The sequence below is a fragment of the Eubalaena glacialis genome, chromosome 15 (assembly GCF_028564815.1).
Source record: "Eubalaena glacialis isolate mEubGla1 chromosome 15, mEubGla1.1.hap2.+ XY, whole genome shotgun sequence".
NCBI lineage: Eukaryota > Metazoa > Chordata > Mammalia > Artiodactyla > Balaenidae > Eubalaena > Eubalaena glacialis.
Window position 1 is genome coordinate 58078394 of NC_083730.1, and position 288358 is coordinate 58366751.

Consider the following 288358-nt stretch of genomic DNA (forward strand, 5'->3'; position numbering starts at 1 on the left):
TAGCAGCCTGAACCAAGACAGTGCTCAATATTTGTTGACTCAATAAACAAACTTCTAAAAGTTCAATGCATTTTTAGTTCTAGGCTAAATTCCATGCTGATAAAATAGGATGGAATAGAGGCTTATTGCTCAGAAGGAAGCTTTGTTTTATAAAAAGATTCAAGACAGACTTTAAAAAGAATTAAGCTTCACTTAAAAAAAATTCCTTTCATGTTCAAATTCTCAGGAGCATGGCAACAATATTACATGAAGAGAAGTACATCTGTATCTCTCTCACACATGCAGTATTTAATTTGCAAAGATTGCTAAACACTCATGTCTTCCAAATTTAATGCACTTCTAATTAAATGTTTTCCTGTCTCGTTTCACTGGGAGCAGCTATTAAATGGCTGGGCAGAACAATGAACAGCAGTGATATTTCTTTTAAACTTAGCATCATAAATCACCTTGGCTTTAGAGAGCCACACATGGTGGGGAGGGGGATTTGATCTGTTTGTATTTAGTGGCTATGATTTACTCTTTGCAAAAACCTCAGAGGTTGATGAAAATGAGAGGAAAAGCATAAAGCAGAGAAGTGTCTATGTATGGATGTGTGTGCTCCAGTCATGGTGTTTGTGTGCAAATGTGTGTTAAAAGATAAAGTTGATTATTCAACCTTGGATCACATATTTTAGGAGAGCTGTGTTGAAACATTTGGAGGCAACTGAAAGAGTAATCACAAGAGTCATGGGAAATTTTTATTCCACATTTCTCAATTGAGTAAGCAATGCATCTATTTAAGAAAAATATGGGGGCTTAATTTATAGAAGCCCCTTAAAGGAGAGAAAAGAATATGGAATAATAGAGTAGAAGTACAATTTAATTAAAGCTTTAAAAGCTGGTAACTATTAAATCAATTTCCAATTAAATAAAAGGGAAGGTTGAGGAAGAAAGATTTCCTAAATGCCCAGAAACTGGAATTTGGACACAGGATAGAAAATTTATTTTACTTTCATAATTGTTTGAAGAATAAATTAAAGTTTGTAATAATATATAGTATAGAAATTTCTGGGAGTTCACTAAATTATTCTAAAAACACTTATAATGGGAAAAGTATTTGTGAGTTAAAGATATTCTATCGTTTAGTATATAATAGAACTACACTTTTATATACATATCCCCAGTTAATTTTCATGCATTGATTAATCCTTCCATCACTCCAGTTAGGTCAGTGGGTTCATTTGCACTTCATATGCACTGATGCAGAAACTAGAAGCTAACAGGGCAAGTTGTGTGACTTGCCCAAAGATAGTCAGTTAATCTCGGTGGAGCTAGTCGGAAACAGGGCATAAGCCCCTGATTCACTGTGTAGCCATTCAGGGTTGCAAAACTGTTCTTCCTGTTTACATTTCCAATTTAACCAACATACATCGTACACCTGGGAAGGTTCTGAACATGGCACAACACAGAGAGAAATAGGCATGGCTTTCCCCACCAAGACTCAGACAGTGGGGTCTTCCTTGAACATGAGAAAGGGGTTTGGACGTTGTGCAGCCACCAGATGACAAATGCTTATCGCCCGGCCAAAACTTTAAGCAGAACTTATGAAGACAAACAGGCTCTTCTTAAAAATTGCTCTTTATTAGACGTTCGTGCTAAATATACGTTAGTTCTAGCTATTGACTAAGCCAAATAAAGTCTCTTTCTCAACCATGTTGTTTAGCATTTTGTATTTGGACTTTTTTCAAGTAACTTGCAAAAGAAATTGATTTTTTTTAAAACACAGTAGTAAAGAGCATTTAAATATATATTTAATCACAGTTTTACCTAAATGACTTCATCTAAGTATTCAAATGGGCATAACCTCTAACTTCTGAGGCTTCTCTGAGTAAGTTATTGGATAATAGTGAGAGCATAGTCTTAATAAGTGCTTTACATGTATATTAACTCCATCCTCACAACAGCTGTTAGAGGTAGGCATTATTATTACCTCCATGTTACAGGTGAAAAGCTGATGCCCCAAACATTAAGCAACTTGCTTTGGGTCACATAACTAGCAGGCGGTAATTGGCCCCAGGCTGGTGGGCTCCCAGGCCTAGATTGTCAGCAGCCACAATAGATAAGCCCAATTAGCACATACAAGAAATGGACCATCTTGAGGTCAACTTTATATAATATCTTCAAAAAATTTAGTTTTTCCCTTACATTGTTTTCTGCCCTGACCCACTAAAATGTTATAAAGCAGGAAAACAATGTCATCTCAATCATTAGGAGTCCAGAAATAGGAAACTTTTCATATGTGTATAAATCAGTGTAAATAGAAGAAATCATGGAAAAGGCACGAGAGAGAAAGAGAAAGAAAGAGAGAGAGAGAATATTTTTAAACCTGCTTAAGGTCCAAGAGGGGCATTGCTAAGTCAGCTAATGTCTTCCACCTTTCAACCATAAAGGTAATTTTTAATTTCTTAGGAGACAGTAGTCTCCTAAGTCAGTTTTTAACATCTCAAAATACTGTAAAGAAACAAACTGACATCACAAGAATGAAAGGACCCACCAAGTCTGAATTTCAAATAAGACAAAAAAGCATAGGGCTTTTCAAAGGTAAACGTTAAATAGGTCACTACTGGGCATCTATCCCTGCATTCTGTAAATCAGAACCTGGAGAGTCTAATCAAGTCAGATTAGGCTCATCACACCACAGAGCAACCACTCGGAAACATCTCGCTTTATTTCCTTCTTGCTCCTAATTGCACCTGACATTCCTTGTCCAGAGTTTCCTTCCATGAAGTGTATTTCTGCATGTTTTCACGTCATCTCCTTTTGTTACCTGTCCTCACAGGTCTCTTTCTTACTCCTAATCTTGTGCCAAGTTTCCCTTCTGACCTTGGCTACTCAGTTCTCGCCGCATTGAATGTCAGCCACTCATGTTGTGCAGCGATTTTGTTTCTGTTTTTTCCTGGAGGTGCTCGTCTGAGTCACGTGGAAAGATGCTCTCTTGACAACTGGCAAAATGAGATGATCTGTGTGTCAGAGTATTTGGGCGGGATCCTTACCACCCTTTACCATCAATCAGCTGGCTCTGCAGGGGCAGCCTGTCTGGGATCCTGAAAGACCCTGCTCCCCTAAAACATGGTCCCTACTGTGAACCCCAGATTTAGCACTGGGGGCCTTTGTTAAAATAAAATGTGTTTTTCAAAAGGAATTAGAGTTTTCCACTAGGAGTCCCATTACTCTGCTTGGAGGACAGTGAGGAAATGAAGCTCAGGATGGCACATCAGGACGGGGCTGGTTCTTGGGATGGGGGGCTGTGGAGGGAGGCTAGCCTGACTGAGGGGCCAGGAACCAGTGGCTGGTGCGTAGGCTCTGGGCAGAATTCACAAGAGCATGGTGCTGAAGAATGAGGATGATCTCCCTGCTTGAACGACCGATCCCGGCTAACTGATTAGTGACTTGATACTAGAAGCTGTTACCATCAGAGAAATGGATCATAATGTTCTCCCCCCGCCTCCCCATCACAACTCAGGAAAACAGAGTAAAACTCACTTCGCAGGAAGACGTTTTCTTGTATAAAGCGAAGGGAGAAATTCGTGAGGCATCCCGTTGCTTTAATTATTCCAATACTTGGAGTGAAAAATATGATCCTATATATTTATTTCCCTAAAACTTAACTCCAGTTGTCACAACAAACCAAAACGAGGAAGGAAGTAGGACTTGCAAGCATATTTTATAGACAGCTACCATCTGTCTCCACGAAATCATGAAAACCTCCTCAAGAACAAGACTCTTGCCCTGATGCTTATCTTCTGTCTCATCCCCTCCCACTGTCCCTCTGTTCTTTCTGAGGCAAAGCTTTCACTCATCTCAAGTGAGAGTGCTGGAGAAATAGTGCTAGACTTTCAGGGAGGATCCTGGGAAGCTGAGTTTTTCCAAGGGAGCAAAATAGAGGAAATCCTAGGTGTTTGGGGCCGCTGACATTTCTACCCACCGTCCTAGTCAAGGACATTGTTCTCCTAATACTCTAGCAGCAAGTCACAAATTCATCTAACAAGGGTGGATTTCCACCTTTGGGCCCCTTGGGCTTTGGGAGACTAGTACCTCAGTGCAGCTGGGGAGAGAAAGAAACTGGGGCAGGGTGTTGAGAGACCTGGGTTCCCCACTTCCTGGACATACTTGGCACATGACCTTGAGCGAAGCACTTCACCTGCCTGAGTGTTAGTTTGCTCATCTGTAAAATGGGGACAATAGCCTGACCCTGGACTGCCCCACAGGCTGACGTATTACTTCATGTACACTAAATTGCCACCCCAACCAGGAAGCACTTAACATATTTCATACAAAAATAAAATAGTGTCAGTGAAATGTTTAGGCACTTGGGCAAACTACGTGAGAAAAATCCACAAAAATGAATTCCTGATTCCATACACTTCAAATGATTTCCATACTACAGAGGGAGCAGAGGCCATTCCCACTTTTATAATATGTTCATATTTATCCTTTGAAAAGTTGCCCTCGGAGGAAACAAGGCAGGAAGTAAAGAAGGGACCTGGGAAGGCAAGCCCCTCACTACTCACCTACTAGGTGCCAGAGCTTTCTTGGGCAGTTTCTAAATGAATCAACTCATTGAATCCTCGTAAAATCTCCATGTGGGAGACACTGTGATGCCCTGATCCCCACGTCCCAGGGGGCTTAGGTGGGGGATCACCTTTCACATGGTCAGAAAGTGGTGGGTTTGAACCCCATCTTCTAGCTTTGTGATGCTGCCACTGCACCTGCTCAACCCGCCTGCTGACCTACAACAAGAGACAACTGAGTCACCAGTGGTGCAAAATTTACACGGACAAAGTACTTATTTTTGTGCCAAATGGCCTTTAATCAGTCAAACTTTTAGCACCAGAACTTCTGACCGTATGCAGCAGGACTCATTTGAATAGATTCAGCTTCAAGATGTGATGAGGTCCTGCCTACACTGCAGGAGTTAATAAGATAAGGTAGAATTTGATGTAAGAAATCCCATGGATCACCTGTTCCAGTCGGGAGTGATGGGTCCAGATTTTCGGTCCAGCCTGATAACTGACTCTATAAAGTACTTTCTGTGCTGACTTTTCTCAATTGTAATAACAAAGATTCCTACTAAGGAAAGAAAGGAAGTTATGACACTATTTGTCCTTCAGAGAGAAAGATTTACTGAGAAGTTTTGAAATATTTATATAACATAGAAGCCAGTGTTTCTGTTCTGGCTTCCCGGGTGTGGTTGGTAGCTTCACCCAGACTATCTCCTGCCCCTAAACTACCTCTTAAAAGGGTCTCCATTGTGAAAAAGTAGACCACGAATTCCAGAATCACAGATTTAAAAGGTTTGAGGTCTGGCCTAGTTCTTGCTGGCTGAGATGCGGGAGCTGTAGCGATGGGCCAGCCACGGATGCCCAGGATTGAGTTAAACAGGGAGAAGTATTTACTCGAGACTGAGCAGAGACCAAATCCTGGTGGAAGGTAGCCAAGATGTAGAAAGGCAACCCTGAGCATTCGGGCAGGGGTCCAGGGAGGGCAAAGGCTCCATCCGCAAGGGGGCAAGGCGGGAAACGCCAGGCAGGGCAGAGGCTAGCCGGTCAGTGCGGAGTGCTGGGGGCGGGGGCGGAGGTGGGGGGAGGGGGAGGGGGTGCTTATTTTAAGGCCGGCTGAAGTTAGAAGGAATGGAGGCTAAAAGGGACTGTGCCAAGGCTGCTCAGGCAGCTCTAAAATGAGCAAGACGATCTCATGATGAGGCCAAGGGATGGACGATGTCAGGAAGCAGAAGCAGCAATTCCTATATTTGCAGTAGGTTTTGTACTCTGATAGATAAGCAACAACAGCAATGTACTCGTTGCGGCTTGGTTTGCATTCAATTCGGTAAACAGGCATCGAATGTCTGCTCTGTGCAAGACAGTGCCGGGCGCAAAGAGGAGGGATGAAATAACTAATAAAGTCACAAAAGAAAAGACAGAAGGACCAACAACACCGATGGGGGAAATAAACCAGTAGGAAGTCTGCGTAGGATTCTCTCAACTGCTCCGACCGCCTGAGTGCCCTCTTTCCTGAATCTGTGTAGCTGACAGATAATAACAGTAATAAAGCATAATAGAGCATCAAGACATGCCTACTGCCTTACACTCCGCTCATTCATTTATAACGAAACACTTATGGAGAAGCTCCTATGGGCCAAGAGTCGGCAGCTGTAATAAGGCATCAGAGGCAGTTTCTGGCCTTAAGGAACTTGCCAGCCCTGCCAGGTTCCACTGGGCCCTCTGTGGCGTCCGGGCCCACAGTCTTTGTTTTCAGCTCAGCTCCTCCTACCACGCTGGACACCCTCCCCCTCGTCCCCTCCACCCCCCCACCACACCCCACCCCACCCCCCAGAAAGCCCTAGGTTTCCACGCCGGGGTACAAGCAGTGCTGAGCCCATGGCGCCCGGGCCTCGGCTCCGCACTCGGCTGCTCCCACCGCAATCCGCACTGGGCAGCCTCCCCTGACGATGCTCCCGCATCCTGTTCCAAACCCTCCCAGGCTTCTTCAGCCGTAAGCACACCCCCACCCTGCTTCTGTCCCGTCTGTCACTTGACCTACCTCTCCAGTTCCTGGAATCCCGCCCAAGCACATCAGGAAATGCAATTGTCTTCACGCTTTCTCTCTCCTTCCTCTCTGGTCTCCTTCCCTCCCCTCCTGTCCCAGAGGAAAAACTGTGCCTTCTTTGACGGCACCTTTCTCTCTGCTCGCAGACTGACCCATACACTTCATGCTGAAAAGAGCAGCTTTCCTCCCACCTTGCATCTCCTCTCCAGCTTCTAACCTAGCTCTTCCCTCTTTTCAACAAGAATTTCTTGATGCAAGAGGGTGCATCCGTGCCGCCGCCAGCTCCTCTCGGTTCCCTCCCAGCCCACGGGGGTCCTGCTCCCACCACTGCGGAGGCCACTTCTCCTGAAGAGTCGCTGACGACCCTCCCCACTCTGGGACAGTCGCCGCTCGCCCACCCGTGCATCTTGGAGTTGTCACCTACGATTTCTGGGACACGGCGCTGTTCCTGTTTCTCCTTCCGTTTTCTGACAGTCTTTTCCAGGTGCTGCCCTGGCTCCGCTTTCCATCCAGGAAATATGGGCATTCACTAAGGTTCTGAGTCTGGTGCTTGTTTTTTCTTACAGGTCCCTTCTTCCGGCAGGCCTTGCACATTCTGCACTCCTGCTGTCACACCGGCACCAGTGTCTCCTAAACGTGTATATAGGGGCGTGATGTTTTCCTCAGTTTCAGACCCAGGTTTACAATTGCTTGCTAGACAGCAATTCTACTTCAACACATCCAAAATCAAATGCCTTATCTGTTCCCCAAACTCCATTTCTTCTGTCTTGCACGTCTCAGATAAACACACCACCATCTTCCCGCCATTCAGACGTGAAGCTCCGGCCGACTTCGCTTCCTCCGCCCACCTTCCCCCACCCTGCACCCCCACACCCCAACCCCGCCTCAATTACTCACCAAATTCTGATCTTGGGGAGCATCCTCACTTCTGCGCCCTCTTCCCTTTTCCTTTTGTGACTCCTGTAGGTCAGGACTTGGAGGCACAGTGGTGTAGGTGCAAGTACAGAGGCCTAGGAGGCCAGCAGAACAGATTCGAATTCTGATCCCACTAAGCGCAACCTAGGAACCGAGCCCAGGTCAGCCACCCCTACTACAGTGTGTGGCACAATGAGATGTCAAAATACATTCATTCTCTTCTCTTTTTCTCTTTACTCAGGTTGTTCTGAAATTCACTTTTAACCATTTCCGTATTTTTTTTTTTCCTCCTTGCAATCCATCCTTCATACCAGCACTGATTTTCATCTGAAAATCCTGTTTAATACTATGTCATTTTCTGGTTTCCCTATTGCCTGAGTAACGTTCATACCTCATGGTACGATAGCCCAGGCCTTCCGTAACTGCACCTATTTATTTCCGTTAGACTGTGAGCACCTCTGCAGGACTGTAAACATCCACAGAACTGAGATGGAACTTTTAATCCAAATTTCTCCAGCTCAATGACTGGAACACGGTAGAGAATTACTCTACAGGTAGCCCTGTATAGTAATTACATCTGCTGCTACATTCCCACCCAGCTTCACCGAGTGTTCATTCATTTCCTTTAATGAATTACTCCCTTGGATGTACCCACTATGCCATAAGCTCCCGGGGCCACTGCATTTTTTTCTTATTTATTTATTTTTAAATTTTTATTTTTCAGTTTTTAAAACCATTAAAAATTTTTTTATACAATTTTTAAAGGTTACTTTCTATTTACAGTTATTACAAAATATTGGCTGTATTCCCTGTGTTGTACAATACATCCTTGTGCCCATCTTACACCCAGTAGTTTGTGTCTTCCCCTCCCCCATCCCTATATTGCCCCTTCCCCATCTCCCCGCTGGTAACCACTAGTTTGTTCCCCTTATCTGTGAGTCTGCTTCTTTTTTGTTATATTCACTAGTTTGTTGACTTTTTTAGATTCAACCTGTAAGTGATATCATACAGTATTTGTCTTTCTCTGTCTGACTTATTTCACTTAGCATAATGCCCCCCAAGTCCATCATGTTGCTGCAAATGGCAACATTTCATTCTTTTTATAGGATTTATATATATATATATATATACACACACACATATACCACATCTTCTTTATCCATTCATCTGTTGATGGATATTTAGGTTGCTTCCTTATCTTGGCAATTGTAAATTGTGCTGCTATGAACATTGGTGCATGTATCTTTTCGAATTAGTGTTTTTGTTTTTTTCAGATATATACCAAGAGTGGAATTGCTGAGTCATATGGTAGTTCTATTTTTAGTTTTTTGAGGAACCTCCATACTGTTTTCCACAGTAGCTGCACCAATTTACTTTCCCACCGACAGTGCACAAGAGTTCCCTTCTCTCCACATCCTCTAGGGGCCATTGCAGTTTAGTCATTTCTGTATTCTTAGTTGAAAGCCCACTTTGTAAATGTTTATTGATAATTTTAAAATATTGATAATTGTTGAAATTGTTGATGAAGATTTAAGGTCCATTATATTACTCTCTCTACATTTATGTATGATTGAAAAGCTCCATAATAAACATTTTAAAAAGTTAACGAATAAAGAAAGAAATGAAAGAATGAATGGATGTACATTTTCCCACTTCTGTGCATTTGTTCATTCTATTCACTCCATCTGTTACATCCTCTTCGTTTCCACAAGTCCAAATACTACAACTTTCAAGATCCACCTATCTTCTATGAAGTAATCTCCAATTCTCCTAGTTTTAGATTGATCTTTCTCTACTCTACTCTACTCCTAAAGCATCTTGTTTGCTATTTGTGGCTGAGAAGCTAGTTCTCCTACAATATCTGTTCTCTCCTTCTTTCATAGAAAGACCCTCAAGTTTTAGCTGGGCTCATGGTCACTCAGAAAAGATTCCATTTTCTAGGCTTGTTTATGGCTTGGAGTAACCAGGTGATTACAACTCTTCTCACTAAGGAGTTGTAATCATGATTGTCCTGTTGTTCTGGGAAACTTCCTCAAAAGACAACTGACCTATATTCCTTGTCTCTTCTTTTCGCCCTGACCTCTCTCATGCTGTCTGGAATGGGGATCTGATGGCAGGAGCTCTAGCGGCTATCTTGGATCATGAAGACTATGGTTACATCCTAGAAACGACAGAGCAATGAGCTGGAAGGAGCTGGGTTCCTGGGAATTTCATGAAGTAGCTCCTGGACTGGACTCCTTCCTGTGGAATTTTATGCAAGAGGGAAATAGGACTCTATTTTGTTTAAGTCACTGTTATTTTGGGTTTTTATTTTTCAGAGCCAGAGTTATTGCTAACAAACACCACTTTTTCAATAACATTTCTTCTTTGAATTCTATTTAGCTGTGGATATACTGCAGTACAGGACGTTTCTCCTCCTTTGTCACCCCCCCCCCTTACTACCTTGCTCACAGATTACAGAGATGGTGTCAATATTAGCAAGAGCAAGGTCTGTTTGCCAGTGGGGGCCTATGGCTGTCCTGGCACCATGGAACCTGGGACAATGTCCAGTGTTTCAGGGATCCTGCAGAAGGGGACAAAGGGGTAGGAAAGACCTCAGAGATGTAAAGGAAGAAGAAAAGGGGGCGGGAGACTAGAAGTTGAAGGGACTCGTAGTGAACACCTGAATGGAATGGGCTCTGTGTGAACTGCAGGATGACTGAACGGGAAAATGAAGACACCTTTCTGTTGTCTCTAGAGCAGGGTGTGTTTGCGTTGGGTTACTGGTAAGATTGTCTTCTCTCAGTGATGGTCACCGCACAACCCTCTGGACACTGCCAGCAAACTTGCAGGTGACATTCTTATCTCTCTCCACCTGAGCTCCTCCTGGGCAGGGTCGATGTTCCACTCTTCACATGTAGCCCAGTTCACAGTTCACAGAGATGCTAAATACGTGTTTGGTGTTGAAATTGATGAGCCTGATGATGATTAGTTTTAGTTTTGAAATATCAGTACCTGTGGGATTTTTTTCCTGTGTTAGAATCTGAAAAGAAAAAGATACCTTGTCCTTTCTAGCTCCCCTCCCCTCCAGGCACTTAAGGTACGTCTTGGAATTTGCCTAAATAAATATACACCCAAAATATGTGTTTTGGTGCAGAAGGTGCCATTCATAGCCAAGGGTGGCTTTAGCCAAGTATTCACCAGCTTACTTGCTTGATCTTTGTCTATTCCATTCGGAATTTTACTCCCCTCTTTTGGTTAAAAGCAAAACAACCAGAAAACGAGGGACTGTATCTTCCTAATGATTGAATGTTTAATAAATATTTATTGAATGAATAAATAAATGAATGAATAAATGATAATAAATCAACACATTTCTATAAATCCTTGCTATAACCAAGTGATCATAACCTGCTCTGTGTTATTTCTCAGTTACCAAAGGACAAGCTGAATGTTTATCGTAATGGTGTATTTATCAATCAGTATTGACCGTATGTCAATTTCAGTGTTAATTAGCGTGAGGAACCCACAAGATCCACCTTACAAACTGAGTAGAAAACACACAACAAAAGAGAATGATTGCTTCTAACCTGTCAACATAGTACCATTATAAATGAAATAGGAGTTCAGGGAAGAAATAGCCACATGGCCTGGAGGGAAAAGTTAAGGATTATTTCATGGAACAGATCAACAGCAAAGAACAATTCAGATTGGCTAGGGAACATGGAGGAAACAGTGATTTCAGGGGTCGGAAAATCAGGAGCCAAGCTCATGGATCTAGGTAATGAGCCGAGGTCATGAGGTTCTCGAGCAGAGGATTAACTGAAAGCACATTCTAGACTACTGGTCTGGTTGTGTTCCCCGAGATTAAAAAGATGCCTTTCTTTCTTGTCATAACATGGGGCCTGGGCCATTGTGGGGGACTAATCAGTGTTTGCTGAGAGGATGAATGAATAAATGAATGTCTCATTAAAATAAATGGTATCACCCTCCCTCCTTTATTCCAAGGGGGATACAGTAAGTGACATGGTCTCACCTCTCTACCTCCTGTTTTTCTTTCTTTTAAAATCTTCTCTACTTTTCCACCTTGGGATTCATTGCCCACCTTTCTCTCCATCCTTTCCTTTCTTGGTCTGTTGTGAGTCTAATGTGGAAGCCCAGGAAATGGGATAAAAGGCAGCACAGCACAGGCAGCCTGCTGATTCCTGAGTCCAGCAGGATGGATGGTGGTCATTGCAGTTGTCACCTGGCATTTCCTCCCACTCTGACTCCAGGAAGATGCCAGAGCTATGTTTGCCAAGCCTTACAATACTACATGTCTTCAAGGTCGGCCTGCATTAATGACATTTTCCAAAGTAGGATAATTTAGTTATCAGAAAAAACATACATTAGGAAAAGAATGTTGTGGCTTCTTGTCTATTCATAGGCATCGTTATTTTCTGACAAGAATCATTTCATTTTTTACAATCAGGTAAATCAGTTTGCATCAACTGCTTCTTTGTGATAGATGCTGTCAGAATAAATGTTGTGAATTAAAAGCTCTGTTTGTTAAAGTTAATTAAGTCTTACGATAGAATTTTGAGGCTGTTTGGTATATATATATATATATATATATATATATATATATATATATATATATATACACATCGCACAGCTAGGAAATAAAATCAAGTTGGACATTTCCTTTGATGATTAAATACGCTCACATTTATTTTTGCTTTCGTACAAAAACACAGTAAAGCACAAAGACAAAAAACAGTACAAACTAAGACTCACCCCAAATCCATTAACAGTTTGATATATGTGTCTTTTATCTTTTTTCCTCTACAATTTGTTTGTATGATTTTAGATTTTAAAAAAGAAGATAAAAAAGGAAGATGCATTTGCTTTTCCAATTAGGCAGTATATCAATCAATATTGCCACAAAGTGTTCCCTCAGTGGATTACTATAGCTTTCTTAACTGATCTCCAATTTTTAGTATTAACAGTGCTTTTTCATGTTTTGATATTATAAATAATATTGTGATGCACATTCTTAACTCAAACATCTTAGTACATCATCTCTATTTCCTTTTGACAAATTGTTGAATTTCTGTGTCTAAGGTTATATGCATTTGAAAGATTTTCAATCTGTATTTCTGCTTTTTATTCCTTTTTTACAAAACTTTCAGTTATGCTGTAACTTTAGGGAAACAATGCCAGGCCCAGGCAAACTCTGAAGGACCAAACCTTCTGTTCTGGGTGCTCAATATGTCTGCTCTTTCCCACATAAAAACCTGTTCTCTGGAAATAATCTGAAAAATTAGTTCTCACCTGGGGATGAAGTTTGCGAGGACCTCAGTTGCATAAAGTTGGGAGCAGTGCGGGTCTTGTCCCATGCTGTGCGCTGGTGGGTTGGCCGCACAGGGCCCTTGGCTGACAGGTGCTCACTACACACTTACAGAGAGAGATGAGGATGAGGTGCCCCTGCCTGGCTTGGAATAAATGATCTTTCCCATAGGGTTTACATTTGAATAGGAAGTCCCTTGATGATGGAGTAATGGCTCTCTAATTGCGTGATTTTAGACAACTCTGAGCAAGTGAGGGGATACATTCTGGGCAAGGTGAGGACAACAAAACTTTCTTAATTCTGGAGTCTCATTTCACAGATTGTTAACTATTCTGTCTACTCACAAGGGGAGGTTAGGGGGAAAAAAACCAGTCTTTGAAATCCCGGATTTAAGGATTCCACTCTCTGAATAATGTGTTGTCCTCTGGCCTACTTACTAAAATGCTTCAATTCCAAACGGTTCTATCTCACTGGGACCCGCTGTCCACTGAACACCATTTTCCAAATGTTCTTCTCACCCTTCTTGCCCAGTCTTGGGCTCCATGGTCCAACTTGATCACTTCCTGCGAACCCCCTCACCTCCGTCTCCATTCTTTCTCCATTTACTCACTGGGCAAAGCTGCTCCATCATAACTACACTTGTGCAACTGAATATTGCAGAAGTTGCACAACTATGCTGACAGTGTCATCTTAAATATGCGACACATATTTCAAATGGGCCCTTGACACCTCCTGGAAACCCTACCACATTTTCTGCTAAGATATTTATTTTTTTAAATGCTTTCTCCATGCCCCAAACTGAACTCTCTCTTTTTTAAAAAAATATTTATTTATATATTTGGGTGCGTCGGGCCTTAGCTGTGGCACATGGGCTCCTTAGTTGCAGCAGGTGGGCTCCTTAGTTGTGGCTCACCGGCACCTTAGTTGTGGCATGTGAACTCTTAGTCGCGGCATGCATGTGGGATCTAGTTCCTGGATCAGGGATCGAACCTGGGCCCCCTGCATTGGGAGTGCGGAGTCTCAACCACTGCGCCACCAGGGAATTCCCAGTTGGCTAAGATATTTATATCCTACCTTTTTCTCTCTTCAGTCACTAACCCAACCCTCCACCTTCCTCCCGCAGCTTCACTTTCAACTGATGATTTAGCCTCACAATTCGTGAAGAAGATGGAAACGATTAGATGGGAACTTCCTCATCATTTCACCATTAACTACCTACCTCCGTGCTCGTATTTTCTGCCTTCTGTCCTATTAAGGCCGAGGGGATGGGTCCCTGTCCAAGCAGAGCCACACACCTGCTCATGTGGACGTCATCCCGTCTTGTCTACTCAAGGGCGTCAGTCTGCACCTTCACTTCCTCCCTCTCTACTCAACCAGCCTCATCAGCATCTTTCCATCTCTGATCTATCATCTTAGATGACTCCCCCTTTACTCTAAGCCCCCTTCAGCTACCATCTCATTTCTTCACTCCCCATGCAGAATAACTATGTACTTGACATAATTATCTGTACTCCGTGTCCCCACATTTTATCTTCCATTCTCTCTGAAACCCACTCCAAGGCTTCTGACACTAAAGCTAAACTCACGCCGACTTTCTGCACATCTGATACAGTTGACCACTCTGTTTGGGATGAGCAAATGTTCTTTTCTTTTGCCTCCCGGAGGCTCCCTAGTTGCCCTCCTACCTCCCAAGTTACTCCTTCCTGGTTGCCTTGGCTGGTTCCTCCTCCTCTTCTGGAACTTGAATGTGGGCATGTACCAGGGCTCTCTCTTTTTCACTTCCTTCTTTGCTGAGGTGGTTCTCTCTTGGAAGCTCACAGCTGTTGGTAGCATCTGTAGTCCAACGACTCTAAATACCCTTCTCTTCTATGACCTCTCCTGAACCACAGACTTTGTCTGACTTCTTACCTGGCATATCCATTTGTGGGTCTAATAGGTATCTCAAAATTAACATGCCCGATATGGGATGATTGAGTTCCCTGTTTTTCCCCATTTTTTCCTATCTCAAATAGTCATACCACCACCCTTCCAGGGGACAGGCCAAAAGCCTTGAAGTTATTCTTGATTTTTCTCTATTTCCCTCATTCACTACATCCATTGCATCAACAAAACTTTGTCCTCGAATTATATCTCAGATCTGTCTGCCTCTCTCCATCTCTGTTGCTATCTATAGTCAGAGCTGTCATCAATTCTCTCTTGAGTTGGTGGGAGAACAATTTAACTCCTTTTCCTTCTTTCATTTTTGTCCCTCCTCAATCCATTCTCCACTAAGCACCCAGAGTGATCATTTAAAAAAAATTAACTCATGTTGTTTCTTTGCTTAAAATCTTCTGGTGGGGGACTTCCCTGGTGGCGCAGTGGTTAAGAATCTGCCTGCCAATGCAGGGTACACGGGTTCGAGCCCTGGTCCGGGAAGATCCCACATGCCACGGAGCAACTAAGCCCGTGCGCCACAACAACTGAGCCTGCGCTCTAGAGCCCACGAGCCACAACTACTGAAGCCCGCACGCCTAGAGCCCGTGCTCCTCAACAAGAGAAGCCACCTCAGTGAGAAGCCCGTGTACGGCAACAAAGAGTAGCCCCCGCTCCCCGAAACTAGAGAACGCCCGCGTGCAGCAACGAAGACCCAACGCAGCCTAAATAAATAAATAAATAAATAAAATCCTCTGGTGGGTTCCCATTGGATTTAGAATAAAGTCCAAACTCCTAACCCCACTCTATATGGCCTGATTCCTGCTTCCCTTGCTGACCTTATACTACCCTTCTCCTTAATCACTGTGTTCCAGGAACATTGGCATACTTTCTGTTATTCAAACATGGTAAGTGCCAACCTGCCCCAGGGCCTTTGCACTTGCTGAGCCCTCTGCCTGGATCATCATATCTAAACCAGTTCAAACCCATTATTCATTGTCCTGTTGTATGTCTTCATGGCTCATTTTTTTTCTTTTCTTTTTTTCATAATTCTTAACTCTAAAACTTCTAACAAAGTATCTTACTCTTAGTAGATAATCAATAAATTTTTTTTTTGGAATAAACAAGTGATGCTGCTCAGTGAAACTTGTTCACTGATTGATTCATTCTTTAATATACCTTTGATAAAGAACATGCTTGGGCATCTATCCAAAACTGAACAGGCTTAAATTTGAGAGAAATGTGAATTGAATTACAAATAATATACTGGCATCACTTCAGAGTCAGTCCTTTTAAACGCTATATTTGAGATAGTTTCTGAGACTGTAATAAAATGGTAATTGAACTGTCTTCCTCCTAATCTATCCACCTCCTACTGTTGACAAGGCAGAGCTCTGATTCCCCTGTCAAAGCAGGGTCCTCTTCGCCCACTGAAATGAAAATTCGTGAAGAATGGGCAAGAACGAAGCATAGACTGGCCACTTACCCGCTCTCTACACCTACTGCCATTTTCTCAATAGCTTGGTTTTATTCACACATGTAGTTCTAATATTTTCCCTTTGTCTTTGATATTCTGCACTTTATTCTGAGGCGTCTAGGTGTGGATTTATTTTTTACTTATTTTGCTCATGATACAGGGAGCTTCATCACATATCTTTAGTTATGGAAAAAAATTCCATCCTTTTTCAATAATGTTATTTTGTGTTCTTCTTACTCTCTTCTCTGGAACTCTAGTTCAATGTATTTGGTAATTCTCATTTTAGTCTCTGGGTCTCTTAAATGATTTTTATGGTTTTCTTCCTTATATCTCTAGCCTGAATTCTGAAGTATTTCTTCCAATTTATCTTCCACTTCATTAATTCTCTTTCTAGTTAACTGAGTTTTTCTTTTTTTTTTTTTTATAGTTCCAATAGGTAATCTACTTTTCATGTGTAGGATTTCTATTTGTTCTTTCCTAAATTCATTTGTTCTTTTTCCCATAATATCCTGTTCCTGCTTTATACGTTGTACTTCTTCCTTTACCTCTTTCAACATTTCAAACTCAATTATTTTAAAGATTCTTTCAGATTGTTCTATTGCCTATAGTTCTTGGATGGGAATTATCTCTTTTGTGATTCTTCCCTGGGGTGGTTCATTTCCTGGGTGGTTTGTAATTTTCACCTGTGAGCTCATCTGAAGTGGGTGTTGTTTTCCATGAGAGTCCACCTTCCTTGGGTTTTGTAGACAAATTACAGAGAGAGCAGGTCAGCCTCCTGTGGCTTCTCAAGACTGGTTGCCCAGTTGGAGTGCTCTGGTCTCCGTTTTACAGATGGGACAACTCCTCAGCCTTATACAGGGAGTTCTTCTTACAGAGGTTAGTGGCTTCATCTTTTGACATGTGTGAACATCACAGGTTTGATCAATGAACATCTGTTGTATGAACATCAAAACCCTGGCTCCCAAATCCTAAAGCTTGTGTCAAGTTCCAGGGCCTCCTTTATCCATTCAGTTTTACTCTTGCACACTACTTTGGCTTTGAGTTTTCTGTTTATTTCCAGCCCCTAAAATCTTTTTTTCATTCAACAGATATTCATCGAGTGTGCCAGGCACCATTCTAAACCCTAGAGAATCAGAAATGAAGAAAATAATGTCTTTGTCTTCAAGGATTTTACATTCCAGAGATTTCTCTTTCTTCTCCCATGCTCTAAATGTATTAAAAACATTTTTGTTACATTTTATCCATCATTTCCATGTGTCTGGAGTGTGTGTGTCTATGGGGTGGTGTGCGGAGGGTGTCTTTCTGCAGCAGGTCAGCCTGCTGGAATGCCCAGGTGCCACCCCTCTCCTACCTGTGCCCCTGCAAAGTTGAGAGGATGGTGAGGCTTCTGGCCTACCTTGAAGACAGTGGAAATATCTCTATCCACGTTAAACCTGAGTATAATTAACAATTAAAAACATGGATTTTGGAGCCTAAATACCTACATTCAAAACCCAGCTTAACCTCTTACTAGTTATGTGGCCTTGGGCAAAAATTTCTCCTGGTGCTTCAGTTTGCTCATCTGGAAAAGAAGTCCAATAATATTATTTTCCTTATATGCTTATTGGGAGGATTCAATGTGTAAAGTGCTTGGAACAGTTTCTGACATGTTGTAAGTACTTATTAATTGGTAGCTACAACACAAACATCAGGGACTATTATGGACTGAATTGTGTTCCCCTCCAAATTCACATGTTTAAGCCCTAATCCCCCAATGTGACTGTATTTGGAGATAGAGCTTTTAGGAGGTAATGAAGGATCAAAAGGGTGGGATCCTAATCCAATAGGATTGGTGGCCTTATAAAAAGAGGAAGATAGTCTCTCTCTCTTTCTCTCTCTCTCTGTGTGTGTGTGTGTGTACACACACACACCAAAGAAGCGCCATATGAGCACACAGTGATCAGGCAGCCATCTGCAAGCCAGGAAGAAAGCTCTCAAAAGAAATTGAATCAGCTGCAACCTTGACCCAGGACTTCCAGCCTCCAGAATTGTGAGAAAATAAATATCCTCTGTTTATGCCGCCCAGTCAGTGGTGTTTTGTTATGGCAGCCTGAGAAGGCAAATACAGTGATCCAGAGCTAAACCCCGTGCTCTGTGACCAGTAGGTCTTCAAGAGATCTTTATTGTTGCCTGTTTGTTGTATTTTGCTTTCCACCATCTGCATGCCTCATGGGCCAGGGCATGCTGGTGAGATCCAGTCACTGGTATGGCTGGGCTGAGTTGTAAGCTGGAGCAAGGTAGGGAGCCCGGAAACCAAACCCGGTCTGTTACCCAAAAACTGGGTTCACTTCTTGGTGGGTATGGAGCCAAAAGACACAACCAAGCCAAAGAGTGGGAGAAGGAAGGATTCATTACCTGCAGTGAGTAAGGAGAACACTGGGGATCTTTCCCAAAGCAGTGTCTCCCCAAACAGCAAAATTGGAGAAGTTTTAAGCTAAGGGTACATGCACATTCATGAAGGACTTGAGCAAAGGAGAATTCAGCATAGAATTAGGGCAAAGGTCGGCAGAGTCCAAGCTTTAGTTGATTGAAATCATGAAGGTCAGAAAAAGTCAACATGATCCCTTGGGTTCCAGTTGATCTGGTGGTTTGAGCCCTTGAAAGGGGTTTAAATTCTGCAAAACAGCTCAGAAAGTGCTTCAGGCTAATCTTTACCATTCAGAACTGGGAGTCTTTACAACTGATTTATTATATTTGCTATTATAACAGCCTTTGTTCTTTTGTCCCCTTGAGAGCATTATTACTGAGACATGTTCAAGGGCAAGCATTGTGGCCGGGCTGAGATCACAAAATGGCTTAGGCCTAAAATGGCTTCTCTTCTGTCCAAAGTTACATTTGGTTCTTTTCCTGTGCCAACCCCCCACCCTATCCGCTTACAGGTCCAAACCAGGGGATGTCTAAAGTCTCTATGGGGACTGTATTAGTTTGTTGGGGCTGCCAACAAAGTACCATAGACTGGGTGGCTTAAACAACAGAAATTTATTTCCTCACAGTTCTGGAGGCTGGAAATCCAAGATCAAGGTATCAGTAGGGTTAGTTTCTTCTGAGGCCTTTCTTCTCGGCTTGTAGATGGCTTGTCTCCTCCTTGTGTCTTTACACAGTCTTCCCTCTGTACCTGTCTGTGTCCTAATCTCTTCTGAAAAGACCACCAGTTATGGGACTTCCCTGGAGGTCCAGTGGGTAGGACTCTGCACTCCCAATGCAGGGGGTCCGGGTTTGATCCCTGGTCAGGGAACTAGATCCTGCATGCCTCAACTAAGGAATCCCCGTGCCTCAACTAAGACCTGGCGCAGCGTAAATAAATAAAATAAATAAAAATATTTTAAAAAAACCCACAGCACTAGTTATATTGGATGAGGACTCACCCCAATGACCTATTTTAACTTAATTGCCTCTTTAAAGGCCCTATCTCCAAATGCAGTCACATTCTGAGGTACTGGGGCTTCGGACTTCAACAAATAAATTTTAGGGGATACAATTCAGCTTGTAATAAGGACAGGATGAACTCTGCTGGACATCTTCTTTCTCTGGGAGCATGTATTCCAGCTCACTTCTGTGCAGACTTGTCTCCTTCTGGGATGCCTTCACAGTGCTGAGTGATTTCTAATCAGTCTTAAAATGGCTAAACCCACCTGCTCATCAAAGCTCAGATAAAAAGCTTCTACTTCTACAAAGCCTTTTCTGAATCCAGTATCTCACCTTCTCCCTATGCTCACCTCACGCTACAGCAAGTATTGCATTCCTCCTCTGAACTCGGATAATAATAGCGTGTTGTCTGTACTTTCCTCATGAACTTGTGGCTTGGATTATGGCTTTTCACGTTCCTGTCACTGCATCAGTTAGAAGTAAGCATCCTGAGGGCAAATCTCCTGCTGGTTCATCTTTGTATCCTCACAGTCTGTGCTCAATAAATACGTGTTGAAGGAATAAATGAGTAATAAAAATAACAGCCAGACTGACCTCTATGTCATATATGGAGTCAAGTATTGAGAAGTTCTCCCAAAACCTCTGATCAATATTTGACTCATTTGAAGACCTTACCTGCTTAGCACAACTTTTGCCACTTACTCAAGGTGAGCACTTTGAAAGCCTGGGTGGAAGAGGCATGAAATTAAGGTGTGTCTTTGTACAGGCTGAGGGCTACCTTTAGCAAGAGAGAAGGTCATGCAGTTGTGGTGTGAAATCCTCAAGGACTCATGCAAGAGGTCCACAGTAGAAGTGAATTGGATTAGATTGTTTTTTTTTTTTTTGCAGTGACTTGTCTAATTTCTGCATAAAACACTTTAAAGGTTAGAGAAGTAAACACTTTCTGATTTTTTCCCCCATTTCATTTTAAAGGGAGTTTCCAGAGTTTGACTCTTCTTTTGAATGATGTCTTTGTAACAAACTTCCTGTGTTGACAAGGAATGCATTGCATTTCTGTAGCTGTGGCTGCCATAGAAATGAGGTGCGGTTCCAAATGCCTTACTATTTTAAGGTCTTTATGCAATTTTCTGAGAGTTCAAGTACCCTAATTTTTATCATGGGTGTATCTTGATGATATACAACTATAATACAATACAACACAACTATAATACAATAATAATATACAACTATATCTCTACATATAAATATATAATACACAAATAATACAATAATAATAATATAAAACTATATCACTATACTATACCACTGTAATAAGCATATCAAGTAATGTTTTGTTTTCTGTTTTTTTTAACTTCGCCTAGTGTCTTGATTTATTTTGCTTTAAATTATCTATCAGCAGAGGCCTGAACACTTACTTCAGCCTTGCGGAGGTAAACCTTCCCCTTTATTTTGGTCTTGTATTATTAGGGTGGAAATGGAACCGGTTGCCTCTGCATCTCTGCTCTGTCGGAGATCAATCTGCTTCCACTTCATAAAAGTGGTTCAAATGTCATTGACTCAGATTCTAGCATAACTGGGGACATCCAAGTGTCTCTATTTTATAGGATAGAGTGATTTTAGCATGAGCCTGTTTTAAAACACAAATAAAAAATTTCTATTACTCAAGCTAAATAGTTTATCGTTATATTTTTACTTACAGCTTTTATCTTTCTTTGGTGCCTTGTATTTTAAGGCAATGACCTCCTTTAATACAGCATTAGGAGAGCACAGCAATTTTTTTGAAATGTTAACAAGCATAACGTGGCCTAGATAAGAAACAAAAGTAATATTAAAAGCCTGAGGAGATGTAAAATGGAGAAAAAGTCCAACGAAAAACCTTTACACAAAATAGTCTAATTCTTTATAGATACGAAGTTATGCAGAGAAACTCATAAGAATTCCCTCTCCTTCTGCCTTCTCTCCCCTCCCCTCCCAGCCACCGACACAGCTCCCATCTTGACCTCACCCTCCATCCAGGGAGACAGAAAAAAACCCAATTCTCACCCCAGTTTAATTCTGTGACTTCTGGGAGTGCCCGTGCAGAGGCCAAAGCTGCCTGTGATTTTCCATTTACACCAACATGAACCTGGAGAAAAGGCAGGGGATTCAAAGGCTGAAGGGCAGCCTGGCCTGCTCGGCGGCAGGGGGCGGGGGGGCCTGTGAGGAGCAGGGTCTGACCCAGACCTGTGCTAAGTCGATAATTGTTGGATGAGTGAATGAGCAGAAAAGGCGGTATAGAGGTAATTGCCTTCGCTTCCAGTTTCGAGAAGAAAACTTTTTTTTTTTTCATTTTCATCATTCTTTTTTTTTTTTTTAAACATCCTTATTGAAGTATAATTGCTTTACAATGGTGTGTTAGTTTCTGCTTTATAACAAAGTGAATCAGTTATACATATACATATGTTCCCATATCTCTTCCCTCTTGCATCTCCCTCCCTCCCACCCTCCCTATCCCACCCCTCTAGGTGGTCACAAAGCACCGAGCTGATCTCCCTGTGCTATGCGGCTGCTTCCCACTAGCTATCTATTTTACATTTGGTAGTGTATGTATGTCCATGACACTCTCTCACCCTGTCACATCTCACCCCTCCCCCTCCCCATATCCTCAAGTCCATTCTCTAGTAGGTCTGTGTCTTTATTCCCGTCTTGCTACTAGGTTCTTCATGACCTTTTTTTTTTTTCCCTTAGATTCCATATATATGTGTTAGCATACTGTATTTCCATCATTCTTATCTTTATGTCAACACGGCTGAAACTTCCTCCTAAGATTCTGCCCTAGCAAGGAGTTGATCTCTCCTCTCTCTGCACAGTTTTCTTCTCAGTGAAGTAAAAAGATCCTCTTGGGAACGTGGTCCTGGTTTGGGGTATGGAGGAAGGGGCACTTTTCGCGGGACGTTCTGGGGAGTTGGGGCTGGATGGTGGGGAAGCTCACCAGCTGCTGGGGTCTGTGCTGAAGCAGTCTGAGAGCAGAGGGGGTCCTGAGGCCTGGCTGGAGCTTTGCAGCAGGGATATGAGGCTGTGAAGGGCAGAGGGCAGTGGAGTGGGGTCGTTAGTATATGTGCTGCAGCTGGCCTGGAGGCTTCTATGGGCAGCTGTGGGGCAGGTGTGTTTGGATCACTGAGATCAACCCAGGAGCAATCAAAATAGAACCTACATAAGAAAACACTGTGATTCTGGGACAGGGCTCCTGGTCTCTGAAAGGAAGCTCTTCCCTCTGACCAGTCCCAGGGATGAGGCGTCAGTGGTGCCACCTTCTCACCCAGCTTAGAACTAGGTCAGGGCAGGCAGGATAGGAGGCTTTCCTGTGATATCATGGCACCAGTGACCCTTCAGGCTGTAGTCCTGTTCCTATAGGTTATGCCCTCCGCCCTTTTTCAAATAGGGAGGAGAGGGAAGGGGGAAACCACAGAAACTTGAGACCAGGGGAGGGGAAAGCTACTTTCATGATTTATTCAAAGCAGGGCGTATTTTGTTGCCAAAGTGTTTTAAATGCAACTTGGTTGTGTGTTGCTTCATACCTTTTCCAGAATGTAGAAATTTGCCCTTAAGTGGGGACAGCAGGGCGTGTGTACTGTCTCTGGGCGCCCCCAGAACGTGAATGAGCTTTGTCACAAGTATTGTCTTATTATCTCTAATAATAAGACAATAGTAGTAGTCTATTGCCACTAGACCACAATAAAGTATGTAAAGAAATAGTGTGAAAAATCACTTAGATCTTAATAACTATGAGCTAGGTCATTTTGGAAACTTTCATGTAAATATTTTGAGATTTTCATGTACATATATCAGCTGATTCTTCAGAAGCGTATTAAATCATCTAAGACTTTTCTTACATAACTTCATCTCTAAAGCCCTGAGGTAGAGGTCAAAATGCAAACATCTGAAGACATGACATAATAGTCATTGTGTTTCAAGCATGTAATCTTCCATAAAATCTGTGTATTTTATCTAAACGTCTTGCTGTGGGTAAGAGAGCAGGGCCACAGAGTTGGACATAATAAACACTGTGAGACGGCACCAGTGGTACTACTAATCCATAAATCTTTTTTTTTTTTCACTTGATAGCGGTGGATACTTAGAAGTAACAAGAACATACTGTTTGAGCAATAACAATGCAATGTTACTTTGCAACACAAATGCTACATAGTTCCTGTAACTGCCAAAACAGTAAAGAAAATTCCTGATGCTATGATTCAACTGGAGTGTAATTCCTCTATTGTACAAGATTGGCTTTCCTGATGTAGATATATTGATGCACCACAAAGATGGGAAAGTTTTTGTTTCGTTTTAACGTACAGTATAAGGATTCATAGTTCCCAGTACTTTAACTCACACTTTGTCTTTTATTTATTCTGAGAATGCAAGCCCAGTAATCATTTAAACATCATCCTCTGCTGCTTTCTGGTCATTCATCTCATACTGTTTCCTTCTCTTTCAGTCAAGGCTTTTTGTACCTCATGTCTTCTAAAAGCAGTAATTTCTTACCCTACCCAAGCTTTTAGGAAACTCACAATTTTGCCGTAATGCAACCCCCGCCGCCCCGCCTCACACGGCTCCTTCTATCTCTGGGCTGCTCCCCTTTCAGAGGACACACCATCCATCCCGCTACTCAAGGCAGAGGGTAGGTAGGTGAGTCCTCCTCAGCAATTCCACCCAAGCCCTGCCCATTTACCTCCGAAACGTCTCTCTGGTCAGTGCATCCTCGTCTTCTCGGCCGCTGCTCTCACTCAGACACTGCAGGAGCCTCCTGAGTGGTCCAGCACTGGGTAAGGTTGGACTTCCTGAGACTAGAGGGATGAAGGGATGGTACATCATCCTGGCGGGACTGCATCTATCCCCAAGCAGCGCCTCTGATGGTACTGATGGTGAGGCCTGGGAACCCTAGGGCTGGCCAAGGTCCGGGTGGAGGGAGTACAGGCGCTGGGTACCAGGCCGGGCCAGGGTGCCTCTGGCAGAGGTGCATTAGGAGCAAGAAGAAAATACAAATGAGAAAAATGTACTTCATATTTGCCGACATGTTTGCCACTTCCGCTACGTTTCATTCTTTGTTGATCTGAATTTCCATCTGATGCCACTTGCCTTCTGTCCAAAGAACTTCCTTGAACATTTCTTACAGTGCAGATCTGCTGGTGGCGGACCTCTCCGCTTTAGTTTGACAGATACTGTAAAGTCTTTATTTTGCCTTAATTTTTTAAAAATAAATTTATTTATTTATTTATTTATTTTTGGCTGCGTTGGGTCTTCGTTGCTGTGCATGGGCTTTCTCTAGTTGCGGCGAGCAGGGGCTACTCTTCGTTGTGGTGCGTGGGCTCCTCATTGTGGTGGCTTCTCTTGTTGTGGAGCACGGGCTCTAGGCGTGCGGGCTTCAGTAGTCGCAGCACGTGGGCTCAGTAGTTGTGGCTCGCGGGCTCTAGAGCACAGGCTCAGTCACTGTGGCGCATGGGCTTTGTTCCTCCGCGGCATGTGGGATCTTCCTGGCCCAGGGCTCGAACCCGTGTCTCCTGCATTGGCAGGTGGATTCTTAACCACTGCGCCACCAGGGAAGTCCTTGCCTTAATTTTTAAATAACATTTTCAGTCGGTAGAGAATACTAGGTTGAGAGTTTTTGGTTTGCTTTTTACTTGGCACTTTAAAGATCTCACTCCATGGTCCTCTGGCTTCTATAGCTTCTCGTGAGAAGTCTTGCGTTAGTCTCACTTTTGTTCCTCTGTACATAATTTGTCTTTTTCCCTCTGGCTGCTTTTAAGATTTTCTCTTTACCAATGTTTTTCAGCAAATGCATTATGATATGCCTTGGTATTCTTCCATGTCTCTACTTAACATATTCAGTATTTCCTCTGGCTTCTTGAAAATATAGACTATAGTTATAACAGATGTTTTAAGGTCCATGTCTGCTAATTCAATCACCTCTGTCATTTCTGGCTTTGTTTTTATTAATATACTTTTTTTCCTCATGTATCATTTTATTAGATTGTAGACTTCTGCTAACTTAGATTAATGATCATAAAACTATAGCATTGCCATTTCAAGTTACATACCTATAAGCTACTAACAAATAACTTATATACACATAGCTCATCATATTTCAAAGCTACTTAAGCATCTTTTATTGAAATTATGATTACATTTGCTGTTGGGATTGCATTGTGTTAAAAATGACTAAAAATTATTTTGAATTTTCATTATCTGCTCAAATTGTATTAAATTAATAATGAATTATTCTTGATACTTCCATAAAATTTGTGTATAAAGTATTTTTCCCAGTTTTATTGAGATATAATGGACATATAACATTGTATTAGTTTTAGGTATACAACATGATGATTTGACATATGTATATATTGTGAAATGATTACCACAATAAGTTTAGTTAACAACACCTCACATAGTTACAAATTTCTTTTTCTTGTGATGAGAACTTTTACCATCTACTCTCTTAGGAACTTGTAAATATGCAATACAGTATTATTAACTATTGTAATAATAGTTACATGCTGTACATTATATCCACAGAACTTATTTATCTTTAATGTACTTTTCTCCTGGTTATTAATCATATTTTCTTGCTTCTTTGCACACCTGCTGATTTTGCTTGGATGCCAGCTCTTATGAATTTCACACTGCTGGATGATGCATTCATTTAAAGTGTGTTGCACTTTGTCCTGACACACTATTACGTTACCATAGATATTTGATCCTCTGGAGTCTTGCTTTCAAACTTTGTGAGGGTGTGTCCAGGGCAGCTTTCAGTTGAGAGTTAATTTAGCCCCACTACTAAGGTGAGCAACTTCTGAGGCCTCTACCCAATGTTCCATGTATTACATTGAACATTTTCATTCCGGCTGGTGGGGAGGAGAACTGCTCCCAGTCTGCGTGAGCTCCCAGGACTCCTTGTCCCCCCACCTCCCAGGTTCTCCCGCACTCCCAGAGCAGCGCTCAGCCAGAGACCTGTCTGCTGCAGCCCGTGCTCCTCTATGTGCAACTCTTCCCTCCATTGCCCTTTCCCACGAATCCCAGCCACTTCAGCCTCCTTGAACTACAGTCTCTATCTCCTCAACTCAGTGAGACTGACAGGTTCTCTTTCGGTCCCCCTGGCTGGACTGCAGCCTGAACACTCTGTCCAGGCAACAAGTTGGAGAAATCACAGGTCTTTCGTTACTGTTTCCCTTTCTCTGGGGCATCACAGCCCTGCATGTTCACTAGCCAACGCCCCAAACAGTTTTTTTCCACATATATTGTGCCTGGTTTTCTAGTTGTTTATGGTGGGAGGATAATTTCCATAACAGCAATCCTTTGTGGGCAGACACATAAGTTCCTTGTAGTGTCGTTTTACATTTGCTTCTCTGGGGCCCAGACACTGGCCATTTTTATGGGAACTCTTGGCTTGGGATTCCTATACCATGTGGTGCTTGTTGTAAATGTGGACCCCACGAGCGTGCAGTACTGGCTTGAGGAACCCATTAACTTTGTTTTTCTCCCCAGAACCACTCCCAGGCAGATGGCAAGCTTCAGTAGAGCTTCTCCATGTCAGCTGGTGATATTTTTACTATCCTTGTTTTTTTTGTCTAAACCACCTTTTGTGCATCCCAGCGCTGTGCTGAGGTCTTGGTGTGCAGCTCCCCATCGCAAACAATCCGAATCCATGCCTCTCATTCTGGCATGGGTATTAGAACTCCAGTCTCAGGCTCTAGGGGCTACATCTAGGTAACATTAGTATTTTTGCATTATGGAGTCTGTGCATATTTGATTTTTATGTACTTGTAATGTTTTAGATAATTAATCCTAGTAATAGCTTATGATTCTAACTAAAATGTCTAATTGATTGTGATTTTTATGTTGAAGTCTTACTAAGTTTATGTACAATTTGAGAACATTTAAGAGAACTCAAAATTTTGTATACTTAGTTTTACAAGTTATTTAAGTTCTTGGAAAGTTTTTGTTGGTTAAGTCAGACAATAGTAGTACTTAAAATGGAAAGCAAATATGTTAATTTATAAATACAGTTTAACAAGTTAAAGGGAACTTAGTTATGCTATTAAAGCACCCTTAAAATTAATTTTTTCAATGGCTAGGTTTTTAAATTAGAAAAATAAGGTTTTAAAGCTAAACTTCAAGGATTTAAAATCTAGATTTTTAAGTTTATTATATTAATATGTTGAATATTAACTTTAGAAAGCTAAACTTTGAATAGTCTTTTCTATTGATCCTCTGTGTTCTAATAGCTCACATTTAGCAGGTGACGGATGAATTCCTCTGAGTCAGGAGGACCATCAGTATCACGGAATTGATAGAGCTATCGTTTCAGTTCTATTTTTCCTGTAGAAACAGCAGCTTTTTACCTAAGCCATCAAATCATGATGCAGTTGATTTCGTTTGGTCATTATAATGGCTGAAATAATTCTCATAACCATGTTACTGAGAAGCCTCGGCTTTAGAGCTGTGAACACGGAAGGTCTTCCTCTCCCTCACTCCCACTGCTTTCTGGCAAGTCTCCCTCTGCTGGGTGGCGGCAAGCTCAGGGGTAGCACACTCTGATTTCCTAAGTTTCCACACAATTTCAAAATTTAGAACACACTGTTTTAAACCTGTGTTTTCATTGGATTCAAAATCCTTCCTGTTTTCCCCGGTCTGGGCTCCAGGGGCTCCAGGAGCGTGGAACGGGGATCAGGGTGGCAAGTTCTGCTGGCAGGCACCTCCCTCCCACCCTCCTCCCAACGCTGGGGGCTCAGCTGCTGGTGCTCGTGGGGTGCCGGGGGTCCTGTGGAGAGTCTTGGGCCTCTCACCTGCACAGCTGTCACTTGTGCAGCTCTTTGGACAGAGCCCCCCTGCTTCACCCCTGTCTCCTCTCTGTGGCTTCCCTATGGGCGTCCACTTTCCTTCTGGGTCCACTCGTCCTGGGAGGAGAAGGTCAGCCTGCTCAGGTCGGCACTTTCTGCAGGGTCCACGGGACCCTGGGAAACTCATCCACCTGCCGTGTCTGACCGTGGGAGGGCAGCAGCTCGCTCCTGCCGGTGGTCAGCGTCAGGGCGATAGTGGGGGCTACAGTCAGGTGAGAGGCAAGTTGCAGTCCTGATCTTTGCAAAGGAGAGGGTGTGTAGGTGCCCCTCCAAACTGTGTGAGGGAGTCTGTTGTCCCATCCCTGACCCTTGACAGGACGAAGGCAGGGGTGGCTTTCACAGTTACTCTTTTCCTCCTGTGTTGTGTGTGTGTGTGTGTGTGTGTGTGTGGTGGTTGGGAGTTAGGGGTAGGGGTGGGGAGGCCCAAATTCCCTCAAGCAGAAAACGCTGCCGCAAGGGGCAGGCCCCAGAGCTGGCAGTTCTCTGAACTTAGAGTGACCATCCTTTAGTGCCCTTTATTCTCAGTTGTGGCCTTAGTCGCCAATTCTGGTGCTAGACGCCCCATGCCGTCTTATTATCCTTTGTTGACACATTACATTCGGTGACTCCGGGTATCTTAACAATGGAAGAGACCTGACGGATCGCCTGGTGAGCTACCAGATGTACAGTGACGGAGCAAGTTGACACCTCTGAACTTCAACCGACCTGGGATGCCTTATGTGATTGTGTTGTGAAGGCACTGCTTTAACCAAAAGGAATTTAAAATTCAGAAGACGTGTTACAAGAAGAGGCCAGAAAGGTCACCCAGCGGAGGCCATCCAGCTGGGCAGCCAAACCAGTAAGACGGAGAGAAGCACTGATGGGGGAGCGGAGGGGTGTGAACTGTTTATTAGGACCGAGAGCTTCCAAATCACCAGGCCGCCCACAGAACGCACACACGGCTCTTCCTACAACACACGACACAGACTGGTTGACTTAACAGCTTGTCTTGTCTGACTGGACGCTACCGCCTCACTGCGAACCAGGAGAACTGACTGCTGAAAGGCTGGCAGAGTCCAAACGGCTCCACAGCACGTTTCTCCCACCCCCATTCAACGTCCCTCTGACTTTATCCTGGTCTTTGCCTTAAAACTGTTTCCTCATATTTGCGCTACCAATGTTATTTTCTTAACACAATTTGTAGGTAAAGAAAAACGATTACAATGTCATTAGTCGGTGCTTTCTTATATGAATAAAGATTTGACAATCCCCCCGACCCCCAAAGCCAGCACAAAAATAGGGAGTAGGAAGCACGGAGACTTCCTTGCGCTCAGCTCGAACCCTTCGCACACACGTAGCCCGAGGCAGTGCGGTGTGGCTCGCCCCCCTCGGCCCCCTCGCCCTCCGGTCACTTGGCCTTCTTGTTGCCCTTCGCGGGCTCCTCCTCCGGGATGAACACGCTGACGGTGAAGTCGCTGGTCTCAGAGCCGTACGAGTTCTTCACGACCAGCCCGTACTTGCCCGAGTCGGACGTTCTGACCCCGCTGATGGTGAAGTAGGCGGTCTTGCCGGCCTCAAACCTGAGGTTGCAGTGCTCGTCCGAGGACAAGAGCTTCTCGTTCCTCAGCCAGGAGACCTCCGGAGTCGGGTCGCCCCACACTGTGCAGGTGAGGTTAAGCACCTGGAAAACAGGTTTCATGAGAGGGGAGGAGATGTATCAGATTAACGATCCAACTTGAAGCGTCCTTCTGGGGGCCGGCCTGACCGGATGGAGGATAAACCTAAACCTCCCGGGCTGGGCTGTGTGCACCTGTGTGAGTTACAGTTTGAAATCACACCTGAGTAGGTTTCTTTGGGGCCTTGGCTTTCTGGCTTTGGGAACATTTATCATCAAAGCCCTACAAAGGCATTTGCTTTCAGTTCCCATAAACACACAGATGCCTTTTTGCTCTAATGTGGCATTTTGGACTCTGTCTCAGTAGAGAAATCTCCTCGTTGCCGTGATCTCCACCTGCTTGCTTTTGCATTTCGTTTGTGTCACCGGGCCCAGCAGCAGAATCCGAACAGCTGCTTCAGATAATGTGACTCATTTTCATATCCCATCTTCCTCATTTTATTTCTCCCCCCAAACCCACTCGAGCTTTTGCAGTTGCAACAGTGCTCTGCCAGAATGTATTCCTAGTTCCTAATATTTTATTATATTACCATCTGTGCTGAAACCCTCTTATTTTAAAAGATCAATGTTTAGGCCTATAATTTAACTTTACTTTTTTGTTGAAATATTTTTTAGATAATCATAGATTCATATACAGTATAAGAAATAATAGATTCTGTATATTCTTTACCCGGTTTCCCCCAATAGTAACATTTTACAAAACTATAGTATATCACAACCAGTACACTGACATTGATATAACAGATTTCCCCAGTTTTTCTTGTATTTGTGTGTGTTTAGTTGTATTCAATTCTATCACTTGTCTAGGTTCGTGTATCCACAACCTCAGTCAAGATACAGAAACTTTCCATCCCCACAAGGATCCCTCGTGCTGTCCCTTTATAACCACGCCCACTTCTCCCTCCCAAGCTGTTCCTAACTCCTGGCAACCACTAATCTGTTTTCCATTTCTAAAACTTTATAACTTCCAAAGCATTATATAAACAGCATCATACAGTAATGTAACGTTTTGAGAGTGCCTTTTACACTGAGCATAATTCCTTGCAGATTCAGCCAAGTTATTGCAGGTATCAATAGTTTGTCCCTTTCTATTGCTGAGAAGTGTGCCATGGTATGTATATACCTGTAAGGGTCATCTGGGCTGTTTCCAGTGTGGGGCTATTATGAATAAAGCTGCTATGAACATTTGTGTACAGATTTTTATGTGAACATAAGTTTTAATTTCTCTGAGATAAATGCCCAGGAGTACAATTGCTGGGTCATATGGTAAATGTATATTTCATTTTTTTTAAAGAAATTACCAAACTGTTTTCCCAAGTAGCTGTATAATTTTGGTCTACATTTCCACCAGCAATGTAGGACTGATGCAGTCTCTCTGCATCTTCACCAGCATTTGTTGTTGTCACTGTCTTTTTATTTTAGCAATTCTGATAGGTGTGTCATGATATTTCATTGTGGTTTTAATTTGCATTTTCCTGATGACCAAAGATGTTAAATTTACTTCACATTTTAAATTCCATTCTTGCATTTTTTTTCTTACTGAAGTCCAGAAATTATAAGGAAAAGAGCCAGGGCTCACCATATACAGGGAAAAGGACAGCCTTCTATCTAGAAGGACCTTATATGATCACTTGTTACCTCTTCTGTAAGAGTATCATTTAGAATTGGGTAGATATTAGGAAATTTGTTTTCTTCCCATGATTAATTAGCACTTCTTACTGAATTATTCTGCAAACACATTTCAGCAAGAAAAATGAGTCAAACTATTGACATTAAACTTATCCAAGCAGACCACGTATATGTTCTGGGAAACTGTGATTTCATGCATATTAAAACTTTTATCAAAACTAAACAAAACTCCCATGCACCTTAGGTGTCCAGGAAAACTATTACCTATACTATATATTTGAGTTATAGGTCACGGAATGCTTTCACATACATTCTCTCTCTTAATTCTCACTACCACCCAGTGAGTTGAATATTTTGAACCTCATTAGGTGAAGAAAATGGAAAATAGAGTTTCAAAACAAAAGCAACCCTGCAGCAGTTGAGCTTAAAGTCAACTGTGGTCCTATTTTCCAGGCATGAAGAAACATAGCTGGATGAACTGACCTCTCATTAAAGCCTTAGATGTGCCCTGTTCATCATCATAGTCCCAATCACCCATCATACGTCTTCATTGCCCTTTGGAGGTGGGAAAAGATGTTGTTCCACTACAAACACCCTTCCTCCTGTGACTGGCATATTAAATTTGTTTTAATGAAACACAGGGATGAAGAAAGTGAATCCAGGTTAGAAATTACGTTCACTGCTCTTCAGAGAGATTCTTATGGATCCAAGAAATACCAGTTTAAAACCAAATGGAAATAAATCAGTTTTCAGCTGAGAAGGGGCCTGTAGAAATTCACAGAGCAGCACGTTTCCCTCCAAAGGTGAGGAATCTCCTAGGTCAGCCCATTTTCTACTAGTGTGAGAGGTTGCTTCTTCAATTACGTTCGTCACATAATTATGACTGAACATTTTCTGCTTCTCCTGATGTTAAAGGGAAACCACTTCTGGAAAGAGACTAAGAGGTCTACATATACCCACATCAGACAAACGTGCATCCTGATGCTTGACCTACAAAACATTAAGATGAGTGGAAAACTGACTGCATTTTGAACCTTGTATGTGGCTATTCTGAAGTCAGGCATAAGCAGCCGTGGCATACGATGAAGAGGGTAGGATGCATGTTAAAAGAAGGAACAGAGTATGGGGCACTGGAAGCCCTTCCTAGCGTGGAAGGACTGGGGACAGGAGTGCTCCATGCTTACCTTGCCCTCCTGGACGGTGACCACATCGGGGAGGCCTCCCACTACCCGGGCGCGATCTGCAAGCACAGGCATTTCTGGTTAATCACTGAAACGATGAGCGCCAGCAATCACACGCACAAAGCCACCCAGCGGAACTCATTTTCCTGTGTAGTTTCCCTCTCCTTGCAGTTATTTTATACCTGCTTTCAATATGCAAAATAAGAAAATGATCCAGTAATTCTGAATGTTCATCTTCTTCACACACGGGTGCCTCTATCTGTACCTGAAATATCAACTTGAGGTCATTTTGTTGTATCGAGATCTGCTCTGTAACTTTCCCGGCTATTCTCAGCCCTGGCTCTCCTGGAGGCAGAGCAGATCTTGGCCTCTTTCATGGGCTTCTCTCTGATTTGAAAAGGTTACATAACCGGAGGCTGTGTGCCAGGGAGATCTGGAGGCTGGAGAAGATGTGGGCTTTCCTTGGGGCCTTCCCTAGAGAGTTCCCCTTCCTCATCTCCCGGGAGTTCTTGAGATGCTCTGCAAAGCTCCTGTCTATGGCTGAGGGGACAGTAGGTGGGAAGGGTGCTGAAATCCAGGGCTGACACCCACCCCCTGTCCCCCCGCAAGCCTTGTGCTGTGGGTGTGACTGCCTCGGCCCCAGGGAAGGACGCCTTTCTGTCATCCAGCCACCACCCTCTCATTTTTAGCCTACTTCAATGAATGTGTGACTCTACATCCTTATTTCTATCAATACAATCCCTTCTCCAGTAAGTCAGGCCAAATCTTTGAATGAGTCTTAACTGCCTTCTCCTGCTGACTCCGTTGCCCTTACACCACTTGTGGGCCCAACCCATCACCTGGCCCCCTGCACCACCTGCTGTGTGGTATTAGGTGAGTCACGTCACTGTGTGGACCTCAGTCTCCTCATCGGTGGGGCGGGGGGCTTGCATTAAACCCATGGACATGAAGCTTCTAAACTCTGCCCCACGGCATCCATGGGATTCATCCTGACTTCACCAAAGATAATTCAGCTCTTACCTATTTTATATATTGGGAAGATTTTGTTTGAATTAAGTGTTCTATGCAAATGTTTAAGAACATGGAGCTAGAAGGGCTCTCAGGTCTCTTCCAGCTCTAAGCTGCTGTGGTCCAGAGACCTCTGGAAGGAGCTCATGAACCAGAGGGAGGGTCAGGCTCCTTGTCCACAAGAGAGTTCAAGAACGGGCGAGGCCTGGCTCTGGCTCTGACACTCTCCGGTTGCGCCTGGTGCTGGCCTCAGCCTCACAAGCCCTGGGCAGGAGCGGGAGGGAGGAAGGAGGGGGAAGGAGGGAGGAAGGCCTTGCAGGTCAAAGGTGAAAAGTTCCCTTCTGAGTGACCAGGAGCCACTGACAGGCGGACAACTCTACTTCTCACTCCTCCTCCTCCTGGTTCCCGTCCACCCAGCTCAGGGCCAACCCTACAACTTTAACCCTCAACGGTTTTCAGGTTCTGCTCCCACACTGAGAAAGAACCTGAATTATCACGATGATTCATCTGTGACTCCCGGGATCCTGTAGACTGAGTTCTAGAAATCTCTTTGTGAAGCACGGTTGAGAGAGGTCAGGAGTCAGCACATTTTTAGGGACACAGGCTTGACTGCTGGGTCAGGGTCACTCAGCCTTATTCAGCCCCTCAGGAAAATGGGACTACTTGCTGGGGGACCAGCTATAGCGATTTACCTGATACCAAACCTACAAAGTTTCCTATTTTTTCTTCTCTTTATCATATATACATTTTTCTGACACATGGCGCCTGCTGCAAGCGATTAAAATCCTACTGTGTGATTTGCAGCCCAGAGATTTTTCAAGTCAAGGCTGGGTGCCATTCTCACAGTGTAACCTGAGACCTTCTTTTCACAGACATTCTTACTGAAGAGACTAAATGAAAACACATGCAGAACACCTAAGATTTAAAATATAGAGAGAGAAATGAAAGAAAAGGAAAAAAAATGCTTTCACTCTCCTACATCTGCAGTCATAACAGAAAAACAAAAGTTGTATTTTGAAACCACACCAGGAATAAACACGCAGGGGTTTACTTACTTTTCTCCGCGATGGCAGCTTGTCTGTGGTTGAGAGAAACAAACAAACACACAAACAAAGAAGGATTTTGTTTTAGTGTTACTTCAAAGTAGCCAACCTCGACTGCATTGCATGTTTTTGCTGCTCCACAAAGCAGCAGGAAATGCTGTTCAGACTGCACTTGCCCAAATGAAAGACCCTCTAACAGCCAATGGGGAGCAGCACGCGTCAGAGACAAGAGTGCCCGTGGCATCGCTGGGAAAGAGGGACTTACTTTAATCTCTGGAATTCATCAAAGGCTTCCTTGTACACTTGAAGAGACAAAAAAGAGAAGTTAGAATTTTCTCACCCAGAACTGGCCACACACAGGGGTCTATTAAAGCTCACAACCTGAGGGCAGTGTAAGCGGTCCAGACAAAATTCAGCTGGCTTTGAATGAGGCTGCGCCCGAGCGGTCCCTCTACAACTTGATGGGCTTAACAAGAGAAGCAAACACTTTCTAGGCAGAAAGCATGAAATAGTGGATTTTAGAAGCTCTCAATTCAGTGAGAAGCCTTCAACCCTCCAAACAGAAAGGGAAAGATTTGCTCTGCCAAAGATGAAATGGGAAGAAAGGTCTGTTTCAAAAAAAGCTTGGTTGTCTATTAAGCATCCTGAGCATCAGAAAAGCTTTTCTCTCATTAAATCATCCCGCACGTCGCAGCCTCCTAGCCAGACAGTTCTGTGGTCCTGCCCGTCCGTTGGCGGTAAAGGGCACGAGGAGTTACTAGGATCACAGTGCAGGCCAGTGCTGGCCTGAAGCGATGCTTCTACACTGTGCAGGAGACGAAAAATAAGACAGGGAGACAAGGAAATCAGAGCTATGGAGCTCTAAGATAATTATTTTTTTTCCGAGCCTGCGAGTAAGGCACTTGGAAGACTTCAGGCCAAAAGCTTCATTTTTAAATTTCTCTCACCTGGTCTTTAAGCTCCTCTGTGGTCTGGGAATCACAACATTTTATGTCTAGACAATATGTCCATAATACTAGTTTGCTCTCTTCTTTACAGAAGGGAAAAACAAGCGTAAAGCCAGGCTTAAAGCCTCTAGACCAGCTGGGCTAAGGCAAGCTACTTAGGGCTGCTTTTCCTGCTCATGCCACACTAGAAGGAGATGGGCATGGCTGAGCCAGTGTGTTTGGTGCCAGTGGCAACGTTGGTCAGACAATCCAGGGCCTTTTGCTTAAGGGGGATTTGAGAGCTGGGTAGTTAAATGAGCTTCGGTGAGCAGAGAGTAAAAGCAAATTTTAAATAAGTTCTGAATGTATCTGCCCACTTCTTGTCTCCCTTTTCTAGTGTGTCTCCAAGGGTCAGATGCATCGCAGAAGCAATTCCCCATCACCGTCTCTGCAGGGTGTGACTTGGGCACAGTGTGGCCGGGGGACCGAGTCCCTGGGGAGCTGCTCATCCCCACAGAGATCCTTCAGGGAGCCTTACCAGTCATAAAGGGTGGGTGCGGGTGAGGGGAGGGGTACTCAGCCCAAAACCACCCGGGGCAGGGTTGAAAGGCTGCTCTCTAAGTTGTGAATCTACTCTGAGGATGAAAACATGAAGAGTCATTGCATTTTAATATACGAAGCCGTAGAGGAAAAGTCAGCCCACAGTCTCCTTTGGTAACTTCACACAAACTCCTTCTTTCTTTAGGAAAGAGTAAGATGAGCAAAGTACCAGAAGAGGGAGAAATGGCACAGGGTTTTTAACTTTTTATTTGTGATTGTACATTTTTTAACTTTTAAAATTCTAATTAATAGCTGCGCATCACCTTTCCTGTTTGTTCTTAGATGGAAAACTGCCTTCTGCATCTCATTACTTTCTTCTCCATGTCCCTATTCTTTCCAGAGCCCCTCATTCTCCCAAAAGGCCGAGAAATCTGAGGCCACTTTTCTAACTTCCCTCTGTTCCCCTCAATATTTATCTTTGCTTATTCACATTTACTCCCTTCTGGTTTCTGAAGAAAAGGCATCCCTGCTCCTTCTCAAAGCCATTGCGTTCACCTCTGCCCCGCAACTCCAAGCTTCTGTTCTTCAGAACCCTGAGACATCAATCATTCCCCGTCATTCACACCTCCAATCCTTCCAAATCAACCGATTTCTTGGACTCTATGAACATGCTCGCTTTTCAGTCACCATAAAATGATCCTTTTTCAGTGTTTGTTCTTGCTCAATTGATTGTAAATCAACCTGCCCTTCTCTGTAAGCATCTTGGAAGAGCAGCGCTTTCTCTCCACGTTCACTGTCTCCACTTTACTTTTTACTGATTCTCCACTCATTGAATTTTTGCTTCTACCACCGTGGCTGAATTTAAACTGCTTTATTAAAATCTCCCATCATCTTCCAATAGTCAAGCATAATGCCCTCTTATCACACTTCATTCTTTTTAAAATGCCCTCATCGCCACAGTAGGTTCCAACCTGCAGAATATCCGTTTACCTTCTCCAGAAAGATCCAGTGTCTTCTGGTGTCCAGTTTTGCCATCAAAGAGCTCCATCACGTATTTCCCTTTGTCGTTCGGAGTGGGCTCGTTGATCTGCAGCCAGATCTGCTTCGTGGTGACCCCACTCTTAACTCTGTCTGTGTACTTAATAGCAGTCCCGCTGTTTTTATCAAAAGAAAACATCGTAATCGTTGGCTTTCATCCAGAGCTTATCTTTACTTTGTCTCTTCTTACTGAAGGTCTTACCATAAAGTTGTACAGACTTTGAAATAACATGGGATCAGCATATGTTCTTCTGCTTCAGAGAAATTATGGGCCCTGAATCACAGAGCATGGATTCCAAGGCCTGGGGTGGGGGGTCTGGCAGTCTGCACATTTCACTCCCAACAGCAGTCTGGGGCCCAGATTGTAGCACCAATACTTCTCAGGGGTATTAATTATCTTTGTTTCCGCTCAGGTTTATTTGTAGGACTAAGGGAATCTTTAAAGTGAGAAGGCCAAAGTCCATATTATATTACTGCATATTTCATGCAGATGGTCCGTGGCTATAAATGGGATTTTACAGACTAGTTAAAAACAGACCTAAAGAGGTTCATCTGTGGCTGACATCTATTGACACACACGGTTACAAAGCTATTTAAAACAAACATAAATGTGCACTCAGTAGTACGGCCAAGAATAAATGAAAAGCAGAGTTGCTGTCAGAATGAATGAGGCACTTTCTCTGACCCTGGATGTGAGTTTCCCCATATTCTATAGTAGGTCACGAGCATACCCATGCATTGTATTCTTTACAAGAGAATGAAAGTAAATAGAACCCTTTCATCTGACAGTCTAGAAATGCTACTGTTACAGATGAAGTAAGAGGAAGGCAGAGGTAGTGTACTCTCAATGATGTTAAAATAAACTCTATGAAGAGTTTGTAAACGTGAGGAAGTAAGAAAAAAAAAGCAGTATACAAAACTACTTTATTATGGTAACAATTATGCATAGAGAAAAGACCGGAAGGAAGTACCCCAAAGTGTTCATACTATGGCTAGGAAAACCATGGATGATACCATAGTATAAACTCTTTCTAATTTGTAATATGATATTAAATATATTTTCTAAAACATGTATTATGTTTGTGGTTGTAATAAACAAAATGAACTTAAAAAAATAAAAACCAAAAAATCTCCACCAAAAAAATTTCAGACTTCAAATAAATATTCAGCATTTTTCTTATATACTACATTCTTTAAAAGATATTAAAATTAAAATGCCATAAAATGTAGGGTACCCTACATGTAGGGTACCCATCTGTACACATAGACGTTAGCCTGAGCAATATAGTATTTGTCTTAGAGAGTTAGAAAGACAGATAGTTCTCAGCTTTGCTAATGGTAAGTCTGTCTGAGTTCTTTAATCTCTAGCTAATATGCATAATAGTACCTTAGGTTTGTAAAGCACTTCACGGTTTACAAAATGCCATTCATTCTCTCATTGGGTCCATCAGTGTTATGAGCTAGAACAGGTTTTATTGCTCCTATTTTACATGAGAGAAACCTGGGATTCAGAAAATTAGATGACTTGTCTAAGATCCAAGGGAAGACAGGAGCAAAGTCAAGATCCAAACCCATTTCAAGGTTTTTTCCCTCATCACACCACATACTTTCATAAAGACAGGGAAGACAACCAGTCCTTGGTTCCTGAACCTTTTACAGGCACACATGTGTGTGCACACAAAACACTCATTTAGCTGACTAGACCAAACAAAGTTCATGTCTTGCTACTCTGGTAGCAGTTTCCTCAAAACCCAATGTTCTAATTTTTTTGAACATGTATTCTTTTAGAGATGATGTAAAGCCTTTTGATTGATGATTCAATTAATTTATCATCTCATTCTTCAGATGGATATATTAGAATGACCTAGATGTCACGGAGGAATTTCCTAGAATTTGATCTATTTTAACTTATAATTACTTTCCTAAAATGTATTCTGAAAGAAATAGAACAAAGGAATGAAACTCCAAGCATTCAAAGTGGAATTTCACTTGTTCTCATTTTTTGTTTAAAGAACTCAGGAAATTAATAGTAATGATAATAAACGTAATAAAATACTATTCTAAAACAGTGAAGTCATTTTAGAGAAAACACAAATGACTGTTTTGTGGGACCCAGCTCTGCTTAAATGTTCAGTCTAGACTTTTAATGCAACTTGAACCCATGGGTAGTGCCGTGATGGGGCGGGGGCTCTGGAGCCAGGCTGCCTGGGCTCAGCCCTCCACCTGTCACATAGCTGTGTGACCTCAGGCAAGTCACCTCCCTGAGTCTGAGCTTCCTAGTCACTAAAGTGAGAAGAACCTACCTCGTAGAGTTTGAATATTAAATGAATTCACACATCTAAAGGGCTAGGAGCAGTGCCCAGCGTATTGTAAATGTCCACTGAAGGGAAGATCTAAATAAACATTGTTGTCCGTATCCTCCCAGGGATGCCACGGTGACCTTCTCCTCAGTGAGACTCATAAGGACTTTGGGAATTAGCATCTGCTGCATCCCAAGAGTGGACTAAAGGTATATGTGCCCCACCAGATTTCTTTGGCAGCCTGCTGTCCTCTTTCAGCTCAGGAAATTTCAAGGAAGCACAGAGATCAAGGACCCTGATGATGGTGTAAGTGGGAGACCTGGTTTGACTAAGAAACCTATTTTAGCTCTTGGAATCCCCAAGGAAAACTTGAGTGAAATCCCTCTATAACCGCGCAAAGGAAGCCTGGGATTAGAACAGATCTTCAGGCTCAATCCAGTTCAAATACACATTCCCCAAGTCATCTTGAGATCTCCAAAGCCTTCCAAGGAAACATGCTAATACCCACTATGCCAACTGCTATGAACAACAACGATGATAAACTCGGGCACTGCTCTAGATCAGGCTTATTGGGTCATTGGCCATTAATTCATACAACAGGAAATCTGGTGCAATGCTGCCTCAGTTTTGTTCCAGAGCACAGCGTGGTCTAGGAGTGTAGAAAGATGGAATAAGAATCTGGCAAAGCATGACTGTATGGAGGCGGAGGTCATGTTACTGAGGCGTCTACGAATTATGATACGTCCCGGATCACAAAGACAGAGGCTTTAAGCCATCGCTGGCCTCACCATGTACGTGCTGAGGGAGAGTGCTAACCTCACACTAAAGGGATGGCCTGGTGCTTCTGTCCTACACTCATCAACATCAGACCCGAGAAGTAAGAAGACGCCTTACCTGAGAGGAACAGAGGGTTGTTGTTTTTCCCAGTCCTTCCCCTGAGTGGAGAAAGAATTTCTACACAGCATTTACCCTGTTATTTACTTACTTGTGGGACCAGTTAACTTTCAGATCATGCACGTAGTAAGTAACAAAAGAGTACAGCCGGATGCCCTCAGCTGTGCTCTGGACCTTCAGGTCTGTTGCAGACAAAGCTGCAAGAAAAAAACACATTATTTCAAACACCTGTAAGCCCATCCTGGAGAAGAATGAAGCATTGCCCTGTGAGAACTTACCTATTGTTTTGCATACTTCAGTCATCAGTTCTTCAAAGGCTGTGGATAGAGATTCACAAACAAAGTTTTAGCATAAAAATGCTCAATGTCAAGTCAAATCTCAAACTGTTAGTCACACGTGCTCTTAAAAACATCCCGTCACAAGGTGAATTTATTGACCAATTGGTAACAAAGAACTTAATTTTTATCAAGTTTCAAAAGATTCCTGCTCTTATTTTGATATTTTTGCTCCCTTGAATTCTTTGTAACTGTCACCATGTTTACATTCTAGAGAAAGAGCCACAATGAGATTTCCAGGAAGCTTCTTGGTTTTAGGATTCTCATCTTCCTAAGTCCCAGGAAGGCTTCATTTACATTAGAGGAAGTGTTCTTATCTGTATCATCAATTCATGATGAATAACCATCTAGGTCCCCTGGTATTTCTCAGCCAATAAACACATTTAGTCCTGCCTCCACCAGGAGTAGGAAGGGAAATCAAAGGCATACTTCTGCTGTTCGTTAGCAACGTTGTTAAAGATCTTGTTCAGGAACAAAACTGGAAATGTGGACATCCCACGTAGGTTTTCATTATCATGATATAATTGTCCTCAGTAGTCTCTGGAAAATGGAAGTTGCTTTCTTGCTCTGCTATTAACTGAGAGGCTTCGAGTTTCATATATAATCTTTCTTGCCACCTTTTAGAGAGTGTACTCTTTTGAGACATGCTTTCATGGTAGTTTTTGATCCTGGAACATTTTTCATAGGGTTGAAATAAAAATGATGATTTATATTGAAAACAGACCTCTCGTGGATTGCGGACTATAAATTCTCTGAGGATCAAAACTATACTTCTGATTTCAAGGAAGACTAAAAGTGAAGTATTTTTTAATAAAACAGTAGTTCACTCAGCTGGAATGGCAATTAAAACAAAATTTGTGGGCAAAAGATCAGCATGACTTCAGTCATTCAACTCAGCCTCACTCAGAATTCTGGTCACCTGTATACAGAACACACAGAATGGACCCCAGCTGTGGGTGGACTGACCTTCATCCACAAGCTTCAACCTGCTCTTGTCTTTTCCTCTGTCGTCTTTCAGGATAACTTCATAAATCCCAGCATCTTTCTTTGAAAACTAAGGGGGGAATAGATATACCACATTACAATTTATTGTAGCCTCAGAATATGGTGTTTGCATTTTTCAGGCCCTGAGATTTATAGAACTGCCATCCAAACACACTGAACAAGTATCTAGCCATGTGAGCAATGAACAGTTCGCAGGTGAACTATCCATCATAACCTGACCAGCTAGCAGTCCTGAGTTTTCACCCTCTAAGGCTACAATTGATTTGAGGCTTAAAGTCCTTATCTTTTACTCTGCCTTCATATTAAAAACTGATGAGCACATGTATTTGAAAGGCATGCTCTTTTAGACAAAAAGTAGATAAAAATCTATACTTAAGTGAATACTATGATCGTCTCTGTACCTTTAGGGAACAAGTTATCATGAGGCTTAAGAGCAAACAAAGAAGGATCCACTTAACTGTCCTGCCACTCACCCATCTATGAAAAAAACTAGCTCAGAGAGGCAAGAATTGTGGTGTCCAGCCAACATTGTTTGGATATCTGACAAATCCTTGCATATCACAAGGTGAGAGAAGCCTTTGTGTCCTTACAGCTTGCTTTTTGGGTGACATCAGGGCAGGGATCTTTGCCCGGGGCAAAGGAACACATAATCTAGTCTCTGTATTTTGGAAGAATGTAGGGTACAGAACTAATACATTACATTTTATATTTATAGTCACCTACCTCTGTTATAAGGAGGGTACATATACCGTCCTTAAAGTCATGCTTTTCATCCACTGATATCTCCCTTTCATCTTTATACCACACAATAAGGGTCTCCTTCTTAATATTTGCCACCTAGAAGAAAAACTGTAGTTATACTTCTTGAAATAAAGGAATGCTACTCTTATGAAACTAAATAATTCTCAATGTAGCATTGGATATAAGAAAAAGCATAGATTTCTAGAGGAATCAATTGAAATCTATTTTAACTGATAAAGAGTTTAAAATAAAATGGATACAAAAGAATAAACCTAAATCAATAGCATCTTTATTTCCAGCAGAAAAAAATTTGTCTTTAAAATCACCTGGTGGACAAGAAAACATAGAAACATACATACTAACATACAGACTTAAGTAAAAATAAAAATTTGAAAACCAAAGGAAGATAAATCCCATCAGATTAAAATATAGTCTGTGTCACAAAAACAAATGACTTTATCAAAGTATCAGAATGAGTAAGCCCCAATCTATGGCTAAATATTTTTAAAAAGGTAAATGAAGCTTTGTAAATAAATGTGGAAAGGAAATATGTTTAAAATTATTTAATTAAAACTTTTTCCAGTTTTATTGAGATATAATTGATATAATATTGTATAAGTTTAGGGTATACAACATAATGATTTGACATATGCATATATTGTGAAATGATTAACACAGTGAGTTCAGTTAGCATCCATCAAGTATGGTTTAATAAATTAATTGCTTAGCAATTTTTAGGAAACTCATTTAGATCCAATATCCACACATCGTATCATAAATTTCAAACGGGCAAAATGACTTCATATGATTAAAGGGATTTTAAGCTTTATCTACAATGCTTGAACTTTCTATGAAGAAGAGTATATTCATGTATTTCTTGTGTAATTAAAATTATATGAAAAAGTAAAGACTTCATACAAATCAAGAAAACAATCTCAAAGACCCCACTACATAATTGGACAAATGTATGATTTCCCAAAGAGGAAATATAATTACAGAACAAACAGATGAAGAAAATGTTTGATCTCATTAAAGACAAGGAAATGTAAGTTTCAAAAAAGAAACAAAAAATCGCAGCTAATACATTAACATAAGAACCAACACTGGTAACTGCAGTGAAACCAGAACACACAAATGTTCTTTATAATCCTGTAAACTGGTTCCTGGGTTGTAACTGTGTTACTAGGCAACATTGCTTATGATAAACATGCCCCGCAGATGGGAAAGCTACCACTGGACTGGGAGGGACTAGAAGTGTACTCCGTGGCTTTGGGCTTCCCTGAATATACTCTTGTTATTCGGACATGGTCCCTGCGGGGAACCTGGAAGCTCTGCTTGGGGTGTTGTTACAAGAAGTATTGGCCCCTTGGGGCATGAGGGATTTTTTTAAAGCCATGGTGTTTCCTGCACCTGCCCAAAGTGGATCTTGTCTCCTTGCACCTGAGCTGTCACCTGTGGGTGGTGAAGGGCGTGATTCCTGATGTGGACTCCTGCAGGACAGCAGTGCCCAGCATGGCCTTGTAGGCCAGCTGGGGTTCTTGTCCATATTCTTTTGAGTAGACTAGTTCCAAGTGGGGCCCATGGTAGTCTCAGAGTCTGAATGTTTGGCTGCACATACTCCATTAACTCTAATGCAATATGTAAATTGCTAAATGTACATAAATTGCTATAATAATGAAACAAAGAACTGTGGGAGGACAGAGGAAGGTTCATTTTACCCAGACTGAGAAGGGGGAGGCCTTACAGAGGAGATGACTGTGTTGGGCCTTGAAAAAGGATTGTGTCAGAGAAGCTGAAAGAAGAAGGCCATTCGAAGTCATGAATACATAATGAATGAATATTCAGAACCTACTTCTAGGCTCCCGTGGTTGGTCAGGATCTGGGTAAGGGGCTGATTCTCTTGAGGAAAACCATCGGAATAGGGCTGCAGAGCTCACTTCCCAGAAGCCTAGTGCAATAGGAAGCACAGAAAGAAGGACACACGGATGTGGGGGCCCCTGAGGAAGGGATGGTTTCTGGGGTGGGCAGTGTGAGGAAAAAGTAAGTAGGGGCACGCAGCCGTGGACAGTCAGGAGGAGAGAGAGGCAGTGTGGGTTTTAGCTGCTGCCTGAGAAAGTGTTTTTCAAGACGCTCTGCCATTTCCTAAGAGGCTAAAATCCAGCATTGATTTTTCCTATACATTTCTGGTAGACCGCTGTTTCTTTGAATTTATCAGATCTAGCAGAGACTGGAGTATTTGCGTTCTGGCTTTTATAATGACAACTACGTGCGAAACGCCAAATCTGTGCATCTGCTTTGGAGTCACCGTCCACCATCACAACCTTCACACTCCAACCTCATCCAGCAGTTCTTATCCAAAAACGTTTGATGACTCACACAGCTGAACACCATACACTAAGGTACAGATAATTTAGAATGTGATGTGGAACTTTTTTTTCCTAAATGTTTCAAAGGCCTAATAACATAATCGGTTGTGAGCTGCAAACTCTTTACCAAACCTCTCCCCTCAAGGGAGCACAGGGTTTTCAGAACCAGCAGCAGAGCTGCCCAAGACTCGAAGGTACTGTTGTGCCAGTCACACAATTTAGATTAAAAAAATTGCCAAACTTCCATAGAAACACAGTGTGGCTGGAATGATTCTGGAATAGATCTACCACTTAGAATGCAACGAAGATGATGTGAGATTCTTCTGAGATTAATAATTGAAAAAGAGTTGGTGGGGGGGGTTAGTGAGGGACGAGCAGGCAGAGCACAGTGGCTTTTTAGGGCAGTGAAAATACTCTGTATGACACTATAAGGACGGATACATGTTTTTACACGTTTGTCCAAACTCATGGAATGTACAACTCCAAGAGTGCACCCTAATGTAAACTATGGATTCTGGGTAATGATGTGTCCATGTAGGTTCATCGATTGTAACAAATGTACCACTTTGGTGGGAATGTTGATAATGAGCGAGGCTATGTGTATATAGGGACAGGGGTATATGGGAAATCTCTGTACCTTCCCTTCAATTTTGCTGTGAACATAAAACTGCTCTAAAAAAAGTGGTCTTAATGAAAAAAAAAGGAGAGTCTGTCCTTATTAACTAGAGCGTGAGTAATGAATAAAAACTATCATCTTGACTTCCCATATTTTTATGTTGTTTTATTTTAAATATTTCTTACCAACCAACAGTAACATTCAACAGTAAAGGCACGTCACTTATCATTTTGGTGCAAATGGAGGAGATAAAAAGTTGATCTTCCTTTTCTTCTCACATTCTATTTTATCTTTATTTCCCTTGTATCAAATTATTAGAAATTTATCTACTTCTTACCTTGCATTTCAATAGTACATTACATTCACCAGTCACTTCCCAGCTCAAATACTCAGTGAAATGTGGACCTATAAAATTTTAATGATATCAGCAATCAGCAATATTAATCATGAATGCAAAAATCCAAGCTCATTCTTAAATTCTAAGGTGATTTACATCTAAAGTGAAATTTTAAAAATTCAAGATTTAGTTTTTAAATATTTTAAATGGATACATATTTAATAATAAGTATTTTTTCAATTATTTTTATTAACCAGGGCATTATTAACATAAGCAATAATATTCATTTAATTTGTTATGGAAATAATCTTGGAATATTTTGTTCAAGAAATTGAAGCTTTTCTCTTTATTCACTGCCTATGTTTACCTTGTTTCCTGATCCATTCTTGATGCTGGAATTCAGCTTCTTTCTGGAGCTTTTTATAAACTGAAAATTGAAAAACAAGGAAATATGAAATTGAGTTGAGTGGTATAAATGTACATGCCAGTCACTGTGCTAAGTGATTTATATTCGTTGTTATAACACTCATACACCATGACCACCCTATTTGTTTTCAGTATTCATAGATGAAGAAAAAGGCTTAGAAAGGTTAAGAAACTTGTTCAAGGTCATGAAGTCAGGAAATAGTGAAATAGCTTTGGCTATTGCAAATGTAGAGACCTGGCCAGCCTTTCCATTGCTTTATTAAATACCACATATTAAATCTTGGTGATTTCCACACTGGCTTATAACAGCTGCCATACAACCTAGTTCTAACGGATAATCATCCATTAGATTTGGCATGCTCTACTCTTGCATATTTATCTTCTTCATTTAAGTAATTTAAAGTAGGTGCACATTATAAGATAGTATCATAGTTTGTTTCTGAGACATAATACTGTCTTGGTTGTATTGCAATATCCTTCACTGGAGAATTTTAGTTATAAATACTTGTTTATATATGAGATAATTTAAGTGCAGTCTTGCCTGTGGGCCAGTGATAACTTTGGTGTCCTTTTAAATTAACTTTCAATTCTATGAAATGAAATACTATGGAAAGTATTAATTGCAAATTGCACTTTGAACATTGGAATCTAATCAAGAAATAATTTTTACTTCCTCCCACTTGGTCACTTTCGTGCGATGGCGTATTTGCATTGAAGGGAGTAGCAAAATCTTCCAGATACTGTTTCACAGAACCCTTACCATCTCCAATGAGAACAAGAGTAGAATGGCCAGTCGCTCTTCCATCTTGAACCTGGAAAGTATACGTGCCCTCATCCTCATACTGCAGCTTTTCCATAAACATTTCAATTATACCAGTGTTTTGGTCAATGTGCATCTTATATTTCTTCAATGTGAAAAGTAAAAGAGAGAAATAAGTGAGATAGATAGGATGACAATAAGCCATATAAAATAAACACACAAACTCCAAAGTATCATAATTTAATAGTTTCTTGTTCACATTTTTTTAAGTGAGCAAAGTTTCAAAATCTTGTACCCAGAAAAAGGAAAATATTACGTGGAATATATGATGTTGACCAGAACTGATTTTAAAAAGTCTGACATTTAGTTTTTTAAACATAAACTTTTGTTACCCCAAATCACAAAATGTTATCGAAAAGTTGTTTTTAGATTACCATTTTTCTTTCCAGATTACATTATTTTCAATTAACTGAATAATGCAACAACTATAAGCAACGTGAGAGAAGTGTTTGTCTCAATCATTGCTATACCCCTGGCATGTAGCACACGCATGGAATACAGCAGCCAATTAATAAACATCTGCTGAATTAATACGTGGATAAAAATGCTTCTAAAGCATTGGAAGCCCATTTGCTCTTAATGAACAGAAATTGCCCTGCTAGACTGTGCTTATTTTATCATCTTCCTTAAGCAACTTTTTTTTTCAATGTAAAGATAAGTCTTAGTCCTTGGGCTTACAAGCACAAGTTCCATAACAGATTTGAACTAATGAAGTTTTCCTATAAACTGTCACAGAATGAAGGCTCAGGTCTGGGATCAACTCTGTGGTGCAATTCATGCCCTGGAGTTTCCCCTGCAGGGAGCCAGTCTCCAACAGAGACCCCGTTTTTAATTAGCTTGCCCCATACCTTGGCTTGTGTCCCTCACTCCTACCCCTGAGAGTAACCCCCATAAACCACCTGAAGGAGAAACTCTATTTCAGACTCTCCTAGGGAACCTGACCTAAGACAGTAATTTGCACCCAGTGAAATAGTATGATTAGAACCAGTTGCAATGACAATAAACTGCTCTTCAAGTTCTCTGTGTGTGTGTGTATGTGTGTGTGTGTGTGCATGCGCCACATGCAAGCGTGTGTGAACACATGAAGGGGAGTGCCTCTACACACATGGGCATGAGTGTTCCCTCAATGGCTGTGGGGGCAGTGATGCCAACAAGGCTCTTCCTTCCTCTCCACTGGCCAGATGGTGATCACCGCAGTCGATGAGAACATTTTGAAAACAGGGAGGAGATGGGCCACAGTGGACCCATGTGTGCCTTGTTCCTGCTCTGCACAGTTACTACATGAGTTGAAAAGTAATATATTGTGTATTCTTCTGCTATTCATGTTACTCATTCTCCCTCTAACTAATGAATCCTCAAATATTTAAAAAACACATTTTGATGAAAGGGGAACAGGTTGTTAATCATGGCCACAAACCACACCTCTCCCCCATCATTTTAGTCTCCCATTTACACCCATGAGAAGACAGGTATGAGACAGGGGCCCTAAACCCAAGTTCTTCAGTACCACCAGGCACAAGCCTGATGCTGGCTCTACTGATGTCTGGGGAGGACAGATAAAGTGCAGATGTTGTAACTCTATCTATAGAAACTATGTTTACATTAAAAGCAAAGAAATAGTAAATATGATATACATAATCACCTATGTAAATAATACACAAATTGACATACACACATAGAAGTATAGAAAAAGACCAAAAGTATATATTAATATGTATATCAAAAAGTTGTAAGAATTTGTGGTTTGTCTTTTCTGAGTCTTTAAAGTTTTTTACAATAAGGATGAATTGCATTTTTAATCAGAAAAGCAATGAGATTTTTTTTTTACATTTTTTTCTGAGCCATTAGAACAATTCTTCCACATGAAGAACCAAGACGCCACTGGAGTCTGATGTGAGTATCTGTGTTCAGGCAAGGGTGCTGGCCCCTCTGCCTTCAGTTTTTTTCTTAGGTGACCAACTTCCTGATTTGCCTGAGACAGTTTTGGTTGATGACTGTTATCCTGGAAAAATTATTACTAGCATCTTCTTTCATTCTCAAAGGTATTCTAATTTTGGATAATATGATATAATCAATCTATATTTTCTTCCACACTTTTCACATGTGAAATGATTTAAACCCCCTCACCCCACGTCCAGTGGTTTTCGTAACAACTTATCTGCATTCTAATACGGGTTTCCCAGCACATTCTACAGTGATATGTTTAGAAATCTAAAAAGTGTAAAACCTACCGGCCCTTCAAAAATTTCCTTGTCATTAAATATGTAGTTGACTTTGGCATTGCCAGACAGCTTCTCAGCCTGCATCCAAAACCGGACCTGGCCTTTCTCCAAAATTTCAACTGCCAACTCTGATTTAACTGGGACAGCTATGAAAAATAAAAATAAGAGTAGTAGTTATATTGGTAACCATTTGTATTGATACAGATTTTTCCAACAAGTGAAAAACAATGGAAGTGATGATGTAGCACCTTGCTTCTTTCAGTGAGAGCACTGTAGAGAAAGTTTGATTTTGAAGGACAGTAGAACTGGGTTCTAATCCTGACTGTCATAGATGTCTTAACTATAAAAATGAGGAAGATGAACTGACCTCCCAGGGTCCTTCAGCTAACCTCTGTGACTCTCTACTGTGGCTTTGGTTAGCTTTATTTAGGGACAATAACAAAGTATGATGAAAAGAGTCTTGAGCTGGCCCCAGTAGTTCAAGGTCAGCTACTAACAAACTGTGATGTGAGGCAGTTCACTTCGCATCTCTGGGCCTCACCTGACTCATCTGTAAATGGATGGAATTGAACTGAATGTCTTAATTGACCAGGATATTTTCCTGCTCCAACATTCTATGATTTAATTACTTCAAAATATTTGGAAAAAGAGTTCAATTTGATTTTTTTTCAACAATTTAACTCACTTTGGAGGTTTTTAAAAATGTTTTAAAAAATGAATCTTAAGAAAGAATTAATTTTGATTACATATATAAGATGAACCAGCTTGTCATTTAAACCGTATCCATCCCAATGGTATACCAGTTCATTTAAGTTCTTGGATCAAGCAAAATTTTTCAGATGCAAATAAGCAAGTCATTATCCAGAAGCTATATTAAAATATAGCATGGCTTGCTTCACATAGAAAGTAAGGAACCATGTGATATCTCTGATTTACACCTGTATTGCTTAAGCCATTTGAACATGAGTGAAATTTTTAAAAAGTTGGCTGACATCTCTCAAAACCAGTTTCTAAATTTCTTGTAACTTGAAAATGTTCTCTACGAAGGCTCCTCCAAGCCAACAGATCTGTATCAGAAGTGGCTCCTGGGCATCCTTTGTGGAACAAGATGGTTGTTTCTCAAAGTTTTGTAGTCCTTCACTTCTGTTAGGGGAAATCACCCTTTGCTTTCTCTCAACTATTCTTAAATATATCTCAAAATTTTAGCTATGCTACATTTTAAATTATAAGCTTTAATTATAAGCTTGGTATAAACTTGTACGAAAGGTACATTAATGTTTTTTGTATTTATCCTAAAACTACCCTTTTCAAGCTTCAAGGGATGCCTTTCCTTTGCACTATTCCATATTCATTGTGAAACTCAGTTATAGAGTCATTCCATGCAGAGCTGAAAGGAAGCTCAGACATCATCTACTGAGGGTGTCCCCTGTGGACAGAGAAGGGCCACACCTTGATCAAGGACAGTTATCTACCCCTGAAACCTTGTGTTCCTCACCTGCTAACATGGATATTATCTGCCTCACAAGGCCACCAAGAGTGAATATGGTACCAGGATACACTGAGCCACTGTGTATAATGACCGCTGCTCGAGAAAGGCATTCTCTTTCTCCCCTGATTTTACTGATGACAAAACTCAGCCTCAGGAAAGCTTAGTAACATATCTGGGTAGCAGAGCTGAGACCAGGGTTGTTCCCTCTATTCTGTGCTCTTATGGTCCTGGCCGTCCACTCTGAAGAACACTAGTGGTTTTCCAGTAAGAGCAGATCAGCAACAGACCCCAGGGTGGTGAGAGCAGAGGCTAAGTTTTCTCCCTACAGGACGCTCCTGCTTGCTACAAGTAAGTCTTGAGGGGAATAGAGAGTAGGATCTCTTCCAGAAACATCTGGAAATCTCACTCTAGGGAATCTAACACATGAGTGATGCAGTTACTAAGAAGCTCAGTGTGGCGGCGGTGGGGAGGGGACACGCTCCCACGCTCTCCTGGAAGCCTCCAGGTCCCTTAATGTTCACGGTCCTCTCTGAGTAATGGGGCCATTGCCTGGGGAGCACTGGCCACCAGGATGCACACACAGAAACAGCCCATGTCCTGGTTAGTGTCAGGCCACCTGGGCTTATGCCCAGGTACCAGCTGTGCACATCTGGTCTAATTACCTAACCTCTCTGTGCCTCACTTTCTTCATCTCTCAAATTAAATCACCATAGTAGTGACCCTTTTAAGGTCATTGTAGAGTATGATGACATTCTGTTTAAGCACTCTATAAACAGCATATAATAAATTAATATTTTGGTGACTCTTCCTTCAGTTGTTTAAACAACATCCTACAACCACCAATTGTATGTTATATTTACACCTAAGAGGACATACCAGACAGATATAATTTATGTATACGTGCTTGTGTATGTCTGTACTCATAGAGTATAATATGTACAAGTGGGATAATAAGCAATGTCTACAAATAAAAAGATACATTATGCAGGATGTTTTTGTTTCCTTTTTTTTTTTAGGTGAGAAGTGTATTTATTTAGAGAGATACACATTCCGTAGACAGAATGTGGTCCATCTCAAAAGGCGGGAGGCCTGCAGGATGTTGTTGATACTGAAGTATATCTCCCACCATCCCCCCATATACCTTGAATTTTAGATATACACACACACACACACACGTATGTTTTTGATATATATATATACATATATGTATATACACACACACACACATATATTCAAATAAACTGCCTCTCTACACTGCAATTTAGTATCACTACTGGCAAGACAGACTAGGTTATTTTCTATTTTTAGCTTTATATATTTTTACTTTTTCCTTCTGCTCAGCCCTAAATTTCCTTAGGCTCTTTTCTCTGGCAGTTAATTTGCTCCAGCAAAATATCTGTCATTTAGTAGGTTTAAGGCATATGTTTAGTGGTTTTCAAAATATTTTTGAAAACAGCTTAAAACAGGAGAATTTACTGTGAATTATTATACTCTGTAAGAGACGAGACCAGTTAAGACCTTACAAAATCTCAAGAAAATGGCTCATGTGTCAACATATACTAAGAGGAAGTGGGCATAAATTGAGAAATTGGATATGCTGCTTTGACCCTATCATCAGATCTCTGAAAATATTCATGTAGTGACCTGGCTGATCCAACAGTGGTTGGGGAGAGAAAAGTACTGGAGCTGTGATACTTGAAACCTTGCTTCAACGGGTTCACGGGAGCTCCCTACGGTTGGGAGAGTCATACCTGCACAGCAGAGCTTTTAACACATTTTTGGGTTCTCTCTGCGCCGACCCAAATGCCACACCTGATCTATAATAGTAGGGTACCTGAGTTTGCTGCTACCCCCTCTCCTAGAACCAACAACTGAAGTGCTTATGCTCATGCAGAATAAAATATCTCAGCATAAATGACAGTCATAGCAGGCAATTACTATCGGCAAGTCCATATGATCATTGAACTTCAGGGAGGCTGGGCACCTCCAATTCAACAGTAACACCCCAACTTCTCTCATCTCCATCCTTTAAGCTAAATGTAAATGTTGTTTGGACCAGCTGTTGCCTAGACACTTTGTCAATATTTACTGTCTGACTAACTAGATTAGATTAGTAGGTGCTGCTGTTTCTGTCTCACGTTGTAGACAGTGCGAGCATTCACAGGCTCCCGAGCTGTGCTCGGCACGGTGACCCTCTCCTCCACTCCCCTCTTCATGGCCCTGGGAACATGAAGGGAGGACATCAGTGTGGCTGGCAGACAGTTCTTCTGCAAGTGGGTTTTTCTAGGTCACTCTTCTGTTTCAATTAACATTTATATTTTCCCTGAAGAGTTCAGGATTAACCAACGCCCTGTTGATTGTCTCTCACAGCCCCGCTATGCGGTGGGTGCTGTGAACAACTACAACAGCCGTTCCTGGAAAAGAAACCAGGCAATGGGGAAATTGGGATGACGTGCTCAGGTTCACAGAGCACAGAACAAAGACAGTCCAGGCCAAACCTCTGCCTTCCATACAATTTTAAAAAGAATAACTTTTAAGACACTATTCTTGGTGTTACTTTTCCAGTTTGATGGTGAATAAGTTTACAGACGAGAAACAAACGGTTCTCCCCTAGAATTCAGAAAGCCTGCTTTCTGCATTCACACTCCACAGGCACCCCACTGTGCTTTGTTGAATAAAGCTGGTTTTGAGAACATTCCAGCTGAGGCCAATAGTCACCAACACCCAGCCTCACCATCAAACATGCATTCCTTGGGAATGTGAGAGAGGTCAGACAACTAGTTTTAGAGCAGTGTTTGTTTTTTAATCACAGCTCTGCTGAGAATTTCAGTAAAGCTGTAGACCCTCGCCCTAGAAAAATGCACATCTACAAACACACAACGTTTTGCGTATAGTTTGGGGTCAGGGTATAGTTCCCTGGGTTCCTGAAACTCCTGTATTAGTGAAGAAGTTATATTTTAGGGATTAAGGAATGAAAAAAATTCCTGATTTAAAAGAATGAGTGATGCTATCACTCTTTGTTTTTTCAAACTCTAAGGTGTAACTTTCTGGATGCTTCACTACTTTGGCCAGTGGGTACCAATGGGCAAGAGATCCTATCAGGCCAGTGGAACTTTCTGAGTATCGTTTCAGACTTCTTTCTCTTCTCTTAGGTGTCAACTCTGGAATTTAATCTTTTATGTAGAAGGTGCTTCATTGAAAGGTTTGTAGATAGTTCATAGGGATTCTTTTTCTGATCAAGGCATCTTTATCTTATTTTCCAGGAGTTTAAAATGTTAGGTACTGTCTTTATTTAGAGGTATGGTTCTTCTATTAAATGCTAACATTCAATTGCTTAGGAAGAGATCAGTTCGCCTAAAAGACATACAAATTAATGTATCTAGGAGATGTGTGTGTGTGTGTGTGTGTGTGTGTGTGTGTATAAAGTTCCAAAATATGTAGGCAAAAGGTGAAGAATGTAATTGGTCAGCTGTTACACCTATGTAACCCGATAGTGCTCTATGTAACAGAGCATGGGATGTATCTTCTATGTTAGTGTTCTTTGTATCTCTGGAGAACAATGACAAAGATAAAAGCAGCCCTTCGGAAAGTGCATCTGCAGCTACCAATATATGCTCCATTATATGTTCTCAAGAGCCTCTTCTCTTGATCCTGTCAGAATTGTGTAGTGGGATGGCTAAACTCTGTGAATGTATTGTGGACACTTACTTGGGAACTTGTGTTCTTGGCTGAGAGCAAGTAAACGTTTTAATTCTGTAGGGAGAAAAAGAGAACAATTAGAGCTTGAACTACTAAAACAAAAGTCACTTGATCCTGGAGAATCACTGAGAAATCAAAGCAGACACGTGAATGAACTGATTTTTCACTTACCTTCCTCATCTATCAAGTAGCTTGATGCTATTCCATCGGTGTCTGTTACATCGCAGGAGTAGATGCCCAAGTCTTCCATCCCGAGGTCTTTGAAGGTCATTTTCGTCCTTCAGAACAGAATAATTTTATAAGAAGAGAGGCCATGTGGGGTCTGAGGACCTGCACCCTGCCCGGTCTCTAGGCATTTGCACGTCCGCTCCCTTCACGTGGAGCACTTGTTCTGTCCCCCTTGCTGACCTAAAGCCCACTCATTCTTGCTGCTTCTGGGAAGACTTTCCTGACCTCCTCCTATGGGCTGATGGTGACGGGAGGGGGAGCTGGTACAAATCTCCCATCCCCAAGCTATGATGCATATCGATGCACATCCCAAATAACGATATTTTTAGCTGATCAACCCTTGCTGGGCAGCCTGAAATTTTTCTTCTTCACAGGGCAGAACCTCCCGATGCCTCTCTTATGTCAACCCTGCACTTCCTGTTTTGGAGGTTATCACATGGCATAGGTATTGCCTAGTTCATTAACTATATACCTCCACTGAATGCCTTTTGGGATGAGATCTGTTTTGTTCACTGTTGTGTCCTCCGGCCTCCATACCTTGTCTGGCACATAATATGTGCCTAATAAATACTTGTGGAATGAGTGAATGAATGAATGAATGGGTCAGTCGTCTAGTTCGCTTTGTTTTCTAACTTTGGTGAGTCACATTGCTGGTCAGGGTCTAAGATCACCCAAACATTTATAGGTTAGTCAAGGAAAAAAAATTTATAGTTTGATTGTCTTTCCTTTGACCAAAATTATGTTTCACTTCAAGGACCTTACAGCATAGTTACAGCAGAACGTCTTTTAATTATTAATATATTCAGTATTTCCTTGCTGTTTTCCAACAAAATTACTATTTCTTTCTTTTATTTTTGAGCTATATTGGGCTTTTGTAATAGAAATAATACTTAGGAATATTTTGCTTTACCAAATATAATCCAATCTGGTTGGCACTATAAAGATATGAAGCTTGATAAGTAAGGTGAAATAAAAGAAATCTTGAGGCTGAAAGGAAGTAACAGATCATAAAATTAATCTCCTTCACTCTCTTCCATTTTACAGAAAAAGAAATCCAAGGTCCATGTAATTAAAAGCTGCCCCAGGTCACACAGCCGGCTCCTGGTAGAGCTGGGACTAGAGCTCATCTCTCCTGTGCTTCCCATACAGAGTTCTTTCCAGTACAGTATTGTGTCGCTCACAAGTGGTGGTGAAAAAAGCAGAACAGATTATACCCCATCCATTTAACTTACCATAACTTGAATCAGCAAGTTCTTCCTTAACCCCTCCCCATAAGCATCCTCACCATTACTTAAGATTTCAAAATTCTGTAGAATAATGAGAATCATCTTTGAAGTTCACTTTTATGCCAATTAAAGCTTTTCTTACATCATAAACGATGCCAACTAAAAATTGCTGCTCGCCATCTGCTTCTACAAGGATGAAGTCATTAGCCACTGCAGTCGCTGACCTTCAACACACCCTGAAAGGAGTTCAGGGTGGAGATCAGGAATAAGGCACTCTGTGCTCTGGGAAAAACTGGCAGAACAGGCCTTCAGATAGTTAGGTATTTTTCAGGAGAAGATTTTATGAGCCCAATGTCTTGTATCTTCTCATATCTAGAAAAGCACTAAAATCATTGATGGAGACATAGGCTCCTCGTGACTAGCAGTAAGCTTCTGCCAAAACGTGTGCTTTGATTGCACGTTTCCCCCTTCACCAAAATCCCTTCTGTACTGACTTTCCCCCTTACCTTTTCGGAGCAGTTCCTCAGAGCTGTCTGAGATGCTGTCTCCTGGGCTATAGTCCTCATTTTGCCCCGAAAAAAACTTAAGTCATAACTCTCATGTTGCGCTTTTTTTTTTCAGTCAACAGTGAGATACATATGAGAAAATACTTTAAATGGACTAATGTGAAAAGTATTTTATAAGGATTGTTATTTTTTAAGGTTTATACTGGTTATCACTTTTTACATTTCCAGTCATAAAATATTTGTGATTTCATTCTCTTATTTGAAACGGAAAGCGTACTTCATCCTCCTTTCATGAAAAGGAGACCCATAGTTAGGATTGAAACGGTGCGTACTTGTTGCCTTTGCTTTCAACCTCTAATCGTGGAGACTCCTCCGTGGGGACATAATCTTTGGACCAGACGAACTCAGAATTTGGAGCCATCTGATCACATTCGAAGTTCAAGGAAATGACTCCATCATCATCCACATTTACAACCACCTCTTTGGTTCCTAGAAGATCAAAAACAAGGCACTGATAGTTCCTGGTAGAAGTCAGTCAAGTAAGAATTCCTTACCTTGGGATCCTTTACTGTAGTCTTTTTTTTTTTTTTTTTTTTTAAATTTTATTTATTTTATTTATGGCTGTGTTGGGTCTTCGTTTCTGTGCGAGGGTTCTCTCTAGTTGTGGCAAGTGGGGGCCACTCTTCATCGCAGTGCGCGGGCCTCTCACTATCGCGGCCTCTCTTGTTGCGGAGCACAGGCTCCAGACGCGCAGGCTCAGTAATTGTGGCTCACGGGCCCAGCTGCTCCGCGGCATGTGGGATCTTCCCAGACCAGGGCTCGAACCCGTGTCCCCTGCATTGGCAGGCAGATTCTCAACCACTGCGCCACCAGGGAAGCCCCCCCTTTACTGTAGTCTTAAAGCAGGGCCTTGAGCCTGTGCAAGCGAAAAGCCCCAACTGCTCGCTGCAACTGACAATCCTGCTACAATTCAACTTTTGTGTTGTGACAGAATTAAATGAATGTACCATGTTTCTTAGGTAGTGCTAACACCATGGACAGCACTGTTTGTTCAGGGCTGAAGAAAATTGGTTGACGTGACCAGTGGGACAGTTACTGGAGTATGTTGACCATAATAAGAAGGACAAGGCAGCCTTGGGAGAAAGGAAAGTTGAATGGTCCTTATCAGGGCCTAATTCATGACTTTTGCTTCAATATTACCCATATCTAACTAGTCATCAAGAAAGGATAGATAAGAGATAAAGAAACCAAAGGGAAATTGAAGGGGAGAAAGTAGAGGTAGTAAGAACTGCCTATATTCACATGTTCAAAGTTTGTAAATCATTTAAGAATGAAAAAAAAAACTCCATGGAAACAAGTTCTGCTGATCAGGTAATCATAAATCAATCTAAAGATGCCATTCTAGATTAGAACAACAGAAACCTAGAAATGATTGTTATTGAACTTTATGGAAATGAATTTCAAGAGATTCAAATGTTTCAAGATTGGTTTTTGGATTTTAAAAGAAAATAATAAGTTAATGTTTTGAGGGGTTTTTTTGAGGGTTATAATAAATTACATCTGCATTCAATATAGCAATTCAAAGAGTGTGTATAGTATATAAAATGTTCACATCTCTGCCTAAATCCAATTTAAAAGGTAAAATGCTCTTCTCAAATTGCCATTCATTCAATTACCAGTCTATACTTAGTTTGTTTCCATACATTAGGAAAAATATATTTAATTTCAAAAAGGTATAGCTTTATTTTTTTTAAAGTATATAAAAAAAAACCTTCCAGTAAATACTTCCCAAGTGATGAAAGATTTTCTCTTCTAGATTGCATCATTCAATAAAACTTGTCAGGGGAAAAACAATTGCAAGACTCCTCCCAGGCGAAGGGCAAAACAAAACGAGTGCCTAAAGAGTGATTGGTGACATTAGGATGTTGGATCCTAAGCCTGGCAGTTGGTCTAATTTGTGTCCTTATTGATAGTAGTGTGTGCTTCAACTATAAACCTCCAAAAAGTGATTTTTAACACATAGAAAACTTAGAGAAGACTAATTCTAGGAGATTTTAAAAAATTACTTTTTAAAAAATAAAGGGTTATTTTCACATTTGGCTATATAGATAAACAGAAATAAAGATCAATTAAAGATTTAATTTTTCCTAAGTGAAATGTCCCCCATGTATTACTTTTAAGGGCTGTGTCTACTCCATTGGAAGTCACAGACCATGTTTTATTTCTATTCCCAGTAACACATGACTAATCCTTACATTAGGATTAATGTATAACATTGTTGTATAACAAATAACGAACAAGTTATTTAAGAAAAGACTGACACCTAAGAATGCTGAGGTTTAGATGGTATTATAATACACAGCTAGCATAACTGAATCACAGAGGGTATAAATGGAAAATCTTCTGAATATCTGTATTGTTATAAAGAGGAAAGGAGAAGTAATGAAGTTGACTAAACCTTTCTTGCTATTTACATAATATCTATTTTGGAGGCATGACAGATTGTTCATATTAGTCATTCATTGGGTTATTTGTAATCTCTTTAAAAAGGAAGTGAATCATCCATATGCCTGCTGTTTATTATGTTGGAGGTATGACTTAAGTTGACAGCAGAAAAAATATTGCTTAGCTTAAGAATCTTGATTTTTACTAAAGTGAAAGATTTGACTTTTCTACAAAGGAGTCATAAAACGGAAAGCATATGAAGAATATAATTAGCTTGGCTTTTCTCTCAATTACATGGATAACCTTTGTACCGTAACACTTCACTCATTTGGAATCTTGCCCAAGACCAAGAAGTAATGAAAACAAGTCTCTAAGAGCCAGTGCTGATGTGACAAAGTCCACGCACTAGTATTCCTGAACACTCACTGGTGAATTCCATAGACCGTCACTTGGAATCTCTACTTAGCTTGAGATGATTCTAACAAGCTTAGTTGGTCAGTTTCTCTCAGTAGATTAAACCCAAAAAGAGAGGAAAGTAAGAAGCTACTATCATCAGGAAAATGACAGCAGGAGAGGAAGCAGAAAACTAAAAAGCAGGCACAAAGACATTATTTAGTAGAGGGACAAACAGCCCCTCACCCCATAAGACATCACTGTATTGTAACACTGGGCAATAAATAAGGTGGATACTTGTGGTTCTGAGTCATACAGAAAAAGGTAAATGAGATTAAGTATATTGCATCCAAGAAGTATGAAAGGTGGGTACTGAAGTGTGTAATCTATTTTATGAGAATTTTCATCAAAGAGTCTTAGAATGAAATTTTAAATAATTGATGCTCTAGCAGTAAATTCTCAGGTAAATGGAACTACTGGGTATTTAAAACAATACTTTTTTCAGGTTTCTGAATGACCAGATTTGGTCCCAAACCCATGCAACTTAGAGAATAGAAAAACCCTGCTTAGTTGCTGTCTCAATTGCCTCAGCTATTAAGAGAAGGATATAGAGCTGCCTCACTGAATTATTCTGGACAATTCATTTTTGTAAAGTACTTGGAGATCTTTTGTGACAGTATGAAATGAAACAAAAGATGTTATTTTTAAGTCCCAGGCAATACGTGTGTTTCCACTTTAACCTATGAGTTTTACATCATTACTTTGTAGCTGGGTTCTAATGTAAACAAATGTAATAATTTATACTTTTAGAAAACAACATGGCATTTCTTGAAAGTCTTAGATCAAAATTTGTGATTTGAAATTAAGTAATTGCCTGGAGGGGCAAAATAAAAAGTAGGGATTAGATGTAAAGTCAACTAGTATCTGAGAGAGTTGTGCTCATCTGTGCAGCTTTTCTTGATTAATCATATCAAATCAGGACATGGTAGACAATACCTGTAGTGGATAAAAGAGAGGCATGAACATTTCCTCAATTTATGCTCACATAATTGTGGCTATGATGGGTGCTATTTGTTGATTTATTTAAATAAAGGGGAAAAAAATTAAAACTCTTCCATACTTCCGTTTTAAAAATCAAATACTCATTAAGATGAGTATTTGATTAATTTTCGTTTTTCAAAAGTTGCACTGGTTGTTTATTTTATCAAGAACAGGGTTAAATTCTACAAGGGCAGGGCTTTTGTCTTTCATATTTTCCATACATATTTACACATGCCAGGCACTGGACTGAAAAAACAGATTTAAATGAGAAATGTCAGTTTAGAATTGCAATGTTTATTTTATTGCAACTAGTCTTATTAAAGCTTAAGCATAACACCAATATTTTGATAAACAGACAAGATAAAAAAAAAAACCAACAAAGAAAACATTCTAGTCGCAGTGGGTTTCCTACTTATGCTCAGAATTTAAAGCTTGATCTCCTTCCTGACAAACAGTGATGCTATCAACTGGCTGAAAGTGTCACTCTGAAAGTGATCATAATCACAAGACTTTGAAAAGTAAAATTTACTGAAAATAATTCAAATACTAGTTTTCTAGGCATATTTCTTTTTTTTTTTTTCTAGGCATATTTCTTACGTTCCACAAAAATTCTCTTTAGAAAATAATGTTTAGTCAAAATAACTTACTATTACAAAGAAAGAACACAGTTTCAACAGTATCACTGTATAAATATAAAACAAGGTTATTGTCTTAAAATGATTATGGCAACAAGTTATAGCTTGTTCCCTATTTGTCACATGAATTACAATGCTAATGCTCTCATACTCTTTCAACAGGGCTTTTCAAATTCAAAGCCTTCGGTTACTGTTCAGCTTTAATTAATTGGTTAACATAGTTCTTTGAATAAAAGTGTTTTTAAACAGTGACTTAGTAGACCAAGTATTTTATAATAATACCTGTAATGGGAAATGGAATTGAAGTTGCCTTGGAAAAAAGGTAGACTCTTCCTGCATTCTGGGTTTATATATAGAGGAAGTCATTTTTGGAAAATACATAGATTCATAGATTCCTCTTTGTGTAATAAAGAAGGTAATTATGTTAATCTGGAAAGGACATTTTTTCCACATATTAAAATCTAAGAGGAATTAATAGTGGCGTTCCTTAAATGAAGGGATCCTGGATACATCATGGGCAAAAAATTCTAGTGAGATTTTACAAAAGATACATGACATTGAAATGGATGATTCTTTTTATAAGTGCTCTAGGAAAACCAAGAGCAATGTAATGACAGCATTTCTAAGAGGCCCCAGGCTAGTCCACAGCTACACCTGTGGAGATTAACCTGGTGCAACGTCAGAGTGAAAGAGGTGCAGCTACAACACCCTCAAATTTTCTTTTTAGAATGTCCCACGGCCTGAGTTTTTGCCAAGCACTGAGCTGCTGTCAATCCATGGTTGAACTCATAAATGTCTAAAGAGACACATTCACTAAATTTGACTAAAACATGAGCAGAATGGTTCCGATATTTAACAGGCAGGCAGCAAGTTTGATGTTCTGCTGTCAAAGTAATGGAATCCCTACAGATATTCTCATCTAGATGAAAGGCCATCTCACTTTCCCACAGAGTTGAGCTGGGAAAGTGGACCAAAGTTTGTCAGGACTTAGATTTTTCTCAAAAACAACCTTTGAATCTATTCAAGAATATGAAGAATTCAGTTAAGAGCAGAGGAGATTTGGCTATAGAAAATGAAGGAGATAATTCTGGTCTGAAAAGGAATTAAGAAGAGTTGTCTCTAGTCAGCTGCCCCAACCCTAAACAAATCCTTAATGAGGACCTAGAGGAATACTGGATTGCGTGGAATGGCATTTTAATGGTCCCTCCAGGCTTGCCACTACCCCCAGTAAGTGAATGGGTTAAAGTACGGCTCAGGGCTAAAATGAACTTTTTGGAAATTAACTCCAGCCCACTTTTCTCTCCCTTCCAAATAATGATTTTAAAAAAAGATAAAATTTAAAAGTGGGAATTCATCTTCCCACACATTTCATAATCTGATGTGAGAATTTTCTCATATAATTTAGCCTTTTATATCTGCATTAATAGGTCACTTTTATAAGTTTTATTCTTTGTCCTTCTCCATGGTGTGTGTGAGTGTGTGTGTGTGTGTGTGTGTGTTTGGTGTTTAAAAAAACCGGTGAGTGGGACAGAACAGAAGCAGACAGAAGTGAACAAACGTAATCGGCTGCGTGTAACGCTGAGGTCCCCTATGTGGAAGACAGGACCGCTGGCTGACCCACCAGCGGTCCTGGTGCTACATCAGGGCCTCCACTGGGCCTCTCCCAACTCACCCTTCATAACCAGGGCACTCATTACGAGATACTAGGGTTAGGTTTACACGCTGTGGCTGCAAAACAGAGTCACACTCTCTCGCCAAAACATGGTAGCCATTCATTATTTTTTTCATCTATACACCAGGTACTAGGCTATCGACATACAGAGAGAAAACAAAGTTCCTATTTTGAAGGAGCCCACAATCTAATGCACAGTTCACAAACCTTGAATTTCATACTTGAATTACCCAAGGAGCTAAACAAACAAACAAAAATGACCCTATGCCCAGGCTCAGTCCTGGAGACTCTGATTTAATTGGTCTGGAGTAGTCTAGACTGGAGTCAGTATTTTCAAAAAGTTCCTGGCATGATTCTAATGCAATGTACTGTCAAGGTTGAAAACTACTTTGCTAATGGGTGAAAGAGAGCAGATAGTGAGCAAATACAAGTGAAGTTTTCTAAATTAGCCAGTTGAGCTAATCTTTAATAGCCTGGCTTCCTGCTTCAGAATCCTTCAAAGCTCCACCTCAAGGCCACTGAGCATTCTCAGCCCTACCAGGTTTTATAACCGATCAATTTTCAGGAACTGGGATTGGTTAGTAGGTTGTCAACTCAATCCCAGCTCATTATTCCTTCTGGAGCTCCGTTCTTCTAACCTGCCTTGCTCTTGGTGAGAAGTCCTAACTTCCAATAACTCAGTTCCTGCTCGGGACTCTGCCTGGGTCTGGGTTCTCCTGCTCCTCACCTCAGTTCTCCTGCCTGCTGCTGGGTCTCTGGTAAGAACACCTGCAGCCTGTTCTGCCAGGTATTTGTTGCCCTCCAGATCACCTGCCACACCTTGGCAGGTCTCTCTCTTGCCTCCCGTCTGATCTGGTTCACCTTGTCTCCACCTACAGCCCAGACCTGATACAATCAACATAGATACTGTTTGAAAAGTATCAAATATCAAGACTAGAAGTGCCTCTCATGTACCAACAAATCTACTCTAAATATTTTCCAGCTTATTCTTCTTACAGGCTTGTTTAGCTACTAGATTTCTTGGTAAGGCACGGCACACTTAGTCCATTTTGATCCTCATTACCAGCACGATCAGACTTTGCAGTAGTGGCTGAGCTACATCTGCTGGCATTTTCGTCAACTTCAAAGGGAGACCAGTCACCCTACCAACCCCAGTGGATTAGGTTAACTTTTAACTGGAATTCAAATTGCGCTTGAGGTATCTTGTTAGGTGTATTTGAGGTTTGCTGATACATGATAAGCTTTATTCTCTATCTGAAATTTTAGTAATGTGTTCCAAAAGGAGTTGTTCTTCTGAAATAGCAATCCAAGTTTCACGTTCCAAACCTTGAAACTGATAACAGATCCCATCCCCCCCCAACCCCGGCCCCAAACATTTTAGCATAAAATAAATACATGGTTAAAAGTAATATATTGGTATTTAATAAAGTTAATAAATACAGACAACCTTAGGCTACATACAAGTTTTTACAGGGATTTTTGAAGCCTTAACACCTGTTTATAGCCTATTCATCTATGGGAAATATTTTGTGAACCTCTAAGCTCTCATCATGCTGTGCTGTAAACTGTTTTTCCACTAGCTCATAAGCCCAGTGGGCGGTGACAATGTCACATTACTCGTGGTGCCCACACAGCACCTGGCATGAAGCAGGTGTTCAGGAAACACGTGGTGCAGGAATGAATGTGTCTGTTGCATATGGAACAAGCCCCAGTGTCCTGGGTTTGGGCTCCTTCATGGTGATGCTTCAAGTCAAGCATCTTGACTCTGTGCCTCCCAGGATTTTTTCCTAGGCTTGAGCCAGTGGTTCCTGAGCGGGTTAATCTGCTGCTGTTTAGTCTGCAGCTGCTGTTTGTAGTTATATTCTGGGAATGGAATGGCCACAGAATGACTTTGGGTGCCTTGTTCCAAACCAGTGAAACAAAACTCTCCCCCAGAAGCTCACCAGCAGACTCCTTTCTGATGGTAAAGTTTCCACCGTGGTGGCTTGACTAACATCCTGACTGGCCACCTGCCATTCCAAGGGTTATTGATGAGAAAACAGGAAATCAATTTAAGCTTTCTTTAGTCAATCAGATTTGGGTTCCACTGCTTAAAGGGTGCTTTTAACCTATAAATGACTAGATAGTTTATTCGTGTAATAATCTAAATGTTCTTACAAGGGCAGCCTCACAGTTGGGCTCTTCTGCATATCTATTGGCACCCTATATATCTGCACAGTTGGCACCTGAAGGGTCTGATTTCTATAGGAATGTGTGTCCTCATGTCTTCGTGTGTCACCTTTTACCCGGCATTTGGGTCCCTAGCATTTTTCTATTTTCTCATGAAGTTTTGCAAAGAGTACTTATATGAGGTATGGCACTCTGTCCAGACACACCTACCACACTTTGGTACAAGAAGGTCACTTCTGTCGTACCCAGTGCTAGAGGGTAGTTACAGGAGTAGATGAAAGCAGTTTATGAAGTAATAGGATGAAAGGGGCAGGTACTTCCTCAAAGGATACATTAGATATTCTTTTCAAGCAGCATGACGTGAGAGCAGAGTTTTCTATGTTTACATTCTTTTCTCATCATAAAAACAAATATTACATTATATATCTGCTCTGTATTTCAGTCTGAAAATAGGAATGGATTAAAGTGAGAGTGCTTGGACTAGAATGAATATAAACTTAAAATAACTGGTTAATACTTTTTTTTAATCCTCTCTCATTTCCAGTGATTTCTTTCATGCAACTTTAATGAACTAAAATTTATAACTTTGAAAAGGAGATTAAATGACAAAATTATTATATAGTGATCTGAAACTATTTGCACAGTGAACACTGTAAACTTTGTTCACATAACAAGGGGAAAGACTGTCTTTCCTAGTCCAATCATGGCATCTTGAAACTGGGAAGTGAGGCTGCCTCAACTCTATAGATCATTCAATTAGGACCGCTGTTAGTTTAATCCAGGGGTCAGCAAACTATGGCTTGTGGGCTAAATCTGGCCCATTGCCTCTTTTTGTACGGCCTGCAAGCTAAGAATGGTTTTTACATTTTTAAACAGGTTTTAAAAATAAAAAGAAGATTAATATTTCAAGACCTGAAAACTAGTTATAATTCAAATTTCATAATGCATGTAATGTATCATATTACATAATGCATATATCAAGCACAATGAAGTTTTATTGGCACATAGCCATGCTCACTAATTTATGTATTGTCTGTGGCTGCTTTTGTGCCACAGCAGAGTTGAGGATTGTTACAGGGACCATATAACCGTAGAGTTGAAAATATTTACTATCTGGCCCTTCACAGAAAAAGTTTTCTGTCCCCTGGTTTAATTTAGTAGCTACAATTATATAAATCCTACTTTTGTTTACAGGTCATGCTTGCTACCTGGGCTGTTCCAGCTTCCTCTGTGATGGGAAAATATTCTTGTGGGAATTAATGGCCATAGTATAATAGGAATAATGTCCCAGGAATGTATGCTTTAAACAGTTGGTCCAGGAAGCATAATTTGATCAAGAACTTCCCTGTTTTTAAGTATGAACCAGAGTAGCCCTGGACCACTTCAAACCTGGCTCACCCCTGCCCTAAGGTCCTGTGATGGGGTAAATGATTGTCATGTCCTACGGTCATACTTATCTATCATTCGGCTAGCATACAGTGATGATTTTGAAAATGAGGAAAAGTATAGAAGTAAGGTATCTTACACAGATGAGATTAACGAAAAAGTAAAAGCCCACCTGGACGGGTTTCTGCCACAACAGGCCCAGCAAGGTCAGACGGCTTCCCGACACCTGCCTGGTTTACGGCTCGGGCTCGGAACACATAGCTGACACCCTCTTTGAGGCCTTGCACCTGGAAGAAGCAGGTATAGAAGTGATGGGTGCTTTGTGTCATTTGAACAGAAGTGCCCTTCCTCTGTGGTGGCGATTCAATTATACAGCACAAAGGGCACAGGACTTGGGTTCTGAACTTCATTCTGTCAAAGACTGTGTGTGGCTTCAGCTAAGACTTTCTTCTCTCTGGACCATGTGTAAGTAGACATTCCCAAGATCCCTTGAAACTCAGATGCTGTTTCTTTTTTAGATAATTTAATGGCCACCAGCATCAGAAACAGAAGACTGATACAGGTATGCTGTAAAGGAGTTAGCCACCTTATTCTTTGATCAAAAGACAAATTACAAAGTGCTCAGAAGAGCTTATATGCTGCCCTTTTTTTCCTGATCCTTTTGAGACATTCCATGAATAATTTCAGATAAAATTTCTGACAAGAGAGGGGAATTACAAGCACAGATCACAGATCATGGATCACTTTCCATTTGTTTAAAAGCACGTTAAAGCACTAGAACAAAAACAAACAAAAATTGTCCCTATAAATATAATACAGCTATTTCTCACTAAACAGACAAGCAGGGACTTCTCTGATGGCACAGTGGTTGGGAATCCGCCTGCCAATGCAGGGGATGCGGGTTTGAGCCCTGGTCCGGGAGGATCCCACATGCCGCGGAGCAACTGAGCCCGTGCTCCACAACTACTGAGCCTGCACTCTGGAGCCCGCAAGCCACAACTACTGAGACTGCAAGCCACAACTACTGAAGCCCGTGCACCTAGAGCCCGTGCTCTGCAACAAGAGAAGCCACCACAATGAGAAGCCTGTGCACTGCAATGAAGAGTAGCCCCCGCTCACTGCAACTAGAGAAAGCCCACGCACAGCAATGAAGACCCAACGCAACCAAAAATAAATACATAAATAAATAAATTTTTTTAAAACGATAAAAATCTTTAAAAATAAATAAATAAATAAACAGACAAGCAATTAACATGATTGTGAATTTTAGTAATTTGTGAATAGTCAAATATATTCAAATTCCAAATCCTCACATTTTCAATCATCAAGAAGATGTTTGCTGAGGACCTATATTATATGTGTGCCACCAAGCTAGAGTTACAAGAGCATAAGAGAAGTAAAAAACATATATGTTTTTATACGACAGTCCCACTTCATAATTTTTTGTGACTTTCTTTGGGTTCAGCACAGTCTCATTAGTATTACAAATACTGTCAATATTTTACAAAAATTATCTTTTCCTTTTTAGAACATGTGACTTTTAAAAGCTATATTGTATTTTAAGAAGGAGTTTATTACACACAAAGAGCACAATTTTTTCCCATAGTGTTGTGATGGAGATTAACAGCCAAAATGGGATTTAAATCAAACAAAGCTAGAATATACTTATTCAACTAAGCGAAGTGTTTGTGACCATGTACTTAGATGAGCTATGTATTAAATTGTTGGGTTTTTAATCTAATTATTTAATTGTATTGTGTTTATGGTAACAGAATGTCACTACTTATATAGTGATAGCTTTCACTGGAGCTAATGGATTTTTGAAATGAATTTTAATCCGTAAATGAATTTAGGCACAGGCTAAATGCATAAGAGTTTGATGTATTTAAATTCTATACTTAGAAATAATGCCAGGCAACTGTGGATCTACAGAAAGGAACAGAAACATTTCCTTGTTGTGATAAAAATAGACCAACTGCCAGGTACCTGCCACATCTGCACCTGCCACTTAGGTAATATGCGGCTGTGAGTCAGATTTCTGCCAACACGGCACAGGAAGTGAATCCACATCCTAGTGTCTAGTCACTGAGGTGACAGGCACACCCCTCCACTCTTCCATCACCGCAGGGGCAATGACTGCTGGCTTAAAGCACTAGAGATGCATAATCTATATCCCCCACCCCTTCCAATTATTCAGTCCCTCTCACCACATTGTCTCAGCAGATTGTAATTACCAATCAAAAAGGAAGCATGAGCTCTGTTGGTTAAACCTTTTGGTGGATAGTAATGCATCTTTCACTCTCTCTAGGAACCCCTAGACACTCAGTGCTAACGTGAATGGGTGTGTGTCTGGCAGAAACCAGTTAGGCCATTATGTTCCAGTGCCATGGTGCTAAAATCTCCTGTTCCTGGAGCTATATGTCCTTTCCTCACTTAAATTGGACAGATTAAACTTTTTAACATGCACATTTTTTCTCCATTTCAGGGCTGAAACTTTTCTGAATATGAAACATCTGGAAAAGTGACTCCACATCAAAATGGGTATGGGGACTATAGGACATCTCTACTTTTCTTCTTTATGCCTTTACTGTTTGAATTTGTCATCATAAGCGTGCATCTGTTTTATAATCAGAAAAATCAGTAATTCTATTTTTGCTTTAAAAATTGTGGCCAAACTCTAAGGTCATTTCCTTACAGGAAGTTTGTCTCCTGGTTTGTGAGGGGCACTCAACCTCAGTCTCTCTCTTTCCCCTAAATTTGCCTTTCTTCTTCTTCTTTTTTAAAAAAATGAGTGACATTAACCACTCTTTGATGTGTTTAAACTCCATTATTTTCTCTTCCTACTCATTTTCCTGGGCTCTTGGTCCCCTTTGCTTGGCTTCTCACTTTCACTTGGTTTCCCGTGAGTCGGGCTCCTGGGATCCTGTGCTATGGCAGATGGAGGATTTGGAAGTCATGCTGGTCATAAGCACACACCACCACCATCTAGGATGTGTCCAACCTTTGTTTTACACTGGCCTTTGGGGATGTCTTTGTATCTAGAGGCCTCCTGACTTCTCTGGACAGCCAAACAGCATCCTAGGCTCCAAACCTTCCTTGACCTTTTCTCTTCCCCCAAAAATGTGACCTTCCTTATCTCCTCATGGTTTTGTAAGGGGCTGGAGAGTTTACTGGCACGTGCGAAGCTGAGTTAATGGCATGTTGGATGTAATGGTTTAAGGGTCATCTCTCCTGGAGGGTACATTTACATTTTTTTATAGGGACCCCAGAGAGTGGCTGCCTTAACCCCAGAGAGGGGCTGACAAATGGTATGGACTTTAGTGGCAGGTTGACAAGAGAAATCTCTTAAACCAGGTATACTCTGAAAATCCTCCAAGGCCCACGCCCTGGATGGTGGCATATTCTGCCAACAGATAAGGCTGCACACTGAATGCACTGTACAGCTTTCTGTTTGACTGTGGTCATACAGTCACACTTCATTGTACGTAACAAGAACTGGAGTCATATTCCCCACAGTTTCTGCGGCCTTATTGTGGATTCAGGGTCTCCAGATGCCACTGCTGACAATAGGGGGAAACATTCTTTTGAGATCTCCATTTGGTACTAGTGAGAGAGTCAGTGGCTACAGCAGAACAGTCTCTGGCAGATAGAGTTAGAAACTGGTTCAGTTGGAACACTCTAGAGGAACCTGGAAGGCAGTGACATGGAGAAGGGTGAGGACAAGGTCAAGAGTTGAGGCAGGGCTTCCCTGGTGGCGCAGTGGTTGAGAATCTGCCTGCCAATGCAGGGGACACGGGTTCGAGCCCTGGTCTGGGAAGATCCCACATGCCGCGGAGCAACTAGGCCCGTGAGCCACAACTACTGAGCCTGCGCGTCTGGAGCTTGTGCTCTGCAACAAAAGAGGCCACGATAGTGAGAGGCCCGCGCACCGCAATGAAGAGTGGCCCCCGCTTGCCACAACTAGAGAAAGCCCTTGCACAGAAATGAAGACCCAACACAGCCAAAAATAAATAAATAAATAAATAAATAATAAAAATAAAGGAATTCCTTTAAAAAAAAAAAAAAAAGAGTTGAGGCAACTCATTCCTCTGGCCCCTGAGAGCTCACGTGAGCACAGGGGTGAGGGGGCAGGGGAGGTAAGGCCGACCACGACTCAAAAGGATCAGCAGTTAAAGGCTTACAGGCGTGAACTCTATGGAAATAACACCCTCAAATCAAAAACCACCTTCAAAAAAATTCGAGGTAGGAATGAGAAAGTCACCTTTTGGAGATGGTAACATCTTAAGACTGTGAGTAGCAAAAATGTGAGGTGGGTAAGTGGAGGCGAGGAGGGATAGAAGAGGGAGGAGGGATATTTTCTAAAGCCAGGCAAAGGGATTTGGGTCAAATTACAAGCAAATTGTTTTAAGCATCAGAAACATCCCCAAAACCTCACCCACTGCCAAATGGAATCCTACCAGGATCCCAACACATGACACAGACCAACGCCGAGATGCTCTGCTTTATCTCACTGACTTTAAAGTTAACCTCGTTAGAAGAACCTTTTTTCTTTAAAAAAAAAAAAAAAAAGATTTTCTCAGACAGTGAGCATCCTCTTACCTTCAGGTATGTGTTTTTCAGAGCCGCCTCATTGAGTCCTCGCCACTGGTCCTCTTTGGCACTGGCCTCCTTCACGTCCACAAAGTAGCCAGTGACCGGAGTCCGTCCTGAGTGGATCGGAGGCTTCCACTGCAGAACCAGGGAGGTTTTCCTGACTTCACTGTACTTGAGACTGTGCGGTGGTCCTGAGAGGGAAAGAGAGACTGATGCGTAACAATCATAATGGAGATAAGAAAACTCCAATGTGTGTAAACCTAGAACCACATTTAAGGTCTTAAAGCTGAATCTGATGCTGGTGTTCTTCTTTTGTAAAATCTACTACTCCCATGGAAACAGGTATTCTGTACTCATTTCATATCAAGTTTCCTCAACAGCTCTGTATCAGCCTATTAAGACCCTTTACGGGCAGCAAGTGGGTAAGGCCAGTTCAAGGTGCCCTCCAGCGGCTGGATGAAGGCTTGCCCTCAGGCTGTCCTCAGGCCTGTGTTCCTCACCTTTTATCAGAACAGTTTAATTTGGTTGCAGATTCAGTTTCAGATTATTTTTGGATGACAATCTGAAAATGCCCCCGAATCTCAATTATGACGAAGAAAGCAACTCTCTTTGATGGCTTATGAATATAGAAAAATATATATATTGCAAAATATATATCCCTCCCTCACTGGAGGGATATCTTTCCCGTAAAGCATATATCCCATATAGGGGTAAAAACAAACTACAATTGTGGTTACAAAGAACTTCCACCAAAACAAATACAATCAATCAGATGGGCCCTGAATCTATGCTAAACCCTATCAGGTACTTTACATTCTTTTATCTCACCCATCCCTAAGACAATTAACAGAAAGCTCAGAGACGCCAAGGAACTTGATCAACCTGCTCAGGAAGGAAGCCAAATACTTCCTGTGTGTGTTATTTGCACTCTTGGGCGAGTCCCATCTACTCACTGATGGTCTGCATCTTTGCATGACTACCAGCTGCTATGAAGGTGATATAGTTATTTATTTCTTTCTTTTTTTTTTTAAAGGATATAGTCAGATTTGCACTTTATTTATTTATTTATTTAAATTTATTTATTTATTTATTGGCTGTGTTGGGTCTTCGTTGCTGTGCGCGGGCTTTCTCTAGTTGCGGCGAGCGGGGGCTACTCTTTTCTCATTGCGGTGTTCAGGCTTCTCATTGCGGTGGCTTCTCTTTGTTACAGAGCACAGGCTCTAGGCACGCGGGCTGCAGTAGTTGTGGCTCGCGGGCTCTAGAGCGCAGGCTCAGTAGTTGTGGCACACAGGCTTAGTTGCTCTGCGGCATATGGCATCTTCCCGGACCAGGGCTCGAACCCGTGTCTCCTGCATTGGCAGGCGGATTCTTAACCACTGCGCCACCAGGGAAGTCCCTTTATTTTCTTTTCTCTTTCCTTTTTTTTTTTTTTTTTTAAATAACAACTGGTTTCTAACCAACCAATCAAAAGCACCTGAACTGACTCACAGTGGCCCGAGAGCCAACTGCAAGCGCAGACTCCATCGTGCTATGCTTTGGCATTTTGCAATTGATCACTCAGTGTTTTATGGGCCCTTTACCTCAGCTTACTGGTCACTGGCAATGAGTCATCCTTGTCTCCTGATGATGCCTTCTGTGGAAATAGGTTTAAATAACACCAGTACCTTACCCTGGTGTGGAGTGCTCTGTTTTGCAAAGGGCTTTTATGACCATTGTCCTGTGTCATCCTTAGGAGCCAGAGAGGCATCCAAACAGGTAGCACCAGCCCTTTCTTCCAGAGAAGGACCACTGTGCTGCTGCTTCCTACCCCCTCGTGTCTTGGAATGAGCAGACCTAGTTTCCAACCCTAACTGCCACTTATTACCTGTGTGACCTCCTGGGTATCATTTAACATGAGTCTGTTTCTTCATCCGACAAAATGTCCTAAATGCTCTCACCTATCATCAAGCTTTCTTGATTCATGGCTTGCCCAACACTTCTCAGTGAGTCAAGGGTGAATCTGGGAAAAGAGAGGCCGTGGGGGTGGAGGACTGCCCCGTTCACTTCTCCTCTGAGTTGGGAGCACTCACCCTGCAACCTCTTTTGCTAACTATATCTCTGTCTATCAAACCATTTTCCACAGGTCTGCTCAGAAATTCTTGGTCCCTGGTCATTCACATTTTAACTTTATTCAGGAATTGCAAGAATTTAAAAACAGACCCACTTTTGTGTAGGTGGCAGAAAGAACTTAAGAAATATCGCCGGCTTCAAGAAGGCGAAAGGAAAGCCAGTGTGTTTGCCTCTTGTATTAACTGAAGGTGAGTGAACTCTTGAACTTCTCTTGAGTTTCTCTTGTAATCTTTTTATTCACACCTGATAGAGATGTGATGCAGATGGACGCTCACTAAGTGAAGGCAAAAAAGATGGTTCTCCAAAGGCACTAAGGTTTCAAATAGAGGAAGCGGGTGGCACTGGGGGCATGGCTGGGTCCACCCAGTGTGCCCAGTGTGGCCTGGTGTTCTAACGTGGTTGGAGTCAGTGCCGTAGCAGTTGTTATACAAGCTGAATATCCAACCCAGGTGGGAGAATTTAGTCATTCTGTGGCACTGAAGTATTTGGGTCTTTGAAGTTAGTGCCATTGGAAGCACAAGAAAACCATCCACTAGGGACTTCCCTGGCAGTCCAGTGGTTAAGACTCCACCTTCCAATGCAGGGGGTGCAGGTTCAATCCCTGGTCGGGGAATTAAGGCCCCCCATGCCATGTGGTGAGGTCAAAAATTAAAAAAACAAAAAGCAAAACAAAAAAAATCCATCCACTGACTAAGCTGCTAGTCTGACTCTTAATGACTTAGTAAATTTGTTAGTATTCAGTCTTTACATTTGTTCACTGTTGTAGCTGTGTAAGAGTTAAAAGCATAGGTAAATGTTTCTGGCTTCTCCCCACTTTCATCCCTGCCCTGTCAACCACCCTCTATGACAACATCCAAAGGAGAGCATTTCCAGTCCGGTTCCAGGATCTTTGTTGTGATGCAGAGTTGGGAAAAAGTTGACATAGAGAGAAAGGACTGGAGAGATAAGTGGAGAGATATAAGAGGCGGGAGGCCAGGACTTAAGCCCTAGGCAGGCATGTTAGGTCCCCTGTATGTACAGTGAAGAGCTGGGAGCAAGGGAGGAGGAGACCATAGGAAGGAGGCCACAGAGGCTGGGGCTGAGGAGACGGGGGAGGGAGGCTGATAAATGAGATGCTCCAGAGCAGTGGGAGAATGCACAACTCGGGAGTGCCAGAAGACATTTTTGAGAAATTTTGCTGGGGCATGTGAATTGGATGCCCTTTAATGGCCTTGAAGAAGACAAGCAAAGATTAGAATTCCTTTTAAATAATCAAGTGGCATTCAAGCTGTGTGCTTCCGTCCATCCTACTCCATGCAGAGGCTGAGCTATGGGGGCTCTAGGATTTATTTGGAATATAAGAAATTTATACTCAGTTTTATATTGGTACCTATTGTTTCATAGTACTGTAGAAATATTTAACGTAAACACAAGGGGCTGAGAGAATTTGTCTCCCTTAGAAGCTGTATATGTAGCACTTAAATTTAGTTCCAGGTTGTAGGTTCCATTGGAAGAAACTCTGAGCCTCAGTGCTGAGACATGGTCTTCCTGGTTTACCTGGAACAGCAATGGTCCACTCTTCACATTTGAAGCTTGCGCTTACTGCCGAGGGTGCTCCCAAGCCAGCGATGTTCATGGCTGCCACTTGGAACTGATATACCATGTTCTCCTTCAAGTTGCTAATCTGCAACATGGACAACATCATGCATAGTGAACGTTTCAGTTTTGTTTTTCTAGTGGTTCAACATTTTATTTATTTACCTCCTGTGTTGGACATACTCTAGGGTGACCCCCCAATGAGTCACATCCTTTTGTAATCTCCCCTTGCATTGGGGTGAAACCTGAGACTTGTTTCTAGCCAACAGAACATGGCAGGGGTATTGGAATATGAGTCCTGTGATGGTATTATATCATATGGCAAAGGAGGAGGGATATTTCAGATGTAATTAAGATCCCTAATCAGTTGATTTTGAATTAATCAAAAGGGAGATAGATTATCCTGGGTGCACCTGACTATGATATTGTGATTTATAATAAGACATATATATTTGGTTTTTGTCCCCATTCCTGGCACAGAGCTCCTAAAACACTTGGAATTTCCTAAGTGATGAGAGTTATAAAGTATCTTTTGTTGTGTTAATGAGGTGACTTTTGGAAAGCACCTAAGGATGGGGACTGGTTGCCAAGGGAAAAAATCATGTGATTAGAGAGTGGGAACTTTCAGCCTCATCCCAGACCTCTGGACCTCCGGGGAGGGAAGATGGGCTGGAGATTGAGTTCAATCACCAATGGCCAATGATTTAATCAAGCAAGTCCATGTAACGAAGCCTCCATAAAACCCCAAAAGAGCAGGGTTCAGACAGCTTCCAGGTTGGTGAACACGTGGAGGTGCTGGGACAGTGGTGGTCTGGAGAGAGAGGATGGAAGCTCCATGCCCGTTCCCCACATCTTGCCCTATCAATCTCTTCTATTTGGCTGTTCCTGATTTATACCTTTTATAATAAACTGATAATCTGGTAAGTAAAATGTTTCTCTGAGTTCTGTGAGCCACTCTAGTGAATTAATCAAACTCAAGGAGGAGGTTGTGGGAAACTGATTTATAGTCTGTCGGTCAGAAGCACAGGTGACATCCTGGACTTTCAACTGGCATCTGAAGTGGGGGCAGGGTTATTCTTGAGGGACTGAACCTTTTACATGTGGGACCTGAGTCTATCTTCAGGGAGACAGTGTCAGAACTGAGTTAAATTGTAGGACACCCAGCTGGTGTCCGAGAAGTTTTGTGAGTGTGAAGTAGTGTAAGAGCAAAGGAGAAACACACAGGAGGGAGAGTGAGTTTTTCCAAAGGACCAACTTAATCAGATAGAAACTCTTAAAATGGGGTTTGGGCCCTGCCTAAAGAGAAACACTGTCGTGATGGCCTTGAAGAAGCAAATACTGTTTTTCAAACTGCTTAGCCACTCACATTTGGAGAAGGACAGCCTCTAGGAGCTGAGGGTCTCAGACCTACAGCTGCAAGGAACTGAATTCTGCCAACAACAGTGAGCTTAGAAGAGGAACTCGAGTTCCAGATGAGAATGCAGTCCAGCTGAAACCTAGGTTGCAGCCTTGTGAGACCCTGAGAAGAAGACCCAGCTAAGCCATGCCTAGACTCCTGACTCAAGGAAACTGTGATACCACAAACAGGGACAGTTTGTGGTAGTTTGTTACACAGCAACAGAAAATGAATGCATGTACAGATGAAAATTAAATGAATTCTAAGCTTGGAATCAAAATACTCAAATTCTTGTAATATTTTTGCTCTTTACTGAGTGACCTCATATTTTCTATATCCCTCAGTATGAACTTGGTTGTTGTGGGGGTAAATATATGTGGTAAAATAATAATGTGAAAACATTTGCAAAATAGAAATGATGGAATGTATTAATGTGAAAAAAATCCATGAACTAGGCTTTAAAAGAGGAGACAATGAGTAGAAGGACGTGCTCTCACTCCCTCTTGCAAGAACACCAGAATCACAACTAACTGCTGAACAATCATCGACAGGAAGACACTGGAACTCACCAAAAAAGATACCCCACATCCAAAGACAAAGGAGAAGCCACAATGAGACGGTAGGAAGGGCGCAATCACAATAAAATCAAATCCCATAACTGCTGGGTGGGTGACTCAAAAACTGGAGAACACTTATACCACAGAAGTCCACCCACTGGAGTGAAGGTTCTGAGCCCCCCGTCAGGCTTCCCAATCTGGGGGTCCAGCAACAGGAGGAGGAATTCCTAGAGAATCAGACATTGAAGGCACGCGAGATTTGATTACAGGACTTCGACAGGACTGGGGGAAACAGAGACTCCACTTTTGGAGGGCACACACAAAGTAGTGTGCGCATCGGGACCCAGGGGAAGGAGCAGTGACCCCATAGGAGACTGAACCAGACCTACCTGCTAGTGTTGGAGGGTCTCCTGCATAGGCGGGGGTTGGCTGTGTCTCACGGTGAGGACAAGGACACTGGCAGCAGAAGTTCTGGGAAGTACTCCTTGGCGTGAGCCCTCCCAGAGTCCACCATTAGCCCCACCAAAGAGCCCAGGTAGGCTCCAGTATTGGGTTGCCTCAGGCCAAACAACCAACAGGGAGGGAACCCAGCCCCAACCATCAGCAGACAAGTGGATTAAAGTTTTACTGAGCTCTGCCCACCAAAGCAACAGCCAGCTGTACCCACCACCAGTCCTGGCCATCAGGAAACTTGCACAAGCCTCTTAGATAGCCTCATCCACCAAAGGGCAGACAGCAGAAGCAAGAAGAGCTACAATCCTGCAGCCTGTGGAACAAAAACCACATTCACAGAAAGATAGACAAGATGAAAAGGCAGAGGGCTATGTACCAGATGAAGGAACAAGATAAAACCCCAGAAAAACAACTAAATGAAGTGGTGATAGGAAACCTTCCAGAAAAAGAATTCAGAATAATGATAGTGAAGATGATCCAGGACCTCTGAAAAAGAATGAGACAAAGATCGAGAAGATGCAAGAAATGTTTAACAAAGATCTAGAAGAATTAAAGAACAAACAAACAGAGATGAACAACACAATAACTGAAATGAAAACCATATTAGAAGGAATCAATAGCAGAATAACTGAGGCAGAAGAACAGATAAGTGACCTGGAAGACAGAATGGTGGAATTCACTGCTGTGGAAGAGAATAAAGAAAAAAGAATGAAAAGAAATGAAGACAGCCTAAGACACCTCTGGGACAACATTAAACACAACAACATTCGCATTATAGGGGTCCCAGAAGGAGAAGAGAGAGAGAAAGGACCCGAGAAAATATTTGAAGAGACTATAGTCAAAAACTTCCCTAACATGGGAAAGGAAATAGCCACCCAAGTCCAGGAAGTGCAGACAGTCCCATACAGGATAAACCCAAGGAGAAACACGCTGAGACACATAGTAATCAAATTGGCAAAAATTAAAGACAAAGGAAAATTATTGAAAGCAGCAAGGGAAAAACGACAAATAACATACAAGGGAACTCCCATAAGGTTAACAGCTGATTTCTCAGCAGAAACTCTACAAGTCAGAAAGGAGTGGCATGATATACTTAAAGTGATGAAAGGGAAGAACCTACAAACAAAATTACTCTACCCGGCAAGGATCTCATTCAGATTCAATGGAGAAATCAAAAGCTTTACAGACAAGCAGAGCCAAGAGAATTCAGCACCACCAAACCAGCTCTACAACAAATGCTAAAGGAACTTCTCTAAGTGGGAAACACAAGAGAAGAAAAGGAACTACAAAAAGAAACCCAAAACAATTAAGAAAATGGTAATAGGAACATACATATCGATAATTACCTTAAACGTGAATGGATTAAATGCTCCAACTAAAAGACACAGGCTTGCTGAATGGATACAAAAACAAGACACCTATATATGCTGTCTACAACAGACCACTTCAGACCTAGGGACACATACAGACTGAAAGTGAGGGGATGGAAAAAGATATTCCATGCAAATGGAAATCAAAAGAAAGCTGGAGTAGCAATTCTCATATCAGATAAAATAGACTTTAAAATAAAGAATGTTACAAGAGACAAGGAAGGACACTACATAATGATCAAGGGATCAATCCAAGAAGAAGATATAACAATTATAAATATATATGCACCCAACATAGGAGCACCTCAATACATAAGGCAACTGCTAACAGCTATTAAAGAGGAAATAGACAGTAACACAATAATAGTGGGGGACTTTAACACCTCACTTACACCAATGGACAGATCATCCAAAATGAAAATTAATAAGGAAACATGAGCTTTAAATGACACAATAGAGCAGATAGATTTAATTGATATTTATAGGACATTCCATCCAAAAACAGCAGACTATACTTTCTTCTCAAGTGCACATGGAACATTCTCCAGGATGGATCGTATCTTGGGTCACAAATCAAGCCTCAGAAAATTTAAGAAAATTGAAATCATATCAAGCATCTTTTCTGATCACAACGCTATGAGATTAGAATTCAATTACAGGGAAAAAAACATAAAAAACACAGACACATGGAAGCTAAACAGTACGTTACTAAATAACCAAGAGATCACTGAAGAAATCAAAGAGGAAATCAAAAAATACCTAGAGACAAATGATAATGAAAACACGACGATCCAAAACCTATGGGATTCAGCAAAAGCAGTTCTAAGAGGGAAGTTTATAGCTATACAAGCCTACCTCAAGAAACAAGAAAAATCTCAAATAAACAATCGAACCTTACACCTAAAGGAACTAGAGAAAGAAGAACAAACAAAACCCAAAGTTAGCAGAAGGAAAGAAATCATAAAGATCAGAGCAGAAATAAATGAAATAGAAACAAAGAAAACAATAGCAAAGATCAATAAAACTAAAAGCTGGTTCTTTGAGAAGATAAACAAAATTGATAAACCATTAGCCAGACTCATCAAGAAAAAGAAGGAGAGGGCTCAAATCAATAAAATTAGAAATGAAAAAGGAGAAGTTACAACAGACACCGCAGAAATACAAAGCATCGTAAGAGACTAGTACAAGCAACTCTATGTCAATAAAATAGACAACCTGGAAGAAATGGACAAATTCTTAGAAAGGTATAACATTCCCAGACTGAACCAGGAAGAAATAGAAAATATGAACAAACCAATCAGAAGTAATGAAATTGAAACTGTGATTAAAAATCTTCCAACAAACAAAAGTCCAGGACCAGATGGCTTCACAGGTGAATTCTATCAAACATGTAGAGAAGAGCTAACACCCATCCTTCTCAAACTCTTCCAAAAAATTGCAGAGGAAGGAACACTCCCAAACTCATTCTATGAGGCCACCATCACCCTGATACCAAAACCAGACAAAGATACTACAAAAAAAGAAAATTACAGAAAATTCACTGAAGAATATAGATGCAAAAATCCTCAACAAAATACTAGCAAACAGAATCCAACAACACATTAAAAGGATCATACACCATGACCAGGTGGGATTTATCCTAGGGATGCAAGGATTCTTCAACATATGCAAATCAATCAATGTGATACACCATATTAACAAATTGAAGAATAAAAACCATATAATCATCTCAATAGATGCAGAAAAATGTTTTGACAAAATTCAACACCCATTTATGACAAAAACTCTCCAGAAAGTGGGCACAGAGGGAACCTACCTGAACATAATAAAGGCCATATACGACAAACCCACAGCAAACATCATTCTCAATGATGAAAAACTGAAAGCATTTCCTCTAAGATCAGGAACAAGACAAGGATGTCCACTCTCGCCACTGTTATTCAACACAGTTTTGGAAGTCCTAGCCACGGCAATCAGAGAAGAAAAAGAAATAAAAGGAATACAAATTGGAAAAGAAGAAGTAAAACTGTCACTGTTTGCAGATGACATGATACTATACATAGAGAATCCTAAAGATGCCACCAGAAAACTACTAGAGCTAATCAATGAATTTGGTAAAGTTGCAGGATACAAAATTAATGCACAGGAATCTCTTGCATTCCTATACCCTAATGATGCAAAATCTGAAAGAGAAATTAAGGATACACTTCCATTTACCACTAACAAAAAGAATAAAACAACAAAAAGAATAAAATACCTGGGAATAAACCTACCTAGGGAGACAAAAGACCTGTATGCAGAAAAGTATGACACTGATGAAAGAAATTAAAGATGATACCAAAGATGGAGAGATACACCATGTTCTTGGATTGGAAGAATCAATATTGTGAAAATGACTATACTACCCAAAGCAATCTACAGATTCAATACAATCCCTATCAAATTACCAATGGCATTTTTTACAGAACTAGAACAAAAAATCTTAAAATTTGTATGGAGACACAAAAGACCCTGAATAGCCAAAGCAGTCTTGAGGGAAAAAAACAGAGCTGGAAGAATCAGACTCCCTGACTTCAGACTATACTACAAAGCTACAGTAATCAAGACAATATGGTACTGGCACAAAAACAGAAATATAGATCAATGGAACAGGATAGAAAGCCCAGAGATAAACCCATGCACCTATGGTCAACTAATCTATGACAAAGGAGGCAAGGATATACAATGGAGAAGGGACAATCCCTTCAATAAGTGGTGCTGGGAAAACTGGACAGCTACATGTTAAAGAATGAAATTAGAACACTCCCTAACACCATACACAAAAGAAACTCAAAATGGATTAAAGACCTAAATGTAAGACCGGACACCATAAAACTCTTACAGGAAAACATAGGAAGAACACTCTTTGACATAAATCACAGTAAGATCTTTTTTGATCCACCTCCTAGAGTAATGGAAATAAAAACAAAAATAAACAAATGGGACCTAATGAAACTTAAAAGCTTTTGCAAAGCAAAGGAAACTACAAACAAGACGAAAAGACAGCCCTCAGAATGGGAGAAAATATTTGCAAACGAATCAATGGACAAAGGGTTAATCTCCAAAATATATAAACAGCTCATGCAGCTCAATATTAAAAAAACAAACAACCCAATCCAAAACTGGGCAGAAGACCTAAGTAGACACTTCTCCAAAGAAGACATACAGATGGCCAAGAAGCACATGAAAAGCTGCTCAACATCACTAATTATTAGAGAAATGCAAATCAAAACTACAATGAGGTATCACCTCACACCAGTCAGAATGGCCATCATCAGAAAATCTACAAACAATAAATGCTGGAGAGGGTGTGGAGAAAAGGGAACCCTCTTGCACTGTTGGTGGGAATGTAAATTGATACAGCCACTATGGAGAACAGTATGGAGGTTCCTTAAAAAATGAAAAATAGAATTACCATATGACCCAGCAATCCCACTATTGGGCATATACCCAGAGAAAACCATAATTCAAAAAGACATATGCACCCCAGTGTTCACTGCAGCACTATTTACAATAGCCAGGTCATGGAAGCAACCTAAATGCCCATCGACAGACGAATGAATAAAGAAGATGTGGTACATATATACAATGGAATATTACTCAGCCATAAAAAGGAACGGAATTGGGTCATTTGTAGAGACGTGGATGGATCTAGAGACTGTCATACAGAGTGAAGTAAGTCAGAAAGAGAAAAACAAATACCGTATATTAACGCATATATGTGGAACCTAGAAAAATGGTACAGATGAAGCGGTTTGCAGGCAGAAATTGAGACACAGATGTAGAGAACTAACGTATGGACACCAAGGGGGGAAAGCGGTGGGGGGGGTGAGGGTGGGGGTGGGATGAACTGGGAGATTGGGAATGACATGTATACACTGATGTGTATAAAATGGATGACTAATAAGAACCTGCTGTATAAAAAAATAAATAAAACAAAATTCAAAAAAGAAATCCATGAACTATAAATAATCCTTTGAACATTAAAAATGCTTTATAAATGGAGGTACTGATGGAACCAGCTGAGTTAACAAAGTTTACCTACTGTATTATTTAAGCCAAGAAAAATCTGTATCCATGATCCAGTCTACACCTGATTTTATCATGAAGCTGGGTATCCATAAAAGGGAAAACAATTTTGACCCTTATTTCACATCATACACAACATTTATAGGTGAATTAATAACTTATATGTAAGTGGCAAACTGTAAAGTCTTTAGAATATAATCTATATAGCGTGGTCCCAGCTGGGGCCATGGCTTTCAGGATCCCTGAACTAGAAGACATTTCTTAAAAAGAAAAAGGCACAGAAATCGCTAATGACAAAGCAAATGTTGGTAAATCTGACTACAATAAATTTGACAAGAAAATAGGTGTAGTTCACCATAAGGAGAGGAAAAGTCTAGCCAATGAGACGATATAGGCAACTTACATAGCTAACAAGGATTTATGCTCAAAATATTTAAAGAACTTCATAAGTCAATAAGAAAACCCATTAGAAAAATGGGCAAAAACCTTGTTAGGCATGCTATAAAAGATTTCAAAATGGACCATAAACACAGAAGATGTTCAGACTCATTTGACACCCAGATTGTCAAAACAGGAAAAGTGTGAACACACCAAGTGCTGGAAGGATGTGGAGCAATGGGAATTCTCATAGTCTTCAGAAAAACAGCAGAGAATTATGTGGTGAAGTTGGAGATAAACAAGACTCTCTGGCCTAGCAATTTTACTTGTGGGTAATAACCTAGAGAAACTAGTGCACATATGTGCCAGCAGGCATGTACAAAAATGTTCATAGCTCAATTGTTTGATATGGCTTACAATGCCCCATGTCAGTCAATAATTGAATGGGAAGGTCTACTGTGAGATGGTCATATAATGGAATACACAGCAATAAAGTCAGAGCTACTCGTACCAACATGGAAGAATCTTAAAAATAAAATTTTGTTTTATGTATTCTCAGTATGCGTGTGATATTTCATAAATATTAGATGTTAAGTTAAAAGAATGTGACATTGAGTTGGGGAAAGCACCATTCCCCGGGCCTCACCCTGCTCTTGCTCTCACGGCTTGAGGTTCTGTAAGGGACGGGGTGGTGACTTGGGTCTAGCTGACGATGCTCTAAAGAGGGGAGCCAGTAGCTATGGTAATAGTGAGACCCCTCAGGTGCTCTGAGGTGGGCCGAGCAGTGAAGGCCCACATGTAGCAGGGAAACTCGTGGGTGGCCACGTGAAGTGCCCCTTTGTGGCTATCAGAACACTACGACAGGGGCCACTTCACAGAGGGCAAGCTGAGTCTGGCCATCAGGTCCATGTCCCTTTATTCTTCGTGATTTGGACATTGAAAGCTAAAAATCCAGAGTCTTTTGGATTCCGGGACTCTTAAAACTAGTAGCATATTGTTACAGATACTTTGTGAGTTAATTTTTGTAAAAAACATAAGTTTTCATAAAAAAGTATATATTTCATAGTAAATATTCGAAGAAATCATGTTTATGTGTATAAATCAGAAAATACATATACTGCCTGGTTAGCCAAAATACTTCTATTCATCTTTGTATATTTGTCACAAAAGTCATGTCACTGCAGGCAAAGGACACTGGAGAAATGACAGGAATCATTGACAAGGTGCTGGGCATGTGCATGTATGTGCATGTGTGTGCATTGTGTGCATGTGGTGTGTCAACAGACATATGACACCCCGCACCACTGAAGGCCACACACGTACCTTATATGCCTCATCACTGACAGCTTTGATGTTGGCTTCTCTCCATCTTCCTGGTACCCCGTCAATTACTTCTCGATAGTTCACATAATAGCCCGTAATTTCAGCCCCTCCAGTCTTATCTGGTTGCTTCCATCCAAGAACCATTGAGTCACGAAAACTTTCAAGACAAGTGATATCATAGGGTGGAGATGGTGCCGCTGTTGCAATATGAAGAGCTCATGAGTGGACAGAAATGCTTCTATGATTCTACCTGCATCAAACTGTCTCATTGGTGCCACACATGAGGGCACTAGGTCCTGTGGTGTAAAACTAACACGTGACACCAGTAAGTAACTTAGCATCGATTTGGTGTGTGAGGAAAAAAACTGACATGCAGTAAAAACTGCACCGCAATTACTACTCCAAAGATAAAAAGAACCTGCCCACCCCCGACTCCTAAGGAGGAATAAGTTTTGAAATCCTAACAGCAAAATGTTAGTATTTCTAACAATATCCTGAAAATATAACTAACAATATCCGGAAAAATGATCTGTTCCCCATAAGAAGAAATATTTTTCCCAAGATATATATTTTTGTTTCTTTTTTTTCAATACTTTACATATCTTTATTGATTATTTTTCATCCTACTTTGTATATCTCAACTCTAAATTTTAGGACAGAGGTACATGCTACCTCTTCATTCCTAAAGCAATAGCATGAAAAAGTAAGATATTTTTGTTTCTTTATGTGGTTTTGTTTTCATTTGCTCCCTGAGGAAAATGACATATGTATATCAATTTCTGCCTTGATTTGCTTATTAAGTATTTCTATATATTTCCAAACAGTTAGCATTTCACCATTCAGGTACATGTACCCTTGTGAGACCTTACAACAATATAGGTTCTGTCTACACACAGAAAAACATCATATACTGGAGCTCAGCTAAATGCCATGTTAAAAATTTTTTTCTAGAAACAGGAACAATCAGCCATGTGATTTTTCTCTTAGTGTAATACTTTTTGCTGCATTATTTTAAACCTGATGCTGGATTATTATTCATATGGCACAAAATACTACATAGCTGCCACTGTGTTTATTAGTGTTTAGTCAGAAAAATACTTGGATGTTGTTTTAAAAGTCTGTCTTCATTTATGTGGATTTGCTGATGAAACTTTCACTCAACTACTGAAATTATGTTTTTTTGATAAAGAAAGAGAGGGTGGGGTGGTGGAAAGAAATCCACCAGATGTGCAATAACATTAAAAAGAATTTTCTGAATATTTATTTGGATTATCAGAGATAAAGGAACTATCTCATTCTTATTCAAAAAGATTCTCAGAACAATAAAGATTTTAAAAAATAAAATACGGTTTTTCTCTCTTCACCCCATCACCAACCTCCTTCATTCTTTACATTTTAAAGAAAAGCTTTCTCACTCTCTCTCTCTATTTCAGAGCAATGTTGAATATAAACTCTCAAATGAATACCCTATCTCATCGTGAGTTGAAGGGGTGAATAAAGGTGTCAAAAAAGTAGAGGAGGTTACAGAAGTTAGGGGTGGGATATATATAGGGGATGGGTGAGAGGCATGATATGATTTACCAGTATATGCTTATCATTTCATTTTTATTTGATAAGAAAAACATTGTCTCCTAGAATATATAAACCACAAATACCAAATATCCTAATCAGAAAATTCTGATTACTGATAATTAGTCTTTCTATTCTAATTCTGATTAGGTAATTAGCCTTACTGATAAATAGTCTTAGGTAAATCAGTTCTGGGAATGTGGATCATATATAATAGAATATGTGATTACAATGCCCTGTAAACTTTTCATGACAACTCAAAGAGATATTGTTTCTTATGTTTATTTGAATTAAATGTGAAGGTAATTTGAAAACCTGAGGATGAAAAACAGAAGTTAATAACCATGATCCTGATAGAATGTTACTTTTTTGTGAAATATTTTTCCTATCCATTTATTACCAAACACGGATATTTCGAAGGACCTCCCATAGGCTATGAGTATCAGATCCTTCCCCCCTCATATCTAACTCTCTCAGCAAAATGAGGCCAAAGGTGTGTCTGCTTGTTAAACCAAAGAGACTCTATAACCAAATTACTTTAAATATTCTATCGTCATTAAGCACAATGAATTATGTGTCAAAGCCAAACCCCTATAAAATTGTTTAATTACTCATTAAACAAAAGTATTACAAATGGATAACTGAAAACATAAAATTAAGAATGAACACTGATGAAAGTGAACACAGATGGAAGAATGTGATCTGGACAATGAGAGGTGAGGACACTGATGGAAACAGACAGGACGCTTTTACTGTTTCAACTCTCACCTAGATCCTTCTTTTTCAGAGGGTCAGACTTACTTTTCCCCTTAAGAGCTGCTTTCTGTAGTGGTGGGGAAAGCTCTTCCTGAACTGTTTCACTTACTTTACTCACTTCTGTTTGGCCCAGGTTGTGAGAGCTACTGGGTAGTGAAGGTTTGTTAAGTTTGCTACCAAGCAGAGCATCTTTCTTAAAAGTTGGCTGGGAGGTGTCATGCATGCCTCCCCTGGAGCCTGTTAGTCCAGCTGGTGTATCACTCAGTTCAGGCCACACAGCTGGAGACACTCCTCCCCCTACAATTGCCAGATAACAACAGAAACACTTTGAACCAGGACACAGTACAGGTTGCTCTTACTTAATAGAACAAACGAGAAAAACATTAGCACCACAAACAGAACAAAAGCAATCTTGGTTTAATGGAAATCACTTGGCTTTGCAAGAAATATGGAAAGCATACATTCCACATAACTTACACCAAGGAAGCATTTCAACATTTCCATATTTTTGAAATAGAAGAAATGAGAACAAAAAAACCACAGACAGAACAGGACCATTTTGATTTGCAGGACCCAAGTAAATATAAGAACAAGTACTTCTCAGACATTTCTTGAGAGAGCTCCATTATTCAACAGAATGGGGGGAAAAAGGACCATAAAGTGCACAGGAGACAAACATTGAAGATCTTGATTATATAACAATTAGAGTTATGTACCTTACTGATATAGTAATGGTCTGTACCTCCCAACTTCAAAGAAGCATGTTCACTATGTCCTTATAATACAAACATATTATAAGGAATGTTAAAAAGTAATATGGGGTGCTAACTGAAGACAACTGATATTAAATAATCTTTCTCTTTAAATTCATGCTACTACATCACAGATTTCAATTTAATTGCCCTGAAATACCTGGGTCCCTTTCCCACCTTGAGATTGGAAGGTACATCACTGTACATACATTTAATTACCTTATTACTGGTTTTATTCTGTTGGTTACTTTGTCAGCAGACGTGAAACATATCAAGCAACCACACACATCTCGCACGAATTTTAGCAGTTTATAAAAAAGCAGGTTAACGTGCTGTTACTGAGAACAAGCCAGGCTCTGTCGCAGATGAAACGGCTTTTAGGTATGAGATGCTCTGTGTTACGGGTGATATACCACCTCATGGAATTGGATGGCACCTCATATTCCCGGGATGAGTAGGAAGTTAGAATGGAGATTCACACAATGGGAAATATCTGAGGAAACTTGGACTGGTGAAGATGAAAAGGCTACAGATGCACAGAATCTGGATAAGTGATGAAGATCTGTAAAATGACAGCTATGGAAGGTTAGAGGTCACCTGGAGTCAGAGACAATGATCATCTGAGGATGGAATCATCGAGCAGTATTAGAAGTTTTACACAATTTCTGGAGAGGATGGTATCTTTCGTTGTAACTTAGAAAGATTCATTTTTCTAAGAACTTACCAATAGCAGCTTTTACTTCGATTGCTTCTGAATCTTGTGAATATTCACTAACTCCAGCTGCGTTAACTGCTTTGACCCGGAAAATATAACTCTGACCAGTAGTCAATCCATGACAAGTAAACCTGAAAGGAAAGAAAGTTGTTTTTCTTTTTGTTTTTTTTAATTTTTATTTATTTATGGCTGTGTTGGGTCTTTGTTTCTGTGCGAGGGCTCTCTCTAGTTGTGGCAAGCGGGGGCCACTCTTCATCGCGGTGCGCGGGCCTCTCACTATCGCGGCCTCTCTTGTTGCGGAGCACAGGCTCCAGACGCGCAGGCTCAGTAACTGTGGCTCACGGGCCCAGTTGCTCCGCGGCATGTGGGATCTTCCCAGACCAGGGCTCGAACCTGTGTCCCCTGCATTGTCAGGCAGATTCTCAACCACTGCGCCACCAGGGAAGCCCGGAAAGAAAGTTTTAAAAAAACTTTCCCAGGAGGAAGGTTAGGGAAGTTTATTGTTAGCTTAATGGAATGATCTGGCTTTATGAAAATGATTCATTTTCTAAAAGGAAGAAAAAGATGTAGAGAGATGCAGGTAACATATGTACATTAAACAAGAAGGCACCTCAGGCAATTTTCTAAATTCACTCTGTCAAACGATGAGGAGTCTTGGCTATCCCCTGAACAAACACCCTACCCTTTTGAGCCTTTGTGTGCTTATCAGTAAAATGGAGATAATAACGCCTACATGGTAATTTTTGTGTGAAGATTGACCATAAAGTATATACAGCACTAGGGGGGCAGGGAGGGATAAATTAGGAATTTGGGATTAACAGATACACACTATTATATATAAAATAGATAAACAGCCCTTGTTTATCTATCTGTACTGTACAGCACAGGGAACTATATTCAATATCTTGTAATAACCTATGACAGAAAAGAATTCGAAAAAGAATATATATTAAACAGAATCACTTTGCTGTATACCTGAAACACTGTAAACCAACTATACTTTAATTTAAAAATTAAAAATAAATTTAAAAACTTAAAAAAAAGTATATATAGTACCTATTACAGGGCCTGGCTATAGGAGGCATTTAATAAATAATAGGTGGTATTAATAACATGATTAATGACTATTTCAGGGATATACTTATAGCTGTAAGGCACTGGCTGCCCTAGTCATAGAGGCCTACTCACTGCCTCCCTGCATGCCATGGAAGGTACAATTACTTGAGAAATTGACTCCAGAATTGTCATTTGCATTTAAGGGTCCAATAATGAGGTGTGAATCCATGGGCAGTTTCACACATAAAACAACCCCACTCTTTAATAGCTGTTATGGCTATAAAGAAAAACTGTTTCATGAATCACTGTAACATTCTAATCCATCCTGAGGACTATAAGGAGAGGAAATAACAGGTCTGCTAATGACTCTATCACTATTAGCATGTTGAAATATTTAATAAGGGCAGTCATAATGTAGGCCAGCTCAGTTCAGTAAACATTTATTAAGCACTTCAGTGTTCCAGACACTGAGCTAGGTACTGAGGATACAAAGATGAATAAAAAATAGTGCCGGCCCTGGAGCAGCTCCGTTCTATTTATGGAAAGGCAGACTCTGCCTACCCTCCATGAAAATTTCTAAATAGTCCCCAGAAAATGTGGGGAACTCAGAGTAAACGTGAAGTACACAAACAGGCTAAATGAATCTCTTGCAAAACATATTGCCTTCTCCCGTTAACTGGTTTTTCTTCATTCTCTCCTGTTCCGCAAAAGGAACGACTCGTACTCTGGGGGTCCTTGGACATAGAAGTGGCCTAGTCAGAAGCTGCCTAACAAGCCTGCTTGACAATTGGGGTGGGGTGAGTCTCCTCTGAGGTTGGTCCTAAATCAAAGGAGACTCAGAATTTGGGTGCAGGCCAGAATTCATCATCAACTTGCAAAGCTGGTTGATAAAATATTCAAAAGCAAGAAAAAATAACCCTCCTCACATTAGAAACAGACACAAGAAGACAGCAAAGTATTCTGAATGTCTTTATTTTGGTGTTTGTATCTCCTCAGCATTGGATTTAACCATACTGATGTTCAAAATTTGTAAAATGTTGATACTTTTTTCTGCTCATTTAAAATGCCTGCATAATTTATGACACTGGACAGCTACATGAACAAGAATCAAACTGGACTACTTTCTCACACCATACACAAATATAAACTCAAAATGGATTAGACTTAAATGCAATATCTGAGACCATGAAAGTCCTAGAAGATAGCATAGGCAATATGCTCTTTGACATTGGTCTTATAATATTTTTTTGGCTCTGTCTCCTCAGGCAAGGGAAACAAAAGCAAAAATAAACAAATGGGACTACAGCAAATGAAAAAGCTTTTGTACAGTAAAGGAAACTATCAACAAAATGAAAAGGCCACTTACTGAATGGAAGAAGACATAAGCAAATGATATATCTGATAAGGGGTTAATATCCAAAATATTTTTAAAAAGCCTCATAAAACTTAACATCAAAAATCCCCCAAACAACCCAATTAAAAGATGGGCAGAGGATCTGAATAGACATTTTCCCAAAGAAGACATACAGATGGCCAAAAAGCACATGAAAAGATGCTCAACATCATTAACCATCAGGGAAATGCAAATCAAAACCACAATGAGCTATCACCTCACACCTGTCAGAATGTATATTCTCAAAAAGACAAACAACAAGTGGTGGCAAGGATGTGGAGGAAAGGGAACACTCATGCACTGCTGGTGGGATGTAAATTGGTACAAACACTATGGAAAAAGAGTATGGCGGTTCCTCAAAAAATTAAAAATAGAACTACCATACCATCCAGCAATTCCACTTCTGGGTATTTTTCTGAAGAAAACAGAAACACTAATTCAAAAAGATACATGTGTCCCTATATTCACTGCAGCATTATTTACAATAGCCAAGATATGGAAGCAACCTAAGTTTCCACTGATAGATGAACGGATAAAGAAGATGTGGCATATATATACAATGGACCATTACTCAGCCGTAAAAAGAATGAAGGCTTGTCATTTGCAACATGGATGAACCTAGAGGGTATTATGCTAAGTGAAATAAGTCAAAAAGAGAAAGACAAATACCATATGATTTCATTTCACTTCTATGTGGAATCTAAAAAACAAAACAAATGAACAAACGTTAACAAAACAGAAACAGACTCATAGATATAGAGAACAAACAGTTGTTTGACAGAGGGGAGCAGGGTCAGGGGTGAGTGAAATAGGTGAAGGGGATTAAGAGTTACAAACTTCCAGCTACAAAATAAATGAGTCATGGGGATGAAATTACAGCATGGGGAATATAGCCAATAATATTGTAATAGCTTTGCAATGGTGGCAGATGGTAATTAGACTTATCGTGGAGATCATTTTGTAATGTATAGAAATATTGAATCACTATGTTGTGCATCTGGAACTAACATAGTGTTGTAGGTCAATTATACTTGAATTTAAAAAATGATAATAAGGGACTTCCCTGGTGGCCCAGTGGTTAAGACTCTGCGCTTCCAATGCAGGGGGCACGGGTTCGATCCCTGGTCGGGGAACTAAGATCCCACGTGCCACACGGCATGGCCAAAAAAAAAGTAATAAATAAAAATAAAATAAAATAAAATGCCTGGTTAATTTATGTTCGCTAGAGCCTATTAGATCCTTGGAATCTAGTATCACACTGGGTATTAAAACCTGAACAGAGGGTTAAAAAGGACAAACAGCATAAAGGGAAAGAATCAGAAAAGAGCTATGAAATGATCTCTTATCATAGCTGGCATGGTGTGTTTCTAAGTGTTTAATATCACTAGTAATCCTTTTTTCAAATGTATGGCCGTAGACATGTTCAATTTTAAGTTCATCTGGATATTCAGAGCATAATGTTTTTAATAATCTCCCTGTGTTGGATGCTTGTGCTGCTGTTTGGGTCCATGGCTGCGTTTCCTTTCCTCAGCCCCTGTGGCTCCAGTGTCACACCCCCACTCCTCCCCTCCCACCCTGCATATTGCGGTTACCTCATGCCCTTCACGGGGTTGTTGTTGCAGGGCTCCCACTTGCCAGAGCCAACAATGCTTGACTCTATGTAGTACCCGACCAGCTCCTTAGCATCTTTGGATTCCTCCCACGTAACGACAACTGATGTGTCTGTATTTCTGCATGGGATGATAGTGCTCGGGGGCTTGGGGATGTCTGAGAAAAGAGGGAAATGATGGTCAAGCCCAATGTGGTTTAGAAATTCATTCTTATCACATACGCACAGACATGCACACACATATATAAATTTTACACTAGTAGTCACGTCAAACACACAGTTCTTTTATAATATATTTGTTAAAGCAGAAAGTTTTTAAAAATATTCTAGTTTGGGAGTATAATGAGAAACTAAACACCCAGGAACATACCAACCCCTTCCAGAAAAAAATAATTAGCAATACTGTTGAAACTCCTGGAGAAGTGTACTTTTCATAATAATTCATAATAATGAAAAATTTTAATGTATCAGTCAAGTACAGTCATCAATTACATTTATAATATGAAAAAAGGATGTCATGATTTTTACTTTTGAACATATACGTATTCCAATAAGATTCTTGCTTCGGAATCCTCTCTTGAATTGAAGTTAAATAAGTTTACAGAGGCTCAGTCAAACTCTATACTTACCAAGTTTGTCCTCGACCGTGGTCACTTCCGTTGCCTCGGAGGGCTCACCAACTCCTGCTGAATTGGAACAGCGGACTCGGAAACGGTAGGATTTCCCCGCAGCCAAGTCAAACAGAGCAAAGCGGGGAGACTTCACAGGGAGCTCCGTGTTCACCTGCTGCCAGTTTTCTGTTCCTGCATCACACTGCAGCCAGAACAGTGGAATCCATTGAAAGCACAGAAAGAATAAACTGGAACTCTAAGCCAGGCATCTTGAAGTTCGTTTATCTGCCAACAAACTACTACCTGTTACGCAAGTTGGACTGCAAAAGAGATTTGGGGGAAATGGGGTAGGAAACATCTGAAGTACACAGGATTATCTAAATCAAATATGGCTGTATTGTTGAACAAATATGCTGCTTTAATACTTCACTTCCTTTTTAACTAAATAAGATCATTGGTCTACTTCCAAAAGTCCTTAATTTATTTAGATGATAGTTTGGGGTCAGATACTTTTCTAATTCTTAGGGTAGGTAATTAAATTTAATATGCTATGTTAGATACTTAAATTTCCATTATGTTGTTATGAACTGTGTTATTTTCATTGCGTTTTATTTAATGTCTCATAACATCATGCAGGTCTGTGCTCATATACCACCTCCTCAGAAAGGCCCACTTGATCACCCTCCTTCCATTACCAATCTGAAAGCTTTATTTGCTCCTTTCCTATCTCTCTCTATCCCTTACTTACTCTGCTTTATTTTTCACCAAAACACTTATCAACACTTGAAATTAAATTTTTTATTTGTTGTCTCCTTCATTGGAAAGTAAATTCCAGTGAAACAAGTTCAGAGAGCTGTCTTGTTCACTGCTGTACCCCAGAGCCTGGAATTGTTATCTAGCACATAGTAGATAATCAACAATTTTTTTTTCTGTAATGAATTTTTCTGAACTCTGAATGCATAAAGTTAGTGTAAGATAAAGAAAATGTTCTTTTTTTGCCCATATTTTAGAATAAATAATGGGGAAAACAAATTTAAAGATATTTTATCCTTGAAATTAAATTGATCTACAGTGACTTTGAAATCCCTGAAAGAAGGATGTGGTGTGTATTTGAGCTTTGGTACAGAACACAGTAAGAAAACTATCAGCAGTCTTCAGTAATCCTTTTTCCCTAATATTCTAACTTTCAGCTCTGCCCAAGGTAGCAGAAGTGACTTTGCTCCAGAACTTCTGAACAGTTTTAAGAGACTTTTCTGGAAATCCAAATCTTGTGATAGACTGACCAGTTGTCAAGAATGATAAATTTGGGGGACAATAAGTTTATTGGTACATCACTCAGCATAATCTTCATTGACTTGAAATGAGAGGCAATACGGTATGGTGAAAAGAACCCAGAGGCATCGATTCTGGTCCTAGCTTTGGTAACAACGAGATATGTGATCCTGGGAAAGTCACATGAGTGTCATCATCTGTAAAACAAGCAAATTTGACAAGCTAACCTCTGAAGTCCCTTGCAGTGCCTTTTATGATAATGTGTCAGTTGTGTGTGGGAGGGTAGAGAGGATAAATTCCCCCAAACAGTCAATCTGCTCCCCACTGAGGGACAGAATTCTCCCAGACTTTTTATCCTTTAGTTTATGGCTTTGATTCATTTTGACATCTTCTCCCCTAGGGAACACATAAACATTTATCCGTCATTTACACTTTCATAATAAAAATAGTAGCTGCATTTCAGTGTGCTAAGAACTTTACCCCATTGTAACTCTTTAATCCCCTCAACTGTGCTCTGAAGTAGGTACTGTGGAGGTAATATTGTGTGATTATTGAGGTTTTCCAGAGGAGACTTAGGCTTGGGAAGGTTGAAAGGCAGTGATGTATAAGAGCTGGATATATGGACCTGAGCCAGACTGCTAGGGTTCAAATCCTAGCTCTGTCTCTTCCTAGTTGTGTGATCTTGGGCAAATTATATACCCCATCTATGCTTCAGTTTCCTCATCTACAAAATAGACATAATGTAAATGAAAGTATTTCCCTCATAGGATTACAGTAAGAATTAAGTGAGTTAACACATGCAGAGCTTAGAACAGTATCTGGTCCTTGTAAACATTAGCTATTTTCATTCCTTTGATAGAAACAGAGCTACCAAGTAATACAATCCTTGCCTCTGACATGACCAGACTTCTGATAGGGGAATGAGAAAAAGAGCTGAAAACATAAGACATCTGAGGAAAAATTGGGGGGCTGAAAAGAACACAGTAGGATGGAGGGGTTGGCAGTGCTGAGACCCGATTTATCTAATTCCTCTCAATATCAACCATTTCAGAGCTCACAGACATGGCATAACTGGTTGCAAGCCTGTCACCATGACAGGCAAGTTCGTCCTTTATGTGCAAATCCCAGGTAAAGAGTTCCATGAAGAAATGCAAGCACAGGGGTAACCAAAGAGGCAGCACTGCTGTAGGCGTGAACATCCTGGGGATGGAAACTCGCCACAGGACGAGAGCATGGGAACATCTCCCTTATGATAGAAGTGTATTAGATAGAAGTGGTTCATCAGAGAGAATCTGAGACTTGGCTCAGGAGAACGGTCTACCATTTGGATAGTTCCTCTGTAAATGTGCCCCAGGTCTCTGGACGTGTGCTGCTCCCCTACTACCTCAACGTCCTGGCCCTTTTGTCTGTCTGTGGTGCCTGTACAGGCCTCTTTACCCACGCCGCACTCATAAATGTCCCTTCTGTTCCACACGAACAGGTGCAGTGCTGGAAGAACATTTAAATTTTAACCTGGCTCACGTATTTAGGTCTGGAAAAACGACAGACTTTCGTGGAGAAATTCAAGTTTATGTGACCAGAGGAGATGCTCAACAGAAGCTAAAGTTGACTCATCTCAAGAAAAGGCCTCGGTAGTAGGTTCTTACTGTGTCATTATTCTAAAAAAGATGGTAATTACTGTCACAGAGCTTATTCAAAACTACCTTCATGTGGAGCATTTCAAAAGGATTCACTGGGGAGGGTGTATTAAACACACCAGGAAATGAATGTTTATCACTCTTTGTCTTGTCCTCTATTAAAAAAAATAGAGGGAAAAAATTTTTAATCAAGAGTGCCTCTCAAGTTATATTTTATTTGAAGCTAATATCTAGAAAATATAAAAATTAATAAAAATATAAAATTTTAGTATTATTTTGGTAAAATCAGACTTTCTTTGAAGATGTCCATATTACACGTTGAAGAGATGATCCACTTATTGTTACAGATTTGTTAGGGATAAGAAGCAAGTGAAGAATGCTCCTCAAAGATGTGAGTTAAATGTCCTCATCAAAGAAAAGTATAATAATTAATAAAGGGAAACCACAGACCCTAGTGTTTTTAGCTCCAGTATAATTTTCTCAAGAGCTGCTAATTAGAAATAATTAAAAGGCCATAAAGATAGTTGAATATTGCTTTTATGTTGTTACCTAATTTGCAGATGTTTGCCTACACCTATATTCCTATGATATCTATTCTCTTGTAATAATTGTCAGGGAAGGTGATCTAATAGGTGTTCTGAATTTGAATGATCAGAGTAGCATTAAAGGTAAAAGAGAGGACTTTAGGAAAACTAATAGAGCTCCATAATATTTTTGCAAAAAAAAAAAAATGACCTTTTCTATGATTTTGCTATGAAAGCAAAATGTAAATGACACCTTAACATGCTATCACAGAATTTTATAAAAATAAAATATAACAAAAAAGTACAGTTGTTTCATTCATTGTTCTAAAACATGGTGCATAACTGCCAATAAAAATGTTCTTACATACAAGATAAGATAAACTTATTTTAATTTTTTAAAATTATATCCTAATCAAAACCTTCTTAACAATGGATTTTGAACCTCAGTTTCAGCACATTCTCTTTAAATGCCCTTTTCCAGTACCAATGATCCCTTTAGGCGTGGACTTCCTCTGCCCACCCCGGGCCCTGTGCCTTGCCTGGCAGGTGCTCTCCTGTGCACTTGCAGCTGGGGTAGCTCCCCCGGATAATGTCTTGTCCAGGTCTTGCTTTTCTCCATTTTCTCAGCATAAATACTTATTAGAACTCCCCTCAAATATGGGTATAGGATAGATTCACATATAATTCTCATCATTCCACCCATTTTAGGCCTTCATTGTATGCTGCCCTCTCCAAGATAACTACAATATAATTGTAAGATACTTGAGGGAAAGAACTAGCCAGTATCTTTCTTGATTGTAACCCCTGACCCCACCCTCCCACCGACACTTAGAGTAGTGCCAGCCAAGCTCGAGGGAGCACGTGAGGACTTTCTGTCTTCACTCTCGCAGCCATTTGAAAATACTGTAACTTCTATTCCTCTCGCCCATCTACCCTTCCTGCAGAAGGACAAGTGCAGAGAGATGAAAAGGCATTTCTAGGGCAAGGGAGACAGAAAAAGTGTCAAGAAAACAGTGTCACAGAGGCAATCTACAGTTTCAGGAACATTTCTCTTCTTAGAAGCGTTATGAGTTGGGGTCTGTGGACCTTGTAGGCGTCTATGGGTGACCCTCAGGGATCCATAAACCCCCTGAACTTTCAGGCAAAGTTCTGTGTGATACACATTTTTCTATAGAAATAGTTCACAGTTTATAAGAGTTTAAAAAGTTCAGGACACAATAGAAATTTAATCTCTACTTCCTTAAAGAAATCTTGAGGAAGTGGCAAGAGGTATAATGTTGATCCCAGAGTCTTACCTTTTCTACAAAGTACAGGATGCCCTCATGGCCACGCTGACGGGGGGGCTTCCAGCTCAGCACCACGTAGCTCTGTGTGGCCTCGATGACAGAGAGGTCTGTGGGGGGCCCAGGAACAATACCCTCTGAAAAACAACAGGGAAGAATGAGGGGCACACACTTGGGAAGCCCAGGACACTCAGAGTCACAGAGGGAGGAAGAGCTAATTACTGCTCCACAGTAAAAAGAAGTACCTTGTCTCTAAAATTCTTCCTAAAACTTTCATTCATTCATTCATTCATTCAAAGCCACAATTTTACTTTCTTTGCTTGACAATTTTAATTGCCTTACAGTCCTGAAAAACAGTAGCAATGATACAAGTTATGTTTTCTGCACATCTTACTTTTTTTTTATAAATTTATTTTATTTATTTATTTTTGGCTGCGTTGGGTCTTTGTTGCTGCGTGCAGGCTTTCTCTAGTTGTGGCGAGCGGGGGCTACTCTTCATTGTGGGCCGTGGGTTTCTCATCGCGATGGCTCCTCTTGTTGTGGCTGGCAGGCTCCAGGCACGCTGGCTCGGTAGTTGTGGCTCATGGGCTTAGTTGCTCCATGGCATGTGGGATCTTCCCAGACCAGGGCTCGAAGCCATGTACCCTGCATTGGCAGGTGGATTCTTATCCACTGCGCCACCAGGGAAGCCCTTCTGCATATCTTAAATCAGCTTTTTGACAGAATATCTTTTCAAGTATGCTTGGGTGGCAAACAACCTTGGAATATAGAAATAGTATATCCTCTAGGTCAGAGAGCTGTTTCTGACCAGAATAGTAAAGATAATGTCTTTCTCCAAGAAACTTTGAGTAGGTTGGTGAGCAGCTCCCTTCTAAGACTGCGGTTTTCTAAGGGCAAGCTTTCTCAGCTATGACGCAGATCTCTGAGTGGGCAGCGTCCACATGTGTGGCTCCACATCGCCCTGTGGGGCTCAGGAAAGCAGGGGGACCAGTGAGAACACGAAGCTCATGCTGTCTGCTGTGTTGTGGGCAACAGAGCCCTTTCTCTCTGACCCGGGAGTCTCATGCCTTTTGTCAACATCTATGAAACTGCTATGAAACCTGCTGGCTCGTAAGTAGGGTAAAGTTTTAGACCCTCCACAGTTCTTGACGTTGGAGTGGCCCTTCCATGTGAAACAACTAAAATAATGAGCAAAATATATGAAATGACCATTTATAGACATTGGACATCAATCATCATAGGACAATGATACCCCATAGCTGGAAAATTAGGTGAGCCCTACCACTGTTCCAGCTTACTCTCTGGAGGGAGTTTCAAGGCAGCAGCTCAGGAAGAGAAACCCAGGTAGAGCCTGGCAGTCTCCCTGAGTGGAGGAGAAGAAGCTGGAATTCCAGGGAGGGCAAAGTGTGCACAGAGAGAGTCATGGGGAGGAAAAGGCTTCACAGAGAGAAAGGCTTCAGAGACTTGAGGGGGTCCCTTTGGAGTATTTACCTGAGTATTGATCAGCACATGCATACAAGGAAAGCACCTGAGGCCGGGAACACCCACACAAAAGAACTGGAGGGAACAATTCTCAAAGCTCTCAAAGGACCTGGGAGAGTTCATGTTCCCACCAGCCAGACTGGAAATCTCCTAACTCATGGGGCATCCGGTAGAGTACTCAGAAAGGTAGTACCTCTGTAATTCAGCCAAATTACGGCTACACTAAAGGCTGCTCTGATTCCACCAAACAAAAGCAAACCTTGAAAGAATCTAATTGTTTCCCCAGAACAAAGCTCAAGAGTATTTATAGAAATAAAAAAATATCCAGCACCAAACAACATAAATTCAAAATGTCTGGCATCTCATTAAAAAAAAAAAAATGACCAGGGAATTCCCTGGTGGTCCAGTGGTTAGTGCTCTCACTGCCGAGGGCCTGGGTTCAATCCCTGGTCAGGGAACTAAGATCCCAAAAGCCACGAGGCACAGCCAAAAAAAAAAAACAAAAAAACACCAAGTATGCAAAGAAGCAAGAAAATACAACCCATGATGAGGAAAAAAATCAATCAATGAAACAAAACTAGAAATGTCACAAATGATAGAATTAGTAGACAAGGACATAAAGACAGTTATTATAAATATATTCCATATGTTCAAGAGGCTAAAGATTAAAGATGATAATTAAAGACATGGAAAATATAAAAATAATACAAATTAATTTCTAAGATGAAAACTACGAAGTCTTTTACAAAGAATACATTGCCTGGAATTCACAGTAGGTTAGAGGCTAATGAAGAGAAGAATAGTAAAATTAATGACATAGCAGTAGAAAGTAACACAGAAAGAAAAAAAGACTGAAAGGAAAAATGAACACAGCATCACTGAGCTGTGGTTTCAAGAGGCATGTAATTGGAGTTCCTGAAGCAGAGAAGAGAGAGGGGAGTATAGAAAAAAATATTTAAAGAAATAATGTGAAAAAAATTTTCCAAATCTGATGAAAACCATAAATGCACAGATTCAAGGAACTTGCAAATGCCAAGCACAAGATATGAAGGAAACTACACAAATGTACATCATAATCAAATTCCTAAAGCCAGTGATAAAGGGAATATCTTAAAAGCAGACATGGGAAAAAAAATACATTACATACAGAAAAACACAAATAAGAATGACAGGAAAAAAAATGATAGCAGTCATTCTTACAGTGCAGACCTATATTACAATGGACCAACCTCTAAAGAAAGACTGTCAACCTAGAATTCTATAGCTGGTGAAGATATAGTCCAAAAATGAAGACAAAATACAGACTCTTGCAAACATACAAATAATAAAATAATTCATAACCAGCAGGACTGCTCTACAAGAAATATTAAAGGAAATGCCTTAGGTGGAAAGAAAATCACATCAGATGGAAATCCACATCTACACAAAGAAATAAAGAGCAACAGAAATGGTAAAAATGTGGGTGAATACTGAAAACTTTTTTCGTACTTTTAAAATTTCTTTGAAAGCTTTGTGACTGTTTGAACCAAAATAATAACATCGTATCATAGAGTTTATAATATATAAACAAATAAAATACATAACACCACCACCATGGCTAGGAGGGGTAAATGGAATGATACTGCTGTAAGTTCTTATACTACATGTGAAGTAGGATAATATTACTTGAAGGTACGTTGTCATATGATGTATATTATAAATTCCAAACTACTATAAAAGAAAAAAATAAGTATAGCTAATAAGATAACATAGATAAAATGGAATAATAAAATATATTTAATCCAAAAGAAAGTAGAAAGAGGGAAAAGAAAGCAAACGAATAGAAAACAACTAGCAAGATGGTAGATTTAAATGCAGCCATATCAATAATCACATGAAATGTAAATAGCTCAAACACCCTAATTAAAAGGTAAAGATTACCAGATTGCATAAAAAGGCAAGGCCCAATTATATGCTGCCTACAAGAAACATGATTTAAATACAAAGACACATAGGTTAAAAGTAAAAGGAAGGAAATCATATGTCATGCTAACACTAATCAAAAGAAAGCTGGGGTCGTTATATTCATATCAGACAAAACAGATTTCCAAGCAAAAATGTATTACCGTGGATAAAAGGAGTCACTTCCTAATATTAAAGTGGTCAGTGCATAAGAGGATATAACAATAAAAATGTTTATGCATCTAATAACAGAGCCTCAAAACACATAAAACCAAACCTGACAAAACTACAAGAAGCATTTAAATCCACCATTTAGTTGGAGATTTCATCACTATTTTATCAATAATTGATAGAGGGGCTTCCCTGCTGGCACAGTGGTTAAGAATCTGCCCGCCAAAGCAGGGTACACAGGTTCAAGCCCTGGTCCGGGAAGATCCCACATGCTGCGGAGCAACTAAGCCCGTGCGCCACAACTACTGAGCCTGTGCTCTAGAGCCTGCGAGCCACAGCTACTGAAGCCCGCGTGCCTAGAGCCCGTGCTCAGCAACAAGAGAAGTCACCGCAATGAGGAGCCCACACACCGCAACAAAGAGTAGCCTCCGCTGGCCGCAACTAGAGAAAGCCTGCATAGCAACGAAGACCCGACGCAGCCAAAAATAAATAAATTAAATAAATAAATTTTTAAAAAATAATTGATAGAATGAGTAGATAGAAAATCACGAAGAATAGAAGACTCAACTGAAATCCCAGCAGGTTTTTTTTTTTGTAGAAATTGATAAGCTGATTTTAAATTCTACATGGAAATGCAAAGACTTAGAACAGCCAAAACAACTGTGGGGAAAAAAAAAAAGATTAGAGGACTTATACTACCTGATTGCAAAACTGTGAAGCTTTAAAAAAACATGAAGCTTATAAAAGCTATAGTAATCAAGACAGTGTGGTACTGGTGTAGAGAAAATAAAATTGACCAATAAAGATTCCAGAAATAGATCCACAAATATACAATCAATTGATTTGGACAATGGTGCCAAGGCAATTCAATGGGAAAAAAATAATCTTTTCAACAGATATTGCTGAAATAACTGGATAGCCATATGCAAAATAATAATAATAACTTAGACCCTTAATCTACACAATATAGAAATAATTAATTTGAAATGGATCATAGATTGAAATGTAAGAGCTAATGCTATAACATGTCTAGAAAAAAAAAAGGGGGAGAATATCTGAATGAACTTGGATTTGGCAAAGATGTCAGATATGATGCAAAAATGGCAAATAAGCACATGAAAAGGTGTTCAACATTATTAGGGAAGTGCAAATTAAGACCACTATACACCTACTATGAAATACCACCATGGTACAAAACACCACTATGCACCAATTAGAAAGGCTAAAATTAAAAAGACTGACCATACGACGAACTGGTTACAGTGTAGAGCAGCTGAAACTCTGGACTACTGCAGATGGGAATGTAAAATGGTACAACCATTTTGGAAAACAGTTGGCAATTTCTTTAAAAATTAAACAAACATCTATCAGATGACCTATCCATTCAAACCCTGGGTATTTATCCAAGAGAAATGAAAGTGTATGTCCACAAAAACACTTAACAAGGAGGTTCATAGAAGCTTTCAATGGTGAAGGTATAAATAAATTGGAATAAACTGATACATGCATCAATATGGATAAATCTCAAAATAATTATGCTGAGTGAAAGAAACCAGACAAAAATGCGTATGATTCCATTGATCTAAAATTGTGGACAACACAAACGACAGTGACAGAAAGCAGATCAGTGATGGCCTGGAGATGAGGAAGGGGCAGGAGGGAGGTATTACAAAGGGGTATGAGGAAATTTAAGGGTGATGAATAAGTTCATTATTTTGATCACGGTGATGGTTTCACAGGTGTTTGCACATGTAAAATTGATCACATTGCTCATTTTACAGACATGCAGTTTACTGTATGTCATTATACCTCAATAAAGCTTTAAAAAAAAGCGATTCTCTGACAACATAAGTTACTTCATGATCTCCAAATATTTCAGAATGTTCTTTCCAAAACACTTAAATAATATACACTGCAGCCTCCACAATAAAAGCCAAACTGCATAGCAGAGCACTGGCACTACTATCTGGGGAAAACGTGGTTTTTACCTGTTGGTTCCTCCTCAGTGACAATGATCTGTCCAGTCCAGGGTGCTGAGGGGCGACCTGGCAGAGATAAATACAAAAATCAGAAACATTCACAAATGCAGTTCAGCTGCACTGAGAAATTGGTAAACTGGCCAGATTAGTCCCAAATGGGTTTGTTACTAGTTTACTTATGTACCTTCTTAGTGAGTCTTACCAAGCATGCACATGGTATTTTGGGGAGAGGGGGCACAGTCTCTGTTCTCAAACAACTCACAATCTGCTAGAGTCCACGTTTCCGGAACTGTACTGACACAGGCGAGGTAAACAGCCTGTGTTCATACACTGTTCCCCATGTATCTCCTGAAACACGTAGGCTCTCTCACCCTTCTTGAGAGATAGCATTTAATTGGGAGAAACCTTTCAGGAACAATTGTAAGCCGGGCCGTTATTTATGTCATAATGAAGATGAAAGAGGAGAGGGGCGCTGATCCTGCAGTAAAGCTCAACGAAAGCGATTTCTTTCCATTAATTTTGAAAGTGTTATTTACAAAGGAAAGCAGTTTAGATCCCGGGTAAGGAAAATGAGTGAGACAGGCAGTATAAAGTTAAAGAGGAAATTCATTTCTGTGATATCAGAAAGACATCAGAAAGAGAGAATGATTCAACTCCTGCTTCAAGTGAGGGACTTTTCACCAGAGTGTGTGCAAAAACAGAAAGGTGATAAGCAAGATAACTCATTTTCAATCCCAACAAATCTTACTTTCATTGAAATTTATTAAAGAGGAGTAAATGAAAGTATGAGATGGAATTAGGAAAGAGGGAGGGAAGTTGGACAGTGGGTGAAAAGTGATTGGAGAGTAATCAAGGAGCCTGATTAGAAAAGTCTCCAGAGAGAAGGTGACATTATTTTACTTAGATTTTTATGATGCCACTACATGTACTTAAGGTCAAGAATAACACTGAAAATGTTATAAATGGCATAGACCAGTAGTCCTCAACTAGGGTGATTTTGCTCCCCAGGGACATGTGGTAATGTCTGGAGACAATTTTGATTGTCACCATGGGGGCTGGGGGGGAGGAGGGTGGGGAGGAGGGGGTGGGGGGACCATAGGCATCTAGCGAGTAGAGGCCAGGGATGCTGCTAAACATCTTACAATGCACAGGACAGCCCCCTACAACATAGAGTTACCTGGCCTAAAATGTCAATAGGGCCAAGGTTGAGAAATCTGGTATAGACTGAAATATGAAATTCCAACAATTCTTTTAATGCCATTTTATGGACCCTATTATTAAGGATGCCGTATTGGTTCCTATGAAACAAATGCAGAGCATAATTCATGTACCACAATTTTGACATTGAGACTTGGAGGCTAAATATATGAAAAGATTATTTTTGACTCTCTAACACAGAAACCCGAGTACAGTTCAGACACGATGTGTCGTAAATGTGTTTTTCCTTTGATATAAAGAAATTCACAGTGTTGAGTATTAATGGTCTAAGGGATAAATTCAAGATTAAGAAAACTACCTTACAATTTTAAGAAAATGAACCGGAAAGAAAAGTATATTTGAACTGTGCTAATAAAATGAAAAAAAAAAACAACCTCTCCAGCTTCTTGGTTTTCATATTTCATTTCAAACACAATGCCTGGAACTCAGTCAAATAAGGCAAAGTTTTCTGAATCAAATAAAAATAACATAAAATAAAGCCCTTAGTGAACAGATGAGTCAAAAAACAAATACTTTTTTGTTTTTGTCTTTTTTTCCCCTGGATTTCTCTGATCAGTAAAGGATTTCTTATTCTCTTCTCCCTCTAGTGGAGGGTGGAGGGATAACCTTGCAATAGGATCTATTTCAGGCATATAAAAAAAAATTCAAGATGATCCTGAAAAATGAAAAATGCTTACTTTTAAGTCTAGCTTTCTCAGCTGGATCCAGAGCAGCCACAGGCTCGGAAACACGAGAGGGGAGACCTATTCCAGTTTTGTTCACAGCTCGAACTCGGAATATGTAAGAACGACCTTCTATCAATCCAGTGACTGGGAAACGAGCAAACTTCACAGGTGTGTCATTGCACTGAGACCAGCTGTCTGTGCCCACCTCACACCTAAGGGAGAGAGAGTGATGGACAAAATGGAAAAAAACGGAGCTGGAGGAATCAGACTCCCTGACTTCAGACTATACTACAAAGCTACAGTAATCAAGACAATATGGTACTGGCACAAAAACAGAAATATAGATCAATGGAACAGGATAGAAAGCCCAGGGATAAACCCACGCACCTATGGTCAACTAATCTATGACAAAGGAGGCAAGGATACACAATGGAGAAAAGACAGTCTCTTCAATAAGTGGTGCTGGGAAAACTGGACAGCTGCATGTAAAAGAATGAAATTAGAACACTCCCTAACACCATACACAAAAATAAACTCAAAATGGATTAGAGACCTAAATGTAAGACCGGACACTATAAAACTCTTAGAAGAAAACATAGGAAGCACACTCTTTGACATAAATCACAGCAAGATCTTTTTTGATCCACCTCCTAGAGTAATGGAAATAAAACAAAAATAAACAAATGAGACCTAATGAAACTTAAAAGCTTTTGCAAAGCAAAGGAAACTACAAACAAGACGAAAAGACAACCCTCAGAATGGGAGAAAATATTTGCAAACGAATCAACGGACAAAGGGTTAATCTCCAAAATATATAAACAGCTCATGCAGCTCAATATTAAAAAAACAAACAACCCAATCCAAAAATGGGCAGAAGACCTAAATAGACATTTCTCCAAAGAAGACATACAGATGGCCAAGAAGCACATGAAAAGCTGCTCAACATCACTAATTATTAGAGAAATGCAAATCAAAACTACAATGAGGTATCACCTCACACCAGTCAGAATGGCCATCATCAGAAAATCTACAAACAATAAATGCTGGAGAGGGTGTGGAGAAAAGGGAACCCTCTTGCACTGTTGGTGGGAATGTAAATTGATACAGCCACTATGGAAAACAGTATGGAGGTTCCTTAAAAAATGAAAAATAGAATTACCATATGACCCAGCAATCCCACTACTGGGCATATACCCAGAGAAAAACATAATTCAAAAAGACACACGCACCCCAATGTTCATTGCAGCACTATTTACAATAGCCAGGTCATGGAAGCAATCTAAATGCCCATCGACAGACGAATGAATAAAGAAGGTGTGGTACATATATACAATGGAATATTACTCAGCCATAAAAAGGAATGAAATTGGGTCATTTGTAGAGACGTGGACGGATCTAGAGACTGTCATACAGAGTGAAGTAAGTCAGAAAGAGAAAAACAAATACCGTATATTAACGCATATATGTGGAACCTAGAAAAATGGTACAGATGAACCAGTTTGCAGGGCAGAAATAGAGACACAGATGTAGAGAACAAACATATGGACACCAAAGGGGGAAAGTGGTGGGGTGGGTGGTGGTGGTGGGATGAATTGGGAGATTGGGATTGACATATATACACTAATATGTATAAAATAGAGAACTAATAAGAACCTGCTGTATAAAAAAATAAATAAAATAAAATTCAAAAATTCAAAAAAAAAAGAATCTTACTAGATTTGTAAAAAAACGGTGCATTTACATAGAGGGATACTTTTACAAAGGTAGATAGTTATGTTTTTAATTAAAATACAGATGCATATTTTTAAAAAAAGGATATATCTAAAACTTCACAGTTCATCATTATTCAATGATGAAATAACGAGGAAACATTTAGTGTACGGTTAAATAAAGTATAATCTATTATAAATATTTCTCTAGTTGGTATTGAGCCCAGTAGGCATATACTTACTTACTGCTATAAATATTAAGTTTAATCCACCTTGGTACAAACCTGTCATACTACAGTGGCATAGATTATCTGCCCCTAGTGGTTTTTACAGTCAGGGTTTATTACTCAAAAATGGAAGAGAATTGGAGCAACTATTTGAAAAGAAACTAAGTCAGACAATAATGTATTTAGGTCAATAATCTAAATTTGTTTCTAAATTGGCCAAGCTCACTGGATAATTCACTGGATATGTAAGACCCATTTACTATAAATATAAAGCCTCTAAGTTTTGGAGAATGTAAACAGCAACGATTTGTAGATAAAACACAGTTTAATACTATGGATATTTGTTATTTCTTTGTCAAACTTGAATCCTGTGATATAAATGAGATTTTGTTAGTATTCTTAGAGTATTATTCTTTAAATTAATTAATATTCTTAAATTACTGACATACTAAGAATATGGACATTAAGTATATTGAATACCAGCTATTTCATTTCTAAAGTGGCCTCTATTAGGTGAACAAATTCATAATATTCTTGCCAAATTAGTGACTTGGGTTGGTAGTACAATTCAAGGATTATCTTTGGAATTTAGGTAAACAGGTAGGTATGTGTATATACATATATATATACATACACACCAGACAGAGACAGAGACACAGAGAAAAGAGGGAGAGGAGACCAGTAAAGAAAACACTTCACCTAGAAATGGTGGGAGAAATCAAGCATGTGTCTCTATGGCCAAATCACTTTAACTGAAGTTAGACTAAGTACTAACATATCAATAAAATATCCCAGAATAGGACTCCCTCCATCCACAGCCGGCTGTTTCCAAGAGATGGTGATATAATCTTTGTTAGCATCCAAGGACACCACATCCAAGGGAGAGGCTGGAGCTCCTTCAATCTCTGCATCAGCATCTGTGGGGATACAGAAGGATCCTGTTAACCCTCTCAGATGTGGTCTGTCAGCCCCAAAGGCCAAGGTCTTAGTGCAGACATTTCTTACCACACCACCGCAGTGGCTATATCTTTGGCCCAGTTGAGCAATCTTCAATTTTGTTATTTGCTTTCCAAAATAACAATGTGTGCTTTTCACCATCAGTACAAGGAACATTATGCTAGGAAGGGCTCTGAAAAGGACCCATGACCTCTGCCTCATGGCCCTTGCCTGCCCAAAATGTTCTAAAAGAAAATAAATAAGGACACGTTGAGGACTGCTATCAGAAAAGTCTGATATAAGTTATGTCAGGAAGTCTGTTCTTAAGATAATTATTGTGCAGTGTTACTCGGAAACTATGAATGGCTCCAAAGGGGAACAAACAGCCCCTTCTGTCACCTTCTAGATACATCCACAAGAGAAGAAGAACCAAGAAGCTTTGCCCATCCCTATGCTGGGACCACCATTTTGGAAGACAAACAAAAACATTCATTTTAATTAAATGTTTGTTCCCAAGCTGCAGATCCTTGCGAAAGTAACTCTGATGAAATAGCCACATCTGAGCTTAGTTTATCTGAGTTTAGTAAAAGTCTAAGATTATACAAGAAACAGAGTTCAGTGACTGTTCATGAAATGGGATCCTCTGACAGTGGGTCCCCTCAGCAGTGTGTGCACAGATAAATCAGTGACTCAGGGGTGTTTTTAGGAGGAAAGGAAGGGGAATGAAAATAACCAGATAGTGGCCTTTTAAGTGAAAATGATTAAGATAAGAGTCAGAGTCCCAAGGGGAGGGGAACCACATTTGCCAATTCCTCTTGACATCTGGTCAACCCTTTAACAACCGGAATTAGTAGGAGAGGAGGCTGAGACATGTAGGAGCCACTCACCCAGGGAAAACACTCTTGCTGACTGAATAATAAACACTTTCTTTTCCTATGATCTACACTTCTGTAACTCTAAGTTACTGAAACATTTGCTAACAGGGCTGTGCATTATCTGTGAAGATCTTAAATCACTTTGGTTTTGAACATTCTGTTTCTTGCCCCATGAACCTGCATGAACCCATGAACCCGCAGGATAATATCTCCTGCATAAGTGCTATAGGAGAGTGTAACCAAATCATCATGCCTAAAACAATGCAGAATTCCTGCATGCCACACAACGGCAAATGGGCATTTTGGTGGGGAGAAACTTTTTTCCTTTTAGGTTTTCAGAGCACTGGAAGGTGGGGAGAAGGTCTGCTGATGGTGAAGGTGGAGCAGAGCTAGGATGGAGGCGGAGATGCTGAAGTTAACAGACCTAATAGCTGCTCAGCTGCGAGGGGCACAGCTGGCAACCTCTAGCCATGTCCCTTTTTAGCAAAAAGCCCATAATGTAACAACCAGCAACATTGGTGTTGATAGATAAATCCATTGTATGTAACAGAGCCTGGCAGACAGCAGACATTTAGGGAGCCATTTCTCAGCATTTCCATAAAATTGCTTGGAATATGCCATTTGCCATGTGGACTTGACAATCTTTCAAAACACGGTTCTGTATAGCAGCTGCTGGAGGCCAAATCCGAATACCATGCTGTATTGCTTCACACTTGTGCTCTTGGCTCCCAGCAGCTGCTACAGAGCGTCTGGCCCACAGCACCCACTTGGGCAACGTCAGTCCTCTTCTTAGCCTCTGCCCTTCCTTCTCCCAACCCTCCAAATAGTCAAACTTTTTGTAGCTTTGATTAATTAGGCCAAAGATTAGCTTGCTACTCTTTATATTCTGACCTCTGACACAGGCTATTTAATAACTTTTATCAAAATGTAAGTAATTTTATTGTTTATCTTTAGTATAAAAGTAGTGTCTGCTTGTAAAATATATGATAATAAAAAATACATGTTAAAATCCCTCTTAATTCCATAACTCAGAGATTACTAACATATTTGCCTAGATTTTTCTAGATTTTTTTCCCCTATATTTATAAACTCAAAAGTAATTGTTTTTCACAACAATGTAAATCAACTATACTCCAATTTTTTAAAAAAGTGATTGTTTTTTAAATAAAAGTGGGATTGGGGCTTCCCTGGTGGCGCAGTGGTTGAGAATCTGCCTGCCAATGCAGGGCACAGGGGTTCGAGCCCTGGTCTGGGAAGATCCCACATGCTGCGGAGCAGCTGGGCCCGTGAGCCACAATTACTGAGCCTGCGCGTCTGGAGCCTGTGCTCCGCAACAAGGAGGCCGTGATAGTGAGAGGCCCGTGCACCGCGATGAAGAGTGGCCTCCGCTTGCCGCAACTAGAGAAAGCCCTCGCACAGAAATGAAGACCCAACACAGCCATTAATTAATTAATTAATTAATTAATTAATTAATTAAATAAAAGTGGGATTGGACTATATACTTTCATGTAAACTGTTTTTTTGATATATTTTCATATTAGTAAGTATACATCATTAGTTTTCATTGCTGTGCAGTATTTGTGTGTTTATATGGAATATTTATTATACTTTATTTTCAGTTCCCATTGGTGGATATCTAGATTCCTTCCAGATTTTCCCCCAAACAAACATTTTTTTCAGCTTTGTCCACTTAAATTCCTAGAACTAGAATCGTTGGGAAATGCGCGCTGTTGATACATAGTGGCAAAACACCCTGAGAAAAGCTAAACTGATTTACACTCACCAGCAATGTGTAGGAGTGCTGGTCCCTCCGTTCATTCATCCCAATGGATTTTAAAACCTTGTAAATCTTTTCAGTGTGATAGATTAATTTTATTGCTTTGATTACTAGTGAAAACTTTTTCATAATTTATTTTTCATTTGTAATTCTTTTTGCATGACATTTATATCCCATCCTTTATCACTGTATCATCTTTCTTTCCTCCCTGCCATGTGTGTGGGAAGGGGAGGAAAGAATATATAAAAGTCTAGAAGAATATGTGATAAAATGATAACTTCAGGTATCTCTGGATGTTAGACTTATGATGGCTTTTCTTTTTTTCTTATTTATATTATCTATTTTTTCAGAAAGAACACATATTATGTATGTAATAAAAAAACTGGCCAAATATGTACAGCTCTGGAATGTGTTTCTGCAGACATATGGTGCTTTCTACACTGATCATTCTGGTTCAGAAGATATTTTCTAAGCAGCAAAATACCAGAGCTCTAAAAAATGCATTGAAATGGCCTCATGCAGCTCAAAGTTTAAAAAAAAAAACACCATAAAATGTCACTTAAAACACTTCGGCGGTTTCTCAAAAAGTTAAACACAAATTTAACATACGACCCAGCAATTCCACTTGTAGCTATCTACCCAAGAGAAGTGAAAACCTAGGTCCATGAATAGGAACACAAATGTTCATAGCAGCATTATTCATAATAGTCAGAGAGTGGAAACAATCCAACTGTCCATCTACTGGTGAATGGACACACAAAATGAGGCATATCCATACGGTGCAATATTAGTCAGCAATAAAAAGGAACAAAGTACCAACATAAAGAACCTCAAAACATAGGCTCATGAAAAACGACAAAAGTAAAAGATCACATATTATATCCAGAAATGTTCAGAAAAGACAATTTATAGAGGCAGGGAGTAGGTTAGTAGCTGTCTGGGGGCTAGACTGGGGATGGGAGTGGGGAAGGGGCACAAGAAATCTCTTTGGGGTGAAGGGGATGTTCTAAGCTGGATTGTAGATGGTGGGTGCACAGCTCTATGAATATTCTGAAAAGCACTGTCCACTTAGCATGGTTGACTCTTATGGTGTGTAATTATATCTCAATAACGATTTTTTAAAAAAAATCTAAAATGTATCATTTAAAATAAACTTACAGGGGAAATCTTTTTCTAAAAGTTAAATTCACAACTCGATTTCTGAAATTTGTCTTTGCAATTTTGTCTTCCCCATGAATCTTTTCAATTCTCTCACATCAACATCTGATACATTTTAGAATCTTCCCTTATTTTGTGGATATGAAAACTGGCTTAATGATAAATTTCAATCCCTTCCCCCTGTCTGTGGTTGGTCATCTGAAGTCTGGCCTCAACCTGCAGAGAGCCACGACTCTGGATGTGGGCACTGAGAAATGTTGCTGAGGAAACCCTGGACTGTGTCAGAGTTCCCAGAAAAAGTCCACAAAGGGAATCCTCAAGGCATAACTTAAGTGTTTCTTGAGTCACCAGAGATACTCTTTGGTTCAGGTCAGACTGAGAGCAGAGGCAAAGACTCTGTTTGCTTTCAGTTACCATCTGGCCAGGTCTATCTGGGTGCTTTGTTTAAACAAACATACTTGCTGGTAACTTCCAGGAGGTCCATTTTTACTGCAACTGACCCAGAGGGCTACCTCTCTTTTCCCCTCGCAAGATCCGACTTTTCCCAAATGCTTTTGTGTAGGAGGAAGTCTGACCCATTTTTCAGCTGGCATAGATATTCGTGCACCTTTCTCAGTTGCGAATCCGTGGCAGGATTCAATGATCATTTGTTATTGTTCAGTACTGGTGTGGTATATAGACTGCTGTCTCTCCCCAGTATCCATTCCTCCTGCTTCCTTTTAGTACCAGAACCCCTGAGCTTCTGCAGGCAACATGTTGCCCAGCTTCCCTCCCTGTGGATGTGTGGTAGAGTGTTCACCATGCAGAAGTGATGTGTGCGTCCCCGCATCTCTGCCCTTCCCACAGGCTGGAATGGGAACACAGGACAGCACCATGGGGGCAGTGGAGCAACAAGGTAGATGGGAGCCAGGACTCTGAATGACTGAGTTGAGCAGAACCACCTGGACCCCCTTCCTACCTCTGGATTGATGGACATAGGACAGAAATAAACTTTTTTTTAAAATTTCATTTCAGCAGATTAACCTATTCCCTAATTAAAATCCTGGGTTAGCTATCAGAAGGCCTGTATCCTAGTCCCACTTCTGCTTCTAACTGTGAGGCTTTTGGTAAATCATGTTACTTTCCTGAGCTTTAGTTTTTGCATCTTAAAATTAAGGGGAGGGATTTCCCTGGTGGCACAGTGGTTAAGAATCCGCCTGCCAATGCAGGGGACATAGGTTTGAGCCCTGGTCCAGGAAGATCCCACATGCTATGGAACAACTAAGCCCATGCGCCACAACTACTGAGGCTGTGTGGCACAACTACTGAAGCCCGTGCGCCTAGAGCCCGTGCTCTGCAACAAGAGAATCCACTGCAATGAGAAACCCATGCACCACAACAAAGAGTAGCCCCCGCTCACTGCAACTAGAGAAAGCCCGCGTGCAGCAACGAAGACCCAATGCAGCCAAAAATAAAAAATAAGTAAATAAATAAATTTATAAAAAAAAATTAAGGGGAATCCTAACATTTTTGTGTGCCTTAGACTCCTTTGGCAAAGTGGTAAAGAAAACCTAGAGGGCCCTTCTCAGAACAATGTTTTTAAATGCATAAAATAAAATAAAATACATGCGCTTACCAAAGAAACTAATTATACTGAAGTACAGTTATAATCACAGACCCCTTGGGTGTCTGTGGACCCCAGTTAAGGACACCTGCATGACCTCTAATGTTCCACCCTCATCAAAACACCTAGGAGTTTATGGTTCTATTTAATGTACAAGAGATAAAAAATTAGCAAGTCTACCTGTATTGTTTATATGTTTATTTTCTGTATATTGTGACGTTTTGACGTCTTAAAAGCCTTTCTGGGTAGGGAGAGATTTTCTGCCCCCATCTCCGGGGGCTAGCCAATTTTAACCCATCCAGAGCTCACCTCCTCCATCTGGCCCATGTACTCCAGGAGGAAATATTCCTCTGCCTTAATCATCTCAGCACCAGGGACCAGACAACTAAGTACGACCCCTGTAGCTTAGCGTCTGCTGAAATTGTTCACACCCCAATCCTGAACTGTTTACCCCGCCCTGCCATGCCTTTTCCACGGGAACTCCAATACAGACTGCGCTCTAAGCTCTCCCTCTGCCTCTTCTGCCTCCTGACCAACCAGTAGTGCCTTTGCTTCCCCATATGGCCCTGGGTGGTTCTCTAGGACCTATGAGTATAATACACTCTTTTCCTGAGCCCCTCCTCTGTCTCCTCGTGTGGCCATATCTGACTGACCATCACGTAAAAGAACACAGAGCACTGCCTTTGTGGCCTGGAAGTGTTCATCGTCTTCCAGATGTGCTAGGATCTCATGTAGAAATAACATTCCCACTTGTACATGTCTGACCTGTTAGAGACATCGCTGAAAAAAGAAAGACTCCTAAAACCAACAGTTATAGTTTGTCTTAAGAATTCAGTTGTAGCATCTTGTTTCCTAGTTCATTAAAACTAAAGCTATAAAGAAAAGGCCTGTAATGAAGTAATAAATTTGCTCTCCAAAATAGATATTCAAGAGTGAGTCCCCATCACTCTTTTATTGTAGCTTCTTCAAATTGAGACGGCTTTTTGCATCACTAGGATTTAGCCTCTCTACTCAGACACCTACAGAGCACTGCTCGGGGGGCTCATTGAAGATGAGGAAAGTACTGACACTAGTGACAATAATATAGTCTGGAAACTGGTCACCTTCCAACTGGTGCCTTCAGGGTTAAATTTTTACATTGGCTCTTTCATCGTTACCAAAAATATGTTTGGATAGATTGACATGGCCTCGGTGTTTTAAATATTCTCAGATGTTCTGCTTTTTGCTAGGTCTTACCTCGAACAAAGACATAAGCGCTGTGTTGTTCATAATAGTCTCCCATTCGTACACGGATTTTGTAGAGACCTTCATCTTCCTTGTTGAGATGAGAGAATGTTAGCGTTGCCCGATCTCCACTCCAGTGTGTTTGCACCCATTTTGATGGAGAAACAGGAGCCCCTAGGGAACAAAAGTAAGCAAATTAACTGGTTTCTTTCTCATTACTCTCTTCTTCCTCCTTCCCCTCCACTCTTCCCTCCCCCCAATTCTCTCTCTCTCTCTCTTTATTCCTCTTCTTCTATATTGAAAGCTATCTGAATATTAGAGGAAGTCTATAGGGCTTTGAGTCATTCTGCCATGTTTATATTGGTTAAAATGTTAGAGTAGAAGTGAAGGGACCAGGGCCAGATACATAATCTGCAGGGCCCAGTGCAAAATGAAATTACAAGACCCCTTGCTCAAAAAGCAGAGAAAAAAAACACAGTCAAGGTACTAAAATATAAGGCTTTGTCCTCTAAAAATAGTTTATTACTTATAAAACATGATAGGGTAATACAAATTGCAAAAAATAATATTTTTATGCCATAATTTTACATACAAAAATAATACTTTATTAATGTGATACGTTGATTGATAATACGATATTTTTTACGTACTTTTCTGCAAACTCAGTTACTTTTAGTAACTTCATTTTAAATTGATATAACTGAAAGCAACATCAGTGACTCTTTGCAAATGCAAGATCATAAATTAGTTTTGATTTTTTTTATTTTAAGAAGGATCTTTCTGCTGATGCAACTATTAATGCAGATGTTAAGAGTATTACATAGTCATAGTAATATATAGTTTTATACATTATAGTATTATATAGTTATGGTGCTATAAAGTTAACATTGGGTTAATCTTCTGATAAACCATTTCAAAATATAAATTTTAGTACTCTAGAGCTGACGATTCTTTTTTTTTTTTTTAAACATCTTTATTGGAGTATAATTGCTTTACAATGGTGTGTTAGTTTCTACTTTATAACAAAGTGAATCAGAGCTGACGATTCTTGAGGAACAATTTTTTCTAAAAAGATTTAACTCTTTATACAAATAGTTTCATGTAAGTCTGAATTTAATTTTAAATGTAAATTTACATAATTGCATCCTAATGTTTTCTCTTACACGTCCTGTAACTTGTGGTCATACGAGAAACTGAAAATGACTTCATGATTTGTATATAATTCAAATGCCTGTTTATGCATTCTCTCACTGTATCTTTGATTATGAGGAAAAATTAATTTAAAAATTATCTTTCTTGTTAATAACTGCTTCATCCAAAGTTTCGTATGGAAATAGTGTTCTTTTTCATTGAATGTGACAGTCTTTAAACTTAATTTTTATTGCCAAGCCTGTGAATATTTGCTTTGCAATGTTGTGGCAGTTTTCATAACCAGAGAGTCTAAACTCTGAAGAATTCTAAGAACTGCCTTATGTGCCTTACTGCAATGTCTATGTACATGCTTTTATTTTATAATATTTTACGGACAAAGTTTATTGTGTGATTGCTGGCAGTTCCTGTCACGGTGCTCAGGCCAGGAAGCTCATATCTGTGCAGATCCCACAAAGACGCATTCTGGGGGTGGACAGGCAATCTCGGCTCCCGCTGTGGGCGCCCACACTGCCCCACGTGGGGCCCCTCCTCTCCTCTAGGGCCACGCCGTCCAGCAACGCTACTGCTGCCGTGACTGGTTTCACTCTGGGCCCAGGTCCTGGTCTCAGCCATGGCCTTGGGATGGCCCAGACTGCCCGGTGCCCACACATGCACTGAAGTTCAGGCCAACTGCATGGTGAGCATGCTGACCACCACCCACCGTGTCTGGGGACCAATGGGCATGCTCCATAGTCCCACTGGACTTCACTGGACTCCACTTTATTTTACCAAATAAAATTAACTTACAAAATGAATATACATCCAACTTGCAAAATGAGAATACATTTTTTTGTAATCCTTTCCCTATATTACTTGGTGATAAGAAATTATAATCTCCACAAATATATTGTGAAAGTTCTGCTACTCTGATATATGTGTAAAAGCTTTTGTAACATCCAAAAGGTTATGTCCTCTAACGTTCAGATTCTGCCAGCTCTGGTAAAGAGAACTGCACTCTTATGGACATTCATGCTCTGGGGCCAAGCCTGGGCTGTGACCTTCTGCAAATAAGAACCTAGTGAGAATTCATTAGTAAGGCTCACCATTTCGGTACCACTGGATCTCCGGCTGGAAATGTTTAATTTCAGGAGTGATAACTACACGGCAGCCTAGACTCATCGTCTCGCCTTCTCTCCCGAAAGACACATCAAACTTGTCATCAAAGTGGATCTCAAACTTGGACGCATAACCGTAAGGGGTCACAGCAACTGGGCACAACAAAAACAAACATCAGTAATTTACTTTTTGTCATCAAAGAGACACAAGCATTTTAATAAGCACAGGCAGAAAGCAATCACAACAAACCTATCAAGTGACTTATCTGGGCAAAAATTAAGTCTTATAAAAGAAGTATGTAGCATATTCACATATATCATTATATTGAAATGGAAATTCTGTGTATGGAAATTCTTGCTTCATTGGTCAGGTAAGCTAAATGCTTATTTTTACTATTATAATTAATAGAATTTAAAAAGTCAGGTTTAACGCCTTACATAAAATGTAAATGAACACCACACTTAGCTTAGACTTAAATATAGCTGCAGTATATGCACATTAAAATGTTACATTCTGAGTTCATTTAAACTTTACTGCTTGTACTCTTGGAACAAATAGCCATATCGATTTCTCATAAAAATTGAGGTTTTAGTAAGTAGCTTCAGCTTCTTTGATGATCTGGGTTAAAAAAATACAGGAAATATAAATGGGAGAAAACAAAATTTAAAATATCATTCTTAGAAATATCTTATTTATAGATTGAGTAAATACCTGCACCATAAACTCTCCTAGGTTTTATTTTCTCTTTTCTCAAAGGAAAGGGCCTGGGAGAATAATGACTATTTTTGATGGCTTCCTACATGCCAGGAACTTCACATTTGACATGTCATCTAATCCTTGCAAAAACTCCATGGCATAGTTACTAGTTTTTCCTCTCTTTCAGGTGGGGATATAGAAGTTCACAAATATAATATATAGCTAACGCCAAGGTTTCAAAGGCATCATGTGTGAAACTGAAATTCAAATGTATAACTGCCCAACTCTAAAACTTAGGCCCTTTTTCTCCTATTTCAATTCTCTTCCTAAGACCTCTTAGAATTAATTTGAAAATGCAAGCTAACATTTACTGAGTTCACCTTGTGCCAAGTATTATTCCAAGTGTTTAATATCTATCAACTCAATTAAGCCTCATAATAACCCTATCAGGTAAGTACCATTATTATTCCCATGTTATCAATGAGGAAACAGAAGCATGAGGAGACTAGATAACTGCCCATATGCACCCTGCAGACCCAGGATTTACACTGGCAGGCTGTTTCCAGAGCCTGTGCTCTCAACCAATACATGGGGTTGACTTGACTTTGTGTGTCCCCAGGCAACCACTCACCAACAGGGAAATGACTTCTCTTTGAAGCATGTGTCCCATCTGCCCCATTTTTATACGATGATGTCCCACTGAGGTCAAAACGCAAAACAACTTGAACAGATCTTGTTTATTGGGAAGTTGGGCTGGTTCCAAAGCTGCCTCAGGGAGTAGAGATAAGGGTTATAGGGAGGGCCTGGTTTGGGTCAGGGGTTGGCAGATCTGTGAGCCATCTCTGGATTGCCTCCTGTTTTGTACCATGAAGGATGGTTTCTAAATTTTTTAATGGCTGAAAAAATCAAAAGAAGGATAATATTTTGTGACATGGGAGAAGTCATAGGAAATTCAAATTTCAGTGTTCATAAATAAGGTTTTATCTGGATACAGCCATGCTCATTCATCTATCTATTGCCGATGGCTGCTTTTGTGTTACAGTGGTAGAGTGGAATAGTTGTGACACAGACCCACACAGCCTAAACTATTTACAATCTAGTCCTTTACAGAAAATGTTTGCCAACCCCTGGTTTAGAATATGGTTTGGAATTAGAAAGACCAGGTTACAAGTCGCTATTCTACCATTATGCGTGGTCTTGACCCATGATTTAATCTCTCTAAGTTGTTTCCTCATCTGCATAGCACAGATAAAAAGGCACCCAGTTCATAAGCTTTGGAGAGCATTAAATGAATCAATGCATATAAAAAATGTCTTAGGGGACTTCCCTGGAGGTCCAGTGGTTAAGACTCTGAGCTTCCACTGCAGGGGGCATGGGTTCGATCCCTGGTCAGGGAACTAAGATCCCACATACCGCACGGAGCAGTCAAAAAAAAACCAAAAAACAAAAAACTGCAAATCACCAGTGAAGCTGGGGGTGCTGTCTCCCAGCTCAAAAAAAAACAAACAAAAAAATGTCCTAGTACAGAGTCTGGCACAACTGATCAATACATATTAACTACCAGAGCAGAACCAAGGGCAGGGAGCTTTATCCATGATATTTACCAGCATATTCCAACCACCTAAACTGGTACCTGGCACACAGTAGATGTTCAATAAATACTAGTTGAATTAATGAATAAAAGCCCTCCGTTCTCTATGCTGGGAACAACTGCACTCAATTCAGGAGCCAGAGGAGGCTCTGAAAGATTAAGAAGTTAGAGAAGTAAGATTGAGCTGGGCTTTCAGACTCTGGCTTGATGGAGAAGAGGGGAATGGGAAAAACATGGATGATGATATAGAAATGGGACTGAACAGGATACGTGTGGAGGATTGTAGAATGACCAATAGGCCAATCTTGGGGACATTGGGGATAAGTCATAGTTTCAAATTTCCCAGCTATTCTATCTCAATATAAATCAAATGATAGGGAAGGACATGATTTGGGATGTGTTCCTCCTACACTCTCACCCATCATCCCCTCTTGCCCATGGGATTGATACCAATGATTACAATTTAGAATATTAAAATTAGGAGCCATTCCATGAAGTCGATGGAGTAGGTCATCTACAGACATCAAACTAATTAGTTAGGCGAAAAATTGACCCATGAGAAAGTATTTTCATCAACCATTTTTAAAACTACCACTTATTTTTTAATGTTTGGAAAATAAGAAGTTCGGGCTTGACTACCTTTTTCAGTCTGAACAGTGTAAGCATCAAATTACTTGAACAACAATAAGGATTTTACTTTTATTGCCTCCCATGAAAAGAAGTTCTGATATAGATGAAATGATTGAAGTTCACAAATTTACAAATTACTATGGATCAGAATATTGTTAATAATTTGTTATTAAACCACATTTACACCTCATTAAATTGCATTTCATAAATTAATGTATTTATTTATTCATTCATCATCAAATACTACTCTACATCAGGTGCTGGGATTTAAAGATAAAAGGTCCAGCCTTGCCTTCAAGTGTCTCATGGGTCAGTGGGAGAGAACAGTTAACAGTGTCCAGGGAGACTGATGCTCTTATGAAGGTGCCACAGCTTCACTGGGGACACCGAACGCTGAGTGGGTGGGGCCTGGGGTGGCAGTGGGGTCAGACATGGATTTCTCAAGGAGTTGATACTGAACTGGATATTTAAGAATGAGTAAAACTGCTCTGATATAGTCCAGGCTGTGTGTGTGTGTGTGTGTGTGTGTGTGTGTGTGTGTGTGTGGTTAAATCACTCTGCACAGGTTTGTGTAATGATCTTTCTCAATTTAAACACAGAAAGACTTAAAAGCATTTTAAATGCTTTTAAGACTTAAAACCATTTTTAGCCTGTCACATCTGGGCATTTATAAAACCAGAGCAAAGCAATTATATGCAGAAAGAGAATATAGTAACCAAAGAATCTGAAAAAATAAAACCAACCACAGGTAGTATTACACACATACTAGCATATATTATAATATAGACTATGTATTTATTTCAGCATTATGGAATAGCTTATTATGCAGTATTGTACAGAGATGACACAGCAAATATACTTTTAAACTTACAGATGGGGGGCAAGGTGGAGGCCCCTGCATGGAAGAAAGTCTCATCAAACTCTCCCTTATATCCTAGAAAAGAAAGCAGAAAAGCATGCCAACTGTTCCTTGACTTTATTTTTTAGCAGTGAGAATAAATTTTTTAAGAATACACTTTGAATAAAACAAGTCCAGCAAACTTACTCTTTACCACAACCGAAGCATATGCTGAAAGCTCTCCTTTAGCATTCATCGCCGAGGCCCGGTACTGAGCGGTGTCTTCAAAATCACATCTGAAAGAACAGATGGAAATGAGTGCCCAGTGCAGTGACACTTCTGGTACAGTCATCCCTCAGCATCCGCGAGGGATTGGTTCCAGGACCCCCATGGATATTAAAATCCGCGGATGCTCAAGTCCCTTAAGTAAAATGGTGTAAAATAGTCGGCCCTCAGTATCGGCGGGTTCCGCCTCCTCAGATACGGAGGACCGATGTAATTGCTAGCTGTTTCATCAAGGATCTCTTTGCTAACAAGGCACAGGGCAAGTCACTGACTGACACATAGCTCTTTGGCACTCTTGATAAAGCTATTCTCTCTGACCCAGCACCCTGTGGTGTTATACAGACCAACAGATCTATCTACCAACAGCTATAGTCCACCGTGACCCTAACCTGGGTTCATTTAAAATGTCCAAAAAAAAAAAAAGTCAACAAAGTGTCAAGCATATAAATTACAGTGTGAACAGTGTGATGAAAAATTGGTCTAAAGTTGTATCAGGAGCAGAAAATGTCCAGCCATGTACCTTTGGAGCAGGTAAGACCCCAAGCACCTTGGGGCCTCCCTCAGGGTGGGTTTCAGTCTGGGGGGTTACAGGGTGATGAAGAGACAAAGAAACAGCCTCTCCTTATAGACGCCCACAGACTCTCTGAGCCACAAAACGGATCCCGGTACAAATAAGTTATTTAACTTTCAATTCTGCTAAGGTTCAGGCCCACAGAACAACACAAGAAGTGCCATTTGGAAGTTCCTCTAAGTTATAATGCAGAAATTGGGATGTCGTTAATAATGGAGTAGAGAGAGAAGGATCTCACACAGAGATGAACAGGCTAAGATTTCAAAGAAGGCTGTTTTGTGTCTTATCACTGCCAGTGTTCGTGTTCTTCATTGTTCCTCTGGGTTTAGTTTCATTTGTAAAATCTTAGTTCTTGTTGAAATCTACAGACATCAATAGAACCCCAGGAGGGTCAATACAGTTGCCTTTCCCATAGCTATTTAATTATAAAGCAACCACATAGCTCGCTGCCGCCTCGGTAGAATCTCCGACTGGCAGAATGGATGCAACTTTAGGAAGGGGTCAATGCTTGGCGAAAGCCCCAGGGTCCCAGGGTTCTTTCTGCTTTAAGCCCAGCATCACCTGTGTCAACTGCTCTGACCTGAGAAGGCTATGAATCTCTTGAGATCAGAATGACGTAAATTTTACTTTGACATCTCAGCATGTCATGGTTTTATTTGAACCGAAAATGCTGGGAGCTTGTTTAACTTTTTCATCCACATAACTAGGCTTGGATTTCAAAACCGCATTAGGAGACATGATAAACCTTTGAAAACTTGGAAATTTTGATGTGGATTCTGCTTTCAAATTTTGCTTTTGATTTTGCTTTAAAAACATCCCAATGTCAGGCTCTGTGTCCATCTACAGGCTGACAGGGTGGGCACATAGTTTCCCACAGTTCCTGGTGAGCTGAAGGAGAGAACAATTTCTCTAAGTCCAGCTTACTTGCAATGTCACCCACCCCAAACTTCATCGGCCTTTACTGATTAAAGGCAAAAGTGTATAGTGATGGCGTAGATTTGGAACTCTGAAAGGATAACTGAATATAAATGCCTATTTATGTAACTTATTTTCTTACTAATGTCTAAGAAAAACTCTCCAGTATATAAAAGGATAAATAGATACAAATGAATTTTTCCTCATCGTCTTTGACTAAATTCAAGTAAGATCACTTTGGGAGGTAACGTGGGCTTGGTAAAAGTGTCATGCTTATCGCTTTTAGTTGTGCACCAAGAAGCAACGTATGGGACTGTCCCCCATCCTGATCACGCTACATTGGGAGGAAAAGGGGACGGTCATTAACTGGAGCCCAAACTGCCACCCTAAGCAATTGCTGGGCAACACACACAGACCCTGATGTCTCTTACGCGTTTATCTCCAGAGTGTGAATTCCATATCGGCTTTCGATAATATACTTTCCAGGGTTTGCATGGACGTTTATTGGCACCTGGTTTTTATACCTATGAGACAATGGAAACAAGGTGAAGTAAGTTGAGGTGTAAATAGATTCATGATTAAAAGCAACACACACACAACTGTTGTTCTTGAAGGAACACCTGTAAACACAGCACTGAGGTCGGTAGCGGGGTCTGTTCAATAAATGCAAATAAAACGCATTATAAATATTATAAAACTTCTTTTTTTTAACATTAAAACAATGGAATTTTATTTTGATGAAAAACGAGTTTACAATCATTTAGTAAATGCAGAGCAAACACTTCATTTTCCTATCCCATAACTCGAAAAACATCATTAGTAAATAAATATCTGTGAACAGATTAAGGGTAAGGCAGACTGGATAATAAACCACCTGAAGTTCACACTCCCTGCATGTGACTCACTTGAAAAGGATGAAAACGGAAGTGGAGATAACTGATAAGATATGGCCGTTGAATCTCATCCTAATCATTCAAATAAGCCCAATGATACTCATTTTTTGCTCATCATGGGCAGCAAACTATACACATTTTACTGAAGGAATACTTTGATAGAAGCACTTATTTAGATTATATTGTGCATCACAATTATTAAAATGGCTTGAACAGTTCCACTTAACCACCATATATAAAGTGCAACTATATAATATTCTACATTTTATCTGGGGTGTGATGAATATCAATCTAGACTGAAAGTACCCCAGCTGCCAATTTCCGTCACTTCTGAAAAGATCTAGATGTGTGAAAAAGGACTGTTCTCCCATACAAAGAACCAATTTCACAAACCTACTGGTAAACAAATACATTTATATAACTGGAACCTCAAGATGCTAGAGTAGTACTCATTTAAAAAACCATTCAGCTACCTTTGGTCTTTAAAAAAGTCTACACTGCAATATCCTAAACACTGTTCTGTGCATCTCACAATGCAGAGAGTGGCCTTGCAGTGCAGGATGAGGAGAGTGCAGCGTCATTGTGAAGAGTAGCACGCTATGGTTTCAAGGAACGTCACCATCACAGCATCGGATTCTGTGCGTCAGGATCGAGGTCATTGTTGCTAGAAGGGGGATGGATAGGGAGAATATCCAGCTCATCCACTTGAGGAGTTGGGTGCATGACTACCAGCTGGTCCTGGGGAATGTCAGCTGCAGCTGCTGCAAGGTTGGTGATAGATTTACTCTTTACACACTGAAAGTCTACACACCGGCTCTTTCCTTCTTCCTTTTCCCAAGACATTAAATAAAGGGTCTTTGGACATAGTTGTAAATCACTTCTGGGCAGCCCCCAGGCCTTTTCTTTTACTTTTTCTTTGTAGGTTGTATAACTTTCTATTCCCAATCTAATCTTCTTAAGACCCCCTCCGTCAAAACTGATTCGGCCACATCTCTGTTTTCAATGTACTTGAAAAATCTATATAATTTTGTGCTATAAATAATTTGTGAATATTATTCTCCCATCCGTGGTGGATACTCTTCATCCCAATCAACCACATCATCGTCTGTAAGCACCACTATGTGACATTCACGTTCCCCACTCTGGGCACTAGCTACCATGAGAGGCAGAATCATTTCTTCCAGGTAAAATTCGAACTGTCTACGGGCACCATCATTTGATAACTCATGCATTAGGGCACTGAGATCTCTACATTTAATAGTACTACATTCAAAAGAGATACAAAGAGAGTCGCATGGTTCTCTCAGTTCAGGAATAGATATGCCATCGGGACAAGGGATTATTCCTGTTTTATAGTAATCCAGAATAGCTCGAAACACAGAAGAGCCAATCCCCTCTGCCACCTCATACTCTCCCTTCTCGCTGGGACATGTAGAGTTATGTTCTCTGCCAGATGCAAACATCCTGCCCAACACTGTATATGGCTGAGCAGTAAAAATGGATGGGTCTACAACAAATTTAGTGTTATCCACTATTAATGTCACTCGTTCTGACGTTCTTACATTCCGACCTCCTTCTTCGGCATGTTCATACACAAACACCATTTCCCCAGATGTCTTACAGCTACCATCTGAACTTGACTGACTACTGTTTCTGTTGCTGTTCCCAGCACTGCTACTGGAACCATTTGGAGATGCTTTTTGAGGATGAGGACTTCTTGGACGAGAGGAATTGTGATCTTTTTCACGTGCAACATGGTGCTGTCGTGTTGGAGAAGTAACATTTCTAATACAAGGAGTGAGCTGAGATTCTGTTCTTTCATGAGATGAATCTCGTGATCTGTCACTTGACCTTCGTCTATCTCTTGATCTCTCGTGAGAGAGATCAAGTCACCATGTAGACTCATTTTGGTGTGGTCAACAACTCCTTTGGCAACATGTGAGGGAGTACTTGAATGTTTATAAAGTTTACGATGTCTACTATTCAATTTCCGATCCCGGTTCTCTGGATCACTGGAGTTACTGTCATAAGGATGAGGCCATCCTGCCATCCCACTTCAAGCTTCCTCACGCCGCTGCTCTGAAAGCACACATGTAGCACCCATAAACTGTAGTCCCCCTTGAGTGTCCAGGCACAGGCCGGGGTCGGCGACACCTCCGCTTCCTCCCCAACTGGATCCCTCCGGAGGTGCCTGTGGCAGCGGATGCTCTGGCGGCTGCGGCTACAAGAGCCGCCCCAACAGGTTGCAGGCCAGCTCCTAGGCTGCTTCTCGCCTAAAACTTCTTGATGAATGTGCTTTCCGCTCCTCCATTACAAAAATTACGTTCAAGAAGTTGGCCATTCACAGCAATGTGGTTGAATCTTGCATGTGTAATGTTGAGTGAAAAGAGCCAGACACAAAAGAGTATAATGATTGCTTTCATGTAAAGTACAAAACCAGAAAAGACTAATTAATGCTGCTAGAAGTCAGGAGAGTGATTCCCCCGGAGCGGGGCAGGGGGGATTAAGGAGGCATCCTGGGTGCTGAAATTGTTTGGTTTCTTGATTTAGGTGCTGGTTACCTGGGTGTATGCAGTCTACAAAAATTCATCAGAGTTCTACATTTATATGTGATATGCACTTTTTAATGTGTATATGATACTTCAATAGAAGATCTAAAAAAAAGAAAAGAAAAACTTGCCTATTGTTGACACAACAGAGAGGAAGGCTTTGAGTGGGTTTTTTGTTGGCTGCCTGTGTAGGATGAAAGCAAAACATTCTTCCCACTAACATTCTTGCATGTTGTTCAAAACCTTGTCATTGCATTGAAAGCTCATTATATTTGTTTTACTCTTTTGTGAGCAAGCATAGCTCTCATCTTGGAAGAACTTAAAATATCAATCATGAAAGAAAACTACTGACAAATAGGAGCTGAAAGATTCCCTTTTTCTGACTGGCCATCCTTGGTGAAGCCTCTCAGCCTTCAGAGGCTGGGGCTCCAGGGAGGGGCCCCTCCTGAGACACTGTCTCCTGAGTCTGCAAGGGGCACCTTCTTCACCACGTCCTCAGGTTCTCAGTAGCCAGTGGCTATGGTGCTGGAACAGGCTTTTCTGCTTAAGCCACTTTCTGTCCCAAAGAGGAGCTGGACTTCATTTGATTCCCTTTCAGACACCCCACTTCACTTGCGCAGACATCGCAAATAACGCTAATAACCATAACAGACACAGAGTGTTTACTGTGAGCCAGGCAAGTGCTTTAAATTCAATCCTCACAACAACCGCACGAGATGGTACTACTTTTAACATAGTAAAGTAGTACCATTTTCCAGATGAAGAAACCCAGGCATGGAGAGGTTAAGTGTCTTGCCCCAGCTCTCATGGCTAGAACAGCAGAGCTGGGATTTGAACCCAGGCAGTCTGGCTCCTGACAACATAAGATGCTTCCACTTTCCAACTGTTCTCTATTTAGCTGCATTTTATTTCTTCAGATTTCTGGACACGGTTATAAGGAGGTTTGGGAGCAGGGAAAGTGGTGGAAAGGGAGAGAAAGAAAGGAAATAATCTCCAGCCAGTCCCTACCTCTCCCCAGCTTGTACACGCATACACACACACACACACACACACACACACACACACATGTGCACCCTATGTCCCTAAAATGCATCATTTTTTATACTTTAAAAAATGTACAATTCTCCTTCTCCACCTAGCAAAATCCCAACTCGTCCTTCAAGGCTCTGATCAAATGTCACTTCTTCAATAATCTCTCCCTTGAAATCCCATACAATATCATTCCTGCCTGTCTGCATTGGTGTTACTTGGTTCAAATGGAAATATATAACATTTATCAAATTATGGTTGGACAAGTGTCACTTCTACTAAGGTGTGCGTGCCTTGAAGCTGGGGATTGTGTCTGATCCGTACTTACTTCTATTGCCACTCTCAAGGAAGTAGGCATCACAGGCAAATATTAGGCACTCAGTGTTTGCTAAACTGGATTGAACAGAGTTATTGGGTAACACCATAGATTTAACTGTGCTTCCTGATTTGGGGCCGAAGGAACGGAGTTCTGACAAATCCATCCTTCATGATACGGATAATTTAAAATAAGTGCATGTGAAGAAGGTGTGTTGAGGCTCTTTGTGTCCCGGTTCCCTAGCATGTGAACCGGGGGGGTGGACTGGCTTAGGAATCGCAGCTGCGTAGCAGGTGTAGGGGCACAGCCTTCTGCCTCACCCTTTGGGAGTCATCCCTAGCTGTTTCTGACAGCCCAGAAGCAGCCTCAGTTAGCTGTCTCCCCACAGGGCTCCAGGCAGACAGGACTGTTTGATCAGAGATGGCTTGTAAAAAGAAATCTGCCGGCCCCTCCTAATCTGGAACATTCCTTGCTTTGATGAATGACAGGGTAGAACATGTTAATCAGCATGTTCTCCTGACTGAATTGGTTTAGGTCATTTCACACTTGACTCAGAAGCTCCCTCTTGCTCAGTTTTCTCCTTTGCTGTGGTGTTTTCAGTATTTCCTTCTAACATAAGACGAGAAATATGACACACAATTCTGTGTGGCAGGTGCTACTTGACCAAACAACTGAGTGACACTCGATTTGGCTTCTGACCAAAAACGTTGTTCATATTTCTATAAAGTTTGAATTAAAACAGCATTTGCAGCTCCCAGGCTTTCTTCACCTTCCTTGTCCTCCTGTCCTATCTGACCTAGCACCTCAATGCCTTCCCCCCCTTTCCCCGACCCCCGGCTAAACAGCCATGGCTTCTCTCTCTCTGTCTTTGTCTCTGTCTCTGTCTCTGTCTCTGTCTCTCTCTCTCTCTCTCTCACACACACACACACACACACACACTTTGATGAGCTTCCATTCTCTCCACTGGAACTCCAGTGTCAGTGTAAGAAGCATCTGTTTTAAAGCTGCAGACATGGATTAAGTGAGGAAGTGATTCAATTCTATTCTCCAAGGAATTCACATAGCGAGGCACTCGGGTTCAGAGTCATTTGCGATTGGCTGTCTTCACCATCAAGTCAGGGGAGAAAAGTAGGATTTAAGGCCTGCTCTGTATATGCTTCACAGTTTGCTACTTCTGGAAAATGAAATTCCAAACTAGTCAGTCATTGGCTAATTTTGGAGAGTTATCTACACCCTGGGGTGATTTGTCAGAGGGTTTCTGAAATTCCTGTGAACATTTAGATGTACACAATTTTCCTTATCATTTTCATGTAAAGTCTATGAACTAGTTAATGAGCTTCTGTTATAAGTATTTCTAGAATAATATTCTTCATGTATGTGTGTAAAATACACACTTAATTCCTCCAAACAAATGTCTGTCTGGATTTTGGGCTGACTTTGATAAGAAGGGATTACAGTGAAAGCTCTTTGGCAGTGTAAAGCATGGTCAAACAAAAGGGCTTCACTCTAACTGTTCTCTATCAGCAAATAATGCTTGCCAAAATGATCTTTTCATGTTGAATACCCCTACAAGTGTGGTTGCTATTTAGAATGCAACCCTACTGTTTTGAATAAATAGCTGTTACTTTAAAAACCAATTAGCTGAGAGAGAGCTATTCCATTAGCATAGAATTTGGACTTAAATAAATAAGAAAAATCTAAAATAAAATCCCAAACCCTTATACCTGGGAAGTAATTATAAATAATTTTTAACTATTTTAAATGCAGGCTGTTTTCCTAAGATAATATGGTAGTAATTGCTAAATTTAAATACATTGTAAATAACTCTAATCTTGTAAACAAATTCAATACATGATTCTATCATGGAATTTATGAATTCACGTAATTTGCAAAAATAGATTAAGGCTTTTCCAAATCTCTGGACTCTTCCTAAGATACATTTCTCGTACTATTTTATTGCCAGGTTTTGAACTCTTACCATGCCTAATGACAAATATCTTTGTCTATTTGACAGTGACTTCAGGGATAATGTGAAGAATTTCAAATATGTATTTTTAAGTGTCTTGTGTGAGGATCTAGCCCAGTAACCACATACACATCTGAAAACGTGGGTATTGAGTGAGCATTAGACTAATACTAATCCTCACTAACACTAACACATTGCTCCAGGGAGTTTGTGTGAGTCTCCCTGCAGATTACAATCCAGGCTTCCATTGAAAAAATTGATTTAGACTTTGGGCTCAAAATGCAATTAAATCTGGCTCTTTTTTTAAAAAAAAAAAAGTGTAAAATTAATGCAATTCTCTCCTTCTCTTAAAGAGAACTTTTCTCCCTCATTTCACATAGTTTTTACAATTTGACTGGGCAATACAGGCATATGGTTCAAGGATCAGAAAATATCAGGGTGCCCGGGAAACATTCTCCTTCCTCAAACCTGTCTGCCTTCTGCCCAGCTCCTCCCCACAGCTAACTGTTCTCCTTAGATTCTTACATAGCCTTCCAGAGCTTCCTTATGCAAGTAATATGGATACAAACATAAATGTTTTTCCTCCCCTTTTAAACCAATATATAGCCTATTAAACAAGTTATTATATAAATATAGCCTATTAAGTAAAACAGCTTTGGCTTTTCACCACATTCTTCTTTGTTGACAAGCCCTCCTTCAGGATGGCCTGCTTCACTGTGGTGGTGCAGCAGCGTCATCTACAACTAACTTTTCTACTGGACGCAAAGCCCACAGGCTCCCTTCTGCTCGGAAAGTGAGCTGGAAATAGGGCAGTGCTGCTCGGCGTCTCCACACCCGGCCCTGATGAATGATGGGCGCTCCTGTCAGTGAGTGATCCCCGGGTACCCTCTAGATTCCATCCAGACGGATTTAGTCAGTACGCAGGGTTGGCCAAAGAGCAGCTGCTGTGTGTTGACATCATTTGTTAGACCTCAGGGGCTTCCATGACCTGAGGGTGCCCAGTGGAAACTTGGAACTGAACCCTCTTTGGAAAGGAGTCTGAGGGAGCCAGGCCCCAGGCACACATGCCTTTGAAAGATGTGGCTAAGGCCCTAAAGGCTTCAAGCAGAGGCATCACAACTTCCCGCAGCAGCATCACACACTTATTTCTGTACTTTCCCTTCTTCTATTCAGTAAGGTCATTCTCAATTATTTCTTTCATACTTATACTCAGTGTCAGGCCCAGGAAGCTGCAGCTGCGCACAAAAGAGGCATAAATGCCAGTAAATTAGTCACCACTAACCGTGGTTCTTGCTAGGTCGTGGATTCCCTGCTCATTGAGGGGAAGGATGCTCACTGAAGATCGCATACTCTGGACCAGCAGCTTGCAAAGTAAATTAGAGCTTCACTTCATGATTATTTTTAAAAAGGCAATGTACCCAGCATGCTATAATCAATCCTACATGGAGGTTTACTCTCAGAGGTGGATTTACCTTGAAACCAGTGAAGCTCAAGTTTCAGGGTCTCTCATCAGCATGGGTCCCCATAAGGCTCTGTGCCTAATGCATATGACTTAACTTTATATTCTTTTTTGTAAAAGTGCTCCTCAAATCGTATGACTCTTATGCCCCACAAAACCTGGCTCTGACCTTATTTATTGCCACAGCCAATTTTCAGTTATCTGCTAGCTCATTGTCCAAATTCCAGCTTTATCCAGGGGCAAATCTTGCTTGCTAAATAAGGTGAACTATTTTCTTAGTGGTCCACTGTTTCTTTTGTTTTCATATTTACTTCTCACTTGACTTTCAAGGCAACAGGACTTTCTGTGAAATGGTCTGATCCGTCCCTACTGGGAGAATTCTTGATACAGAATGGATTTGACTTCTCCAAGCACAAAAGTGGGGATGGGAACTAGAGAAGGTTTGTTCCAGTCAATGAACAGCCTCCCAAACAGCCTCCCAATCGTTCCTGAGACAAATCTTGTCTCTGTGCCTTTGTTTTTGATTCAAATGAGCCCCTAGGCCATAAAATTCATACGTTAAGGAAATAAATACTTCAAAGCTAAATGTGAAAGATTTGAGGGATCAATCATACTTCTTCTCAGCCCCATTAGTGAAGATAACTAAAAGCTGACAGTATGGGCTTCCCTGGTGGCACAGTGGTTGAGAATCCGCCTGCCAATGAAGGGGACATGGGTTCGAGCCCTGGTCCGGGAAGATTCCACATGCCGCGGAGCAACTAAGCCCGTGCGCCACAACTACTGAGCCTGTGCTCTAGAGCCAGTGAGCCACAACTACTGAGCCCGTGTGCCACAACTACTGAAGCCCGCGCACCTAGAACCCGAGCTCTGCAACAAGAGAAGCCACCGCAATGAGAAGGCCGCGCACTGCAACGAAGAGTAGCCCCTGCTCGCCACAACTAGAGAAAAGCCCGCATGGAGCAACGAAGACCCAACGCAGCCAAAAAAAAAAAAACTGACAGTATTTCTATTTTTCAATTTGACTGGAGTTTTACAGGTTGACAATTTAGTCATCTCATATTTTTTCTGTGGCGTTTTTATCTTTTTTGTTTGTTTTTATTTTTATTTTTTTTAACATCAACATATTTACTCATTTGTCTATTTTTGTTTGTTTTTAAATCACTCCTTTTTCAGCCCACAAAGCACTATGTAAGGAGTTTAATCTCCAACAGAATATGAGCTCTGCCTTTGTAGAACCCCATTACTCTGGCTTAGTAACACCATCAGTGGTACATGGCATGTTTGTATTCTAGTTGCTGTGTATTTAACAGAATAAATAAATGCTTAAGAAATTAATATTTACCTCCTAGAGATTACTTTGTATTCTTTTGAAAATCATCTTTAACTCTGATGTTTAAAAATCAGGAAAACAGAGATAGGACACTGTGTAATAAATATATCTACTTAAGGACTCCAATTATTCGTTTATTGGTAGTACATTTTAATTCATGAAAGATGAGAAATTTTTTTACTCATCAAGTAATATTTCTTTTTTTTTTAAACATCTTTACTGGAGTATAATTGCTTTACAATGGTGTGTTAGTTTCTGCTTTATAACAAAGTGAATCTCAAGTAATATTGCTTGGAGTTAAAAATTTGTTATTCTTTATGTATTTCTACAGGAAAATTTGGATTTTTTCTGAGGTGGGAAATAATCAGTTTTTTAAGAGGAAATGTCCCCTTGATAGGCCAATTTGTGCAACTCTATAGGTAGAGAGAAAGGTGGGGCAAAGATGGATTGATTCCTAACTTACTATAGTATACTCATACTTTTAAAGCTTGGAAATTGATTTTTTAAACTTCATTTTCATTGAAATATGTTCCTACATTTCTCATCTTTGTTTACTATAAATTATTTGCCTTGGTAATACAGAGCTGGCTTTGGTTTTATTCTTTGGTTTTCAAACTCAAGAACCCTGGAAAGAGTTTACATACAAGAAAAACTGTAAGTAAATCCAATATTACCACAGGCAGATTGATATCACAGGTGAATTTTAAAAAAACACAACTCACCACCTGCTCCTTAAGAATAACCTTAGCTAGCAGTTTATCTTGTCAGCCACCTCCATTACGCTAGCCAGGTGTCCAAAGAACATTAGAAATAACAGAAAAGAGAGGAAGAGACAGGCGCTCTTTGGGTGACAGTGCTATTCTGTGAAGTGTTTATACTGTGACATAGGGCATATTTACCGCCACTCTCGAGGATAAGAGAACTGCATGCAAAATAGCCCTGTCGGAGAAGAAGATGGAAAATGCCTTTTAAAACTGGCTCACAATCCTCTTCAGACTTCTGCGCTCTGTGGCAGACATTCATGCCATAAGATGGGAGAGTTCTGAGTTTAGGGATCACAAAGTCATTGACAATTGCAATAGGATATATAACGGACAGAAAAAAGAGGAGCTTATTCGTTATGGAACAAAAATTTCTTCAGGCCCCATAGTCGTAACAGCTCCCATACCATTGCCTCTTTTGTTTGGCTTTGGAAAACACATTAAGACCTCAGCTCATGTGAGGAGTAGAGATGGAGCCCTCTGGGTCTTAATTACTTTCAAAAAGGCAGTATTGCTTCTCATCACAAAATGATACCAAATAAATATGCTGACTAAATTTTAACACTTTATATAAGATAAGGACCCATTTGTATAATAGGATTATAAAGTATCATAATAAATCATAATGGATGCAAGACTCTTCTTTCCTTCCATACACGTATTCTTTCTTCACTATTTAAAAAATCTATTCAAATTTGTAGATGCTTTCACTGACTGTTGCATATTCACAATGCCACATGTTTTCACAAGAGGTAAAATTAACTTTGAGTAATCGATTCTATGAGAAATTTTCATAACGACAGCATACCATGTGAGACGAGGTTCTGGCCAGCCGGCTACAGAGCAGTGTAATTTTACATGTCCTTTCTCCCAAACAGTGTGGGAACGAGGTTTAATGACAAATTCAGGAGCATGGAGAAGATTATCTTCATTCAACTTTTTATGACATGCCTCAGTTTCTTCTAACTGAAAAAAAATCAACATATTATGAAATCAAAGTAACACGTGCTACAAAAATGTAATATAGAAATCAAAATGATCATTTTTTCATTTGGAGCCTTACTTTTGCACCCATTTCAAACGAATCCCCCTCACCTCTTTTGAAAACAGACATATCACTTAATTTTTAACGTTCTAAGCCTGAGCAACATATTTTACTTATTTAAGGTGGATTTCTTAAGGTTCTTCAAGAACTTTAATTTCTATAGAACCTAAAATTTCACAGAATTTAAAACTATTAAGTGTGTCTTTCTTTGACCTATACATTTTGATGTCTTTTTCCTTCTTTTGTTTCTCCGCAAGACCACATATTTCTTCATTTGAATCTAATTAATCTATATTAACACACATATACACAATGTTACATGCATTTCTACTTTTTAAAATTAATATTTATTGGAGTATAGTTGATTTACAATGTTGTGTTAGTTTCTGCTGTGCAGCAAAGTGAATCACTTATACATATACATATATCCACTCTTTTTTAGATTCTATTCCCATATAGGCCTTTACAGAATATTGAGTAGAGTTCCCTGTGCTACACAGTAGGTCCTTACTAGTTACCTACTTTATATATAGTGGTGGCATTTCTACTTTTGTAAGTTATATTAAATTGTCTTTTTTTACCGTTTTTTTCAGTGACAGGTGTTCTGCCTTTTCTCGAATTGCAACTTTCCTTGACTTCTCAAAACCTTCCTCCTGGCGAAGCATGGACCTGGACTGTTGGGATACTGTGGACTGCTTGGCTGCCGTGACTCCTTCCTCTCTAGCAAGGAGATTCCTCCGGGCTATGTAAGCAGCAGCTTCTTTAATTCTTTCTTCTTCTGTGTCTGTAATTCCACTGACATGCACTTGGCTAAAATATAATAACAGCGAAATATGGATATTGTGGATGGCAGTGGTGAAATAGCCCAATTTTACGAAGTTCAAAGCGCCCGACCTCAGATGCTGTACACTGTGCCCAAAGAAAACCTGACATAGAAAGACCTGGTAAATAGGAGCTAACTCTTCACACATGGCAGTGATCTTCACCTTAACCAACAATGATAACGACAACAATAATACCTATTCCGTTTGTGGTGCCTTGCCAAGTGCTTTTTACATACATTGTCTCATTTTTCCCCACAACAACCCTTTGAAGTAGACTGTACCCTCTCTACTTCAGATATATGGCAACAAGACACAGAGAAGTTAGATAACTTGCCCAACGTCATTTCTTTGGTTTCCTTAGTGCGTTTAAGTATGATTTAGTCTATAAAAAAAGATTAAGTTACGACTTCCTTCCAGAAAAGTCGATATTGTAAAATGACAGACAGTTTGTGTGGCTGTGATTCTGATTTTCGACTATGTGCTTGATCTGGATTCTGTAACTCAGATGAGGTAATGCATTGCCCAGAGGTGCTGCACGCAGAAATAAGTTGTAAATTTACGTGAGATCCTTAAGCCTAGTGGGTTTCCTTTCCATGATAATAAAGGTTGTGTGTGTGTATATACATATTTAATATGACAACCTTACTTTGTGCTTACATACAGCCCTGTTGTAAAGACATGATCAAACTCACAATTGAAGTGTTGATGCTGACAAAAGTGACTTGTTTTTACTCATAATTGATGATGGTGATGGCAAGTGAGTGGTTACATCCCAAAGTGCTGTGCCTAGTACAGTAGTTTATGATAGAATTTGTGCTGTGATTTAGTAATGTTGTTTAAAATATTTGGATTATTTTAAAGCTCCTTCAATACCTTTGTTGTCAATCCTATTACATGTTTCAGTGAGGAGTATGTTGATTATATTGAAGATTCTCTTGAAACTGAGTCTCCTGAGACCTCTTAAGGCAGAATTGTACATTTGTTTTTCTTATAAGAATAATTACTTCAGGGCTTCCCTGGTGGCGCAGTGGTTGAGAGTCTGCCTGCCAATGCCGGGGACACGGGTTCGAGCCCTGGTCTGGGAAGATCCCACATGCCGCGGAGCAACTAGGCCCGTGCGCCACAACTACTGAGCCTGTGCTCTAGAGCCCGTGAGCCACAACTACTGAGCCTGCGCGTCTGGAGCCTGTGCTCCGCAGCAAGAGAGGCCGCGACAGTGAGAGGCCCGCGCACCGCGATGAAGAGCGGCCCCCGCTCGCCGCAGCTGGAGAAAGCCCTCGCACAGAAACAAAGACCCAACACACCCAAAAATAAATAAATTAATTAATAGAATAATTACTTCAAACTTCAAGCAAACACTGCCATTGTGTTTATAAGTCCCTGGCACCTGAATCTATATAGTTTGCTGACAAATAGGACTCAACATTTGCACAAGTTTGGAATTTCTCATGGAATATCACTAAAACATATGGTAGACAAATTAGTCCACCTTGCGTTTTACTCAACTTAGTGAGTAAATTTTAATTTCTTTTCCCTTCTCTCTATCTCTCCAAATATTAAGTAGTCTCTACCAAGGAAGTTATCTGCTATAATTTAGGGGGAGAAAAAGGAAGATGGAACATTTTTAGCTTAGTGTCCTGACATAATTACCTCTAATTTTTTTTTTTGAATGAGATAGGAAGTGAATGAATTAATAAGTGAATACAAAACAAACGTCATGAGAATCTACTTGGAATTCTCTATAGAGGCTAATATACAATATAGAGATTTGAAATGAGGTTTGTAATATGATTCAATATGTATAGTAATGGATTATATTCAATGCTAGTCCGGCCCCAAGTTGAGACAACTCTAAGTGACAGAACTTTAAGTTCACATGCCCTTTTAACAGTGGAGGTGGTTCTAGAGGACAGAATGGAGTCATGGTTTCCCTGCCTTTTCCATTTGCAAATAAGGTAAACCTTGGGGAAAAAAACTGTAATTATTTCACAGGAAAACTCAAGTACACTTAAAAATATATTTTTGACCCAGGACAGCAGGGACATTTGCCTTTAAGTAAATATAAGTGCATGTCAGTGGTAACCCTGCTATAATTTGGGTACAAGAGCAAGAATATGATGCTAACATCAAAAACACACTACTGCAAATTTAAAATAAATTTAAAACCTTTCCAATACTCTATATCTGATGATTTCAATTTAAAACCTGTTGCTGACATAAAGTTAGTTCTACTTATCAGACTATAAGAAGTGGAATTTTCAAGTGCCATCCAGAAGAAACCGTATTCTCCAGAAATATACTACGATTGCATTTGCCAATCCTAGGGGGACTCTCAGCTCATCTACTACCAGCCATGTGACTTTCAGCAAGTCACTGAGCTTAGATTTCCTTGTCCAAAAATTGACATATTAATATTTCTCCAGGGCTGGATGGAGGACTTAGCAAGATAGTTTATATAATGCACCTAGAGTGATTCCCAGCAAACAATAGGTACTCAGCAAATGTTCATTATTTTCCCATCCTCTTAGATTGTTAATACTGTCAATACCATTATGCAGTATTATTTTCATAGTAACAGAATATAAGAGATAGCTCCATATAAAAAATGAAGGCGAACTGGAAATAAAACCTAGAAGGTAAAATTTTTATTCACATTTTCTTTTATCACAGTTTATTTTGTAAATTATCATTTATTTATTTTTTTAATATTTATTTTATTTATTTATTTTTGGCTGTGTTGGGTCTTTGTTGCTGTGCGCGGGCTTTCTCTAGTTGCCGTGAGTGGGGGCTACTCTTTGTTGTGGTGCGTGGGCTTCTTACTGCGGTAGCTTCTCTTGTTGCAGAGCACAGGCTCTAGGCACGCGGGCTTCAGTAGTTGCAGCACACGGGCTCAGTAGTTGTGGCTCAAGGGGCTTAGCTGCTCTGCAGCATGTGGGATCTTCCCGGACCAGGGATCGAACCCATATTCCCTGCATTGGCAGGCAGATTCTCAACCACTGCGCCACCAGGGAAGCCGTAAATTATCATTTCTTGAGACTGGCCTGGAGGAGACAAAATGGTTTGGTTGGGAAAAGGCAGGGAGAAGATGGTGAGAGTGAGCAGCTTCACTTCGTGCCCACACAGGTGGAGAGGCATGCCATGTAGGTTAATGCTAAGCTGACATGATTTTTAAATGATTTTTTAAAAAACAGAGTGAGAAAAAAACCAGAAAATAAAATATTTCACTTCTCTAACCTAGCCATCTCCTAAAAGGAATATGAGTGTCATTAAACCAACTGTGAAGAGGCTGATTCTGGGCAAGCATACTTAACAATATAAGCATGTTTGTCTGGAAAGTTCACTTTAAAAAATCAGATATAAAAAAAAGTCAAAGATATAAAATAAAAAGCTAAAAATAGAATATTGTTTATCCCCTTACCTTCCTAAGTAGGTTCAGAGCAATTATGACATTAGCTTCTGAAACAATTCAGAAAGGAACCATCAGAAAGCAGTGGGAAGAAAAAATGGAGGGAAACAGAGGTAGGTCACCCAAAATCACACCTGCATTATTGCCTAGTGATTTTCCTGAGAGCACTTGCCCGGAGAAGACGACCTCATTCTGAACCATCTTAGCTCTGTGAATAATTCTCCATTCAAAGGAAAATAAACAGGGAAGACTCAGAAAGTTCCTGTTAAACTTTAAGTTGGTTTCTTGGACAAGTCTCCTTTCAAGATTCCTTTGTATATATTATCATTCAAAAAAATGTTTATATTATAAACAGAAATTTGGCATTACACAGACTGGTGATTTAGTGATTATTTTGTTTGAACTTTACCTCAAAATAAATAGTAATCTATTTTACATTTAACAAACATAAGCCAGGCATTCAAGTTATGGTGCAATTCTTTTAGTTACTCTACGTTATCTAAGACTTTTTTTTCTTCATAATGAATAATAATTAAAACCACACTGGCAACCAATCTACCTAAACATATCATCTGATTTTTTTCTTTTAGTTCACCCGATATTTTATAGTTTTAACCTTTCTTTCTACTCTAAACATAGTGACTATATATAGTGTCCAAACACTAGCATCCAATATTGGGCTTCTAATTTCAACTAGTTACATAATTAGAAATAAGTTGCTGATCATTCTCTTTTGTCATATAGCCATCCTATGTGATGGCAAACATTTTTACAATGAACACATCTCCCTCCGTGCATGGTTCTGAGGTTCCACAGACCTTTCTCAACCAGTACATAGTAAGTGCTCAATAAATGACAGCTGCTATTATTATTACTACCTGACAACATTTACTCTCCACTTTCTAATAATCAGATCCAGGGAGAGAATCCGCACATACCGTCCTGAGAAAATGGGCACCATGTAGTCACTTGGCAGATTTTCTTTCTTCTCTCCAGAGAGAAGGCTTTTCTTGGCTCTCTTTGTTTGGGGGCTCAGCTTGGATGAATAATCTTCTAACATCAGACTGGAATCTGTAAGTCTGAAAAAAAAAAACACCCTAATGTTAGTCGATAATTTAAAAAAATGCTTATAAAAGGAAGTTTTAAGTTTGGAGATGTTTCACAGAATCCTAGACGGCTAATGTTATAATCATCTTTTATCTTTAGAGCTAGTGTGAGAATGCCCTCATATAATGCACTCTATCTAGACACAAGAGAAAAACAGGTCTATAGCAATTTTTTTAAATTGCAGTATAACTGCTTTACAATGTTGTGTTAGTTTCTGCACAGTGAAGTGAATCAGCCATATGCATACACACATCCCCTCCCTCTTGGACCTCCCTCCCCCCACCACCATCCCACCCAAGTAGGCCTTCACAGAGCACCGAGCTGAGCTCCCTGTGCTATACAGCAGGTTCCCACTAGCTATCTATTTTACACATAGTAGTGTATTTATGTCAAATTTCATGGCTTTTTCCCCCTTAAAATTTCGAGGGAAAGTGGCAGTGCTTTGGTAATAGTTCCAAATACCCTTTGCTGTTAAGTTAATGTTGGAAATTTAGGTGGTCTACATAAATGGTTTGGATACATTGTGTATCCAAATGCTTTCAGGGGATTGATACAAAAGCAGATTTTCTGTATTGGGAGCCCAGGCAATTCTGATGCAGGGCCTCTAGGTTCAACTTGAGGCCTTTATGTAGTGTAGACAGACTCCGTCTGAAAGGACACTGAGTTCATCAAACAATAGAGTTAATATACTTTCTGTGAACACACAGCGTAGAGTGACTCGGAAAGTTACAGGTTTGATAAAGAACCCTTTGTTAGTGCTGTTGCACACAAAAATCCACCCACCCATGCACACTGGTGCGAGTGTACACTTGGAGGTAGTTATTGTTCTAATAAACCAAAAACTGTGTTAGCAGAGTGGAAAACATGACAGCAGAGATTGCACCTAGAGAAAAGAATTGATGAAATTAAAAGGACAACCTTAATCTATATAGTTCTTGAATGAAGTGAAGTGCATTTTCTTTCAAATGTATAGAATTTGGCATAAATTTCAGAAGTTCATGGACTCTCTGAACACTCCATGGGCTCAGGCTAAAAGCCTCTCGTCTACATTGTAATGAAAGATACTCACAATAGGAAGCTGTACAGGAACTCTCTGTACTATCCTTGTAATTTTTCTACAGACTTGAACTGATTCTAAAATTAAAAGTTAATATTAAAAAGGTCCCTGGTGTAGAGAAAATTTGAAGAGAAAGTGAAGCATGTGAGTGGTGTGACATGGAAAAAGCCAGCTGCCCAGTTAAAACAGCAAAACCTTCCAAAGTGTCCAAACCTTGATCGTTTCCCAGTCTTTAAAAAGCATTAGCAAAAGCAAAGAGATTATCTAAATCAAAAGAAGACAGTACATAAACAGAGTACAAAATGGATACATAATAATGCAAATAATCCTATCCCCTGCTAAGCAAGTAGCACAGACCTGCAGGGCTTCTAGGAAGTACAGGGGGTGCAAAGGTAGCCTGAGAGTATAGGGTGGGCTACTGTCTTTAATTCCTGGAGTGGAGTTGTAGCACAGAAATGGCAAACCTTTTCCTCTCCCACTAACTACCCCCTCTCCCAGGGTGAATATCTAGCTCTTATTCTATGATCAGCATTAATGCCAAAGGTTAGAACCTTGAATTCAAACTTGTGGATTGGTTACCAATTGGAAGGCTTAGTGATATTTGTTCCTGGCTGGCTGTTCCAGGCAGCAGCAAAATGATTGCATTCTATACCCTTAGCAGGTTACAAAGTACAGGCTGTGCTAATACAGTTCTAAGCTTAAAGTGGTATTTTCCTTCACTCCTTTAATTCCATTACTATACAAAATAAAATTAATTATGGAGTCTGTTTCATTTTTTTCTATTTATAGAATGTTTGCATTTTCTAATTTTTCTCCTGTTTTTCTGTTTTTGCTCTTTTTACTTTTTACTTTCATTCTACTATCTGCAGTCATATTCTCTCACGAGCTCATATTTTCAATGTTTATATCAAAACAGCTGTGATTTGTCATCTTTTTCTTGTACTGTTGTTCCTTTTTTTCTGTCATTTTCCCTTTAAGATAAACCTTTAAAATGATTCACTTATTACATAGAATGTGCCAGAATGTGATTATTCCATTCTCACAAGTAAATCACACCAAATGATTTTTAATAGTTAAACTTTATGGTAAAGATTCATGGTACTATCATCAGTTTTCACATAATATTTCATTTGGAACAAAAGGCTTCAAAAAAAGCATTATGATTTTATATATTATATAGTATTATTTAGAAAATCATATATAGTATTATTTAGAAAATCCAAAGTATTTAGAAAATATCAAACACTTGTTATGCTCTCTAAAGTTTCTTCAAGCTTTTGAATCCTAACAAAAAAAGAGTGTGTGAAGGATTAGATGTTAAAATACTGCGCCAACAGACTATTTGGTAATGCTAAGTCATTTACTGAAGTTAACAAACAAAACTAAATCAGAGAAACAAAGTTTTAAGGAACTGACTATGCAATAATCAGTGTAACTAATTATTTGAAGGAAAGCCATGTCTATTTTGTTATGACCCAGGAACACTGAAGTCTAACATCTTATTCTATTGAATTTTAAAGTCAAATAATGTTTTTAGATGAGTTCAATAGATATGTAAAACTTAAATTTCTTTTTTTAAATTTAAATTTCTTTGAAGTTACATCAAAGAGCTAAATAAGGGCTTGCTAACCTCTTGGGCTTTTAGTTGTATCTAAATTTTGAAAATAATACTCTGTCTTATAAGTCAGTTTTTGAGTAGACACTTAACTTAATATGTATGGATCAATGTGGGTCTTTTAACTATTAAAACTATATTTAATGGGACTTCCCTGGTGGCGCAGTGGTTAAGAATCCGTCTGTCAATGCAGGGGACACGGGTTCAACCCCTGGTCCAGAAAGATCCCACATGCCGCAGAGCAACTAAACCCGTGTGCCACAACTACTGAGCCTGTGCTCTAGAGCCGGCGCGCCACAACTACTGAGCCCACGTGCTGCAACCGCTGAAGCCCATGCACTCGGAGCCCGTGCTCCGCAACAAGAGAAGCCACTGCATTGAGAAGCCCGTGCATCGCAATGAAGAGTAGCCCCCGCTCGCAGCAACTAGAGAAAGCCCATATGCAGCAACAAAGACCCAACGCACCCAAAAATAAATAAAAATTTTTTTTAAAAAACCCTAAATTTAATGTTCTTTATGTCTTAAATCTTGAATCTTTCTGAACTTCAATTTATGAAGGCAGGGAAACTAAGCTATAGGTAAGGATTGATTTGCGTGTGCATGGGTGCACCCATGTGTCTATAACTGTGTCTAGGCACATCTACCTGTACTCTGCTACTAATTGTGGTATGTCCTCTTAATATGTCTAAAGTTAGCAGAATTTAAAGAAGTATCATGGTGTGTATGACATCATCACACCTATGACCAGCAGCACCACAGAGAAGGGATGTAGCCCAGGTACAGAAAGCTCTTTCTGGAAATGTCCCAGGGACTCAGAAATAGACTTGCACCTCCATCCAGTTCAAATACAAACAACAACAACAACAAAAACAACATAACCTTCTGCTCTTACAACTTCATAATTATTCTTATCAGGAATAGCAAGAACAAAACTACTTATAGATCACAGAACTGGAAGAGATCTCAGGGATATTTATACCACACTCATTTTATAGGTGTGGAAGACCTGGAATATCTTTGTAACTTGCCCAGGTTCACACAGCAAGTTGGTAGGTGAACCAGGACTAGCATCCACCTAGGTTAGTGTTCTTTCCACTACAGCAGTGGTCTCTAACTTTTGTGACTGAGTCCTCTCAATCCAAAAATATTGGGGGCATGCCACCTGTATATATCTGTTTATTTATAAATTCTACACATATACTGCTGTATAAATATTCTCACTTTATGAAATTCAATCAACAGAAAAATTTTATGGGCCAAATTTGACTTTTTAAAAAATACAGAAGTGCTCATATTTCTTCCTACACTTCCATGACTTGCCTTCATGGATTCCCCACTTCGGAAACCACAACACCATGTCACACTGCCCATAATGACTCTGATGTTGATTTGCTATTCCTGAATTTATTCACATCAATTGAGGTTATGAAATCATCACAGTCCAATGAAAACTAAAGCATTAAAAAACTCATTAGGGCTTCCCTGGTGGCGCAGTGGTTGAGAATCTGCCTGCCAATGCAGGGGACACGGGTTCGAGCCCTGGTCTGGGAAGATCCCACATGCTGCAGAGCAACTAGGCCCGTGCGCCACAACTACTGAGCCTGCGCGTCTGGAGCCTGTGCTCCGCAATGAGAGGCCGCAATAGTGAGAGGCCCGTGCACCACGATGAAGAGTGGCCCCCGCTCGCCGCAACTAGAGAAAGCCCTCGCACAGAAACGAAGACCCAACACAGCCATAAATAAATAAATAAATAAATAAATAAATAAACCCAAAGTTTTAAAAAAAAACTCACTAAACTTTACATTAAGCAAAATGCTAGTTCTTTAAAGTTATGTTGTCCTAGTTCCCCAGGATGAGTAAATTTATTCACACTTATGTTAAGTATGGATCTACTTAATGGCTATATTACTTTCTAAAAAAATTATGACAACCTATCAGCATGTTTCAGAAAAAATGATCAGCTGTAGACACCCATCCCTATATGCCTACGGTTATATTGTATTATTGGTTTCCCTCTCTATCTTTCCCATTGCCTATGACTATTCAAGGAAGGGGATGGCCTAAGTTACCTTTGTATACTCAGTACTGTGTGCACTGCCTGATAGTGTTCAATAAACTTATTGAATGAAGTGAAATCAAGATTCATCCTCCTGCAATCATACCCTATCTCAGTGATTCTCAACCCTGACTTGCCATCAGAATCAGCTGAGGAGCTAATAAAAATGACCAATGCAGAGGTGGGACTTCTAGTATGGTGGAGTGAGTAGTTCAGCAGTTTCTCTCCCCAAAAAGCAATGATAAAACTGGATACAATTGTCAAAACCAACCCATTCAGGGCTCTGAAAATCAACCAAAGGCATACACTACCCTGACAAGTGCTTATTCATAAAAAGATACTGAACTTCAGGTATGAATAAGTGGAAGTCTGTGTGACATTCTTGCCTAGTCTTTCTCCACCCCCCACCCCCCAGCTCAATCCATAAGGTAGTTCTACCAAGGTGGGAAAAGGTGAGAAAATCATAATGTTCACTGCCAGAGGGCTTGACTTGATTTGGAGCAGAGCATGATAATCTCCACAACCAGCAACATTGTGAGTAACGTGAGCCATCTAAGTGGCAAACAAACAAGGGAAGACCAGCAGCTCAATCAATCACAGGATGCAATCACGGTTGGAGCAAGCAGCAGACTGGCAGGTCAGCCTGAAATTTAACAGGAAGATTTGAAAAATAAGACCACCATGGGGGGACTTCCCTGGCGGCGCAGCGGTTAAGAATCCACCTGCCAACGCAGGGGACGTGGGTTCGAGCCCTGGTCCGGGAATCCCACATGCCGCGGAGCAACTAAGCCCGTGCGCCACAACTACTGAGCCTGTGCTCTAGAGCCCACATGCCACAACCACAGAGCCCGTGTGCTACAACTACTGACGCCTGCACGCTTAGAGCCCGTGCTCCACGGCAAAGACAAGCCACCGCAATGAGAAGCCCACACACCACAACAAAGAGTAGCCCCACTCGCCACAACCAGAGAAAGCCTGCGCACAGCAATGGAGACCAACGCAGCCAAAAAAAAAAAAGACCACCATGGGGGCCTTCATAAGCTCTCCATGTGCCTGAATAGAAAAAAACTGGAGAGGGCTCAGGTTATCCACACATCATTGGTTAACTGTAAACCTGTGTACATGTGCAGAGGAGACACAAGAGAGTCTAGAGGTAAGCAAATCCAGGGCATACATACTTTAAAATTACCTGAACTTCAAATGTGCTCCCCAACACACACACAGATCTATTGCCAGAAGATGGAACCTTTACTGTCTTGAGATGTTTGAGCACAGTGTCTGACCATTCATTGATTGGCCATTAATCTATGCAAATACAAGGTGATCCCTATGAATTCAGGCTTAAAAATGAGAATGACAATTTTTTAAAAAACTAAACAGAGACATCAGCAGTAACACAGTGCTAGGTAAACAGATTCTATAAATGTGTTTAGGCAAGTAATTAAACAAAAACAAAACAGAGCAACAACACATTTAGGGGAAAATTCAGAATACAGAATTACTACAGTATATTATCTAACAGGTCCCATTTTCTTTTTTTTTTTTTTTGGCTGTGCTGGGTCTTTGTTGCTGTGTGTGGGTTTTCTCTAGTTGTGGCGAGCAGGGGCTACTCTTTGTTGCGGTACACGGGCTTCTTATTGCAGTGGCTTTTCCTGTTGCGGAGCCCAGGCTCTAGGCACGTGGGCTTCAGTAGTTGTGGCTTGCGGGCTCTAGAGCGCAGGCTCAGGAGTTGTGGCGCACGGGCTTAGTTGCTCCGTGGCATGTGGGATCTTCCTAGACCAGGGCTTGAACCTGTGTCCCCTGCATTGGCAGGCGGATTCTCAACCACTGTGCCACCAGGGAAGCCAAAATATCTCATTTTTAGTTTTTAAAAAATTTTAGTTACTTAAATAGTAATATAACCGCAATTTTTTCTTCTATTTATACACTACCAAATGTAAAATAGATAGCTAGTGGGAAGCAGCCACATAGCACAGGGAGATCAGCTCGGTGCTTTGTGACCACCTAGAGGGGTGGGATAGGGAGGGTGGGAGGGAGGGAGATGCAAGAGGGAAGAGATATGGCAACATATGTATATGTATAACTGATTCACTTTGTTATAAAGCAGAAGCTAACACACCATTGTAAAGCAATTATACTTCAATAAAGATGTTTAAAAAAAAAAAAATTTTAGTTACTTAAATAGTAATATAACCGCAATTTTTTCTTCTATTTATTGCCTTATTGTTTCCATTATTTAAATTTCCGCTGACAAGTAACATTTTACTCTCCTTTTAATAATTTACCACAGCTAATGTATAGATAGACATGTCTAAAAACAAATACCAGGGGGGGTCTGAACCACTTCTCAACATGAATGTTAGAACAGTCATGCTCTAGAAAAGGCTAGTGGGTAAAACATTGAGAGACAAATCTTTATGGTTATCACATACACCCTTCAGTTTCTATCCATTCCTGGCTATTTTAGAAATTAATTTAACCCGACTGAGTGAGTAGGCCTATTTTTAAGCAGAAGTGAAAGAGTCCACTCCATATTTCCTAGATATATTATGCAGGACACTTGACCGTAATATCAGGAGATGCCTTATAGAGTCTAAGTCTGTGGACTGAAAATTGTCCAGGGTTGGTAAAAGTTAGCCTTATTAACTTATTTACAAGGCAGCCCAGAAACCCACATTCCACCCCACTCTGAGGATGGTCGCTAGGGATGACTAGACTTTGCATGAAGGTTACCTTCCTCATTTCAGGTGCTCCTGCTATCTCCTGTTTCAACTAGAAAGGCTGCTGTGGAAAAGGTCAAGCCTGCAGCAAGGGCTCCTTGGGCTCCCACAGCTCAGAGAGCTCTGTGGGGAAGCTCAGTTACACTCACTGCTCGGCCAGCAGTGGACAGAGTTAACACGTTACCTCTGAGCGATGGGAGGTAACTGCATGGCCCTTCCTCCACCTTTGGCTACTCATTCTATTCCCACTCTATGAGGGGACATGTCTTCCTTCTCACAGACTGATTCACCTGCCTATGGAAGATTAATGCCATTCTGGGGGTATCTTGTAGCATCTAAACTTGAATTTAACCTGCAAAAGAGCCTGATGAATAGTATTTTCAATGTAGAAACAAAGCAAATGAAGCAGAGAATGAATCACGTCTTTCTGGGCCTCAGTGTATGTTATCTGTGGAAGGAGGGGCTTGAATTAGATGAGCTTGTGGTCTCTTCCTGCCATTCCACAATTCTATGGATCTACAAATTGCCAATTGTATGAAACTGGTATTACCAGGAATGATACTCCTAGTTCTCTCTCCGCAAACAAATTGCAGGTTTACAGCAATGAGAGTCAGAGATTGATGCGTGGTGAAGGCTACTCTCTTTGGACGCAGGGTTTATTTTGGGGATTCAGAACACAACTCAATTGCCTTTTAAAGAAGGAACTGGCAATAAACCTGTCCATTTCTGGGCAGAATAAAAAAGAATAACTGGCTTTCTGCTTTCATTAGATGTTTCCCCTGATCTTTTCCTGTCATATAGGAAGTAATATGACTCATCATTTTCTTAGTACTTAAATTCTGGAAGACAAATCCCAGAATGCTGTATTTGCTACCCAGAAACTTATGGTGCCTTTTCCTTACATATAATAGTTAAATCTTTCTTTAGAGAAGAGGCTATATCTTAATCCTTCTTACCCTATTCTATTTTTTATTGCTTCCATAACATTTATTACCTTTTAGCATGATTTAAATTCAGTGTCCTTTTTATTATATTTATTGTTTATGACCTATCTCTCCATGCTAAAATATATGCTCCAAGAGGGCAGGAATCTTTGTCAGATTTATTCAGTAATTTATCCCAAGTACCTAGAGCAGTGCTTAGCACACAGGAGGCACTCAGTAAATATTTACTGAATGAATGAACAATACCTAAACCTCACTAAACGGTCCCTATGTGCCCGCTATTATACTACACACCTTACATGATTATCTCTTTTAGGGCTGCCAACATGAAAAACAATCATTTTCCTCATTTTACAGATGAAGAAACTGAGAGTTTACAGGCATATCCAAAGTCGCAAGTGTAATTGCATGTAAGTACAGGCTTGTTTGACCCCAAAGACTATCCACTTGCCATTACGTTAGAACATCTAGAAATGGAGATATAGAAAATGGACACTAATCCGATACCCATAGCTGAGGTCAAGACACACAAATGTCCACAAGGCAGCAGACTTCTTTGGTAGCATCGTTTGAAACCACACTGGGTTGGGAAAGGGAGCAAGTCTTCAGGTCCCCCTCAGTCCCTGCTGTAATCAGATCCATCAATAAAAGACAGGGGTTTGTGTTTTGCGGTCTCTGTTTTTAGCATTGGTATCTTCTGTGAGAATTACAACTGGTTTGAACATTAGCACATTAGTTCTCTGCAAAGTCTAGAAGTTTCAAAAGAGGTTATGATCTGGGTAACAACCAAGGGTCAATCAATGTGACAATGTGACATGAGTGTAGGTGAGGGGCACAATTTAAGGTTAGGCACAGTGCCCAGGGCAAGTCACTCATGTTTCAGTTTTCTTATTCCCAAACTGGTGTCTTCCAGAGCCCTTGTGAGTCTCCAGGTCTGATTCTAAGTGACAGTTAAAGAGTGTGTAAGGTTCCAGGTTTGGCATTCGTAATGCCCCTGGGATTTTCTAGCTATTGTTTCTACCTATTGTTCCCTGCTCTAAATCTTGGTTTCTCCAGGAGAAGCAGGGGAAAGAAAAGGAAGCATAATGCAAAACTACACATTGATGCTTCAAGAAAAATATGGTAGCCATGTAGTCAAGGGGAGTTACTGGGAACTTGTAGAAAGGGTGGGGGACTTGGGGTAGGTTAGGGTGCTCAAGTCACTATTCCACTATTTGTTAGTGTGAGGAAGAAAAGTCATTTAATCTCTTTGGTCTCCAATTCTCTCATTTTTAAAAAAAAATATTTTTTTATTCTTTGTACATTTTTTTGTGCTATTTTTAAAATTTGTTTATTTATTTATTTATTTATTTGGCTGCGTTGGGTCTTTGTTGCTGCACGTGGGCTTTCTCTAGTTGCGGCGAGCAGGGGCTACTCTTCGTTGCGGTACACGGGCTTGTCATTGTGGTGGCTTCTCTTGTTGAGGAGCACGGGCTCTAGGCGCGTGGGCTTCAGTAGTTGTGGCTCACGGGCTCAGTGGTTGTGGCTCATGAGCTCTAGAGCACAGGCTCAGTAGTTGTGGCGCACGGGCTTAGTTGTTCCGCAGCATGTGGGATCTTCCCAGACCAGGGCTCGAACCCGTGTCCCCTGCATTGGCAGGCAGAGATGCTTAACCACTGCACCACCAGGGAAGTCCCTCCAATTCTCTCATTTTAAAAATGCGGATAATAATTTCTACTTCTCAGAGTTACTGTAAAGTGGTATAGAGAATGCTATGCTGAACGGCATCATATGGGCTGAATTTTAATCTGTTTAGAATCAGACAATCTGATGCCTACCATTACCACAGAGGGTTGAGGGGCTCATCACCCAAGAACTGTGCTGTGTTGTTCTCTGGTTTCTGGAAGTTATTCATTTCTACTTATCAAGCATAACAAAATATTTCTTTTTTACTCCCATCTTACTCAAAAGAAAGGATGGCACCCTGATTTCCATATACCACATTCCCTGTAAACACCTTCCTTATTTCATCCTAATTCCTTAGAAAGGGATCTTCAGGTCACACACTGGGCTGTCTGATATTTATATGTAGACTTTTTAGTGCAGTGGTTGTGACCTTTGTTGAACCACAGAGTTCTCTGAGAATCTGATAAAAGCTAGGGTCCTTCTCAGCAAAAAAAAAAAAAAAATTCATCTGCGCCTAATTTTGCATATAATTTGAGATCATCCAAAACTCTGTTGAAACCTATTCATGGACAGAGGCTAAAACCCCTTGCCTAATGGTTGCAAAGTGGTCATGAGTACCATTTCTCCTTTAATCTCTAATAGTATTTGTGAATTACTAACATAAAACAATAGTCTTGTATCATTTTGTTTTCCTGAATTACTTTCTTTAATTTAGTTTTTTTTTTCTCACTGTGACTAAGAACAAAAGCATTTAGAATAAGCCTTCCAGAATTTATTTTATAACCCTTGGCTAAGAATGCAATTGGTAAACCAATCTGAGCTAAAACCACACTGACTCTGAACAAGCCATTGTTCTTAAGTCTTAACTGAGGTCAGCCAAGCCCTGAGCACATATAAATCTCCATAGTTTCCACTTTACTACTGGACATCTAACTACAAAGCAGAGGCTAAAAATAGATCAAGCCTAGTGTTCATATACACTCCACAGAACTGCATTTCCAACCCCACACGAGTTTTAATTAACAACACTCTTGCAACCAAAGAGAGAGACTTCATTTAGCAGGGAAAAGTTGATCCACTTTGAAAAAGCTAAAATACAACCTGAAGGAATTATGAAGATTTTGAAATGTTCAAAGAATATTATCTGCTCCTGTTAGCTCTAGGTCTAAAAAAAGAAAAACTAAAATACCCCTGGGATTAGGTTAGCTTTCTTTTCTTTTACATTGCATTACACAAAGGAAAAAATATTGACATCTTCTTCCCTTTCTTGTTTCTAGGTCTACATTTCTACTAAGTGGAGTTGCTCAAACATAGCAAGCCATTAATAAATACCTACTTACCTATATAAATACTTATAGAGCAAGAAGGAAGATGTGAGGTCGAGTATAGAAAAATAATTACAGTTCTACTTCCTACAGAAAGTTTATTATCTGAGGCTCTTTATAGTTAAAATGGCTAAGTCTTCCAAAGATAATATAGAGCAAATGTTTTCTGGATAAAATATAAAGATGCTCAAAATTTCAATTACTAATATTAGATATAATTTATCAGATTGTAAATAAATATGAATATTGCATCTGTGGTTAAAAAAAGAATTTGTATAAAATTAAAATAATTTTAACAAAATTTAGCAATAGAGTTTAAGAAGTAAAACTCTTTGAATTACAGATTCATAAAACTCTGTAGCCTCTACAGCATTGAGGGAATGAAATAAGTACACAAGGAGTTACCTTAACAACTGTATGGTAATAAAAATACCCATTTTCTATATTTTCTATAGACTTGGCACAGACAGACCAGGAAAATGGATATTTAAAACATAATCTTCTCTATTACAGGACAGCTGCTTTCCTAAATGAGGTTCTTAAACATATGTATGGGACATTCTTCAGGAGAACACAGTGATACTGTCACATAGCATGGTGCTCATTCCTATTTCCTTTGGAAGGCAGGTATTTGAAACAAGAGCTAAAAGAAATGAATTCACCTCCTCACTGACAATATTTCCATATTTGCAGCTAATTTGAGGTCCTTATGAATATCCCCTGGCACACATGACCCATGAAAGTGAGATTGTAAAACGATCCTGTTCCATTTTAAATGGAATTTCAGAACGTTGCCATCACACATTCCAGGTAAACTCCAGAGACTCTGGTACTGAACATGCAGAAGCTCCCAGGAGGTCGATGTCAGTGCCCAGGAATCACAGCCGTGGATCAGGTACTGCTTAAACCCACAGGGATTCAGGCGTTTCTGCCTTCAGAAACTGTCCTTACATACAAGCCACCATATTATTTCCTCAGTAACTTTTTTAATTCCCAGAAATAAACACCTTCTCCAGTTGCCCTAACAGATATTTTGTGGACTTAAGTTTTGTAAGACAAAATTATATCTGTTTATAACAAATAATGCAACCTATGCCAGATGGAGGAGATCTGAGGCAGCAGGTGATTACTGATCACATAGCCCAGGAATTTTTATGTTTTGAAGTTCAGCAATTCTTTCTGTGGACTACAGATAGATGTTTAATAAAATCACATGAATCTTGCAAGTGTGTTTTAATCCCCATGACACATTTTGCTCTGGATATGGAGAAAATAAAAATTGGCTTGGACTGAGAAATTATCTGCCCAGCACTTATCAGGCTGGAACAACAAACACAGAGAAACCAAGCTCAAGGTTCACAGGAAATGTGTCTCCCGGGGACACTGCTGCAGTAGAGGGTTGTGATAACCTCCTCCTTTGAGTGACTACAGGCTCACCGAGAAACTTTCTTCTCTAATATCAAACATTATCAGTAGGTTTGCTGTTTGAAATTTTATCAGGAAGAATGAGATATTGCCTTCTTGCGTGGAGGAGTTGCTGTTGACACAGAGAAGCAGCCTCAGTTCCCAGCCCAGGTGCTGAGCTCCACATAAGAGGTTTCTAGATACAACAGTCCTCATTTATCTCAACTTGACTGTTTCCAAAGCAGCAGGACACTGGATTCATTTTTCAGACCAGACCTGCATCTTAACTCCACTCTTCCTAGAATCCTACTGAAACTCTCTTTTCCACTGGTGTGTGGTCTCCCTCATTGCAATGGGTTAAATCTAATTTTGTCAGAGTACCAGTTTGCTCCTGGTATTCTTAGGCTGACTGAGATAGGGCCATGTTTTTATAAAATGCCCTGGCTAAAGAAAATATTTGCTGCTTGAATAATAGCTCGGAATTTTAACCTTGGCTTTCATATATTGAAAGAATAGAACCCATCTCTGCTGTAGTTTGGGATCCTGTGGTCTGTGAATTTCAAATTCTATTCTCATCTACGACTTCCCTGGTGTCACAGTGGTTAAGAATCCGCCTGCCAATGCAGGGGACATGGGTTTGATCCCTGGTCAGGGAGGATCCCACATGCCGCGGAGCAACTAAGCCCGTGAGCCACAGCTACTGAAGCCTGCGCACCTAGAGCCCGTGCTCTGCAACAAGAGACGCCACCACAATGAGAAGCCTGTGCACCACAACGAAGAGTAGCCCCTGCTCGCTGCAGCTAGAGAAAGCCTGTGCGCAGCAACAAAGACCCAACACAGCCAAAAATAAATAAATAAATTAAATAAATTAAAAATAAATAAATAAAATTGGAAGTTAAGACTCTGCATGAGCATTTCTTTAAAAAAAAAAAAATTCTATTCTCGTCTAAGTTGAAATGTTCTCAGGACCAGGAAACCTGCTGTGAGTATTGAAATGAGGTTTCCCGGCTCTGCTGCTGCTGAATATTGAACACGACTTGCGGCAAAACTTCTCTGCTTCTAGCAATATCGCAGTTGGCAATTCAAGTAAGACACCCCAGGGTGGCTGTGAAGCTTTTTGTGAAACTCAGAGAAGGAAGGTAAAGGGAAATCGTAGACATAAGTCCCAGGCCTCCCAAAACATGGCCTTGCTCCATACCTGGTTTAAAGGTAGGGCTGCCAGTAAGAAGATAAGAAAATGTGACATGGGGGAGTTATTCAGAGAATGTGGCTTTGCCTTAAATTTGTAAGGCTGCTTTGGACATACCCGTGGGAGTAGCCATAGTCGTAGGCTGAGGCAGTCTTCCGACTGACTGCAGATGAGAGGGCAGACTCGGAGGCCCGGGAAGCCTGCTGCTGGTAGGACGCGGCGGACACCTGGCTGAAGGCCTCGGACTTCTGGCGGTGGGCAGCGGAGGAGCGGCTGCTGTAGGCAGTGGAGCCGTGGGTGTAGATGGCCGAGCTTTTCTTCTCCTGCTGGTACTGGCTCATGGTGGTGCGAAGGTCTTTGTTGCGGTAGCTGCGATCATAGTGCTCGTGAAGTTTCTGATAAAAAGGCAGAGACATCATGTGCCCCCAGGGAACCAGGCAATCTACAAGAAAACAACAGTTTGGGGGTGAACTATTAAGGAACAAACCCAACAGAACAAGTCATCTAAACCAACATGTAAAAATTAATACTCTTTTATCTGTTCCAAAGAGTAAGTGGAAACTGATGTGAAGGTTAGTTTAGCTGGTTACTCAATAAATTCCTTGCTTCATAGCCCAGATGTACCCCCTCCTATCATTGTGCTGTCTTCTCCTTCTTTTTTAAAATACTTAGGAGATCTTTACAAAGTTTCCCTATTGTGCTTTTTCCTTAGACTTTTCATAGCATATATTTCTAATTTTTTGGCATTTCATTCTGACAGGGGCTTCATCTGAGAGAATATGTAATGATGGAGAGTCTGCGTCCAGCCAATGTGGTTTTCATTCAACAAATAATTACTGAGAACCTATTTTGAGCCTGGTACTATTCCAGCACAGGAAATATAGAGATGAACAAAACAAACAAAATCCCTGCTCTGATAACCCTATATACAACCTTAAAATCTATTGCAAGAGATAGACAAATAGAAAATAAAGCGTAAAGTATATTAGAACCTGCTAAATGCTATAGAGAAAAATAAAACAAGAAGGTGGGATGGGATGCAATTTAAACAGCATCATCAGGGATGATGATGATGATGACTGAGCATGAAAGTGACATCTGAGCATGAGAATATCTGGGGGGAAGTGTTCTGGTTAGAAGACCATTGCAAAGGCACTGGGGTGTGAGCCTGCCTGTTGTACTCCAGGAATGGCAAATAGGCCAGTGAGGCTGCGTGCAGTGAGGGAGGTGCAGGGAGAGGTATAGAAGATGATGTCAGAGAGGTGGAGGGTGGGGAGGGCAGATAGTGTAGTGTCCTATAGGTGACTGTAAGGACTTTGAATTCTATTCTGAAAGGGCTAAGGAGTCATTGGAAGGTTCTGAGCTGAGAATCATTCTTGCTGAGTCTGAGAATAGACTGTTGAGAGACAAGAGTGAAAGCCAGGAGACCAATTAGAAGGCTGTTATGGGCTGAGTTGTATCCCCCCCAAAATTCATATATAGATGTCCTAACCTTCAGTACTTCAGAATGTGACTGTATTTGGAGATAAGATCTTTACAGAAGAAGTGAGGTTAAACTGAGGTCATTAGGATAGGTTCTAATCCAATACAACATGATTGGCATCCCTATAAGGAGAGGAAATTAGGACACAGATATGTACATATACAGAGGGAAGACTGTGTGAAGACACAAGACAATGACCATCTACAAGCCAGGAGAGAAGCCTCAGAAAAACCAGCCCAGCTGACTCCTTGATCTCAGATTTCTAATCTCCAGAATCATGAGAAGATAAATTTCTGTTGTTTAAGCCACCCAGTCTATGGTACTTCGTTATTGCAGCCCTAGCAAATTAATATAAAGGCCACTGCAATAGTCCAGGCTAGAGATTATAGTGGTAGCAGTGGAAGTGTGAGAAGTGATCAGACCCTGCATGTTTTGCAGGTAGAACCAATAGCATTTGCTGAAAGTTCTGGATTAGCGTGTGAAAGAGAGGAATGAGAGATGGCTCCAAGGATTTTGCCTGAGTAATTGGAAGACTAAAACTGCTATTAACTGAGATGAGCCAGGAGTGTAACAAAACAGCAGTTCAGAATGGAAGAACAGGAGACTGGTTTGAGACATTCTACATTTGAGATACCTGCTAGACACCCGAGTGGAGAGATTAAGTGATTAATCTTAAACTTAATTAAGAGATTAAGTTGGATATGTGACTCTGGAACACAGGGTAAAGGTTCAGGATGGAGACCTACATTTGGGACTCACCAGCATTTAGATGCTATTCAATGCTAAAAAAAAATAGATGAGAATGAAAGTCCTAGGACTGAACCCTGGAGGATGCTTATATTGTCATATAACAAGCTCTCTTGAATTTCACAAATACTTCAAAAAGGTATAGTGTCAAGGCAGAAAAATTCCATTAAGAACATGAAGGCTTCTAGTCTTCCCACATAAAGAAGCAAGAAAGTCAGTCATCAGTGTAGCAGTTTGCATTGTGAACGTGACCTAACAGTCCTACTGAAAGTCAAAAATAGGTTTGCTTAGCATAGAGAGGGGAGACTTCAGACTGCATTACCTTTCTTGAATAATCTGTCCACTGACAGAAGCATATCAGCCATATTGACAACCCTGGATGAAGTAGTGGTTTTATGGAAGTCCCCTCTTCCATTTTTTAAAAATTTATTTATTTATTTGTTTATTTTTGGCTGCATTGGGTCTTCGGTGCGGTGCGCGGGCTTCTCATTGAGGCGGCTTCTCTTGCTGCAGAGCACTGGCTCTAGGCGCGCAGGCTTCAGTAGTTGTGGCACGTGGGCTCAGTAGTTGTGTCTCACGGGCTCTAGAGCGCAGGCTCAGTAGTTGTGGCACACGGGCTTAGTTGCTGTGCGGCATGTGGGATCTTCCTGGACCAGGGCTCAAACCTGTGTCCCCTGCATTGGCAGGCGGATTCTTAACCACTGTGCCACCAGGGAAGCCCCCCTCTTCCATTTTTAATGCTTTTGTGCATGTCAAATTTTTTACAAGTGAAATTAGTTGTAATCAATTTTTCAAATCTTTTTTAAAAATTCTAAATGAGGACTGAATCCTTCTAAACTTGCCACATTTTCTGTCAAGTTTAAATCTACATTTTAGGACTTCCCTGGTGGCGTAGTGGTTAAGAATCCGCCTGCCAATGCAGGGGACACGGGGTCGATCCCTGGTCCAGGAAGATCCCACATGCCGCACAGCAACTAAGCCCATGAGCCACAACTACTGAGCCTGTGCTCTAGAGCCCGGGAGACGCAACTACTGAGCCCACGTGCCACAACTACTGAAGTCTGCGCGCCTAGAGCCAGTGCTCTGAAGCAAGAGAAGCCGCAGCAATGAGAAGTCCGTGCACCGCAACAAAGAGTAGCCTCTGCTCGACGCAACTAGAGAAAGCTCGCGCGCAGCAACGAAGACCCAATGCAGCCATAAATAAATAAATAAATAAATAATTAAAAAAAATAAATCTACTTTTTAGAAAGCCTTTTAAAGTACAAGACAAGCTTGCTCTTCAATTCAGTTCCATTAAAAACAATGAGATAAATATAAAAACAGTTTCTACGATGAACTGAAAAGCTGTTTCCCTTTTATTATTACTTTATGTTTTCTTGTCATTAGTCCTGCAGATTTCCAGGCCAAACCTCAGACTTAATAAATGAGGATCTTTGGTGAGAGGGGGAGCAGGAGACTGAATTCTACACAATTTCTCAAAGTGTTTCCAATGTACACTGAAGTTTGAGAAATGCTTGGCTTAGAAGATAGGAGTGATTTTAAGGACAGGTAGAGAATAATATTTCAATGGATTTTAAATGACTACTGTGGAGAAGTTTTCAATTTTTTGTGTTTTTATTTCAACACCTATTAAAAAAAATTTTTTTTTAAATCTACTTTTTTTTTTAACATCTTTATAGGAGTATAATTGCTTTACAATGGTGTGTTAGTTTCTGCTTTATAACAAAGTGAATCAGCTATACATATACATATATCCCCATATCTCCTCCCTCTTGTGTCTCCCTCCTACCCTCCTTATCCCACCCCTCTAGGTGGTCACAAAGCACCGAGCTGATCTCCCTGTGCTATGCGGCTGCTTCCCACTAGCTATCTATTTTACATTTGGTAGTGTATATATAAGTCCATGCCACTCTCTGACTTTGTCCCAGCCTACCCTTCCCCCTCCCCATGTCCTCAAGTCCATTCTCTACGTCTGTGTCTTTATTCCTGTCCTGCCCCTAGGTTCTTCAGAACCATATTTTTTTAATCTTTTTATTTAAACTAAACAGTCAGCATGTATTCCCTAGAGAAGAAAATCCAGTAAACTTCATTCCAGAAATATTTATGTTAGGGCTCATGGAAGATATCAGTCTACATGGCATTTCCCAAGAGGAAAAAAATAGCTACTAGCAAGCAACTTTGCTTCAACCCTTAAGTAGATTGCTATTTTCTGTTCTAAAATATACAGAATGATGATCAGGTGTAATGAATAATTATTAGATACATTTTTATAAAACAAAAGGGTTGAATATATAAATATAGAAGCATATGATCAGGCATTTATAAAGATGTTTGGTAAGTTTCTGTAATGATACATACTACACTGCAACACAGCAAATGTTATTTGAATGATGTCCAAATAAATAATGAATGACCTTCCTGTGTATTATGTTATAAGCTAAATTCAGAACCCAAATAACTTGAAATGCTGTTATTTTCACAAAATAAAATCTTTAAATGTCTTGCCTCAATTCTATTTTCCATTCTCTTTATTTCTATTTTCCCCAAATATATTTATTTTTAATAATACTTAATATTCCAAGCACAGAGATAATATATTACAAGTAAACAGGCTTTGGCCTTATGTCAACTCAGCTGGTTGTCATAGCTCTGACCTCTGGAACAAAGGTACAACTACCTTCTCTTCATCAAGTAAGTGAGGATTATCCCCAACACATGACAGCTAGAGTGTATTGGGAGGAAAGATGGTTTGGTTGTCTTCCATTTCTTTAAGACCTGTGTTTTTTCCTGAAAATAATTTGGGAATTTAGGAAGAGACAGTAACTGCATAGTTGTAACTGTGACATGATACTTTTGTACAGGCATTAGAGGCTGAAAGCTGATAAAAATTCTTTACAGAAAATACTAACTTTAGGATCATGATGTGGGGCTCTTTGTTGCCTCTGAAATATTGCTTAACCGTTTCCCGATTAGAAATACCCAATGTACCCTTACATTCATCCACATGGCACTGTCAGAGCAAAATCACTGAATTAGAAACTAGTGACTTCAGAGCTAGTTTACTCCTTTTGATCTAATATGCAATCAGGGAGTATTGTAGGCGTATGGAGGCTAGAAAACACATGATTTCTTGTTACCTTACCCATTCCAGGTTTCAACCAAACCACTGAACTGTAACTTGGAAAGAGTACTTGACTCACGCTTACAGTTCTATCTGAGACAGCTATTATCTTTTTATAGTTCCAGGAACAGTAGCTTAATTTTCAAAGAATCCACTGATCTGAGAGAAGAGCTGTGCCAGCAAAAACTGGCACCCTGCTGCTCGTTTTCCTTCCCCGGAGCTCCACTTTCCTATTTCTCTGCTATTCTGACATCTCTTTGAGAAAACTGCTGAGCTCAGAAGATAGAAAGAAACCACACACACTGCAGTGCTGCTGAGCACATAAAATATCAAGTGCATTCTTCTGCCTCAAGGTCACACTTACCTGTTTCCAAAGGAGTGATGGTGGTGGAAATGTTCCGACGTGACTGTGGAGCTGGATGAGAGAATGAAAAACCCACGTAAGTTGAATCCAAGAAAAAGTTAAGAGGCAGGGCTAAAGACAGGACCCTGGGGCCAGTTCAAAAATAATGCATGTGGTCAGGCAGTAGAATGTCAGAGCCACACAGCCAGCCTTTTATGGCCAAGAGGGCAGATAAATATAGCACCAAATGGGGAGGGTAGTCCTAAACCGAGAGGAAGAAGGAGGCCCTGGCAGATAGCTGCCTCAGTAATTAATTACATTAATGCCAGTCAATGGCTCTGGCTTGATTAAACGAAATGTAGGATTTTAATCTGGCTATAAGAGCTATTTTCAATATAATTTTATCACAGGATATTTAAAAGCATAATGGAAAGAGTGGTTTGTGTTGAGAGCTAAAAATAGGTGCAGTAATCTGATTCCCAAAATGGACTTCATGGAATTTTAATGCCAAGATACGGTTCTGTATGTGCTGTTCATAACCCATGTACAATACATTTAAAAGACACAAGGTGAAAAAAAAAAAAAGGCTAACTAGAGACAAGCAAGTAAGAAATGGGTCACATGTGGTGGAAATTTTGGCTTGACGATCACCGTTTCTCTTATTTCAGGAAAATTTACAAAGTAGGTTATAGCTTCAAGTTTGAATCTTTGATTCCCTATTCATTAACCAAAGCCTTTAAGAAGCAACAAGTTTTATCCTTCCTAAAGTCAGAGTAGGGTCAGTCTATCTAACAAGAGATTCTCTTTCTTTGTTTTTAGAATATGTCACAAATTCAGAGGTGGTATAACCTGGTGGCAAGAGCCTGCACTTTGGACTCAGACCAGACCTTGATTCTAGGCCACCGATGGCATTTAATAGCCAGGTAACTCTAAGCAGTGTATTTCTCCTTAAGTTTCATTTTCTTTCTCTATAAAATGGGGATAATAACATCCAAATTAGGGGACTACTACGGAGATCAATGTGATAATGCAGAGAAAGCACTTAACCTAGTGATTGCCACAAATGAAGACTCAGTAAATGTCAACTATTGTTACCGATAGTAATAATTTAAAAGCTCATTGTTCAGATTATATGTACGGAGAAGGTTATGTCCTGATGTGATATTACATCAACTAAATACAGATCCACTTGTATCTACCAAAATATTGAACAGACCCAATATCGTAGCCTACTCTATAATTCCTTTCTTGATGATAACTCCAGTTAAGACTGTTGAGAACCTATCAAGTGCCAGATACTCTGATAGGCACTTTATATACATTATCTCATTTAATTCTCATATTGCCCTATAAGGTAAGTATCATTACCTTCTATAGCTGAGGAAACTGAGGCTTCGAGAGGTGAAGTCATTTACCAAAGAGCACACAGCTAGGAAATGACATAAATGCAATTCATTCAGAGATATTTGGATTCCAAAGCCCACGCACTTTTTGTCATGGATTGCCTTATCCTCCCTCCAATGATACTTTGTCTATAAGAAACTAGAGATACATGAGAAATACATCTACACGTGGAACTGCTCCTACAGAACACCCACTGAACGCTGGCAGAAGACGTCAGACCTCCCAAAAGGCAAGAAAATCCCCACGTACTTGGGTAGGGCAAAAGAAAAAAGAAATAACAGAGACAAAAGAATAGGGACGGGACCTGCACCAGTGGGAGGGAGCTGTGAAGGAGGAAAGGTTTCCACACACTAGGAAGCCCCTTCGTGGGCAGAGACTGCGGGTAGCAGAGGGGGGAAGCTTCGGAGCCACGGAGGAGAGCGCAGCCACAGTGGTGCGGAGGGCAAAGTGGAGATTCCCGCACAGAGGAGCGGTGCCGACCAGCACTCACCAGCCCGAGAGGCTTGTCTGCTCAGCCGCCGGGGCGGGCGGGGCCTGGGAGCTGGGGCTCGGGCTTCGGTGCTAGCCGGGAGGGAGTCCGGGAAAAAGACTGCAGCTGCCAAAGAGGCAAGAGAATTTTTCTTGCCTCTTTGTTTCGCGGCGCGCAAGGAGAGGGGATTCAGAGCGCCGCCTAAACGAGCTCCAGAGACGGGCGCGAGCCGCGGCTATCAGCGCGGATCCCACAGCAACAGGGACGCAGAGGGAAAAACGGAGAGATTCCCGCACAGAGGCTTGGCGCCGAGCAGCACTCACCAGCCCGAGAGGCTTGTCTGCTCACCCGCCGGGGCGGGCGGGGGCTGGGAGCTGAGGCGCGGGCTTCGGTCGGATCCCAGGGAGAGGACTGGGGTTGGCTGCGTGAACACAGCCTGAAGGGTCTAGCGCACCACAACTAGCCGGGAGGGTGCACGAGAAAAAGTCTGCAGCTGCCGAAGAGGCAGGAGACTTTTTCTTGCCTCTTTGTTTCGCGGCGTGCAAGGAGAGGGGATTCAGAGCGCCACTTAAACGAACTCCAGAGACGGGCGCGAGCCGCGGCTATCAGCGCGGACCCCAGGGACGGGCATGAGACGCTAAGGCTGCTGCTGCCGCCACCAAACAGCCTGTGGGCGAGCACAGGTCATTCTCCACACCGCCCCTCCCGGGAGCCTGTGCAGCCCGCCACGGCCAGGCTCCCGTAATCCGGGGACAACTTCCCCGGGAGAGCGCACGGCGCGCCTCAGGCTGCTGCAACGTCACGCCGGCTTCTGCCGCCGCAGGCTCGCCCCGCCTCCTCCGTACCGCTCCCTCCCCCCGGCCTGACTGAGCCAGAGCCCCCGAATCAGCTGCTCCTTTAACCCCGTTCTGTCTGGGCGGGGAACAGACGCCCTCAGGGGACCTACATGCAGAGGCGGGTCCAAATCCAAAGCTGAACCCTGGGAGCTGTACGAACAAAGAAGAGAAAGGGAAATCTCTCCCAGCAGCCTCAGAAGCAGCGGATTAAAGCTCCACAAACAACTTGATGTGCCTGCATCTGTTGAATACCTGAATAGACAACGAATCATCCCAAATTTAGGAGATGGACTTTGGGAGCAGGATATATTAACTTTTCCCCTTTTCCTTTTTTTTGTGAGTGTAGATGTGTATGCTTCTGGGTGAGATTTTGTCTGTATAGCTTTGCTCTCACCGTTAGTCCTAGGGTTAGGTCCGTCCGTTTTTTTTTTTTTTTTTTTTTTGGCTTAAAAATTATTTTTTCCCTGATAAATGTTTTCTTAATAATTTTTTCCTTATTTTCTATTTTTAAAAAAAATTTTTAATAAGTTTTTTCATATTTTTTATTTTAAAAAATTAAAAAATTTTTTTTCTTAATAAATTTTTTCTAAATAATTTTTTTCTTATTTTTAGTATAAAAAATTAATAAATCTATTTTTAAAAATTAAAAAAAATTTTTTTTTCTTAATAAATTTACTCTTAATAATTTTTTTTCTTATTTTTTATTATAATTGCTTTATTTTATTTTATTTTATCCTCTTTTTTTCTTTCTTTCCATTTTTTCTCCCTTTTATTCTGAGCCGTGTGGATGAAAGGCTCTTGGTGCTCCAGCCAGGCATCAGGGCTGTGCCTCTGAGGTGGGAGAGCCAACTTCAGGACACTGGTCCACAAGAGACCTCCCAGCTCCACGTAATACCAAACGGCGAAAATCTCTCAGAGATCTCCATCTCAACATCAAGACCCAGCTTCACTCAACGACCAGCAAGCTACAGTGCTGGACACCCTATGCCAAACAACTAGCAAGAGAGGAACACAGCCCCATCCATTAACAGAGAGGCTGCCTAAAATCATAATAAGGCCACAGACACCCCAAAACACACCACCAGACGTGGACGAACCCACCAGAAAGACAACATCCAGCCTCATCCACCAGAACACAGGCACTAGTTCCCTCCACCAGGAAACCTACACAACCCACTGAACCAACCTTAGCCACTGGGGACAGATACCAAAAACAACGGGAACTACGAACCTGCAGCCTGTGAAAAGGAGACCCCAAACACAGTAAGATAAGCAAAATGAGAAGACAGAAAAACACACAGCAGATGAAGGAGCAGGGTCAAAACACACCAGGCCTAACAAATGAAGAGGAAATAGGTAGTCTACCTGAAAAAGAATTCAGAATAATGATAGTAAGGATGATCCAAAATCTTGGAAATAGAATAGACAAAATGCAAGAAACATTGAACAAGGACGTAGAAGAACTAAAGAGGAACCAAGCAACGATGAAAAGCACAATAAATGAAATTAAAAATACTCTAGATGGGATCAATAGCAGAATAACTGAGGCAGAAGAACGGATAAGTGACCTGGAAGATAAAATGGTGGAAATAACTACTGCAGAGCAGAATAAAGAAAAAAGAATGAAAAGAACTGAGGACAGTCTCAGAGACCTCTGGGACAACATTAAACGCACCAACATTCGAATTATAGGGGTCCCAGAAGAAGAAGAGAAAAAGAAAGGGACTGAGAAAATATTTGAAGAGATTATAGTTGAAAACTTCCCTAATATGGGAAAGGAAATAGTTAATCAAGTCCTGGAAGCACAGAGAGTCCCATACAGGATAAATCCAAGGAGAAACACACCAAGACACATATTAATCAAACTATCAAAAATTAAATATAAAGAAAACATATTAAAAGCAGCAAGGGAAAAACAACAGATAACACACAAGGGCATCCCCATAAGGTTAACAGCTGATCTTTCAGCAGAAACGCTGCAAGCCAGAAGGGAGTGGCAGGATATACTTAAAGTGATGAAGGAGAAAAACCTACAACCAAGATTACTCTACCCAGCAAGGATCTCATTCAGATTTGATGGAGAAATTAAAACCTTTACAGACAAGCAAAAGCTGAGAGAGTTCAGCACCACCAAACCAGCTTTACAACAAATGCTAAAGGAACTTCTCTAGGCAAGAAACACAAGAGAAGGAAAACACCTACAATAACAAACCCAAAACATTTAAGAAAATGGGAATAGGAACATACATATCGATAATTACCTTAAATGTAAATGGATTAAATGCTCCCACCAAAAGACACAGACTGGCTGAATGGATACAAAAACAAGACCCATATATATGCTGTCTACAAGAGACCCACTTCAGACCTAGAGACACATACAGACTGAAAGTGAGGGGATGGAAAAAGATATTCCATGCAAATGGAAATCAAAAGAAAGCTGGAGTAGCAATTCTCATATCAGACAAAATAGACTTTAAAATAAAGACAATTACAAGAGACAAAGACGGACACTATATAATGATCAAGGGATCGATCCAAGAGGAAGGTATAACAATTGTAAATATTTATGCACCCAACATAGGAGCACCTCAATACATAAGGCAAATACTAACAGCCATAAAAGGGGAAATCGACAGTAACACAATCATAGTAGGGGACTTTAACACCCCACTTTCACCAATGGACAGATCATCCAAAATGAAAATAAATAAGGAAACACAAGCTTTAAATGATACATTAAACAAGATGGACTTAATTGATATTTATAGGACATTCCACCCAAAAACAACAGAATACACATTTTTCTCAAGTGCTCATGGAACATTCTCCAGGATAGATCATATCTTGGGTCACAAATCAAGCCTTGGTAAATTTAAAAAAATTGAAATCGTATCAAGTATCTTTTCCGACCACAACGCTATGAGACTAGATATCAATTACAGGAAAAGATCTGTAAAAAATACAAACACATGGAGGCTACACAATACACTACTTAATAACGAAGTGATCACTGAAGAAATCAAAGGGGAAATCAAAAAATACCTAGAAACAAATGACAATGGAGACACGACGATCCAAAACCTATGGGATGCAGCAAAAGCAGTTCTAAGAGGGAAGTTTATAGCAATACAAGCCTACATCAAGAAACAGGAAACATCTCGAATAAACAACCTAACCTTGCACCTAAAGCAATTAGAGAAAGAAGAACAAAAAAACCCCAAAGCTAGCAGAAGGAAAGAAATCATAAAGATCAGATCAGAAATCAATGAAAAAGAAATGAAGGAAACAATAGCAAAAATCAATGAAACTAAAAGCTGGTTCTTTGAGAAGATAAACAAAATTGATAAACCATTAGCCAGACTCATCAAGAGAAAAAAGGAGAAGACTCAAATTAATAGAATTAGAAATGAAAAAGGAGAAGTAACCACTGACACTGCAGAAATACAAACGATCATAAGAGATTACTACAAGCAACTCTATGCTAATAAAATGGACAACCTGGAAGAAATGGACAGATTCTTAGAAATGCACAACCTGCCGAGACTGAACCAGGAAGAAATAGAAAATATGAACAGACCAATCACAAGCACTGAAATTGAAACTGTGATTAAAAATCTTCCAACACACAAAAGCCCAGGACCAGATGGCTTCACAGGCGAATTCTATCAAACATTTAGAGAAGAGCTAACACCTATCCTTCTCAAACTCTTCCAAAATATTGCAGAGGGAGGAACACTCCCCAACTCATTCTACGAGGCCACCATCACCCTGATACCAAAACCAGGCAAAGATGTCACAAAGAAAGAAAACTACAGGCCAATATCACTGATGAACATAGACGCAAAAATCCTCAACAAAATACTAGCAAACAGAATCCAACAGCACATTAAAAGGATCATACACCATGATCAAGTGGGGTTTATTCCAGGAATGCAAGGATTCTTCAATATACGCAAATCAATCAACGTGATACATCATATTAACAAATTGAAGGAGAAAAACCATATGATCATCTCAATAGATGCAGAGAAAGCTTTCGACAAAATTCAACACCCATTTATGATAAAAGTCCTGCAGAAAGTAGGCATAGAGGGAACTTTCCTCAACATAATAAAGGCCGTATATGACAAACCCACAGCCAACATTGTCCTCAATGGTGAAAAACTGAAACCATTTCCACTAAGATCAGGAACAAGACAAGGTTGCCCACTCTCACCACTATTATTCAACATAGTTTTGGAAGTGTTAGCCACAGCAATCAGAGACGAAAAAGAAATAAAAGGAATCCAAATCGGAAAAGAAGAAGTAAAGCTGTCACTGTTTGCAGATGACATGATACTATACATAGAGAATCCAAAAGATGCTACCAGAAAACTACTAGAGCTAATCAATGAATTTGGTAAAGTAGCAGGATACAAAATTAATGCACAGAAATCTCTTGCATTCCTGTATACTAATGATGAAAAATCTGAAAGTGAAATTAAGAAAACACTCCCGTTTACCATTGCAACAAAAAGAATAAAATACCTAGGAATAAACCTACCTAAGGAGACAAAAGACCTGTATGCAGAAAATTATAGGACACTGATGAAAGAAATTAAAGATGATACAAATAGATGGAGAGATATACCATGTTCTTGGATTGGAAGAATAAACATTGTGAAAATGACTCTGCTACCCAAAGCAATCTACAGATTCAATGCAATCCCTATCAAACTACCACTGGCATTTTTCACAGAACTAGAACAAAAAATTTCACAATTTGTATGGAAACACAAAAGACCCCGAATAGCCAAAGCAATCTTGAGAACAAAAAATGGAGCTGGAGGAATCAGGCTCCCTGACTTCAGACTATATTACAAAGCTACAGTAATCAAGACAGTTTGGTACTGGCACAAAAACAGAAATATAGATCAATGGAACAGGATAGAAAGCCCAGAGATAAGCCCACGCACATATGGTCACCTTATCTTTGATAAAGGAGGCAAGCATATACAGTGGAGAAAAGACAGCCTCTTCAATAAGTGGTGCTGGGAAAATTGGACAGGTACATGTAAAAGTATGAAATTAGAACACTCCCTAACACCATACACAAAAATAAACTCAAAATGGATTAAAGACCTAAGTGTAAGGCCAGACACTATCAAACTCTTAGAGGAAAACATAGGCAGAACACTGTATGACATAAGTCACAGCAAGATCCTTTTTGACCCAGGTCCTAGAGAAATGGAAATAAAAACACAAATAAACAAATGGGACCTAATGAAACTTAAAAGCTTTTGCACAGCAAAGGAAACCATAAACAAGACCAAAAGACAACCCTCAGAATGGGAGAAAATATTTGCAAATGAAGCAACTGACAAAGGATTAATCTCCAAGATTTACAAGCAGCTCATGCAGCTCAATAACAAAAAAACAAACAACCCAATCCAAAAATGGGCAGAAGACCTAAATAGACATTTCTCCAAAGAAGAGATACAGATTGCCAACAGACACATGAAAGAATGCTCAACATCATTAATCATTAGAGCAATGCAAATCAAAACTACAATGAGGTATCATCTCACACCGGTCAGAATGGCCATCATCAAAAAATCTAGAAACAATAAATGCTGGAGAGGGTGTGGAGAAAAGGGAACACTCTTGCACTGTTGGTGGGAATGTAAATTGATACAGCCACTATGGAGAACAGTATGGAGGTTCCTTAAAAAACTAAAAATAGAACTACCATATGACCCAGCAATCCCACTACTGGGCATATACCCTGAGAAAACCATAATTCAGAAAGAGTCATGTACCAAAATATTCATTGCAGCTCTGTTTACAATAGCCAGGACATGGAAGCAACCTAGGTGTCCATCATCGGATGAATGGATAAAGAAGATGTGGCACATATATACAATGGAATATTACTCAGCCATAAAAAGAAATGAAATGGAGGTGTTTGTAATGAGGTGGATGGAGTTAGAGTCTGTCATACAGAGTGAAGTAAGTCAGAAAGAGAAAAACAAATACAGTATGCTAACACATATATATGGAATCTAAGGGAAAAAAAAAAAAAAAAAAAAAAAGAGGTCATGAAGAACCTAGTGGCAAGATGGGAATAAAGACACAGACCTACTAGAGAATGGACTTGAGGATATGGGGAGGGGGAGGGGTGAGATGTGACAGGGTGAGAGAGTGTCATGGACATATATACACTACCAAATGTAAAATAGATAACTAGTGGGAAGCAGCCGCATAGCACAGGGAGATCAGCTCGGTGCTTTGTGACCACCTAGAGGGGTGGGATAGGGAGGGTGGGAGGGAGGGAGATGCAAGAGGGAAGAGATATGGCAACATATGTATATGTGTAACTGATTCACTTTGTTGTAAAGCAGAAGCTAGCACACCATTGTAAAGCAATTATACTTCAATAAAGATGTTTAAAAAAAAAAAAAAAAAAAAGAAACTAGATATTTTCAAATGGTCTTTCGAGTGCAATATAGGTCCCCACTCATAACTTAGGGTCAGCTTTTGAGCTACCCAATCAATGTATGTAAAAGAATGTATTCCACTTGGTACTGACCAAATTCAACCCAGCATTTGTTTATCTAAATGCACCTCTAGTGAGTGTGCATACGTACATTTTTGCTGTCAGGAATCCATAGAAGAATTTTCCAAGCTTTACGTTCCCAAGTATCCATTTGTTCTCTAAACATCCAATACAGAATGGCAGTGGTTCTTCCGAGTTTTATCCACCAGCCATTGGAATAGTTCCCAGTGAGTCATTTCTCTAGAGAGCATGGTAAGTTGCTTCAAATCTCCTTGAAACAGAAAGAGGAAAAATAAGCAAAAATAAGAGATATAAATCATCATAATACAAGCTAATATTTAATAAGCATTTGCTATATGCCAAGTATTAATAATGCTAACTACTTTACAGTACTTTATTTGACCATGCTACACACATAAAAACATTTCATGGATTATGAAATTAAGATTTAGAGAGATTAATATTCTTAAAGTCACGCAACTAGAATGTGACAGAAAATTCAAACCTAGGTCTGTTCTACACAGAGCCCAGCCTCCTATATATCATCCTGTACTGCCTTATAACCATTTAACTCTGTGTGTGTGTATGCGTGTGTGTGTGCAGATAGATACATACATACATAGATAGTCAGATAGATAGATAGAGTGTGCCATATGCCAATAATGTCCACTAGAAGTAAGAACTCTTACCAAAGAAGAGTCTTAGTTATATTTCCCATGTAACAGACAACTATTAGGTCAAGATTTATTGGCTACAAATATCAACACATTAAAATATTTACTGAACTTTGATCCCTGTTAAGAATGCAAAATGAGAGAAGTCCACACACATTTGTGGAAAAGCTAAAATATCATTTATTCATTGATGCTCAGGATCCCAGTGAAAGCCAAATAGTCTATTTCAAACAAATGTACAATAAGATTTGGCAAAAGAAGTATAAGCTAGACGCAACCAAGTCTCCTAAGTGATCTTTCTGCTGTTGCATCATCTGGATTCAGCCTTTTCTAACAACATATTTATCCAAAATATAAATATTCAGATAATAAACTACCTACTGTGTTGTACTGCATAATAAAACTAAAGATGAAAAATTTAGTTGGGCTTTGACAAATCAATAATCGTGATTTAATCAAATTGCCTTATAGATGTATAATCAATTAATCTGACTTAATCATGATGCCCTTACACATGTGTAAGTTTTCTGAAAACTTAATGAAATGCTAATCTACTGTTAATTTCAAATTTCCCAGAAAACCATCTAAGGCAAAATACTTTTTAAAAAGTGTGTAACTATATAAGTCTGGAAATTTCAAAAATATTTGCTTCCAGAATTACAATTAGTTTTTTAAGAAAGCAATTTTAAAGTAGATACATCTTCTCTTCAAACTAACTGTAAGGGTATTAATATTTTTATAAGTGTGAAATGATGAGCTTAACTAACTGTAGTGTATCCTAAAAGCCAAAATAAATGTATAAATTATATTTAGCCACCTAACAATTTTTATTTTATAGTAGGAGTGGAAACAGTAGCAAATCATTTTTCTATACATGAGGGAATAAACAAAGATATATTCTTTAGAAATAAGGTAAACAAAAGCAAACAAAAACTAAATTCCAACTGAAATCAAGAAAGTTTAAGTTGCTGGGGGGTTTAGTTAACAAATAAAACCCATGTATCAATAATACAGAAAAAGAAAGACCTGTATTTAGTCAGTTTAATTCATAAAGCATTTATTGAAAACTGAGTAATGTGTCAGGCCCTGTGTTACGCCCTAGGGTCAAGTGGTGACTCACTCACGTCCTCAAAGTAGCCACTGTGTAGTTGGGTAGACAAAGATTACTTAAGAATAACTGTGGTACAGGGCTTCCCTGGTGGCACAGTGTTTAAGAATCTGCCTGCCAATGCAGGCGACACGGGTTCAAGCCCTGGTCTGGGAAGATCCCACATGCCGCAGAGCAACTAAGCCCGCAAGCCACAGCTACTGAGCCCGTGTGCCAGAACTACTGAAGCCCGTGCGCCTAGAGCCCATGCTCTGCAACAAGAGAAGCCACGACAATGAGAAGCCCACACACCACAATGAAGACCCAACACAGCCAAAAATAAAAACAGACAAATAAATTAATTAAAAAAAAAAAAGAATAACTGTGGTACAATGTGATAGGTGAAATGATGAACACAGCACATAAGAAAGAATGTGACTGGTTGTTTTATATGTACAAAGCAAAACCAAAAGAATCCTTCTCCTTTAAAAGATAGGAATTAAAGGAGCAAATCTAATATATCACTCATTGCTCACCTATTATGCAAAGCACATGCTAGGTACAGGGAAGCAAAATGACTGACACGGGCCCTGTGGTCAAGAATTTCTAAATTCTAAGAAATTTCTCCAATACAAATGCTTTCAACAGAAGGCAAAGCTCAGCCAGATTATTCGGTGAGCTCTTTTAAATTGTAAATTAATTGTATCCTTCCTATCTCAGAGTTGCCTAATTAAAAAATATATATGTATATATATATATTGGCGTTTGGCATCTAGTCCTGTTGTTCATTGAGTGACTTTGAAAAATCATTTCCCCTCTCTGAAGCTCCATTTTCTCATCTATAAAATAAAGGGTTCAACCAGATAATCTCTAAGGTGTTTTCTAGCCTGAATAACTGTGCTATCCATCCAAAAAGCAGCTGTTTTTTCTTGCCTGGTTTGTAAGCTGATTAGCAACATCCTATGTGGAGCAATTTTGAGGGGAATAAAATAAATCCTCCTTACTCCAAGAATTCTGCTTCTACCTGCTAGCTCATGTCTGAAATGCTCTCTCCTGAGAGTGTCGTTTTATGAATTTAAATCCCTATTATACTAGAAATTATCCAGAAAGACGTTTCAGCATGTAATCAGGTAAGTCTTTGCGTGACGGGCCAGAGTCTCAGATTTATTATGAGTAGAGTGGTGGGAAAGGAGGCAGAGGGGAGAGGTGATCGTTGAAAAGGGCTAGAGGAGGGGACTAGGACTCTTTTTTTTCTCTTTTTTTTTTTAAATTTATTTTTGGTTGCGTTGGGTCTTCATTGCTGCGCGCGGGCTTTCTCTAGTTGCGGTGAGCGGGGGCTACTCTTCGTTGCAGTGCATGGGCTTCTCATTGTGGTGGCTTCTCTTGTTGTGGAGCACAGGCTCTAGGCACGTGGGCTTCAGTAGTTGTGGCACGCAGGCTCAGTAGTGTGGCTCACGGGCTCTAGAGCACAGGCTCAGTAGTTGTGACACACGGGCTTAGTTGCTCCACGGCATGTGGGATCTTCCCAGACCAGGGATCGAACCTGTGTCCCCAACAATGGCAGGCAGATTCTTATCCAATGTGCCACCGGGGAAGCCCGGGACTAGGACTCTTATCAGAAGCCAAATCTCATCTAGTTATTAAATGAGCTCGATCTAAACTAGATGAACTAGATCTAGATCTAAAATTAGATCTAGTTCTAATTTTGCCTGTATCCGGGCAATGGCCAAATTAAGCCAATGCAGTCAACGTCTTGCATCAGGACCTACAGGCTGTGAGGGGCAACCACTGACCTGATTTCTGTCCCTACAGTTTAGCCTTTTCTAGAAATTTCATACAAATGGAATCATATAATATGTAGACTTTTGTGTCTGTTTTTTTTTAACCTAGCAAGATGTTTTTGAGATTCATCCATGTTGTTGCATGATTCAGTAGATAGCTCCTTTTTACTGCTGAGAAGTACTTCATTAAAAGACACACCATGTTTTGCTTATCTGTTCATCAACGAATCAACTTTGCATTGTGTCCAGTTTGGGGCTAGTATGAATAATGTCACCTTGAATTTTTAAATCTATTTTTCCTTATATGGTTAACCAAAGTTGGTGTGATAGATAACAGAAGTATCAAAACACTGACCAAAAAGTATTGCTATCTAACACTTATATAGTACTTACTATTTGCCAGGTGGTATTAAAAATGCTTTATATGTATTAACTTCTTTATTCCTGACAACAATTTATAAAGTAGATACTATTATTATAATACCTTTTTCATTAATGAGAAAAACTGAGTACAGAGAAGTTCAGTAACTTGTTCCAGGACAAACAACTAAAATGTGTTAAAGCAAGGATTCAAATTCAGATAACCCAGATCCAGAGTTCATATGTTAACCAGTACACAATATTCCCTTATAATTAAAACAAACCAATTCTGAAAAAATTCTATAGCTTCCTCAATTCTTTTAATATTGCAGATACTATTTTTATATTTGATGCAGGCACATGTCTCCAAGTATTAATTAATTATGTTCTGTGTTCCCTTATTCTCTCTTTCATACCATAAGAGTCCCCTTTCCTCCCCTAGTCTACACTGAAGCAGAAACAAAGATGCAAAAACACAATAAAACAAAGTTTCAGACTACTAGTTTCAGATACAAGCTTACAGAGCTAGCTTTTCCTATCCTGCTCACTAGATAAGACAGCCTAGAAAAAAAGAGAGGGAAAAGGCAGGGTAGTTACTAGAACAGGAAAGCAAAGACCAAAAGAAGGGCTGGGGTGATCCTCAACCTGGAAGGAAATGGACCTTTGATGGAAAGAGCAAGGGAGCAGAGAGAAAGACAGGGAATAATTTTCTTCAAAAATGAACTCAACTTTGGAGACACTAAGTGAAGGAAGCCAGTCACAATGGACAAATGCTGTTGTATGATTCCACCTATATAAGGTACTGGGGTCAAATTCAAGGTAGAACAGTAGTTGCCAGAGACTTGGATGGTGGAGTGGAGGAAATGGGGAGTTATTGTTTAATGGCTAGAAAGTTTCAGTTGAGCATGATGAAAAAGTTCTGGAGATGGATGGTGGTGATGGCTGCACAACAATGTGAATGTACTTAATGCCACTGAACTGTGCACTTGAAAATGGTTAAGGTGATACATTTTATGCTAGGTATATTTCACCATAATTTAAAAAAATGGATTCTTCTGATTCGTCACTGTTCAGCATGGACAGTCCACCATTCAGCAGTCCTGGACACTGATAACCCCATGCCCCTCAACAGAGATGCGATATTTGGCCACCTGGTGGGAGGAGAAGAGCATGAAGGGAGACCTGTGCCCCTCCCAAGGGGGAACTCAACAGTCCCGGTTGGGACTCTCTCAGTGAGGGCAGCAATGGACACAACATTATCACACTTGGTTCTCATCAGTGTGTACACACTACGTTCTACTTTGTCTACAGATACCTTTCAATAACAATTAATGAATGCATTGTACTATTTCACCATAATTTGTTACCTAGTCTCTAGGTGTTGGCCACATGGATATTTCCAGTTATTCACTAAGACTAGAAGTTAGAACCAAGAATTAGGAGCATCTTCATTTTCACCTCAGCTCTTTTACCACATCTATGTGTGTGTTCCCTTCGGAGGCAGCCTTTTAACCCCTCTGGTTCTGTTCTGTCATAGTTCTCCTAATGGTGTGGGATTGGAAGAGTGGTTCTCCATCCTGGCTACACATCAGAATCACCTGAGGAGTTTTTAAACCATCCTCAGGCTCAGGCCATATTCCAGGACAATTAACTCTGAATTTCTGGGCATGGGAGAATGAGTGTTTCTAAAAGCTCCTAAATGATTCTAATATGCAGCCCTAGAGGAAAAATAATCTCCTAGGTCTCTTTTGGTTCTAAAATGATGAAATCCTCTGAATTAAAAAGAGAGCTATAAATATTTTGTACAAATAAAGTTTTCCTTTCAATTATCTCCTTGGGAAGTATTTCCCCAGAAAGGAACTACAAATTGAAGGAAATGTTTTGTGAGAGTGCTATTTGGAATATTAGGCTAATCTATAATGCCACCTACCAAATATGAATGCACTCTTTCTTCATTGCTCCATCAACATTGGAACATACAATTTTATTTCAGCAAGTTTAACAGATGTGAAATATATCTCATAGCTATTTTTAAATGCATTTTTAAAATTCATGGTGAGGCCAGACATTTCCTTCAACATAAGCTAACTATTTGGTTTTCCTCTTGTATGAGCTTCTTTTGACCTTTGACATGGAGATTGATTATTTTTCTTGAGATCATTATTAATCTGTTAATATAATAATAAAGTAAATAAAAGTTTTAAATAAGATAAAATAGCTACCATTAAACCTCCTGTGTACTAGATACTATATCATGCTTTACACATAGTATTTTATTTATTTCTTACAAAAACCCTACAAAGCAGTTATCATCCCCAAGTTATAAATGAGAAAACTAAGTTTCAGAGAATAACATTAGACAAGTTACCCAAGGTCACATAGCTAGCAAATAGTAGAGCTGGGATTTGAACCCAGTTCCATCTGGCTTCAATGCTCCATTCTCTTTCCTGGACAGGAAAGCACTTAATGCCTGCTCTGCTCACAGCACCTGCTGATATTTTGCACCATGTGATTCCTACTCTATGACCACAGGTGATGGGTCATTTCAAACCCAAAGGTTACTGATGTATATCCTGGCAGCAACCTATGATATATGGCCCAGGCCAAAAAGGTGAGTCAAGCCAATCACATTCCTAGCTTACAAATTTGATTTTGGAAATACTGAGTGTCAATACACTTACTAGAAGGACCAAAAGTCAAAAAAGCCTGAACCAAAAGATGCCAGGGGTATATCTGGGGTCAGAGAAGCCATGGCAAGCTGAAATTATGAGGGACCAGAAACTAAAATTAGCAGAGAAAGGCAGTTGGTAGAGAGAAAACACAGTAGATGCTCTTAAAGAAGCAGCAGGTCACTCAGAGAACAGTCATTCGGCCCATGAGAGAAAAACAAGAGTCAATCCCTCAAGTTACTGAATCTAAAAAAAAATGGTTCTGAAGAACCTAGGGGCAGGACAGGAATAAAGACGCAGATGTAGAGAATGGACTTGAGGACACAGGGAGGGGGAAGGGTAAGCTGGGACAAAGTGAGAGAGTGGCATGAACATATATACACTACCAAATGTAAAATAGATAGCTAGTGGGAAGCAGCTGCATAGCACAGGGAGATCAGCTTTGCGTCCACCTAGAGGGGTGGGATAGGGAGGGTGGGAGGGAGACGCAAGAGGGAGGAGATATGGGGGATACATGTTTATGTATAGCTGATTCACTTTGTAATACAGCAGAAACTAACACACCATTGTAAAGCAATTATGCTCCAATAAAGATGTTAAAAAAAAGCATCTAAATAGAAAGAATTACTATAAGAATTAATATAGTAACATAAAAGACTTTATTCATTGTTATCCCCTGCCTTGGACAATAAATTTTATTGGCTTATATATCCAAACAAGAGCTAACCTGTCTGTGGCTAACCTGGTCACCTCAACTACCTATGTCCCAGGAGATTTTTCATTCTGGACCTAGCAGGCCATACAGCAGTTTGATAACATTCATCTGGTTGAGTTTCAACACAGGACTGCTTTCATCATTTAACCACTTCCTAAATCTCCCTTATTTTTTTCTATACCTTTGCCCCATAGTTCTTAAGTAAGGTTTACAGTTTTAACGTAGGTTTACTGTGCACACATGACATGTCTGGCACTGTGCAAGGTACTGGGAATACAAACAGAAGAAGGAGCTCCTGGGAAGTATGTCTACCTTCTTATCATAGTTCTTTCTTTGTCCAGCAGTAAATAATGAATTGTGTAGCACACAGTAAGACACCGAAGAATACTGACTTTGGGAAAGCCCCTTCAAACTTGACCTCTGGCTCGTCGACCTGTCAGGGATTCCTGGGTAGTGCTGCCAGAGCAGTGCTTTAATGCTTTACTGAATCAGCACTTGAGGGGCAACGCAAAAGGAGGTATTCTGTGTTAAATGCTGACACGTTATATGAAATGGAATCTGCCCATAGAAATTACTTTCATTTACCATTATTTCTCCAGGAGAAAGAAGAACTCAGAATCAAAAGTTACAATACACTTACAGATGGCTGGCAAATCAGTTATTTTCCCAAGGCACTAACTTCAGTGGAATTAGGTCTTACAGAAAAGTCTACACAAGACCTTAGAGTCTCTTTTCCTGGGAAGAACAAAAAAATAAGTCAACATTTGGGGTAAATATTCCCACTCCAAATTATTAACACAGTCATTCTTATCAATGATTAGCATGTGTCAAAAATAAATACTCCTGCCTTTTCTATTCCCCAGAATATGACCTTGGGCAAGTTATTAACCTCTCTAAGCTTCAAGTTCCTCATCTGTAAAATGGAAATGACGGTAACTACCCTGCAGGGCAATGACTGAGAGTTAATAAAACACGTAGCAGAGTGCCTAGCTCTGTAAATATAATAACAATTCATTAGTTTGTTAAAAGTATACACTGAAAAACTTCTACTTAGCTAGTGTAAAACTAATATAGGATATGTTTACAAGTGAGTTGGAAAGCAAGTCAAACAGACATGAAAAAGCAGAGAACAATCAAAAATGATCTAATATTTTTGAGTGCAATAGGACGTTAAACGTGAGGTTCATGATATCTCAGAATTTTGGCAGACATCCCAGAGGCTGAGAATATTAGTTGTCAGAATATCTATTCAGGACTTGTTACAAGACTGTGAAATCAATTTTGTGACTCTTAGTTAATGTTCCTCCTCAGGAATTATAAGAGGCAAGATCAGTCTCTAGACCTGAGAGTTTCTAGAGAGACCAGCATCCAGAATTCTTTGGAGAGAGGTGTCAGGATTTTGCGCATCAATTCCACACACATTGTGTAGGGAGTGAGTGGTTCTTCTCACAGCACTTTGAATACACCTTCAGCAGGTAATGTTGCTGGAGGAAAGCATACTGCCGGTCTAATTATTGTTCCATTGTACGCCATTTGTCTTTTCTCTCTGGAGGTTTTTACTATTTTCCCTTACCCTTGATGTTCTGAAGTTTCACTGTGATGTGACTTGGCATAGATTTATTTCTATTTTTCCTGCTTCATATTCAGTGCACTTTCAACCCGAATAAAGATTTTTTGACTCTCTTTCAATTCTGGGAAACTCTTAGTCATTGTCTCTTTTAATACTGTTTCCCATCATTCCCATTTTTATCTTTTTCTGGATTTCCTATTAAATATACAATGGATTATCAAAATATATCCTCCCTGACTCTTGACAGCTCTTTTATACTTTTATCTTCTTGTATCTTTGTGCTGTTTTAGTGAATGCCTCTGTACTGTCTTCTAATCCACTACTTCAAAACGTCCAAAACTGTAACTGTCATTTCCTACCATCACCATACCCCACACTCCAAACTACTTCTCCCCCATGTTCCTCATTTCAGTGATTGGCAGTGTCATCTGTCAGAAATCCCGATTCTTCCTTCTCCCAGGCTCACCCTCTGCTACTCCTCTGAACTATCAGAGCGATTTTAAAGTAACACAATTCTGCTCATATTAACCCCATACTTAAGACAGATCAGTGGTATCTTATTGACCTTCAGAAAATGACTTAGAGGCCATTTGGGATACAGTCTCTGCTTACTCCTTTAGCCTCATATTTCTACCATTTTTCCCGTATATTCTACTTTCCAGCTCTTCATTCAGTCAATATGTATTTTTACTTACTGGGTGCCTGTAATGTGCTAATAATCACTGTTCCAGGCCTTGGGGATACTTCAGTAAACAAAGAAGCCTAAAAACCCTGTCTTCATGGAACTTAATAGGGAATATGTTCTGGTTTACATTTTAAAGGATTACTCTTTGGCGGTGTGGAAGTACCACATAGGGGGACGTGGAAGTAAGGAGACCAGTTAGAAGGCTATTGCAAAAATCCAGGCTTGAGAGAGGTTACCTTGCACTAAAATGGTAGTAAAGTTGGTGAGACTAAGTCATATTCCAATATATTTTGAAGGACTTAACCAATAGGTATGTGCTAATAACTGTTCTAGATCCTGGAGATACTTTGACTGAAAGATTGGATGAAGGTCAGGAAAGAAAAAGAGGTGGCATAGATGAGTCAAAGGTTTTTGACCTGAGCAACTTAAGGATTGAAATGCCATTAACCAAGCCGGAGAAGAAAACAGGAAGGGCAGGTTTTGGAGTCTGAAGGTTTAGATGCCTGGTAGACCTCCTCTTGGAAATGTCAAGTCAATATTTAGATACATGAGTCTGGAGTGCAGGGCAGAGGTTTTGGCCAGAGATACACACTTGGGAGTGATCAGTGTCTAAGTAGTATTTAAAGCCATGAAAGTAGATAAGATCAGCTAGGGAAGGAGTGTCCACAGAAAAGAAAAGAAAGCCAAGCACTGAGTTCTGGGCTACACTGAGGGATTAGGGAAATTAGGAGGTATCGGCAAAAGAGATTGAAGAGTAGCCATAAGGAAGGAGGAAAACCAGGAAAGTGAGGCATCCTGGAAGCAAAGAAGAAAGTATTTCAAAGGTGAGGGAGTGATCACTCTGGCAATTGGCCATGATGACATGGAGGTCATTGGTGACCTTGATAAGCACTTGTTGGTGGAGTGGCTGGGAGAAAAAGCCTTATTATAGTGAGTTTAACAGAGAACTAGAGCCAGTGAGTATAGGTGACTCTTCTGAGGACTTTTATAAAGGGGAACAAAGAAATAGGACAATAGCTGTAGGAGGAAAGTGCATCAGGAAGAGGGGTTTTTTGGTGTTTGTTTATACTATAGCAGTTTTCTATTGCCGCTATAACAAATTACCACAAACCTAGTGGTTTAAAACAACACAACTTAATTATCTTACAGTTGTGTAGATTAGAAGTCCAACTTGGGTCTCACTAGGCTAAAATCAGGGTGTCAGCAAGACTATGTTCCTTTCTAAAGACTCTAGGGGAGAATCTGTTTTCTTGTCTTTTCTAGCTTCTGGAGTTCATCCACATTCCTTGGCTCACGGCCCCCTTTCTCCATCTTTAAAGCCAGCAACGTTACATCACTCCGAACATTCTTCCATGGTCAAATCTCCCTCTGATTGTCATATTCTGCCTCCTTCGTCTACTTTTAAGACGCTTGTGATTACACTGTGCCCATTGTGATAACACAGCATAAACTCCCTATTTTAAGGTCAGCTCGTTAGCAACCTTAATTTCATTCTTAATTCCTCTGTTATGTAACCTAACATAGTCACAGGTTCTGGAATTAGGATGTGGACATCTTTGGGGAGCCTGCCATACATGCGATACATTACAGCATACTTGTTGATGGGAATAACCCAATGAAGAGAGAGAGAACCTGATGACGCTGGGGAGGGCAGAATTGTTGGAGTGACATGAGTGAGCAAATGGAGGAACTGGTTTTCCATAGGAGCAAGGAGGGTTCCTCTCAATTTAACAGAAGAGGAGTGAGAAGACAACAAATTGGGACAGATGCTGGCTGGTGGGTAAATGTGGGTGGTGTGGGAGCTTGCGGGAGTCATTTCTTTCTCAGTGACTCAGAAGCAAGGTCATGGACTGAGAGCAAGGATGGGGGGAAGGTGTTGAAGGTGTGAGAAGACAAAAGTTATAAAACTGACATCAAAGAGATTAGGAGCATGAAAGAAATAGAGAAATGTCACGAGTATCTAGGTAGCATCAAGGGCCCACTTGACGTCTGTTGTCATTATTTAAAGCGTGCCCATTCAGCTTGTTTGCTCCAGCCAGGTAGACACAACATGGGTACATTAATTAGCCAGGTTAGGTTAACTGCTCGACAAATTCCAAATCTCAGTGCCTTAACCAACCAAAGTCGATTTCTCACTAAGAAATTTACATGGACTATCTCACCTAATCCATACAATGGTTGAATAAAATGAATACCATTATTATGCTCTTTTCCAGATGAAGAAACTAAAGAATTAACCAAAGCAAGCCTAAACCATAATTTTTGTTTTAGGCATTAGTTTTATTTGGGGGTATTTTTAAAAAATTTTTTGCCTCATAAGATTAATTCAGAAAATGTAATTTGGTCACTATACTCATTCATTAACAAACTATTATTAGAATCAACTATGTTAGGCTATGTATTTCGAATTATGAACCATAATATTATGATATTAGGAATCTTTGTCTTTTAGTAGTTGGAGCAGCATTTCTTCAATTAATTACCGGAGCCCAGTAACTTATTTTCTAAGTAATTCTTATTTCTTATTTTGGTTTGGTTTATTCATATTCTCTCTTCTTGCATCTTGTTTAGTATTTTAATTTTCCTAAGCATTTATCTATCTTATTTTTTCAGATTTACTAGTATGGAAGTAATAACTTTCCTCAAATATTCTTAATTCAACTTCACATTATTTTTTTAATATCATTCCTGAATTTAGAAATAATTGTGATTTTTTTTTAAAAAAAGCAATTCTTTATTTATGTAGAATTTTCTATACCCTTTTAATACACTACTTGTAGTTTTGGCTCTTTTAAGCTATTAACTTTAAAGTTAATACAGATTAACTCAAACACCTTTACTTCATTTAAAAGAAAGAAGCTCCTCCTACTGTTTTACTGAATTAATGCTAATTGTTACATTCTATTTCATGTACAGAGAATTAGAATTCCACTTATGTAGGTAAAACCAGAACGTAAGCCATGCCTCTTAACATTCAAAAGTTTCTTACATGCAATAAAAATTGCAAGTGATCATTACAAAATTATTGACTTAGGTAGTAAACACCAAGGGTCAATTCAGCTATGCTTCTTTGTTGTTTGGATATGGAGTTCCCCTCCTTGGACCAAAGAAGAGAGCCCAGCATAGTAAAATTAAATGTGGGCTTTGGGTCAGGACACTTACTAGTTATGTGCCCTTGAACAAGTAACCAGTTACTGAATATTTATTGGCACCCATGGATAATTAGGCACTTTATTAGGAGTTCGGGATTCGTGAACAAGAAATACTGGCCCCTGTCCTTCTATCTAACCCCTGGACAAGCAGAGACATGAGTTATAACCCTGGTTCTTTTATTGTCTTTTGGTAACATGTGCAAGTCACTAAAGTATTTAAGCCTCGGTTTCCTAATCTGTGAAACAGAGGTGATAATACTTACCTCACAGGGTCGTTGTAAGAATTAAATGATAAAAATGCTTATGTAGAATACCTAGTACATAACAGGTATATAGTAACTCTGTGTTCCTTTTCTTTCTGTGTTTTTTTCTTTCTTTAGATCTGATCTCAGGGTGGGGGTGGGGTGGGGGTGGGGTGGGGTCGGGGGGGAAGGAGCCTCACCGTGAGGCAGGAGCAATAGTGCCCTTTCAGTGTAATTACAGCACCCCCAAATAATTGCATACTATATAGTCTGAGTTCCTGAAACATTAGTGCATGGTTTTTCCCAGCCCTGGCACTACTGACATTTTTGGCAGAATAATGCTCTGTTGTAGGGGGCGGTCCTGTGCATTGTGGGGTGTTTAGCAGCATCCCCGGCCTCTACCCACTAGATGCCAGTAGCAGCTCCCTGGTTATGAAAATCAAAACTGTCTCCAGACATTGCCAAGTGTTCCCTTGGGGGAAAGTCACCCCTGGTTGTGAACCTCCACATTAGTGGATCATAAATTCACATGTAGTGGGTCTTGAGCATTTTAAAAAGTTAAATGGCATAAAGTTGACGAGAATAGAAATCTTAGAAAGTATTACAGGCAGTCAAGTATTGCTTAGTGATATAAATTTCTTACTGTGAGTGGTCAAAAATTTGAAAGCCACTGTACTCAATGAAAACTTTCATATAAACTCATTTGATCAGAAAACTCTACAAAATAAGCAGGACAGATGTTATCCTCTGTTTTACAAATCAGAAAATTGACTTTCAGATCAGTTGAATGACTTGCCCTCAGGGTTACTCAGTAGGCTAAAGGAAAGATGTGAAACCCAACCCTGGTCTCTCAACTTTTAATGACAAGGTGTAAAGGAGATTGTCACCTGAGGGCAAAGATCTCCCGAAGGTTCCACAAGGGAAGAGATATTAGAGTGAGAGGTCTTTGGTGGTGGGTCCAGTCATTAAAATTTAATATCAAAACGTTAGATGGGGCTTCCCTGGTGGCGCAGTGGTTGAGAGTCTGCCTGCCAATGCAGGGGACACGGGTTCGAGCCCTGGTCTGGGAGGATCCCACATGCCGCGGAGCAAATGGGCCTGTGAGCCACAATTACTGAGCCTGCGCGTCTGGAGCCTGTGCTCCGCGACAAGAGAGGCCACGATAGTGAGAGGCCCGCGCACCGCGATGAAGAATGGCCCCCACTTGCCGCAACTAGAGAAAGCCCTAGCACAGAAACGAAGACCCAACATAGCAATCAATCAATCAATCAATCAATCAAATAAATCTTTAAAAAAAAAAAAAAAAAAAACGTTAGATGGAAATTTGAATAACATTTTATCAAGATATTATTTTTCCACACTGCTAACCTTTGTATACCCACAGTTAATTGGGGAATGAATAAATTAATGAATGAACATGGACCACACTAATCCCTGTGGTCAGTCAGCCAGGCCCTCTGGTCACCTCCAGACAATCAGGCAGGCTACTCCCTTTGCCTGGAATCTCCCTCTCCTCTCTTTCCCCACTGACTTCTAGAATCAGCTCTTCAGTAGTCCTCCGAGGGACACTTTCCACAAGTCCCCAGACAGGCTGATTTCCTCCTCTGTGCTCCTTCTATAAACCTTACCAAATTATGCTGTAATTTTCTGTTCCACGTTTGTTCCCTGATAACTCTGTGCCTTTACTCCCTCCCCTGTCATCCCAGAGGTAGAAACTATGCTCTATTTCAAAAACCAAATAAACCACAGCACTCACCACAGTGCTTGGCAATGCAGTTGCTGTTTAATACCTGTTGACTGAATGGAAGGAAAGCAGACAGACAAAGCAATTATCTGATACTACAGAAGCAAAAGACTGTTGCTGCTCCCTGCCGCCCTGAGGGGACAACTATACCGTCCATTTCACCCTATGGGATGAGTTTTCTTCCCGGAGGACAGCAGTGGGAGCTCTAGCGTCCCCTGGTGGCAGGTGGAGGTGTGAGCACTGCAGGCGGCTCGCCCTGCTGCCCAAGCCAGGCTCCAAGAACCATCTGCAGTCCCCCGACTCAGCCACCTGGAGTTTGTGCCCTCACTGCCTCGTCTTACACCCTAAACTGTCTTCGCTCTGTGTCCCCACCTTTGGTGATAAGACTCACTTAGGATCCCTGTTAAACTGATGGCTTCCCAGGACCCGCCCTGCAAGATTCTGATTCAGCGGGTTGGAGATGAGGCCCCCAAGATTGTGTATTTTTAACTAGTACCCCAAGTGATTCTCACTACCAAGGCTGTTTGGTAAACTAATCATCTTCGTTTCACTCACGCTGTAGAATTAGGGCAGTTGTTTATTTTTCAGTGACTTTACCTCTAAGTGAACTTGGGAATATATTATTGGTTAAGAGACGAAACGCTCCTGAGGTCCTTGAAGGTGTAGCTTATTCGTATTTCGAGTATATTATCCTGCACCTTTTACCTTCCTTGTCAGCAGCAGGGTGACTGGAGAGAGGGCGGCTTTCGAGGGCGACCCCAAACCTCAGAACTGTTCCGGCCACGTGAGCCAGACCAGGCACGTGACCCCGGCGCCAGGATGACCCTGGAGTGGCATCGGCCCCAGCCCACCCCTTCCTCCGAGGGGACCAGCAGGACAGGCTCTCTCGCCGGAGTCTGGACGCAGGAAGACAATCGGGGAGGGCTTTCCTTTAACGAGACGCACTGGCTGAAGCGGCCCGGGGCAAGGAGAGCGGAGCACAATAGGCCCCACTTTCTGGCCCCCTTTCCACCAGGCGCACGCCCGCACCACAGTCAGAGGCGGGGGCGAAGTTAGGAAGCTCTCGCTGCTGGTCGCGCGTCTTCCTTTCGAGCCGGACGCAGTCAGGCTATCTTGTTCACGGGGTCTGAGGGGCTCTGGTGGGAAACATAACTGCAAAAGTTTTTGAACAGGGAAGAGGTCTTCGGCCGCCCGTGGCCTGAGGAAATCCTTCTGGGCCGAATAAATAGTGGCCTCTTGTCCGAGGGCCCTCGGGACTAAACAATGTCTGCTCCTGTGGGGAGGGGCGGGACACTTCATAAAATAACACGGTACACAGAGAGCAAATCTTTTGCCCAAAGGCCTCCTCTCGGGATACGCGGGCCGACCTCCGAACCTCCTGAGTCACCCTGAGGTGAGCCACAAGCGCAGGCGCACGACTACTCGGCGGCAAGGGCGGGGCGCTCTGGGGCGGGGCGAAGGCCAGTCACGTGGGCCACGAAGCCCTCTCCGCGATTTCCCTACAAGGACTTGGGCTGTCGGGCCCCGTCCCTGGCCTGGCCCTGGAATGTGCGGAGGGGCAAACCCACAGGACAGAGTCAACCATTTGCCAAGAGGAAAGGGGGAAAGAAAAGCTTACATTGTAAGAAGAGGTATTAAAAAAAAGGAAAACTCAGTCATCAGACCGGGCGAACCATTACACCTTCTTCTACGTTCTAAGTTGCCCGCTTGACACGTCCTTCCCGTGCACTTGGTCAAAACTGCGCCCTTTGAGCACATCGGCAACTCCCCCGCCCCGTCACGCTTCCATTAAGCCAGGCTCACACTGTTAGCAGAGAATGGTGACTCGCTTCCTTCCGGTCCGTTAAGCGGAGGCCGGAAGTGTTGTTTGCAGCGTTTCTGGGAGTGGAAGGGAGTCAGTAGCGGCAGTCAGGACAGCGAGGGGTTCCCTGAAGCGCTCGGGTTCTCGCGGCTGAGCAGGGTGAGTGGTGCTCGCGGTCGGGCGCGTGAGGCCCATGCCGGGGCGCATCCCCTCGGGACGGCTTGGGGTGGGGGGGCAGTGGCGCTCCCCGGGCGCCGGGAGCGCACCTGGGCAGGTGTACCAGCCGGTTCCCGGGTTTCGAGCCCCAGTGCCAGCTCCAGCATCGAAGTCCGCGGCCGGAAGCGGCCCAGACGCCGACTTCGTTCCTTTGCCCAAACTAGGAGCTCGGGAAGTGTGGCTTAGTCTGCTAGCGCCGCGAGCTTGGGCGGCAGCAGGCTTGCGAAACCCGAGCCCCGCGGAGCTGACTCTGGGACTAAGTTTAGTTTATAACGTAAACTTGCCCGATTCAAGAGAGTTTGCGTAAAAACTGTAGCCCAGTGCGCCCCCCTCCCCCCCCCACCGCGCTGCAGCTGTTGTTGCAGCTGTGTGGCTACGTTTAGTGGGAATAACCACCTCAAATTAGCAACTTCCTCAGCTCAGTGTCCACTTTTGTAATTAACGTTTTATTTTTAAGTGATATTTGGACAAAGAGGCGTTCGGGGTTTAGTTTACGGCTCCAGAAAAACTCCAAAATACAATACCGTGTTACTCTTGGGTGGAGACTCGGGGTTAAGTCAATTTCCCAAAGTGTTTCCTTTTAAAGTAGTTGAATTGGTTTATCAAAGAGTGTATCAGTTCTTTACAGAACTTTGGAACAGAAATAAGCGTTAGGTTGAGATTTTAACTTAAGTGCAAAAAGTTTTATATCTAAAGGTGAAGAAAGTGAATGTTTCCTAAAATTACTACTATTTGTTTCATGTTCTGGAAGGCTTTTGATAAAACTTAACCAGAAAAAGCTTTTTATTTAAAAAAGTGAGGCTTTACTGGCAAGTGAACCACGACAAAGAATTGCCTTTGTCAAGTGCTGAGAACTTTTTGGGTGTGGCAGTCTGAGGGAACTAATCCTACCTTCTACCGGAAGTTTGCGTAGGAATTGAAAACTTGTTTTAGTTGGAACGGAAGCACCAGCCTGAAAATGTACTTTTAAAAAGCCGTGGTTAGCACCAAAAAATTACATATACTTAGCTTTAAAAAAAGAAGTGCATTGATTAAATGAGACGGTAGATTTGGTCTGGATTTGGAAAGCAGATACTACGTGCTCTCACATTAGGAAGTGTTTTCTAAAATGGGAGTTCTTCCTTAAAGAATATAATCATATTTCCAGAATACTATCAATTTGAGTGTTCTGTAGAAAAAGTCTTCGGATTAGTTTACATTTATTACCACTACAAGCGCTGGACTCTAGGATTCTAACTAGGGTAATCTAATGTAATATTGGTATGGATTAATCCCATTTTATAAATGAAACCAAAGTATCTAGAAATTCTGAAAAATCTTCTGGTTGCCCTTGATGTGTGGGGAAAGCCTCTTTGAGGATCTTTATTTTCCATTTCCCTCATCACTTAATCTAGTCTAACATCTTCCTTACATAGTTTGTATCCCTCCTTTTGTCATAACCCTGAATGATTCTCTTCCTATTTGATCAAGCTAAAAGGATAAATCTAGAAATTCATTACCACCAACACTCCCCTTCCCTGATTAAGACAAGATTATACTCCTTCAGATCTGTAAACTGAATCTCCTTGACTGAATCTCTTCTATATATTTAATAGAAGCTGGCTCTGCAAGTCTGTGGGTTTTCAAGTTCCATACAACACATAGCCCTTCACACCAAAGATCTTTCATTAAATGCTTCAAAAATACACTCTAGACTATAACTTAGGATGAGTGAGGACATAACTCGGAAATCTCAGGTGCCTTCATGGCAATCTTCCCACCCTAAATAAAGAATAGTTACATTGATGAATAAAATATTTTCAATTTTACTTTGCCGTAGCTTATGAGAGTTCTGTGTTTGCTGAAGGCTTGTTACATGAAGAGGGTTACAGGTTGACTCGTTTGGGGAGAGTAAAAGTGGACAGCATATTAGAATCGTAGCAAGGAGGACAATGACAGTATCTATCATCAGTGATCTTCTCCTTCGGATCATAGCACTGTTCCTCATTTGGCTCCTTCTCCGCCAGTGTTTATTCCACCCATACTTTCAGTTTGGTAGGGGAAAATAAAAAACACCCTTTGCTTATTTTGAAATAACTGACTGCAAAGCTGAACTCCCTATCACTAAAAGGATCTGGGTTTCTCGTGGGAGATAAACTCACAGATCAGAATCCAACCTCCTTGAAAAAGTAAAGGCCCATGTAGTAACTTGCCCAACGGTATACTACCAGTTTTTGGTAGAATTAGCTACCCTAATTTGTTAGAATTAAGACTAACATTTAAGTCTCTTAATTCGGACGTCTTGTAGCTTTTAGGATTTTTCAGTCTTCTCCCCCCGCCCAAATCTTTTAGAAACAAAGATCTTTTCTGAACTCACAATATTTGATAATCATGTACCACCTTTGAGTTATTTTTCATTTTTGTTATGCATTGTTTTAACTTGAGAGCCATACTCCTGGAATGAAAACTATGTGACTCATTTCATAAGTTGAACCAATCATCTCATTTCTTTAAAGTTGCCTCCCCAACTATATTTTAAGCTCCTTGAAGATAGCACACCGACCTTACATTTCTTAATTCTTAAATAATAATCAGCGCTCATGACATTTAATGCACGTGAATGTAATTCTACTGATCATATTAAAGGTCAATGGTTAAGTATCGAATGAGCTAAAGAAAAATTCTGTGAGACCACTGTCAGTGCTGACCCAAAAAAAACCTTTATAATGTTTAAAACTATGTTAGAATGCATTTACAAATTTAAAGAATGCATGATTTTAAAAAGGCTAAATAGGGGACTTCCCTGGTGGCACAGTGGTTAAGAATCCGCCTGCCAGTGCAGGAGACACGGGTTCGAGCCCTGGTCCGGGAAGATCCCACATGGCCGCGGAGCAGCTAAGCCCGTGCACCAGAACTACTGAGCCTGCACTCTAGAGCCCGCGGGCCACAACTACTGAGCCCTCGTGCCACAACTACTGAAGCCCACGCACCTAGAGCCTGTGCTTCGCAACAAAGAGAAGCCACCGCAATGAGAAGCCGCCCAACCCAATGAAGAGTAGCCCCCACTCGCCGCAACTAGAGAAAGCCCGCACGCAGCAACGAAAACCCAACACAGGCAAAAATAATAAATAAATTTTATTTAAAAAAAAAAAACAGCTGTAAAAAGGCTAAATAGGAAATACATCAAAATTCAAGAATGAGAGTGGGTGTGTGTTACTTTATAATCCAAACTAAGTTTTAAAAAGGTGTATAGAGGACCCGCACCAAATTGAGTATTATGAGTTTTTTTGTTTTGTTTTTTATAAATTTATTTATTTATGTTTGGTGGTGTTAGGTCGTCGTTGCTGTGCACGGGCTTTCTCTAGTTGTGGCGAGCAGGGGCTACTCTTCGTTGTGGTGCGCGGGCTTCTCATTGTGGTGGCTTCTCATTGCGGAGCACAGGCTCTAGGTGCACAGGCTTCAGTAGTTGTGGCTCGTGGGCTCTAGAGTGCAGGATCAGTAGTTGTGGCGCACAGGCTTAGTTGCTCCATGGCATGTGGGATCTTCCCAGACCAGGGCTCAAACCCACGTCCCCTGCATTGGCAGGTGGATTCTTAACCACCACGCCACCAGGGAAGCCCTATGAGGTGTTGTAGATTTAAAAAATCAGTTGTATCAACCATTTAACCTATAATTTTCATCAGCTTCTTTGTTCTTAAAATAACTGACATTTGTGCATCATTAGGGGAATATAATGCAGTCAAACAAAACAGACTGTTTTTAAAGATGTGCTTTGTTTTGCAAAGACATGGCATACCTAAAATATTAAAGAGATGTGGACTGGTAAATATATGCCACTTATTGGGTCTCAACCGCTAACCCAAGTCCTGGAGTCCATTTAAGAGATGGAAGAATAATACATATATGCTGTAACTCCTTGTAGTTTTTAAAACTACATTTAGAATAGAGGGGGACATTACAGTTCCATATAGTTTAGATAATAGTGGGATTTACTGCGTCCAGAGGTGTTACAGAGTGAAAATATGCATTCATGAAAGGGTGATTAAAGGAAACTTGGAAACTAGGGAAGAGTATATATCATAACTGCTGTGTCACGTAGGGTATATCTTACCAGCAACACATTCCAGTGTATCCTAGGAGTGCTATATTTAATGGACTGGAATTTGTGACTCTCCTTTGTGGAATTTCCTTCTAAAATCTGAGAACAGATTTAGCTTTAAAAAAGAAATCTGAGGCAGAGTCAGAGCTTTTCTAATTATTTCCATAATTGAATTTAGCCTGGCTGATGTGGTGCAATCAAGGAAAGAATGTAAGAAATTTTTAAACTCATGTGGAGTGTTGTGTTCTAAAGCCACTTTGCAGTACTGACATCTAGGTAGTACTTCATTCTTTGCAATCCACAGACTTATTTTTAGAGTAAGGGCATAGTGTTTTGCTACATCATAGTTAAATGTTGTTTTCAGAACGCAAGCTTTAAAATTGTTGTCCTGGTCAGAGAGTGAAATCAGTAGTGCCTATTTTAGACCTGCTTCAAAGAATATAACTGAATACAGTGTCTTAGTGTTGTGGGTTAGAGGTCTTGCAGACTGCCATTGCCACCTCAGCTCTGAAAGATGGTATGGTAAAATTTTATTATCTGATGACTCTGGGATTTTTAACTTCAAACAAATTTTTATAGTATTAAAGATTGTGTTGAAAGGAAAATTACCTCTTCATCTTAGGTATTATTAAACGTTATTTTTAACTTAAATTTTACAGGGATAAATTTAGATTAGAGAGCAAAGGTAGTTTCTATACCTCTTAAAATGCTTTCTAAAACTTTTTAAAAACTAAATTGCTTTAAAAATTTTTATTGTGCTCTGATTTTTGTTTAGAGGACTTAGTCACCTCAAGTGATTTAGCTTAGCTCTGTGCAACAAATTGGTTAGGATAGAGTGGAAATATTTACAAAACTTAATTATTGATGAATTACCTTTGGAGTTTTCTATACTTTTTCAGTTAGCCTCTTAACAGATATCTTTCCTGAAGTACTTTGATTCCAGGAGTGAGGGTGCGATAAGAAATGTTAGTTGCGAGTGGAAGAATGGTATTTGGCAGTAAGATTAGGAGATGAAGACCTGTCCCATCAGTTAATCCTCCTTCCTTCTTTCTGTCCACATTAGAATGGGAGGCTGGTTTCAGCTAGGGCTGCAGAGGATAGACCTGTTGAAGATGAGTTAGTCCCTCAGTACTCCATAGCACTGATGTACAGAACCCAACGTTTTTTGTTTCTTGTTTTCTGTATTGTTATTAAGCTAGTAGATTGGGTTATTGGTCCTTAATCAGCTGTCCAGTAGTACTGGGGACAGGAAATCTTGTTGATAATTCTCTGAGCTTTGAATTAATGTTGGTCGTAGTTTCGTCACAACTGCTAAGGATGAGTGAACTCAAAGCATGAGTCTGGTTTTTCTCTTTGTAGATTGATTCTCTGCATAATGGTATCGATTAGTTGAGAGAGATTTTTGCCAAGTGATACTATCCTGTGGAATAGTCTTTAGACACATCTCTAAGTGGCTCAAACATATCAGGAAGGTTGGTTCAGTTTACTTTTTGTTATTTCTTGTATTTCCCTTCTTTGTTAGGATTTAACCGCCACCATGTCGAGCAAAAGAGCAAAGACCAAGACCACCAAGAAGCGCCCCCAACGCGCAACCTCCAATGTGTTTGCCATGTTTGACCAGTCACAGATTCAGGAGTTCAAGGAGGCCTTCAACATGATCGATCAGAACAGAGATGGTTTCATCGACAAGGAAGACTTGCATGATATGCTTGCCTCCCTGGGTAATGATCAGTTTTAACATTAATGAATCAAATAGAATTTCTATAACACCTTTTATATTTATTTCTTAAGCCAATCTAACGATGCTTTGTGAAGCCAATCTAATGATGTTACAGTTCACTAAGATTCAAAGTCCGGAGCACTGTTTCCCAAAGCGTGGTCCCCGGACCACCTGCAGATTTCTGGCCAAGTCTCCGGGTTAGGCTGGGGGCCAGCCGTGTACGTGCATGCACTGCAAACACTGATCTTGATTATGAGAGCAGTGTTATTCCTCCTGACATCCCAGTGGAACAGCACACAGTCTCCAGACTCTTAAAACGGATCCTATTCATTGAGAAGACTTTTTTCCAAATAGTTTTGCTATCTTGAATGCAAATAGCAAACCGTTTAAATGATCATCTTTCTTGTCAAAATGTTTACCATGATGAATTGTTGATGCGTTTTGTGGTGTAATTATCACCCTCTTAAAATATGACCCTCTTTTTTGTTTAGGGAAAAATCCAACTGATGAGTATCTGGACGCCATGATGAATGAGGCTCCAGGTCCCATAAATTTTACCATGTTTCTCACGATGTTTGGTGAAAAGTTAAATGGCACCGATCCAGAAGATGTCATCAGAAACGCTTTTGCTTGCTTTGATGAAGAAGCAACTGGTAAGTCTGAGGTAACCTTTAATTACCAAGTGATTTAATTTTTGGTTATGGCAACTAAAATATATAATAACTTGAAATATGATGACATATAATACCCTCAGGTTTATACCATACCTGTTTTGGGGGATTTTGGGGGACAGGTTTTGCTTATGCCTTGTTAGTCACTCCACTGCCTCTGCCCTTAAATATTTAATTTACAATTTAATAGGTATATTTGAAACTTCTTTAGGAAACTTACGTTACTCCTTTACTAGAATAATTCCACAAGGGTCAGGCACTCAGTAAATGTGTGTCAAATGAATATCTTTTACTGGAGCAATCTTGGAAAAAGTTTAAATTGCTGTAGGCGGTGATACCAGTACAATCCTATGTTTGTTTATCAGGTACCTCTCAGCTCTGAGAGTGTTTAGCTCTGGTATCTAACCTTTCCCTCTGGAATCAGGTGCCCCGGTTTCATAATCCTATACTGCATAATAGCTGTGTGATTTCAGGCGAGTTACTTAACTTCTCTAAGTCTCTGTTTTCTTATTTGTAAGATGGACAGTAATATTACCTACCTCATAGGGTTGTTGTGAGGATTAAATGAGGAAATGAGATAGTAGCTTACTGCCTGCATGGAGTGAACTCTCAAAGACACCCAAAAGGTTAACTAAATACATGCCTGATAAGGGGGTAACTCACATGGCAAGTTTTTGAGAAGGAAGGCACACCCTCTGGTTACACATTACTTGGACTAAACAGTCCAAGTATAGTTTGGGCATGGAAGCATAGTCTCCCCACTCTGGCTTTCAAGGCTCCACACGATAGAACCTCATTTGGCCTGTTCAAGTAGACCACCCTCAACTCTTTCTAACCTCCTTCCAGACTCCTCCATGCGTTGTTGCCCTGACTTACCTCCACCATTTCTGCCTCTGCCTTTCCTCCTTATACCACCTCCTTCCTCCTTCCCCTTGAAATCAAGACTCTGAACAGTTATTTCTGGAAGGGGTAGGGAAGGGGCAGGCAGAAGAGACTTTTTTCCTGCTAAAAACATTTGTGTATTGATTGAATTTTTTACAGTCAATGGGTATTACTTTTTTAGTGGAAGGGAATAAAACCATAAAAGAGTAAAGTGTCTTATTTATTCTTCAAAGTCATCTCAATGGTCACATTCTTTATAGAGCCTTACCTGTGTCTTCATACTATTTTCTCCTGACCTCTGGGAAAACTTAAAACTTACTATTTTCTCCTGACCTCCCTTTCCCTCTCCAAAGTATTTTATGTATGTCTCTACTGGCACATGCTCTACCTGAGCTTCTACTTTAGTTGTGTGCTTATTTCTAATCACAGTCTCTCCCTGCTCCCAGGATAATGGCTGTGTCTTCACCAGCATTACATTCCCATCTTTGTAACCCCTCCCAGCTCCTACCACAGTCCCTTGCACATAGTCAATGATGATTTTACATGATAGTTGAATGACTTGGCTGGAGATGAGGATTTATTTCCACTAGCTAAAAGGCTAAGATTTGGAGAACTTTTTTTTTTTAATCTAGGATTGAATTAGCAAAAACAATCCATAAATCTAGAGTTTCTTTTGTGAACTGACCTTACACTTTAAACTCATAGGAAATATATTATCAATGTTTTAGCTTAATTTCACATACAAGGAAGTTGTCAGATTTTTCTTTTTTTACTTTATGAATTTCAAAATTTCTGTGCTTGAATGGTCATTTATTACCTTTGGATTACTGCGTTAGTGGGTCTCAATCATGATTGCTCATGGGATTTACTTGGGGAGCCTTTTAAAAATATCAGTAACAGATAATAAGTCAAGGGTGGCCTCTGGGGTTGTTTTGTTTTGAGCTCCCCGGATGATTCTTATGTGCAGTCAGGCTTTATGAGAACCCTGCTTTCACGAGTCCAGAGTAGAAAGCATTCCTCTCAGCTCACCACTATACCCCCAATGCCTATCCCAGTGTTTGCAACATAGTTAATGCTCAAATATCTACTCAGTGTTTTTGCACATCCTGGGCCTGAACATATTTGTTACTGAATCTAAAATTAGATTTGTTTAAAAAAATTTTTTTAATCTCATTTTACATATAAAGAAAAAGAAGGAGGTAAAGTGAAATGCCTGAAGTAACATAGCTTGTTAAAACTGGACCTCAAGACTTCAGTATTCTTTCCACTGAAGCACTTTATCGATGTTTATGATGATTTTAGTGTATTTACTTGTAGAGTAAGTGTGACCATGCTACTCTAAGGAACCATGAGGCTTAGATTCCTTAATCATACTTTATGGCTTGTGGTTAGGCATAGGTTTAGCCACTGTTATCAAGAGATCAGGAGATGGATGTCAGGTGAGGTCAGTAGAGCAGAGCAGGTTAATGTCACTAAGCAACAGGGCATTTTCTAGGCAGCTGTCTGCTGAGGCTGGCTTTAGCATGTCAAGACCTCATACTTCATACATTTGCATGCTTCTAGTTCTTAACATACAGCCCATGCTTAGTCAAGTGTGGGTGCCCCTTGCAGTTACTCCTTCGAGTAGTGTGTCTTCTGATCCCTGCTTCTTTTGTCTGTAGGCACCATTCAGGAGGATTACCTGCGAGAGCTGCTGACCACAATGGGAGATCGGTTTACAGATGAGGAAGTGGACGAGCTGTACAGAGAAGCACCTATTGACAAAAAGGGGAATTTCAATTACATTGAGTTCACGCGCATCCTTAAACATGGAGCGAAAGACAAAGATGACTGAAAAGAACTTCAAATTCCAGCCAAACTTTCCTTGTTGCTACTTTGGGTATTTCTGAGACTTTCTCTTAGAGCCTATTGCATGCCCTTAGCTTTACAGCTTTTGCCTTTCTTGTTGTATTTATTCTCAACCATTTGGGGCACATGCATCTCTATAATTCAGACTGGAAATGGGACTTTTTGTCATTTTCAGAATAGAAAATAGGGTAGTTTAACTTACCCCTACCTTCCCCTCCCCCAATAACTGCAGTCTACAAAGAGTCGATATATTTTTTCAGAGAAAGTTATTCACTCAATTTTTTCTGAACCATAATTAAACTTTATGATAGAAACTTACTTGTTTAAAACTTCTTTATTTACCAAAATTGGCTCTTGTTGGTCTTGGTTGCAATTTTTTTTTTTAATTAATTAACTTATTTATTTTTGGCTGCGTTGGGTCTTCGTTGCTGTGCGCGGGCTTCTCATTGAAGTGGCTTCTCTTGTTGCAGAGCATGGGCTCTAGGCATGTGGGCTTCAGTAGCTGTGGCTCAAAGGCTCTAGAGCACAGGCTCAGTAGTTGTGGCGCACGGGCTTAGTTGCCCCGCAGCATGTGGGATCTTCCCCGACCAGGGCTTGAACCCGTGTCTCCTGCATTGGCAGGCGGATTCTTAACCACTGCGCCACCAGGGAAGCCCTTGGTTGCAACTTCTAAAGAAAGGTAGTGGAAATTCCCTGACGGTCCAGTAGTTAGGACTCCGTCCGCACTTTCATTGCCAAGGGCCCGGGTTCAATCCCTAGTCAGGGAACTAAGATCCCACAAGACGCGCGGCGTGGCCAAAAATAAAGAAAGAATGGTAGTGAGGCAAATCCTAGAAAATAATACGGTTGTTAGACCTCCCCCTTACTCCTGCCAGTTTTCCTAACAATCCTACTCCTCTACTATTCATTCTTCCCCCTTTTTAAAGAAAGCCAATTTTAACTGCCTTTATTGAGTTTCCTGCACTTTGCCTTCCAATTTTAAAAATAATTTCCTGTAAAATTTACATGTATGTGATAGCTTTGGTAGCTTTAAATCCTAAAGTTTAACATAACCTGCCAACATCACCCCATACCTGTTCTAATCTTTTGTACATAACTTCATGTCATTTAAAATTAGACCAGGCCACTGAGTGTAATTTTAATTTGTCCTAATTTTTAAAACTATTTTAGCCCCAAAGGTTCTATGGAATGCTTCTACCAAAAAGGCGGATTTTTTGTATTGTATTTCAGAGTGTTGGAAACACAATATGGTTGTTGTTGGTTTGTTTTGGGTTTTTTTGTATATAGTTTCTTTTTATCACACAGTCCTCATTGAAGTACCGTGTTTATTTATGCAGAGATTCACATGAGTTCATTTGTGAATCTTTGACATTCCTGACCTGCCTGTGGTCAGAACAGCTGAAGCTACATGTCTGGGAAAGTGAGGTCATTATTTCAATCCTAAAAATAACTTCTGCTATTTGCAGGAATGCAGGACTGTTTTCAGAGTTAATCAGGAAATGGTAGACAGTTTCATTCACTTTGGGCTTCAAAAATCTGACTCTCAAGGATTCATAAGTTTAAGAAAGATCTTGAAACACTGGGGGGAAAAGTTGGGTGAAGAGGGTTGACAGTTAACCTGTGAAGATGAATAATTGATAATTACTATAACTTCATGTTTTATACTACTATTAACAAGACTGTCCTTGGACAAAACTATTACCTCATTGAATATGCAATTACTGAATGCCTTCAGGGCAGCAGACCTTTACACTCAACAGGATAGGTGAGCTAGATTCCTTAACCTCAGGAGACCAGCTTAAAATAGGAGTAGAAGGACTAATAACAAGACTACTCTTGGCCCTTTCAAGATTAGAATCTTAGCACCTGCCTTAACTCTGCCTTTAATGTGTTCCTGAATTTCGTTCAGTGGTTTAAGCAAAGTACTTTTTCCAGGGTATAGCCATGATGCTGAAATTGTTGAACTAAATTTACATTTCAACTGAAAAAAAAAAATAACTTCTGCTTTGTTAACAAATTTCCAGTCAAGAACAAATAACATTGTTTCCGTACTGAAAAAAAGGTAGCCTCATCTACTAAAATTATCTCTTGCAATATCTCCACTTCCATTTCAGATAACTGCTCAAAGAACCAGCCGCCATTAGAAACAGTGGATAGTCTCCCCTGAATGAAATGTCTCATTTAGTAATAGCATTCTCTATGTAGTAAGTAGGCTTTGCTTAAGTAAAGATGATTGACAGTAAAAAAGCTAAAGCATCTACTCCAACAGTGCATTTGAGAGAAAAACTGGTCTCCATGATGAAAGCCAGACTTGAAACAAACCATTTCAAAAGTTGTGATGAAACCAGCCTAATGGGGGCAGCCTCCTTACCCACCTGCTTATGATTACATTGTCATTTGGACTCCAGGGCCCAAATTTTATTTGATCAAGGAGCCTCTATGACTGCATGAGAACGGGAATTTGAGTGCTACTGGGAAAAAGGGAGCAGGCCAGACTATATGAGACAAGTAAAAGCAAATTCTGGAAAGTAAAGGCAACTATTTTTTTTTTTTTACAAAGTATGAGGGGGAAAGGACAGCAAGAGATGTACTAGACTTTGAGAAGTGCAGGCAAGTTGTAAGAAGGATCAGATAGAAGATGGTAAAAGAGCTTAGTAGATAGAGCCACAACAGTGTTATGGAAACCAAGTGAATAATTTCAAGAGTGAGGAAGTTAGTAGTGTTAAACCACAGAAAAATCGGACACAGGAAAGTTTAAATGAGGCCACTGGATTTGGCAAGTCGGTCACTTCTGCCGGAGCTGTTAAGGTAGAGTTTTGAGTGCAGAATCCATAGTGTAGCAGGAGACAGGGACAATGCCTGGGTTTGGGGGTCAGGCCAGCTGCATTTTAATCTCATTCGTGCTACATCATGGCTTTATAACCTTAAGAAAGTTATTTAACCTCGCTCGACCTCTATTCATTTGTAAAATTGAAGTAATGCTCTGGTTCATAATAGGAACATAATCTATTAATATATAAAGCAGCATTTTTGTGATTAGGAGCAGTATGGGTTTTAGAGCCAGACGTGGTTGAGTGAATAATGCCTGTTATTTGATGAGCTTTGTGTCCTTGGGCAGGTCGCCCAGCCCTAAGTGTCAGTTTCCTCACCTGTTTAACAGGGACAGTACCCTCCACGTTTGTTGTGAAAATAGAAACACTAAAGCTAAATGGGTCTGGCACACAGTAGGTATTCAAACAGTGGTTATTCTGTTTACCAGCAGGGGCTGTTGGGCAGTGAGGAGAGGCTTGAAGGGAAGGCAGGACCAAAGAGCATTTCTTTAGAGATTCAAGCCTGTCTGTAGACAGGAAGAAGGCAAACGAGTAAAACCAAAGGAGTGTAAGCAAATGAGTGAAACCAAAGGAATGATGTGCAGGAGCTAGGAAGAGATAGAATCTAGATCACATGTTGTAAGATTATTCTTAGAAAAACAAAAATGGATACTGCTCCCTCTGAAAACGGGAAAGGGTAGGTGATAGGAGTTTAATCGTAGTTGGAGATTAAAAGCTGAGGTTAGGAGAAAGGCCCATAGTGGTTTGATAGTAAATTGTCTCAAACTAGAATTTAATTAAAGGGTTGTTACGAGCATTTAATGAGAATATACATAAAAATGTGTGGTACCAAGTAGATCCTCAAATAGTTTTAGATTTCCTGAGTAGGTCCAATATGCCAGAATAGTTTGTGTCTTTCTAGGTCCTTAAGTGTACAATTTCTTGATTGCCCTGCAACTCTGGTTATCTTTGCTGTCCTGAAAGGCATTGCTGAAGCTAATCCCATATTGAAGAAACAGCCAGTTTTCCCAAGTCCCTGTATCTTTTTATCCTAGGTTTATATGTGCCTGCTCAAATAATAGGCATCATAACTTCTCTTCCACATTTATCTACATACATCTTGTAGTTGTAGTGAATATACAACTTGTTTTTTAGTTTAATGTATCTTAAATTGTCATGTTTTGGCATACCCACCATTTTTGTTTTGAGTTTTAAGTATATTACCTTTTTTTAAACCATTCTTTTTAATGACCACAATAAACAATTATCTGGTATTTAGATATTCAGCTTTTCATTAATAAATATCAGTAAGTTTTTCTTTTGACTCTAGAGAGAACACTATACCCTAGGATTATTTTTCTATAACAGTGCTATCCAGTAGAATTTTCTGTGATGATGGAAATGCTCTCTGTGCTGTCCAATAAGGACACTAGGTCACATGTGACTATTAAGCACTTAAAATGTGTCTAATGTAACAGTTTTTAATTTACATTTAAATAGTCACATGTGGTTAGTGACCATTTTGTTGGAAAGCAGTCCTAGAAACAAATATGGAGATCAAAGTCAAAGTACAGAGTGTCTCAGCTATGATCTTAATTAAGGTGGCCAGGGTGAGGGCTTATGGTATAGTAATAGGCCATACTTGGAAGAGCTCTCTGACAAAGACCTCAGAAGCCAAAATGTTCTCAGGAGTGGAAAAATATTTACTTAAATTATTGGACCAAAGGGCAGACTGCAGCTACGGAAAAGAGTAAATATTTTAGAACCAGATATGACCTCAGCAATTGGTTTCAAACTCTATTGAGAAAATGCATTCAGTTAAGGACCTTGGGGCAGTGCTAACTCGTAGGAGGACCACGGTATCAGCATCACCTGGGGCTTATTAGGAATGCAGATTCTTGCCCCACCCTCGACCTACTGAATCTGAATACCTGGGGCTGGGCTCCAGAATCTTTTACGAATCCCCCAGGTTTTTCTTATTGGTGCTACTGTTTAAGAACTACTGCTATAGAGTGTTGAACACATGGTTCCTACCATCTAGGAATTCCTGATCAAAGATATCTAGATTTCTCATCAAACTTTTCTAGAATATAAAAGACTGGATTATTCGTTCATCTCCCTGCATCCCGCACACGTTCAGGCAATCACAAGTGCTCAACGAAGGTTTGCTATTAAGTTGACTATCTTCCATTATCCGGAAATAGTAGTATATCTGTAATATTCCAAGGTGAGGGAACTTGAAGGTTATAGGCACAAACAATATCTAGAACAAAAACTGAATTATGTAGCTTCGTGGTTTCTTTTGTTTTGACTAAGAGCATTATATAATGTGTGCGCGTTTGTGTGTGTGTAAATCTGCATTGTCTTTAACGAACCAAAGGAAAGCCAATAACTTGAATAAAGCTTTCCTGTGGTTGAAAGGGGAAACCGTCACCAGCCGTGGCCTGGTAAGGGCGTAAACCTGATAATCTGAGGGGTAAAACAGGAGGGGCAGGGGTAAATGATAGAACTCGGTCTGGGCGTGCAGTCTGTAAAGCAGGCGGAGACCGCCCGGCCGCAGCCCTCTTACCTCCCCCAGTGTGGCGCGGGACGGAACCTAAAAAATTGCTCGTTTTATCTGAAGTTCAAGTGTAACCAGGCGAGGTCTACTTTCATCTGCTAACTCGGGCAGCCCTGGGTGGGCGGTGCCCGGAGACCCCCAAACCTCGAGGGCTCGCGCCCGCCCAGCCGGGTCAAATTCCAGGCCGGCCCCGAGCCGGCCCGGGAATGCGGAAGGGCCGCGGGACACGCCGCGAGCGGCGGGGGAGGAGAGCGGGCTGCGGTGCCCCGGCCGCGCTGTTCCTGCCTCAGACCGCACGGCCCGAGAAACACCACGAAAACCCAGGCCGTGGTTGTCGGCCCCAGCCCCGCGCGGGGTGGACAAGGTGGACTCGGCCTCCAGCGGAGCGAGAACCGCGGCGCATCCCCCCGCCCGGAGTTGGATCCCGCCGCGACTTCCGGGGCAACTTCCGGTCCGCCTCCCGAGGCAGGAAGTGCGGGTGCCGCCGCTTTATCGCTGCAGCCTCGCCGCAGCCCCACGTTCTTCGCCTCGTTCGTCTCGAGCAGGCAGTCCGGCTTCTGGTGCTGGTGTCCGGCCGCGGTGAGTGGCGTTCGCCCCCCGCGCGCGACACGCCTCGGGGCGCCCCGGTGCCCCGCCCCTCCGACCGCTCGCTGCCGCCAGACCCCGGCTACCGTGCCGGCCGGCGGGCGGGCGGGGCGGGGCGGGGCGGGGGCTGCGGGACCTGTCGGTGGGGCAGGGAGGGTCGGCGAGGAGGTCCGGCCGCGGCCAGCCCGGGCCTGGACGTCGAGGGTACGGGAGGCTGGGGCGGATGGAACCGGGCTGGGGAACCGCCCTGCTGGCTGAGTCGGCCTGTCCCCTGCGCTGCGTCACCCGACGGCTTCACACACCTGGCGCCTTGGCGGCCGCAGCCCCGCTGCCCGCTGGCCCGGTCGGTGGGTTTGGGTGTCTGCTTTGGCCCACAGAGCTGGATGTTTTGGGGGCACAGGGGTCCGCTGGTGCGTGGTTCTTGCCCGGAGCGCCGAGTTGGTACCGGCTAAATGTAACGATTTCCGTAGTTGTGACTCTTCGCAGCACCTTGCATGTTGTAAAGATTTACTTCATTCGTGCTGACTGAAGAAGAGGACAAATAGCAAAAATCAGGAAAGGTTTCTGAAAAAGAGAATCGTGACCTCATTGAAGGCCTTGGACTTAGCCCTGGTGGGGAGAACTTAGTATTTCTAGCTGTATCTGTGGTAGGAGGTAACAAGACCAAAAGCTCAAAAGGTGTGAATTGTGTCGTGTGAAAAGGAGACGATGGGGAGACCAGCCCGAACGGAACAGAACTGTAATGAATAATAGTTGGAAATAGGTAGATCAGTGGGGCTTTTTCACGGATGTCTTGCAAACTTGATGAGAAATGAAAGATTATGTAAGAGACATTCGGGAGTCATTTTGGATTCTTCACTAAGGGAGTGAGATGAAGAAAGGGGTGTCTAGAGGATTAGTTTGGCAGCCTTGGTTTCGGACGGATTTGCAATGGTCCTTTGGTAAGAAAAGAATTGTAGCATTTTAGAATTCAAAAGAAACTTACAGGTCATCTTTCGTTTCGTTGAAACCCAGCGAGGTGAGATAATTTGCCCAAGGTCAGTTGAGGGGTTCACCTGCTGCCACCCATTTTCTCTGAGCATTATTAGGTGGACGTTCCTCATGGTTAAGTGCACGGCTTCTTGTTTGTTCTGGCTCTGTTGAATAAAACAGCTTCTGTGATGACCTACTCGATACTCGTTTATGCTTTAATGAGACTCAGTGTGGGCAAGATGAATTGCATCTTCTGAAGGACAGGTCCCAAGGTGAGGGTTGCTGGGCTTAGGAAAGATAAAAGGACTGGGATCGCCTAAATGGAGCCAGTTGTCCCTCTCCCAAGGTTCAAAGACAGCATATATCTAGGGATGATTTTCATTGCCGGCAGCTTTGGGGTCTTCCTTCCCCGTTCCGCACTTTAGATGTGGTGGCTTTGCTTCTCACCCCCAACCAGCTCTCCACATTTTCATGGTGGAGAAATTTTGCCGCCTACATGCAGGATGTTAGGAGCTAGTGGTGCAAGCTCTGGGCTAGATTTCCTGAGTATGATCCTGCATCTAAGCTCTACCTTTTTCTAGCTGTGGCTGCAGACAGATTATTTATCCTCTTTGCCCTAATTTTTCATCTGAGAAATGGGGATAATAACAGTGCCTATGTAATAAGTTGTTGTGAGAATTACATATGTTAATACATATGAAATGCTTAGACCAGTGCCTAGCACATATTTAGCACTCTTATTAGTACTCTTTGTTCCAGGTACTTTTTGTTATGGATTTCTTGGGGAGAGTCCAGTGGAGTTTATGCTGAACCATGGGTAGACCATAGAGAAAAGCCATATTTGGGGGAGTCATATCCAGGGGGTGATGGGAATGTTGAAGAAGGGGTGACTCTTGCACTTAAAAGAGGAACCCACAGAACTTGGAGAGAAATCGAATAGAAGGAATTAAAATTTGCTAACCAGGAACAGAAAATTTCCCTACCCAGTGCAAACTTGGCTGTGGCCCCTTTGAGGTTTTAAAAATTCTTTGGCTATAATTCTGAAATAAAGGCATTGCCCTATTAAATATTAAAGACGCCAAGGAAACACAACGGCTTTATTAGTTTTCTATAGCTATATAACAAATTATCCCCAAACTTAGCACCTTAAGAAAACAATAAAGAGCTTCTGAGGGTCAGGAATTCCAGGGTAGCTTGGCTGGGCAGCTCTGGTTCTGGCTCAGGATCTCCTGGAGTTGCAGTCCAGATGTCAGCTGGGTTTGCAGTCATTTGAAGGAGGATCAGCCTCCAAGATGGCTGACTCACCTGGCTGGCAAGTTGGTGCTGGCTGTTGGCAGGAGACCTCAGTTCCCTGCCACATGGACCTCTCCGTGGGGTTGTGTAGTACCCTGTAGACCTGGTGCCGGCTTTCCCCAGATTGAGTGATCTGAGAGAGAGCATGGTAGAACCTGCAACATCTACAATATTATGACAAAGTTGCACTCCATCATTTTCACAATATCCTATTAGTTATGAAGGGTGGCAGAATATGCCACCCCAAGATATGCCACTTTGGCATGAAGATTATTTTGAGCTGAAGGCAATTGAGAAGAAGCAGACACAAGAAAGGCTCTTTGCCCTCCCCCAATGTGCCTAAAAAGCAGGACACAAATTTACAAAGGTGTTCTTCTTTCCCTCTCTACCAGGCAGGACAAAGGTTACTCTCTGGAGACAACTTTAGACTCTTAATGGAGAAGGCCGTGACTTAAATCTACAAGAGAAGCCTTACCCTTGTTTATACTGTGCTTTTAACCTTCTATACCTAGCCTCTCCCCTGCACACATGCCTTTCTTCTTTTGGCTTCAGCTGAAGATGATATTTAAGCCAGAGTTCTAAGCCACCTCTGAGAGTTGGATTTTCCCTGGGTATCCCCCCATGTATACATGAGGTATACATGTTAATAAACGTGTGTTTGTTTTTCTGTTATTAATCTGTTATTACAAGGCATCAGCCAAGAACTCAGAACCACGGTCAGTGCCTTCTAAGTGTTTAACTCAGTGGTTCTCAACTGTCACTGTGTATTGGAATCACCTGCTGCATTTTAAAAATACAGATTCATAGACTTCACCTGTAGACATTCAGTTTCAGGTATACTAGACCAGGACCTGGACACCACTTTTTAAAAACTTCCAAGATGGGACTTTCCCTGGTAGTCCAGTGGTTAAGACTTCGCCTTCCAATGCAAGGGGTGTGGGTTCAATCCCTGGTCAGGGAGCTAAGATCCCACATGCCTCCTGTCCAAAAAACATAAAAAACAGAAGCAATATTGTAACAAAGACTTAAAAAAAAAAAACAACTTCCAAGATGATTCTAATGTGCAGCCAAGATTGAAACCAGAGGTTAACTGCTGTGAGAGCCATATTCACCCGCCATGTGGTAGCGGCACCTAGCTGACTTAGATGCTTCATAGGTAGCTAATAGAATATGCTCCATGAGCATCTTTTCCAGGCTTCCAGTAAAGCCATATAGGCTGGATGAAGTTCACAAGCAGTTTCTGCTTATTAATGATTATAGTGCCCATGTTTTGATTTGCACATCAGTATAGCAGGTGATTTTGCAAAAATTTAGATTATGACCTAAATATGTTGACGCCACAACCACCTATAATACCAGTATTCCTATATCCCTGCCCTTCTTTAACCTCTAAAAATACTACATATAACCTTTAGTTCACTCTATATCAGAAATTTACAAAAATAATGAAATAAAAATTTTGAAGAGGAAGTAAGACTTTTGTTTATTCCCGTTAAGGCTTATTCATTACCTTATATGCTATGTTCTAAATGGATATTTTTTGTAACTAAGGATGGGGTTTGGTGGGGTTTTTTCCTTTAATATTTATAGGTCAAGTAGTAATTTCACAGTCATAGGTAAAGATTTCAAGCCTTTACCTACCATGTCAAACCAAAACCATGACTGATAGGAAATACTGCCATTTGATAAACCCAAAACCAGGGCTGCAACATTGCACGGTTGCAGGGAGGGCCATTCATATCTTATTCTCTTCCCATTCCACTGTGCACTTCTAGTCTATACATTGGTTTCCCCAGCCTAGTTTGAATTTATTTGAAAACTCAGTTTCACTAGGAATTAAATATAGAGGAAAGTAGCTGCTCAGAAATCAGTGTTGGACTATATTGGTAAGTACTGAAAGTTTAAGAAATTTTTTGTGGTAAAAAAAATAACTAGCAGAATTGTATGAGGTAAAAAATACATAGGTAAAATCACCTTTAACAAATGGGGTTGAATTCTAGCTCTGCCACCAGGTGACCTTGGGCAAGTTGTTTAACATATTTTGATATTCAGTTCATCCATGTGTAAAGCAGGCGTGTTGAATCTAGTGCACCCGAGTACCTAGCATAGGAGTCACTCAGCAAATGGTAGTAGCCATAAGTTGAGTAGACTTTTAATTCTCTCTGGTCCTAAGGCATTTGGGGGCTAGAAAAATAGCGAGAACAAATACATGAGTTAAACTGCATGGTGCCTTGGGCACATACTAGTACCAATAGTTTGGTGTTGCTGAAGGAAAAGTACAAAGCAGAGAATGGCTAGAGATGAGGCTGAAAGGTCATTCTAGGGCAGGGAAAGGTGTGCCATGCTCAAGAACTTGTACTTTGGCCTATAGGCAGTGGAGAGCCGACGATTTCTCAAAAGGGAATGATATGGTCATATTCATGTTTTACACACCTCTGGCTGGAAGATAAAGGATAGTCTAGAGGGGACGAAAAAGCAAGGAGGTTGGTTAGTTGGCCAATGAAATATTCTACACAAAGAGGTGATGAGGGCCCAGCATAGGGTGGTGGCAGAAGAATGAGGAAGATGAGCAAATCTGATGAATATTTAAGAGGCAGGCTTGGTTCATCAGTGAGAGGGATGAGTCGGGGATGACTTGCACGTTTCTGGCTTGGTGAGGGCGTAAACGATGGTGCCATTAACTGACAGGAAACAGAAAGTTGAGCAAGTTTAGGAGGGGAAGATAATGAATTCTGTTTCTAACACGTTGATTCTGAATGTCTGGGATATCAGAATGGGTGCCTTTCACAAGCACAATTGGCTGTTTGATTCCACAGCTCAAGGGAAGGGTCAGCCCTGAGGATACAGACGTGGGAGTCATAGGTGTTGTCAGAACAGTGAGAGCCGATGAGATCATCCAAGGAACACAGAGTGAAAAGAATTTAATAAGCCATGGACTGTGAGAATACTCGGAAACGTGAATATTTAAGTGAGTGGAGAAGATAAGAGCCTAACAAGAAAATGGAGGAGGACCAGGCATAGAAACAGAACTGAGAGGAGGTTGGTGTCACCAAGTCAAGTACAGCATTTCACTGAGACTAAATGTGATCTTCAGGAGTCTCCCTTGTTAGAGTGTAAAGTCTTAAAGGCCGGGAACCTTGGGCTCTCGTTCCATTTGGGACAGTTCATTTCTACTGTTACAGTTCATCAAGGCCAAGAGTTGTTGAGGCCTGAAGAGAAGAGGGATAAAATGGTGTCAAATATAGCAGAATGGTCCAAGGAGACTTAGACCAGATTTGGCAATTGGAAAGCACTTGCAAATAGAGAAGAGAAAGCCAGATTGTGATGAGTGGGAAGTGAGAAAGTGGAGAAAGCCAAGATATTTGTCTCAGAAGGTAAGGACAGAGAGGGTGGTAGTTTCTTTGGGGACCAGAGTTCTCTTTAGGTTGACTGTTTTGCTACAACCTTGCCTCACTTTTCAGCTGAGGTTTTATTATCAGTTGATATTTTATGTGTGTACTTTGTATATTTATATACAAATATAAATGTGCACTGGTTTTAAATGAAGTACACAGAAAACGTAAACTTTTTTTCTTTTTAAAGAGATCATGGTGTCATTTCATTGAGCCATACCTGCTCTGTAATAGGTTTTGAATGGGGGCTCAAACTTGCTCACAGTATAATGGCTTTTCTAGCCTTATTGGGTTACCTCCTCATTCTCTCTCACAGGCATTTTCCGTAATAAAGATCCTTGCATGTGCAATCCCTTCTTGGCATCAGCTTCTTGGAGAACTCCAACTAAGCTTCAAAAATGTTTAAATATAATATACTTTTGGGTTAGCTGTAGCGTTAGCATGAAACAATTGATTATTTTTTAAAAATAAAGATTTTCTCTTTGGGAGGTTTTTCTAAATGACTCTATTGCAAACATAGTTTGCTGATACTGAGGGAGAGAACTAATTCTTGGCTTCAGATCTACTGTCTTTTATATCTTTTGAATCTTGAAGAAATAGAATCATAGAATTTTTAGCATGAGAAAGAATTTTAATCCAACAGTTTTGGAATGTGAGGAAGAATTAAAGCAGAGTCAAGTGCCTTGCTAGTGGACCACATTCTGTCTCCGATTTAACCTTCAATATAACTAAGGTCACATGACTAGCTAGTTACAGGAAGGAGAAGAAATTAACATTTACTCAGGCCATGTGTGCTGGGAGGGGAAGGAGTCGAAATGTTAAAGTAAGGACTCTAAGGCTGATGTGCTTCAAAACTGCAAACAAACTAAAACAATGTAGGTTAAAAGTCCAAGACCGGAAGTCCCGGAGACCTAGGTCCAGAATTCCTTTGCCCAGCCGCTGCCCTCACCAGTCATCTGCTTTCACACTGCGAGGCTGCAGAGTTAGAGAACAGTCCCCAAGGCCACCCTCATTTCTGACACCAATTCCAAGTTCTGTTCCCCAAGACGACCCTCAGGTTCAGTAATTCACTAGGACTTACAGAACTCACTGAAAGCTGTTACACCTATGGTTATGGTTTACTACAGTAAAAGGATTCAGATTAAAGTCAACCAAGGGAAGAGACCCGTGGTATAGAGTCCAGGAGAATTCCAAATGCTTAGCTTCCAGTGGTCCTTTCCATGGGCAGTGTTGACCTCTCCTGGCAACAAGGCGTGACGGTGAGCATGGACTATGGCCTGCCAGAGAGCTCGCTTGACCCTTCATAGCCATAGTTTTTACTGCGGCTCTGTCCCCTAGATACTGTCCCCACTCCTAGGCTGACTTCAGTCTCCAGTTCCTCTAGAGGCCAAGCTGATTAACACCTGACCCAGAGCCCCCATGATAAATCACATTGTTAGACTATCTGGTGTGACCCAAGACCCCAGATATACCAGGCAGAACATTCTAAGGGCTTAGAGATTACCTCCCAGGAGCTGAGGACAGAGGCCAGACCTCTCTTTGGGCAAAATTAAATTCTTTACTACACAAGGGCCATTGATTTTTTTTTTTTTTAACCTAGGTAGTACCTACCTCATAGGGCAGTTGTGAACATTGAATAAGACAGTGGAGCAAAAAATTATAATGGTGTCCATGGGTTTTCAAGAAATGGTGAAGCTGAGATTCAGACTCAAGATTTTTCCGATTCCAAAGCCAGGAGTATTTTTGTGTTGTATTTATTTACATCATTTAAAACTGCAAGTAAAAATGGAATGAGAAGGGAATTCCCTGGCGGTCCAGTGGTGAGGACTCGGAGCTTTCACAGCCGGGGCCGGGGTTCAGTCCCTGGTTGGGAAACTAAGATCCTGCAAGCCACGTGATGGGGCAAAAAAAAAAAAAAAAAAAATGGAATGAGAAGTGTCCATTCTATTTGACATTTAAAACATTGGTGGCTTTCAGTAGAGTATCAGGGGCTACCACTAAAGGTGTATTACAGAGAGTTGAGGAGTGATTGGGAAGATGAGAAAATGGAGAGAGTTGAGTAGTAGAATACTATTCTAAAAGTTTTGTCAAGGGAAAGGGGAAATGAGGATGCAGCTAGAAGGGATACAAGACTAAAGATACATTTTGATGGTTTTTTAAAAAAATATTTATTTATTTTGGCTGCACTGGGTCTTAGTTGTGGCATGTGGGATATTTAGTTGCGGCACGCGGGATCTTTAGTTGCAGCATACGGATTTCTTAGTTGGCGGCATGCATGTGGGATCTAGTTCCCTGACCAGGGATGGAACCTGGGCCCTCTGCATTGGGAGTGCAGAGTCTTATCCACTGGACCACCAGGGAAGTTCCATTGATGTTTTTTTTAAAATGAGAGCCTTTTGAGCATGTACCTTATAGTAACTATACTAGTCTCTTTGCATATGTTATCTCATTTAATTCTCACTTGCATTAGAGTAGATGTGTTTTGCTGTAAAACTGAGGGTCGAGTGAGGTTCCCTGGTTTTCAGACCATTTTTTGGAAAAAACCAAAGCTCAGAGAGGTTATGCAATATTGGTAGTAAAATGAAGTTAAAAAGTGTACCTACTGCATAGGGTTGTTGTGAGGGTTAAATGGGACAATCCTTGTGAAAGTAAGATGTCCGCTTTGGAGCCTTTCTCTTTAGGGGAGCCCCCTGCCCTCATAACAGTGCTTGGCACGTAGTAGCACTCGGTAAATGCGATCTATTGCTACATGCTTTAAAACTCATTTACATTTAATAAAAATGAGGTTCATGAAATTTGGGGTGAAACCACATCAATAATTTCTATTCTGTTTCTTCAAAACTGCTTTTGTCCTAGCTGTTTAATTGTGACATTGGAAATAAAGTTTATATGTATATTCCCACCCAATATAAAGTAATAATTCTACAATACATTGAAATATTTTTACTCACTAACTTTAGGTGTTGTGAGTTCTTTTTTTTTGCTTTATGTTTTTATGCATTCTGTTTTGCTTTATGTTCTTTTCTTTTTAACTCTAGGATTAAACCGCCACCATGTCTAGCAAAAAGGCAAAGACCAAGACCAAGAAGCGCCCCCAGCGCGCAACCTCCAACGTGTTCGCCATGTTTGACCAGTCACAGATTCAGGAGTTTAAGGAGGCCTTCAACATGATCGATCAGAATAGAGATGGTTTCATCGACAAGGAAGACTTGCATGATATGCTTGCTTCTCTAGGTAGACTTTTATGTTCTTAATATTCCTGCTTCCCCAAAATAATTAGCGTTTTATGAATTATTTTTTGTGTGATGTACAGATATTAATTTCCTGGTCTCAAAGGCCTCTTGAGAGATGTTGGGTGGGAGGCACCACACTGAGGCTTGGCCCGTCTCAAGAGGATACGCCTTCAGGGGTAGGGGCCTGGCTGCCACTGTGGCTAGGCAGACTTCCGTTCCTGTTAGCTAAATATGATAGGTCTACAAGGTGAAAAGCCAGGGCATGACTAGGTGGCAAGATGCCAGAATCTTAAACAAGAAGTGTGGACAATAATATAATGTACTAAGTAATAAATGTTGAGGACAGATTATATGACAGAGGTGACAATCATAAGTGATAACGACCATCTCAGGGAGGAAGGGCAGTGCTCCTAAAAAAAGGGAACACAGGGAAGGGGGCTTCCACAATTTATTTATTTTTTTTATAATTAAAGAAAAGAAAATGTAAAGATAGAAGATTTATCGATTTATTTTTACACATTATTTAGCTATAGTTGATTTACAATATTGTGTTAGTTTCAGGTGTACAGCTTCAGATTCTTTTCCACTGTAGATTATTACAAGATACTGAGTATAGTTCCTTGTGCTATACAGTAAATCCTGTTGTTTATCTATTTTTTGTATAGTGGTATGTATCTATTAATCCCAAACCCCTAATTTATCCCTCCCCCCACACCTTTCCCCTTTGGTAACCATAAGTTTGTTTTCTATGTCTGTGAGTCTGTTTCTGTTTTGTAAATAAGTTGATTTGTAATTTTTTAGATTCCACATACAAGTGATAATCATATAACATTTGTCTTTGCCTGCCTGACTTACTTCACTTAGTATGATAATCTCTAGGCCCATCCATGTTGCTGCAAATGGCAATATTTCATTTAAAGATAACAAGATTTAAAGCAAACATAAACTGCCCTTTGTCATTCTGGCTATGTCGGTGTTAATTTACTATTCCTTATATGGTTTTGTTGTTTTGATCTTAAGGAAGGAGGACAAAGTCCTCCACGTCCTGCCTGAGTTGGCAATGATTTTACAGTTGGAAGAAAGGAGTATCAGGTCAGGGGGTTCTTGATAGGCCAGAATGACAGGCAGGGAAGGGGGCACAGGTCAAGGATGGCCCACAGTTAGGCTCTGCACTCAAACATTTCTGTGTCTGACCATGAGCCAGAAAGGGCAGTTCAAAGGCCAGAGGACAAAGAGAAGTTACTTTTTTCTTTTTAGTAACCACATGATTTTGTTCCTCTCTTTTATTTTTATTTTTTTCTCCTAGCATGTTATTTTGAAATTTTTTAAGCCTATAAAAAGTTGAAAGAATGGTATAATGAACACGCATCCATCCTTTACCCAGATTCACGAGCTGTTAACATTTTGCAACATTGCCTTTATTCAGAGTGAGAGTTGAGTCAAGATACTGATCTGACTTGTTCACTTGCAGGTGGGGTGGATCCCAGTGTTTTCCACACTCTGAATAGCTAAGTACTAAGTGTCCTTTGGGGAGCAGGTCACTACTGAAGAAGGCCGCCAAGGAGAATTGAGGGCCTGAGTTGTATTACAAAGATCGAACACTAAAGCCTGTCCCCTGGTCCTAGTAGATGCTCAGTTAATTTTTGTTGGATGAATGAGTGATGGTAGAGTAAGAGACTGACTTTGGGGACTTCCATTTTGGGGAATGCCATGCCTTTAGAGATACATATTTACCTTTTAAATCAACAAATTATATTAGATGCCTTGAATGGGTTCATAGGTGCTTAGCCTAAGCCAATTCATTTTAAATCCCTGTGTCTTTTTCATACCCATGTTCTCTTGACACCTTTGGGTTACACTTTTTACCCCCAAAAATTGCTGCAAGAGAGTCAGGTTAAATCTGGAGGTAGAAAAGTAGTTCCTTTTTAGCTACTTTCACTTACTCGAAGAATCTTGAAATTAATTTTGGGCTCATTTTGTATCGATATGTTGAATAGGTATAATGAGTGAAGGTTGTAATGCAGTAAGACAGATGCCAACTTGGCACTTAAATTTCACCCAAATTCCTGGGAGTAAAACTTACATATGAACCATAGTTCTAGATTTGACTGTCATTAGCACTTAGTTGGGTATAATAGTGAGATGCTGACATAGATGCTCTTTTCATGGAGAATCATACAAACTTAATGTTGGAAGGGACCTTCCAGATACCAAGTTTAACTAGTCCATTTTATAGATAAAAAGTAAGCCCTAGACAGTTTCCACCTTGTCCCAGGGCACACAGTCAGTGGCGGAACTGGGATTCAAACCCACTATTCCAGACCCTTCGTTCAGTGCTGCTTTTCTGCACCATGTGGACCTCACAAATGCCAGGACAAAGAGAAGCCTTTGTTACTCCCACCATATGTGGCCATTCCAGGGGAATTTCTCCCAACTTCGAGGGGAGGGTCAGGGGAGTTCCCTCACCACCGTACCAGAAGAGGGACAAGTGTCCTTGGTTGGAACTGAGATTAAGATTTCCCATCATGAACAATACTAAACAAGACTATATTTCAGCAACACAAGTAAACAACATCTGGGGATATGTCTGACAACCAAATAGAACATAACATTGTTTAAAATGAGCTCCCAGGGACTTCCCTGGCGGCGCAGTGGTTAAGAATCCTCCTGCCAGTGCAGGGGACATGGGTTCGAGCCCTGGTCCAAGAAGATCCCACATGCCACGGAGCAACTAAGCCCATGCACTACTGAACCTGCACTCTAGAGCACACATGCCACAACTACTGAAGCCCGCGTGCCTAGAGCCTGTGCTCCGCAACGAGAGAAGCCACCGCAGTGAGAAGCCAGCACACCGCAACGAAGAGTAGCCCCCGCTCGCCGCAACTAGAGAAAGCCCGCGTGCAGCAACGAAGACCCAATGCAGCCATAAATAAATAATAAATAGATCAATTAATTAATTAATTAATTTTAAATAGTAAATAAATAAAATGAGCTCCCAGTTCTAAACCAACCTAATAGTTTCAGCTTAAATGACCAACTTATAAATAAATTTTTTGAAGCATACCAATTATAGGCAACTGTACCACAGTTAGAAATATGAATATTTAGATTTTTAAAATAACCAGTATTGAAATGCCCTGATGGGTCTTTAATGTTATCAGCATTCAAGATGTAATAATGTGGCATTACGTGGTTCATAGTTTCATGTGTTTATTTTATTTTTAATGAAAAATAGTGAAGGAAAAGTTGTAGAAAGTATCAGTGAATGGACAGTATTCAACCTAAGCCCAGAATGCATTTTATTTATGATGTAGCAAAGATTTTTTTATGTTGTTAAAAATTGTCTTTTTTAAATGTTCTTAGTGTAAGTTAATAGAAAAATTAGTTTCGTGTGATGGTGATGTAACTTTTAAAAATATGTTGGGGAACATAACAATAACAGAATAATTATTTATTGAAATGAGTTCTTTGTCCTTAAATGTTAAAATGTGCAATTTTCTAGGGAAGAATCCAACTGACGCGTACCTTGAAGCCATGATGAATGAGGCTCCAGGGCCCATAAACTTCACCATGTTCCTTACCATGTTTGGGGAGAAGCTGAATGGCACAGACCCAGAAGATGTCATCAGAAACGCTTTTGCTTGCTTTGATGAAGAAGCAACTGGTGAGCCCTCTTTGTTTATGCCCAGCCTCATTCCAGACTATGTGAAACACTTTTTAGGGAATGAGAAAGATTAGTAAAATATAAATTTTTGAAAATGAGTAGAGGGAAATTATCATTTACGATAGGACAGTTAACCAAGAATGGCTAGAACACAGGTATGTAGGTCATAAAGCTACACGGTTTGTGGTGTTAATCTTTGAATCTGGTTCTGAGCTTCCTGAAAGCCAAAGGGAGAATTGTCTTTTAAATAGTGTTTCTTAGACAATGTACTGCTTCAAGAGACTTTAAGTTTCACCAGAAAGTATAGTTAACTAACTTGAACGATTAAAATCTTCGTTTTTTTCCCTTATTATTTAAAAATGTGTGAAGAAAACCCGGCTGTTCCGTTTTCTGACTTCACTCGTTTTCCCCTTTGCTTCTGCGTTAACCCTCTGCTCAGCCACCTGCATCGCCTCCTCACATACACCTCGCATCCTCCTTCCTGCTTCCCCCTTGCTACCTATTAAAACTGCACCATCCTTCGTGCACGTTTGGTGTTGGCAACGCTGCCCTTTTATTTTGGGTATCTGCCTTTTTTTTTTTTTTAATATCTCTGAAATACAAGGTATTTTTTTCTCCTCTGGAAAATACTTCAAATTAATTTTGTAAGCGTATGATCTACTAACTGACTTTTTAAATGATTTAATCTAATATTAATAAAGAACTCTAAAAATAATAGGAAAAGATAATGATATGGTTATATATTGCTTTATTTTGTTCAGGTAAATATGTATGTTCTGAAATACCTTGTAAGATTGACCTAGTTGAGAACCAAATCATTAAAGTGCCGGGAGGTGTTCACAACTCCCCTTTTTCCGCTGCCTTCCAGGCACCATTCAGGAGGATTACCTGCGAGAGCTGCTGACCACGATGGGAGATCGGTTTACGGATGAGGAAGTGGATGAGCTGTACAGAGAAGCACCTATTGACAAAAAGGGGAATTTCAATTACATTGAGTTCACGCGCATCCTTAAACATGGAGCGAAAGACAAAGATGATTGAAAAGAACTTGAGCTAAAACTTTCCAATTACTTTGTCTTACTCTGTTTTATTTCGCAGACACTTCCCCCCTCATAGATCTGTTGCATGCAACTTAGTTTCACAGCTTTGCCTCTTTTTCGGTGTATTTATTCTAGACCTTTCTGCCACTTAGCACTTGTATAATCAGACTGCAAATGGGGATGAGGTTGTAAATTGTATTGAGAAAAGGGATTGCGAATAAAAATCAACAAATGTGAAAGCCCAGGAAAATATATCCGGTATTTCTGGTTTTGCTGGATTTTTACATTTTTATATAATAAAAATGCTATTTTGAAATAAAGATTATGCTGACTCAAATGTAATATAATGGAAAGTTAAATAACTGGTAGTTGGGGGTAGTCCTTCTTTTAGATTTTCAAGTTCATATAATTCAGATTCCATAGTAAAACTGATTGTTCACATGTATGGGATAGTGTTCTTCACTATAAGTTAACATCATTATACAGTAAAAACTAGTTATACCTTAGTTTCTTTCATGCTTCTGGTAAGTCAGATGTTTAAATTATTGAATGATAAATATAGAATGTATCTGAGAAAACACTGAATGTTTTACTGATTTGAGTCTAGGAACATGAGGCAAAATTCTGAAGAAAAGAATAGTTATTATTGAACATTTACGGTGTGTAAAGCATTGCATGTAGACGATTTTCATTGACTCTTCCCAGCACCCTTGTGGGATAGAATTTTATTAGCCCTGTATTTCAAGGGGAAGAACTGAGCACCGGGGAGTTGAGTGATTGATCTGAGTCTCTGTCAGAGCTGGGACTCCAGGCCAGGGCACCCCACTCCAGAGTGTGGATTCTGGGACCACTGTGCTGTCTCTGAAAAGCCCCAAATTCATAAAAGGTCAAGATATTTCCATTACATTCTAACATAGTTTTGTAGTCATTATTGAAATTTAAAATAACTTGGGGACATTGATTGTTGGAACAGAATTTCAGAAAATTCTATCCAGGTGAAAAATAGAGGACCAAAAATTATAAGCAATATAATCTTCCAACCGCCTTCAGTTTGAAGGTGGTTCACATAGTGTAGAGTGTAGACTGGATGGAAGGTCTGAAAACCATACAGACAAGGCTGCTGTGAGCTTGCTTAACATCCTCAAGGCCAAGCAATATGAGAAGTAGGAGAGAAAAACCTAAAAAAAGAAAAAAAAATCCATTTAAAAAAAAAGTTTCCCAACGTTGTTCAACACCTATTCCCTCTTAAATGTGTTGTATTGATATTTCATCTCCTTAAAATCGATGCATTTACACGTTGTTTAACATTTGTGCTTCCGAGCTTGCTGTGGTAGGCAAATCCTTGCTATCAATTAATTTTTCTAGGTTTTTCATTATCTTTAAAAAGAGCAGTTCCACTCTCGTGGTCTAGTACACGAGAAGTGCTTTGCAGTTCATAAGAGCTTTCGCACTTATGACCTAATCCTCACCGCCCATGAGGTAAGCAGGGCAAGTAATATCCCTGCTTTTTATATGAGAGCTGAAGTTTAGAACAGCCAAAGCACCTGTCCGAGGTCCCACAAGAATAAGAATCCACATCTGGCTCCCTTTTCTACTTCCAAGCGTAAAGTCATATGCAGTGTCAAAACCAGAATCACCGTGTGTAGAAGGAGAAGGGGAAGCGTACTGGGATCATCTTGACTGTCATTAACAAATACTTATCAGTCACCTCTTATGTGCCAGGCACTGTTCTCTGTTGGGGATAACTGGGGGGGCAGGACAAACAAGGACGCAACCCTCCCGGGGCTCAGCTCCTTAGTAGGAGATCAGGAAGGCACCTCTAAGTATCGTGGGACGCAGAACTGAGCAAGTGCAGAGAGGGCCTCTGAGGTGGCACGTTTAAGCTGAAATCTGAATCACGAGAAGAGGGTCCCCATGTGGAGATCAGGGAGGATGTTCCACTCACAGGACGGTCCTTCCAAGGCAGGCGCTGGCGGGAGCACTGGGAGAGCTCAAGGGAAGGACATAAGGATGGTGTTTGCTGCGTGGTCTAAGTGCAGAATCATAGGGCTTTGGGCAGGGAAGAAATGTGAATTATGTTTTAAAAACTCAACCTTGCTGCTGAGTATAGAATGGAGGGCAAGAGTAGCAGCAAGAAGACTTCCAGTTAGGAGGCTGTCACTATGGTCCAGGCAAGTCAAGAGGGTGGCTTGGTCTCTCCAGATGGTTGCAGAGGCGGCTCTCCTGCCTGACCTATTTACTCTGCTCCAGCCTTTTCTTGTCACCAGCTCTCTGGCATCATTTTAACTGCATTTATTCTTTTGCTCTGCTTAACGGCAGATTTGAGAAGATTGGGAGGTTGAAAAAGTTTTCAAGATTAAAAACAAGAAAAACTGTCTCTTGAATGCCTTATGTTGACCTGACATAACCCATTCTGTTTCATCCATAGTATCTATAAAGAGAGTAGTGGAATCCAGCACACGTTATAAGGCACCTCAGCTAGGACCTTGTTCCTCTCTGGTTCAATAAATATTACTGATGATGATGAAAACTCTATTTTAGTATCTTTCCTTTTTTGAGGACAACTTAGTAATGATCTCTAAAATTGAAAATTGATGCCTTGGCCATCACAATTGGAATGTGTGTGTGTTTGTACTCAGGTAGTTAAAGCTATGCTGAATGGTTGCTCTGTACTAAGCATGTACACTACTGGCCTTTGAGGTAGGTTTTTGTTTTGTTTTGTTTTGTTTTAATTATCCTTGTTCTACAGATAAAGCACTGAGGCGCAGAGAAGTAACTTCCCAAGGTTACACAGGTAGGAACCAATGGGACCGTAATTTGAGTTCAGTCAGTTGAGCTCCCGAACCTGCCCTCTCAGGAAAATAATTATTGAAAGTAACACCACTAGTTTCTTACCATTGTACAGGAATTTTAAAAGCATTCGTTATTGCATTTGATCCTCAAAACTCTAGGAGGTGGATAAGGTAGGCATTATTATCCCATTTTACAGGTGAGAATACTGAGTTATAGACGTTACCTCACTTGCTCAACTTTATATATAAAGTAGACAGTATCTGAGCCATGACTAGCTTTTAAGCTTTTTGAGTGAGGGTGCTTCTCATTAAACCTATAATTTCCTAATTAGATAATTAATACCTGTAGCCTGATCAACATCTTTTTCTCATTTATAAATGTATATATACTATATATCATATATATGAAAGCCATTAATATTTATAAAATTGAAATTATGTTTAGTTATACCTTTAATGAATCTTTCCTGATAAAATAATTGCAAAAAAATGAAGTTTTAAATTCAGCATATATATGAATAAATACTTGAATAAGAATTTTCTTGATTGTAATTTTTTTAACATTTTAGTGTTTTTGAAAACAAAATGTCTTACAATCAATGTATATATTTAATATTGTTTATCCTTAAAAATAATTGCATCAATGTTGCATCTCAAAATTGAAAGGTCTAAAAAAAAAATGAATGAAGGGTCTTAAAAGATAAAAAACATTATTTGGAATATACATATATAAACTACTGAAAAATCTGGTGTGAATAGGCTCTGTCATCTGGGAAATATGAACGAGGATGAGAAAGTTTATCACATACTGAAATTTTGGGAAAAGTTTTCTTGGACAGAAAAATGGGGAAGATTACAAATTGCATACATCACTCTCAATCTCGGGTCAATCGTTTTTAGAGCAGGCGATGTTGTCATACACACTTTTAGAGACAATAAGTAGAAGGGTCACTAGATGGCACTATTATTCTTAGTACTGTAGTAACCTATTCCTTAGTGAACTTGAGAGTGACAAAGCATGAATATGCAGAGAGCATTAGTCCAATAACGCTGTAACTTTGTCAAAATTGTTTCTTAAAAGGAAAGAATTGATGATAAAGTCTGTTACAATGAAATTCATACTATTTTGTGAACCCCAAAATGCAGGGAGCGATCTCTAGGACTCCTTTTTACAATGCAGCATTCATTTGTTCATTCATTCAATCATTCGTTCACTTACAAATATTTATTGAGTGTTTTGAAAGTGCCAGGATCTCAGTGAAGCTCTGGTTATTTTCACACTGAAGTAATGACTTTTTTTTTCAAGTAAGAGCACAGGCTTTGCACTAGTAAGACCTGAATCCTCCACTTACTGGGTCATCTTACGTAAGTCCTTATTATTATTATAACTTCTATTTTTGAGATGAGAAGAGTAAGGCACAGAGCCAGTGGCTGTGGATGGAAATACTTTGTAAAATCATGCTTTCTATGTGAATACTATTACTACCTCAAGAATGTTGAGGACTATTTCTAGTAGTAGTTCTATTTACATAATAGACTATTAAATCACACAATCTAAGCTTATTAAGATCAGCCTCGGGACTTCCCTGGTGGCACAGTGGTTAAGAATCCGCCTGCCAATGCAGGGGACACAGGTTTGAGCCCTGGTCCAGGAAGATCCCACATGCCGCGGAGCAACTAAGCCCGTGCACCACAACTACTGAGCCTGCGCTCTAGAGCCCGCGAGCCACAACTACTGAGCCCCGTGCCACAACTACTGAAGCCTGCGCTCCTAGAACCCGTGCTCCACAACAAGAGAAGACACAGCAATGAGAGGCCCTTGCCTGGCAACAAAGAGCAGCCCCCACTTGCTACAACTAGAGAAAACCCTGCGCGCAGCAACGAAGACCCAACGCGGCCAAAAATAAAACTAATTAATTAAAAAAAAAATATATATATATATATATATGCTAAATAAAAAAGAAAACATTATTTAAAAAAAAAAGATCAGCCTCAACACAAGTGACCATGAGACAGTTTCTCAGTGCAGCTCTTCCCTGCCTCAACATATGTCTTGGAAATACCATCAGAATCAAAATGAAGCAGATAGATCTGAAGTTTTGGCAGAAGGATACTAGAAGTGTGTTTGGGGTGTGAAAGAATGGGTGTGTTTATATATAAAAAATTGTTTCAACACACCTTGCAGGAAGCCAACCTCATCTCTTACCAGCCTCACTTCTCCTGCAGTTGGTTTTGCTTCCAGTGCACAGTACTTCCTTTCAGACACTCATTCTGAATGAACATGATGACGATGCATATTTACTCCCGGACGTTGCTAACCAGCCCAGCAAAAATAAATCTGAATACTTTATTCACATTTTGTAATAATCAGGGTGTAAATTGACAATGGCTCATTTGGGAGGTTGTGCTCATTGTACTTTACTCAAGTTCCCTTTTTATGTGTGATCTGTTTATTCAGTTCTTATTTATGGAAGTGGGTATTATGTCCGAGTGTTAGGGGTGATACAGAGATTCTGATTCTATTACTCGCCATAAGTGTTATACTGCCCAGCCCTTTGGATGCGAGTAATAAAGGTTAGGTTTCTCCTTTGGCCAGAATCCCAACACAACTGTGCTCTCTATCTATGCTGGAGCCACTGCAGCTGATGTCCTAACAGCTCACTGAGGAGGTCAAAGATGGTTTTCTAAAAGATGCCTGCTCTGACAATGACACTCGCATCTCAGAGCTACCATTGTTTGCCTTCCTGTCAACCACTCACATAGCTCAGAACTCAAGCAAACACATGAAAAAGAAAAGCCTCGATTTTAAAAGTTTTATTGAAAATATTCAAGATTTCCTGCTTATTTTAGGGACAGTGAAAGAAATCCAGTGTTTTATCCATGTCAGGTCCCTACCAGATTATAAACAGTTGAGAGGAGGGTCCACTTGCTGAAAGGTGCCTTGAGAGAGAAACTCCCACTTCTCGGATTCGAAGAGGAAGGCCCCTCATCTCTCAAGTCTCCCTTGAGGTGTCACAGCCGGTGGGGGCATCACAGCCTCCCACTCCGGGCTCCTTCTAGCTTCCACAGCCTCCTCCTCACCCAGCTTATCAGGCAACAGGATTGGCTGCTCTACCCAACTCCAGAACTTTTCCCTTTGTTTTAAAATTGCCCTTGAATTCAGCTCCCTTCCACTCCCTTTTCCCCACACAGAGTTTTTACACCTTTGGTGCCCAGACCTTGAAGGTAAATACAAAGACAAGCACCTGTAAACACAGAACGATGCCCACATTCATGGGAATAACAGCAATCTCAAAAAACAATCATGGGGCTTCCCTGGTGGCGCAGTGGTTAAGAATCTGCCCACCAATGCAAGGGACACAGGTTCAAGCCCTGGTCTGGGAAGATCCCACATGCCGTGGAGCAACTAAGCCCGTGCACCACAACTACTGAGCCTGCGCTCTAGAGCCCGCGAGCCACAACTACTGAGCCCGTGTGCCACAACTACCAAAGCCCGCGTGCCTAGAGCCTGTGCTCCGCAACAAGAGAAGCCACTGCAATGAGAAGCTCGCGCACCGCAACGAAGAGTAGCCCCCGCTCGACGCAACTAGAGAAAGCCTGCACGCAGCAATGAAGACCCAGTGCAGCCAAAAATAAATAAATAAAATAAATTAAAAAAAAAAAAAAATCATGATGGCAAATTTTAATCAGTGACTCAGAAACTTCCCAAGCAAGACAGATTTGTGTCCCAGTCTTGCTCTACCCTCATTTCATGTCTTTTTTTAATGTTACATTTTCATTTTTATTTATTTATTTATTTATTGGCCTCCCCGAGAGGCATGCGGGATCTTAGTTCCCTGACCAGGAATCGAACCCATGCCCCCTGCAGTGGAAGAGTGGAGTCTTAACCACTGGACCACCAGAGAGGTCCCCCTCATTTCAGGTCTTAGTTCCAGCTCTAAGTGTTTGCAGCAATCTCCTTCCTGAACTATATCACATTCGTGCAACTTTTTTTCCCCTGCCTTGTGTGTGAGCCTGGCCATTTCTTTCCCTGTTAAAGAATCTACAGCCCCGACCTCTTTATATAACGTCAACCCAACTAGAGCAGGAACCTGCCTTTATCTAAAAGTCTGGCCATGCAGAGCCGGCGGCAATCCGTGAACAGCAGTTGACGGGCTGATCCAAAGCAAATCCCTCATGTACTCCTCAGGGAAGGGAGGAAGGCAAACCCATTGCCAGCCCACGATGGTCATGATGGAAAGATGTGCAAATCCAGGCTGGCCCTTCAAGCTGATGGGGCTGGCTGAGAACTGAGTGAATAAAGTGAAATGGAAGGTAAATGGATGCAATCAAATTATTACAAAGAGGGAACAGGCAAGGTTGCTTTAAAGAGATGAAAAATAAGCATTTCTACGCCCTCCACAATCATGGGGATTGAAAAATGTTAGTATTCTTGCTCATCTTTTCTCTTTGGTGTAGATCCATCTTTTGATGCATATGGTTATTGTTGTGATTTTCTTCGTTTTTACCACCTGTGTTCCAGATGTTTGTCAACTTCATCATTTTGCTGCTTTGCTTGAAGATTTCAAAACAGACCTCAATTTTGAAACTCTTCTGTGGCATATTTCTCTTTTATTTGAAAAGATGTGTTTGATTTAGAAAATACAAAGACATTGCCCTACTTTCTTTGCATTGGGGCTAAATTGGAAGTAGGCAGCAAAATGGGTTACCTCCTGACTAGTGGAAGAGATACTCACCACAGCCGTCTGCTGACTGCGGAGAAGTGGCAGCTGGGATGGTGCAGGTGAGGCCAAGTGCATGTCCCCAACCTTTGTGCTTCATTATGTCACAGAGGCCAGGAATGACAAGAGGATAAGGAAATCTGTGGCCTCAGTTTAAAACAGAGTCCAGATAGAGTCCATACCCTATTGAGAAATCAATTCATGTACATGTGTGTGTTCTACACGTGCACAGGTGTATTCATGCCAACATCAATGCATTAAACGTCTCTGGCAAGACATACAGGAAGTCGGTTGCTGTCGAGGTGGGAATTTGGTAGCCATGGGCCAGGGGTGAGAGGGAGACCTAATTTCTCTGTAAACACTTTCTTCTTAAAATTTGGAACTTGTGCTTGTATTTCCCATTAAAAATTAAAACATTGGATAATCATCATAACAAAAGAATATATTCCACGAGACTGGGCACACCTAAAAGTAGTCTCCTAAAGCAATTTCTCCCTTTGCATGAGGAATAAAGTCCTACCTGTCACCTCAGTTTGAAGGGAGATTAATGTGGCTTGAATATTTGCTATGGTTTTACTGCAGAGATGTTTAAGTGCCAACGATGAGTTACCACGTAGGCAAATGGCTCTTGAATCCGGATAACCGTGCTATGGAAAAGACGGTGGGGATTTTGGTGTTTGTGTCATTTGGGCTTGGATTACACGTTCCTTCCCCTGTTGCTGGGAGGCACGTGTTCTTGGAAGTAACTGAACTAAGGCTGAAATAGTGGGGATTGAGAAAATGAATGACTTGGAAGAAGATACTGCAGCAGCAGTTCGTGGACACTAGATGGGCACTCATCTGTTTCCTGGGACACGGATCTAGGGCTCTCTCCAATTCCTCCCAGGGTCTCCAGCATGATTCCTTCTCTCTCTTTGCACCCGGCACAGAACAAATAGACCAGTGAGAGGACAGAATGCAGATGGCATATCTCTCATATAATTTACCTAATCAGGTTGCTTGCTGACTTATTCATTTAATAAACATGTATGGATTCCTTTCCAACCCGGGCGGGGCAGGATGGCTCCCACAAAGAAGGGTGGTGAGAAGAAGAAGGGCCGCTTCACCATCAACGAGGTGGTGACCAGAGAATACACCATCAACATTCACAGGTGCTTCCACGGAATGGGTTTCAAGGAGCGTGCCTCTCGGGCACTCAGAGAAATCCGGAAATTTGCAATGAAGGAGACGGGAACGCCAGATGTACACATTGACGCCAGGCTCAACAAAGACATCTGGGCCAAAGGAATAAGGAACGTTCCATACTGTATCCATGTGCGGTTGTCCAGAAAGTATGATGACAATGAAGATTCACCAAACCAGGTCTAAACGTTGGTTGCCTGTGTACCTCACCACTTTTCAAAAATCTACAGCTAGTTGATGTAGATGAGAACTAACTGCTGATTGTCCAATAAAGTTATAGAAAGGCCAAAAACAAAAACAAACAAACAAACAAACAAAAATGTATGGAAAACCTACCATAGGATGAAAACTTGCTCTGGAGATGCAAGACCTCAAGAAGTTCACAATCTAGTGGGAAAGATAGACTATTTTTTTTTTTTAATATGTGATTGTGACAGTCTGATGAGTGTTAATGTAACCTAAGGCCAAGGTAACATAGGAGCATCTACCAGGGCATCCAAACCAGACTAGGGGTGGTGCTGATCACACAGGTGACCAAGTTGGGACTGTAAGGGCATGCAGGAGACTGCCCGTGGGCCACATGGGAGATGGGGACTGAGTGTGTTATTGCTGGTTGGTGACAGGAGAGTGGCTGCTGTGAGGGGTGTAGGGCATTTCACGATGAGATAATAACATAAAATGAGAAATTACCATGGCTCATCAGGAACTGCAAATTGCCAGCATGGCAGAAGCATAAAGTCTGAGACAGGGTAGGGAGTATAAAGGGAAGAGGAAGGGCTTTACATGTCCGGCTAAGGCATTTTTGAAAGGATCAAAGTGGGAGAATGACAAGATTTAACAAGATATGCGTTTTCAAAGATAATTGAAGGCCGGTAGAGGGAATGTATTGGGGGTGGGAAATGTCAGAGGCGGGAGACCAGTTAAGTGGCTTCTGTGGCATTTCAGCCAAGGAGGGACGAGGTGGTGAAGGGGGGTGGCAGTTATAGGAAAAGAGAAGAACAAAGGTGAAACCAACAGCAGGGGCAACTCTGTGACCTTCCTCCCCGACACAACGGGATTAGGATGTCATTGCAGGTCTACCTGAAAGGAGCTTAGGAGAAATGACCAGACAGTATCCAAGCACGTGTCAGACCAATGTCTAGGTAAGTAAGTAGCTCAAAGTTAACCAAGAGGAGGCAGGTAAGGGATAAGGCCAGCTGGGATGGAGAGTGTAGGGAGAAAGTGCCAGCAGATAGATACCATAGGAACCTGATTTAGTGGGACCCTTGCAGCTGCTGGTGAGTGTTCCAGAAGCCCTAAAGGAACCAATACGGAACACATATATGGGGGTGGGGAGGGGTCTAGGGTCACTTACTTCCTGGCTTGAGTAGCTGGGTGGGTGGAGATACAGCAGTGAAAGGTAGAAAGTTCAGGAAGAAAGACTTTTGGGAAGAAGATAATGAGTTCAGTTTTGAGCTTTTTGGATTTTAGTTGCTTGATGGCCATCTGAGCCACATTCACTCTGGAAAGCATCTAGGTAATGCAAGAGATGTGATGGAAACTAAGAGAAAAGAGTCTCAAGAAAGAAAAAACAATGAAAATGTCCATTGCTTCAATGAAATAAAATAGGTGTCCATCTGATCTGACAAAAGGAAAGTAACCAGTGATCTTAGCGAGAATGTTTTTTGGTAGCGTGGTGTTAGAAAGTAGATTACCAGATCACCTCCGCTGAGGACCTAAGGGAGAGGAGAGAAGGTTGTTGCAGTGGGAAGTCAGTTTGATGAAATGTTTACCTCCAATCAGGTGACCAACCATCCCTGTATGCCCAGGACTGAGTGGATTCGCAGGATGCTGGACTTTTAGTGCTAAGACTGAGAAAGTCCTTGGGCAAGCAGAACAGATTGGTCACCCTGCCTTCAATCTCACTACCAGAAAGGCTGTCCGAGAGTTCATGAAATAGGCTGAGATAAAATTAAGATGCTTGGGACTTCCCTGGTGGCGTAGTGGTTAAGAATCGGCCTGCCAATGCAGGGGACACGGGTTCAAGCCCTGGTCCAGGAAGCTCCCACATGCCGCGGAGCAACTAAGCCCGTGTGCCACAACTACTGAGACCGCGTGCGACAACTACTGAAGCCCCTGCACCTACAGCCCGTGCTCTGCAACAAAGAGAAGCCACCTTAATAAGAAGCCCGTGCACCGCAACGAAGAGTAGCTCCCTCCCGCCACAACCAGAGAAAGCCCGCGTGCAGCAATGAAGACCCAATGCAGCCAAAAATAAATAAATAAATTTATTAAAAACAAAAAAAATTAAGATGCTTGAGGGAATTCCCTGGTGGTCCAGTGGTTAAGACTCGGCACTTTCACTGCTTTGGGCCCGGGTTCAATCCCTGGCTGGGGAACTAAGATCCCACAAGCCGTGTGGCATGGCCAAAAAAAAAAAAAATTAAGATGCTTGAATCACAAGGTTTACTGAATAAATTTAAAACACACAGCAAGAAACAAAGGGAAAGAGATGAAGGATGCTATCACCATGAGGATAGGGTGCAAGTTGGGTGTTTGAGCCACAGCTCTCTCTCTGTCTGTCCCTGTCTGTCTCTCTCTCGTCTTCATTCCCTGCTGCCAGTATGGTCACAAGGTCCAGAGTTGAGGGTGAGCAAGGGCGCTCAGCAGACTGAAGGTATCTGGAGCCAACACATGCTTACTCTTTCCAAGAGATGGAGGGACAAATAGCTTGGACGCAACTGAAACTCACCAATAAGTTGCTGAAGAGCTATGGATTTATCTGTGTATCTTGGGCAGAGGTTACATGTGGCATAAGGATGATACATGATCTGTGCTTTATTAATGTTTTAGGTTTAAGTGGTCCTTCTATCCCTTCCTATCTACAAGTAGCACTCTGGTTTGTTCCATCCTTTTCGTCTATGTTTATCAAACATATGCTCTGTTTATATTTATATTTAATTTAACAGATTTCTAACTTAGCACATTTGCTATCATTCCTCAACATGTTTTATCAGCTTCATCTGTTATTCTACTTGTTTGTTTCCCTTGTTATTTACAGCACAATTGAATATTCTCAAATAACGTGGTAAAATCATATTATAGAAGTGACAATAGCACCAGTAGACTTTTCATTCTCGAAACTTGGCTGTTGTGAAAAAAGAAAGAAAGAGTATTTACTAGAGGGATTTAGAGAATCATGAGAAAAAAATTTTTTAATAAACTGAAGTCACCAAGTCAGAACATAAGGTGTTTCAACCAGAGACATGAGAAGTTAATTGACAGAGCATGATCCTTGGGAGAGTATAAAAGGATGGAATCCAGATCAGGTGGAGCATTGGTGGGAGATCCCATCCTCTTAGACTAGAGGGGAGAAGGAATAATAGTGGACAAGACAAGTGTGTTTCCAGTGATGGACTGGGTTTACCGTGTATGTCTTAGTTTTCTTTGTGAAGTAGCTTGGCCATTAAACAATTATTTCCAGGCACTGGTTGATATACAAATATTTACTTTTTTTTTTAGGTGTGGTGGGCTTGTAATGTATCAATTTGGCTATGCTGAACTACTTTCCCCAGAATTTCATTTCATGTATATTTTGGGTTATGGTGGGTCCCAAGGGAGATTCTTGTGAGATTTGGAAGGCAGATGGGAAAGGGCAGCCATTCTGTAGCTCACACACGTTGCTGCCAGTGTCCTAACTCACCTCATCAGCATGAAGCAGCAGCGGCACCAGCTCTACTTCCCCTGGATCCTCCCTCACCTTCTCTGACCCCTGGACCAGGTGTCTATGTTCAGTTCCATGAGGAAGGGCAATGTCAATCATCATGGGTTTCAGTTTGTCCTGGGTTCCAGCATGTTCTTGATCTTCTTCAATTTACATCCATTTTCTCTTTGTAACTCCACACCATCTAGACTCCAGACTCCAGTATCAGGTGAGAAAACTTACAGAGATTGTTTAACCAGTCCCAACAAATGTGTAAGGCCAAACTCCTATAATATAGTCTCCGGAGACCATGCTTGAGTTTATGCTAATGACATGACTCAGGACAGGGACTGTCCACGCCAGAAAGATCAGCCTTATGATTAGAGGGGTTAGGGCTTTGAGCCACATGATATCAACCCAACATTTGACCTCCAGGGAGGGTGAGGAGGGCTGAAGACTGAGTTCAACCACATGGCCAGTGATTCAATCAATCATGCCTACAAAATGAAACCCCAATAAAAGCTTTGCACATGGAAGCTCTGGTGACTTTCCTGGTTGGTAATTCTGTATCAATGAGCCAGGAGGGTGTTGCTTCCTAAGGACATGGAAGCTTTGCATTCAAGACCCTCCCGACATTGCCCTGTGTGTCTCCTCATTTGGCTGGTCTTGAGTTGTATCTTTTATCATAAAACTGTAATCATAAGTATAGTGCTTTCCTGAGCTCTGAGTCATTCTAGCAAATTATTGAATCTGAGGGGGTAGTGGAAACCCCTGAATTTGTAGCCAGTGGTCAGGAGCATGGGTGACCTGGGGACCCTGGACCTTACGGCTGGTGTCTGAAGTGAGGGGGTGTCTCGTGAAGGACTGTGCCCTTACACTGTGAAATTTAACCTAAATTCAGGTACTCAGTGTTACAATTGCACTGCAAAGAGAAAATAATATAGTAACCTCCCATGTGGGCATCACCTAGGTACAACAGTAATCAACTCATGGCCAATCTTGTTTCATCCATAACCTCCACTGTGGGATTACTTTGAAGCAAAACCCTGTTGTGATATGACTTCATCCATAAATATTAAAGTAGATATCTCTAAAAGATAAGCCTCTTCTTTCTTGCTAATAGCTACAATACCATTCATTTATTTTTAAAAATTGACAGTGATTCCCTAATATCATTGCATACTAATAGTCAGTGTTCAAATTTCCCCTACCATCTCAAAAAAAAATTTTATATCTGGTTTGTTCAAATCCAAACATGTCCCCACATTGCATCTTGTCAACAGACCTCTTAATCCCTTTTCATCTGTATGTCTCCTTCTCTCTCTCTCTCTTTTCTTGCAATTTATTTATAAAAGATACTGAGTGTCTTTTCCAGTAGAGTTGTATTCTCAAACTTTAAAGTACACACAAATCACTAGGGGATTTTTTTTTTTTTTTGCTTATATAAATGCATTTTAAATTTTTTAATTTTTAAAATTCTTAAATTAACTTTTATTGGACTATAGTTGCTTTGCAATATTGTGTTAGTTTCTGCTGTACAGCAAAGTGAATCAGTTATACATATACATGTATCCCCTCTTTTGTGGATTTCCTTCCCATTTAGGTCACCATAGAGCACTGAGTAGAGTTCCCTGTGCTATACAGTAGGTTCTCATTTGTTATCTATTTTATACATAGTATCAATAGTGTATATATGTCAATCCCAATCTCCCAATTCATCCCACCCTCCGCCTAGGGCATCTTATTTTAAAAGTAGATTCTTCTTTAGAAAGAAAATTTGGGGGCTTCCCTGGTGGTTCAGTGGTTAAGAATCCGCCTGCCAATGCAAGGGACACAGGTTCGAGCCCTGGCCCGGGAAGATCCCACATGCCGCAGAGCAACGTGCGCCACAACTACTGAGCCTGCGCTCTAGAGCCCACGAGCCACAACTGCTGAGCCAGCGTGCCACAACTACTGAAGCCTGCGCACCTAGAGCCCGTGCTCCGCAACGAGAGAAGCCACCGCAATGAGAAGCCTGTGCAACGCAACGAAGAGTAGCCCCCGCTCACCACAACTAGAGAAAGCCCGCACAGCAACGACGACCCAATGCAGCCAAAAATAAAAACAAACAAATAAATAAATAAATTTATTAAAAAAAAAGAAAATTTGGTGTGGGGCCCAAGATTCTGCATTTCCAGCAAGCCCCCAGGTGAAGTGGATGCTGCTGGTCTGTGAACCACACTCAGACTAGCAAACTCTGGAGCTCTCTACAGTCTGGATTTTGATGATTGCATCCCCATGATGTCATAACCATGTTTCTCTGTCCCCTCTCAACTGGTGGTCAGACCATCTGGATTAAGGGGAAGCCCGTTGTGTATAAAGCAACCTCTTGTGTAACTTTTAATGCTCCTTCAAAAATGTATACTTAAGCAATCTGAAAGTTTTCCAGTAGTATTTTTCTCACCCTCCCAACTCTTTTCTATGTTCTCTCCCATTTAAAGTTTATGCCCAATGTATTCCAATGGCACTCAGTAAAAATACTTTTTAGGGAAAGGAGGGAATATATCCAGTGGTTGTAAAGTTGGAGGACATACCAACATGACATGGAAGACAGCCTAGATTAGGCGGAAGACAAGAAGAGAAGCAGCTGCAAGACTGACTTGGGTAGAAGTAAGGGCCCTTGGATAGGGGAATGAGGCTGGGTGAGGCTGGGTGAGGCTGGGTGATAAGAGTGGGGCAGAGGTTGTGAAGATCCGTTGCACACAGCCATTCTCAAAAGCCAGTCCAAAATCCCAGAAGCACATGGGGGCTTGCTAAAAATAGTTTCCTGTTCCGACACATCAAATCACAGTCTCTGGAGAAAGAGCCTTGGAATATGCTTGGCAGGCACCCTCTGGAGACTCTGATGTAGAGTGGATCTAGAAACCACTGAACTATATCAGATGCCACAAATTGCTGTATGTGTGTGTGTGTGTGTGTGTGTGTATATATTTTTTTTTTTAATTTTTTTTTGCCATCTTTCTTGCCAGTGAATGCTCTGAAGTACTCATTGACCAAATGCTAGGTAGCCCTAGGATAAAATATCACCTAGTGCTTTTATTCTCGGTGGGCACGTGGTCGTCTGATTACATGATGTTTCATTTAATGGCTGAGACATTAAAGCCCAGTGGTTAAGAACTCCGACAAATTTAAACTCTGAAAAGTGTGGTGTTTACACTCCTATACATGGCACCATTCACATATCAATTATGCTGGATTTTCAGATTCATTAGACGACCATAGAGTTGCCAGGCTCTGAAGGAATTGGACTTCAGACAAGAAAAATGGAAATAAATTTTGTAAATTATTTACAAGTTTCACTACTCTGTTTTCAGCCAGACCTCACCAAAAAGAGAAAAAAGTAAAGACAGAGGAACATTCGAGCACAACGGCAAGAGTTTGCTGGGCCATCATGGGCTTGACCTTCCTGTCTCATTGGCTTGGCTGTCTCACACAGCTCTAGTTAGCAGCAACTGGGCTTGGTTGTGAATATTATCCTTATATGGGCTGAGTCATCCAGACGGCAAACATGGACTTTCAAGGATTTGAGGGACCCTCCTTGTTAGAATGTTCACATTAGTTCCTCTTTCAGCTACACATGCCAACCACACATGCTGCTTCATCCTCTGCCAATAAGATTCCTGTTCCTCTTTCCTTGGCCTGGCCACTCGTCACTTCCTTCTTATCTTGCCTGTTTCTTTTCCTTTGTCACATCTGGCCCTCACACCAGTTCAGCCTGCTTCTAATCGTGTGTTTATTGGCATTCCCAAGCATTTTCAGAAAACGTGTAGTGTTTCTGCTGCATTAGAACATTGAGGTTACAGGAGGAATTGAATTGAGGATGTTGATTTTTTTCAATACAATTACTCTTCAGTTAGCGGGTCCAGTAACACCAGTGAATTTTAAAGCCTGAACAAGTTTTACAGATGCTCTGAAAAGTACTAACTGTTTTCCCCTTGAGCCCAGATGGCATTTGGGCAGAAATGGAATGCCAACTTTTGTCAATATTCTAAGGCGATAACATGTAGGGAGGTGATTCTGGTGTCATCTTCCCACCTCCTTACCCACTGGGAAGTCATAGAGTACGTTCCATGGCCATGATGAAATGTTTTCTGAATGATTCACTCTATCCTCTCCTGTTGGGTCAAATATCAAGAGTAAGAGGAAGGACTCAAATCAGACTCCTTAGGTTCGAATCTCAGAAATCACTACTGTGCCATTTTCCACAAAATTGTAAACCTCTTTAAGCCTCATTTTTATCATCTGTAAAATGGGGATAATATTAGCACCCACTTTGTAAGGATGTTGTGAGCATTGATTATTATAATCCATGGTAAGCACTTAGCATAGCATCATTTATAAGTACTCAAGACACTTCAGTCACTAATATTTCTCCAAGGTTTGTTGATAAATATTCTGCCTCATAGCACAATATTATCATGAATTATAATGTCATTTTTGGAAAAAATCTGTTGTCAAGAATGTGATCACTGTGGTAAGAGAAGACTAAAAACAGAATCAATGAATCAAATTAAACATTTCATGGCTTTTGATATTATTTAGTCCAATATGTTCCTTGTTTATACATCTTCTAGCCTTTTGAGCACATAGACTGGCATCGTAGGTTGATCTTGCAATGACCGCCATGTGCCAGAAAAAAGACTAAGTCATATTATCCTGATATGAGTTGCCACCTACGATCATCACAGGAGAATTTCAGAAAGTCTGCTAATTTTAATCTTCTACTTAAAAAGAAAGTGTCACAACAGCAAGTATTTGTTTGATTCAAAGTATCAAACTCTGATTCTACGTATCCCAAATCACTGAGTGAGGAAAATGTCTTAAATTTAAAGTAATAAAATGCACATGATAAAAGATCCACAGAGTAAATAAGGATGTAGAAGCAGAAGGAAAAGTTTCCCTACCCCTGCCTCCTTTCCACTCCCAGAGGGAATTAAGACTGACAATTATTTGTTTATCTTCCCAAATGTTTTGTAATGCACATTCTGGTTTATATTCTGGAAGCTCTGTAGTTCAGTTTGGCCTCAGTGTTCTGACAAATTCTGCTATTTGGCTTCATCTTTGGCCTGTGGAAGACTGAATAGTCAAATGCCAACTTACTGTCAGTCCTGGCATGCTTAGTCTTGTGCGTGATCAATTATCATCTACATCAGGGGGTCTGCAATTTACCACCTTCAAGCCAAGTCTGGCTTCTTTTCTGTTTTTGTAAATAAAGTTTTATTGCAACCTATCACACCCATTTGTTTAGGTAATTGTCGATAGCTGCTTTTAAACTAGGTGGCAGAGTTGAGTAGTTGCAATAGAAACTGGCCTGCAAAGCCTAAAATACTTCCTGTCTGGCCTTTTATGGAAAATTTTGTCCATCTATGATTAGGCTATCACCATAGCTAACTAATCAGCATAAGACCATCCATCCACACAAGGCAAGTCATTGATTGTTTTCATCTGAACAATCACTTTTAAACATAGGAGGCATTCTAGATGTAATTTAGAGAGAACTGTCACCCCAAGTGTTTTATGTTGAAATTCTTTCACTTAAAGTATAAGTTTGAATTTACCATTGCAAAAGAAAAATGTTGAAATAACTAATGTAAAAGCTGTTAAGTTTGTGAACAAAAGCCATCATTTAGAATTTTCAAATACTTAAGTAAGTGAGACAATAGATCATCAGTGCAAATACTAAGACAGAGTTCAATAACTTTAGGAAAGATTAAAAAGTCCTTTTTGAGTTCACAAATGTTTATTTAAAAATTAAGTATCAATACAAGGACAGCAATGGAGATTAGAGTATCAAAATTCTACTATCTGTAGACTTGTTTGAAGTGAATGAACAAAATATCCCTTAAGAATTTTAATTATTTGTTATTTAATTCCAATTGGGCCATGATCATTTCAAGAAAAAAAAAATTCATTTGGGAATTCCTCACATCTTCTAAAAATGAATCAAATGCAGAATGTTAGCTTTGTTATCAGTTCAGACTTTCCAAAGAAGAAAAACTCCAAAATCACATGTAACAATAGCCATATATATTTAGACATAAGAAAGAGTGTATAGAAGTATATATTTAGACATAAGAAAGAGTGTATACAAGTATAAGAAAAAGGAGGGACCCCAAATTTTGTTCTCACTCTTCTAATTCAACAGGGCAGACTCCATGGATGAACCTTGAGACCATTACGCTCAGTGAAGTAAGCCAGCCACAAAAAGACAAATACTGTACTATTTCATTTATATGATGAAGTCCCTAGAGTAGAGATATTCACAGAGATAGGAAGTAGAACCCTGGTTGCCAGGGACTGTGAGGAAAGAGGATTGGGATGTTATTGTTTAATCAGTTACAGAGTTTCAGTTTTACAAGATGATAAAATTCTGGAGATGGATAGTGGTGATGGTTGCACAACAATGTGAATGTACTTAAGGCCACTGAACTGTATCCTTACACAAATGGCTAAGCTAGTAAACTTTATGTTATGTGTGTTTTACCACCATTTTAACAAGATTCTATGAGACTACTTTAAGAAGACAATCCTTTACAGCTTTGAGTCTATCGAACTCAAAAACTTAAACAGAAGCTTGTTGAAATAACTCCTATTCATTGCCAACCATTTTCAATAACTGAAGTAAAAAGATTCTGGAAAGTTGACCAATCTATAAATCTTAGGCACAAAGTTCCTTCTAGAAAACATGTTACTGAAAAATGACTTCCTGAATTGTATTCTACTGTGATGAAAAAAGGAAGGAAGGAAGGAAGGAGAGGAGGGAAGGAAAGATGTCATTAAAGATGCTGGTTGAAAGAGCTATTTACCTGTTGGAAATGTGCAATACAATGACCACAGGAGCTGCTCACCAGCTGACCGTGCTGTGGAACCACTGTTCATGTACCACGATGGCAATCTTTAAAGATGTGACTAGTACAGCTTTAACAATATTTGAAGTTATAAAAATAAGTCTGGAATGAAGTTCAGTCTATGATGGTATAATATGTTCCAGTCTTAGTTTTAACTGAATACTGATTTTTAACAGCCCTCCTTTTGGAATTCAGCCAAACTATGAAGTTAGTGTTGAAACATACATAAAATCATGCGTATTTTTTAAAGGTACATGAATGAGACCAAAGTATTCATGCTATATTTATTTTTTAATGAGTCATATACCTTGGATATCCTTCCATATCAGGATATACCACCCAGAGGTATTTATCCAAGAGAAATAAATCCTGTGTCCACACCAGACTTGTAAACCGACATTCACAGCACCGTTTGTAATAGCTCCAAACTGGAAACACCACCCGGTGACTAGCAACAGGTGAATGGCTAAACAATGTGTATAGCATTTGTACAATGGAACACAAATCAACAATAAAAAAAAGAATGAACTATTGATACAAATAACAACATAGATGAATCTCAAAATATTTATGCAGAGTTAAAGAAGCCAGACAACAAAGTGTATCTATTGTTTAATTCAATTTATATAAAATTATAAAAATGCAAACTAATCTATAGGAAGAAAAAACAAACCGCTGGTTGCCTGGGGACTGGGAAAGGGGAGGAAGAATAAGGGAGGGAGAAGTTACAGAGACACAAGAAACTTTGGAGGTGACAGGTATCTTCACTATTTTCATGTGGTCACGGTTTCATGAGTTTAGACTGTGTCAAAACTGATCAGGCTACAAATGAACTTATCTACAAAACAGAAATGGAGTTACAGATGTAAAAAATAAATTCATGGTTACTGGGGAGTAAGTGGGGGAGGGATAAATTGGAAGATTGGGATTAACACATACACAGTACTATATATAAAATAGATAACTAATACGGACCTACTGTGTAGCACAGGGAACTCTACTCAATACTCTGTAATGGCCTGTATGGGAAAAGAATCTAAAAAGAGTGGATATATGTATATGTATAACTGATTCACTTTGCTGTACACCTGAAACTAATACAACATTGTAAATTATACCCCAATAAAAAATTTTTTTAAAACTGATCAAATTGTTTAAATATATGCAGTTTATTATATGTCAACTATATATCCGTAAAGCTGTTAAAAAACAAAACAAAAATCGTTTTTAGGAGTTGGTAGTGTGGTTATTCACACGTTCCACAAACACACATTTGTCAAGCTTTTAAAAAGTAATAATTTTTATATCTGTTGATGACATTAGCCATTTTCAGTAACGTGTGTGGCAAATATTTTCTTAATTTTGTTCCTTTTTTAAAAAAAACTGTATGTGATTTTTAGCCAAATAGAAACCTTACATTTTTATCAAATTAAATGCATGTCTTCTATGTTTTTGGCTTGTGCTGCTGTGCTCTACTCAGAAAGAATCCCTACTTCAAAATTATATATTTACAATTTTCACACATGTTTTATTCTAGCATTTTTATTGCTTTATATTCTACATAAAATTCTGTCTTGAATTTAGTTTGGAATAAGGCAGAAATTGAAACATTTTTTTCCCCTAATGACTTAGCCGGTTGAATTAACATCATTTATTGAATAATCACTCTTGTCCCACTCCTGAGATTTTTATCATCTCAAAATACTTAATATTTGGGGGGGGGCAGTGGTGGGAGAAGCGGAGGAGCTTCACCTGGGGCCTCAGGCTCTCATGCTGGTGGCCCTGGTGGTGGCTCTTTTTGCTGTCCTTGGGTTAAAACTCCTGCACCAAAATTCATTACACTTTACTGGCAGAGTATATTTACTCTTGGATTCTAGCTGTTCTCCAGTTCAGAGTAGATCCATGAAGCTTTTGCTTCTGACCCAGGAAAAATGTAGACATTTATTTCCCCCTCTTCATCTCTGCTTCGTCTGCTGATGGCCTCTCCCTGGCACCCAGGCCTCACCCCTACCGATGGAGGAACAAAAAGATAAGTGAGACACGTGGGTTAGGAAAACCTGCAGTAGGGAAGGAGGGGCTTCAAATACAGCTTTCTGTGTCTTTCTTCTCTTTGTTTACTTCATTTAATTTGCGGGGAGATTCTGGGACCTATCTTCACAAGTTTTTCATCTTATTCTAAAGTCTCCTTCAAATAACCCTAGATAGAGACAAAATATGTCATTGCAAATTGTTTGGATAAATTTATCAGAATAAGAAAAACCTATCTCTTTATGGCCCCCACGTCCCCCTCCTGGAAACTCTGGTCATCCAGGCTGACATCTCATGACTCTTACGTGTCTGAAGATACACAATTAAATTTTTCTTAGGAAACTAATTACCGGATCATTTATAAAATTAAAATTTTACCATATGTAATAACATCCTCTTCTCTTGTGCTGTCGGCTGTTTTTCAGCTCCTAACTCTGTCAGTTATGGTGATCCATAAGTATTTTTACTCAATAAATAAAGACATTTATGACACTTTAAAATAGACCTTCAGGGACGCTTCAAAAACTATTTTTCCAATGGATTTTATTGCATGATACTCATCTTTCGTATTTTCCTCCTTAGACAGCCATCTCCTAAAAAAAAATCAGACTGGCCTGTAATGATAATCTGGCTCATTTCAAAGGCTGGATTAGAGTACTAATACTAGTAAATATAATAATTATAACAAACGTTTATTGAGCCCTAACTAATAATAACCCTTGCTTAAACACAGGTAAGCACTACATAGAAGTAGAGATATTTATTTCAAAATTAGACTCCACTTTAGCATGAAAATTTCCTTCCTTTGCTCCCCCGCCCCCGCTTTTTTATTTATTTTATTTATTTATTTTTTTGGCCGCGCCCGGCTGAATGTGGGATCTTAGTTCCCTGACTAGGGATCGAACCTGCGCCCCGTGCACTGGAAGCACAGGGTCTTAACCACTGGACTGCCAGGGAAGTCCTGCCCTCCTCTTTTTAATGGGACACACATTCCGCCCCCCAAATTATAATACTGGCCTCAGCGTCCAAACAGAGGTCAAATATTGCTTACTCACTTTCTTGCCCAAAATCCTGAGGAGATGCGCAAAATTGTACCTTCCTGTGGTGTCTCTCTGCTTCTCTTACCTCTACTACGCTTTGGGTTGGTCACTCAGATGTACCAAAACGTGGTTGGTGACCACAGCAATTTGATTTTTCACTAACATTGTTCAGTAGCTTTGGTTTTTTTTGGGTGGTTGGGTAGGGCTGTCACTTTATATCCATCTTTTGGATGTGTAGAGGTAGGCAGAGCTTTTTCTTTTCTTTTTTCACCCTTTATCCAGACAATGTAAATTCTCAGGGAATGTATTGGTGCTTCTGGTTTTCATTTGAATGCCCACCCCGGTCATGAGAGATGAGTTGAAGTCTTTGTTTTGTCTCAAACTCAGAAATCCCAATTTACAGGAAACTGAATAGCAAGAAGAGCTGTGATTAGTTCGAGCCTTGCAATGGTCAACCTTGATCTGGGGAGACTTCGTACCTCTGTGAGAGCAGAAGCAGGAGGGCAGCTCTGCTCCCTGCTGCAAGCCAGCTCCTGCACCTTGCGGGCTCACTATGAAAAGACGTGGCCTTTGGGATTGACATATATACACTAATATGTATAAAATGGATAACTAATAAGAACCTGCTGTATAAAAAAATTAAAAAAAAAAAAAAGAAAAGACGTGGCTTTTCAGCATTTTCCTATCACTCCTAATTCTCATTTCTAGAGCAAAACATCATTTTGTGTCAACCTGAGGTTTCATCTCTAATCGTGAGCATTCTGATTTTCTTTGACCACCCCTGGAATGTCTGTATTTGTTGTTAAGCAGTGTCAAAAAATATTTGTAAAGAGTAGTTTAAAGGGTGTAGTGCAGTGGGGAAATTATAGATTTTAAATAAATATCAATTGTCATTTTTGCTTCAACCTTTTGGGCTTTTGATGTTATAGGTTTACACCAGATCAATGGTGAATTTGATCTTTATCATTCACTACAACACTGCAGGAAGTTTGTATCCAAGTGCTTCTTAAGCTTTTTTATTCAAGTCCCAGCTCTCTGACCCTAAGAGGCTGGGGATAGGGTCACTGTCTGCAAGAGGCACAGCTGTCTCCACTGCCACCTCCAGCCCCCCTAGCTTCCTTCAGCAAGTTGGAATTTTCTCCATGCTCACATCCCCACACCCCGAGAAGACATCTGCTCTAGGTAGGTGGAATCACACAAGGTCAGCCGATGGCCGGCTGGAAACAACATCAGAACTCTGGGCTGGGCTGTACCCGATTGGGAACTCCCCTACCCCCAATCCACTGGCATCCCATACCAGGCACTCCCCTTGGAAGACGGTTCATTTTCAACATCCTTTAAGTTGGTGTTTTGGGACTCCACAGTAATTGCCCCCAAACTTTAAACAAAAATCCATTTCAAGGTCTGCTTTTCTCCCTAAAGTCTTTATACTCAACTCTACAATCTTACTGCATTTATTCTTTAGTGTTAAATAAGAAAAATAATGTTTCAATATGTGTATTCTTAGATGTTATATGCTATACACCCATTTTGGTGACTACGTAAAGGTAGGCATTGATTCCAAGTAAAAGCAGTGAGAAATACAGCAAGTAGGGAACATAGACCTTAAGACTTAAAAAAAAAAAAAAATGGCCCTCTGTAATGCTTTTCCTCCTTCCGTGTAGTTTTCTCTGATCTCTAGAGCATGCCAAAGGTTCAAGCACAAATAAACTATAAAAAGAGAAGCTGAGAAAAATTCTCCTTTTAGAAGAGAGGTATTAAGTGAAAGCTCTTTCACACAATAATTTTTAAGAAAACACAGTGAAGGAGGAAGATAATAAGAGGATTTTAAAAAAATGGAAGAGATTAGAACACTCTTGATCCCTCTTTTTATCCAGCCCACCCCCCATATCATCAGCTGCTTTTCTTTTTTTTTTCTTTTTTTAATAATGAAGACTTGAAAACTAATCTTCGGTGTTAGAGGCCAGTAGTTACCTCTGTGGACTATTGATGGAGTTAGCACAGGGGAGCCTGCTGGGTGCTTGAGCTGGGTGGTGGCTACAGGGTGTGTGTGTGTGTGTGTGTGTGTGTGTGTGAAAATTCATCAAGCCGAGCATTTATGACTTGAGCCCATTACTAAATGTAAGTTACACCTCCGTAAAAAATAATTTTAAAATCAGTGAAGATTTGCCCTAACCTAGCTTATTAATAGGTCCAAAGACCGTTTCTAGTCTCCTTGGTGTAATGCATCATGCTGCCTGACGATTCACATGGTGTGTTCGGTGGGTACGACAGGGACCCACACCCTACATTGTACGTTGCGGGAATATCTAGAGGCTAGGGAATCAGGTGGGTGTCTGGCTACCAGCAGTGACCTCAGTTTGCTGGGGATTGTTTGTTTCAATGCACTTAGGCCACTTCCAAATTATTAAGTAAAAAACTTTTAATAGCTATGAGGCCATTATTCAACATATGTGAAGTATGATGTTTTTCAGGAAGTGGTTATTTAACAGAGACCTAAATTGATTGAATTTTCAGGTGCTTTTGGAGCAATTCCCCAGAGACAACATCAAAGTAGCAAAGTGCAATGGTCAGTCACTTGACCAGGGGCCAGGGAACTAGACTTCTCCTGGCCCTGTCACCAGCTTGATTAGTCACTTTGCCTAAGTCACCTGGACTCTCGATTTCTGGCCCTCAATTTTCTTGTTTATGAAAAGGGGTCACAACTCTAAAATTATGAGACTTTACAATTTTGAATTTTATAAACACTCTGATTGGCTGTATTGGACAGTTAACTAAGGGAAAGGTGATTAAAAAAAAAATAAAGATGTACATGATAAAAAAACAAAAACTTCAAACAGCACAGAAAGATATAAAATGAAATCTCCCTCTCCACCAACTTCTAGGCCCCTGGCCTATACTGAGCAAATATCCTTAGTATAATTACCTATCCTCCAAGAAATTTTTATGCAAGTATCAATGTATATGTATATAGACTTTAAAATGTTTACACAAATGGCATACTGACTACTGTTTATATTTTGCCCTTTTTTTCCGCTTAATAACATATCTTGGAGATCTTTCACATGAAACATACAAACTTACCTCATTCTTTTTAACAGCTGCACGTTATTTCATTGCTCATCATAATTTATTTAATCAGTCTCCTACTAATAGGTTTCTGGGTTATTGCCAGAATATGTCATTGCAATTCATGCTGTAATGAACATCTCTCTATGCATATAAAGAAGCAGACTTTTGCAAATATAATATATCCCATAGGTAAATTTCCAGTAGTAGAATTACCAGATCAAATGATAAGTACATTTTAAATTTTGGTAGACTCTGAAATTACTCTTCCTAAAGGTTTACCAATTTATCTTTCAACCAAGGCTGTGTTCAAGTGCCTATTTCTTCCTACCCTTACCAACACTGGGCATTACCAATCTTTTACATTTTTTGTCAGTTGTACATAAAAATATGGTGAGGGGTAGATTTGAAGGTCAGAATTAAATGATGTAAGATTATCGATCTTTATGTATTTCCTTGTATTTAGCTCAACAGAGAGGTTCCTTTCATCTTTAAGTGTTTGATGTTTTGCATTTATCAGCCTGTTGATTTAATTCTATGATAACTTTGGAAGTTTAACAATTAACCAGATTTACTTATGCTGCTAAGGACCATCAAGACCCACCTTCCATTTGCATTGGGTTTCAGGCCCTCATTTAATTTCAGAAAATTTGCCCTAACGTGGCCATCTTCTGTGATTTAACTGATATAGTTGAAGACACAATGGATACTTCACTCACTACATTGTGTCCTGAGACTTGAACAGTGAATGATAGGGCAGCTCCCAGAAAACCCAGGTTAAAAGGAAAAACAGATCATGCACTTATCTGTTTAACAGATTTCTCAGGTTAAAATCTCATTGTAGATTTTCTCTCTGATCTAGTAGAGTTCATCCTAACAGCTACTTACTACTCCTTCAAAAAGGGCAGAGTACCATACTTTATCTTGATATTGCTTCAGGCAAAAATATGTGTTGATTATCACCCATGTTATTTTGCATCTAGCTTCCCAGACTTCCGTGAACACAGTTGGTAGGAATATGTCTGTTTACAGAAAGGAAAAATGACACTCAGCAAAGGCATTACATTGGGATACAACTGAAATACAGTTTCAGACTTGACAACATTCAGTGCTTTGAAAGTTATCACACACAACTAACTTGCACTGCTCCCATAAGAAAATTCTAATAATCTCTAGAAGTTTTTACAACTTTCCTTTGAGCTACAAAAATAAGCATCTATCTGCCATGAACAAATCTCCAGAGTCCACTGATAAATGCTGTGTGTCGTTTAAGCCCTCTAAAAAGTATCTGAGAGTATATCTGCCACAGGCATGGTTTTTAAAACAACCACAGTGAAACCTGGGAAAGAAGAGATAAAGGAAAAGAGAAGAGACAGAGAAGGAAGGAAGGAAAGGGAAATGGTGACGGTGCAACTGAAGAGTGCAAGGTCAGCCAGGGGTCAAGGGTGAGAGGGTAGAATTATTTTCAAATTTGTGTTGGTCCAGCCTAACTTTTTTCTCCCGTTATACAAGGTCACAAGTGTCGATTTAGAAGGTTCTCTTAGGACATGATGGAAGAAATTTTCACATATTGAGGTACGGGGAAGTCATTCTGGCTTATCCCAGACTTGGCTTGAACTTTCTGTTCACTAGAACAGCCTGTGTTATGGCCTGTCAAGCACACATTGTACATCTGCTTTAACCATTAAAGAAAAGAATGTTTTAAAAATCAAAATGGAGTAACTATGGTTCAGGCATCCAAAATGGAGCTAAGTAGCCATTGTGGGTGTAGTTTCAGACACATTCCTGCATCACTGGGAACTTGAATTTTCTGAACTGTATCAAATTCAAGGACACCACCAGCCGTTTTCAAAACAATATCTGCTAGCAGCTGCCAGCTGCAAACTTATGGTCTCAAGGTCTCCCCTTGTAACTATGCAACCATTTTGGATCCCAACTAATCCTTGCTTAACGAGTGCCCTTAACTTCTTGCCAGCTCCAATCCTAATTCTTGACAAACAGCTTATGTAACTTTGTGGGTTTTACCTACATATCCTCTCTCATTTTGTGGTCTGGAGGAACATGATTCAAGTGCTTCTTAATCTGTGTTTCCCACACTATAGTCCTCAGTTTGGCTCGAATAAAGCTCTTTTCTATTCCTATTGTTTACTGATTATTTGCATCAACAGATACCTACCAGTATTATTAGATCTGTAAAATGGAATTCATATTACTACCAATATATTTAGAGAACACTTGGAATACATGCTAACATATGGGAGAGAAATAATCACTTTGGGGAATATGGAGCAGAGGTACTTTTACTTATTCTCTCATTAAGTAGAATCCAAAACCCTGGACATTATATATAAAACATATAAGAAAACTCAGAAGTGGAGAGGAGAAGGTGGACCACTTAGGGACCTCGAGACACAAGGAACAACAGGTGGTGAGTTCCCTGGTTTGCTTTTTCCCTCACATAGCCAAGACTTGGAGCTGAAGAAGCTACCAAGGCAGAAGTACCAACAGACACAGACAAAAACAGCAACAGCAACAAAAGCCTGTTCTTTCCAGTCAAAGGACCAGGTAAGGAGTCGCCTCAGAAGACAGAACACTTTTAGAAAACAACCACTCTGGTTCAGTCAAACACTCTAGAACACATACTGTGTTCATGGATTGGAACACTCACCATAGTACAATCCTTAGTTCTTCTCAAATTGATACACAGGTGTAACACAATTCTTATCAAAATCTCCGTATGATTTTTGTACATATAGACAAGATCAGTCTAAAATTTATATGGAAAGGCGAAGGAGCTAGAATTGCTGAAACGATTTTGAAAAATAAGAATAAAGCAGAGGGACTCAGGTTACCCAATTTCTATCAACAGTTGAATTGTTAAAGAAATAAAATGTGGCATATTCATACCATGGAATACTATACATCAATGAATGAATAAACTACAGATACAGGCATGAGATGAATGAATCTATTAGAATTATCTACTTTAGGGTGAACAAGCCAGACACAAAAGACTATACATGGTGTGATTCCATATACATATAATTTTAAAGCAGGCAAATGTAAACTATATTATTTAGGGATAAATACTTAGATGGTATTTATCCCTAAATAATATAGTATAATAATGTATAATAAAGTATAAAACAAAGCAAGGAAATGGTTTCCATAAAAGTCAAGAAAGCAGTTACTTCTGGTGGGAGGACAAGAGATATGAGGGGGTTTCTGGGGGTGTTTGCAGTATTTTATATATTTTATTTCTTGTAATTATAGAAAGTGTGCTTTATACTAATGTCTTAAGCTGTACTTTTATGCACTTTTCTATATACGTATTGCACTTTTTCAATGTAAAGTTGTTTATTTATTTATTTAGTTAGTTAGTTTTGGCTGCGTTAGATCTTTGCTGCTACGTGCGGGCTTTCTCTAGTTGCGGTGCGCGGGGGCTACTCTTTGTTGCGGTGCACGGCCTTCTCATTGAGGTGGCTTCTCTTTGTTGCGGAGCACAGGCTCTAGGTGCACAGGCTTCAGTAGTTGTGGCATGCAGGCTCAGTAGTTGTGGCTCACGGGCTTAGTTGCTCCGTGGCATGTGGGATCTTCCCGGACCAGGGCTCGAACCCTTGTCCCCTGCATTGGCAGGCGGATTCTTAACCACTGCGCCACCAGGCAAGTCCAATGTAAAGTTTTCTTTTTAAAAAAGATTGCTCGTCTTCTTTGGGAAGGATAACTTGTATGAATAGAAGAGGAGCAAAGATAGAAATTAGGGAGAGGAGTTGAGGTGGGGGAGGGAAGGTTGCTACTGCAATACTCTAAGTATGAGATGACAAGAAGCAGGACTAGGAAATTAATAATTGTGATGGAGAACAGCAATTAGAGAAGACTGAAAGTAAATGGAGGCGGAGGAAAAGTCAAGATGTGGCAACCAGTCTCTAAAGACAGCGCCTAATGAATCACACCCCCAGTAGTGTAGCCCCACATGGATTCTGGGATGGTCCATTAAAACTGATGGAATGAGGTAGAAATGACACTACCTGATTTCCAAGGCTAGATCAGAGGAAGGTTTGCCTGGGTCTCTTGGAATGAGAACCCAGCTCTCATACTGGAGAAGTCCAAGCCACCCAGCTGAGCTCACGGCTAATAGCCACACCACCTGCAGCCACACGCGGGAGGTATCTTGGGTGTCTAGTCCAATAGAGCCACCAGATGACTGCAGTTCCAGTCGATATCTGACTCCACCTAAGAGAACCCACAAGTAGTACCCGCCTGAGCCCAGTTAACCCACAGAACTGCGGAAGATAGTAATAAATTGTTACGCCACTAAGTTTTGGGGAGGTTTGTTACACAGCAATAGATAACCAGAACACAAGGATAACCCAACAGTTTGGAGCTTGGGGGACTGGATGAATAATGATACCCTGACTGAGACAGACAGTGTGGAGAAAAAGTAGGTTTGTGTCGGAGAAATAAGTCTAGTTCTGGACTTTGAGATGCCTGTGGAACATCTAGATGTAGGCATCCAGTAGGCATTTATATATAGTGACAAGCCTGAAGCCCAGGGAAGAGATCCGGTCTGAGGATAGAGATTTGGAAGACATTTCAGCATATCTCCGTAAGAGTATAGGACCTGACCAAGAAGTAGGACCTACTCCTTCAAAGACTAGTCCTAACATCATCTCCTCTAGAAGAACCCAGAGACACTGGTTTTTAAATGCCAACTCTTTCCCAGTAATTTAGTAGTTCTTTGAACATATCTTTTCTATAGTCCTTACCATACTTCCCTATCATTATTTATTTACATGTCTGTCTTCCCTGATAAATTGTGATGTGATCCAAGACAGGACTTTAACTTGATCATGTGTCTCATAGTCCTGGAAAGCAAGAAAACCTTCAATGGATAAATGGAAGAATAAATAAATGAACAAATGAATAAATGAAAGACCACCTTCATCTTCTACAGATAAAAGTCAAACAAACACATTAAAGGGACTTCCCTGGTGGTCCAGTGGTTAAGACTCTGCACTTCAACTGCAGGGGACACAGGTTCAATCCCTGGTTAGGGAACTAAGATCCTGCATGCCACGCAGTGTGGCCAAAAACAAAACAAAACAAAAAAATTAGGAAACATAAACGTAAAAATGAATAGGTATTCAAATGTAAAATAGATAGCTAGTGGGAAGCAGCCGCATAGCACAGGGAGATCAGCTCTGTGCTTTGTGACCACCTAGAGGGGTGGGATAGGGAGGATGGGAGGGAGATGCAGAGGGAGGAGATATGGGGATATATGTATACGTATAGCTGACTCACTTTGTTATACAGCAGAAACTAACACACCATTGTAAAGCAATTATACTCCAATAAAGATGTTTAAAAAAAATAAATAGGTATTAGTTGCTAATATCTTACTGAATAAGCTGATTTCCTACTAAGCTGAAATTAGAAAATAGTGCAGTATATGAAGACAGAACTGAAAAGAATGTGTGTTTAGTATATGTTTCACTCCTCTTTTGGACTTACTGCTTCCAGGGACTATTTCTAATTACTGTACACAAATTTATCTATCTGCTACTTAATCAGGAGAGATTTTCCCACTAGGTTTACAGATTAAATTTTGAAGATACTCTTCTTTTTGTATGAATTGAGTAGTAGTAAATACAAAACAAAATAGAGAATGCCTTAAGATTTTGTGAATTACAGAGCTCTGTGGGTTTTTCTCTTTACCCAATAAAAGACTTAAAATAAATAGCTTTGGGCACTTCTTTTATCGAACAATATTGACTATTCCAGGAAGTTATTAGGACCACTTACTTTAAAACCTTTGATCTTTATACCACAGAGTGTAATGTATTTTATTTAACTCAATAAAGTATAATTGATTTATTTAGATTTTAAGTAGAGTCTGTATAATAATTCAAATCATATGCCCGTAGGCTACCCTATAATTTTTGTTTCCTATCCTTCTCATGAGCAAAGAAAACAGCTGTGTTTATCCATTCGTGGCTGACAAAATCCATTTGTTGGTATTGTACTATCAAAGTTACAAACGCAAACGCAAAGTCTGGCAGCATTTTAATTTCGAATTATCACATGTACTTGAATGAATCTTTAGAGAGAGAACTGCCAATTTTGAAGGGCTACTGAAAGTACTAAAATATTAATTAGACAGGAGGTCTGCCAAGCACTTGGAAAGCCCAACTCCTTTCACACATTACACACCAGACCTAGGAGATTTGGGGAATTTTTTTGTTTTTTTCTTTTTCTGTGGCTTTGATCTTGGGCGGCCTCGGCCTGCAGTGGCTTGAAGCAGGGTTTTGGTTCCCGGCCAGTGACTGAGGTCGGGTTGCGGCGGTGAGAGCGCTGAATCCTAGCCACTACACCAGTGGTCAGTGACAAGGTCCTGGCCCCATGGTTTGCAGAAAAAAGAATTCCCACAAAGACGGAAAGTCATGAAACAAGTAAAGTGTTTATTAGGAGGAAAAAGAGTACGTGTGGGTAGACACATGGGCGGACTCAGAGAGTTGTGCCCCCGTGGTAGTTTAAATTACTTGTATGGGGCATTTCTTCCGGGTTTCCTTTGGCCAATCATTTTGATTTGCTTGGTTCTGAGTCCGTATTTGGTAGATCTCAAGAACCTCCCATGTGTGCACGCGCATCTCTTAGCCAAGATGGATTCCAGCAAAGAGGCCTATGGGTAGATTGACATCACTCTGCTTTTGGCCTCCAAGGAGCTTTATAGTCGGGAAGGTCTCCTTGACTTCGAAAATGAGAAATATGTGGTGTCTTATCTTTTCTCTGGGCAGGGCCCGGCCTCCTCAATTATCCTGCTATTATGGAGTTTCTGTCCACAGGGGAGGAACCCCATCTGCTCAGCTTGGGGCCCGTCTATCTCCTGCCTCAGCTTAAACGACACGAACTTATTTTCTCACAAGTCTGGAAGCTGGAAGTCCAAAATCAAGGTGCCAGAAGTGCTGATTTCTCCTGAGGAAGATTTGGGGAATGTTAACAAAAGGAGAATATTACTTACTCAGAGACCTTTGAAATCTGCTGAAATCAGGAGTAGCTAGAGCCTCATGCAGGGTTAGGGGTTGTTGAGAAAGTAGAATAAACAAAATTCTGTATACTGTTCAGTGATCACTATCACAGAAAAGCTGGCCAGACTTTTGATTGGGAATTTGGAAGAATGGAGAAACTGCTAAAGATTCTAAAGAGAGCCCTAAAAATAATCCAATTTATAAAGACTCGGCTTCTGGATTATTTACTCCTTCAATAAATGAAGTGTCTCCTGGAGTTGCTGACCCTCCCATCTCCAGGAAAGCAGCTCCCTCTTGACCAGTGGTGTTTCCTTTTTTTTAAATCAGGAAGAAAGCTCCCTGCAGATGCTTTACCATTGTCCGTGATGGGACTTCTGCCAGTCTTACCACCCCAAACCTGTCTCTCCTTAAATGCTCCCCAGCCTCACATCATGCCCACTACTATTTAAAATCCTGGCTTAGATCGTTGTTTCTTAAGCCTGGCTACAAGTGAGAATCACGTGAAAAAAAAAGTAAACATAATGACTGGGCCCACCCTCATGGAGTCTAATTTAACCCCAAGCACCGGCTTGTGTTAGAACTTCCCCAGGTGACTCTCATGTGCAGCCAGCGTTGAAAGCCTTCAATTCTGCCTCCTCTGCCCGAACCCGTCCGCTGCCCCTCCCCGACTTCGCATCCACCTCTCAAGCTCCTGCTCCACATTCCACAGCGGTCCCCGGCATCACCTCACTTCTGAGTCACTTCCCGACTTCCCCAGGAACAAAACCCTCTCTCCTCGGTGCCCCGTTATGCACTCAGCCGAATTCCATCAATGCACCTGGAGTTAGTTAACGAACTTCTCCCTGGACGCGTCTCTGCTTCCGCTGGACGGTGAGTTTGTGAATGTAGGGTTCAGTCAATAAGCGTTGCCAGGAGTAATGAAGGACAAATACAAACTACTTACAGAACTCCATCTTCTCTCGTTTAAACCTGCAGAATCCCCTGGGGGAATAGTTCCAAGATTACTGGTATTCCAAAGACCCATATATTCTCCAGATTCCCCACTGCAGATCTGTCCGTGGAGATAAGTGAGAGGGGGTGGGGGAGGGAATGGCCAAGGCTTTAAAAAGGCACCTTTAGGCCCAACTGCTGGAACATACCGTCTTAGGGTCTTTCCATTTTGGTATTCTGGAAATAACAGTAATAGAATGGCTATGTACCAGCCACTGTTCTAAGATCTTGTTTTTTCCCCAGCTTTACTGAGGTATAATTGACAGATAAAAATTGTATATATTTACAGTGTACAAGGTGATGCTCTGATATATGTATACATGGTGAAATGATTCCTACAGTCCAGCTAATACATCATCTCCTATAGTTACCTTGTGTGTGTGTGTGTGTGTGTGTGTGTGTGTGTGTGTGTGTGATGAGATCTATTCTGTTAGCAAATTTCAAGTATTCAACACAGTATTATTAACTGTAGTCATTATGCTGTACGTTAGATCTCCGGAATGTATTTATACCGCTTGACTGAAACTTTGTACCCTTTGACCAACATCTCCCCATTTCCCCCTCTCCCCAGCCCCTGGCAACCACCATTCTACTCTCTGCTTCTATGAGCTTTACTTTTTAACATTCTGCATATGAGTGAGCTCATGCAGTATTTGTCTTTCTGTGTCTGATTTATTTCACTTAGCATAATAGCCCCCAGGTTTATCCATGTTGTCTGAAAAGACAGGATTTTTTCTTCTTTTTTTTTTAAGACTGAATAATGTTCCATTGTGTATATAAACCACATTTTCTTTATCCATTCATCTGTTGATGGACATTTAGGTTTTTTCCACATCTTAGCTATTGTGATTAGTGCTGCAGTGAACATGGGAATGCTAATTCTGATTTCGGTTTTTTTTGGATATATACCAGGAAGTGGGATTGCTGGATCATATAGTAGTCCTAGTTTTTATTTTTCTGAGGAACTTTCATACTGTTTTCTGCAGCTATTGGACCATTTTGTAGTCTCACCACTTGTGTGCAAGGGTTCCAATTTCTCCATATCCTCGTCAACACTGTCTGTTGTTTTTCTTTTGATAAATAGCCACTCTAACAGGTGTGAGGTGATAGGGCACTGTGGTTCTGATTTGCATTTCCCTGATGATTAGCTAGATACTAATAATATCCTCATCTTATAGTTAAAGAAATCGACAATAAAATCTAACCTGTTTTACTTCCTATTTGCAACAACCCTGTAGAAGAGTGAAGCTCAGGGGTCAAGCAACCCAAGGTCCCAAGGCTAGTAAGTGGAATCCAATCAGCTCTGATACTTACTTGTTGAAATGTTGGAAGCACTGCCCTACGGATTTTAATAACCTCTTATGTCCATGAGATGCTTTGGGCTGCAAATAATAGAAAACTACCATCCAGATCCATTTAAACAATGAAGAAATGTGTTATTTTTCATAAAAAGAATAGGTTTGCACTGGGCCTGATCTGCAGGTGGTGCTTCTGCTTCCTTCTCTTTCTCTGCTCTTCCCTCCACATTGCGTGGGCTTGATCCGGGGGTTGGGTCCTCTCACCAGATGGCCACAGAAATCCCCGGCATCACATGCAGACACGACAACAGGCTTTTTGCTCATTGATCATTTCCAAGGGGATGGCATAGCCATGGTCAAATGGAGGAATAGAATGGGTGCTGGAGAGCCAACTGCTGTCTCCATCACTATTTTTGTTTGCAGTACATGTATGAGTTTTCAGAATTCTTTCATGGTGGTTATTGCTTTTGATTTTCACAACAACCTATGTGAAATGTGAGGTTTGGGTTGTCCTCAGGGTAGTTTTGTATGCAGGAAAAGATTAAATTTTAATATTAATATTCAGTATCTTAAAGTACACTTTAATGTTTCCCTATGCTTTTAAGTTTAACTTACACATTCTATTCTTATAAATCTAACAAATTTGGCAATTTTTTAAAAGAGATCATTAATTAAAATGGTCCTATTTATAAGCATAATCAAATGTTTTAGGACTTTCTATACTGCACCTATAAATTTAATATATATCTGATTTCATTAAATAATTGTCTGACTTAATAAATAAAACCTTCCTTACCTGCAGGGGGAGGGATAGTTAGGAAGTTTGGGATTGACATATACACATTGCTATATTTAAAATAAATAAACAACAAGGATCTACTGTTTAAAAAAAAAATGGAGAGGAGACAAGAGAATGACACAGATGAGACTGGCCATGTGTTGATAATTCTTGAAGCTAACTGATGGATTCGTGGGGATTTATTACACTACTCCTTCCACTTTTGTGTATGTTTGAAATTTTCCATAATAAAAAAGTTTAAAAAAATAATAAAATAAATAAATAAAACCTTCCTGAACACTATATAATTCTCTTTTTTTAATTTATTTATTTTATTTACTTTTTAATTTTTGGCTGCATTGGGTCTTCATTGCTGCGTGTGGGCTTTCTCTAGTTGCAGCGAGCGGGGGCTACTCTTAGTCGCGGTGTGCGGGCTTATCATTGCGGTGGCCTCTCTTGTTGTGGAGCACGGGCTCTAGGCACACGGGCTTCAGTAGTTGCAACTCTCAGGCTCAATAGTTGTGGCTCGCAGGCTCTAGAGCGCAGGCTCAGTAGCTGTGGCGCACGGGCTCAGTTGCTCTGCAGCATGTGGGATCTTCCCGGACCAGGGATCGAGCCCGTGTCCCCTGCATTGGCAGGTGGATTCTTAACCACTGAGCCATCAGGGAAGTCCCACTATATAATTCTCTTTTTTTTTAAAATTTAATTTTATTTATTTTTTTATACAGCAGGTTCTTATTAGTCATCAGTTTTATACACATCAGTGTATACATGTCAATCCCAATCACCCAATTCATCACACCACCACCCCCACCCCCACCCCCACCCCCACCCCCCCACGGCTTTCCCCCCTTGGTCACCATACGTTTGTTCTCTACATCTGTGTCTCAATTTCTGCCCTGCAAACTGGTTCATCTGTACCATTTTTCTAGGTTCCACATATATGCGTTAATATACAATATTTGTTTTTCTCTTTCTGACTTACTTCACTCTGTATGACAGTCTCTAGATCCATCCACATATCAACAAATGACCCAATTTCGTTCCTTTTTATGGCTGAGTAATATTCCATTGTATATATGTACCACATCTTCTTTATCCATTCGTCTGTCGATGGGCATTTAGGTTGCTTCCATGACCTGGCTATTGTAAATAGTGCTGCAATGAACATTGGGGTGCATGTGTCTTTTTTTTTTTAATTAATTAATTGATTTATTTATTTATTTTTATTTTTTAATTTATTTTTTATTTTTTGCTTTTGGCTGTGTTGGGTCTTCATTTCTGTGTGAGGGCCTTCTCCAGCTGCGGCAAGCGGGGGCCACTCTTCATCATGGTGCGCGGGCCTCTCACTATCGCGGCCTGTCTTGTCGCAGAGCACAGGCTTCAGACGCGCAGGCTCAGTAGTTGTGGCTCACGGGCCTAGTTGCTCCGTGGCATGTGAGATCTTCATAGACCAGGGCTCGAACCCATGTCCCCTGCATTGGCAGACAGATTCTCAACCACTGCGCCACCAGGGAAGCCCGCATGTGTCTTTTTGAATTGTGGTTTTCTCTGGGTATATGCCCAGTAGTGGGATTGCTGGATCATATGGTAATTCTCTTTTTAGTTTTTTAAGGAACCTCCATACTGTTCTCCATAGTGGCTGTATCAGTTTACATTCCCACCAACAGTGCAAGAGGGTTCCCTTTTCTCCACACCCTCTCCAGCATTTGTTGTTTGTAGATTTTCTGATGAAGCCCATTCTAACTGGTGTGAGGTGATACCTCATTGTAGTTTTGATTTGCATTTCTCTAATAATTAGTGATGTTGAGCAGCTTTTCATGTGCTTCTTGGCCATCTGTATGTCTTCTTTGGAGAAATGTCTATTTAGGTCTCCTGCCCATTTTTGGATTGGGTTGTTTGTTTTTTTAATATTGAGCTGCATGAGCTATTTATATATTTTGGAGATTAATCCTTTGTCTGTCGATTCGTTTGTAAATATTTTCTCCCATTCTGAGGGTTGTCTTTTCGTCTTGTTTATGGTTTCCTTTGCTGTGCAAAAGCTTTTAAGTTTCATTAGGTCCCATTTGTTTATTTTTGTTTTTATTTCCATTACTCTAGGAGGTGGATCAAAAAAGATCTTGCTGTGATTTATGTCAAAGAGTGTTCTTCCTATGTTTTCCTCTAAGAGTTTTATAGTGTCCGATCTTACATTTAGGTCTCTAATCCATTCTGAGTTTATTTTTGTGTATGGTGTTAGGGAGTGTTCTAATTTCATTCTTTAACATGTAGCTGTCCAGTTTTCCCAGCACCACTTATTGAAGAGATTGTCCCTTCTCCATTGTATATCCTTGCCTCCTTTGTCATAGATTAGTTGACCATAGGTGTGTGGGTTTACCTCTGGGCTTTCTATCTTGTTCCATTGATCTATGTTTCTGTTTTTGTGCCAGTACCATATTGTCTTGATTACTGTAGCTTTGTAGTATAGTCTGAAGTCAGGGATCTGATTCCTCCAGCTCCGTGCTTTTCCCTCAAGACTGCTTTGGCTTTTCAGCATCTTTTGTGTCTCCATACAAATTTTAAGATTTTTTGTTCTAGTTCCATAAAAAATGCCATTGGTAATTTGATAGGGATTGCATTGAATCTGTAGATTGCTTTGGGTAGTATAGTCATTTTCACAATATTGATTCTTCCAATCCAAGAACATGGTATATCTCTCCATCTGTTGGTATCATCTTTAATTTCTTTCATCAGTGTCTTATAGTTTTCTGCATACAGGTCTTTTGTCTCCCTAGGTAGGTTTAGTCCTAGGTATTTTATTCTTTTTGTTGCAATGGTAAATGGGAGTGTTTCCTTAATTTCTCTTTCAGATTTTTCATCATTAGTGTATAGGAATGCAAGAGATTCCTGTGCATTAATTTTGTATCCTGCAACTTTACCAAATTCATTGATTAGCTCTAGTAGTTTTCTGGTAGCATCTTTAGGATTCTCTATGTATAGTATCATGTCATCTGCAAACAGTGACAGTTTTACTTCTTCTTTTCCAATTTGTATTCCTTTTATTTCTTTTTCTTCTCTGATTGCCGTGGCTAGGACTTCCAAAACTATGTTGAATAATAGTGGCGAGAGTGGACATCCTTGTCTTGTTCCTGATCTTAGAGGAAATGCTTTCAGTTTTTCACCATTGAGAATGATGTTTGCTGTGGGTTTGTCATATATGGCCTTTATTATGTTGAGGTAGGTTCCCTCTATGCCCACTTTCTGGAGAGTTTTTATCATAAATGGGTGTTGAATTTTGTCAAAAGCTTTTTCTGCATCTATTGAGATGATCACATGGTTTTTATTCTTCAATTTGTTAATATGGTGTATCACATTGATTGATTTGCGTATATTGAAGAATCCTTGCATCCCTGGGATAAATCCCACTTGATCATGGTGTATGATCCTTTTAATGTGTTGTTGGATTCTGTTTGCTAGTATTTTGTTGAGGATTTTTGCATCTATGTTCATCAGTGATATTGGTCTGTAATTTTCTTTTTTTGTAGTACCTCTGTCTGGTTTTGGTATCAGGGTGATGGTGGCTTCGTAGAATGAATTTGGGAGTGTTCCTTACTCTGCAATTTTTTGGAAGAGTTTGAGAAGGATGGGTGTTAGCTCTTCTCTACATGTTTGATAGAATTCACCTGTGAAGCCATCTGATCCTGGACTTTTGTTTGTTGGAAGATTTTTAATCACAGTTTCAATTTCATTACTTGTGATTTGTCTGTTCATATTTTCTATTTCTTCCTGGTTCAGTCTGGGAATGTTATACCTTTCTAAGAATTTGTCCATTTCTTCCAGGTTGTCCATTTTATTGTCATAGTGTTGCTGATAGTAGTCTCTTAGGATGCTTTGTATTTCTGCAGTGTCTGTTGCAACTTCTCCTTTTTCATTTCCAATTTTATTGGTTTGAGTCCTCTCCCTCTTTTTCTTGATGAGTCTTGCTAATGGTTTATCAATTTTGTTTATCTTCTCAAAGAACCAGCTTTTAGTTTTATTGATCTTTGCTGTTGTTTTCTTTGTTTCTATTTCATTTATTTCTGCTGTGATCTTTATGATTTCTTTCCTTCTGCTAACTTTGGGTTTTGTTTGTTCTTCTTTCTCTAGTTCCTTTAGGTATAAGGTTCGATTGTTTATTTGAGATTTTTCTTGTTTCTTGAGGTAGGCTTGTATAGCTATAAACTTCCCTCTTAGAACTGCTTTTGCTGCATCCCATAGGTTTTGGATTGTCGTGTTTTCATTGTCATTTTTCTCTAGGTATTTTTTGATTTCCTCTTTGATTTCTTCAGTGATCTCTTGGTTATTTAGTAACGTAGTGTTTAGCCTCCATGTGTTTGTATTTTTTACGTTTTCTCCCCTGTAATTCATTTCTAATCTCACAGAGTTGTGGTCAGAAAAGATGCTTGATATGATTTCAATTTTCTTAAATTTACTGAGGCTTGATTTGTGACCCAAGATGTGATCTATCCTGGAGAATGTTCCGTGTGCACTTGAGAAGAAAGTGTAATCTGCTGTTTTTGGATGGAATGTCCTATAAATATCAATTAAATCTATCTGGTCTATTGTATCACTTAAAGCTTCTGTTTCCTTATTTATTTTCATTTTGGATGATCTGTCCATTGGTGTAAGTGAGGTGTTAAAGTCCCCCACTATTATTGTGTTACTGTCGATTTCCTCCTTTACAGCTGTTAGCAGTTGCCTTATGTATTGAGGTGCTCCTATGTTGGGTGCGTATATATTTATAATTGTTATATCTTCTTCTTGGATTGATCCCTTGATCATTATGTAGTGTCCTTCCTTGTCTCTTGTACCATTCTTTAATTTAAAGTCTATTTTATCTGATATGAGTATTGCTACTCCAGCTTTCTTTTGATTTCCATTTTCATGGAATATCTTTTTCCATCCCCTCACTTTCAGTCTGTATGTGTCCCTAGGTCTGAAGTAGGTCTCTTGTAGACAGCATATATATGGGTCTTGTTTTTGTATCCATTCAGCAAGCCTGTGTCTTTTGGTTGGAGCATTTAATCCATTCACGTTTAAGGTAATTATCGATATGTATGTTCCTATGACCATTTTTAAAATTGTTTTGGGTTTGTTTTTGTAGGTCCTTATCTTCTCTTGTGTTTCCCACTTAGAGAAGTTCCTTTAGCATTTGTTGTAGAGCTGGTTTGGTGGTGCTGAATTCTCTTAGCTTTTGCTTGTCTCTAAAGCTTTTGATTTCTCCATCGAATCTGAATGAGATCCTTGTTGGGTAGAGTAATCTTGGTTGTAGTTTCTTCCCTTTCATCACTTTAAGTATATCATGCCACTCCCTTCTGGCTTGTAGAGTTTCTGCTGAGAAATCAACTGTTAACCTTATGGGAGTTCCCTTGTATGTTATTTGTCGTTTTTCCCTTGCTGCTTTCAATAATTTTTCTTTGTCTTTAATTTTTGCCCGTTTGATTACTATGTGTCTTAGTGTGTTTCTCTTTGGGTTTATCCTGTATGGGACTCTCTGTGCTTCCTAGACTTGGGTGGCTATTTCCTTTCCCATGTTAGGGAAGTTTTTGACTATAATCTCTTCAAGTATCTTCTCTGGTCCTTTCTCTCTCTCTTCTCCTTCTGGGACGCCTATAATGCGAATGTTGTTGTGTTTAATGTTGTCCCAGAGGTCTCTTAGGCTGTCTTCATTTCTTTTCTTTCTTTTTTCTTTATTCTGTTCTGCAGCAGTGAATTCCACCATTCTGTCTTCCAGGTCACTTATCTGTTCTTCTGCCTCAGTTATTCTGCTATTGGTTCCTTCTAGTGTAGTTTTCATTTCAGTTATTGTATTGTTCATCTCTGTTTGTTTGTTCTTTAATTCTTCTAGGTCTTTGTTAAACATTTCTTGCATCTTCTCGATCTTTGCCTCCATTCTTTTTCCGAGGTCCTGGATCATCTTCACTATCATTATTCTGAATTCTTTTTCTGGAAGGTTGCCTATCTCCACTTCATTTAGTTGCTTTTCTGGGGTTTTATCTTGTTCCTTCATCTGGTACATAGCCCTCTGCCTTTTCATCTTGTCTATCTTTCTGTGAATGTGGTTTTTGTTCCACAGGCTGCAGGATTGTAGTTCTTCTTGCTTCTGCTGTCTGCCCTCTGGTAGATGAGGCTATCTAAGAGGCTTGTGCAGGTTTCCTGATGGGAGGGATTGGTGGTGGGTAGAGCTGACTGTTGCTCTGGTGAGCAGAGCTCAGTAAAACTTTAATCCGCTTGACTGCTGATGGGTGGGGCTGGGTTCCCTCCCTGTTGGTTATTTGGCCTGAGGCAAGCCAACACTGGAGCCCACCTGGGCTCTTTGGTGGGGCTAATGGCAGACTCTGGGAGGGCTCACACCAAGGAGTACTTCCCAGAACTTCTGCTGCCAGTGTCCTTGTCCCCACGGTGAGCCACAGCCACCCCGCCTCTGCAGGAGACCCTCCAACACTAGCAGGTAGGTCTGGTTCAGTCTCCCCTGGGGTCACTGCTCCTTTCCCTGGGTCCCAATGCACACACTACTTTGTGTGTGCCCTCCAAGAGTGGAGTCTCTGTTTCCCCCAGTCCTGTCAAATTCCTGCAATCAAATCCTACTAGCTGTCAAAGTCTGATTCTCTAGGAATTCCTCCTCCCGTTGCCGGACCCCCAGATTGGGAAGCCTGACGTGGGGCTCAGAACCTTCACTCCAGTGGGTGGACTTCTGTGGTATAAGTGTTCTCCAGTCTGTGAGTCACCCACTCAGCAGTTATGAGATTAGATTTTGCTGTGATTACACCCCTCCTACTGTCTCATTGTGGCTTCTCCTTTCTCTTTGGATGTGGGGTATCATTTTTGGTGAATTCCAGTGTCTTCCTGTCGATGATTGTCCAGCAGCTACTTGTGATTCTGGTGTTCTCACAAGAGGGAGTGAGCCCACTATATAATTCTTATGAATATGATATGTTAAATTAAACTTATAATTTGTTGAATGTGAAGTTCTCTTAAATCAGTTCTGGGTCTAAACTTATGTGTCTGAATCAATTATGTATTTGCACATCTTAAATTGGATTTACAAGGCAGTTACTATAATACTTCAATCATCTTATAACATGACAAGTATATAAAACACCAAATATGTACAAATTCCTTAAGGGAAAAATACAAATACCATGAGTTTGGTTTCCTCAAATCTTCTTAGGGTTACAAGGCACTTCCCACTCAAGCTACAATTTTCCCATGTAGTTATGGCTTGAAGTTGTATAATCACCAAATATTTCAACCAGGATGCTAACTGAATTCTTATTTGTGAGGAACTGAATTCTATTTGCAGTTGCTATGCCAATTACTCCTTAACTGCAAGAAAGCATTAGCCAAATGGGTCAAATAGCCCAAGACCAAGACTCCTCTTATTCTTGCCTTGGAGGAATCTGCCAGTTCCATATCACTTGATTTGATTTTGCATTTTTTTGGCTCTTAAATATATATAATAGTATTTTCTTTTTTAAAAAAAATAAATTTATTTATTTAATTAATTTTTTGGCTGTGTTGGGTCTTCGTTGCTGTGTGCGGGCTTTCTCTAGTTGCAGCGAGCAGGAGCTACTCTTCGTTACGGTGCACAGGCTTCTTATTGCAGTGGCTTCTCTTGTTGCAGAGCACGGGCTCTGGGCGTGTGGGCTTCAGTAGTTGTGGCACGCAGGTTAAGTAGTTGTGGCTGATGGGCTTAGTTGCTCTGCAGCATGTGGGATCTTCCCGGACCAGGGATCGAACCTGTGTCTCCTGCATTGGCAGGTGGATTCTTAACCACTGCACCACCAGGGAAGTCCCTATAATAGTATTTTCATTGACTCTCAAAAGAATTTTGAATTTTCTTTGATTCTTACATTCTTTCTTATTCTTACACTCTCTTAACTCTTGTGGGCTATGAAAGTGATATCCATTTGAATTCTGTGTTTGTGACTATTGATATATAACTTCCAAGGTAATTCAAGTGACATACTTTGTGCTAGACAAGTTCCCTGGAAATCATGTGATTGGGCTCTCAACTCTATGGGGTCCTTTTCTCTCAGAGCAAGCCTTCTGTGTCCAATGACTCTTGCTCCTGGCTAGAGAACAGTCCCACCCAACTCACATAGCTTGCCAGTGAAGGGACTAGCACCCTACCAAAGTGATTTGAAAATTGCTTTAAACTTAAAACATCTGAACAATCAGCAACCCCAGAAAAACATTATCTGAACTTAAGCAGAGTCTCTTGAAAATACAGCTGCCATTGACCCCTCCCTCTGATGGAATTTCCAGTTTGGGAGAAGACTGGCCTTTAGCACCAGGAAGTGCAAATTCAGCCACCATTAGCATCAGAAAGTCTAATAGAACCTTCCGTAATTTCCCATTGAAGCCCAATGCCTCACCTCTTTTTTTGTTAAGTTGGTGTATAAACCTTTACCTCTGGCTATTCACTGAGTTACTCATTATGAATATTCCCATGTGCACTTGCCATTTCTCCTGTTAATCTGTCTATCATCAATTAATTCTCAGGCCCCATGACCATTTGAACTTAAGTGGTAGAGGAAAATTTTTCCTTCTGAAAGTTTTGGGCATGAGGATGGGATGGTTGGGACTCCTGCTCTGGAGATGGTAGCTGAGATCCCAGGACCTCTAATCAAGGCAGCAAAGATAAACTCACCACTCAAATTCCCGTATCTCTGTTCAGGGTCCAGTTGAGTGAGGGTGTTAAGAGACTTTCCGTGTCTTTTCTAAAAGGGATTTTCCAAACTTTAGATTTACAGGAGAAAACTCTTTTTTTCATTTTTTTAAAAAATTGAAGTATAGTTGATTTACAATGTTGTGTTAGTTTCTGCTGTACAGCAAAGTGATTCAGTTACATATATATATATATATATGTGTGTGTGTGTGTGTGTGTGTATATATATATATACATATATATATATATATTCTTTTCCAGATTCATTCTCCTTCTAGTTTATTATAAGATATTGAATATAGTTCCCTGTGCTATACAGTAGGACCTTATTGTTTATCTGTTTTATATATAATAGTTTGTGTCTGCTAATCCCAAACTCCTAATTTATCCCTCCCCCCACTTTCCCCTTTGGTAGCCATAAGTTTATTTTCTATATCTGTAGTCTGTTTCTGTTTTGTAAATAAGTTCATTTGTATCATTTTTTAAAATTCCACATATAAATGATATTGTATGATATTTGTCTTTCTCTGTTTGACTTACTTCACTTAGTATTACTTACTTCACTTAGTATGACCTAGGTCCATCCATGTTGCTGCAAATAGCATTATTTTTTTTATGGCTGAGTAATATTCCATTGTGCATATGTACCACATTTTTTTTTAACATGGTAACTGACAGCTATTCTTTATTTTATTTTATTTATTTATTTTTTAAACAGCTTTATTGGAGTATAATTGCTTTACAATGGTGTGTTAGTTTCTGCTGTATGATGAAGTGAATCAGCTATCCATATACATATATCCCCATATCTCCTCCCTCTTGCGTCTCCCTCCCACCCTCCCTATCCCACCCCTCTAGGTGGACACAAAGCACTGAGCTGATCTCCCTGTGCTATGCGGCTGCTTCCCACTAGCTATCTATTTTACATTTGGTAGTGTATATATGTTCATGCCACTCTCTCACTTTGTCCCAGCTTACCCTTCCCCCTCCCTGTGTCCTCAAGTCCATTCTCTACATCTGCGTCTTTATTCCTGTCCTGCCCCTAGGTTCTTCAGAACCACTTTTTTTAGATTCCATATATATGTGTTAGCATACGGTATTTGTTTTTCTCTTTCTGACTTACTTCACTCTGTATGACAGTCTCTAGGTCCATCCACCTCACTACAAATAACTCAATTTCATTTCTTTTTATGGCTGAGTAATATTCCATTGTATATATGTGCCACATCTTCTTTATCCATTCATCTGTCAGTGGACACTTAGGTTGCTTCCATGTCCTGGCTATTGTAAATAGTGCTACCATGAACATTGTGGTATTCTTTTTGAATTATGGTTTTCTCAGGATATATGCCAGTATTGGGATTGCTGGGTCATATGGTAGTTCTATTTTTAGTTTTTTAAGGCACCTCCATACTGTTCTCCATAGTGGCTGTATCAATTTACATTCCCACAAACAGTGCAAGAGGGTTCCCTTTTCTCCACACCCTCTCCAGCATTTATTGTTTGTAGATTTTTTGATGATGGCCATTCTGACTGGTGTGAGGTGATACCTCACTGTAGTTTTGATTTGCATTTCTCTAATAATTAGTGATGTTGAGCAGCTTTTCATGTGCTTCTTGGCCATCTGTATGTCTTCTTTGGAGAAATGTCTATTTAGGTCTTCTGCCCATTTTTGGATTGGGTTGTTTGGTTTTTTAATATTGAGCTGCATGAGCTATTTATATATTTTGGAGATTAATCCTTTGTCTGTCGATTCGTTTGTAAATATTTTCTCCCATTCTGAGGGTTGTCTTTTCGTCTTGTTTATGGTTTCCTTTGCTGTGCAAAAGCTTTTAAGTTTCATTAGGTCCCATCTGTTTATTTTTGTTTTTATTTCCATTTCTCTAGGAGGTGGGTCAAAAAGAATCTTGCTGTGATTTATGTCAAAGAGGGTTCTTCCTGTGTTTTCCTCTAAGAGTTTTATAGTGTCTGGCCTTACATTTAGGTCTTTAATCCATTTTGAGTTTATTTTTGTGTGTGGTGTTAGGAAGTGTTCTAATTTCATTCTTTTATGTGTAGCTGTCCAGTTTTCCCTGCACCACTCATTGAAGAGGCTGTCTTTTCTCCACTGTATATTCTTGCCTCCTTTATCAAAGATAAGGTGACCATATGTGCATGACTTTATCTCTGGGCTTTCTATCCTGTTCCATTGATCTATATTTCTGTGTTTGTGCCAGTGTACCACATCTTCTTTATCCATTCATCTGTAGACGGACATTTAGGTTGCTTCCATATCTTGGCTATTGTAAATAGTGTTGCTGTGAACATTGGGGTGCATGTATCTTTTTGAATTAGAGTTTTCTACAGGAGAAAACTTTTTGATTAGAACTAGATCTTTGGGTATTATGACTCTTGTTATAAATAGCCATTGTGTTTTGTCCACCTATCTCTGTCTTTTGTGTTTTTCTTTCTCATAAGGAGAAGAATCAGAGGGTGGAACACAAGCATAGGTCCTCGAAGCCTGTTGTTTGAGCTGGCGTCACAGAAAAGTGAATTTATGGTTTTTACCAGACTGGTGTCCACTTAGACAAACTGTGGTGTGGATCACCAGTGAAACTGTGTGGGGTTCTCCTTCTGACTTAACTTTACATCCTGAGAGCCTGGCTTGGATCCAGAGAGCATCTACCTGCCAGGGGGAGGGGTGTGTGTGCAGATTGTTGGGTCTGTCCTTCGAGGCAACCAGTCATCAGTTTAGGGGCTGAGACTTGAGATACACAAGCAACACTTTCTACCAATTGTTGCCTGCTCTCAGGAGGTTTGTCTGAGTCTGACTCCTAAAGGATCTCAGCCTGTAAAGACCCTTGTCGTCTCTTTTCCCATTGCCTGTGTAGTGCTAAGATTCCCGTCTCGGTATCACTTGCCCAGTACCATGGATGAGTAGGTCTGTGATCAGAGGTGTGTCCCTTTTATAGGAGATTGGAGACATGAATACCTAAATAGCACTCTTACTGCCTGAAGCAGTGGGGGTCTTTGATTTCTTTGTCCTTGGCTATCTTTGGATATGGAGGCTTCATCTTCTGCACCCTCTTTGGGGGTGCCTCTTGCATCCATTTAAGCCATTAAAAAAAGCTTATTGGAATAAGTATACTCTTTGAAGTTGAGTTAGACTCCCAGGCTTATTTGTTTGGAATGTAATTCTTGGACTGGAAGTTCTTCCTAACTTTTTTGGAGACCCCTCTGTCCTCACTACTTGCCTGTCACTGTCACTTCTCAGTCAACTGAAACCCTCACCCCTTCTGCTGACCACATGCTTCACCAGTACGGCCCTAACTTATTGGCTTCTTATTGGTATGATTTTGCAAAGGATAGTTTGGAACTTCGATGGCCCCTTTGGGAAACTTAGACCTCCCCAAATTGGCTCCTCTAAGACCTCTCCCTTCCTATTATCTCCGTTCCTCCTCCATCTTTTTACCACTTTCAAGGTTCCCTTCAAGCTCCTTTGCTATGTCCCCATTCAGACTCCTACCTCCTCCATTCCTCTGCCCATCACTGCCAGACCTTTCCCTTCCTCTCCAGCCTCTCATCTCCCTATGGTCACTTGAGCTTTAGGCCCCCTGCCCCCATTAGGGGCTCTTGAGGGACTCGGGGATCCCCAGAAGGAACCACCTGAAGGTATAAAGGCTGATTGGAAACAGACTGGAGATTTTATCCAGATAGCTCCTTAGTCCCTTGCCTAAAATAAAACTTAGTCCACAGCCTCCATAAGATTATATGTCAGGGCAAACGAAAATCTTAAAAGTCTCTCTCATAAATATTGGTGGGAAGTTTTAACCCTCGTATTGAACAGATAACCTCAACTTGTCCCATTTGCGAGAAACACAATTTGGATGAAATATAAAGTGAAGCAAAGATAAGATGTAAACTTTATGTAAAAACTAATGAACTTTGTATTACTGTGTTTATGCCTGACTCATGGTTAAAATTTTAGAATAAAAGACATAAGATCTCTATTTGCATCTGCCTGTATGTTTATGTGTGTATTTATGTATAGGTGATATTTTCCTACCTGTGGATGGTATTGCCAAATTCATTTGTAAAATCCCTTAAAGGAGCTTAATTCTAATTAACTTATAGAGAGGTAATAAGCACTTATTTGAGTTAAAATATTCCTAATAGTCCTAGAAGTGTTGGAACTAACCCATATGTTTTTCAAGTTCAAATAATTTGGGTGAATCTTTGGTAAATAAGACTGTTTTGGTATTGTTGGTTTAATAAAAATAGGTATGTCTTCTGAGTTATCAGCATTAAGCATTCATTTTATTCTACTTGGGTTTTCTTGTCAAGTGAATTTATACTATATCTGCTAGATGTTGAAAATTATAAAAAAATATAAATTCAACTTAAAGAATAAAGTACAAGTAAAGGTGCAATAAAAATGAAAAAAACAAACATATTTAAATTTTTTAGGTTTTTTGCTTTTGTGATTTTCTTTTTCTTCTGGATACTTGCCTAGCATGCATGTGTAGTAAGATTAGTTAACAGGAAAATAACTTGAGGTGATGGCTGGCTTTGTTTAATGTCTTACGAAATTTTTGTAAATACTCCAAGCATGATTGTTAAGAACACAGATATTAAATGCATATAATTGGGATAACAGTTTTATAAATGGACTTTTCAGCAATAGTTATGTTTTGTAATATGTCTGCCTTAAAATAATTTCCAAAATCTTTCTGGTAACTTGCAACCTTAGAGTTAGACTAAGTTAAGCAATAGATAGTCATTAAAAATCTAGACCATTTCTATGCAAGAAATTCCTGAAATATTCATTATTAAACATAAGTTAAAGTTTATATACTTTTGGCTTCTTATTTTTACAGAGACGAACGATATTCGGGTCTATTAATAAACATGTTCTTTTTGCCACAGTGAAAAATTGTATTACGAGGAAGCATATAAAAATTGTGAGATGGTATATCCCTAAACTTTGCTATTCTGCTACAGAATGTTGGCTTTCTGAATTAAGTTCAGAATTTTCTACTTAGTTTTCTGTAAAAGTTACTAATGACAGAACTTAATTGTAATCAATATATGTAAATGAAACTACTAGAAATAATAAGAGTGAAGGGAAACAATTTTGTATGAAAAGTATGCAAGTAGTACAGGATGTGTTTTTGTTAAGAAAAAAAAAGAGCGATTTTGTCTTAAAATGACTGGCTGTGCCAGAGGGAGAAAGAGTAGGGCAAAACTTGAATAGATATGAAAATTTGTAGTGTTTGTGGAAAAGGAATTTTATGTTGCATGGTCAAAGCTGTCTAAGGATGGATGGGTTTACATACAAGGTTTTCAAAAATGAGTTTTAGTGTTAATATACCTAAATGTAAAACTAGAGTTTAATTTTCTCTTTCTGTTAAAGTGACCACGTTTTTATGGACTATTGGTCTGCTCTTAATAAGAGATTATAATACTTTTTTGTTTTGTTTTAACCTTTTAAGTAATCTGCCTAGGAAACAAAGATTCTGTGTCTTAGAATAATTTCCTCTGTTGTCTTTATCATGTCCTTGATTATTTAAGAAAAGAAAGTCTTTTCACTTTCAAAACAGCTGTTTGTCTTGTAGTTACGTTACCTCCTACACTTACTTTTGAAGTTTTTTATTGTCACTTTGGTTAAATACATAACTAAGTATTGTTTCACAGTGATCTCTGAACATATTTAATCAAGTGTTCAAACTTTTTGACATTTCAAACAACCTTTGATATTTTTGCCTTTTGAAAAATCAAATCCTAAATGAAGTCTTGTTCTTAAACTGACTTTGAGATTTCCCAGAGGCTCCCCCGGAAAATTCCAAAGGGTTTGCTCTTTCACCTTGTAAAAAGAGAAATGTTAAAAATAATTAGGTTTATTTGATATGTTGAATTGTATGAAAAGCTTTGTCAAATATGGAGAGATGCTTAACCTTCCCTAGGTTATATTTGTATGGGTAAATGTTATTAATATAAATATTTCAGGAATTGTATGAAATTCCTAGAAATTTGTCAGTGTCCATGACGTGTCGTGTTATTGCCTTCACTGGTAGCAGACAACAACCACAGTATAATGTTATCAGCCATAATTCCAGTTATTTTTTTAAAATGATGTATGTCACAAATACAACGAAATTTCCTTGTGAAAATGCATTATTTTTATAGTGAAGTCTCATCAGATCTTTACCCATGGCCATTTTAAGTCTTTTGTCATTTGCAAACAATCATTGTTTTACTCTCATGCTTCCTGAAAGCTCTTCCAATTAGCTATCAGCCAAGGCGCTTTTCTTCAACAACAGGGGTATCACAGAGGAAATTTTCATCTATGCTTCTAGGTTCTTGTGGCTGGCAGAGAATTAAATTGACCTGAGATAGATTAACAGGAGAAAATCAAACAAAAGTTTAATAACATTTGTACATGGGAGAGACCCAGAAAAACTGAGTAACTCACCAAAATGGCTGAAACCCTCACCTTAAATACCATCCTCAGCTAAAGACAGAAGAGGATGTTGAGGAGGGAGAGTCAGTTATGGGAGGCTACCAGGAAAAGCACAGTAAACAAGGGTAAGGTAGTGATGCAGATTTAAGTCTTTGCCTTTTCCATTGATAAGTTTCTAGAGATTTGGTCATCCTCCTCTTCTTGGTACAATGAGGGAGGCACCCTTACAAAGGGAGATTTCCCTTACAAATGTCGATGTTTCTTGCAAAAGGGTAACTCCTACTTGGTTTTCAGAGTTTTCCCCACATCTGCTGTTTCTGAGAAAATAACCAGCTTAATAGGCCACAGAGACATATTTTGGGGTGGCAAATTCTGCTCTCCAACAGGGACTGTCTTGGAGATCTATGGAAAGGACTACATAAGATGCTCTGGGGTACAGGCTTCTGATAACATTGCTTAAATAACTTTGAGATCATACCCTGGAACTGAGTAAAGATTGTCAGAACCGTAGTGGAGAAGCTGATGAGTTCATAAAACCACCAACCAAGATCAAGCAGAACAAGAAATAATTACATGGAACTAAATGAACTGATGAAGGAGAATCATGGCTTTTGTTTGTAACACTGCTGTTGGTTTAATGTTCTGTACCCTGGATTCAAGGAACTCCTTTCTCTTTTCTCTTAAGTTATCTATAACGCATGACAATTTAACAGATTATACTTTTGTAAACAGAAATGAAACATTTATCTTTCTCTCTGCCTGATTCCCTCCAGAATTCAGAAACTGTCATTGAGTATTCTTATTTTCATAGAAATATAATTACTTACACGAGTGTAATAAGAATCTTTCTTCCTATAACAGGACATAATTGGAAACATCAGTTATATAGCCAAGGCTTTGACTGGAATGTCATATTTAAGAATGATATGCATAGAATCAGACATGAAAGACATTTTTAAGGAACTAAGATGAGTTTATGGAGTCAGTGCTTACAAATCTCTCTTGGAAACACGAGCCTGGATTATGGAGTTCCCAGGCTAACAGGTGAGTGAGGAAGGTCGCTTCCTGGCTGGTGCAGGAACCTTAGGATACTCTGGGAAACTTGAAAAGAAAAGAATTCACCCAAATCTATAGGTACTGCAGGTGAAGTATTGTGGCAAGTTCTTAACTTCCTGCCATTGAGAGGCATTTAAAAGCCCAATCTGAGATTCCTTATGAAAAGTTCCAGCAAAGCAAACTTTAAAAGGCGTGTCAACTGAAGAAGAACACACAACCCAAAAGTTGTGAGTTATGTTTTACTTGAGGACCTTACTGAGGACAATAGCCCGGGAGACAGCCTCTCAGATAGCTCTAAGGATCTGTTCCAAAGAGGTAAGGGAGGAGCCAGGATATATAGGAGCTTTTGCTGAGAGGCAAAAACAAAGAAACCATGTAGTCGAACATCAAAAGATGACTGCTAATCACAAAAAACAGATATCTCAAGTTAATGATTTTAGTGCTTTTCTATGTATGAGAAGATTCAAGAGTATGGGCTCATTGAAATTATTCCTTTGATATGCATCTTAACTATCTAGGGCCAGTATCCTGTTTTTCTCCATCCTGAATTCCCCTCAGGGCACACCATGGTGGGGGACAGGGGAGGGATGGCTGCGGTGGCTGATGCCTTGATGGTGGGCAGTGGTCATTGTTCACTGGAATGGCAAGCAGCATTCCCTTTCACGGGCCTATGTGGTCAATTACCATTCTTGCTGCACTTATGTGAATAATAAGACCAAATTTAATGAGACGACTTATTTTGCAAACAAAAATAATCTTACTTTGATTATCTTTGACCAAAAGTGGGGGTGGGGGGGGGTGACTACTGAGATAAATTTCATTTGTCAGTGGAAATCTGTAACCCATCCTTGTGGCTGATCAGATTCTAGTCCTGTTCATTGCCTTTGAGGCTTAATTATCTACCTGTGAACTGGACTGAATCCTGCCATTGGGCACGTTTTGTCATTCCTTACCAAATTCTCAGTTCTTTGAGTTTCCTTCAATATCAGGCTACAACACACCAAGTTAAATTTCCAATTTTCTCCCACCCTTCTGACTTGGTGTCACCAGAAACTAAAACTCGACCACCCAGATCCTTATTGGTGCACTAGGTTGCCTTGAAGTTGCCCTCTTTCTGAAGCCCTGCATGCTGAAGCTTGATGACTTGATATAAACCTCAAGAAATCATCACCACAACAGTCTGGGCTGTGTCTTCCAATTTCTGCTCTGGGAAATGATTATGACTGATGTCCATGCCATCACCAAAAAAACATCCAAACTGCAAACCAAGAAATCTGCCAGATTGTCACTGCCATCCTGACCCCACCGTCTAAAGGTGTTCTGAGTCCAATTGAAACAGGAGGAAAGGGGCAGGGCACAACCTTTAAAAGAAGGACATAAACTGGTCAGAACCAACTAAGTCCAAGATGGTGGAAGATTCGACTTCCAGTAGACCTTGAGCCTCATTATATGCTCACTGTAATACATTAGCACATGTTATATGACACATCTGCAGTTACCATGACAGTTCCAAGGCTGACCATAAAAGGTCAAAAAGTGGGCGGTGGCCCAATTCCTGGAAATCCCCACCCCTTCCCCAAAACAGCTGGAATATTGCTCCCACTCATTAGCCTATGAAATTACCCACCCCTATAAAAACTGACAACCCCGTACTCTGGGGCCACTCTTGCCTTCTGAGATGGCCCACACTCTGTCTGTGGAGTGTGTTTCTCTCTAACTAAATCCACTTCTTACCGTCACTTTGTCTCTCACTGAATTCTTTCTGCAATGAGACATCAAGAACCTGAGCTTCATTAAGTCCTGAGACCAGGTGTGATCTCAGTTAAAAGACCGTGGGTTCAAGTCCCAATCTGAGTTACATGGTTTCACAATGTTTAGAAATCTTGACTGGCTGCACCTTGGACTCAAAAACTGGGATTATAGCCTGCTCCCACCATTAATCTTTTGTTTTTCGTTTTGTTTCCATAGAAATACCCTTTGTTAAATGCCCTGGACTGGGAGACTCCTTCAACAAAATGTGGGGCAATGTGTTTAGATTTGGTTTTTTTCTTATTCATTTGATCTATGCCCTTTCCCTTTGTAGATCTCTTACCTCACAACTTCTAACCAGAGTCTTTTCTCCACAGTAATCAACGCAGCTCCTTGTTTGTGAAATATGCCTACACAACGGGACAGTATCATTCCCCCACCCCCAACCCCTCATGCTTTTTGCATCTAATTTCCTGCCTCCCTTCTCTTCCATTTGCTCCATTTACTCTTTTGGCCCCTTTGCTGTTCCTGAAACCTGCCAGACACACCCCTGCCTCAGGGCCTTTGCCTTCATGTTTTTGAAGCCAAGTCCATGTGCCTGACCCACAGTGAGGCCAAACAAACCTAAACGTCAGAGTTTAGAGCAGAGAAAGGGTTATTGCAGGGCCAAGCAAGGAGAACAGGTGGCTTGTGCTCAAAAGACCCAAACTGCCTGATGGTTTTCAGGGAAGAGTTTTTAAAGACAACATTCGGGATAAGGGCTGCAGGGTGCATGACCTTCCTCTGATTGGTTAGTGGTGAGGTAACAGGGTGGTGCTGCAGGAATCTCAACCATCAGCCTTCTGGTTCTGACCAGTCTGGGTTGTCAGCAGGTAGTCACCATCCTCTACATGGGTGGGGGCCTTAGTTCCTGCAGAACAACTCAAAGATATGTATCAGATAGTTATCCCTTGAGGCAGAACTAGGACTCCGTTTTATCATTGAACCATTGTTTCTTGACTGCTTTTCCTTTGTTTCTGCATTCCCTCACTTCCCTAATTAGTAACTGCTTGAATCTGCTCTTTGGAACTCAGGGAAGGCCTAGGAGACTAAAGCCTTTTCCTACAAACAAGAAACAGGGTGGGGAGGGTAGAAGGAGGAGCTTTGTAGCTGGGAGGGTGCTGCAGGGTCCTGCTCAGTTTCATTCCCTCTGCCCTGGATGCACTTTCCTGAGATCTCTGGGACTGTCTCCCTGACATTCTCCAAGTCTTTACTCAAATGCTCAAACATCACCTTAGTTTTCAAAAACGCTTCACTGACAGTCTTATATAAAATAGTCCTTGTGACGAGTTGGGTTTCCTGGAGGCAGACCCCGAGACAGAGTTTGGGGTGTAGGGGATCTGAGGGGGGCATCTTGGTGCCTACCACCCATCCCCCCACCCCTGTTGTAATGAAGTTCCATGAGGGCAGGGGCTTAGTCTCTAAGAATCACTGATATATCACCAGCACTTAGAATGCTGCCTGGTTCAGAATAGGGCTCATTGTTGGTTGAATGAATGAATGAATGAAATAAGGAAAGAAAGAAAGAAGGAAATTGGATTAGATTGGAGACTTGATTAAGACTATGCGTGAAATGATGCTTTAAAAATGTTCTCCAAATGGGGCTTCCCTGGTGGCGCAGTGGTTAAGAATCCGCCTGCCAATGCAGGGGACACAGGTTTGATCCCTGGTCCAGGAAGATCCCACATGCCGCAGAGCAACTAAGCCCATGCGCCACAACTACTGAGCCTGTGCTCTAGAGCCCATGAGCCACAGCTACTGAAGCCCACACGCCTAGAGCCCAAGATCCACAACAAGAGAAGACACCACAATGAGAAGCCCGCGCACCGCAACGAAGAGTAGCCTCTGCTCATCGCAACTAGAGAAAGCCACAGGCAACAACAAAGACCCAATGCAACCAAAAAATAAATAAATAAATAACTTTATTAAAAAAAAAGTGTTCTCCAAACGAATAATAGAACTCCTTCAGTGTTTCATCATGAAAATGTCTTCATTAATTTCCCCACATCTGTTATCTCCTGGAACCATGTAATAACAAAATGATGGTGCGTAACAACCAGAAAAGAAGCATTCTCTTCAGTCAGATTTTGTTTTGGACAGTGTCTTAGTCTGCTCAGGCTGCCATAACAAAATACCATAGATGGGTGTATTTAAACAACAGAAGTTTAATTTCTCATAGTTTTGGAGGCTGGAAGTCAGGGTTAAAGTGCTGGCTTATTCAGTTCCTGGTGAGAGCTTTCTTCCAGGCTTGCAGGCAACCGCCTTCTTGCTGCATCCTCACATGGCCTTTCTTCAGTACATGCATATGGAGAAAGAAAGATCAATTTTTCTTCTTATAAGGCCACTAATCCCATCATGAGGGCCCCACCTTCATGACATCATCTAACTCTAATAATCTCCCAAAGGCCCCCATCTCCAAATACCATCACATTAGGTGTTAGGGCCTCCAAGTATGAATTTGGTGGGGAAGGGGGACAAGCATTCTGTCCATAACAGACAGGCTGCATGGCAGAGAGACAGAGTACTGGACAGAGCATCTGAAGACCCAGATTTATAGTGCCAGATCTGTTACTGAATGACTTTGACCTTGAACAAGTCACAGCTTTCTTGGATCTCAGTTTCTTCACCTAAAAATAAGGGAGTTCAAAAAGATAACTTCCAGGATCTCTTCCAGCTATCATATTCAGTAGTCTCCTTCATTCAGGCCCTTGGACTGTACACTTATGTGATATTTTGCCTAGCTGTCTTTAGATACTTCACTAGAGAATAAAAATCCCCCAGGGCTATTTGAAGAATGTGTTTGGGTAACATACACCATGAGGAGCTGAAAGAGACAGTAAGGGGAAAACTGGACAGGCAGTGGCTGAAAGCAGGCGTCCAGGCAAAGGATACATCTAAGAGACCACATGTCAGCAACAGGCCAGCTCCAAGGCTTGGCATCATCCCAGGGCAGTGGAACCAGATGAGCCCATCTAAAGCTATATCTGTGTGAAGTGTGAGTGTGTCATCAGATGTACTAGGACCAGAAAAAGGGTATTGTTCTTTGCTTATTACCTGCGTTAATCTCTCCCAGATTCCTTCCTCTCACTGTAATCCCTACGAGAAGAGTTGTTGGTACAGAGTAAGCACTCAATCAGTGTTTATTAAATAAAAGTTATCAGGGTCGTGACAGAAGCAACATTTATACATTTGTTTTAGAAAGTAACCACTGCAAGAACCATATTATTTTCACATAGGAACCAGTAATCACATTCTATCTATCTCTATCTATCTACTATCTAGCCAGCTAGCTAGCTAGCTAGCTAGTATCTAAAACAAAAGTTTTATGAAACAAATCTTGCTAGATAAATGTGTTCTGGCATTTTAATCTTCTGTTTCCTTTTGAAAAACATTCTGGCTCTGACCTACTCTACTCATTTAGCAACCTCCCAGGGAGGGCGGGAGGGCAGCGGGGAGGGAGTGGGCCCCCGGTGGTAGGTGTGATGGGGTCACCCCCAGCTGAAGGTGGAAGCCCCAGGCTGGCAGAGCTCAATGGCACAAGTCTCTTCCTACCCTCCTTCATCCTGACCTGAGTTCTGCCGGGAAGCTGAGCATTTTAACGAGGTTTCTTCATGGATTTGCCTTTAGGGAATGAATGTGCCAATCAGCAGACAGGAGTATCTGCCCCACTGATATTTCTATTAGTTAATTGATATCCTGTTTTAATTAATCATTTGATCTTAATTGGTATTCTATTATGTACACCTCTCTCTTGTGACTTCAATTAGTGTGAGTCGGAAGCTCAGAAACTGTTCACTTCTGGATGCCCTGACAATGTCATATTCTGCAAAGAAAGGATCCTAGACTGCACAGAGGGCAGCCAGTTCTGTGATGCTGTGAGGGCAGCCTATTACTCAGAGCAGTTTACATAGACAACAAAGATCTTTCTGGATACTGGCACTGACTTTATTGTGAAATCCTTTGTAAGCCTCTCTGTTTACCCAAATGAGAGTTTTATAGAGATGACAGGCTTGAAGTTTGTTTTACAAAATTCACTCAGAGCGCTTGTCCTTGGTGAGGGGAACAATTATGGGATCACTTTCAGCTTATTCATACATAACACACATAAGTCTCATGTCTCGGATCATGAGTCCTTGCCCTTGGGGGCTATAATAAATCCAACCCCCAGGGCAAGCTAGCCCTAAACAATATAGCCCCGTGTGCATGTGAAACAGGAAGGAAGGGGACAGGGCACAACCATTAAAAGAATGACATAGCCATAGCACGTGACAAAAACTGGTTAAAACCAACTAGGTCCAAGATGGCGGAAGATTCGACTTCCAGTAGACCTTGAGCCTCATTATACGCTCACTGTAATACATTAGCTAAATGACATACCCACCACTGCCATGACAGTTCTGAGGCTAACCATAAAAGGTCAAAAAGTAGGCAGTGGCCCAATTCCTGGAAATCCCTGCCCCTTCCCCAAAATAATTGGAATAATCTTCCCACTCATTAGCCTATGAAATTATCCAGCCCATAAAAACTAACCATGCCGTATTTTGGGGCCTCTTGTCTTCCAGATTGACCCACACTCTGTCTGTGGAGTGTGTTTCTCGCTAAATAAATCCACTTCTTACCTATCACTTTGTCTCTCGCTGAATTCTTTCTGCAATGAGACATCAAGAACCTGAGCTTCATTAAGTCCTGAGACCAGGTGTGTGATCTCCTGGGGTTCAAGTCCCAGTCTGAGTTGCACGGTTTCACATGTGCTTATTTAAGACTGCATGGCAGTGCGATAGGGCTTTACGGGTTCCACACGTGTGCAGGCTCACTTGTTTCTTGAGGAAGTTAGGAGGGGTGGCATTACAACGTAGCTCTGAAGGCTTACTCCACCCAAGGTCCCCTACTCAGTAAATGGAAGAATGAGGCTTTAAGTTCCAGCCTTCCTACCAGGGGGTCAGCTCTCTTTGTATGGTTTCACATTAACACTTGAATATGTTGGTCTTTTTCTCGAGGGTTCCCAGCCTTTACCATGCCTGGCATGCTCTCGAATTTGTCCCAACGTGCTGAAGACCTGCTCCTAAGCCTACCCATCCTTCCAACCACGGATCTCCTATGGTCCACATGGAAAGAAAGAAATCTGCTGACTCAGCAGAATGTAAGACTGCTTACACCCCCCACTCTCAAAACCGTCCTCTTGGCTCTTGTAGTTAGAAGGAGCCATTTGATCCAAAGAGTTACGTAGATCGAATATCTGCACGGACTTTAAATCAACACTTGGTAAAGCAACAGAAGGAGTTCACCAGGAGTGAGCATGATCCACAGCCTACCGGAGAGTTAATACAAACACGCAAGACACCGTAAATAACACAGAGTTAGTTTTTTGTTTTTTTTGTTTTGTTTCGTTTTTGGCCCTGCCATATGGCTTGTGGGATCTTAGTTCCCCGACCAGGGATTGAAACCGGGCCCTCGGCAGTGAGAGCACGGACTCCTAACCACTGGACCGCCAGGGAATTCCCCAGAGTGAGTTCTCATGCCAACTTCCAATTTCTGTTCACTAAAGTTAATCCAGGAGAGTCGTCTTTGTTATATGACAAAGTAGAACAAAGTATCCTCTGTCCTTTTAATTTTTCTTCTGTCCTCAAGGTTCTGTTCAGCTACTTCTTTGTGTCTGTCTAGGAAAAATGCACTGTGTTTTCCTCTCCTCTCACATGCAATACATCTGACTCCAGATGCGTGGGTTTTTTCCCACGCCGACTGATTTTCTTGGCACCAGCTGGGTATCCTACCATTCACTTCACTTCTTTTTTTTTTTTTTTAATTTATTTATTTTATTTATTTTACTTCTGGCTGCATTGGGTCTTCGTTGCTGCACGCGGGCTTTCTCTAGTTGCGGCAAGCGGGGGCTTCTCATTGCGGTGGCTTCTCTTTGTTTTGGAGCACTGGCTCTAGGCGCTCGGGCTTCAGTAGTTGTGGCACGAGGGCTCAGTAGTTGTGGCTCACAGGCTCTAGAGTGCAGGCTCAGTAGTTGTGGCGCACGGGCTTAGTTGCTCCGCGGCATGTGGGATCTTCCTGGACCAGGGCTAGAACCCGTGTCCCCTGAATTGGCAGGCAGATTCTTAACCACTGTGCCACCAGGGAAGCCCTCACTTCACTTCTGAATCTCAGTGGAGTTAGTCCAGGTCCCACAGGTTAAGGGCTCAGTCCCACAAGACTGCCCCCACCTCAGATGCTAATTGCAAGGAGTAGGTCTCCAGGTCCCCACAACTTCTGTCCAGCTTGGCTACAAATCAGAGGTTCCCATGACCCTCTCCTCCAGCTCAATAACTTGCTACAGTAGCTCACAGAACCCAGGAAAACAGTTTACTTACTACTGCTGATCTATGATAAACGACATTTCGAAAGATACAAATGAACAGCCAGATGGAGAGGTACACAGGGCGAGCTCTGGAAGGGTTCTGAGCCCAAGAGCTTCTATCCCCTTGGAGTTGGGGTGTGTCACCCTCCAGGCATGTAAGATGCATTCACTGATCTGGAAGCTCTCCCAACCCCATACTTTGGGGATTTTTATGGCGGCTTCATCACATAGGCATGACCTATCATGAACTCAATCTCCTGCCCCTTTCCCCTTCCAGGAGGATGGGAGGTGGGGCTGAAAGTTCCAAGCTTCTAATCTTGACTTGGTCTTTCTGGTGACCAGCCCCCATCTTGACAGTATCCAGGAGCCCGTCAAGAGTTGCCTCCATATTGGCACAATATTGTAAATCAACTATACTGTGATTTAAAAAAAAGAGTTGCCTCATTAGTACACAAGATGCTTCTATCACCCAGGAAATTCCAAGGGATTTAGGAGCTGTGTGTCAGGAACCCAGTCAAAGACCAAACATTAGGACAAAAGATGTTCTAGTGCTCTTATCATTTAGGAAATTATCAGGGTTTTAGGAGCTCTGTGCCAGGGACTGGGGGCAGAGACCAATATATATTTTTTCTATTATGTCACGATGTCCTACTGTCAACCGTTGAAAAATTGTTTCCTTATGTCCCTAATTGTCCATCTCTGTTTACAACTGCTCAAAGTGTAGGTTTTAAGTGGTTCATAAACTACTCCGGTGAAGCTTTTGTAGGACGCCTGCCTTCCTTCCTACTTCCTGGGAACCGGCTCTCTGTTTCCTGCCCTGCAGCTCTTGGCCTCTCTCCGAGGTCTCTCTCAGCCACCTCTGAGCTTTGCCCCAAAGTATAACAGGATGGACGTTTGTATAGTCTTCTTGATGTGGGGAGAATTGTCTAGACGGGGCCCAAGCAGTAAATGGCTTTCTCCACCATCAGTCCTGAGTGCCTAGTGTTTCCTCTGCACCCACGACTGGGGCCCGTTTTGCCAAAGTGAAGCGAGGAGTCCATTTACCCTCTGGCCCTTAGCCTCATGTACATAGCACCCCAGTCTTCTTCCTTCAGCCCCTGTCTGGACCAAAACTGGGTTACAGAGTGGGAAACCCAGGAATTTCATGTCGCCATCTCACAAGGAATCTCTTGGGACAGGACTCCTTTGGTGTGTGTTGCCTGCGATAATTTACATTTCTCTTGGTTAGTGGAGGCTCCCAGGAGAGGGGAGTTTTGAGTGGAACTGAGAGGGGCCGTGAGGCTGTGCTCTGCCCGGGAGACATCCTGCCATACTCAGGTCAAACAGCCTGAAGAAATGCCAACAGATAGCTGCCAGGTTTGGGGTGAAATTAGTTTGAGAACTGTGTAAAGCACAAATCTAATTTATCTCACTTTTTTATTGAGTAATAATTCTAAATTATATGTAACCCTAAATTCTAAAGGTATCACTAAAGTGTGATTTGTTTTTGTTTCATTTTGTTTCTTCATTGGATTTTTATAAACAAAACAACAAAATAAAATAAAACAAAAACACTCTCTTACCAGACCACATGGTTCATTCTTGGTGGCCAGAAAATTCCTATTAAGGAGGAAGACTCTTCTGCTTGGGATGATTTTTTTTTTTTTTTAATATTTGGTGCTTTTATATATATATATATATTTTTTTAAATTTATTTATTTATTTATTTATTTATTTATGGCTGTGTTGGGTCTTCGTTTCTGTGCGAGGGCTTTCTCTAGTTGCGGCAAGTGGGGGCCACTCTTCACCGCGGTGCGCGGGCCTCTCACCATCGCGGCCTCTCTTTGTTGCGGAGCACAGGCTCCAGACGCGCAGGCTCAGTAGTTGTGGCTCACGGGCCCAGTTGCTCCGCGGCATGTGGGATCTTCCCAGACCAGGGCTCGAACCTGTGTGCCCTGCATTGGCAGGCAGATTCTCAACCACTGCGCCACCAGGGAAGCCCTGGGATGATTTTTCAACGTTCTGAAATGAATAATGATGAAGGTTGCATAGCATTGTAAATGTATTGGGTTGGCCGAAAAGTTCGTTCGGGTTTTTCTGTATGCGTGTATGGAAAAAACCCGAATGAACTTTTTGGCCAACCCAATACTTAATGCCACTGAATTGTGTCCTTAAATGTGGTTAAAATGATCTGTATAACTGAATCACTTTGCCATACACCTGAAACTAACACAACATTGTAAATCAACTATACTTCAATTTAAAAAAATAATGCAGAGAGATATAGCTAAAAAATGGTTAAAATGGTAAAATTTTATATGTATATTATGCAATTTAAAAAACAAATTTTTAAGGGAGAACCCCAAGGTAGGGCAGAGATCTTCAAACTCTCTTTGAGCATCTAGAAGCCTTAGGAGATGGAAACAACTTAGTATAACAGAAGGAATCTGGTCTTTGGAGCCGCACAGACCTGGGCTCACAGAGAGGACCCACCCTCGCTGGCTGTGACCTTGAGCCAGCTATCAGTGTCCTTGGATCTCAGTTTCCTATAGTTAAGAAACAGATACTAACTACGCAGTAGGGTTTTTGCTAGGATTAAGTAAAATAAGTGTGGGATGTAGAATATACCAACTAAGTTACTCTTAACCCCTAGAGCTTTTTTTTGGTTGCGCGGCTTGTGGGATCTCAGTTCCCCAACCAGGGATTCAACCCAGTCCACAGCAACGAAAGCCTGGAATCATAACCACTTGGCTACCAGGGAACTCCCACCCCTAGAGCTTTTAAAATCTATTCATGCTCGGACTCGACCACCCTTCTAAGGGCTTGAGAGTGATGCCTCCTGTTGTTCCAAGCAGGCATTCACACCGAGTATTAGTGTGAAGCTCCTTTCTCAATTTAGTGCTTCTGTGTTCTTGCAACTTTTTGCCGTTGTCTGCGTTGCACTTATCCTGATAGAGAAGCTTGCTGCTCCCATCTCTCCACACCTGCTGGCACTTAACAACACGCCGGTCTTTCGTATTAGTGCTGTGGTCGTTGCCTTTTCAGATTTACTTGTTGTCAAATCCTCTCTTTGCCAATTTAGTGATAATATCATGGAGGCAAGAAAGGAAGGTGTAATCAGCTCTGCAGGAGAAGCAGGATACTCCTGCCTGGGAGTAGCCGCCCTGGACCACTCACCCAGAATAGCTCGGGGTCTCCATACTTTGGAGTTGCCTCTTTCCCTGTGTTACCAAGGAACGCAAAGGGTACTTCCATCTCCCCTCCATCCTTCTTGTGACTTAGAAAAATTCCCAGATTTTTTAAAGCATTCTTCCCTGATGGTAACAACTTATATTTTCCCATACAGAATGACCACTTTCTCTAAAACCTGCACTCCTTGAGGGTTATTAATTCATCCCTTTAGTAATCTTGTAGGTTAGGTGGAACAATTACAACCACGTAACAGATGGCTTCTCAAGAGAAGAAGAAACTGCCCAGGATGGAAGGCTGATCTACTGATTTGTTTAACAGATATTTACTGAGCGCTGTTCTGAGGGCTTGGCCTGTATTGACTGTGTGATCCTCATAGTAACAACATCAACCTCATTTTATAGGTGTGAACATGAGTTACGGAGAGGTTAAGTCACTCACTGCATTTGGACACACAAGCAGCAGGTGGCAGAGCAGTCAGATGCTGGACCCACCGGCTTGTTACTACCCAGCCTCACTGGGTGCCCAGCTGGGAATACCAGGGAGACAGCTGGAAGGGCCCCACCTCTCTCTACAGAAATGCACCGAATCCCAGCTGCTACATGAGAGAGAGACTGCCCTTTACCTCCTGCTCCCAAGTCCCAGAAGGAAAACAGAAAGTAAGTGCTTAATATAACTAAATAATGGGACTTTTGACTAAATACCACGCTAAAGAATGATATTCCACTAAAGGGCATGAAAACAGAATTTTAAAATAAGGAGGTAGAATGACTTTATCCCAATGATCTCATCCCCAAGGCGGAAGGAAGGTGGAGAAAAAGAGATTGCCACTGCTTAGCTTATTAAACAGAGTTTCTAGAAAGCAGTATCTGATTACCACTTCCTCTAGTTGTCTTGGTAAATGAATTCCTGCACAAAGGAAAAAGAGAGAAGGTCATCAAATCCAAATAACTTCAAACCAACTCCTAAAGCAAGCCTGGCAATAACTCTGCTGCCGGAAGCTGAGCCAGGCTCCAGGGAGAGGAGCTCAGCTGGGTACCGCCCAATGGGGGCTGCCGGGGGTCAGCCAATAGCAACACAGGACGTCCAGGGACATTTGCATGTAGGATAAACAATGAATAATGTTTTTTTTTACAAGTACATCCTTGTTGTTTATCCATTTACATTTAACTGGGCGTTCTCTATTTTTTCTGGTAACTCTACTCCCAACACTAAAAGAAGCGTGCATGGTATAATTTCTCCTAGGTGCATTAGCCTTCCTGCCTCGGTATACCCCAGCAGAGCTAAACTTCTTTCACTAAAGAGGAAAATTGTAGGTGAAATGGTGTAGGGAATTTAAACATATCTGATAGAAATCAAATCAGGATACAAGGGGCGTAGAGTGGACTTTATTACGGTTAGTGTTCTTTCTCAGTAGGGGGGGAAAAAAACCAAAAGTTGTGCAAAAAACTGCAGGTCTGGGAATGAAGAGAACCGGGGTTCTAGGGGCCCTACCCTCCAGTCAGCTCCCCTGATTCCCACGGCTTCTGTCCTTCCCCTCTAAACTCAGATCCTGGAAGTGCTGAATTTCTTTCACTTGGTGGCAGACACTCACTTCGTGGAGGAGACTTGAGGAAGAGGAGTAGAGATGGGAGGATTTGTGCATGTTTGTGCGACTTGCAGGTCGGCAACAAACTATAGCTTAATATTTAAATGCACGTTTATTTAATTAAAATAACCAGCTATTTTAGCCATTATATCCATAATATAAGTGCCTGCTGTTTTTGTTAAAAATAAAAATTACACACGTCTGTCACTGAAGAGAGCTGAGAGAAATGCGAGTCAGTCTCGCCCTGCCTCTGGTTAGTTCCCAGCGGCAGGTGTTTTTCCCAACGTCAAGATTCTTCACGTTTGACACGCAAAGCTGGAGCAAAGCTGGAATGAAGATCTTCGAGGTCGCTTCCTGTTCTAGAACTCTTTGACGTGACAGTTCCTCCATGGGCTTTTGTTACCTGCAGGAATTTCGTAACTCAGAAGAGGGAATTAACATGGCTACTTAGCTAGTTTCAGCTAAGGGACAGAATAGCTCCAGCTTTACTACTGAATAATCACTACTGAATCACTACTACTGAATAAAATGAAAAGGACTGAACCTTAGGCTTTAAAAAAAAATCCATGTTAAATAATAGTGGCATTCATTCTCCTGCACTAGCTCAACTTGCCGGAGGAGCAGTTGTTAAAAGGCAGTCGCCTCCAGATCCTTGCTCACCAGCCTCCTTTTAAAAGAAAATTAACCCTTTTGAGTCCTCAAATAAGCACAGTCACATTCTAAGTGTGAAAGGAGTAAGAAACAATAATCATAAACTTTCCACCCCTAACTGTCTAAGCAGTTTTGGAGGATTCTGAAATTACTCCTTTGGGGGCCATTTCCCAGGTGTGAAAAGATTTGCACACAATTGCTGTGCTTACTTGATCACTATCAGTAATCACAGTGGGCCCCAAGCTTCCATCGAAAAAGTACTTAGACCTCCAACCGATGACTGTCGTTGGACAAGCGGTAATTCTCTTACCCATATTTATATTTTATATCTTGATTATTTAACTCTAAATATCAAGAAGGTCCATTAGTAGATGGCTGAAATTGGTAGAAATCCTATAACTCCTGTTTTTTTGAACTATGAGTCTTCGTTGCTGCGCGCAGGCTTTCTCGAGTTGGGACGAACGGGGGCTACTCTTCGTCGTGGTGTGTGAGCTTCTCATTGTGGTAGCTTCTCTTGTTGTGGAGCAGGGCTCTAGGCACATGGGCTTCAGTAGTTGTGGCATGTGGGCTCAGTAGTTGTGGGTCGCGGGCTCTAGAGCGCAGGCTCGGTAGTTGTGGCGCACGGGCTTTGTTGCTCCGCGGCATGTGGGATCTTCCCGGACCAGGGCTCGAACCCATGTCCCCTGCATTGGCAGGCAGATTCCTAACCACTGTGCCACCAGGGAAGCCCCATAATGCCTATTTAAAGGTGGCCAGGCAGGGACTTCCCTGGTGGTCCAGTGGTTAAGACTCTGCGCTCCCAACGCAGAGGGCCCTGGGTTCGATCCCTGATCAGGGAACTAGGTCCCGCATGCCGCAACTAAGATCCCTGTACACAGTAATGAAGATCCCATGGGGCGCAACTAAGACCCGGTGCAATCAAGTAAATAAATAACTAATTTTTTTAAATGGCCAGGCATAGCCAAATACAGCTGAGTTGTGTATTCGAACTTCTAGAGAATCTAAACTTAAAACTTTTGTTTCAAAATTCCAAATCTTAGAAAAGTATATATTTATTGAGGTATAGTTGGTTTACAACATTGTGTTAGTTTCAGGTATACAGCAAAGTGATTCAGATATATATATCTTTTTCAGATTCTCTTCCATTATAGGTTATTACAAAATGTTGAATATAGTTCCCTGTGCTATACAGTAGGACCTTGTTGTTTATCTATTTTATATATAGCAGTTTGTATCTGCTAATCCCAAACTCCTAATTTATCCCTCCCACCCCCTTTTCCTCTTGGTAACCATAAGTTTGTTTTCTACATCTGTGAGTCTGTTTCTGTTTTGTAAATAATTTCATTTGTATCATTTTTTAAGATTCCACATATAAGTGATATCATATGGTATTTGTCTTTCTCTGTCTGACTTACTTCACTTAGTATGATAATCTCTAAGTCCATCCATGTTGCTGCAAATGGCAAAATTTCATTCGTTTTTATGGATGAATAATATTCCATTGTATATATGTAACACATCTTCTTTATCCATTCCGCTGCCCCTGGACACTTAGGTTGCTTCCATGTCTTGGCTGTTGTAAATGGTGCTGCTGTGAACATTGGGGTGCATGTATCTTTTCCAATTAGAGTTTTCATCTGAAAATTATATTTTTAATAGCACTTTTACGTTATTTATTTATTTATTTTGGCTGCGCCCTGCTCAGTTCCCTGACCAGGGATTGAACCTGGGCCACAGTGGTGAACACACAGAATCCTAACCACTAGACCACCAGGGAACTCCCTTAATAGGACTTTTAAAAGTTACTAAATAGCAAATGAAAGACTTCAAGTTAGAGAAACTGGATTACAGTGGCATTAATAATAATAAAAATATTATGATGATGATTATGTATTATAAAAAAGTTTGGGTCTTAAAGCATCCTTTCTTCCAGTAACCTGACATACTTAACGATATGCTGTATTCCACTTGTCCTCATGACAATAAGACCTATGGATGGTGGAAACTATTATAAAGGAACAGAGAGACTTTGGGGTCACTCTAGCTACATAGCAGGGCTCAAAACGCCGGGGAAGAACTTCTTTCTCTATTTTCCTTATGAATCAATATGGATAACTAACCAAGATAAATTAGTTCCCAAAGCAGATCTAGGGTAGCTCTCTACTCAGCTTGAATTCAGCAAATAACTGCCAACTCTCCTATATTCTTTTCCAACTCTACCGTGCTTAACATCTGGCTTGGGATAAAAATATCGTTAAAGAGAGTAAGCTCAGCTCTTTCCCCGGGCACTCTGGGCGGAGAAGGGCGTTCTTTGCCTTCCTTCATCTGTCGCCAGGTCTTCCTGTGGAGCCAGGTTTCTGTCTGACCATCCCCAGGTCCCGAGACCACTGCGGCAGTCCACACCCAGTGTGCTGGGGGGCCCTCCCAGTGCAGGCACCGGCATCTTCCGGCAGAGGCACTCAGGCGTCTGTGACAAGGGGCCAGGCTACTGCAGAGGCTCCCTGCTCTGCCTGCTGCCAGAGTCTCCTAGGGCCACTGCCTCTGGTTAAAGGGTACACAAGAGTTACTGAGACCACTCCAAAAGGTCCTCGAGTGCCAGAGCTTGGGTCCTGGATTTCCTCTGTGCAGTGCCCAGAGCTCAGCCCTTTGCTTCTCAGGCCAGAAACATCAGAAAAATGGTGTCCTTTTGGTTCACTCGATGCAGCCACTTTTCAACACTTCTGTATCACGCAAGGTGTCTCCAAATTCTTCCTTGGCTTACCCTGGGGAAAATCAACCCTTTCCCCCTTTGCCTCTCCCTCCCTCCTTCTCTCCCTCTTTCCTCCCCTGCTTTCCCTTCTGAACTTTTTGTTTCTCTTTCTCTCCTTCTGCCCTGGCTAAACTTCACACGTCAGTCTCTCTTCCCAAGCCTGGAGCCTGTGAGAAGACCCTTACCTGATTTTCTAGATCAGCAGTATGGAATAGAAATATAATGTGAGGCACGTGTATAATTTCAAATTTTCTAGTAGCTGCATTTAAAAAAAAGTAAAACGAAACAAGTGAAATTCATTTTAATAACATAATTTATTTAACCCAGTATATTCAAAATGGCATCATTTCAATATGTAATCAATATTAAAAAACAGAGGTATTTTACATTCTTTTTCTTTTTTTTTTTTAGTTCACCCTTTTATTTTATTTGTCATTTTTTGGCTGCAAGGGGCTTGCGGGATCTTAGTTCCCCCACCCGGGATTGAACCCATGCCCTCTGCAGTGGAAGCGCAGAGTCTAACCACTGGATCACCAGGGAATTCCCTTTTACATCCTCTTTTTCTTATGAAGTTTTTGAAATCCCATGTATATTTCACACTTACAGCTTATCCCGATTTGGACCTGCCACCTTTCAATGCCCAAAAGCCCTCTGTGGTTGGTGGCTGCCATATTGGACAGTGCATGCATGGAGGCTAATGTGTCTGCCCCAGTGCTGCTGTGGCAGAGATTGATAATTACCTCCCAACATTCACTTTCCCCTTTTAGTTTAATATAGAACGCCAATTTGGGGGTTTTATTTCTCAGATTCCCCTGCAGTACAGTGTGGCCATGTAATCAAGTTCAGGCCAATGAGATACAATATCCAGTACCGCTAAGAAGTCTCCTTATGGGGCAAAAGCATGTATTCTTTGTTAACTCTACCCATGTTGAACATCTGGCTTGAGATTAAAAAAAAAAAAAATCTTTAAAAAGCGAGGGTAAGCTCAGGTTTCCTCTGGAGCTCTGGTGTGGGGACAAGGGCATTCTTGGCCTTCCTTCATCTGTTGTTATGAGCCTTGGAATGCCGTCATGGAGCTGTCATAGCCCTGGGCTGCAGGCCTGTGGACTCCTGTGTAAGAGAGAAATAAAATTCTGCCTTATTTCAGCTATTGATATTTTGAGCTCTTTCTGGGCCTAATCTTAACTGACGCACTTCTGTAAGGTGGTTTTAGCCGACAACAAAATCAGTCACAGCAAGTAGCAGAAGACTGGGAAAATCCTCTGTGGCAATGCCCTCCCCAGGGTCTTATCTTACTGTGGTCCCTCCTCCAGGGATGTTGGAAGTGTCTACACTCACAAAGACCCTTTTGACTCACTGAATAACTTCGAGAAGGGAGTGGTCTCATAGCTGGTTAACAGCCTCATTGAAAAAGAAACAGATTCACTGTATCTCCATCCCTTGAAATGACCTACTGCCCTGTGCTCCAGTGGGTGAGAAAATGTCAGTTACATAGACTAGAGTTTCAGACTATATTTCACTTTCTTTAAGATTTGAAGTTAAAAATTAAAATGTCCTTTTCCTGCTTCATCCCGTGAAACATCATGATGCACAGAGCTGCATCTGCTCTCTCATTCATAATGAAAAGGGTTCCCTCGATCCTTGAGAACATGTCTTTGAATGGGAAAGTGCCCTAAAGGCAATTCAGACCAAAAGAGAAGGAAGATGAGGCCAGGGGGCAGAGGTGCATGAAATGAGCCTGGGAGGACCCCTGAGTCACCTGGACAATGACCTTTGTGACCAGAAACCCTCCTCTGAGGGGCTGCATCCAAGCTTCACTTTCCATGGGACCAGTGGCTTCTTTCCCTGGCAAAAGAGCTAAAACTTACCAGGCTGCAGCAGGTGCTGGCTGGCTGGTGGTGACCATTAAGAGACACCACCTTACATAACTGAAGAAAACATTGATAAAATTTAAAAAATACATTTACCTCAATCACTTTTGGGAAAAGGTCTGGCAGTTTCTTTATAAACAGCCTACATCTATCCTATGACCCAGCAATTCCTCTCCTAGGTATTTGCCCAAAAGAGTTGAAAACATATGTCCACAGAAAGCCTTGTACAAGAATGTTTACAGCAGCTTTATTCATAATAGCCCCAAACTGGAAACAGCCCGGTGTCCATCATGATGGGACTCGCTAAACTCTGGTATATTCATTCAGTGCATTTCTACTAAGCAGTAGAAAGCAATGAATTACTGATACGATATGGATTCAACTCAAAGAAATCATGCACAGAGAAAGAAGCCTTGCACAAGAGTTCATGCTGTATGGTTACTTTTATATGAAATTCTAGAACAGGCAAAACTAATGTTTGGTGGAAAAAAATTAGAAACAGCTTTCTGTGGTGGTTAGAGGCAAGAACTGACTGGGTAGGAGCAGGAGATGACATATATTCTGAATCTGTATTCTGTAATTCAGGTTTATGTATTTGCCAAACATTCAATGGTGCACTTAAGATTTGTTCACTTCATTGAAATTTTTTAATTGTGGTAAAATACACATAATATAAAATTTACTATTTTAAACATTTTTAAGCATCTGGTTCAGTGGCATTAAGTACATTCATGTTTTTGTGCAACCAGCACTACTCCCCATCTCCAGAATTTTTTCATCATTCCAAATTGAAACTCTATACCAATTAATAATAACTCCCCATCACCCTCTCCCCCTAGTCCCTGGTAACCACTAATCCACTATTCTTTATGGACTTGACTATTCTATGTCCTTCATATACGAGGAATCATACAATATTTGTCCTTTTGAGTATGGCTTATTTCATATAACATAATGTTTTCAAGGTTCATCCATGTTGTGGCATGTGTCAGAAATTCATTTCTTTTTAAGGCTGAATAATATTTCATTGTATGTAAATACCACATTTTGTATATATATTTATTCAGTGCTGTTGTGAACATTGGTGTACAAATAGCTGTTCAAGTTCCTGCTTTCAACTTTTTGGATATATATCTAGAAGTGGAATTACTGGATCATACGGTAATTCTGTTTAATTTTTTGAGGAACCTTTTTTTTACAGCAACTACCATTTTACATTCCCACCAGCAATGCACAAGGGTTCCAATTTCTCCACATTACTAACACTTGTTATTTTCTGTTTGCCCTGTTTGTTTTTATAATTGCCATTCTAATAGGTGTGAAGTAGTATCTTATGGTTTTTATTTGCATTTCCCTAATGATTAGTGGTGTTGAGCATCTTTTCATGTGCTTATTGGCCATTTATATGTCTTTTTTGGAGCTCTCTTCATGTCCTTTGCTCAGTTTTTTGTTGTTGTTGAGTTGTAGGTATCCTGTATATAATCTAGATATAAATCTTTTATCAGAAATATGATTTGCAAGTACTTTATCTTATTCTATGGGTTGCCTTTTTACTTTCTTGATAGTGTCCTTTGATACACAGAGTTTTTAATTTTGATGAAGTCCAATTTATGTTTTTTCTTTTGTTGCTTGAACTTTTGGTGTCATATCCAAGAAATCAGTGTCAGATCCAGTTTCATGAAGATTTATCCCTATTTTTTTCCTCAGAGTGTTATACTTTTAGCTCTTAAATTTAGATCTTTGATCCATTTTGACTTTTTTTTTTTTTTTTGTATATGGTGTCATATAAGGGTCCAACTTCATTCTTTTGCATGTGGATATCAGTGTGCCCAGAACCATTTGTTGAAAAACTATCCTTTCTTCACTGAATGGTTTTGGCACCCTTGTTGAAAATCATTTGACCATATATTTGAGGGTTTATGTCTGGGCTCTCTATTTTATTCCATTGGTCTGTATGCCATTACCACACTGTCCTGATTATTGTAGCTTTATAGTAAGTTTTGAAATCAGAAAGTGGGATTCCTCTAACTTTGATCTTCTTTTCAAGATTGTTTTGGTTATTCAGGATCCCTTGCAACTCCATATCAATTTTAGGATGAACTTTTCTATTTTTTTCAAAAAATATTACTGATTTTGAAAGGAATGGCATTGAATCTATAAATTGCTTTGGCTACTATTATTGTCTTAACAATATTAATCTTCCAATCCATGAACACAAGGTGTTTTTCCATTTTTCTGTTTTTTTCTTGAATTTGTTTCAGCAATAATTTGTAGTTTTTAGTTTTATAAGTCTTTTGCCTCTTTGGTTGAGTTTATTCCTGAGTATTTTATTGTTTTTGATGTTATGATAAACGGAATTGTTTCCTTAATTTCTTTTTTAGCTTGTCTATTATTAGTGTATAGTAATGCAACAGATTTTTGTGTGTTGATTTCATATCCTGCAACTTTACTGAATTTATTTATTAGTTCTAACAATATTTTTATGGAATCTTTAGGGATTTCTACATATAAGGTCATATCATCTGTGAACAGAGATAATTTTACTTCTTCCTTTCCAATTGGAATGACTTTTATTTCTATTTCTTATCTAATTGTTCTGTCTAGGACTTCAAATATTACGTTAAGTAGAAATGGCAAAGGCAGCATCCTTGTCTTATTCCTGATTTGAGGGTATTCATTGAGAGTTTAACAAAAAAACCATAAAAATATTTTGAACTCTACTTAATGATATACATGCTGAAGTGTTTAGAGATGAAGTTACTGATGCTTGCAACTTACTTTGAAATTAGTTGAAACATAAAATGGACTGATGGATGGATAAATATGTGACAAAGCAAATATAGTAAAATGTCAACAGTAGAGTTCCAGGTGGTGGGTATATGCGTGTTCATTGTGCAAGTCTTTCTCCTTTTCTCTAGTTTTGAAATTTTTCACAATAAAATGTGAGTCAAATTTTAGAGATAAAGTTTTCCCACTTTTTACTGTGAAAAATTTACCTCTGAAATGTATGAATTAAAAAGTCAAGATGCTACTTCTATGAGAGTAGAACTTGAGTACTGTGACTACTTGCCCACCTAACAGCCATTGCTCTCCTTCTCTTTCTTCCTGACAAAGCCTGACTCCCAAGAAAGGCTGAAACTGCTGAGATAGCTTTCTAGCCTCCACTGCAGCTTGGAATGTCCATGGAATCCAGCTCTGGCCAATGAGATTTGAGAAGAATTCTGCCAGGGGTAGAGTCTCTTCTTCATAAGATTTTTTTCTGGAGTGAAAAAAACAGAATCATAAACAAGACTCCCTCACCCCTCGGGCTTTGCTGTGCATTCTGCCTTTGACCTTGGTAATGGGAGGCCATGATACCTGGCACTTCAGCAGGCATCTTGAGACCATGAGGTTTTCTCTAACCTGGGGAGAAAAGCCAACAGGATGATGGAATGAATCATGGAAAGAGCCTGGGTCCTCAAAGGCATCACTTAGTTGTTGAACCAAGCCTGCAACTTCCTACTTCCAGGTTCATGTTATGTGGAATAACTGAATACCTTTAATTAAAGTTGTTGCTAGTTCAGTATTTAATTTGCAACTAAACACATTCTGAAAGATACAACTTTAAAAAATATAGTAGCTAAGTTCATCTTAGTTTCTTAGATTAGAATAAACTAGTTTCCTGTCTAATGCAGAAACTCCTCCAAGAACTTGTCTGACAGGTAGTGTTAGAATCAGCTGCTTAAACACTTCCAGGGAGAAAAAGATCACTATTTCCTGGGCACTTACTGAACTCCTCTGATTGTTACAGGGCTCTTCTAATATGTTAAACCAAAATAAACCTCATTACTACTTTTACCCTTGGGTTCCTGGGAACAATCCACAACAAGCTACCTCCTTCACATTCCAAATATCTGAAAATGGCTCCTATATATTCCCTTTGTATCACTGCTTCAGGATATAACATTCTTAGTTTCTTTACCATTTCCTATAAGACATTGCTTTTTAAATATTTTGACATCCTGTTCACCCTCAAGTTTACACTAGTTTTTTGTTTTTAAATAGACCCCAGATGAGTCTAGCTAGAACATGAGAGACTAAGGTTACTTAGCTTAATCTAGGAATGTTATCAAACATCTAAATCATGCTTTTGCTTCTGCAATCTGGCCAGTTCTCTTCTCTCCTGTATTCATGAAATAGGTACTTCTTAACCTAAATGCAATTTTTCTAGTTAAAATTCTTCTTATGGTTTTAAGTCATGTTCTAGCCCCTGCAGTCTTTGTGAACCTTGCTCTGTTATTCATCATATAAGCTATCCCTCCCAGATTTTTGACACCAGTTTATGAAATAAGCATGTCTGATAGCTCTTCACCAAATTTAACATTCAAATATAAAACAAGAACCCCAAGGTACATCACCAGAAATTTATCTCCCGTTTTTTTTTTTTGTTGTTGTTGTTTTTTGGGTTTTTCTTGGCCGCGCGGCTTGCGGGATCTTAGTTCCCCCACCAGGGATGGAACCCATGCCCCATGCAGTAGAACAGAGTCCTAGCCACTGGACCATCAGGAAATTCCCTATTTCCAGGTTGATGTAATCAATTAATACTATTTGGGTCCTGTTGTTCAATCAGCTGAAATAGTATAGAGGGTCATTAGCTGAGCATAATTAATGCTGAAAACAACCACTTAAAGCAAAATCATCTAAAACAGAAAAAAAAAAACATTAAATCTTGAAAATAATGTTTTCCTGGAATTGATCTTAAAAAATAAAACCAAAAATTTTGCAAATGAATTTATTTTACTTCAGAGTTAACAAATGTTTGGTTATGACTGCAATCATGCATCAATTCTGAGAATGAAAAAAGAACGGATCAATTCTGTTATTTTTTAGGAGTGGGTAGATTTTCTGACAAAACCGTATGATAGCAAGATGTGACAGCCTTCGTTTTACTTTTGACATTCAGATGACAATCATAAAGACTGTTATTTCTGAAAAAAATATTAGAAGGCTTTAATAATTTTCCAAAGGTCCTTACTTTCCCTTTTATATTAAGATAATTCACTTCTGTGGTCCTTTGATGTCTACATGAGTTTTTTTCTTCTTCAACTAGTCTGACTCTTCCAGATCCTCCTTCATTTTTTATTTTGGGTTTCATTCAAGCAATTCTGTGAAATCCTACTTCTTTGCAAGATTTATAATTTCAGTTTGCAATTGACTTGAATTCCTGCAAATAAGATAGCTATTAACATGGATTCTGGATCCAGCACATCCTGGTTGAAATCCTGCTCTTTCACTCACTTGACCTGGAGCCTCAATTTC

At 40.5% G+C, this 288358-nt stretch overlaps 4 protein-coding genes, 1 long non-coding RNA gene and 1 pseudogene across 5 annotated transcripts; 4 read left to right on the forward strand and 2 right to left on the reverse strand.

Moving 5' to 3' along the window:
* Positions 1–29630: 29630 nt before the first annotated feature.
* Positions 29631–167901, reverse strand: MYOM1 (myomesin 1). Its single transcript, XM_061170465.1, has 39 exons — positions 167877–167901; positions 158560–158610; positions 152962–153286; positions 138701–138841; positions 134114–134342; positions 133296–133453; positions 122616–122708; positions 120621–120709; positions 120447–120509; positions 116646–116810; positions 114424–114585; positions 107614–107755; positions 104915–105114; positions 103029–103085; positions 97459–97583; positions 92749–92932; positions 92103–92277; positions 88071–88192; positions 86607–86891; positions 84270–84466; positions 74686–74812; positions 71047–71231; positions 66620–66734; positions 57039–57195; positions 54918–55024; positions 54756–54800; positions 49568–49704; positions 47277–47421; positions 46458–46517; positions 46091–46158; positions 42754–42867; positions 41992–42079; positions 40969–41007; positions 40782–40887; positions 37449–37612; positions 35258–35294; positions 35005–35027; positions 32945–33000; positions 29631–30137 (listed from the first exon to the last, which is right to left on the reverse strand). Exons 3-39 carry the CDS (start codon positions 153261–153263, stop codon positions 29865–29867), a joined length of 4935 nt encoding a protein of 1644 aa, XP_061026448.1. The 5' UTR covers positions 153264–153286; positions 158560–158610; positions 167877–167901; the 3' UTR covers positions 29631–29864.
* Positions 123699–125127, reverse strand: LOC133075688 (BTB/POZ domain-containing protein 10-like; annotated as a pseudogene).
* Positions 158488–162103, forward strand: LOC133075969 (uncharacterized). The gene is made up of 3 exons (XR_009697435.1): positions 158488–158635; positions 159358–159461; positions 162027–162103. It is a non-coding gene; the product is annotated as an uncharacterized LOC133075969 (long non-coding RNA).
* Positions 167902–184287: 16386 nt separating the features above from the next.
* On the forward strand, positions 184288–193998 carry LOC133075936 (myosin regulatory light polypeptide 9). The gene is made up of 4 exons (XM_061170412.1): positions 184288–184424; positions 190082–190280; positions 190771–190932; positions 193494–193998. Exons 2-4 carry the CDS (start codon positions 190097–190099, stop codon positions 193664–193666), a joined length of 519 nt encoding a protein of 172 aa, XP_061026395.1. The 5' UTR covers positions 184288–184424; positions 190082–190096; the 3' UTR covers positions 193667–193998.
* Positions 193999–199325: 5327 nt separating this feature from the next.
* On the forward strand, positions 199326–213566 carry LOC133075972 (myosin regulatory light chain 12B). Its single transcript, XM_061170467.1, has 4 exons — positions 199326–199629; positions 208331–208526; positions 212028–212189; positions 213058–213566. Exons 2-4 carry the CDS (start codon positions 208346–208348, stop codon positions 213228–213230), a joined length of 516 nt encoding a protein of 171 aa, XP_061026450.1. The 5' UTR covers positions 199326–199629; positions 208331–208345; the 3' UTR covers positions 213231–213566.
* Positions 213567–221801: 8235 nt separating this feature from the next.
* LOC133075643 (large ribosomal subunit protein eL31-like) lies at positions 221802–222110 on the forward strand. The gene has a single exon (XM_061169988.1). The coding sequence runs from the start codon at positions 221802–221804 to the stop codon at positions 222108–222110; it is 309 nt and encodes a 102-aa protein (XP_061025971.1).
* The last annotated feature ends 66248 nt before the right edge of the window (positions 222111–288358 follow it).

Coding starts and splice junctions, on each gene's coding strand:
- MYOM1 (XM_061170465.1), bottom strand. CDS start 153,263: ATGATGTCTCTGCCTTTTTATCAGAAACTTCACGAGCACTATGATCGC. Junction 107,756..114,423: donor CGCTTATGTCTTTGTTCGAG/GTAAGACCTAGC, acceptor GTATCCCCACAG/ATGCTGATGCAGAGATTGAA. Junction 37,613..40,781: donor AAAGTTAACTGGTCCCACAA/GTAAGTAAATAA, acceptor TGATAAAAACAG/CGGGACTGCTATTAAGTACA.
- LOC133075936 (XM_061170412.1), top strand. CDS start 190,097: ATGTCGAGCAAAAGAGCAAAGACCAAGACCACCAAGAAGCGCCCCCAA. Junction 190,281..190,770: donor TGATATGCTTGCCTCCCTGG/GTAATGATCAGT, acceptor TTTTTTGTTTAG/GGAAAAATCCAACTGATGAG. Junction 190,933..193,493: donor CTTTGATGAAGAAGCAACTG/GTAAGTCTGAGG, acceptor TTTTGTCTGTAG/GCACCATTCAGGAGGATTAC.
- LOC133075972 (XM_061170467.1), top strand. CDS start 208,346: ATGTCTAGCAAAAAGGCAAAGACCAAGACCAAGAAGCGCCCCCAGCGC. Junction 208,527..212,027: donor TGATATGCTTGCTTCTCTAG/GTAGACTTTTAT, acceptor GCAATTTTCTAG/GGAAGAATCCAACTGACGCG. Junction 212,190..213,057: donor CTTTGATGAAGAAGCAACTG/GTGAGCCCTCTT, acceptor GCTGCCTTCCAG/GCACCATTCAGGAGGATTAC.
- LOC133075643 (XM_061169988.1), top strand. CDS start 221,802: ATGGCTCCCACAAAGAAGGGTGGTGAGAAGAAGAAGGGCCGCTTCACC.